The 288,358-nt window shown below is 40.4% G+C and overlaps 1 protein-coding gene and 1 long non-coding RNA gene across 3 annotated transcripts; both read right to left on the minus strand.

Moving 5' to 3' along the window:
• Nucleotides 1-638: 638 nt before the first annotated feature.
• Nucleotides 639-186,466, minus strand: FBXL7 (F-box and leucine rich repeat protein 7). 2 transcript variants are annotated; one of them, XM_061346713.1, is made up of 4 exons: nt 186,223-186,466; nt 142,758-142,847; nt 7,626-8,237; nt 639-3,729 (listed from the first exon to the last, which is right to left on the minus strand). In XM_061346713.1, exons 1-4 carry the CDS (start codon nt 186,257-186,259, stop codon nt 2,993-2,995), a joined length of 1,476 nt encoding a protein of 491 aa, XP_061202697.1. In that variant the 5' UTR covers nt 186,260-186,466; the 3' UTR covers nt 639-2,992. The 2 variants fall into 2 exon arrangements, with proteins under 2 accessions (XP_061202697.1, XP_061202698.1); XM_061346714.1 differs by lacking the exons at nt 142,758-142,847; nt 186,223-186,466 and adding an exon at nt 69,509-69,663.
• A 30,507-nt stretch (nt 186,467-216,973) lies between these two features.
• Nucleotides 216,974-218,566, minus strand: LOC133208413 (uncharacterized). The gene is made up of 3 exons (XR_009724371.1): nt 218,200-218,566; nt 217,882-218,083; nt 216,974-217,097 (listed from the first exon to the last, which is right to left on the minus strand). It is a non-coding gene; the product is annotated as an uncharacterized LOC133208413 (long non-coding RNA).
• Between the last annotated feature and the right edge of the window lie 69,792 nt (nt 218,567-288,358).

Here is a 288,358-nt window from a genome sequence, read left to right on the forward strand (position 1 = left end):
GCAAACTCAGCTCCACAAACATTATTTCAGTTTTCTGGCCATGTCATTTTGCAAGTAGACATCAGGAAAAAGGTTAAAAGTCAAAACTGGCAAGCTGTTTCAATAAGTTAAATTCAGGTTTTCTTGAAATAAGTAGCAGTCTCAGAGTGCCAACTCAGATCATGTAAAACCATGCGCATTAAAGATGTTTGGCTTAGAAAAATTGCCTTTATTCATTTTCCACCAGTGCCCCCTTGAGTAGGTTTTTTTTGAGCATTCAAAAGGCAACACTGAACTAAAAAGTGCTCTACCTTTCAGACATTTAATTTTACTTTTCACATCAAATATGTTAGCTTGCCGTTAAACCAGTGCAGAGGCCCTCCTGAAATTTTATACATGTGCTTTCTATATACTGTTTTTTCTTTTACTTTCACTTCCAGTTACTGATTATGTTTCAGGTCAAAAAGGTCCACATGCGGAAAATAAAAACTTAAAGAGACAGCTAGGCAAGGTCATAATCTATAGCAAAGATATTTTGTTTCTTTTTCAATATAGTTATCCACCTACCTGATGTGCTGATGTGCTCATGCACCTACTTTCCAAGAAAAGTTTTACATGTATTTAATCAATTAGTGCAAATGACGATGCATACTCAGCAGTTACCAATATATCGCTTTATTTCTTGGTAGCAAATTAAGGCTTTATAGTGACATTTGTACAGTACAGGCCAATTTAAACATTAGAAACCTTTAAAACCATGTAGCACTATTCACTCAATTTAGCATAGCCAGAAAAGTAGCTTTTTTTTTTTTTTTAATAAAGAGTTAAGTGTTACTAATGAGGCCTTGTATTTCATGAGTGCAAATGGCTCAAAATCCCACCATCCTCAGGAACTGGTTTAACATTTAACTATCCTTGGGTCCATTTTGAGATAAAGAGACAAACAGAGAGTATAACTGGCTCAAATAAAATATACTGTACTACTTGCTGGAGAAGAATCTCTACTTTTCAAAATACAGAAAGGAAAACCAAAATGACATTCACTGGCCAAAGGATGGTATCACCCCCTATTAGCCACTGGCCAGTAATAGTAGCAATGACAAATTCATTTTCCATGGCCCTGTTCGCTTTAGTACAATGTGATTTATAATTCAGAGTTGATGACATCCTGTATGTTAAGAAACTCAGAACTGGAAGAACGTACATAAGTTACAGGAACTTGTGCAACAGTAGGACAAGTTCCCTCTGCAGGGACATTTCCAAACCATCGCTTTTCTGTAATTTGAGAGAGTATTGCTACAAGTATTTCCTCAGCAGTTATGTATTTTTCTTCAGCATATGGATTTTCACTTCATATCAATGATTTTATTAGTGTTGTCTGGAGATGATGGAACTACTGCTTATGAAAACCAGACACGGTGTTTCCCTTCTTATGTTCTCTACTGAGATGTTTATAGTGCTTGAGCTGAACGTATGAATTCACCTGTCAGTCAGGCGCAGGGGGCCTGCCTGAAAATATCATCACCCCTAGCATGTCTGGCTTTCAGATCTGATTATTACATGTGAAAACGCAGAGAAATGGCTGCCAAGAAATTGTGAAGAAAGTAACCATGAAACGACCACACGCTCTAGGGAAGGAGGCAATGAGATGTGGGAACCTCCAAACCACTCTTGCTCTTCCATGAGCAATTCAATGAACAAGAGTGACCACGAGAGTACAAGGGGCTCCCAGTGTGACAGGGCAACAAAAGTGTTTTAATTCCTTTTTGAACAGCAGATGTTTCTCCAGCCTAAGGAAACACACACAGACAAGGTTCACAAAATCTAGATCTAATGTGAATAGCACTCTAAGCCCCTCTGTCCCCAGGGGTGTCATCTAACATCAGGCTAACATCTTTGAAGTCTTGAGATCAGCCATCTGTCCTTTGAAATGGAAGGCCACAGGAAAGGGTCGACTTTTTATGTGTATTAAGGCACATATTAAATTTACCTCAACTCATGTGCCTGGTTTGCTAAGGGAGAGTGCACTTCAGTGGTACCATGGCTGCTGAAGAGGTACAGCGAAGGAACAAAGACTTTCTGGTGACAGCCACGCAGCACAGCAATTGGGATTGTCCTGTGCAGGCTGCTCCACCATGCCTCAGAGAGTCCCCAGTATACTACAGTGCTACCTCATCTTGTTGCAGAATTACAGCAGCTTCCCAGGCTGATTGCTGGCTATTCCCTTTGCCAGGCCACCAATACCTCAGCTGGTTTCCTTCACTCAGGTGAATGTCATTACTTATCAGACCCAGAAGTCCCTATCCGCTACCAGAGGGTGGTACTACACATGCAGGAGAGGGCAGATTTAGAAATGAAGGCAAGCAGTGATGATGCACAAGTGACCTGGAAGTGGACTTTCCAAGAGAATCTATGCATGGGTATCCAGATTCACTCATCAGAGTGCTCAGAAATGGCCAGCAGGTCATATTCTGCCTCCATCAAGTATATTTAAGAACATTACCCAGTATTTCCTGAGGGATTAAAATGTATGACTACCAAAGACAAGCTACTTGGAGACAAGAGGATGCTTAATCAGCCATATTGGAAGAAGTTGGGGAACACAGACACATATTGCATAGTCAGCTTCATGAGCACAGCTGGAATTCAGATGTATTTGACACAGCTTGGTAGCATTTCCAAAGGAGGGATTATGTGCTATTTCCTTTGGAGGTAGCTACTGTAGCCTGGGACAAGATCATGGCTGTAATGGAAATGGCACCCCACTGGGGATGCTGAGCACTCATTGTTTTTGCATTAAGGCAGCCTCTCCATGGAGACCCACCACACCTTGAAAAGTGATCATAAAAAAAGCAAACAAAACAGTCCTCTAGAAACCCCCCTCACCCACAACATACAAGAAAAGCTGACTCCCGTGAGCTATAGAAAAGACAGCATTACTGAATATGGGAGCGTGTGTTTATACATCAGTGTTTTTAATACTGCATTGTAATGACCGGTGTGGGGTGTCCTTTCAGAAGAAGGCAGGGTTGGTGTGCTCTATAATACAGCGCTTGCAGTGTCGTTTAACAAATCGCAGAGCATCCACAGAGACATCGCAGTCCTGCACGTTCAACATCTGCAGGTCAAAACAGTTGGCAGCTACAATCTGCAGGCCCTGCCCAGTGATGCTCTCACATGATTTCAGGCTCAGGCGCTTCAGGTTGAAGCAGTTGAGGGCTAGAAACTCCAGACCGGTGTCTGAGACCAGAGGGCACTTGCCAATATCTAGCGATTTGAGTTTTGTGCAATTTTTGGCGAGGTACTCCACACCATGGTCCGTGATGCCCTCGCAGCCCCGCGCGTTGAGGTAGCGCAGCTTGCTGCAGTATTTGGCTATGTAACGGATGCCCACATCTGTGATCCGGCCGCAGTGAGCAATGCTAAGGTACCGGAGGCGCGACTCCAGCTTGGCAATCTCCCGCATGCCGAAGTCACTGACAAAGCGGCAGTCACTCACGCTCAGTTCCTTAATGGATGTGCAGTAAATCATCAGGTAGCGGAGACCCTCGTCGGTGATGCGGACACAGCGGCGCAGGTACAGGTGGGTCAGTTGAGTGCAGTGAGCGGCAATGGTGTGCAGTCCTTCGTCCTCGAGGACGAAGCAGTCTGTCATGTCCAAATAGCGGATGGAGATTTGTTTCCCATGTAAAGGAGACAGCTTGATGGAGGCTTCGCGAGTCAGACTGATGCATGTTACTTTGGAGCAGCCTAAGTGGAAAAACATAGCAAATTTAAGCAAGCAGTAAAAACAAATCACACAGCAAGGTGGGCATAAAATTGCATGCTGGATGCGATGAAGGTATCTTCACGTTGCAAGAGCAGAGTCATCCTGACAGACTAGTCTGGATTTGCTGTGATGTGTCCCAGCACCAGAAAAGATAACAAACTCCATTGGAGGCAGTGAGGTTGCTTTGGGATTTTGAGCACCAGCAAAGTGACAGATCGATTTTGTCCATTTCCCAAATGCAAAAGGATTGTCCTAGATTTATGTGGGGACAGTCTATAATCTGTTTCTGCAATATAAACCCAGTGACAATTTGAGAAAATGGTACTACATGACAACAATCAGAGGCAGTCATTGCTGACTGGCTGAGTCTTTAAACCAGCATCAGAGGCTCTTTCACCATCCAACCCCATTATAAGAAAGACAGACCCCACCCACCCTCCAAAAAGCATTTGGAGAACAGATGTGAATCCTGCATTCTGGGAAGGATGCAAAACTATGGCAAGACTATGTGCTTGCAGAAGGGTGGAGATTTGGGTAACATAAGGAGAATAGGGAGAGTCAGCAGGAGTCAACAGACTGGTAGGGGCATGGGAGGACATGGACAGATGCAGCAAAGGACTTTTGTGAGTGAGAAAGCCTACCCATGAATGGAGGTGACTAGACGACAAACACCAGACCTTGCAAGGGAAGACAAAGAGCTAGATTAAAGGGAAAAACATGCTGACAGGCTTCTCCCCCCCTTTTTAACCTCCACTCTGTGCATGGTGGTGAATGAAAGCTTTTTTACTTGGAAAGTGCTGTTTCTGCTGCACTGCAAACTGGCAGTCTCAAGCTTCTGAAGGGTAATTCTCTTCTGTGCCAAGTTTAGCTGGGCACACTGCATTAAAATGGATAGAAGCAGCTGCAAGGAAGAAGGGAGGGAAGATCTGCTAGAGACCAAGGCCTAATAGTTTTAGCTATAAATGTCTAATCAGACAAATTCTGCAGCTTATGCCTAAAGAGGTCCTCTCAGGTAGGGATAAAAAGCTTTTTTGGCTAAGTGAGAAGGAAGGGAGCACGAGGCTGAGGAGAATATTCTGTCTGCTAAGGATCCAAGAAGGGGGAACACTTTAATGACCGAAATTAAAAAGTGAATGGGTCAGAAGTCTTACAGCAGGGTTGCAGTCACATATATCAGTGTGTAATCAATGTTTTGACAAGCTCAGTATTGTCTTGTCTAGTTACTTTGACTACACTGTAAAACATTTCATGGGAAGGATATTCAAAATGATTTCACCAGAAAAAGTCTGTTTTGATACAGAACTGCCTGATTTTTAGGCAGAATGACAGGTTCCTGTGTCTGCAACGACTTTTCTGTCCTAAATAATAAAAAATGTAAAAACAAAACCTTGTAATGGGATTTTCCATAAAGTATAACTGATTTTAAAAGGGAGGAGAAACCTCCAAACAGATTGAAAAAAAATGTTGGCCAGCATGTTAGATAATAACTTGCAGTCAAGCTCAACCAGCTTCGAGAGATATCTCAGACCTGCTCACAAAGTGCATGCTGAAAATGACAGAACTTACATTGTGGAAAACTCTTAAAAGTTAATATGAACATCTGGTTTTGACATTAAAGATTTTGGTACATTACTGCTGCCAAGTAACCATCCAAAGTGGAGAGGGATTCAGCTAGATAACACAACTGCAAACTGGGTTTTAATTAACTAGCTACAATTATAGCATCATCCCCCAGCACATGCGCCCAACTTCTCTTACTCAGTATGAAACCAAACCAGGGAACAACTTCAGAGTGGTTTGAGAACTGCTTGAGTGTAGGTGCAAGACTTGTCCTCCTAACTGCAGACAGAAGGAGGGGAAAAGGGAATCCTGCTTCCAAAACATCCTCCAAAATTACTCACAGCAGAATGAAAAAATGTGTACTCAAAACAAGACCCCAGAGATCAATTACCCTCAGTTCATATGCATGCGCATGCAGCAAAAGTCATGTCTGAACCCAAACACCCTGACTTCTGAGCATGATCAAACCCAGGATTTTTCCCTTGCCAGCTTCAAAAAGAAAAGACAACTTGGAAAAACATGAGACTAAAATTGCTTTCCTGTCCTGTTTATGAGACAGAATTCAAGGGACATGGGTATTTTACTTGCCTTCTACACACTTTGAACCAAACTGATGAGATCTTAGGGACAGGCACCATCTTCCAGTTCTGAAAGTAACTGGCCTGGGGAAACCACAAGTGAAGATTGACACTAAAGGAACCTGTTTCAAGATCTGATACCATCTTTTCATTTTCCCTTCTTTTGAAAAAAGTCACCTTATCATACAGGATATCTATCAGTAGGAGCTGTGGACTAAAGCATTTTCAGCCACCTACAAGCCTTCAGGTACCCTCAGGATGCCAATTGATAGACTGGTGTGCCAAAGCAGTTCACCTCAGCAATTCTACTTGTCCTGTTTCTCCAGGTCCAGGATGTTTGAGCCCCTCAACTCTTCATGTCACCCTAGAGGGTGTAGTAAGAAAAGCATAAATATGACAGGGATGCAGCCTTCAAAGTCATGTGTAGTTCTAGGTCTTCACCACACAGGCACATACATTTTTTCCTGGCATTGGAGATTCTTCAACCTGATTGTGAGGGTGGAAACCTAGAACTAATGTCAGTATGTACTGACAATAAGTAATTCATATGCAAGGACATTGTGAAATAGGCTTGCAGAGACTCCTTACAATCTGGCTGTTTCAGAGATCAATCACAAAAAGTTAACAATTCCGACATTGCTACTTGGTTCGATGCCTTTCATGACATTCTGCCATCCTAGGAGTATTAGCTGAAGTATAAATCAGCTAAAAATAAAATAAAAGGCAGAAAAAAAAAAGCAAATCAGTGTACACCAGATAGGCAGCCTTGGAAAAATCATTTTATCTGGGTACCAGTAACTCAATAGCATTGCTTGCTCTCCCCACATTATCTTGCTTGTTGCTATTAACACCTCTGCAATAACAAATCTGGTCCAGCTAATTAATAACAACATTAGACTGATAACAAGTGAGATCACAAAATAATACTGAACATAACATTTACCTCAGTGTTCTGCTTGGCTGCATCCTTTCCATTAAGTGACAGCCTATTTGCAGGGAAATTCTGTGGGGCTGACCTTGGGAAAAAATACCTTTTTTTGCCAGAGCAGGTCTGAGGGAAATAGCCTAAAACATTTCTGCTGATCTAGACAGCTGCAGTGAATCATGATAACTGGGCAAAAGGAAAAGGAGAAAGCCACTAAGCAAATATATACACTACTAAAAAAAGTAGGAAAAAAAAAAGGAGTCTAAGGTAGCTAAGTCTCATTAAAATAGCAATGGAAGCAAGGGGAAGTTAGGGGTGACAATTGATATTCATACACAGACAAAAGCCTAGCATTGATTCAGAGCTCCTTCTCAAGTCACTTATTGGATTACAGAAATATATATTATGTATATATATAATCTGCTTATGAATCATATATATATATGTGAAAAAGATAAAACAAGTTTTACTGAAGTAACTCTCCTTCACCATACGATGTAGCACTGACTGTAACGCGGGCCTCTGTAAAGGTGCTCTGTGCAAAAATCCATAAGAAGTACTTGTGCTGTTTGAATGGGCTGTCTTTATTAGCTCGGCTCCATCAGTGGAAGTCTGGCCACTCAAGAAGTGCTGCTAGCATTTGGGGCATTGAGATTCTAGTGGCGCCTGTCTCATCAGTGCTGTGTTAGGAGACTGGCATTCCTACTTCAAAAAGCAACGCAGAAAGGGAAAGTGTGCAGTTGCAGGGCCAGGGGCTTGACATGCATGCGGCTTTTAGAATCAGAGGCATCTGAACTGAAACATTTCCTGTTACCTGACACATCCAGGTGTTCCAGGTTTGGGCACAGTGACACGACATCAAAGACTGCCTCATTGGAGATGTTGTAACATCCTGACACCTCCAGCCTTCTCAGTTCTGGACAGCACTGGGCAATGGTGTAGAGTCCTCTGTCTGTGAGCCGCCTGCAGCCACTAACAATTACTGTCTCCAACATGAGACATACGTTGGGTGTATCCTGACAAAGCCTCCGGGTCAGCACTTTAAGAGCCCTGTCTACGTTGATTGTCTCGCCGGTCAGGCGAATAGTCCTCCAAAGCCGAGGGTCCCAGGCAAGGTTATACCAGCGGCGGCACACACGGGCACAGCGGCACAGCTGGTTGGTGGGCAGGAAGGAGAATATCTGGATCATGGAGTGGTCAGGCAGTCGGTCTATATTGGCCTGTTCCTTCTGGTGCTTGGATGCCAGTCGGATGAGAGGATGTGTGAGACGGGTTGGAGGCGGCGAGTGGACCATAGCCACCGTTTCCCCAGTGACTGAGGATGACGACGTTGACGACCCCCTGCCATTTTGGAAACCAGGGGAATTAGGTGGAAATATTAATGCTGGACTGGGCGTGCTGAGTGTCCGCATGCTCAGGTCGGAGTCTGGAAGACAAAACACATAATTTCAGTAAGCTGTGGGCAGACACAGAGCTCCCTGCACAGCACAGTGCCCCACTAGCCAGCTTGTTAATGGAACATGATGGGCTTTGGGGTTTGTTGGGGGTTAAGAAGTCATCTTTACCAATGAAAGTGAGGAAATGTATATTTCAAAATCTATCATATACTCCGACAACACTGTACACCTTAATGTTGGGTACACAAGAGATGTACCCCTAGCTACACTGCCAGAGCCATGCTAGCAAAGAAGAGGCTGCACATCTGAGCCCTGTAATGAAGAAGAGACAATGGAAGTCCAGCAGCTTTAATTCCTTATGCTCCCAAGTAAATACTGCAAGAAATGAGTATATTTGAGTCACAGGCTTTTCTGAGTAACTGTCCATACTGTTGGCACTACCCAGGTATCTGTTAGATATTAGGGGAGGAATACTGCGGTCCTTCACTCTCAGCTCCTTCAGCCATTCAGTGGGAGGCAAAAGAAAGGCTCACAAGACAAATGCTACTTCTTTCACCAGACCTAAGCAGATAGGTGTCGTGGTTTATGTCCAGCCGGTAACTCAGAACCTCTCAGCTGCTCACAAAAAGCACAACCCCATACACTTATTTTCATTGTGTCATTAAAGATGTTAATTTTTATTCATGCAAACTGGGACTCAGCAGCTCAACCAAAGGCCCAGTCCCCAATTCTTGAAGAGGAGGTTGCTGTGCTTTTTCATGTGCACTCAGGAAGCATTCCTTTCCAATGGACTAAAGTGAGATTCAGTTGGATTTGAAAAAATAAGCCCAGACCTGTCAGTATGGATCTTAACAGAAATTCTTTATGAGGGAAAGAACCACCCAGAGATGAATACAGGAACCACAATTACTGCCCAGTAGAATAACAAATATCATGAATGGAGTAAGATCAGTGGTTTTAGAGCACCAAGCTGTCCTCTACATCACACCTTCTGCTGCCACTTCAGCATTCAGGCATTTCAGGGAAGCCTGCAATGCCATCTCCTTAGGTAACACAGGCCCTACAGCTCTGTGACTGTGACAGCAGAGATATGGGCTAAGCAGGGTAGAGACAGAAATGAGTTAAAAAAAACTGGCCAAATCTGGGTTTAGGCAGAGTTTTAAAATTAATTACATTTTACATGAATTTAATCAGCGTATTACATATGAATTTCCTCATCAAGCTTATACATAGCCCAGCATGGCCATGCACTGATCTCACTGGCTACTACAGTAGCAACCACAGGCCTGCATTTTCACAGTGTCTCTGTAAGGCAGAGAGGCACCATTGTCTAGCTGAAGAACCCAAGACACAAAGTCCAGCAGCTTGCCTAGGATCACCTAGCTCAGTTGCAGAGAGATCAAAATCATCATCTTACACTGAAGAAAAAACCTACACTACCCAGCTCCTTCCTTCTTCTTCTTCCGTATCTTGTTTTAATTAGACAGAAACTCAGTATGTAACAGGAAAAATATTTTCTTCAAGGCTTCTGAATCTATGCTATGGCTATGTGGACCTAATGCAGGGACTTGTGTATTTCTGAGCAAGAGCTGTATCTTAACACAGAGTGAGCTTTGCAGACACTCTGGTCCCCTTTGAGACTTCCTAATACCCTCCTGGCAGCTATTGCAAATAGTTGCATCAAGGAGTGTTATTTGGAAAGCATCTGGTATACTCTGGTATTTTAAAAATGAGATTTACAGCCGGGGAGAAGAAAACCAAACCACCAGCAGCAGCCAGGCTCCTGCAGACAAGCACTGAATCCACACACCACTTAGGCAGCAGTTCCCTAGATTAATTTTTGCAAGGGCTTACCATACACTTGACCTCCCTCAAACTACCACCAAAGCCAATGACAGTGCTTGAAGTTACACATGTGCAGAAGATGTGGCAGACTCGGAGCCTTTGCTTTTTGCTCTTTTACTGAGATTTTAAAACAAAGATGCTTCTAATGGAAAAAAAAAAAACAAAAAAACCCCCCACAACCGCCCCCCCCAACCCACTTTAAATGCAGGATGTATGTTCCACTACTAACATATATTTGGCATTTTGAGTTTCTCTATTTTCCTTTTGTTTTTTGATTTGTTTAGGGCTTTTCATTTGTTTCTTGTTCGTATTTTTACACAAACCAACACAAAAAGGGAAAACATAATGATATAAATAAACCCCACAGAACTAACACTTGTTTCTACACTACAAAATAGATGGAAATAAAGTAAAAAGGATAAAAATTCATTTTTAACATCTGCTATAAATGATTTCTAGTACTGTGGGAATGATTACCTCCTGTCAGCATATTTTGAAAACACACATTTTTAGTCAGTTAGTTACTGTTGAAAACACCTAAAAATCTCTGCAGGGCTACATTCTTCCCTACTCTCCATTCATACTTAAGTATAAAGAAGCACATAGTACTCCAAGATTCTCCCCACTCCCCTGTGATCAAAGCATCAAGCTAATACGGCTAATCTCCACTCCTTTTGGATCAAAAGTGGCATTCCTTCATTGCTCCTGGGCACCCTGTGAATAATCAATACCTCAGACATTCTGGGTGTGTAATGAATTACCAAAATGGTTTTTAACTTAGACGTAGAGCTAAAAAAGGTTTGACCTTCTGTTTTATGGGTATGCTTCGTGCTTCCTTCATGTTCTCTGAATTCTCTCATTAGTATAGCAGTTCCAGATGTGCATCCTACATTTCCTTTACCTTCCATACTGAAGGTGTGTCATGTGAAAATAGTTCCTTCCACCTCTGGGGCAGGGACTTCCAGACAGGCACATACACACGCACACACACCCCCTGTCTCCCCACTCCAAAGTATTTTGGGGAAAGACTGAAGTGTTGTCATTATGTTTGAACAAGAGGGCCGAAAGAGCATTACTGCTTTGTTGAGCCCATAACACAACATGCTGTCAAGCAGGAATTTTGCTGGTAGCTCAGCTGAACTCTCTGCAGAGGTATTCCCACATACTGTTCGTTGCACACCCCTAAGGGGAAAAGAAAAACCAGCAGGTGAGTGTAGGAGCTTTTTGCCAGTAAAAACTTGGAAAGCTTTTTGCTAGCAGTTAAAGCTTCAGCAAAACACTCGTCGTACTGTACATTTTCCAGGCTTTTCAAGTACCGCTGGGAGGGGCTTCCTGCAGCACTGTCTAAACCTCTGAGGGTTTCCTTCAGGTTTTGTTCTTCACCATTTCCTGAGCACTAGCTAACAGGCTGAGTCAGTCTGAGACAGGGCAACTTAATGATAGCATGACCTTAATATACACAGCCCTGCAAGTGCAAATGAAGTTACTGACTGCAGTTCTCAATACACATTTTACACACACACATGCCCTATACAAACATTTCTTCTCCTGAAAAATCCCAGTTGTTGACAAGCCTGAAATGCAGCTTTACATGTTGGTGATATTAGAAAGTAAAAAACAGATTACAAAGCAGCCCTTATACTTCCTATGACCACTTCCACCCCTTTGCCTCCATGATTACCAATCTTCTGTGCAAGACACTTTCTACTAAAGCTTTGCTAAGGCTCTGAAAATTGTTTGTTGATGTAAGAAAAAATTTCTTACCAATCTTTAAAGAAATCTCAAAAGATGCATGCCAGAAAGAACCATAAAAGCTGACACAGAGGGAGAAAATGCACTGGAGGGAGTTTTCTGATTCCAGTAGGAATCTGGTTTATTTCAAAAGATTCTTCTTCCCCCCCACCCCGTTTTCCAGTTAATATATACATCTGGGAGAAAAGAGCCTTTAAATATCTATCATTTAAGCTAAGATCTAGTCTTTGTTCCTTCTGGCATTGACAACAATATGCAGTCTCTGATTTCAGAACCGTAGATGATGAGGTATTTTCATCATTTCACCAGTGATGCTCACTAACATGGGGCACTTCATGTCCAGACCCCAGCATGGACATTTTAAAAAATGATTGAACCATTTTCCATGCATAAAGCATGACTCCATTCAACCACACCTTCTACTATTGTATTGTGGTTGTGCCTTTCTTGAAGTGAATCTATACTGAGCTCCTCAAGCTAACAAAACTAACATGAGAACCTGGGTGAACATCTATCAAACTTCATATTCTTATCTGACAACTAAAAAAGGTCCTTCAAGCTGATCTGCGATCACCACTGAGGTATTTAGCAAAACTAAGGCAAGAATTAAACCAGACTACGTTCTGCCTCTGAAAAGTCATTATAGCTTAGAAAAACAAAAAGCAATTGGCATTCTTGCCAAAACATTAGATGCAAAATAATGTGTGCAAGAAGCATTTACGCATAGTACAGGGATGTCACTTAACATCTCTTCAACAACAGTGGTGCATAGATATTACATATTTTACTAAGGGCAATGTGAGTACAGACTTCACATTTTTACCACAATACCATCAACTTCATGCATGCCAAGGAAGTATTCCTTTTACAGAGACTGGGGAAAGTGGCAGCCTAATGGCTGTAGCAGCTACAGTCTCCAATGCAAAAGGGAAGAGAAGCAGCTGACAGTTTTATACAGGGGGAACAGTGCAGGGTGATTTAAGTAGAGACTTGTGAATTTGACGGACAGATGTCAGATATGGCTATGTGCCCTTAAAGGAGATTAGGTAAAGGGTTTAGCTAGGACAGCAGGGTGCAACAGGACCACTTACTTTCTAAGGCCTTGGGCACAAAGTCCAAGAAAACGTGATACCTACAAAAGAGCATCTTCCACATCATAAACATCATCAGGCATTTCTCTTAGGCTAAGTCACCCTACTGACCCAAGTTCCTCCCAGCTCTGGGAGCCCCAGAGGAATCAGAGAGCCCATAACAGCAAAGAGGCAGCTGAAACAAAACGCACCACACAAACTTGTGCAGGGCTGTAGCGGGCAAGTACACCAGACAGAAAGGGCTGCTCAGCAGAGGTACCTACATGATTTTGCAACCTTTTACAACCAAGAACATACAGAATGACAAACTGAGTTGAATGAGCTCTCTTGTCTCTCTCCAAGTACACCAAGTACACGTAAACCACCTCTGATGTGCATGTCTGCCCTGTTCTTCATTTCCAGGGACATTACTCAGCTCACTGAGGTGCCTGTTCCAGTGTTGTCACCATATCAAATTTCTAAGTTTTAACTCCTACCCAGCTCACTCAAGAAGCTCTTTCTTGCCCATCTCCTACTGTTCCTGCAGGGATTTCTCACATGCATTTGCTGAAGCCTCAGCCCTTTCTTCCTAGTCCCATTACTAATATTCTCATTTTTTCCTAGTTATTCCTTTAAATTTTCTCCAATCTGTATGTATTTTTCTTAAAGCACAATGCTCCAAACTGAGCACCACACACCATCCCACTGCACCAGCATTGGGTAAAGTGGAGTCCTTCCCACTTATGTTTCCTGGAAACCATGATGTCAACCTTCCAGAATTCAACAGTCTCGGAAGGATGATGCATTCAGTATATGATTCAATGTCTTGCCTGGATTCCAACATGCCATACAGCTGCCTGGCCATTTATATTCTTCATCCATGTTTATATAAACCATTCGTCTTTCTCACACCTGTGTCCTGAGAGACTGGAATGTTTTCTCTCTCCTAATCTTCTATTTTTTTTCCAAGAGCATTTTGAGTTATGAACAGCCTCCTCAAACTGTGCTCATTTTCAGTTTTTCAATATACCGAATGTCCAACGTCACAAGTTTTAACCCCTTCCTCTGTACACTGGTAGTTTTGTGCCTCAATTCAATTCAAACAAGTGGCTTCTGGAGCAGGATGGAAAGTTTAGCAACGTATTAATGAACAATGTAAAGTGTAGCAGAGCAGATCCCTAGAGGGTCCTTCTTGAAACATCATCACAGTTGACAAATACTCAGTTATAATATGTAACACACTATTTCCCTTCAGTGGCCACCTTATGTTTATTTCATTTAATCAGTATTTCACTTGTGGCTTGTTTCCCACACAGACATGAAAGAGTCTAAATAAACCTGAGATAGAATCATAGAATACTTAGGGTTGGAAAGGACCTCAAGATTATCGAGTTCCAAACCCCCTGCCATGGGCAGGGACACCTCGCTCTAAACCATATCACCCAAGGCCTCGTCCAACCTGGCCTTGAACACTGCCAGGGATGGAGCATTTGCAACCACCCTGGGCAACCAATTCCAGTGCCTCAGCACTCTAACAGGAAAAAATTTCCTCCTTATATCCAATCTAAATTTCCCCTGTTTAAGTTTTAACCCATTACCCCTTGTCCTACCATTACAGTCCCTAATGAAGAGGCCATCCCCAGCATCCCTATATGCCCCTTTCAGATACTAGAATGCTGCTATGAGGTCTCCACGCAGCCTTCTCTTCTCCATGCTGAACAGCCCCAACTTTCTCAGCTGATATTCATACGGGAGGTGCTTCAGTCCCCTGATCATCCTCGTGGCCCTCCTCTGGACTTGTTCCAACAGTTCCATGTCCTTTTTATGTTGAGGACACCAGAACTGCACACAATACTCCAGGTGAGGTCTCACAAGAGCAGAGTAGAGGGGCAGGATCACCTCCTTCGACCTGCTGGTCGCACTCCTTTTGATGCAGCCCAGGATACGGTTGGCTTTCTGGGCTGCAAGCACACACACTGAAGCCAGCTCATGTTCATTTTCTCATCAACCAACACCCCCAGGTCCTTCTCCTCAGGGCTGCTCTGAATCTCTTCTCTGCCCAGCCTGTAGCTGTGCCTGGGATTGTTTTGACCCAGGTGTAGGACCTTGCACTTGGCATGGTTAAACGTCATGAGGTTGGCATCAGCCCACCTCACAAGCATGTTAAGGTCCTTCTGGATCCCATCCCTTCCCTCCAGTGTATCAACCGAACCACACAGCTTGGTGTCATCAGCAAACTTGCTGAGGGTGCACTCAATCCCACTGTCCATGTCATCAACAAAGATGTTGAACAAGACGGGTGTTGGGACCGATCCCTGAGGGACACCAGTCGTTACTGGTCTCCAGCCGGACATTGAGCCATTGACCACAGCTCTTTGTGTGTGGCCATCCAGCCAGTTCTTTATCCACCGAGTGGTACACCTATCAAATTGATGTCTCTCAAATTTAGAGACAAGGATGTAGTGTGGGACAGTGTCAAACGCTTTACACAAATCCTGGTAGATGACATCAACTGCTCTATCGCTGTCCATCAGTTCTGTAGCCATCATAGAAGGCCATCAAATTGGTCATACAGGATTTCCCCCAGTGAAGCCATGCTGGCTGTCACCAAGCACCTTGTTGTTTTTCACGTGCCTTAGCATGCCTTCCAGGAGAATCTGCCCGAAGATTTTACCAGGCACAGAGGTGAGACTGACGGGTCTGTAATTTCTCGGGTGATAGACTACAGCTACTGTCTCCCAGTCACTGGGCAATTAATTCCTACCAACACAGAAAATCAGATTGAAAAGTAAAGTAAAAGGAACAAAAAAAACCCACAACTTTGTCAAAGGCAAAAACTTATTTCTTATGCTGTGAGACCTCCCATGTGTGCAACTCTCCTTTCAAGAGCAAAGATGTGCAACGAAGCTCGATTTTTCAGTGTAGGAATGAGCAGCCTTGGAGCTCATGAAGTAATCACATCCACATGCTCTTGGAAGGAATGGTTTCACAGAACTTAAAATAACCTTTTATAGTTTTTAAAAACCTCCCATAGAATGTAATAACAAGCTGCACCTATTGTACAAGACTAGAGGCATTGTTACAAGACCATGTGGAAGAGGGATATTTTAACTTAAATTTGAAGCCATTTTATAGTAGTTTCTGTGTGACATTTTACACTTTGGATTATACTGGTGTAACTTCCCTGTGATGTTGAGCTCCAGTTTTCTTTACTCCATAAACTCCCCCACGTACATTTGGAGACCTGATCTTGCATTCCTGGCATATTCACACTAGATGCTTAAAGTCAAACAGCACTGCAAGTGAAGTAATTGCTATAGTTTTATTAAGCAAATAATTCTTCCTTACAATGCATTTGTTAAAAGATGAAGTTAATTTCCCCTCTACTGACTTTGTCCCCTGCCACTTGGCACGAGTTAATTTTATCCCGTGTTGTTGAACAGAGCTAAAAATACAAAGACTGGGGGGGGGGGGGGGGGAACGACGGAAGACAAAAAGAAAAAAAGTATTTCACTTATTAGTTTATGAAGTCAAAGCATCTTAGTTTTGCCTTTGGTACCACCGATGATGCCAGAACATCACTTCTGAGAAGAGGGTTTGTCAATGCATCATTGCTGGGAAATTACACAGAGATAGATGGGATAGTGCATTTTTTCCATGTTCAGTAAATATCTAACCCAAAATGAATTCCATACACACTTAAGTACGAGCTCTTCTTAAACCCCTTCTGGACAGATCCTCTCCCAGCTCCTTGCGGTATGCCATGGAGCTCCTCCAGCTAAGCTCATTTATGTGTGCATTAGCAAAGAGTGCAGCCCAGAAAGAGAAGCTCTGTGGAACAAATGTGCTACTGCTGGAACCTAACATCCACAGGCCTGGGAACTGGGTGTTAGTTTTTGGACAATGTCTAATTTCATCCTCACACCTGAATGTTCAAAGGGGTTGCCTTTGGCACTTTAGGCATCCTGACAGAACATATTTGTTGCTTTAGTTTCATCTGAGAGTAACTTGGCTCATATACTTTGTGGTGGCAACTAAAATACGGCAAGCAGGGGCTAAAGGGAGAGTCAATTCAAAAGTGACCTTTGAACTATGAACAAAAATGCTAATGTAGAGGAACTCACTGGTCAGTGAGGAACCCCCTTTCCACCTCCTCCAAATCATAAGTTATCACTTCCCAGCACCCAGGGGAGAGACATCCTGTGCCCTGCTGGGTTCTCAGGACCAGATTATTAATTGACTGGACACATTGCATGTCATTGTCTTCCATTTTCAGAATTGCCACACCTATGGAGACACACTTCTTTGCTGTTCAATGAGTTACTTTGAAATGTGCAAAACAAAGGTGGTTAAAATGAAATAAGCATTTACAAGATGCTTACATATAAGCATTTTCGATATACTTACACATAAAGGTTTAAGAAGACAGAAAAAAAAAATCAACACAAAAAACCCCAAACCAAAACAAAACAAAAAATAAGTTTGCTCTCAAGGTTACACTAAAAGGCTTGCCATCCTCTCCGTCCACCTGATAAGCTATAAAAAAAGCCTTAATTAACCCAGGAACCCCATCTTCATCCTCATGAATACAAAAAACCTGCCCAGTTCATCCAGAGAATAACCTGATTCAGTGAAACAGGCTTACAACTATATTCTATTTTCACTTTGAGTTACTCTGACATACTCCAAGGTCAAAATCTTGTCAGGTATAACACTTTCATGCCTAACTAGGCAACATTTATATGTTCCACTCCTTTAGGTATTGATTTTAATTTTCAATTTAAACCCCACTTTATGTAAATATAGATGAGTGCATATTGCTCAATACTGGTTCTCAAGTTATGCATAGATGGTCAGAGCCAGTTACTTAGAGTGACACTGAGCAGGAGCAAAAAGATCCTGCTAGCTTTGAATGACATGCTGACACGAAGTTTGCGCTGATGCAATTTATTTATCTTTACAACTTATATAGAAAACTGGAACAAATGCCTAATGGTTCACAGGTTCAAAATGCAGAAATCCACCCAGCTGCTCCAATCAGGTGTAGCTGTTCCGCAATTTCATCTCTCAAAAATGTAAGAATTTGGAATAAAGATGCATCCGTTTACATTATTATAAAACTTCTAGTTGCTGGGTATGAATTTATGAGAGGAAAACATTCTCAAAATCCCCAGTTGCTTCCATGAATCAAAACCAAGATGACCTGCAGAACCCTGAAATGCAGTTCCTGTAGATGTGTGTTGTTCTGAAAATAATATACAAAGCAGAGGAATGCATGCCTCTGGGGAAAGCCTACAGTATAATCACTTTGCTGTGTAATCAAGATGACCTGCATCCAGGTGGTAGCAAACACTACAGCAGACAAATAGTTCCCCCAAGGATGACTGTTCCCAGAATATTCACCAAAAGTGAATTAGTAATGTAAAAGAACATTGTATTTCATCACCAACTATTGGCATTGTAAAAGCACACAACTCTTACATATGATCGACTTTGAAATTAACAATGAATCCAGGATGTGACCTCCAAAACTGGAGACATAAATGCTAAGCAATAGGTTAAACAGCAGAACGAATAGTAGCAAAAGATTTAAAGCCAAAGTTGTGCTCCTTTCTTAACACTCAAGTTTAGATGCTAAAGATTCATTAGATCAATTTAAGTTAGAATAGTCAAAATATCTTTCCCCAAAAAACCTTCAAGCTTTATAAAGATAGCTTTTGATAATAATCTGGAGAGAGACAGCCTTCCAAATTATGGCACACAACTGTACACACCACAAGAGGACTCTAGGTAAAAAACAAAAAATAACCCCCCCCAAACCACCCAAAAGTAAATGAGAAGGTAAACCCAATCCTAACTCAGCTTAGTTCAGCCCAGCTCCTTGTGGCTTGTCCTGAGATACCCACAAGTGCCCACCTGGTGTCCCAGCTGACGAGTCATATGTCAATGCAGATAACATATCCCTCTGCCAGCTAAGTTATCAGTAAGAGACTGACAATAAAAGACCACCAAAAGCACACCTTTCTTCTGTAAAAACCTCTTGGTTAGTTACCACATCAATGCTTGCTCCAGGGTGAGAGAGGTGACCTCTTTTCAATAGTGTAGGAGAAATACATCAGGGTGGTAAGAGTTCCAGGCTTTACAAATCAGCCAAAGTGTTTACTCCCAGACTAATGCTCTTGAGGACTAGAAGGGTGTCTATCATGAGCCTTGCCTCGTCTTTATAATGGCAACAGATTACAGAAAATCAGCAGAATTGTGTGTGTAACTGAAGGCTGACCTGCAACACCTGCTCCCGATCAGCTCAGATACATTTACACTTCAGTTTCCAAAGTTTATGTTCTTTCCCAGGAGTGAGATTCTTTCAAAAGCACCTGCTATCATCCTGGCAAGCGTTCTCTCATTTTGTTGGTGAATAATTCATTTTTAAGGTTGCATCCCTCCTCCCTTTTGACACAGAAAAAAAAGCTGGTATCTAGGGTTTTTTTAAGGAAAGGTAGAGAACTTCATTTAGTTCACAATTTTACTTTTCTTACAAATACACAATGCCACCACTTCTCTTACAGACAAAGGAATAAAGTCAGCAAAGAGCTGGCCAAAGCCATCTCCCCAACAAATTGCCTTTGGACCTGGAGAGCACACTCTGAAGGGGATAAAAGAAAAGAAAGATAGGTCTCCAAAGCAGAACCCTAGGACACCAGCACAATCTAACTTACCCGACACCTCTCTAACAAAGATACATAAACCAACGGTTTTTCATAATGAACACCTCACATCATAAGAGCCCTGGAGTGACAGTCAGCAGCCCCCTCTTCTGTTACAAACACAAGCAATATCCATGCAACAACATGCTGAGCAAGCACGTAGTGCTTATTCAGAACCACAAGGATTAGAATTTTTTTAATGGGAAATTTGGGAGTTAAGCTGGGAAAGAGACATGGCCACTGTCAGCTTTCTCTTACTAGAAAATGTGACTGGCTCAGGCCCAATTGCACTATGTTACATGGATTCCTGTCCATCAGTGTGAAACATCCCCAGACTGTGTCAAAACAGATGGTACTTACAACTGCAAAAGCAGTGCATTATCCACCCTCTGAAACCCAGCCCTGCTGTCTGAGGTCCCCCTTGCTGTGTCTGTGACTCGTAATGTATAAATTGCGGATTGCTATTTATAACCAATAGCATATGGTACTCTGACATTTAAGGAGTATCAGATGTACATAAATGCAAGTAAATCAAGAATTCAGCACTCTGTGTTTATGGCAACTTCAATAACTTCCCAGTCTACTGAAAGCCACGATAAGTAATTGTCTCATCATGCATAAAATATTAACTGACTGTAATTATTCTTTTTCATACATTGTGATTTTAATTTACTGAATTGAGATAAGCAAAATTATTCACCAGTTGTTTTCATGTCATTTTGATTTCATTAAATCAATACCCCAAAAAAGAAAACGTGATATTTGAGTCTATACAATTGCTGAAAGAGCTATTTATTATTCAAAGCAAGAACTCCAGCATTATCTAAACTCTTCAGCCTTTTATTTTTCATATTAACCTAATCTAACTATATTAAACACCATCACTGATTTCTAGCACTATATGCAATTTCAAATTTATTGTCAGATTTAATATCACTAGCTTATGGTGATACCTTGGGGGTAGACTTCAAGACAGGAGAGCAGCAGCATTTGGAATCAAAAAGTATTTGGAATCTTGACAAAAAAGAAAGGCCCTTTTCCTTACAACACCCAACAAAAAAGTGAGTCGGGCAGGGGAATCTCATCAATGTATATATAAATAACTGAAGGGAGGCTGTAAAGATAATGGAGCAGACTCTTCTCAGTGGTCCTTGTGGACACCAAGTTGAACATAAGACAGCAATGTGCCCTCACATTGGCCTTCACAGGCCAAGAACATCATCCTAGACTGCATTAGGAGGAAAGCTGTCAGCAAGTCTCCTCTGCTCAGCACTAGTGAGGCCACACCTGCTGTGCTGTATTCAGTTCTGGGCTTCCCAGTACAACAGACAAATAGACGTAATAGAAAGGAATGCCATAGTGGGGACCAAGGGATTGGAGCATCTAATATATGAGAAGAGGCTGAGAGAGCTGGGGTTGATTATCCTGGAAAAGGCTCAGTGGGTATCTTATCAATATGTATAAATACCTGAAGGGAGGGTGTATCAAGATGGAGTTATGTTCTTCTCAGTGGTATCCAGTGGATGGTCAAGAGATAGTAGTTTCAAATTGAATACAGGAAATTCCTGTTTATACAAAGTGAGAGTGGTCAAGCATGGGATCAGATTGCCAGAGAGGTGTGAGGTCTCCATACTTGAAGACAGTGTCCGGAACAATGTGATTTATTTGACCCTGCTTTGAGCCAGAGGCAGAACAATCTCCAGAGGTCCCTTCTTTCAATTCTCCTCCGCATCCCTCCAGGAGTGGAGGTGGAGAAGAGGGGGAGTGAGGGAGTGGCTCCATGGTTCTAAGTTACCGGCTGGGCTTAAACCAGAAAATAAACTCAACTATTCTGTGATTAGCAATTCAGTTGAACTCATCAAGCCTCTTCTTTTCGATGCCTTGCACAGAAGAACAAACTGTGCCTAATTAAAGAAAACCCTTGTGAAAATATCCTAATAAATGTATTAATTCACAAACTTCAGGAGAAGGGCTTAAGTCATCTTGACCTGTGTAGCTGAAGATCAAAAAAGGGTATACTGATACCCATTACAACCAGTGTATGAAGGTAGAAAACGGAGGTATTGGAAAAGCTACTGTAATTGAGAAAGTATATAAGAAAGAGCAACAGCAAAGTTTGAGACTAAGAGAAAACATTGTAATTGAAGGTTAAAAATTATTACAGTACACAGGTAGGTCAAGGCATAGGCTGCCAAGAGGGTGAGTTGGGACTGACATCTACTAGAGCTTTCTAGGAAGCAGTGAGATTAAAAAAAAAAACCACACCACAAAACCCCCCAAACCCCAAAAAAGACCCAAACAAAACCACACCAAAACAAAAAACACTGAAAAACACCACCACAACACAAACCAAAACAAGAGAGGAATTCATCTGTAAAGAAAATTCTGCTTTAAGCTGCTTCTTAGACAAAATGACCCAAGAACTTTCCCACTCTTCACCATCAGCTAGCGCTGATTTGTCAGCCATCCTTGCCTTCCTAAAACAAAGAAGTAAAACGCTTCCTGAAAGAATTTGCCAGGTGCATGAAAAATGAAGGATGGAATTACAGTGAGTAATCAATGCTTATTTTTATCAGGGAAGCTGTGCCACTCTTTTCCATCAGATTGGCACAGATACACACGTTGCTGTGCTGAGAAGCAATGTCTTTGCTACAACTTTGCCAAGGTTGTTTCAGGATACACTTTTACAGACTTTGTACTCCTGATTCATAATATGCAGACTATTCATTTCGGGAGAAAAGAGGATGAATTTCACAGCAGTGTACATGATCCACAATAACATTAAACCCTGCTCATGAGGGCTGATAAGACTGCTACACTTCAGTAAAGAAAACTCCTCAAGATGCTCTCTTTTTTTTTTTCCTGTAATACAATGAACATTTTGGAACTTGAGCTTGAAAGACAGCATTTGCTTGTCTCAGTTCTGGAACTCCTGAGCAGCATACTCCATCGATAGTCTTCAGAAAAAGCCTCATTCTCTGCAGAACAGAGGCTACAGATTTCTTGGTGCAATGTGTTATATTAACCCTGGGGACAAGGACTACCTGACCTACTAAACTGGCACTGAAGTGCTAGTGAATTCACACTTGACAACTGATGCTTTTCGTTACAAGACCAGTTTCAGAAGTTAGACTGTGACACAAAGCACACACAAAAGTTATCCTCTGTTAAGCTGCAAAGGGAGAAAAGCAGTCCCCAGTTGGCGTACTACTATTATATTTAAGCAGCAGTGATAACAAGGTTGTGTTTACAGGATGTGTGATGTAAATTAAGGTACATGTAATGAGCCTTGGGTTCTAGAAAAGGCATTTAATACTGTGCTACAATTCCACTAGGTACTGAAGTTTCAGGTGAACAAATTATAGTAATCACTTCATGTTCTCCTTCATAATTGCACAAGACTTAAAGTGTAAGAGTAACAAAAATGAAATTTATAAAAATGTATTTCTAGCATTTTTTCAGTATAATTTGGAAACATGGAGCACAGGCAATAAAGAGAGACCACAAAGTCACGTTTTAAAACTTCTAATGAGGAGGCAGAAACAATTAGGATATGTTTTAGAAACCCACAGTGACTTCATATTTCCCAGCTTACTGGATTTACAAGCGAAGAGGCTGAGTATCATCTCAACGCTGAGTAGTTCCTGGGTTGTGCAGAGTACAAGTAGCTACCGTAAGCTCAGAGCAGTCAGCGTCTTACCCCACACTAAATCTGAAACACTTCTGGGTCGGTTCACTCTTTCTGTTCTATTTGTGGCAAAGAGAACTTTCTAACATCAGTAATTTCCTGGAAAGTATTCCCCTCATTTCATTATACTGAGCTACACTCCACTCATACTGGATTCATAACTATTTATAGCATGTGCCATGTATAGTAACATGACACTGTGAAAGTGTCAGAATGAGAAATGCTGAATTAAGAAGTGAGATGAGATGGCAAACACCAGGCCACTAAGCTACTATAATGTAGTTATAGCAACATATTCTTGTTCCTTCATTCTAATTCCATTTACAGAACACATGAGCTCAAGGAAGTAATAAAAGTGGTATTAGACACAATTGTGAAAAATACTTCTGTAGCCCTCAGTGTGATTCAAGAACTAGTACAAAATGTTGAAGCTTTCACTATTTAATATCTTATCCAATTTGGAAGACAGTGAAATCTGGTGCCAGCTCCTGACTAGCCTTTAGTTTGTGGGGATAGGTGTCTGCATCACAAGGCATCCCTCTTGTTCAGTTTAGACTGACTGTTTTGACTCAGGACATGATATGAAATGGAGGCGACAAAAGCATTGCTCCTTCTGAAGTAGGGTATTTTCTATGGCAGGAGTGCACATGGCAGCTTGTGTTTTACAGAGGTCTCTCTGCACTGGCACTAGAGCACTGAAGTCCTTCCATTTGAATTTCAGGAGTTAAATTCTCCCTAGGAGCATCTCCATACCATGTGAAATGACCCTTTCGTTCACCGTCTGCTGAAATGGGAGATCTGTACACCAACCTGGAGATGGAAAACCAGCTATCAATGATGTGTCTCTCCACCGAGTTTCTTCACACGTGGCATTTGCAGTATATGAATTCTGCCACTACAGCATCAGGCTGTGATTTAACTGCACCTAACCCTACCATGAAAGTAGCTCATCTCTTACAGAAGGGTGTCTGTTCCCAGGGTCTGCATCAGCAGAGGGCAAGACTGATGGACAGACTGGACAGTTCACATGTTCACAGTTATCCTGTATTGAACAAAATCTGGTCTTGACTATCCTTCCTCTTTAAATAAACCACCTTATAAGGCTTTGGGTTTACTGAAATGAGGTAACAAACACATACATTGCTGAACTGATACTTGACTCACAAAGCTTTTATGTTGAACAGCCTCTGTTGATTTAGAAACCCCTATTTCATAAACTCTGGAAGGAGGGAAGCCTATATTCCTAAGTGACCTGCTACGTTATAAAACAGCCAGAAACTACACAGTAAGTAAAGGCTTTAGAGAGATGTGCTGTGCCTCCACCCACGAGGGCTGGTCATTAGGTATGGACATCAGCTTTTCGTTCTCCTGAAACAAAACTGGGATGTCTGCCTTGGGACTGAGCCGTGGTTTTTACACACCCCAGGCAATCAGTCACTTCATTTTATATCTACAGCACTCACCAGTGATGCTACTGAGTCTTCATTACTGAGTATAATAAGTTTCATGCAAGTGCACATGTATCTGGGGAACAATTCAGGCAGAATAAGTTATTTTAGCTGAAACTACAGCTGGCAGAGCCTGCTCCTTTGGCAAATCGCTTAAGTCCTTGTAACACAACAAAGCTTCATCTCCCTGCAGCACATTGCAGCAAGCCTTTCTGTGAGCAGCTATTTGATCCTTGAAGGGAAATAGATTTTTGTTTGCACAAAAGCTCCAAAATGTCAAGAACACAAAGCAATATCATTACACTTGAACTGCAATTAGCAGACTTGCTCTGCATAAAGGTATGGATGGAGGGTGTGCTTCTACAGCCTGCCTGTGCAGCATAAAATTACTGCTGATATCAAAATGAGATCTAGAAACACATCTTGGCAAGTGGTCTGGGTAACACCACCTTTTAAGATAGGAATGTGGGTGGACCATCTGTGGTGTGCATGTGCAAATAAAATGCATAAAACCAGAGGATGCTTCCCAAAACATATCCTGTTAAAAGGGAAGAAAATCATCACCCTCTAACCAGTCACCTTAAAGAGGAAAAAATCCTCAGTCAGATAGAGAAAACTCACATTCAGAAGCCATGAGCCACCTGCTTTCTTTCAGGCAGGCTGCTGCAGGCAGTGACCCAGACCTCATGGGGTGCATGTCAGCTCATGGATGCTGCATCATCAGCTGTAAGGAGCAACATGAGGCCCCATGAGGTGAGAGCAGAACATGGATGCACCCCAGATGGGACAGGGGTAGACTGCAACCCACATGTGCTGATAGAGTGTGTGTGTTTCTGTGTACCTGTGAAAGAGATACTAGAACTTCCAGGGATTAGTTAAAGTTGTTTATCTGTAGGCATTTAACAACATTAATTCAGTGTTCAGGGTTGTGATTTATCTATGACATTACTGGTACTGATCCTAAATGTGCAGTTTATTGACTACTGATTAATTTCATGTCACTATTAAACTGTTTTGATCCTAATTTTAGTTTAAACTACGTGAACTGAATACTACTTCACATGAACTAGCACATACATGGCTGTGATCCATCACTCGCTGCTGTTTGTTTCTGTTACACTCCTAAGGATGAGGAAACTGATTTACAGCAGGTGTCAACATGAGTTTCAAAATAAAGCTAGGGATTAAAGTGTTGTTTAACCAGCTGCAACACGCCATTTGTTAGAAAAGGTGGGGACAAACTCCAAAAACACTGCGGATTTGCAGAGCACTGGTAGCACTGCATAGTGGAGCAACAGGGAGATACTGAACACCTGCACTGAGGAATCATGTTCTGCCTTGGCAAGGACTGCAGCTGATTCAGACTCTGGTTCTCCAGCAGGGAATTACAACTTTAGTATAATCTAATTATCTCTCCATACATATATGTGTATTATTTCTATATATAGCTATATTTGGCTGTGTCCATAGGCAGATTACTATAATTACACGTGGCCAGAAATGAAACGGCTGCTCTGAATATTTTCACTTAGTATGGAAAGTACTGGAAACTACAGAAATGCTATGACTGAATGAAAAGCTTACCTTTCATTTATAAAAGTGTGTGCCAGGGAAAACTTAATAATACACACCTAATATCATTTGGGAACCAAATTGAATACAATTAGAGGAATTATTTAAAACATTTCTTCTAGGAAAAGGTGTCAAATTCCTCATGAAGATATTTCAATCACACAATTGAAACAGATTTTTACTCTATTAGCTTTCTCCCCTTTATTATTTTTTGCCTTAAATTATTTGAGATCAGGAGCTGGCATGCTACAATAGATGAGCTTCTTTGCAGAATTATATATATATATGACAAAAATAATAAAATATCAGAGGCACACCACTTCTTAGGCTGAGCTAAATTTAGCTTATTATTCTAAAAATTAATTAAATTAATTAGTTAAGCCACAGAATATTCTTCTGACAAGTATTTGATACACCTTTACAATAAGGGACAGTTACACAGGTTTAACCTGCTGTGTTTTGAACTAAAACACTTTGTGACGTCTTTGCTCAGAAAACAGATGGATATGAGCTGTAAAACTTCCAGACATTCCAAGCTACTGAAATATTGTAACTGTAAACATACACCACAAGGAAAACAGCTTCCAGTGTAAGTCCAGTACATCCCTGTAACTCAGCCAGGCAATGCCCCTTCTCATTTTCTGGGAGTAATGTTTCTTGAAACTGTGCTAACCCACGAGAGGCAAGAAAGACTACACTATAGTCTTTTCCAGGCTCCTACGCATCTTTTGACTGAATTCGCCCTTATTAAACATGTCTCGGCATTCAGCAGAGTGGCACAAGTGCAGATGCGATAAACACTGAGAATGATTTGGGTTGTATCTGGTCTTCAGGTGAGCTCCAGAGCAACCAGGCAGGTGATGCAGCCTAGGCATGCACTAACGCAGGACCAAAACTCCCAACTGTGCGAAATGCAGAGCCAGGGGTGGCTGCAGCTGTGGGACACATGCTGCAGAAGTGGGACACATTCCCAAATTATGGGAAGCATAGTGGTTTCAGAGGATACCACGTGCACTGAGCTGGCTTCAGCACGGTGGTGTAGAAGTGCTGCAGTTTCATTCGTTTCCCTTTTGCGTGCTCTCTGTTAAAAGCCACAACTCTACTGCACAATCTGATGTCAAAAATGTCATACAGATAATGATGAGTGGAGCCAGAGGATGAAGCCAGATGTTTATTCTTAAGCTTTAACCAATATAAACTGCATTAGGAAATTCAGTTTATACTTAATCGCGTCTTTTAAAATAAGCTGTTATAACTATTGCACTAACCTACAGTGAATTCAGATGCTGTTGGATGTCTTGGCAACTTTGATATAAATTCATTTTCTGCTTATTTCAAAAGGCTGTATCCAAAAGAAACACTGCATCAAACGTATTTCTAAGACTTTCTCCAGCATGTGCTTTGACATCTATGCAATTTTTACAAGTCAGAGTGGTTGAGAAGCTTAAGCCACAGACCTGATGCTGCTGTATCTGACAGATCCACCACTTGGAGAAAATGAGTTCTCTGTCTTCTGACAGCTGAACAGAACAACTCAGCTGCTTGGTTTCATGCTCCCTACAAGTACACTTGCATTCTTGCATTGACTTAAATTACACCAGTTATCTGTGAGCATGCCACTGTATTAACTGCCCCTGCATTCCCCAGCACAGCATTGGCAGCTTACTTCTATCACATCTAATAATGATTTAGCAGCCTGAAAAGCAGCTCTCAGATGACAAGCAGTCTGGTTGCAGAAGAGGTCTGTTTACTCGCAATTGCACATTCTGGTACCAGTGTGTTAAAGTGAAATGAGGTTCACAAAGCTGCAGAAAGATTTCTTTCCTCACAGCAATATTATAGGTTGGCATGACCACATGGTGTTACCAACCTGACTGTGTTAGATATCCCATGAGGATGATGCAGAATATGACACACTGGAAACTGCAGTAAGCAATGTACCTAATAGTTGTGCTCACATCTGCATCTTTCTCTGTCCTGTGATCCCTCTAATACTCTGAGCATTCAGATATGGCTGCTGAAATGCAATCCGTTTTTTCCCAGCACTAGTAGTAAAAAACATGCAGTCAGAGGCAGGCATAATTTGTCCACCATCACAAGCAGCAGCTGCAGAAGATGAAATCTGAACATGCAGATAAAAAGTGTTCTAGTTTAAAGAAAGAAAAAAAGAAAAAGAAAAAAAGAAAAAGCAAAAGCAAGCAGATTGCAGGTAACATCATGTTCCCAAACTTCTCAAACACCTCAAGAGATTCTAGCAGACCTGAAATACAACTTTCTGGGCACATCACTGTACTATGCAGTTTGGAATCACAGGCATCTTGCAAGCAACTCTGAAAAAAACTGGCAACTGTAGGGTTCATTATTTGAAATAGTTTCAATTTTCAGTTCAAGTTTTGTTTGCCTGTATGACAGAACACATCCAAGCAGAGACATGCTATGAAGACTCTGCTATTAAATAGATAATCACAACAAAAGTCTGTCCAAGAGGGAGACTGCTTAACATTCACTCAAGTGTTTTGAAATCTTACCAAGAAAGACTTGATTTCACTTTAAAAAAGCCCCAACAAAACAAAAGAGAAATCAAAACAGGTAAGTTAACCAGCTTCCTTTAAAACATGGAGTTACCTACTGTCAGAGGTCTGTGGCGAGGATGAAGTTAAAGCTTTTACCATCGCTACCATTTGGCCAATATATGACACATTTTAGTTTTCTATCTACTGGATAGGTAAGATTTAAGCTTTGTATATGAGCCTTCCACATACAAACCCCAACATAACCCATTCACACCACAACAGAGATTTGTCTTCTACAGGATGGTCTGTTTGTGCCTCTAACTTCCCTCAGGCACAGCACCCTCAAACTGCTATGAGCTTGTTTGTTTGTGCCTCTATCAGCACAAGCAGCACAGCGCTACTCACAAGGAAACTTGGCGGAGGCTCACAAAATACACAACTTAACAATCAAGGGCCTTGTTAAGCTGGACCTTTTATTGAACACAACTCCAGCCCTTGTCTCCCCTCTCTGTTTATAAGGCTTACCAAGTATATAAACTATTGCTCTTAAATTATGAGGACCCACATTTACGAGAGCAATTATCCTTTGTTTGTTTAGAAAGGCTATTTGTCTTTCTCCTGTCTTTTAAATGCCTCCCTAACTTCTTTGTCCAAAACAAAGCAAAATGTTTGGATTTTTATTTGAGGGTGGGCTCCATCTGAGGCTCATTTAATGAGAGGAAATCTCTGCTGTAACTATTGGAGGGGGGGAGGAGCAGGAGGAAGAGATCAAGTCTTGACGAAGTTGAAATGAAAGCTGAGCGAGGAAATTGTTTGGAGGAATAGTTAGAAGTTTTTGGTTATATATCTCCAGAAAATTCATCACAAAGTTGGGCTGGTTTTGCTTCCAAAAAAAATTGCAACACCATAGTACACGTCAGTTAATGAGCGCCTCCCTCTCACTGTGTACTAAGGCAGGGTAGGGTTTAAATGCTTTACTGGCCCTTATGCAGTCTGTTCAGATGAGATGGAACATAAAAACTCACTGCTGGGGGTTTAAAAAAAACATGCTATCCATAGAGAATGGATTAAATTATAACTTTGAAAAGAACAAAATATATATTTGTAACATTGCTTTATTCAGAACTAATACTGCCAACATAAAACACATCTGAGGTCTGCAAGCAAACACACTTGGCTGTCTGACTGCACTTCCCAGTGAGTTGTCAAGTACCAAACATAGATGGATTTCCTTTAATGGTTTCAGAAAAATGATCTTACATATCAGTTCTGTCATTCCTGCAATTCCAACAAGACTTTAAGACCTGAACAGTCCTGTGGCCTGCAGCCAATTGGCTATTTACACTGAGGACTGCTGTTCTTCCTTCCTATCCAGAATTTGCATCACACACCCTCTGTTACACAAGGCAACACCCAGACCAAGCTTTTGAAATCATCTATTAATGAAAAAAAGCTTAGTTGCCTGGAAAGCCACAGCAGCTGTAGGGAAAGGAAACAGAAAAGTGATGTAGATGTAGCTCCCCCTTTCCTCAGTCACGCGTCTCCTCACTGTCAGTTATGACTGAAACTGTGCCTTAATATGGGGTGCCGTGGGTCAGAGAAACTCTCCATCATACTTGAAGTATGAAACTCTCTGAAAGAAGAGAATGGGACTGACCTAGAGTAGCTGACCTTTATCATGGGGGTAAAGTGCTGCTGAACCGTGTCAACAGAAGGGAACACAGTGCTGGCGGGTGCAAGGAAAGCCTCTTGGGGGGCAGAGGCGTTGCACAATCATCAGTCACTGGAGCGCAGAACAGAAATGCAGCATGGAAAAAGCCTTCCAGGAAAGTGGCAGCTGTTTTGTTCAACAAAGCCTCTTGAAAAGATACTTCAGACGTGAAAAGCATTTTCTAAATTAGGGAATTCTTAATTATATGACAGGGAAAACTCACCCCTTTGAGTAAAGTTCAGTGGTTGCTTTGCTCTCCATGCAGCAGTCACCCACCACCTCGGAGACCTTTATTCATTAAAATGCAAAGTTTTGATGTAGAAAGAGAAAAGCACCACTCTCTCACAGGCTGAAAATGCATTTTGCTCTTTGTAAGCCAAGGTCACTGACACTCCCTATTATAGCTCCCATGTCCAAATAGGATTAACAGATATCCTGTAAGGGAACTTCATGACACTTGTCAAGTTATAGTAAAGGAACTTATCTTTCATGATGCACAATGCACTACAGTCTCAACAAGGCATCTCTGAAATAAATCACAAGTTCCTCCTCTTGTAGAACCTGCTTTCAAGGTTAAGTAAATACAGCCATCTTTTGTAGAAATACAAAGTATTACAGAATCATAGAACTGTTTAGGTTGGAAAAGACCTTTTGGATCCTCAAGTCCAACTTTAACCCAGCACTACCAAGTGCACCACTAAACCATGTCCCTAAATGCCACACCTACACATCTTTTCAAAACCTCCAGGGCTGGTCATTCCACCACTGCCCTGGGCAGCCTGTTCCAATGCCTGACCACCCTCTCCGTGAAGAAATTTTTCCCAATATCCACACTAAACCTCCCTTGGTGCAGCTTGAGGCTGTTACCTGCTTGTTATTTGACAGATGAGACTGATCCCCACCTAACTACAGCCTCCATTCAGGTAGCTGTAGAGAGTGGTAAGGTCTCCCTGAGCCTCCTTTTCTCCAGGCTAAACAACCCCAGTTCCCTTGGCCACTCCTCATGGACTTGTTCTCTTAATTAATCATGAAAAGCATAAAGATGAGATCATACAAGAGCTAAATGCTATTCTACTTTCCAGAAGCAGCCTTTCTACTCCCCAATCCTCTACTTTTTTTTTCTTTTATACCATCAACAACTGTTTTTTATAGAGTAACTTTACGCCATGTCCTAAATATGAATTTTATAGAAAGCTTTTGCTGTAAAAGAGTTGTCTGGTTTGATTAATAGCCATCTTGAACAGGAAATACTTGCATAATGTTGAATACATCTTGGACACAGATCTGGCTCACAGTAGGTCTTTTGTGCTGCAGAGACTAACCTGGAACTGTTCCCACTGATACTGCTTTAAACAATATGGATACCAGCATCTCCTTCTGCTGAACCCAGGACAAGGTTTTAACCTATCCAGCTGGAGAAGGGAATTTACTGAAGTTCCATCAGCTACAGACAAAAACAAGAAGCTGCCTGAGCTGTATAAACTGGCCTTTCAGTCAGAAAGCCTCTCACCCCGTCACACAGCTTAAAGGGCCAAAATACAGAAAATCTAGGGTACTTGTAAGCTGGCAAAAAAACACGTCTGTAGATGGCAAACTCAATCAAAAATAAAAGTACTAAAAGTGGATATAGTCCACCTGAGTTTCCAGGAGATGCTCTATTAAAGTATACCTGGAATGTCCTGAAATAAATGGACAGCCAAAAAGAGAAGTGGGAAGATCTCAAAGACGAACTATTTATCTACATGAAAAGGAAACAAAGTAAAAGTTACCAGTTACTTCTTATACGGCCATTCTGGACATTAAAAGAAGGATCCTGACAGTTTAATATGTTCATAAGTAGTCTAGAAAATGTGGTTAATAGGAAAAAAATGAATATGATTGTTGATACATTAAACTCTTCAAGCAGGTAAAGATGAGGGTTTACTCTAAAGAACTGCAGAAAAGTCTTAATCACACTCTGTTAGTTCAACATTACATTGTCATATATTTTAATTAGATATGAATGAAATTCATTTGGATAACTTTCAGGCATGTACACATAGACAATTTTCCATACACGTGAAGTAGTTTGAGCTGACCATTACTACTGAGGAGTAAGAACTTTGGATTGCAGTAGACAGTTACACACTGTAATTCCAATCAAATATCATCTCGAGCAAAAAAATAAACAAAAGAGAGCAAAAGCAAAACTCTCAGGAAGGAATAAAGATCAGGAAAAAACAATCATCATCACAGAGCAAGTCAAGTATGGCGTGCAGTCCTGGTCCTCTCCTCTCAAAACACTTCAGTATAAGCGAAGCCGGCCAGAGGACAACACCGAGAACAAGCAAAAATAAGGAACACCTTCTGCTTGAAAAAGAACTAAACATTTTTCAGTTGGAAAAAGAGACAATTGTAAAAGAATATGATGAAGATCTGTACAGTTGCAAGGGGCACTAAAAAGCTATTCTCTTGCACTAGGGAGCAGAGGAGACAAACTAACCAGTGAAAGGTTCAAAACAAATGGATGCGAGATAGTAACTATCTCTGGTTGGTGGATGGCAGCATTTGCAGAGCAAGACCTACCATCTCTCTTCCTACCCTATTCAGAATGCTTATGCTTTTTGCTCCACTCCACCACTGCTTTAAATCTCACTCCTTCCTCTCCCGTGTGGCTTTTAAATCCTGTAAGAATGTCATATAAGCACTTCTAATAAATATAGGATGGAAAAACATTATACTGCAAAGTGTTAAGAGTTGCTGTCTCTTCAGTATAGAGTATTGCAAACATGATTAAAACTGATGAGTGTTTTCAAGCCCTAAGGCTGACTGGAAGGTGCAATTAAATGTCTCTTTTTATAAGAACAGCTGGAGCCAAATGGTTGTGAAAAACTGTTGAAGGCCATAAGTCAAGAAAGTAAGCTGTGAACTGGGTCAAGAAAAGGTTAAGTTGTAAACAGGCAATCTGGCACTGAGGACTAAAAAATTAATGTGCAGTCAATTGCTTAAGTGAGTAAATATTAGGCTTCCTAATAAACATGTCTGAAGGTAAGGGAAAGGAAAGACAGCAGGAAATGGGCATTTTCTGACAACAGCACAAAAAGTAAGGTAGACCCTAGGCAACACACACAGAAACATATTTAACCCAAGACTGAAGTGTGTAGTGCATAAGCAAGCTCTTCAGCTTGCTAGTACCATAACTGCACTAGGGGCTTCCTGAAGGTCAGAGAACTGTGAAAATAATTCTTAGACTTAAGTTTTGTAAACAACCATCCCAGTACCTGCATGCTGGCCAATGGTTCAAGCTAGCATCATCCTAAGCAAATTTTGAGTACTGCAAAGCTGACAGAGTTTTCTCATCATATTTTTTAAATTTCAGACAAAGACCATCTGTAAAAACCATACAGTTGATGTGAGATCCCTGCTTGACCACCGGCAGTGTTATACAAGAACTCAGGTGGAAGAAAGTGAACTTTTATTTCCCCAGAAGGTCCTACAAGACAAAAACATCCAGAAAACGTTTGGTATTTGACACTACTTTTATTAAAATCTAGTCAAGGAAGAAAGAAGAATATTTTCCAAGCTACCCAAACCTTGAGTTGAGTAAATAGTACTGTAGCAGGTATAGGACAAGGAAATAACGTAATACTTTTAATGCTAAACGGATCTGAAAGTTATTGCTTTTTATTGTCAGAGGAAAAAAAATAATGTAATACAGAAGAAACAGTTCACCTCTTCAGAGCATGAGAGGCAACAGAAGCTGAGGAACAGACTCATGGAAGCAGATCCCATACAGAAGCCCCAACCTGGGGATGTCTAATGTGGAAAAAGCAATTAATTTCCAGTGAATTAAGAAGCAAAAGCTGCTGTTGTCAACTGAGAAAAGGCAAAAGGGCACTAGTGTGGGCAGGAAGAATGATCCTCTAGTTAAGTTACGATATCTGCTCCAGGGCTCCAGACAGTTACTGGGCAGCCTAGTCCACAGTTCCAGTAGTGATGTTACTGCACAATTTACAGAATAACTGTGCAGGGGTATTTTCCCAGAATATGTTTTTCCCCCTTCAGCATCTCTGCACTCACACACATGCCTGAGCTTCTGCAGTAACTAGAGACTCCCCAGCCCAGACACAGAATACTACAGAACAATTTCTAAGCGTTACTGTGGCTTGTAGTGTTTTCTGTTGCACACACCAAATACTGCATAGTCAAAATGTGATTAACCTTCCTTGAGTCTACTTGTGTTATCATGCCCTTTTAGCAGCGTATAGTTAGAACATCAAGCATCCCTAATCAGGGCCAAAGTGTGGCAGCAAGCAGTTTTTGCTGCCTTACAGCTGTAAGTACTGCTCTGCAGCAGAGCTGGATTGCTGCTAAAGCAGTGTAAGAGGCAGAGGGTGTGCCGGGAGGCAGGGGACCGCATGCCTGTGCAGTGGTTTAACCCCAGAAAGGGAAAAGTCAGCTTGAAGTGAAGGTGTGTCAGTGAATTGTTCATGGTGACCTTCGATGCTGTGCTAATTTTGACAGTGCAGAAAGGTCACGTTTGCAATAATGAGTAATTCTATCAAAAACAGTATTTTAACAGTAGTGCTGAGAACACATTGGCCTTGTAATTGATAAAGCAAGGAAACTCCACCAAGGTGTTTTTAAAGGGTTTAGTTAGAGGGAGAAGGTAAGAAAGCAACCTGATGAAAAAGCAGCGAAACAAAACACATAATGCAGAGAGTTCACCAGAGTTCCGTTTTCATATATGTTATACAATATTTTTCACACTATTGCTGCTTCCAAAATGGTCTGCTGTACTCCAGAAACAATGAAGAGCCACATAAATTAATAAATAAGCTAAGACCTGAGTTCCCTTTCAGCTATTTGCAAAGAAACAGGTATCATCTGAGAACTTTATTGCAATATTTTAAGTATATTAAACACCTGTAGGGAGCAGTACGAGCATTAAGAAAAAGGGAAGTGAACTAAGCAGCAACAGAGGTGTTCATGACTTAGCATCAGAAAAGCAATTACAAATATATTTAGATGCTCAGTCTGAATCACCAGAAATACAACACCTGTGGTTTTGCATTCATTGCCATATCATAGAATCACAGAATCATAGAATAGTTAGGGTTGGAAAGGACCTCAAGATCATCAAGTTCCAAACCCCCTGCCATGGGCAGGGACACCTCGCTCTAAACCATATCACCCAAGGCCTCGTCCAACCTGGCCTTGAACACTGCCAGGGATGGAGCATTCACAACCTCCCTGGACAACCTATTCCAGTGCCTCACCACCCTTACAGGAAAGAACTTCTTCCTTATATCCAATCTAAATTTCCCCTGTTTAAATTTTAACCCATTACCCCTTGTCCTACCACTACAGTCCCAAATGAAGAGTCCATCCCCAGCATCCCTATATGCCCCCTTCAGATACTGGAAGGCTGCTATGAGGTCTCCATGCAGCCTTCTCTTCTCCACGCTGAACAGCCCCAACTTTCTCAGCTGATATTCATATGGGAGGTGCTTCAGCCCCTGATCATCCTTGTGGCCCTCCTCTGGACTTGTTCCAACAGATCCATGTCCTTTTTATGTTGAGGACACCAGAACTGTACACAATACTCCAAGTGAGGTCTCACGAGAGCACCACTATCTTTAATAATTTATGTGATACGTTATCAGTGAGGCAAATCACTATGGTCGGGCTGACAACTGAAGTATTATCAAGACACAAAAAAACAGATGTAAGTTGAGAGAATGTACTATACTGCTGTCTGGAAAGTCATATTGCACATCAAAATATTATTCTTTGACTCTTCTGCATAAAAAAAATAAAGGTCAGTTTCTTGGATCCTTATCTTTCTCGTAAAACCTTCAGAGGAAAAGCCTCACTACCGTGTTTTTAGGAGCTGAGGCCACCAGCCGCTGAAGACATTCAGCTGCCTAGTAGAGCAGGCAGAACCTGGCCAGCAGCATCCTGATAACCCTGTTCACTTGACAAGGGTAGCTATAACCCACTCAGTCCCATATGCTGAGACCACTGCCAACACACCAACAGTATAAACACTATTGCCATAATCTTTTGCAGTGTTTTTCATAATATTCCTCATTATGTCATAGCACCACCCAAGACCTCTGCTTCAGGATACATATGTGCATATGCTTATCAGACCTTTATTTTCCTATTATGAATGGATTGTGGAATAGAGCACAACACTACATAGTCTCTTAAAAGAGTTGCAGATACTAAATACCATTGCTCCTGCACTAGTCTCATCATCTCTGATGATGTCTCTCTCATCATCATCTCTGATGATGAGGCATCTCTGAACCTTTCCAGCAGCAGTTACCTCCTCACCCACACAATACTTCAACCCCCAGTCCCCCCAGTTCATGTGATCAAACAGTGTAAGTCACCCAGAACAAGGGATAAAAATTGTATACATGTTAGCTACTGCCCTGTGCTCCCTAAAGCCCACGGCTCTTTTCCAGTTGATGTCTCCCTACAGCTGATCCTCTAACATGAAAAAACAAATCTGTCTCAACCAGGGGCTATGTCTTCTTGCTTGTGCAGCAGGTAGGTCATCAAGCTTCTCTCATGGGCTCCCTCAGTAATTTCCCCTAGTTCATGGAAAGTCCTGTCCCCTTTTCAACATTTATAATTTTAATTCTTCTCTGAACCCAGGTCTAGTTCATAGAGAATAACCAAGTCACAGCTTAAGGGAAACTTGTTAGCCTTCATCTTAGAAGCCCCTCAGGTAAAAAGCTCCAAAGGAGACCTCTGTTGACGTTTCATATTCCCACTTCTATATGCCCTTATAGGCTTTTCAGAGCCTCCATCAGCTTTGTGCATTCAGAAAGGAAATAGTCCAGAACTGATTTGAGAAAGAGAATTACTAAAGAAAAAAGCAGATGCTATCCCACCTTATGCAGTAAGCACTGTTAACTCTACAAAGCCTGAAATGGGTTGAGTCAAATTAGGAACCAGATTTTACCAAAAAAACCCCACGCTCTACCCTCAGCCTGGAAACATTTTCTTTGTTAGCAACAAGAAGGAAAGGAAAGCCAAAAGGTGTCTGATCTAGAGTGCTGGATTGAAAGTCAAATAGCTGTATCTAACCAAAGAGGTCAAACAGTGCCATGAAAGCTCCTGGAGTTTGACTCTCCAAGAGTGTATGCCTCTTAGCAGCAAGAGATGGTGTTGTACAGCAGCTTGAGTCAGCATGCTTTTTATTAAAATATGTGTTTAAAGAGACATGCTTAGAGGTTCAGTTTTCGGCATCAGAAGTTTCACTTTGCCTACAGAAATTAAGTATTTGTTGCATGCAGGCCTCTTCTGGATGGAAAGTGCAATGCATTGTCAAGCAAAGTGCATTTGATCCCATCTACATGAAAAGAAATAAAAAAATAGGTTTTATTTAACAAGTCATACTATGCTAAATTACAGTCATATATATTAAAAACTGCAAATATGAAAGAATCAAGAGTTCAAGGCTGAGAACAAAGAATTTCAAATTGAAGTTCTTCTTCCTTTCTTAAATAAAAAAAACAACCAAACTAGACTTCGAAGGAGAAACTCACAAACTTATCAACAGCTTAAAACTTAGACACCATTGTGTTGGCGTATGTGATTTTCAAAGAATTCAGACTCAATCTTTATGTGATAGGCTAGAATTACTTAGAAAGAGTTAATAAGTGGGGGTTTTATTTTCCAAGTGTGCATGAGACCCACTCAATGTCAGTGCTAAACATGTTTTAATCCGGATCTCAATATTTACACTTGCAACTTTTTTCCAGATTTCTTAAGTTTATATTCACCCTGCAGAGCATCCTGAAAGCATTGCCTGTACAAAAAAGTGGCAAAACCATTGCCATTTTCAGTTTGATTTGAGCTGACTACAAAGTTTTCCTGAACGCAGGCCTTCACTCCTATACAGAAATCTGGATCTCCATAAAAATGTAATAAGGAAAAGAAGGATCCTAACATATAACCGCCTTAACCCAGCCAGACCAGCATTTAACTTTTTACGTATTTTACTTAAACAAAATGTAATTGACTCTGGGGAAAGCAATGTTAATAAACATGATCATATAAACTGTATGGTGAAAATTCATTTTTACCTTTAATAGCATCTCTCAAACAGTAAACTTTATTACAGGACCAATAACTCTGACTCAGATCCTAGCACCAAAATCAGGTGTTTCATTTTCAATCAGTTTGTCCAATTTCTTCTTGGAATATTTCATGCCCTAAATAAGACAAAAAATGCCAACGAAAGTGTCAGATTCTGCTGGAAACTGGACCGATGCCTTCACTCTCCTTGTTTCCAGGAAAGTTTTTCTTGACCAAGAAAAGCATTCCTCCTTGGTTACTTCAATATTCCATATCTAAGAAGCAGAGATACTAACTACAAGAGGAGAAAGACTAGTATTTGTCCAGAAAATAATTCTGAAACTTGGGTTAGTAGCAATTTCAGAGTCACTGTATACTGAGATGATAATTTATCCCAAATTCTGCCCAACAACAAGAAAAGAATTGTGGTACAAGCTGATCATAGGTCTCTGTATTTGCTTGTTCAGCTTAAATTTCTATAATGTTCTACACTGTACTCCTACGCACTATCATCCTCTTGCACTTATTCCTAATCTTTCCATTTGAAGTTTCCAGAAATGCTCTAGGGCATATTGACTCTGCCCTCATCACAGCATTTGCAGAGCTCAAACGTGCACAGCCTGGATTTTCCCATAAGTCTACTTTCTGTTTTAAGACACTATTGTTCTTTACATGCAAACATATAACTTCTTTCTCAAGCCATAATGTCTTTAGCATATTTAAAGGCAACTCCACAAACTTTATATGCTAGTTTAGTGCATCATTAACTTTGTCAGGGATGTTATTTGCATCTCTTTCCCAAGAACACATGGAAGAGTTCTTGCCCATTTGGAAATTCTGTGTGAAGCCAAGCTTTCCACACTTAGTCCAAGTGCTCAAGGTTTTGGGAGCCACCAGTTCTGAATGCTCATTTTGAGTGACTACACCCAGACTTACAATTGCTGAAGCTTCTACAATGGGGCATAGAAAAGAGAATGATGACACAAGATGCAAGCATAATCTGCTCTATTACTGTAACATTTCCAGCAGACCAAAAAGAAGTAAGCTTGACTTTCCACTGCAACTTTGTGTGGCTGAAGAGTAAAAACCATCAATTTATGGTCCACAAGTGCAGTTTGAAGCAAACTTTGATGTACAAGCAAAAAGAACACCCCTGCCTTTTCAGGGTAGAGGCTGAGCATAAGCACTGCGTATAACAGCACAACAATAGAGTTACTTGCCTTCTGCATGGTTTAGATTTTGCCAAAGTACAGAAATAATTGAAGGGCAATAAAAACTGTCATATGCAAGATTAATCTTTGCAGTCTTACGGACTGTCATAAAATAATGAAGGGCAAGAAACTTCCTGGGAGCATAAGTTCATTACTACTGAACCTTCTGCTCTTTTGTCTCACTACTGGTTTTGATGATGTTGAAAAAGAGACCTACAGACTGACACTGGTGCAGCTGCACTCAAGAGTCTGCCCTAAATTCAGGATCTATCCCATGAAAATCCCAATTTAACTTATTTTAAAAGATGTAGGTGGCTGTAAAACACATGCATTTTTTTTAATGTCATAAACTGATCCTTCCACATACATTTCAGCCAGCTATATAGCAGCCATTGAAAATTTTTTGATTGCTCATAATGAATATTGTACCTCTGAAGGGGAAAAAATGCAAAGCCACTGCATCCTCCTTCTCTAAATGCTACTGTAGTTCTAAAAGCACACAAAACTTACACACAAAGTAACGTATTGATGGCCTTATCTCTGAACTATACTACATCATCAGTGGGCACAAACCAACCCTTTCCTGTTCTCTGGAAAGAAAACCATGACCAGTTCTTGAGAAATTCCTCCTCTCTATTACCTGAGGCTTCCAGTGTTTCCAGTAAAATCCAAAAATTCCCACAATTACTCAGACTAAAGAAACTATATGACAAGCTGAAGGAACTACAACAGCGTTATTTTGGCACATATAGGGACAGAAAAGCTCTCCAAAATTGGGAGCATTAAGGAATTGAAAGCAATTATTCTTACAGAATGCAATTCTGCAGAATTTAATGCAAGCTCTGAGTAACAGACAAGGTGAAATGTTCCAAGGGATTTCTCACTATTCACAGAACACTTTTAGTTCAAGGGCAGCTTGTTTCTGCTCTTCTGGATGCTGCAAACCTGTCACGCCATAGGATGGAGTTACAAGATAGATCCTTTTCAGTGCCAAGCCAGACACAGGAGGTTTCATCCTGTCAGCTGAGTTGAGGCAACTCCATGTGGAGCTGCATCATTCACCGGATTGTCAAAATGCTCTAGTTGCAAGAGCACCCTATTGTGTCATGGCACTGCATGACTCCCACAGCTGAGTCCTGCCTCTCAGAAATTTGGCTCTAGCTCATATTTTGGGAAGACAGCACTACAGTCTCTTCTCTTGCATGCCAGAAGAAATGGGTCATTGAACCCCAGGTGGGACATTTTGTGCTGCAGCCAAAATGAGTCCAGTTTTAAGAGGCCAAAGCAGCCCTTTGAAGCTCCACAGCATCTCACATACTGGAGAGTTTTCTGCCTGGGGTCACAATGAAACCCAGTTTGCTGCAGAGACATGATCTGCAACTCTGCTGTCATAAGCTCATGAAAGGTATGACAGCCACTGTGCCTTCACCACTGGTGAGGCATGTTGCAGTTGGGATATATGTGGCAAGAATGCAAAACAATGAAAGACCAGACCCACAAATCCACTGCTTGAAGAGGCCCATGGAGACCTGACTTCATGCCAACGAAGCTGTAACATGAAGGTACTTACAGACATCTGGCAAAGGATTTCCAGTGCTTAATCTTTGCTTTCAAGAACAGAATATCCAGACATTGGGAACGAGATGAAGGTATAGGTTCTGAATCACTTTTAGCATTCTGAACCACTCTTTCATACACATTCATATGTAAGGTGTATGAAATAATATACTTTTGTACATTTGTTCTCAAGCAAATGTATTTTAAATGAATAGTATAGAACTATTGCAAACTACCAACAGGGAGAAATGCCTAAGTATTCATGCTGTTCCCATATAACTACTCCAGACACTATCCTTGTAACTCACAGATGAATTCAACTGTTTAGTGAGTTTCGATGACTGTTAGAAGCAATCATTTATGCCACCTTTTTTTTTTAATCTTTATAAAGTCTTCATGATTCCATCTCATTTTAGTACAAAATATGCTCCCATGCTGAATGAGACTGCAAAGAAAATTACATGGTTTGCAACAGTATTCAAATCCCTCTACTGTTTCAAGTTCTAATCCCCTTGCCATGGGCAGGGACACCTCACACTAAACCATTTCACCCAAAGCTCTGTTCAGACCTGCCTTGAACACTGCCAGGGATGGAGCATTCAAAACCTCCCTGGGCAACCCATTCCAGTGCCTCACCACCCTTACAGTAAAGAACTTCTTCCTTATATCCAATCTAAACTTCCCCTGTTTAAGTTTGAACCCATTACCCCTTGTCCTACCACTACAGTCCCTAATGAAGAGTCCATTCCCAGCATCCCTATATGCCCCCTTCAGATACTGGAAGGCTGCTATGAGGTCTCCACGCAGCCTTCTCTTCTCCACGCTGAACAGCCCCAACTTTCTCAGCTGATATTCATATGGGAGGTGCTTCAGTCCCCTGATCATCCTTGTGGCCCTCCTATGGACTTGTTCCAACAGATCCATGTCCTTTTTATGTTGAGGACACCAGAACTGCACACAATACTCCAAGTGAGGTCTCACAAGAGCAAAGGGGCAGGATCACCTCCTTCGACCTGCTGGTCGCACTCCTTTTGATGCAGCCCAGGATACGGTTGGCTTTCTGGGCTGCAAGCACACACTGAAGCTGGCTCATGTTCATTTTCTTATTGACCAGCACCCCCAGGTCCTTCTCCACAGGGCTGCTCTGAATCTCTGCTCTGCCCAACCTGTAGCTGTGCCTGGGATTGCCCTGACCCAGGTGTAGGACCTTGCACTTGGCATGGTTAAACATCATGAGGTTGGCATCAGCTCACCTCACAAGCATGTCAAGGTCCCTCTGGATGGCATTCCTTCCCTCCAGCGTATCAACCGAACCACACAGCTTGGTGTCATCAGCAAACTTGCTGAGGGCGCACTCAATCCCACTGTCCCTGTCACCAACAAAGATGTTGAACAAGACCGGTCCCAACACCGATCCCTGAGGGACACCAGTCGTTACTGGTCTCCAGCTGGACATTGAGCCATTGACCACAACTCTTTGTGTGCGGCCATCCAGCCAGTTCTTTATCCACCGAGTGGTCCATCTATCAAATTGATGTCTCTTCAATTTAGAGACAAGGATGCTGTGTGGGACAGTGTTGAACGCTTTACACAAGTCCAGGTAGATGACATCAACTGCTCTAAACCTTTCCATCAGTTCTGTAGCCCCATTATAGAAGGCCACCAAATTGGTCAGGCAGGATTTCCCCTTAGTGAAGCCATGCTGGCTGTCACCAAGCACCTTGCTGCTTTTCATGTGCCTTAGCATGCCTTCCAGGAGAATCTGCTCCAGGATTTTTCCAGGCACGGAGGTGAGACTGACTGCTCTGTAATTCCCAGGTTCATCCATTTTCCCCTTCTTGAAAATGGGGGTTATATTTCCCTTTTCCCAGTCATTGGGAACTTCACCTGACTGCCATGATTTTTCAAATATGATGGCCAGCGGCTTAGCAACTTCATTCACCAGCTCCTTCAGGACCTGCAGATGGATTTCATCAGGTCCCATGGACTTGTGCATGTTCAGGTTCTTCAGATGATCTTGAAACATATCCTCTCCTACAGAGGGCCCAAGGTCTTCATTTTCACAATCCGTGCGCCTACCTTCCAAGACTTGGGTGGTGTGGTCAGAGCCTTTGCCAGCGAAGACCAAGGCAAAGAAGTCATTCAGAACCTCAGCCTTCTCCAAATCCAGGGTGGCTAGTTCTCCTGATAGCTTCCGGAGGGGGCCTACGTTCTCCCTAGTCTGTCTTTTATTTGCAATGTTCCTACAGAATCCCTTCCCATTATCTTTAACATCCCTAGACATGTTTAATTCTAACTGGGCCTTAGCTTTCCTAACCTGGTCCCTAGCTTCCCGAATAACATCCCTGTATTCTTCCCAGACCGCCTGTCCTTGCTTCCACCTTTTTGAGCCTCTTCTTTCCTTCGAAGTTTCCTCAGCACCACCTTATCCATCCAAAGAGGTCTCCTGGCCCTGCTGCTGCACTTTGTTTTGGCTGGGATGCAACACTCCTGAGCTTGTAGCAGGTGATCCTCTAGGGCTACACCCCATGGAACCTTACTAAGCAGGTTCCTGAAGAGGCTGAAGTTTGCTCTCTTGTAGACCAGGGCAGTGAGCTTGCTGCACGCTCTTTTTACTGTCCTGAGGATCTTGAATCCGACCATCTCATGATCACTGCAACCAAGGCTGCCCTGGAACGTCATATTTCCAACGAGCCCTTCCCTGTTGGTGAGCACAAGGTCAATTCATTTATGTCTTAAGAAAATGAAAACTTCATAAATAAGGAGAGCTGGAAGACTTTGTTCACAAGACAGATGGTTGGAACTCACCTTATAAGAAAAACAGTATGACACAAGGAAGAGTTTCTGGTCATATTCACATGAATGTCAATGAGAGAAGAATAGATTTTAAATGTTTTGCTTGCCAAAGTACAGGTACAGTCCCTGTACAGCCTGCTGGATAACTCTAAGGAGGCTATGGCCAAGAAGCAGCAGAATGAATATATCACCCTTGACTGGCAAAGTGGTGATTTGGTTCAGTTCAGCTAAGCTGAAATCCAACCACAACCCATACCGGCTTTCCTTAGAAGTCCTCCACAGTCTCTAACCACACTTTAAACTAACCTTCAATTTGCTAAATTCATACAATATCAGAATTATATGTGACAAAAGGAACTAAACCGTGCCTCAGCTAACATGTTTTTCCAAAACATTTCCCTAGCCATGGTAGAAAATCCCCCTTGCAACACAATCACCAACATGATGGGAGCAGAGGCTTGTGTCTCCCAATGAGCAATACGTGTCATCTGGTGGACAAAATGACCTCAAGGAAACTGTGTGGGTAAGAAAGCACAGCCAGTAGATGCCTGAGTGAACTCACAGTTGATAAAGGCCAGAAATATCCAGTTACCAGATGAAAAAAACCCACCAACCCTGTGTTTGCACAGTCTGGATCCTTTACAGAAATGTATAAGATCCCTTTGGAGGGGAATCTGGAAACAAAAATTCATATAGGTTCTACTGGACACCAAAACATAAAATAAACAAAATTACAGACTCAACAGGAACAGTGGTCTTATTTCCAACTCCCTTCCCTCCTCCCAGACAGCCTTTCAACAATCCACAGGCAGTGCAAGTTTCAGGTCATGCTGTTTTCTGTAAGAGCTCAGCATTTGTCCACCTTTCCTCCTGCTTCACAGTCACCCATCACTTCTGCTGTCAGGTGGCTGGACCAGCACAGTCTATCTACACTCCAAACAATTGTTAAGCCGTTAATGAGCTGTGAAGACTGCTGCAGCTATTTTGGATCTATAGAATGGCTTGTGCATCCAACAACTTGTCTGCCCCCACCGCACCTCCCCCCAAATACTATATTATTTGGTCCAAAAAATAAATTATCTCTCCTTACAAATCGTGCCCATGAAACTCAAAGCACACTGCCCATGGCAAAGTGTGGTTCTGCCAAAGATGAATCAGGAAGATATAGCTCAGTGTTGTTCTTCAAGCCAGCAGCATCACTACCTTTATCTGCCAACAGTCATTTCTAATTGTTTTCCATCCCTAACTAACTTAATGCTGCCAGGCAGGACCTCCTCAACTCCATGTGATTTACTTTAGCAATGCAATGATTCATCCTGCACAAGGTCTTTAAGGAATGTGGTTATTTTCTGCACTTGTATTTACACTAAAAACTTCTCTATTGTTTATATTTCCTTTCACAGCCCCCAGAATGTTTATTAAAGCATCAAATATCAACAATGTCCTCCAGGCTGGTGATGCTCTTGGCTAACCATACTGATCAGGCTGTGGCCAAACTCTGAATGAACTGTCAAATAAGACTGTGGCAAGAACTATTTTAAATCCCCTAGGGAGACACAACTTACCCCAAAAATGCCTTTTTTTTTTTTTTTTATAAAAAATGTATTATGTGACTGTTTGTTTCATTTAACCTAAAAAAAAAATTGTTGGCTTAAAGAAAGAAAAACTGACATATTCTGCCAATTCTCTCTCTCTCATTCATCTGTTTCCTTGTTCTATTGTCCCTCAAGTGTTTATTTCACCTGTTAACACTTAACCTCAGTATTTCTACATTTTTAGATGCCTATGCACTGAGGTATTCACATACCCCAGAAGAGAGTGGATTGTACTGTGACAGCAAGAGTCAGTTCCCACCTGGCAAAGCTAACGTAACCTATTCCTGAGGTGCTGCAACATCCTTCTGAGCCCAAGTGAGCTATTGCCAAGGTGCTGCCACCGATCCAGCTCAGGCACCTTTGCTCTGCTGTTAGGTTTACCTCTGTCCTGGAGTCCTTGCAGTGCAGATACGAGTGCCAAGACACTGTTCCAGTGGATCAAAACCAACAATGTTTCTAAAAGTCATAAGGCAAATCAAGTGCTGACTGCAGTTACCTTCAGGCATTCAGATGGAAATGGAAACATCACATGTACAAGCATACCCTCTGACATGCAAGATGAGATGCGGTTTCCTTTGTCATTGTCATGTTTGCTTTTTTGGCAGTTGTTTTGGGGAGGTGTTTTGAGTTATTCTTAAATCCCTTATAATTCCCCACTCCCCATCTCTACAGAGAACCTCCACAGTTCATCTCAGAGCCCATATCTTCAATGCAGCAAAAATACCGATTTTAATACTGAAAATTCTCAGTCTCTGTCATCAGACAAAGTAGAAGTTGTTGGCAGGTGCTCCTCATAAGGATTTAAACTACAATTGCTTCATTGCCTCTCATATATCTTAATACCCTTCTTGGAATGCTCATGGAATAAAACCTAGTAAGGTAGCCCTACAAATACCCTTACAAGATAGGTACAAGATAAGCATCTTCTACAGACTTCAATTCAGGGGATTTGCTGTTCAGTCATAAGGCAATTGAAAAGGTACTAGATTTTAATCCCACTGTTCTGTGGAAAAAGCACATCATCCAAAATTATCATCTTCCATGGGTAACCATGACAGAGTTGTGGTTTGGTATGTTGATAAGGGAACACGCAGCAGGAAAATGACACTGACTCTATTGGCATCAACAATCCCTGCCAGTGTACCGCACTGTTCTGCTGTCCACAACATAAGTAGTGTGGAAAAAATTGAGAGAGATCAATCAGAGCCACAAGAATTACTAAAACACATTTCACCAAACTAGGAAATTGAAGCAGCTTAAGATATTTATCTTAAGGAGAAGGTCCAGGATAACAGTTTCCAAGTCCCAGTAGGAAAATGCGGATTTGATAGGGGACCACTCAACTTTGGATATGAAACGTATAATTATGTATAACATTTGGAAATTGCAGTAGGTATTCTTATTGGAAATAAGATTATTTTCTTTTTAACATCAAGTCCAATGAAGCTCTGGAACAGTTTATGGGGTGGATTCCTTCTATCCATTTTTCAGCTGATTTTTAGGGTTCTAAAAAACCCCCATACTGTCAATAAGGAAAGGTTTGTGGCTTCTGTTCATGCAGGAGGTAAAATACACTCATGACAGCTTCTTTTGGTTTGAAAAATGACTAAATTCATAGAAACTTGGAAGATATTTTGCAACATCTTCAAAGAGGTTTTTCTTCTTTTAGAATCACCACCAGTTAGGTCTGGAAATAATTTTCATTATGCTGGAATTCGGTTTCAACTTTTTAAGAAAAATTATTCTGCCATCATCTTTGCAACCACTTGAGCAATATCTCTGAGTAACTACAAAGAATGGAAGAAGAATGATGGAGGGAAAATAAAGGCAATATATTACCTTGCTATTCAACTGTCTAAGCCAAGAGCTAGCATGTAAGGAGGGCATCTCCCATATCTTCAAATCATTTAATTTGCTAACTTTTACAGAGAAGGAATGAGTACCATTTCATTCACATTAGAGCTCAACAATGTCTGGAGCCTTCAGTTCCAGGAACCAAAACAACCCCAACACATGTGCTCTGCAGCTGGTGTGCATCCTCTCTCTCATCTGCTCTTGCAGAGTGCTGCCTTCCCCTCTGTGACTTCAAAGCTGCTGCTCTGGAGTATCAGAAGAGCTTTGGCTATTCCTGTACCCTGCATTGCCCAGTGCCATGCAACATCACCATCTGGTGACTAACCCACAGAAAAGGAACCTGAACTTCTGGTTTGATCTCCTCCAAACACATTGCAGCCTACCAACAGGTCTCCCCCCTCCACAGCCCAAGATGCCATGACATGTGTGCAGCAGATGAACTACCTTACCATGGCCTCTGGCAGGGAGACCAATCCCACTTTGTTACAACATGTGCCTAGGGATGAGGTGTCTGCAATCCAGTGGCTCCCAAGGGGCAGCCTGCTGCTACAGCTACAGTGCTGGCCTCCCTCAGCCCCGTGACACACCAAACATTCCCTGCTTCAAATGTGCCCTCACTGGAGGGGAAATTATACTCACAGGTATAAGAGATGGCTCAGAAGCACTATCAACAGCTGAAACCTGTCTCAAACTCAACAAGAAAATAAGTCTCAGCATGAATGCAGAAACTCCTGCCCCTTTGGCCAGCAACCGCTGACATGAAGCTCTTATCATACGGTACCTCATCAGTCTCTTGTTAGATCTTAATAAAATATACCGGCAAAAATCAGAGAAGTCACCAATGTTGGAGAGTTGGCTGTGTTCACAGTGCAAAAGGAGAACATTATCCCTGACCAAGGTCTGAAAAGGTCCACAACATCTAATCCATGGAATTCCTTTACACCAACAGATTTATTAATAACAGTACCCAAAACATCAAGCTAACTCAGTGAAGATAAATGAAGATTTTGAAATCTATTTATAGCAGAAAGGGGTATGAAAAAAAAGAAGAAAAGCGAAGATGACAAAGGCTCTGCTTTTCCACATACACATTCTCAGATGGCCTGCAGGCTCCTTCTGACTTTCCCTGAGACTCAGGGTTCATCCAAGGCAGAAACCATACCAATGAGACTGCCCAGATGTATCTTCTATCTGCATTCATCCTGACACCTGGGGAAAGTACCCAGCTTGGCACCCCTTCTTTGCTGAAGTACAAGAGAGGATACCATCACCCTGCAAGGCCTGGCTGCCTTTGAAGACATGCAGTTATAAGACCTAAAAAGAAACACTGCCAGTATCTTGCAAAGGCAGAAGCAACCCTGAAAAGCCAGCTCCCCGCCAGCATAACATGGAGCACAGCCCAACACCACCAACAGAGCAAAGCAGGGGAAGTCTGGAAAAGACCAGAGAGTCTGAGCATACTGCTGGCTAGTCACTGGCTTACAGCTTCATTTGTTAATTTATTTGTAGGAATCCAGAAGGGAAAAGAAGGCCATTTATGAAGGCATGAACCATCTGTATGTGGAAATTACTTCACCTATTCAGAATCCAATGGACAATTTGAAGGATACAAACTAAAAAGAAATAATAATAATAATAATAGCAATAATAATAATAAAGGCTATGAAATAATCTGGCAACTTGCTGCTCAGGAATGAGCTGCGGGAAACATACCCCTGCTGATTATGCATCTGATAGCTCCAAAAGCTGTGCTTTGTATCAAACAAATCTGTACAGCACAAGTCTGTTTGCAAAAGGGGGAGCAGTTGTTTAATTGACCACTTTCAGTATGATGTAAGAGCTTTAAAAATGAGCAAGAAAAAAGAAAAAACAATACAGGCTGAATCATGAAATTAAGACATTTGTATTGCAGCTCATAATATAAATATATAAATGCTGTTAAAACCTAGATCTTTGCTTTACCACAGCCCTTGCATGTGCCAAAGTGTAAGGCAGTATGTGATACTGTTGAGCTATGTGAGAAAAAAAACATTGCACCATGAAAAACAAAAACATAGAAAGCACAATAGATGTTTTCCTATTATTGTCCAACAGATGGCTACATTAAGAGTTTACTGACATAAGTAAATTATTAACCAAGGTCAAAGGCTTCAGAATTTACTTTGATGCTATAATCAGCAAAAAGCCAGAAACATTCATTCTAATCCCAGGTCTGACAAAGCCCACTTTGTAACTTGGCTTGGCATTTAAATGGCTTGCTAGCATTACACAATCAAAAATCTGGGTGATGAGTCAGAATTTACTTCCTATATAAGTATATCTAGATTTTCCTTAGAAGCCAGGAATAAACACCAAGCCTAGTGATCTGTGAAATACTGTAAAACACAGAAACACCATACCTCTGAAAATCGTGTGATAAAGAGAAATTCTTAAGAGTTTAAACTTCACCTTCATTTCCTATTTTAACAGAATGTATAAATAATTCTCTAAAGAAAGGTGTCAGAATAGGTTTTTTACAGGCTTAATCCTGATTTTGACAATGTGTTAGAGCACATAACAACAGTCAGAAAGATATTTCAAAACAAAAACTATTTTGTGGGTGGCATACATGGTCAAAAATACATTTTCCAGTGTTGTTAGAAACTGATTTTCATTTGCTTCCCAAATTGAAGCATTAGCATCTTGTGCTGCACAATGGTCCCAAAGGGAGCCTCATTCTCTGACAGAGACTAGGTCTACCAGTAGGAGCAACACTTCAGAGAAACGTGTGGTTTGCTCCCTGCCAGGATAAGGAGGCCTCACAGCTCATTAAGCAGCAGCACTAAGTACTGCTACTCATCTCAGTGCATCTACTCACACTTACACCCATATGTCTGGGCATTATCAGAAGCTGAAATACGTCTCTGAGTATGGGCTCTAGAGGTTAAAACAACTGGGCCTTTTCCAAATAACTGCACATCCAAAATCCTTTCAAATCATTAACCAGTTGTCTTCTACAGCCCCTGGAAATTCAATAGTTTCTGAAGTCAATCAATTGACAGACCTATGGTTCTGCTCTAGATGTATGCTGGCCAGCTGGAACAAGATGGAAGATTTTCAGCTGGATCCATAACTCAGCTGACAGGGAAGCAAACCCTGAAGCATTAAAGCAACTGAGGTGATGCTTTTTCGTTCATGCCACTGCTGAGTTGTGAGCCATACAGTTTTTGTGTTGGCGTCTACAGACACATCACAGGAGGTGTTCAAACCATGTAGCAGTATGGTGCGTCTGATACAGAACAGTGGTACATGAGAGGAGTAAATGCTCCTTCTCCGTAGCTCCCACAAGCTTTGAATGTGTGTCAGGAGACTGTGTGTTTTAAACAAATTTCAGAGCTAGCCAGGTCAGTAGTTGTCACTGATGGGATCAGATGTAACCAGCAACGCATGGAGAACTCAAGAGAAGAGGCACCCAGGTGGAACAAAACAAGGGAACATCAGTGGGCAGGTTCCAAACTAAAAGTAAAATGAGTGTCCCTAAGAAAGATACATATGATCCCTGGATCTTAGAAGAATGAGGAACAAGACCCCTATGTTTTCAATTCAACCCCATGATCAACCCCACAGTTACACTATGCTAAATGCAGTGACTCCAGTTGAGAGTTCTCCTAAATATTTTGTCTTCAGTATTTTAAACAAGTCCTGAAGACAACAGAAAAAATCTGCTCTTTTCATACTTAACATTAAATACAACTTAACTGGCGTAAAGCAAAAAGGTTAAAAGCCCTGTAACAACCAATGTAACTTTTCATTTAACAACTTCTTTAAGCATACAAGTTTTTTAGTCATGTGGATAGCTGTTTCTAAAACCACATGAACAAAGTGGTTTCAATCCTTCATTTTAAGAACAAAGGCAGTGTAATCTAGTCAATAAATATCTGATGATGTAGCTTAATGACATGTGAAAAAGGGCCTTGGAACAGCCTTGGGAGCATGTGCTAGCAAGAGCAAAGATTCCCATGTTCCTGTGAAGGAATAAAAACCATGCCAGGTCACTAAGAGCCACTTGCAAAAATTAAGCCTTTAACAGCAGAGACCAGAAAGCAGAATATCCTAAATTCTAGAATCTACATTAGGAAAAAATAAAATAAAATCTGATAAGTTGCTACAGAGAAAAAAAAGAAAAAGAATCAAGCAAGGCAAAAAGCATAAATGCCCAGTAATCTCAGAGACCTTTCCTACCAAGAGTGAATGAAAGTGGGGGTATAGGAAAAAAAGTTATTGCTAGCTTCATACATATAGTGGTATTTTCAGGCTCTATTTCATGTATTATGTAACACTTCAAACAATAATATTTGGGTAGGAAATGACTGCCTGTACCTGAAATAAACTGTTACTATTTAATTGCAGCCTTTTATTATAATCTTCCTCTCCATGTTAAACATTTAAAGGACATCCGGGGAAAGGTTTAGAAAGGTTTTTGATACAGAAAAAATTACTCTCTCTAATAGGCATTAAAACCTGCACAATAAAATTATCCCAATTTTAGAACTATTTGATGTATTTTTATTTACTTTTGTAATGTTAGCCACAAGAGGGAGCCAATAGTACTGGAATGCGACTACCACCCCCTCCCCCACCAAAACCAAGCTGTGGAGTGAAAAACAGCAGTTTAAATAAAACACATTCTCGAGCTCCCAGTGAGATATTTTTATAGGCATTTCAGGAAAATTAGGACCACTAGCTAAAGTGCAAATGGAAAGCTTCAGTTTCTTCACATGTGAATTCAGATTCACTTCTTCGTACATGAACCTGAAGGTGAGAAGCGTGTTTATAATGCATAATATGAGCCAGGCAGCACAGACAGAACTCGCACCAAAGTTTCAGGGCACCACCCCATGCTCACAGCCTTCAGGAGTGGTACTAGCAGTTCGCTGTTTAAGCTGAATTACTCAGCTTTCAGCCTACACAACCTCTTCCAGTGACAAGCAAGATGCGTACACAACAGCCAGTCCCCTAGCTGCGCACCTGGCACAGAAGTAAAGTACTTTTGCTCAGTCCCCTGCAATGTAAAAGCTGTGCATGCCTGACAGGGCATGACCAGGCAAGCCTGCAGGCCCTGAACAGGGGACCATCAGCAGTCACACTTGAAGGCTCCTGTAGCACAAAGGGAAATTCTGCTGTTCAGGCTGCATGGAGAGCACGGAACCTCTGTAAAAAGCAGCCTGGCACACCTCAGAAAGCTTTACAGTCCACTCCCTGTCCACACCTTCACAGGGTGAGCAACCTGGAGGCAGACGACACACTACAGCTCCGGCATTCACTTCTATAAATAGCAATGTCTTACAAGAAATGAAAACTAAATTACTGAAGGGTCGGAATGAAAATCAGCTCTGTTCCTTTTCCTGACAGTAAGGTCAGGACAGGAGTGCATGGCTATTAGCCTCTATCACCTGTTTTTTCTTGTACTTTTTGCTTTACACGTCAGTCCTAATCATACGTAAATGGCCTTGTAAAAATAATTTTAAGCGTCACTAAGCAGAATTTACTTTTGTGGAGAGCTGATTCATGTTGGAAATAATAATCAAAGCAGATTTAGCATATTCTTCTCTTAATAATTTGCCTACAGAAAGAAGGTTATTCTGTTCATTCCTACGGTTTCACAGAAGCTCTTAAATACTGAGAACCAGATCAGAAATACCAACCTCAATTTCAGTGACTTTTCATGCCTTACACTTTGCTTTTCTGATGCGCTCTCTGCACCACAATATTCGTGAGAAGTAGAAAACTACCATTCTCATTATGAAGAATATTCATCTGGTAAAACAAACTACTTTCCCAGGATGTTTTGTAATCACACTTCATTTCCACATTCTGCATTTCTATCCAGATGTTCCTTTTGTCCTGTGAGTCTGCAAATGACTACTACTGACACAAGCGCTGAAGATGAGCTTGCTTCAAATGTACCAAAAGAACCCCAAACAAGCAAAGAAACTGAGCACAAACACACACAAACAAAAAAATATCTGTTGAGGGTTTCTGCTCTCCGAGACAATAAAACAACTTTAGCACTAATAATGTCACAGCACCCAAAATAATTCTCAACATAATTGGTACTTTGAGTTGTCTACTATTGAATTGTATTTTGAATTGCCTGGTGATTTATGATATGGAATGGTTTCAAGTACAGATCTTACTGAAAGACTGCTTTCATAAGCATGATTTTTGTTGTTGTGAAACTTCCTAAGTTCTCCCAGCTACAGTGCAGCTACAATAGAAGCTATTAAAAAGATTTATCAGTTGTTACAAAGAACTTGACACAAAAGATCTTTTCTCTGCACAGGCAGCCACACAATAATGAGTCTGGAAGGCCAGTGAAGAGAACCACTGGGTACCCACATAGGAGTATCCATTGCATTTATAAACACTGTGACATCCTATTCACACAGAAGACCAAATAGGTATGAGGCAAGTGGGGGCAGCACCCTTCCCACCTGTATTTTCCATACTAGGCTTGTTTCAGCTTTGATTAGCCTTTGAACAAAAAAAGGCTGTCAGCACTAAAGGGGCCCTATATCACCTGAGTTTAGTCCTTCTGGGAATGAATTTACCTACCCATTATTGCATTCCTGACACTTAAAGATGAAGACTACAAGAAACACTACCAAATCTTAGACTTAATGACATCAAACATTCCACTAACTCAGCTAGGAGCAACCTTTCCACAGATCACATGCTAAGCATACATACTGGGCACGTTATTCCCCTCTTTCCTCAGACCCACCAGAAGCATGCCAAGGCTGGGGATAAAGGAAGACTCTGTGCTGGAGACAGAAAATCCCTTTTCTCATGTGCCTGGCTAGTTCACTCTGCTTATATAGTCAGATCTATGGCTCCAAGAAGTGTGCCCCTCTCATATCCCATGACACTGAAGGATGCATACTGCAAAAGAGAGCATTGCCAGTGTGAAGGTCAGCTCATTGTCCTCACTTGGAAAAGATACCCTTAGTTCTGTCTCCTGTTTGCCTTATGCTCTGAAATAATGCCGCCAAAGGCCAGATAAAGACTACAATTACAGAGATCTTTTGCGCCACATAGAAGATTAGTGATGAGCACTGTCCTCTTCTTCACAGATCCCAATGCAAGGCACTTGAATTAGCTCAGGCAAGGTGGAAGAACCTTGTAAGGTACAATGTAGGAAGCAGGCCACTCATTTTAGCTGTACTGCTCACTTGGAGCTTAATGCAAGTTAGAAATTTTGCCTGGCTAAAAGGCTGAAACCACGTAAAACCGTCAAGTTTTACATGTTTCCATCCACAAAGAATAAACTGACCTAGATTCTCTCATTCTTAGATTCCCTCACGGTTCTGGCCAGGTTTTCAGAGGGTTGCTAACCTTGGCTGAGTTAAAGGTTTATAATGAAACACTAAAAACCAAGTACGTTTGAGCTGGTTTGGATTTTATTATGAATGTTTTGGATGGCTGTAATGTTAGAGTCAATTCAGATATTCTGGGTACTTTTCATCCAAAAAAATTGCTGCTTGGAAAAAAAAAATCCCATGTTTACAATAAATTAAAATCAATCATTATTTTGGGCCTGATTCTCCATTGCACCATTCCAGCACAGCGTCTGGTTTAAGACTAGGCTCCTGCACTTGCAGTGAACATAACTTGGGTTTATATCCTCTTACTCACTACAATAATGAAAAGAAAACATTTGTGGAAAAATTTACTTGCAACTTCAAAAGAATCAGAAGCATAGGGTGACAGACACAAGGGTGATGAGTAAAGAAGTAAAATACTCAGGGAAAAGTCAGACAAAAATAACTCTGGGAATCCAAAAGATATCAGAAGTAGTGAAAGAGTCTACAGCTTAAGACAGTTTCTTCAAGCTTGTGAGCTGGCTCACCACCTTGAGATACATATGAAGATACCTTATTAAGCTAAAGCTCAAGATAGTGGCTTCTCATTTAGCTGAGAGCTTCATCCTCAAAAAGTTTAAGCAACATACCCCAATTCCCAGTCCACAGCTCTGGAAGAAGTTGAAAGAAACTTACCTTAGGTACTGGTGATGCAAAGCATCACTTTTAACATGATGCTAAAGTAGAAAGGGTACAGCTCAGAGGGCTCAGAGTAATTAGGCATTAAAAGTATGAAGACAAATGAAAACTATTGTAAAGACACCATACAACTGGCTAAATAGTGAAGCAAGTATTTTCAACACCTGAAGTTTTTTCATGCTTTGCTTGATAGGCTCCCAGGTTCTGTCAGTATGTAGTGTAGACTGATTTTTGCCCTTTGGTTGGAACAGTGATTGCAGGTAAAGATGCAGTAGGACAGAGGGAGGTAAGAGATAAAAAATGGGAGGAGGATGATGCTAAAACTCTTATTTTGGAGTTCCTCAGGTACCAGACCATGCATATGCTACCTTCAAAGCCTTCTTGCAGTTACTCTAATTGTTCTTTCTAAAGTAAATTTCTTTCTCCTAAAGAAAAACCTAAACACACTCTTCCATGTTCAACTCCCTGAAAATGAGGTTGCAAGAAGTGGTTCCCCAGCAGGAACAAAATATTCTGCGCTACGCTAATACTGTGCATACCTTAACAATAGACAGAACATTCAGCAATGCCTGTTTTCACTTACAAAGAGAGACAGAGTAATTCTTAGTTAATTTTGTCTGCACTTTATTGAAATAGTTATGAAAAGAGGAAGAAAAAGCATGCTTCTAACTTTGCCAATATCCAAACAAAACAAACAGCAGCAGGGTTTTGTTTTCACTTAAGTTTCATTATACTTCATATATAGAGAATTAGTGCAACTTAAAACTGGTTTGTATTTAAACCCATGTGTATGACAAGAGTGGCCAACATGCTCATTTGCGAGTGGAAAAGTCTTATTGCAGCCATTATTTCTTAGCGTAATGTGTTTTCATATGTTCTGGGAATCTTTTTCCTAAAACAAAAGTAGACCTTAACAAATTAGCAGACCTGAACTGAAAGCCCAGTCAAGAAATCTGAACTTTAGGGAGTTTGCAACTGGCTTTACGATTCTATGGCTAATGTTTCTCTACTACAATAACTGAACTTGGATAACACTGGCAAGAGAACACCAGTCACACAGTGTTGATCTGGAACAGAACAGGCTAAACAACCTTGGCAGGGCTTTTGCAACACTCTGAAAAACAAAGAGACAGCCAGAAGCAAGCTATGTTTTCACCAAGTCAGTAGAGGTTACTCATCTGCAAGCTCTTTCTATTCCTTCATGCTGGTTGTGCAGTTTGGCAGCTGAGTCGTGTCCTCTTTAACTTGCATTACACCCAACTGCAGGCAACCAACTTACACAGCCTTAAGGACAATTAGCAAGAGAAAACAACAGAATTCAGCAAAATGCACCCACTGTAGGTATCTTGGATAAAAAACAATCCCCAGCCAAAACGTGACTGGTGGTTGCATAATGCATTCATGATGGCATGGAACTTTTCTAGAAAACATACACACAGGGAGAGAAATTAACTGTCCCTGAGTGGGAATTCAAGCTGTCCTGTCATTCATAGGTACTCTGTTCAGCACTTCAAATAAGCAAGCTTAAAAAGAATTAGCATTATATGAAGCAGCTAACTGATGCATGTTAAACTTCAGACAATTTATGAAGAAAATGCATGTTGAAACAGTATGCTTTACTTCTTTGTCACCTGCTCTACTTGCATCCTCATCCCGGTTTTACACCATGCAGAGGAAGATGCTACAGAGTAAGGTGAATGAAAGGGCAATTAGGTTTCCAATTAGCAAAGGGAGTAACAAGATTTCTTACTGAAGTAGAAAATTCAGGAGAGCTCTCCTAAGTCAGCTTTCCATACAGTGTATATTAGCAATTAGTCAAGAAAGTTTAAGACAAAATCAGCCAAGAAGCATCTGTAAAGCAAACATGGCCTCAGGTAATCTAACTTAGCAAGGAATCACAGGACAGCTTACAACAGCTTAACTTGAAATTCCTCAGTGGTGTTTCTGCCATAAGTCCATTGTTTAGTCATCCAACATATATTAGATCTCTCTTCCCACAGTTCTCATGCCAATTTGCCAAGCAAGCAAAATACTCCTTTATCTTTCTCCACACTCTGGCCATCTTTCTCCTAAAAGTCAGACAGGAGAGAGCATAGCAAACAAACATGGCAGGCAACACATGTGACACTAGTCATCACCCTCTGCTTGTAACACAAGTTGTGAACGTGAGCCAGTAACCTGAAGGCAAAAGGCTCTATGTTTTATTAACACTCCTATGGAACCTGCTTCCTGCCTCATTGATAGCTTTAAAAAGAGCAACAACAGCAATCTGGGAGGACCTTCTACAGGCAGAGTGACTATGAATTTTCCACTACACACATACAGATATGATACAAAATGGATGGATATCAGAATAGACATGAACAGGGCAAAATGTTAAGATAGAAGAATTGATCACGAAACTGAATTAAAAATTGCCAGAACCTTCCACAAGGCTTTTCAGAGATGGGAATAAACTGGGGGGGGGACACGACGACTACTGGAAGCAGAATGCTGTTGAAAAATATTGCTTAAGAGCCCTGGCACTTAAAATAAAACACTGAAAACAAGGACAAAACCATCACTTTCAAGACGCTAATAAACCCTTAAGATAAAATAAACTGCAACTGAAGAAATATGCAGGTGACGTTCTCTAGGAGACAGCATGCATGCATTATTACAGTCCATAAACATCTGGAAAAAGCAATTTGGTCTCATTTGTTCCAGTTCATTTAATCTCCAAACAGAGAAACTTATCTTCTCAAGCCAAGACTAATGAAGAAATAATGTCTTCAGCCTAATAGGTCAAATGTAAACAGGTTTAAAGTTAAACCATTCCCAATACGTTAGAAATGACCCTACCCACATGATTGTTCACACTCATCTTCCTCTTCTGGAAGAGGAAGTCCAGATCTGACTCCAAGTTTCCTGCCCTAAGTTTTGTTCCTACCCAAAACAATTACTGATTAACTGAGTACATGCAATCAGCTTACTCTGGAGATTTAATAACACTCAGTCATATCACTGTGACTGAAAAAGTAGTTGATGGTTTTGTGTTACTTGGAGAGCCGTACATAGAAAGATTCTCCTTCTTGGGAACTGAATGACGGCTCTGCTGTTAGTACTGTTATGGCCCTGTTCCTGCTCCTTTGCCATTTCATTCCTCTCTACAATTCTGCAGTTTTGCCAAGGATTGGGTAAAAGTTGTCTTGCTTGAAGGTCTTCAAACGTTTGTTTAGATGTCTATTCGGTAAATTCCTTCATTCTCTTCTTTCCTTGCATAACTATATAACTGTAGTGCATTAAGACATGAGATAGAATGAAAGTTTTGGAATAAAACCTAGAGAAAACCCACTCCAGCTCCCCAGAAAACCCAAGCCAGACAAAAACAATACACACACACAAATTGAAAACCTCACCCCACTGCCCTGAAACCCACCCAGATAGATAACACAATGAATAATGAATCAACGTCAAAGCACATAAGTTGCTGGTGACAGGTACTCTTTGCCAAAACTCAAGAATGCATCCAAATCAGAAAAAAAAAAAAAAAAATTCAATAATTAAGAGAGGCATTTCACAAGAAAATTTACAGATCTGAACAACGGTAAAGACAAGCTGGGGTTTTGATTAAATTTCAGCCAGAACCTTCCTCTCTGTAGCTTCTGATTTTGTAGAGCCTCATATACACATACTTGGGTCATACTATGGCTACTAGAGGTTCAAAATCTGCAAATTTCATGGCCACTGAGCTCATTGAACAGCAGAAGCAGCAAGGTGCCAAATCCCTTCTGAGAAGAATGAAGGATATCAGGTTTTTCCTGAACAGTCTGTACACTCAGTGTTTTGCTGGAAAAGGCATTCCCTTCCCCCTTCATTAGCAAAATGGTACCACTTCACTTTTCAGCAAATCTGCTGGCTTCAGCATGCTTAGCTACAAGAATGCAAGCTGTATGCAAATAGCCTACTTACTTTATCCATTAAATCTAATCTAACTTGAATAAGGTTTGATCGATTATAACTTTAGTGTTTTCAGAGGACTTCTGTTTCTAATCAAGATTTTACATTAGGGCTATCCTTTAATGCCACATACATACCAACATAATAGACTTTTTTTCACCCAAGTTTAAGAAGTTAAAAGCTTCCTAGGAACTATCTAGACCATCAGCTGAATTTGCACAATCCCATTTCAATAGCATGACAATATCAAAAGATGTTTATATAACCGCTATTTCTATGACTATGCCACTGAATATACCTTTTGCTACTGCTTAAAGTACTTCTGGGGTAGTCAGTGCTACACAAGTATTGGAAACAATCATTGAAGTTGGGCAGGAGGACTTAAGTTCTGCTGCTGAGGAAACAACGGTAGAGCCAAGAGCCAGTGTGACATCACACATTGAGGTCAGCCCACCTTACTAGGCCAGTGTCTTTCCTGGACTGGGGAGTTCAAACCAAACACAGCACAGGACGTATGGCTTCACAGGTGCCAAATGGGGAGAAATTAGTATTTCCCTCACTTTGTTGACCAGGCTTTTGGTAATGCAGCCCACGATGCTGTTGTATATTTTCAGTGCCAGGGCACACTGCTGCCTCAATTTCAACTGTGTCTACCAGCTCTCCTCTGGTGTTTTTATGCAAAGCTGACTATTAGTCAGCTGGCCTCTAGCTTGTACTGTTGCATGGGGCTATTCCAGGTACAGGATTCAACATCTGTGTTTGCTAAACACTGTGAGGTCCTGCTCAGGCCATTTATCCAGCCAGTTGATGTCCCCCCTGCCTTTTAGCCTATCAATCACTCCACTGACTTTGGTATTAACAGCACTCTTGCTGAGAGGACATTTCATACCATCATCTAGGTTATTAACTTGGATATTAGTCTCAGTATCAGGGATACCATTGGTAGCTAGCTAATAGTTGAACGTTGTGCAGCTGATCACCTGCTGATTCATATTGTAACGTATAATCAAAGATTTCATTAAAAACCTTCTTTATGAAAAAATCTCTGTGTTTATCCTAGCAGAGGCTTGTTTTCCTCAAACTACAAGTCCATGTGGCACAAGTTCAGGACTTTGTGTTGCTCTAAGTTAATCAGGAAGCCTCACATATTCTCAGTGAAGCCACAGCTCAGGGAATGAGTTACACTGCTTAGAATTGCTTTATCAGACGTGCAAGCTCTAGGACAGTCTGTCAAGACTTGCACAGAAAGATGGACAGCTTCATAGTTGTCACCCTGAATTAGTGCAGGGGAGTATGTATGACAGGGATCCTAATGTCCAGACCCACAGCCGAAGCTTTATTTTTCTCCAAAGGCAGGCTGCTGCACATGCAGAACTTCTCTCAGTTCCAAACAAACCTACTTCCACTCTACTCCATTTGTTGTTGAATGTCACTTGGGAGACATGTAATACTGTAATAATGTCAAGTATGAGAGGTTCTTAACTGAGAAAAAACCCTAATTTAATAATGCCTAACTTTTTAATCTTCAAAAATTGACAGACCATGTCTGTAGGGGGTAGAGGGAGCTTATGAATTACCTGGTTAGAATGCAAAGCCTTCTACTTCTACTTCAGCAATAAATTAAATTTTCTAATCCAGCCCCTCATATGCATCACACTTGAGAGCTTCCTGATGCTATTAAAAAGATTTTTAATAGATGAAAAGCTATTAACTTTGATTATTACCTGTAATGGATGTTTCTATAGAAATACATTTCTACCATGTACAAACAACATTAGTTTGAGAACCTAAGCTCTTAGCAAACACTGCTTCAAACTGCAAAGAAAGTCTTCAGAGGCCTGTGCCTCCAGCAGCAGGAGCACATGAAAGGTATTTGTCTTTGTGGTTCTGAGGGCTATGAACCAGCAGAAAGACACTGCAAGAAGACAGCTTTCCCTGCAGAGTCCACCATCTTGGAGCAGTCAGCAACCACCGTTCTGATCTGTGAAATGGGTACAGTCACCCCTACAGTTGTGGCACCACTGGAACAAATCACGTTAAGGTTTACTGTGTAGTGCTGCATCTCTTGCACACCACAGAATGTGGTGGCTCAACTCAGCTGCCACAGAGCTGCACATCTGCAGCCTTGCTGAAAACCCAGTAAACGTTAAGCACGCACAATGTGCCTCTGCTGAGGAATTTAGCAGTGTCTTTTTTCCTGCAAGGGGCTCTTTCTGCTGCGGATACTGAGTAAGTCACAGGAAACCATCCAGTCAACAGAATATTATTCTACTTCACACTAGGTTAAAAACGTATCTCTTCAAACATGTTTTTCCAAAAACTGGGATTTGCCTTACTCAATGAGAGATTGGATTTGGGTACATGTCTTCCATGTCTCAGGCAAATACTTCTAGCAACTGAATTTCTGGACATTGCAAAAACAGACGGTACCTCTGCTTCCTCAGACACATGTATTCCTATTAAAAAGTTTTAATTCCAGAAAGTCATCATTTTACAAAGGGAAAAAAATAAAATCTTATCAGAAACATTCTCAGTGTCAATAGTCAGAATAATGTCTTTGACATCATCTCTGAAAATATTAGGCTACTTAAGTGCTTTATCTTCCCTCATTAAATTTCAAATGATTAAAGGGAATGGAAAACCAAGACCCTAGTCCAGCAACACACAGACATGCTCTCTGAATCAGGATGCTCAGCTTTATCTGTGGCCATGCCTTTGAATTAAACTCTAGGATCAAGTACCATAACTTTGCATCCAAATTTTTTATTGTTAAGCCCATCCAGAAGGCAAAAGGCATTTCTGTGCAAAACATCTGCTCTTTCTTGTCTCCAGTTCCACAATATATTACTGACAAGTCTTACTGATGAATTTTGATACCATAGGCAATTAAACACATACAATGTGTGTACATTAAGTTTTTTATTTTAAATATACATACATGCATACACATAGTTAAAAAAATCTCATTGGAAAACCAGGAAGAGGGGAAATTGAAATACACAATGTTTTTAAAAAGCATGGATTTAAACTGTGTGGAACTGGATTATACAGAAGACTTCGAATTCATTATGTCTGTCAGTCTGTGCCATGACAGATGTGGAAAGAACTATTTGCAAGCAGCTTAGCTGCTCACTGCCTGCTATAAACATGATCTGTGCAATCACCCAACTTCCATGAAAATACTGATTGACAGAAAAATTTCTTGCTCAGAATTTAAGGAAAAAAAAAAAGAAAACAGAATTTAAAAACAAAATAAAAAAGAAAAGCCCTATACCTTTGCAGCACTATAGGAAGATCTGGGTTGAGCATAAATACCAGCCCAGTCTTCCTAGAGAACTCAGGTCTTAAGCTCACTAGAGATCCTCTAGAAGCAGATGCATTATACACTTTATGAAGCCTGAGAGAAGGCTGAGCAATCTCTGCAGACCTCACCAGCATCCCCTCCTGGGAAAGGAGCTAAGCACAAAAGCATCAGTTTTAGATCTAGCCCTACTTTCTCTTCTTACTGGTGTCATCTCGAGGGCAAGCGCTCCCACACTCACCTAACACTACATAAAGTTCATATCCTTCACTACAAACACATTTTGTTTCTTCATTTATTTCTACCCTACCTGCTGACAGCTGCCACTCAAACTATACTAGTCGATAAAGTCATTTACTGCACACTTAGCTAACAGAAGTTAGCAAGCTCTTTGTAGAAGTAGAAGCTTTGTAGAAGTTAGCAAGCTCCGAAGAAGATATGACCACATTTCTGCTCTCACAGGAAAATACAGGATCTATAATAAGTCTCCCAACTCTTTGGCCTTAACAGTCACTTTTATGATCTGCGAGATTTAACTACCAGTCTTGTATAGTAAATTAAGCTAAAGCATAACTTGCTGCTACTCAACAGAAGAACCCTTTCCCCCCTCCCTCCCATACCAGATTTCTAATTAGGGAGATTAATCCATCTTCTGCTTTGCTTAAAATATGCATTTAACATGCAACTGTTACACATTAACATTTTTAACTGACAATTAATACATGAGCATCTCCTTCCCTCATCTACAAGGATCCTTAATACCTCCTCCAAGCAAGCAACGGCTGCTGTAACTCTCCCCATGACTTCCACAGCAATTCCCATCAGGTATCTCACAGGCTCAAGTCTTTTAACAAGTTTGCATAAATAATGAAGTTCGTGAGGAATGCTCTTCCCTGTGGAGCAAAGTTATGCCTCATCTGAAAACTGCTGAGTGCTGTTAATTAATGTTTTCTTTCCTCTAAGGGTCATCTCCTCTATTTCTATTCATTCACACAGTCAGATAAGTAGCTGCAGTGGTAGTGAGTGCCAAGGAAGAAAGGGTGTTGTCTCCAGCCATGAGAGGTGTGAAAAGGACCCTGTGTGGGTCTAGAAATGGGATGTGCACATCCAGCATCACTGGCAGAAAGATGCTGCAGTGACAAACGACAGAAAGCTTTTCTGTGTAAATGTACACACCAGTGCAAATTACAGTCACATAAAATACACACTTCTACTGTTATCGAGGATGAAATAGTTATGAATTAAAGGAGATTACTAAACCACATACTTATTCAAAGGTGATTCAATCACAGGGAATGCAGCACTGGAACAAAGCACCATGCACACACAATTATGAGATCTGACAGGCTAGGGGCCAGGGTGTTTTGGTTTTAGTTTGGTTTGGATTTTTGAGTATTTGGGTATTTTTATTTTAGAAACGATTGACAGAAGTTGCAAAAGAGAAGTGGTATCCTATAATAGACTTTGGTGAAGATTAGAGGGAAAGAACAATAGCCCAAGGAGAGCAGAAGAATTGTTTTGTCTGATGTTCTGCCAAGCTTGTGTTAAATAACAAAACAAAGTCCTAAAAGAATTTGTTAATATGGCAACAAGTCTCTCCTGGACCGATGAAAGATAAAGCTATGTAAAGCATTGCTAATCTATTTGAGCACCAGTTTCTGCTACTCAAGTTAAAGCTATAGCTCTTGGCTGTGGAAACCTCATTTGTCAGGGTCTTCCTCTCCAGCACCAGTGAGCCTGCAGTACCTCTTGATGTGCTGTAAGTTCATCAGAGCAATTTCCAAATCTTTTCAGAGGACTAACTCTTAAAAGTCACAAATGATTATCTGGCGCAGCTCCAGCCTCCCAGACAAAAAATGACTACCTAACTATAGAAATCAAGGTATACCTTATTAAGATCATTCATTTTTTTCAGAAGAGCTCCTAACTTGTTCTGATTCCACTAAAACAAAGCAAGAAATAAAAAGTATTCTTCTACTGAAAGTTTCCTTTGTCCTGTAAGCTATTCACCCATACCTACCCTCCTGATTCAGGTATTTATGTTATTTTATGGCACTACTTCTTAGTGCAGAAGATAAGCACAGGCTCTAGCCCAGAGAATTTATCCTTTTATAGCCAAGATACAATGAAGTGAGATGGGGAAGAATAACTAGGGAACATGACAGTATGCCATAGTTCTAACTATGTAGTTAGAAATGGTGCAAGACTGGTAAAAAAATTGTAGAAGGGTGCTGCTTTATACAACATATTGTGATATTCTAGATTGAAATGGTGTGATACTCTAGATTGAAATGGTGTACATAGTTCGGGTATGCCATGGATGAGAAAGGGGCAATTTACATGACTTATCTGGATTAGGATGATTTGACTTTATGGATCAAAACAAAGGCAAAATCCTTGCTCAAGCATAGCTATGCAACTAAATCAGTGTCATGCAAAGCTACATCCTAAGTTTCCATGAACTGTCAAGAAAATGAATTAAATTCAACTTTGGAGCAGTGCCTAGGGAAGAATTTCTATATGCAACTGCTTTCCATGATCTCCAACATATGGTTACTGAAAATCAGATTGTTTTGCTCTCTTCCTTTAACACAGCTTTCTGAGTACATTTGTTTTCCTCTCTCTTCTAGAGCAGAACTTTCAATGCAAAAAGACATGAAAAATGAATCTCATGGCTGCAAAGTGTTACATGCTCAAAGCAGCAACTCCCTCCTCTCCTACAAGCATCCCAGGACAGCTTGTATTTTTCTCAATCACCAGTGTACATATGCATCTCAAACCAAGGCTGTGAGGAACTTGGCAGCATATACCTTCACAGGCTTGCCACTCACAGAAATTTGTTGCTTTCTGAGCTGCATTACAACACAAAAGCAGCAGCCAGAAATGCCCAGTTTTGTTTGACTTAAGGGTCACAAAGATGTGAAGATGCACAAGCTTGTATGGTTAAAGTGGAAACTGAACGAGTCACCTAATTTCTCGGAGACTGACTCAGGCCCAAATCCTGTAAAATCATTTTGGAGAAATGGTGATTTTCCATTCTTAGGCCAAGTTTCAGGTTAGGATTGGAGACCAGGCTGATGTTTGTACTCATTCCCCTGTATACACTTCCAGTTGAGTGCAAGGAGACACCACTCAGTACTAACACATTTCAGGAAGTTTAGCAGAATTTGGGTCTTTGGTGTTTATAGCTTACAAAATAAAGCTACAAATTGAAAAAGCTTATTTTCTCTTTTTCTTTTTAACCAGATTTTATTTTCTACTGTCTAAGGATGAAGACAATTACAGGATTTGGGTTTTAACACTTATAAACTTTCTGTGCTGCTGTGTGACCTTCATGACTCCAATGACCTTAGAAATAAAACAAAAAAAAAGAAAAAAGAAAATAAAATTGCAGTCAACATTTTACAAAACCACTGCTAAGATGGGTCACTAATGGCTCTTAAAACTTTCCAAAAAGCAGAGACGCTGGGAAAATATTAAAAAGTAACTAACCTGGCCCCAAAATATAAACAAAGTACTCAACTTAGACTAAAACAATGCAGAGATTTCATACTCTGTTATCCACACACAAAACGCCAGGGAATTAGAATATGGACAAGGAAGGGAATATGACAGGATGAAAAGAAGTTCCTATCCTAAACTGTACCTCTATGAAAAGGGAGAAAGTGTTTTAAGGCAGAAGCGTGTGCATGTGAATTCTGGCTACATCTACGGCTGTGTGCTGCAGCATCCAGACACTTGGGGATCTGCCATCACAAATAAAATGAGTAGTTTGCCAGTAACATACCAAACATTAGTGGTGTCTAACATAACTATAGGTTTTGCTCACAATAGCACTGCCAAATGACAGCAGGGCTTTTATTCAACTGCTTGCTTTCCTTTCTCACTGTGGAACAACTGCCTGCCTAACTATTGAATATTACATACAGATAAATATGTTTGTTACACGCATACAGAAAGCCCACAGGGTTTCAGTCAATAATATTCAACTCCAGGGCTTTTGATCACACAATAATTTATCAAAACAGTTACTGTGTGAAGAGTAGAAAGAAAATGATATGGTTTCGCACAGCGTAATACTAACCAGTCCAAACTGTAGATTTCCACAGCAATACTTAAAGCGTGTTAAAAAGGAAGCTTCAAATCTAGCAGTCTTTCTAGTTCACTGGCTTGCTTTGATTATCATTTTACAAGCTATGAACTCTTAGTTTAAGTGTTTGATTCTATGTGGTCCACTTGTACTGGACCAACTATAAATACTCAAAGGTGATGTAAGGTAAAAATAGCAGGAGTTACTGCCAGCTTGAGGAGGACAAAATACTGCCCTGTACCTGCCTATGTTTATATTCAAGTTCAAGTGAAAGCAGATGAAGTTTCCCATTAAGACAAACAAAGCAAAAAAAGACAGGTACCTTCTTTAGTCAGCTAAACCATGTTGAACCTGTTAGAAACCCTGCTGGTGTAAAAGCACAATAGGGGAAAACTGTCTTTTAGGGGCAGAAGAGCAGATCAGCATTCATGAGCTGCTTGTTCTGTTACAAACTGTAAGAACTCCTGAAAACCACTCTCAAAGGAAACTAAAGGCCAGTTCAGCCAACAGACAAGGGTCATTAGTCCACATCTAATTTGAAAGCACTAGGCAGGACAAAAGATTAGCATCTTGCCTTTGTCAGAATTAATAGAGTTGGAATTAAAATCTTTGCTGTAAAGCAGCTTAAGTCAATCCAAGCAACTATTCTTTCCAACTATGCTGCTCAGTCTAGTCAGTTGTCAAAAAATATAAAAAACAAATCAAAACAGAAATCCTACTCAGAAACTGACTTGGCCTCTCCTGAGGAGTCATCAGGGCTAATGGCACAGACCAGTCACTCTACAGGTAAGGGTGGAAGTGATGCCAGAAATTACTGTTCTTCTGCAGAAACCTGCCCAGCAGTCCATTGAAGCAGCAGCAATCATATGAAGATATCAGACAACTTGGCCTCCTACCTATGGAGGGAAGTAAATCGATACCTCATGACTTCTACTTCCAGAAAGCAGCATCAACATGTATCTGTCATCACTTGGCTTATCACATTCCAAGAGGGACAGACAAGGACTCTGTAGCAGCCTGGGAAGCAGGTTGCAGTAAGCCAGCCACCGTACCCTCCATTTGTCTGTAGAGTGCTTGTTGCTCTCCAGCTGGACTGGAGTTGACACCTCAGCAAGCTGAGAATCAATTTTGGTTCCTTCCAGAAGAAAAGCCCTACTCTTCCTTTTGATACACTTTCAGAAAACCTTTCCTTTTCTCATTTCACTATCTCAAGGGCAGTTTTGTGAATATCTACCTCAAATTCCTTTTGCAGATGGCTTTCCAACTACTTCCTAGAATGGGTCCAACTTTTCTGTTTATAGTGTTTGAATATAAATTTCAGCCTGAACTTTCTCCCTGTCTTGGCTACTTTGTTTACCTCAGCTGGAGTGTGCTACCAATTACCTAAAACCCCTCTAGCTCTACTACATTTGGCAGGAATATTCAGGTAAGGCAACATGTAGAGATTAGGGCATCCAAAACCACTTCTCCAAAATCTATGGAGAGCTTCATTACCTAAACTGACATACGGGGAAAAGAAAGAAGGAACACTGGAAAAACTATTCTGAAAGATTTTACTTTTTAAAAAGCTAACAAATTTTTAGTGTAGTGGGCATTTCAAACAATATTAATCTTATTTCAAGGCATAACACTGATCAGCTGCAGCTCCTATAAAACACTGCTGCCAAAAGGCAGTCTGTAGGTACTGTTTAAATAGCCAAACACTTTCTTTCTTTGCACTGGCAGGAACGGTTTGTGATACTTCAACAAAGAGTGTGGTAAAACTTTGTTACATATGATAGGCAAAACTAGTTATGGTCTTAATAAAGTGCTTCTAGTGAAGTATTATCAACATCACCATTGTGTATAATGAAGCATATCCATTTTCCAGGTTTTCCTCTAGAAAGCTGTATTTCTTTATTATTATGCCATTATAACACTGGCCCCATTTAAGTAGCATTTCTGAGCCTTGAGGATATGTTGCTTATTTACCTAGCATCAGCATGAATATTGTCTATTTTTCTGTTGGAGACATCAACAAGGGAAAAACACATGTTTCTAGCTTGCTCGGCAATGCAAGACCATTTGCAATATCCAGTACGTTTGATAGCATTTAAAAGAAAAACAAAGTCACCCTTATTTCCTAAACCTACCAAGCCACCTTTTTCAGGGTTGTGCTAACCCCTAGAAATTAGGTTTGACAGTCAAACTATTTTGTTCCATCAATAACTTTCAGGAGTGGATTTTCCTGAAAGGGACTTCATGTCCCAGTTTACTTCAGCAGAACCTGCCTCTCAGAAAGGACTAATGTTTACTATTTATTCCACTTTGGCAAGTTGTTAAGTATGTTCTTACTGATATATGCTGTTCCTAACAGGTGTCTAGATTCCCCTTAATCTGGCAGGGGAATGCACGTACACACGGGCATGGTTACTCCTCCAATAGGATTTAATGATTCCAAAAGCTGACCTGTAACGCAGCCTGAACTCATCCCCTTTCACCCCAACTTCCAGTGCTAGACTACTCATATCATCATCTCACAGTCGGAAATCTGTCCTACCTGATTTTTTTTGCAGTTGTACTAGTATCTTCTCCAGCCATCGGTAAAACTAGATGAAATGAAAATGCAAACTGGAGAAGTCATTTCCAGCAGATAAATTCCTTGCTAGCTCTTTCCCGCCTGCTGCTAAGCCAGCCTTCTATCTAGAGGAAAGACCTTTGTGTTTTTTTTCCTGCTTTATTATTAGGCTGGAAACAATAGCCTTTTTGTTCTATGGCAAGAATACAGGAGCCGAAGCTCCATGCACAATTGTGTGATCATCGTGCAGCCCTGTGTCCCAACCTTTCCGAAACACAGCAGGCACAAAGCTATCCAGCTGACTAGTGAGAAGATAAAGGACGGTCCAAGGGAAACAATGAACAAAATTGTCACTTCCAACAATGCAGAAGGCCACTTCAGCATTCCCACAACCTCTTGCCAATTTTTCTTTCCTTGTGTGATTTCCTCCATCAAATAACTGCTGTCATTTTTGACTGCTTAAATGATTAATTATTCTGGCCATTCTTAGGAGAAATGAGAACACTGACCTAGGGCTGGACCATTTACTTGTAATAATAATCCTAACTTTATGTCCTTGAAAATGAAGGAGGGTCTGAGACACTGAGCAGTTTATTCCCCCAGCTCCAAAACCCAGACGCTGCCCTGCTTTGCACCTCTGAGGTAGGGCTGGCCTACAAAGGCCAAGCTCCAGATGTCATAATCTTAGTGAAGGACACTCAGGTACAAGATTACTCCACAAGCCAGGGCAGAAGATCATTCCAGAAATGGAAAGACATTTCTAGAAGTGATTTTGCCTGGTACAATAGAACTAGAGCCTTCTGGGTGTGCAGCAACAGTAGTCACTCTGCAGATTTTCAGCTGGTTTACATCTGTGCCTGTTCTCTCTAGCATCAAAGGACTTCAGTTAGCTGCTTTACTCAGCCATACCAGCAGATATAATGATAATATGATGTGCTTGTGTTTTGTTTTCAGTGGGTCAGTCCCACAAGCAAGTAGGAAATTTTTGTGGTGTTCATTCATAAGAGCAAATTGTCCCACTTTGGGAAAAATAAAGATGATGCCCACCTTAGAGAACTTTTTGCTGCGCTTCAACTAATTGACCAAATTCAGCAGCAGGGCTTCAAAGTGCTTCTAGAAGCCATATGCCTTCACTTTGCAAACATAAACTACATACCAAGCTCAGTGGTGAAACTCTTCACCACAATTATGAGCCTTTGCCAAAAAGGGCATCTGTTACTTCTAGATGAAGAGATGATCGGTTTAGGCATCGTCTGGTTTGCACATGGTGACCAATCATGATAAGCACCATATATTCCATTCAGACAAAGTTTAAAAGCAGGCCTAACACACCTCTGTTCTTAAGACAAAAATCTCCCTCCAAGCACAGAGACAAAAATAAACACTCCTTATTCAGGAGGAGCCCACTGATTTGCTTCAGATCATGATAAACTGACAGAAGTTGTCCTGCTGAGCATTTACTCAACTAAAACCAGACTTAACCTACCTAGCAAAACTAACTGAACAATAGCAGAAAAAAGACTCCAAATATTGTTCAAGAAAAATATTTTTCTATAATAATGAACTTCAAGTTACTATATAATACTGCATAAAAATATATAGTAATGTGTTCTGATGACAGGTATTATGATAATATAATGATACATCAGGATGATAATTAAGGAAATTATGATTCTCAAATTTAACATTGTTATTTTCTAGGCAATGTACAGATGACAAATTCACACCATTGTGGTGGACATTAGCTACCCCACCTTAGACATCAGCTACGGGATGCATATGAAAAACAAAAGAAGGTATGTTAAGACTACATGTAAAATAAGTCCAAAGAGAATTTTAGGTGAATGAAGTGTCCAAAATTAATACAACTCTTAAAAGTTGTTTTCCAGTAAAATTATAAGTTAAAAATTATTTTACAGTATTTCAACAGGGATTAAAAGAAACCTTAATCTGCCATAGTTATGTAAACTGAAAGTAGAAATGACACCTAAAACCTCCCAGGACTGAATATGTCTGAGATCTTAATACTGCCTGTTTCACGTGGAGGCCTATCTTGTTCAGCATCCCCATGCTATCATATGTAAAGTCATCCAAGATCTGGCAAATAAACGCAGGAAGCAGCAGGAATTCCTACAAGGAAACTGACAACCGAAAGACAGGATCTTTACAGAGGCTGTGCTAATCATTAAGAAAACTAAATGCCATGGAGGTTTAACTGTGGATGTTTTGGTTTTTCCTTGCCTCAGCTTTACCTTTCCCATATGAATTAAAAACTGTTTGGGAGAGCATTATCGCTTGTATTACATAGCACTTACACCAACAGGGACCCCAATAAGTTTGCCACTAGTTTAAATTTTAAGTATTCCAACATTTATGTTTCTACTACAGTTTGCTTAAGCAAGTGTTTTACCAATAGGCCCCAAGATCCAGCAGCTGCCTTTTGCACTTAGATGATATTTTCTTGGTTCGACTTTGCATGGGCATTGTCTCACTCTAGAGCAACTTTACGATTGCACTAATTTCACAGTGAAGTCAATAAAATCCCTTTTCCTTAAAAGACAGGGGATGTTTAAGAAAGATTTGACCTCATAGAATGGTATGATACACAGTGCTAAGATGTGCTGTTCATAACTTCCACACAAACAACCCTCATGAATCTTTGCTTAACTTGTGGCAGAATAGCAAGCTGAATACAGTCCAGTCCTGTCAAGTCACCATTACCTCCACATTGCACAGCACATGGGACCACTGTGAAAACTGTCGAAAAATATGGGATCATAAGGACAGAAGCTGCAGATAGGGAAAAAGTAATACTTGCTGACAGGTGCATTTGCAAAGAGCATAGCAGATAATGTATTATTTTGGAATAAAGTCCTAATGAGACTGGCATGGGAATACTACAGAGAAATAAGCATGCTAGCCATAACAACTTATGTATCAACAACAGCTGAAAGCAAGAGAATGTCTTCATTACCTAGGAAAAATAAGCTCATTAACATTTATTCTCATTACTTTGACAGTAAAACTAGTTATCAGTAGCTTGCTCTCATAGACACTGGTGACAGTCAAGAAAGTTTAATAAAAAAACTCTCCTTTTCCTCACCCTGTCACTCCTTACTAAATTTAAACCCTACTATACAAAGTGTAGCCCAATCCTCATTATCAAACTAACTATAAAGGCCGGCACAAGCTAGTGGAAACTGCTGCAAACACAGCTAAGGCACGACACATCACAGTAGAACTGCAGCTGCAGTGTTCAGAAGGGAAATAGGGAAGAAAATTCAACTGTGTGTCAAAGAAGCACTGCAAAACAGTAAAAAACTAAGCAAAAGTTTTACACTGCCTTTCTAGACATCATAGAATGGTTTGGGTTGGAAGGCCTTTACAAGTCATCTAGTCCAAGCCCCCTGCAATGAGCAGAGACATCTTCCACTAGATCATGTTGCTCAGAGGCTCGTACAACCTGACCTTGAATGTCCCCAGGGATGGGGCATCTATCACTTCTCTGTGCAACCTGTTACAGTGCTTCACCATGCTAGTTGTAAATAATTTCTTCCTCATATCTAGTCTGAATGGTTTAGATTAAAACCATTGTCCCTTGTTGTATCACAACAGGTCCTACTAAGAGTCTGTTGCTATCAGAAAGATGTAGCTGTAGAGATTTACATGACAGGAAGCAGAAGGTCACAAACTAAATCCTGAGTTTAAGGATGCCAGTTTGCAGAGTCCTTTACCACACAGATGTTGGACATCCTTATTTTAAGTCAGTATATTAATGAAGTCTAAACACACCACGTAACTATAAAACCTGACAATGGAAGCTGCAGTCTCCTTTGTACAAGGATTATTAATTTAAACTGCTGCCTGCTAAAGGAAAAAATCCCAGATTCCTAGAAGTTTGATGATTTCCTAAATCCTACAGTGTAGCAAAAAATTCAGTCAAGAAAGCTAGGAAGGCTTTCTAATTTCACTAAAACTTCATGTTCCACACTCACATGCAAGGATGATAAAAAGTTTTACCAAAAAAACAAAAGATGAAGGCTAAGAGAGGGAACAGATGAAATAACTGAAGTATCCTAAACGTGATCTTTCACTTCAGGGTTTTCTCTCCATCTGACTACCCTTGGGTTACAAACAGGAGTTATTTTATTAGGCTATAGCTGCTAGAGATGTGCTGCAAAGTATTTGTAGTGCTTGTCATGTTAGCCTCTGCTGATACCAGGGAATACACAGTCATTCTCAAAATAGCATAAAGTAATTCTAACAATTCAAGACACATATTTAATCGCACTATCAATTTGCAAGGGTTTCTCCCAGGCTCATCAGCCTGAAATTTAGTGGTCTGACTCTTCTGCGCTGGATCCCCCAGCACACCAGCTGTAGCACTTACCACTGCAGCCTAATAGACAAAGCAATAGAAGAGAGTTGGCAGGCAAAAACAAAAATGTGATTTTATGGGCTAGCATATACCCACAAAAACAGTGGTGGAACACAAGCCCAATCAATATAGGACCATGGGGACCCCTGTTTATGTAACATGAAGCCAGAACACATTAAACTCTCAAAGTTCTTTCCAGTGTTAGAGGTTTGCTGCATGCGTTGTACAGACCTTGGAACGATGTCTGACTTACTTTGCCAGCAAAAACATTACAGATGGAACTGTCAAGTCTTCTTGTTTTGTGGCGCCTGCTTTTCTAACACGTGACTTTTTTTAAACAACAACCATCACTCATCAGATAAACTCAATGTCTTTTCCAGCACCTGCAAAAAATTGCTTTGAGGACCAAGAATAGACTTCCAGAACTGACCGTCTACAAACTTCCCTTCAAAAAGCCATTCTACACTGGTTTAAGCTTCATGTTTTTCACTATTATAATTCTGGTTTATTGCTGGCATGTAGGACTATATTTGCCGATTACTTATTTTGCTGTTTCTTCAGGTTTCCACTATAAGCCAATAGTGAACATGTGCTAGTTAAAATGATCCTAGAGATAAACTGGCACATACACGGTGTAAAAATGGCTGCAAAGAGCTTTAAGACTCCTGTGCTACAAGTCTTGCTCATAATTTAATTCCCCATACCACTCAGGATTCAGAGAAGGCTTAAGGGTATTCTCAGTCATGTCAATGGGAAGAGAGGAAAACCAGCACAAGGTGTATTTGAAAGGCAGCCTTAGAAGCAGAACATCATTAAATTTCACTGGGATCAAATCCTAAAACCAGATGCTGAAAATGAGCTCAAAGTCAGAACTCAGAGTCTGGCTCCTGCTGCTTTCCTCACTTGTCCTTAAAAGTGAGAACTAAAAAAAATAGCTAGTGCACAGTATTGCATAAAGCAGTCTTCCTGCTTAAATACAATGTTACTAGAAAACAACCTCAAAACAATCTAATTACATAAGAAAGAGTACTTTATTGTTTTATAACAAAGAACCCACAAAAGGATGCTGCAGCTACACAAGCAGAGAAAGAGTTAATGAATACAGCACAATAAAGTTTTTTGGAGCATCCCAAAAACTGTGTGGGAATTTTGCAGAAAATCACTTGTACTAAAGAAAATCATCTAACAATTAATTTTAGGCCATAAACTCTCCATTATGAAAGCATCAGTAATAAACGCTGTAAAAAAACCAACAAAACCAAGCCCAAAACATCAGAGCTGGAGTTAATCAGAATACCAGGAAGGGAAAAAGCAAACTTGGAAGACTGACACTGGCACAACCCTTACTGATAAAAAGGAAGGAGCAGGAAGCAGACAGCTCATGCGATATGGCTTAAGCCACATGTATGCAAAGACTTAAAGATCTACAAGCAGAAAAACGAGTACTTGCTATCAAGAAGATACATCACAGAAACAGACCAGCCACATTTATAAAAAGGCCTGGTCATAGCAGGTACACTGCTTTTTATGATTTAAGTGGTTGTATCTGTGAAAGATGTGCGTTTTTGAAAATCTGGGCTGGTTGAACTACAGGAAACCACTGCACAATTCCTGCTTCGCTGCAAGTGAGGCATCAAGACCAGAAACTATATTTTTCTAATGCCAAGCTACATTGATTGTCTATATGAAATGTAGGGATAATTAGAAACTGAAAGGCAAAGTTACTTATGCAGGCTGGTAACACTTCAGTCTCTCCATGTCCAGTACAGACTTTGATGCATTAGGAAAATCGTGACCATTTGCCAAAAAAATGCCAGTGGCATTAGCTATAGTTATTATTGAAAGCAACTAAAACTCCTTTTTATGAGGACTCACATGGGAAAGAGAAGGAATAATGGGTACAAGTTACTCCCAGGGAGATTGCGATTGAATGCTAGAGGAAAATTTTTTGTGATGAGAACAATCAGCCATTAGAATCACCTCTTCAGCATGCTGGTGGATTTCCTAACAATTTTAAGGTTCAGCTGCACAGGCTGCTGAGCCACCTCAGCTAGAATGCAGTTTTGCCAAAAAAAGATGGGACAAGATGATCCTTGAGGTCCCTTCTAACCTGATATTCTGTGGAACTTCATATGACCAATTTATCTTAAAGCAGGTAGCATTCAGCAAAGTAAACCTGAAATTTACTCAAGAAATACAATTTTAATACATATTTTCTAACTCTAGCATTAAAAGAAAACTGTAGCAACATGTTTCTGTAACAGAGATAACCATTTAATATGAAGCAAGTGTTGACAGGGCTTCATTAGATGCTTACATCTAATTAACTACACACACTAGTCAACACTTTGCTCAAGAGCTCAATATTAATCAGAGCCACTGGCTAATAAGGGACTATATGCATACATAGCCACATTTATATAAACATATGGTGTTACACATGATACTGTCAGTCTCCTTTAAGAGAAGATTTTAAGTTTGCTGGTTCAGTCTGCATTTCTTGCAGATGTTTTTTAATGAGTGTTCTTTTGGTTTTGTTTTGGTTTTTGTTTGTTTGTTTTGTTGGGGGTGGGGTGGTTTTTTTCTTAGGGGTGGTTATTTGCTTTATTTTTATTTAGATTTGCTTTATTTTTATTCAGATAATGTTGAGAAACACTGTTCTTTGGGAAATTTGCATGACAGACTAAGCAGAAAAAGACCCATCTCCCATCTTTTCTACAGCAAAAAGACAGCAACACCTTAATCACAAACTGCCTGTCACTCAACCTGAATGATGATTTTCTAATACAATCTTCATTCAGCAACACAAAGTATTTGTTTTCTTGCATCAGCTCATAGAGCATCCTTGTTTCCCTTGAGGTTAAATATAACATGTACCTGGTTGGCAAAAGGTAGTCACAGGAGATTCCTACAGGATTTCCATTTCAGGTAACTGAATTTCAAATACTAAAGTATAGTGCCTTTACTTTTCACAATGAAAGCAGCTAGAAAGTTTTGATAACCCACAAAGCATTTTCTGAAGGCCTCAAGCACTGCAGCTTTAGCAGTTATAAGATCGGTCATATCTGAAATATTAATGAACACTGCAGTTTGACAGTGTGACAAAGTGAGTGACAATGCATTCCAAAAGGGACTGCAGCAGTGCTTTGGCAACCTAGTGCCCATTTGCTGTAAAGACACGAACACAGACCAAAGTAACTTTCCTCTAAGGTTTCTGCATTTTTCTCCCCTCTATATTTTAGCCCAGGAGCCATCCTGATTCCCCAACAGCTGAATAAAAACAAATTGCCATTCTTTAGCATGTAATAACAACAGTGTTAAGAACAACCATAAAACCACTGTCTCCTTCCCCAAGGCCTTTCTCTCCCATGAGCCTCAGAATTCCCTGAACAGACAGAAATAAATTTTTAAAGTTTTTAAGGTTTTAAAAATAGTGCCCAAATTTATTTAGTCTCATGAAGGTTTAGAGGCAGGATGAGAACATGTAACTTGGTTGAGGCACTCCAATTTGCAGGTCACGAAGCACTCGCTCTCATCCTTATGCATTCAAGGGTGCTATTATTAACTGAGTTCCAGCCTGTGTGCTTCAAGTGCAACCCCACTGAGTAAGTACCCAGACAGCAGAAAAGGAAAACAAACCACACCCTTTTAACCTGACCATGCAATCCTTAATTAAAAGTTGCCTGGGAATCGGTGGTATCTACACTGACTATTTGGGCTGAGATCCCCATGTCAGGTACTTCCAAATCCATTTCCACAGAAAAATGTATCAATTACCATGCAAACCTTTGACAGTCAAGCTGTATGCAACCAGAAGAAGGAAAGCTACTAGTCCATACTGATCTAGTCCCTTAGTTGCCCAAAGGATGGCAGAGGCAGAACAAATGGGAATATGCCTGAAGTTGCTGCTGCCTCTAAAGAAAGCTAGAAATCTGCCAGCCAGGAGGTTTCAAGTGTCTGTTCTGATTATCTTGCTGAAGATCTTACTAGGAATAAACCATTAATATTAACTGGCTTCAGCAACTGCCTACCATAAAGAACACCAGATTTGTAACATGCTCCTGTGCCAAAGCATCTTTGATAAAAGTGGGATGTTGAGGGCAGACTTTATGTGGAGTTGCTAGTTTGGGGTTTTGGTTTGAGTTCTGGTTTTTAGGTTATGGGTTGTTGGGTTTTTCTGGGCGGGGGGTGTTTCAGTGTGTGTGTTTTTTTGTTTTAGTTTGGCTTTTGTGCATGTAGGGGTTTTTTGTGTCTGTTTGGGGTTCTTTTTTTTAGGGGAGGAGTGGGAAGGCAGTAGCAAAGTTGCACTTTTCAATACCGAGATGATTCTGGAGTATGGGTATGGTTTTATTATATGCAAACAATAGATTTTGCACCTATGAGAAAATATGCATCTACTACTCTAAGTTTTGCTTTATTCCTTTTCTAGCAGGATTCAATTCCTGACTACCTCCAGCTGGCCAAAAGAAGACAGGCAGATCACTTAATGTGACTACCAGAAAACTCAGTGGAGCGTGTTTGGTTTGGGGCTTTTTCTCCTTCAGAAATGTTTTGAGATCCATTGAATCACAGGTATCTGGTTACCCTATTCCATATCAAAGCAAGGACAAAAAAATGTCTTTTTCAATGTGTACATGTGAGGCACTGGCAAGAAGGAGATGCCCCAATTCATCTCCCCTCCCCTTTTGGCCTCAGTGCCCTGGCCACTGCCTGATAAAAAACATACAAAAGAAACAATGCAACAACAAAAAATTCTCACATTCCAAGCATTAACATCACATATGCTGAGCAGCAGACTCAATTATAGTTTTTAAATGCATTACAGATGTAGCTCAAACCAAATGGGTGCAAGATGTACAGTCAGATACGAGTTTACAGATGAGTGTTAGGAAATAGCTGGCAGAAGGCAGGCAATGTTTGCATTTTGCCAGCCCAAATCTTCAACCCTTTTCTCCACTCCCCCTCCTCCTCTCTCTTTAGGAGTTTTGGCAGCTGTGTCTCAATCTCTTAAAATTACTTTTCTAGTTGAGTGTTTCCATGGAAACAGATGAGAAGGCACGGTACCTCTTCATTAAAGAACTATATAAACAAGAGGTGCACCATGAGAAAACAAAAAGGATGAAGAATTATAATAGAATGGGAAAAGTTCTTACAAACAATGAGAAACTGTACAACCTTTAACAGTTAACAGCACAGGTCAAACCAGGACCATACTGGCACTGCCAGGTTACAACATAACCAGATACAATACTGGAGGGATGGCCTTTGACTGAAACAGCAAACGTTGTGCTGTTTTTCACACAATTCTCTGCAGGCCCCAAGTACCTGCACCAGTGGCTGGTATAGTCCATGCCTGATCATATTCTTTATAATACAGGATAAGAGTCTCTTCCAACTTCTCTCTCTGCAACCATTTAGTTTGCCAGCCACTGCATTTAGCACCATCTCAGAAGGGAGATTTCCTGGCACAGTAAAGCTTTCAAAGTGAAGGAACAGAGAATCCCAGTGCACCCAGAGTGTACACCAGTATTTGCTTTGTATACTTGAGTTTTGCAAATTGTCAGGAAATCTTATTACATTCAACCTCCAACTGGAGCTCTTTGCGTACCTCTAGCAATGGCCACTGGGAAGCTGCAGCTCAATGCTGCAAAAACACAAGGTGCCAATTCCCCAGTAAGGGACTACAAGATGGAGCAGATGTCCTTCGTGCAGTGTCTGGGTCTTGCAGGGGAAATGTTTATTTTGTCCAACCTGTCAAGAATGTGGTGGATTAACCCTGGCTTGGTGCCTGGTGCCCACCTTCTCTCTCCTTCAGCTGGACAGGGAAAAAAAAGATATTACAACTCACGAGAGCAATCACTCAACAATTACCATCACAGTCAAAATAACTGGGGAAATTCATTTATTACCATTCAAACCAAAATATGATGAGAAAATATGAGAAATGAAACCAAATCTTAAAAACACCTTCCCCTTGCCTCTCCCTTCTTTACAGGCTTAACTTCTGATTTTTACTACATCCTTCCCTCCTGTGGCCCAGGGCAACATGGAGTGGGTGTTGTGGTCAGCTCATTACATGCTGGCTCTGATGCTCCTTCTTCTTCTTTTCCCCTTCTCCAGTGTGGGGTCCCTCTCGCAGGAGACAGCCCTACTTCAACTTCTCCAGCATGAGTCCTTTCATGAACTTCTTCATGAACTGCTCCAGCATGGGTCCGTTCCATGGGTGCATCCTTCGGGAACAGACTGCTCCAGCATGGGCTCCTCTGTCCTTGAAGCCACAGGTCCTGCTGGAAGCTTGCTCTAGTTCAGGCTTCCCACAGGGTCACAGCCTCCTTCAGGCATCCCCCTGCTACAGCATGAGGTCCTCCACGGGCTGCAGATGGATATCTGCTCCACCATGGACCTCCATGTGGGCTGCAGGGGCACAGACTGCCTCACTAAGGGCTGCACCATGGGCTGCAGTGGAATCACTGCTCCAGTGCCTGGAGCACCTCCTGCCCTCCTTCTGCACTGACCTTGGTGCCTGCAGAGCTGCTGCTCTCACAGATTCTCACTCCTCCCTCTGGCTGCTGTTGCACAGGTTTATTTTCTTAACTATGCTATCCCAGAGGTGCTACCACTGTCACCAATGGGCTTGGGCTTGGCCAGCATTGCATCTGTCTTGGAGCCAGCTGGCATTGGCTCTATCAGACATGGCAGAAGCTTCTGGCAGGTTCTCAGAGAAGCCACCTCTGTAGCCCCATTGCTACCAAAACCTCGCCACACAAACCCAATACAAGGAATTACCATTTCACAGAAGTTAAGACTTAGTTTAGGTATGTCCACTCATTGATACTGGAAAAAAATTAATCTATTAGGAAAAAGCCTATGTCCCAACAGTGACAGGTCATGGAGCCTTAGCAGCCAGCCCACCACTTTAGCCAATGATGAATGAGGAAATCAGCAACAGAATTTCCATAGCTTCAGATCCTGAGTCTATTGTGAATCAGTTAAAAGGCACTGCCTACAAGTGAAGAAATGTCACTGCAGTGTCAGCTAAAAAGAAAGTGCATTCAAGACTTAATTAAATTAAATTACAACATTCCCTTACCACATAACCCATAGCAGGAAGAGGAACCACATGGGAAAAATTTCCATTCAGAAACATAAAGCAAAATTAAAAAACAGAGAGAGGGTGGGAGGGAGAAAGGAAAAGAACTTATTGCTTCATTATTCAAGATGTCTATTTTGCTGAAGTTTTTAGGGTGAGGTTAGGAGTGCTCAACAGATTTGCCAACCCGAGCTTACTGCAAAACTAGAGTTGTAACAGCAGCATCAGGCCTCTAACAACAGACCTTGAGCATTATCAAGCCCTTGTCACAGAACCTGGTAAACACTTTTACTTGGTTTTTCAAAATTATTCATTTTTTAAAATTATATTTTTTAAATTAGTCTTCATTCTTCTCTGCTTTTAATGATATTGAAGACATTGACACTTGCCAAAAATTTCTCCCCAACTCTAAAATGGAGTTCTCATTGATAAATACTTGTCTCCTATCACTTAGCTATCCTCCCCACGTACTGGGAAGTGTGGCTGGAAATCCAGGGAACTGGCAGCAGCTGCTACTACCCAGGTTCTGCTCTGAGTTTTATCAAGACAACAGAACCCTTTAACTGCACTAGAGTAAAAAAGCAGAACTTCATATATTTTTGAGGGTGAATAAAAAAAAAAATATTACATGGAAGCTAGTAGTTTATGGTAAGATTAATATCATCTACACCTTAACTTTTTAAAAGGAACATATTAGTTTCTAGTAATCAATGGGATAAACATGGAATTTATTAAGCTCTTGACATTAACAGTGCTTAGGACAGATCAGGCATTTTTAACCTTGAAATATAAATCTGAAATACACTAGGAGTTTTATGCTGTTGTATCAGTGAGTAGAGGGAAACAAGTATTTTTGTTCAAGACCATCCATCAGGTTGGTTTTTGGTTGAAAATCTTGTTAGAAAGCTACCCTGAAGACTTCTGTACTTATCAGTTTACCTGTTTTTAAACAATACAGTAGTTAGCCTAATCTGTCCTCACTGTTGCCAGGGCCTAAAAGCTCAAAACCAAGGTCAAGGCAGACAACAATAGATCATGGAGGAAATAAAACATTAAATAAGGTGGCTGGCTGACAACTTTCACCTTGGCATTATTCTTCACCCCATCCCACTCCACCTTTCCCAAATAATTCTCTTAAAGAAGACAGTGAAATGTGACACATGATCAGAGTTGATAAGCCACCCCAGAATTACAGTGCTGCCAGGACAAGTTTTCCTGTAAAGAACTGATACCTCCTCCCACCCGACAAAGTTTCTCCACTACATTCAGAAATACAGCAACACAAGTATTTGGTAGTTTTTCTGTGAACCTCCTACTTAGATGAACACCAGCTTATCTCGCTGAACTGACAGGTACCCCTTTCTGCCTGAGAGATGCAAGAGACACTAACAATTGTCCTGACAACAGAAAATGGTATCTTCTAGGTGCATCAGGCTAGCAGAAATTTTACACGAAAGGTATATTGCAAGCACACTAACTTGGTAATGAGTCCCTTACACCCAGCTTGTGTTTTGATTCTGCTGCCCTGGGAGCACAGAGAAGAAAAAGAAATAATAAATTAACCCCCCCCAGATCCTTTAGGGCACATATAAGCTCCAAACTACACATGAACAAAGGTGTAAGAACACTGTAATCTGTAGCATCAGCTCTTCCACCACTCCTGATTTAGGAGAGGCTTACTCACATGGCCTTTTGACGAAGAAATGCAGAAAGTCATTTGAGAAACAAAGTTTAAATGAACTTCTGCAGAGGCCTGCATCATATTAGGAAAAGGATTTACCAAATTTCAAGGCAGAGCTGACTTTTGATATTAGGAAAGGTTTCTTTCATGGGCTAGCTAAATACATTATGTGTGACCAGACAAGAGTTCATTTTTTATGACAGTGCTACAAAGAGCTCTTACTTTCATCAGTTTCTTGATCGCCTGTCCTTATTTCCCCAGTGTCCTGGGAATGAAAGTTCTTAACATCTGGAGTTCTTGTCTTCATACTGCAAGCTATTTGGTAAGAAAAAAGCTGAAAACAAAACCCTAAATAAGACACCTAATTAGTCATTTCTGAAAATCATTATAATATTCCTTAAGTCTGAAATTTTTCCTGAATATGGAGGGAGAACATCAGTAGCAAAAACAAAGTGTCTCAAGGACAAATTTTCTGTTTCTCATTAACATGAGGAAAACCACCTGGAATTTCAATAGAATTAAGAAAAATATCTGTTTCCTTTAAACGGCTCTGAAAAATATATGATACTTGCAGAAGAGTAGACCGATGTAGACTGATTCCTTTCCTGAAATTACTTTTAACACCCTATAAGCTTGCTTCTGAGCAAGGTAACATGATTTCATGAAGCTTTGTGCACCCTCACACAGATGAGAGAAATAACAGGAACTCCTACTGCTAAGCACACACATAAATTGAAGCATTCCAGGTCTCTCACTTAGGCAGTGGGCCAAAATCATACCTAGATTCAAACTGGAGTAGGCTACTGATTTACTACAAAGTCCACCAGGTTCACTGTCTTGAAAAATGGACGTTTGCATGCAAGTTCCAGACAATTTGAGCTATTTCTGATGCATAAACCAGTTCCCATATAACCCAAGACCCATCTATACACAACAGGAGTAATTCTTGCTGCTACCATGCTGGACAGATGCGATCCATCATTGCCATTTTCCATCACAATCCTAGACAGAAAGCAGAAATATTCTTTGTGCATACTCTGCTACAATTATTTTAAGAAAGAGAGAAAATGAAGTTACCTACTTAAAAAATTAATGTTGTGTTTTACTCAGTAGCACACTGGAACAAAGGAGAGGAAATCGAAGAATTATGTTCCTTCCAACATCAATGCAATACACTACCTCTCATACCTCTTATTCCCTCTGTGTGCACCTTCTGCTGTACCTGCTCTAAACACCGAGCTAGTAGGACAGTTAAACTCCAACATTTTCAACGATGGATATAATCACATAAAACTGACCCTATTTCCCTGCTTGCATGATCTGCAATTTTCCACTTTACATTTGCTTGTGACATCTCTGCACATCCCCCACTTCCTTTGGGAAAAAAAGGGGGTGGGGGGGAAGAGGTGGGAGTGGAGCAAGCAACAGGGAGGACAAAAGTTCAGTTTGCCCATGTAGCTGCTAATAAAGCCAGCAATAAGCAGCTATTTGGGTGATGATAGCTCTGGAGTAGGATTTGAGACTACATGGGGCATCTTCAAAATCTCAGACAAGCCATTATTTCATCTATTCTTTAACACACAGTTAATATTCTTAAACCACTTGCAACAGCCAATATTTCATAAACAAGTTAATAGGGAAATTAGATCAATACATGCAGATTTTAAACTCTAAACTTTGCAGTTCACTGAGGTTTGCTCTGATTCATCATGTCTACCAAATCATGAGGGCTGCTTTTGCTGCCATAAGTTTGACAGCCCACACCACAACCAGTGCACTGAGATGCATTACATTTATACAACAGAATTAAAGATTTTTGAAAGAGTGCTGCAAATTACATTTGTTTCTCAAATCCATTGCTGACCTATTCCACCCATTCCAAGCCCTATACAACTGTCATTCAGAGCAGTGACGTAATCCAGCCTGGCAAAAATCAGGACAATTCAAGCTTTCTAATAAGCCACAGCTATTGCTGAGACAATGTGCATGAAGAGAACTGAATACCATGTATTACTATCTCAAATTTCATTTCTGATTCCTACCATTGCATTTCTTTTACACCAGCTGATACAATCATCTAAACTTTAATGGAGCTTTTTAAAATTACATTAAATTGTGTTTGAGGTGGTATGAAAAAAAATGTCACTGCAATTGTCCTGTAGGTATATACTGCCTGGAGGTATGTGAACATACTGAACCAGAGTGACAGCAGCTTGCACAAAACTTTCTGTCAGTATGACTGCAGACATAGCCCCACTGAGGTATAACTTCCTACCTACCACACACCTTACACTCCTCAAATTACTGTCTTGAACCACACACCTATACAACCTTGAACACATGCAAGAAAAATATGCCTACAGTTTGCCTCCACATTTAGTATGCCCCCCTGGATAAAAGAAACCTTTGCCCTTGTAACTGTATGCAGATTGACTTTCACAGTTTACCTCAAATCAGAAAAAAACTTTCCTGGGTTTCACTAGGATTTTTACAGGAGGGATTGTTCACATAGGTGAAATTGGCACTGAGGTCTAAGCCTAAAAAGGACTAAACCAGCAACATCTCTAGAGCAAAAGTTGTGAGAACAGTTGCAGCTCCATTTCTGTCTAAAACTAAATTTTAAACTTGAAGCTTGTATAAATAATTCATGGAAATGGGTGGAGGGATTTTCTATGAGGGCATTTTACAGAGAACAAGAGCAGCTTACTTGCTTAAAACAATTACATTTTAAAAGCTTGCAATTCTTTTCATATGCGTGTGTGTGTCATTCAACCTTCTAAGTAACTGGTGTTGCCTAAGATTTGAAAGAACCATACGTGTGTGTATATGTCCGTCTTCTTTCCAAGAGGAAGAAAAATGGCTGGGCAGGGTGGGGGATGAAGAGTTTCCTTTATTTCCCCAGAAGGCAGCAAAGACTGAAGAACAACCTCAAGCTCACAGCACCCTATCAAATCCAATTCCATACTTTCCTAGCAAGCTACAAGGTAATGTCACAGTTGTTCGTATACTTCACCTATAATTACACAGAGTATATCAATTTCTCATCTTAAACCAGCTAAATAATTTAATAATAATTCTCAGGCATCAATATTGAGACTAATGCCATTCAACAGCTTCAGTAAGGATTTGGATGAAGGGAGTGTGTGTATTTTCAGCAAGTCTCTGGACAGTACTGGTCCAGGGTGAATAGTCAATGTTCTGGGGATAGGACACATGGGAAAAGAAAAAATAAAAATGGGCCAATGCAATCCCATCAAGTTCAATGCAAACACCAGGTCCTGCCCCAGGGATATCACATCACGCATGGCCAGGGCAGGAGCTTTGCAGAAGACTTGGGTAACCCAATGTACAACCAGTTCAACATCATCAAAAGTGCACCCTTGCAGCAAAGGTGGCTATCCACAGATAACGTTCTATGAGCCACAACAGAGTTGGCACAGTGAGGAAAACTGCTTTTCCCCATTTACCCAGCTCTTGTCAGAGCCCGCTGGTAGGGCTGGATTCACTCTGGGGCCCTTGATGATCTTTAAGGTCTTTTCCAACCTAGTTGATTCTATGATTCTGTGATTCCATGTCTAAGCTGCAGTGAGCACCCAGGAGAACCAGGTAAGCCGGTACATGGACCACAGGGCCTACAAAAGGCAGCTGTAGCAGGTGGCAGATGCAGAGGGACTCTCGTGAAAGGTGCACAATGAAAGGAAGAAATGTGATGGGCACAAGTAGAAAACCATAAGATTTCAAATAGAAAAATGTTTTTCTTTTCACCATGAGGGTGATCAGACTTTGGCTCGACTGTGAAATCTTCATCTTTGAAGTAAGTTGATTTAGTTGAAGCTGCTTGGAGCAGAATGGAGGACTGCACGATCTGCATGCAACGTAAGTTATTGCTTCATTTTTCCTAAAATGATGCTTTCTGTCAAAAAAATAAAAGACAAATATATTCTTCCTCCCCCCCCCCCCAACCAATCATATGATCACTCTCTTTAGCAGTTTGTACAACCTGGTCCTCTGAAACATGTCTCTTGTCCTTGGCTTTCATTTCAGAGGACACTAGGAGAACTAGCTTTTACATAGAGTAGCTTTCACAGAATGGATAAAACTGGAAAGGTACCAATCAACTAACAGTATATTAGAAAATCATTGATTATATTTTAAGATTAGAAAAGGATAGCTAATCTGACCACAGTACTTATTTGTAAAGAAATGCAGAGGATGCCACTGACATCTGAATTATCAGTTTGAAGCAATGTGGTTGAGTAATCTTTCTAACAGCCAAAAGATACAGGCAGAAAAATAAAATGGATATTATTTACTCACGCTCAGGTCACAGGGTGACTGAGTTTGGAAACAACCTCTGGAAACCATTTAGTCCAAACTCAAAACGTGGTTTTTCAGAAAGTTATCTTTAACAGGATTAACCTAATGGCTTTGGCAGTACCCTAATAGGTAAGAGTTAGAATGGTAAAACTGTAAGCCTGACATCACAATACTCACAAATACTAGCTTTTTCAAAAACGGGCAACAGAGAGAGGTAGGTCCAAATCAGTTAAAAGCTGCCATATTTTTTGTACTTATGTAACACATTGTTCTGTCACAAGTTTCTTAAGACACCTGAAAGGGCAAGACTGAGCTGGAATTTCAATGTGTAAGACTCAGAATTTGCAGCTAGGAATGCAATAAATCCAGAATGAACTTCACACGTCCAGTGAGTCAATTTTCTTTTTTTTTCTGATTAACTCAATATCATTAGAATACTCAGTGTGTTGTTTGAAAAACACTGATGTCCTCGAATTTATGCCCAGTCAGTGGGAGGAGGCTGCTGAAAATCCCAGTGAATCTGTACCACCTCCCAGAGCTCTCTGATTACATAGGTCTCTGAGAAAGTGATATCCCACCTACTTTAGAGCCAACAAGCTCATACAGCCACCCAAGAAAAAGTGACATGCCATGAATCGACCTGGAGTTGTGCTCAATTCAAAATGGCTCAAATCATGTCACAATAAAATAACTACTTAAAGACAGCCAACAAAGCAGAAGGAAGGCTGGCGCAGATTCAGAAGTGCTTGAACTCAGGAAGTTATCCCACAAGGAGTGCCCTGGAGGGAAGGAAATCTACAAGAAGGGACAACTGATTTCCTTGGAAGATGACATCCAGGCACCTGTTCGGAATACAGGTTTAATTTTTTTAAAATTAAAGCATCTAACAATAAGTTAGACTTAAAAATTTAAAAAAGAAAAAAAAAAGAATAAAATCAAAAGGTAAGACATCCAGAAAGAACTGCAGATGAAGACCATTTAGGAACAGCTTAATAACTAAGATACAAGAGTAAGATAAGAGCTGTTTTAAATAAAGAGTGCTGCTTTAGAATAAATAGGCATTTTGGCCCTAAAAAATTTTAGGCTTTGAATGAAAGAAATATTTTGGATCCTCAGAAAAATAAAGCTTTGAAATAGTCTCCCACAGAAAAGGAAGGGAGGGGACAAAGTGCTTTCAAAAAGGGCTCAACAATTTACTGAAAGGGACTGCATGAGGCAGCTGGTCCCAGTGTCCCAAGACATTCTTTCAAATTCTTTGTTCTCCTCCAGAAAAAGCCATTAATATCCTTGTCCACCTTTATTACAATAGCCACTATGACATTTGCTCACTGTAATGTGCAAACCTTTTTAACCTTGTGTTATTTCATCACTATGTGTAAAAAACCCCTAACAAACCAGCTGAAGAAATAACACACATTAGTGCTGAAGAGCAAAAGCCCTGAAGCACTGTTCTACATTGCCTTTTCTCCTTCACGTAGAACCATAGAACAGTTAGGGTTGGAAAGGACCTTAAAATCATGTAGTTCCACCCCCACCCCTGCCATGGGCAGGGACACCTCACACTAAACCATGCCAATCAAGGCTCTGCCCAACCTGTCCTTGAACATCGCCAGGGACGAAGCGTACAATTATTTCATCTCCAAAAATGGATTGATCTGTATGGGAGTAAATCAAGGTTGCTAAAATCTCAAATTACTCTGCAAGTGAAGAGACACTGAAAAGCATTTCCTCCATCCCTAACGATGCTGGTCCCAATTCTGAAACATGCTCAGAGCACAGTTGGTTGGCATGTGTCAAAGTTAACTTGGTTTTACAGAAAAATGGCTGGAAAAGCTTTAGTGGAAATACTTTGGCAAGATGTGCTTCACTTGAAATGAGTGTCTTTCAGAAGACTAGTATAATGGCCATTCATTTGCCCAGTTTTGTCAGCAAAATAGTTGACAGTTTTCAGAAATAAATGACACTTCTCATTTGTGAAATGAATGCTTTCTCTTGCATCAAATATTAGGAAAACAGAGCTAACAAGTAAAAAAAAAATAATGTTTCAACTGGCAGGAAACAACTGAAAATTCTGAAAATTAAATGAAAGGTTTTTTCCTGGAGCAGTCGTGCACTGTATCTTTACAGCACATTTTGTCCTCTGTCACACTCTATTATCTATAGTCACAGATTGTATAATCCCCACATTTTTCTAAACTTGTACTAGCCTTCATCTCCTTATAAAAAGTTAAGACAGAAGTTTGCTTTTATACAAGTTTACTAGATGTATTAGAATAAGAATATAAATTGAACAGAGAAGAACTGTCCCCCCCAAGTAAAGAAACTTGACTCGCTGTCAATTAAACACAGACTTAGATTAGTCAACTGAATACAGAATTCAGAAGAAAAGCAGAAATGGAGTAAGTCTTCAGGAATGTACCACATTTACTATAACAGCAAAAACATTACAAGGCATGCGTAGTTACAAGTCTAGGGACAGGGAGAGCTGGGTGTAGGGATTTGCATCATGTGTATGTAAAAAGGCTTCCTTGTAGGTGCTGGGGTGACAAGTGAAAAACGGAACATCACAAGTGAGGCTTCCATAAATTGAATACTATTTTAAACTGCAGCTAAGTTGTTCACTGCTATGAGTTTAATAGACCCTGCTTGGTTTCATCTTCAGCTTTCTGTGGCTCACATTCCTTGCCAGGATACGTCAATCCATATAAACCACAGCAAAAATTGTTAAAATTGTGGTGTCTGGGCAGTTGCAAATACCCAGCCAACAGCAATCAAAAGCATCAAAAATAAAAAGTAAAGTCTTCTCTCACTTGTATGTTAAAAAAAAACCAAACAAACCCAACCCTATAACAGACTACAGGGCCTGCAGAGGAGTCAAATTAAGCAAATCACTCATCTCCACTGGAAATATTAATTCCCACTTTAGGCACACAAGCAGCATGGTGAAAATTGGCATCAGCCCTGAGGTCCCAATTGACAGAACAGTTGGGGAAGTGCCTGGAAAGCTGGTGTGGGCTTTAGGAGCACGGGCTTTGTGGGACAGCCTTGCTTGGAGGGCTTCCAGATGCCACAGCTGAATAGGGGTGCCACCCCCATGAGGGCACACAGCTGATGCACAAGCAACTGGGGAGAGGAACTGCAAAGAAGGAGCTTCTGATCAGCCAAAAATCTATTGTTTCCAGGACCTTGGGCTCATTTAAAATGCAGAGAGAGAAGGGTGAATACTTCCCATTTCTAGTGCTGCTGGAACAAAGCCATATGAGAACATTGAGAGAGGTCTTGGCGGAAGATGCAGCAAGCCTGGATGCCTTTGCTGGAAAGCAGTCCCCATGCAAGCAAGCAGTAGGGTTAAACCTTGAAAGGGTGAACAAAGCTGACAAAGCCAGTCACTGACTATAAGTAATAGCAATGGACTGATTGCTGAGGAAATTCTTCGTGTCTCCTGGAAGGCAGTAGAAACATCTCTGCCAGATATTTAGCACCTATTTAGCATTAGGAGTCTACCAGCACATTCAACATTTTTTTTGAAAGTTCGTCAAAAGATTGTTCCTTGCATTGCACAAAGCATCTTCTAATTTGACACTCCACTGAATGCTTTGGTCAACCTAGCTTCTGGTATTGCAGTGATGCTTTGTGTCAAAACAATTTGCCTGTTCAGTATTCAATCCTACTGTGCTGTTAACTAGCTACCAGAAGCATGGAGCTTTCAGCTCTCTTGGTGCATATGAAAACCTTTACATAGCAAAGTCCTTGGTATGGGAATCGGCAACCAAATAATTGCCCCGCAATTAACAACTGCTTGAACTGGATCCATCTAAATCTTATTCAAGTTACCCCTCCTATCTGAGAAGTGATCCAAATTTCAAAGTTCAAGCGGTTCCCCTCTTGGAAGCCATTTCTGGGCACAAATAAGAAAGTGATTGGGAACAGTCAGCACAGCTTTACCAATAAGAAACCCACTTGACTACCTTCAGTGATGCAGTGATGTTTGGGGTTTTAAGCCTTTTTAATGCTATCTTCTTCAATATTCTTGGAACCAAGCTGGTACATAAATGTCTGAGTGGCTGGACAACTAAATGGGGAAAAAAATGGTTGGATGGCTGGCTCCCAGAGCGTAGTGATTACTTGGTTGTACTCTTCCCAGGCTAGGAACAAGCACCAGAGGGGTCAGCCCTGAGACCTCTGCTGTTTAACATCTTCATCAATGATATTGGAGGAGCTGACAGAGTGTAGGCTCATCAGATTTGCAGATCACACAAAACTTGAGAGAATTATCAACACATCCAAGGGCAGAGCTGCCATTCCTAGGGACGTAGACAGACTGGAGGAATGGGCCAACAGAAATATCATAACATTTATCAAGGACAAATGCAAAGTCCTGCACTGACACACACAATGGATTAAAAAACCAGGACTGAGGTCTGTCCCATCCAACCCACTGGATTTTACCCTTTATGCCACATTACAGTCAGCTCTGTCCAAAGGATTTCTGTGAGAAGAAGTACAAAGAGATCTCCCTCCTGTCAGCTTTTATTAACAAAAAGGTAAAGGCCAGGAAACTATTACCCCAGGCATGCAGCACTGCACTCTACTCAGTACTTCATTCTGCCAGCTATTGCATACTGATGTTTGGGTCCCACAAGTAACAAACTTCATACTGCAATTATTGTAACAGTCATGAATTAAAAGTGCTTACAGCACATGTGATTAAGCACAAAGTCAGAAGGAACATGTAAGAAATTGACCAAGTGAGTCTGGAATAGACTGAAACTGGCTGTGGCAATTACTTCCAGGTATTATCCTACTGTACTATCTGCTTCTTTGATTCTTACAATCTTTAGCAAAAAACCTATACTATAACATTTTTTGATATATTGTGCTATTCTGAACTAGGAAAGAAATGTAGAACTCTGTATTTTACACTCACAATGAAAGTGTTGCCTTTTGGGGCCAGAACAACGTTTTACTTTTACTGGAAATGAGAGGAGGGAAGAAGATCCAGACCAAGGAATTCCAAAATATTCCCAAATTCACAGATTTTCCACTTCCATCATTTGCAGTCTTTGAGCAACAACTACAGTTTGGAAGCTATCTAGATAAATGACTCACTTTTGGAATATTCCAGCTGTCACTGATCTCCCAGAAAGATGCCTGAACAAATGAAAACACTTTAGCAAGAGTCTGATATCTGCAGCCAGAAAACCTCACATCAGTAACTCAGTTTTATTGCAAGTCTCAAGATACAACTAATATAAATGCACTTTGTCCCTTGGCTCAAGGAATCGGTATATCTCAATTTTTGAAAAGGCTTCTACTTACCATATATGAATGCATAGAAATTCAAACAGATGACACTGCTCAGCATTACAGTGAGCAGATCCCCGCAGGTGGTTCCTAGAACCCCAACAGCACTTTTGGAATCGGGATTCTGAAAGCCAGTGTCCAGATTTTTATTCTGCAAAAGGACTGAATTGTACTTCTAAGCACAGGTGCGAATGGCAAAACCTGGGGGTTTTTGCCATGACTGCATTCAAGTTTAATACTATATAGCTGCAGTTCTGAAATAACATTTAGTTATTCTGTAACGTGACAAGGTGCCTTTATTCAGAGCTGCCTACTCTATGCATAAAACCATTCAAAAAGTGTTACTTCCATCACACATGGGAGTGAGAGGGAAGCTTTCAATCATTTCTAGATTCAAGTTACTGCAGATAGTTAAACACCTGATTTATGGATACAGGCACTCTTTGCCTCAGCACATTATGGTAGGAGGACTTCACATTTTGTTTTTTGTGGCTCCAGTTTTGCTTCAACAAGTCAATTGTGGGTGGAAGTAACCAAATAGTATGTAAGATGCCAAGTAGAGGCCTCTGCAAACTTGGCCCGTAGCATGCATACTTGTTAGTCTTAAGTTTGCTGTTCTCATTTTAATCCCCTGTGCTTCTAGCATCTGCAAATTGTTTAGCAAATTTAAGTCCTTCATTTATCCACTTACAACCCAGTCTGCTTTCCTGTAGTATTTTATCATTAGATTTGTGGAGTTGCCATTGTTCCACTTGAATGTTAAATGAAGCTGGATAGTAAATGATGCTAATATTTCAGCAGTTGCCAGCAAGAAGGTGCGAGTATCAATAACAGCATGCTGCTTGCTTAAAATAATCCTGCCACAAATGAGAGTGCAATAGGAAATACAGCCATGTATTTCAACTCTATCCCAACCATACGATTTTTTATTTCATCTCTTCAAGTTACATCATCATGATGGGTAAATATTATGTGCTAGTGAGATGTTAAGTACCATACAAATGATTTAAGATTACTTAAAGTATTTATCTTTGGGTTTCTTGCTAAGACAGAAACAACTCAGAAAGATGTGCATGTTCTTGACTAAACTTCCTATGAAACACAAGATCTCTTCTGGCATATATTTCTGCATTATGATAATTTAACCAACAATTCAGTTCATAATAATATATCAGTGTATGGAATTATTGCTAGTGTTTCAATGTATTAATATGCTAGTTTTTCCTCTGTAGAAAGGAGCAAAGGATAATGTAATATCACTACAGTATAGATAATGTAATTTGGGGGGAAACCAAAATTGTCCTTAATAAAAACCCACACAAATACTGAATAAACAAAAGACTAAAATTTAGAAGCAGCTTTCCATTGTACCTGAGGAAAAAGAAAAAGAGTGATATAAATACAAAGGATTTGGCATGCAGTGAAATAAAAGAATCTTTCCCTTATGTCAGATTTCAACCAGTTGCACATTTACAAACAGCTGCTCTGTTTCAAATAAATAGGCAAAGTCTGCCTTCAGGATACAAAAACTTTTCTATTAATATGTTTTTGGCTAGATAATCTGCCATGGACTACTTACACCTGTATATCCTTAATGAACCTAGATTATGTCTCCCATGACTCAAGGAAAACCCCAAACACACAAAGAATCAAAAAAGCTCAAACAAAACCAAAACTAAACTATTTGGAAACAAATTCATATTTTAAGTAAAAAGTGCTATGGGTAGCTTTATTGCCATGGCATAGCATTGTTCCTCAAGAGTATTGTCTTGCAATGAAAGTTTCTCTTGCCTTGCAGATCTTACTTCCTGTTCCTTGATGAACTGCAAAAATTAGTTCCATGGAGTTCTGGGTAATTCACTTGGTTCCCACTGTTCTTCCTGCCCTTCCAAGACTGCAGCCATTCCAAGCACAAAACCCAGGCATATCTGCCATCTGATGTACTGTGTAAGCAAATAATCTTTTTTTCTTATGGAAGGAGATGCAAGCGTGACAACTGTGTAGGGATGCTCACCTTACTTCATGCTGCTTAATTTATTTCAGACCTGAACAGCTGGATGAGTTAATCAATCTCAACAGCTGACCACTATGATTTGATGACCACATATGGCCAAACCCCAAAGGAAAAAGAAGGCTGGAGTTAGTGTGGCAGCCAAAACTTTTAAATGCACAAACAACAGGTGAGAATACAAAATCACCTGATTACCTGAGACAGGCAGCTGCAGACATAGAAAAAAGATGACAGCTGCTTGTACTTGGTAGTGTTAACTAGAAAATTAGTTTTCCTTGCAAATGTACATATTTGCAATAGATATCCCAGGAAGATGTCTAGAAAAGCACACAGGGATCTTAATTCCCTTTAAAAACAAAATTCCATTGCAGTTTAGCTTATCTATGACAGATACTAGCTTTTACAAAAACACCCGAAGTGTCTCCATCAAAATTCAACTGAAAGATCTGAATGAAAACCTGATAATTATGTGTAACTCATAGCATCTTGGGACTAGACACTGGTCACTCAAATAGCACAAAATAAGATGCTGCTCAACACAGATGCCAGCTGAATACTGCCACCAGACAAGAAACGTGTAAATTCAGATAAAAATCTGTGCTGTAAGATTTGAAATCTGCATTTGTTTGGGACAAAAAGAACTCTTTTTTTTCATGAAAAATGTATGCTACTAGTCAGGAAAACCTGCTCATATGTAACAAAAGAAACAGTAGCTGACTAGTGGGAGAGTTATTGATGTCTGGGGAAGAGAAAGCAGTTTAGATATAGAAAACAAACAGCTGCAAAATTACATTCAATAGCTCTGCAACTAGGAAGACAGTGCTGAATTCTAACTATTAGCAACACATGTAGAGAGCGCCTTCCTGAAACCTTCTGAAACACGGGGCAAGTGAAACAATTGAGGTCTACAAGGGACAAAAACTCATTTAATCACACCCTTTGGGTGGAGTGAGACAGACACATGGAATTTATTTCCATTTCATCTATCCTGCCCCACATCCCGATCCCTCATCACATGCAACAATATTAATATGGAACTTGAGAAGAACTCATTACAGCTACAGAGCTGTAGAAGAGCAGTGTTTACCAGCTGCACCTGAACTACATTTAAAATTACAGACAACAGAAGAGAACCAGATCAACTCACACAGAAATCAAACACACTCCTTAAAGAACATAGGTGTCCAAACTATGAGTAGGAATCCTTCCTTCCAGTTCACCTTCCCTATTTCTAGATGGGTTATCTATTACCAGTTAGGGTTAGCTTTTGATGGGTTAAAACTCAGAAAAGTTGTTTTAGTTAAAACTCAGAAAAGTTATGAGGCAGTACTGAAATGAAGCATATTTCCATATTTGAGACCAGTAGATGACTTTTAAATCATGAGTTAATTCTACACAGGTTAGAATTTTCAAAACAATCTAAAGTCATTAAGTAGTTAAATTCCATAATAAAACAAGCCCTCAGGTGAATTCTTGCAGTCATCAAATCTTTAAACAGGCTAATTGCAACATTAATGCTTGTAAATATGTTTTTATGACATTGAACTAACAGGCAAAATATTTTAAGTGATGCTCGGATGCTTGAGTTTACAAACATATATCAAATACTTAACTTTTGGCACAGATAAGTGAACCAACTACTTTGAAACTCAATGTCAAGGCTAACAGCTGACCGATCTAAATGTATTCAAGTGGAAATATATTGGCATTGAAAGAGTTCATTTACTTTTTGCTGCTTCTTTTACCGGAATAGAAGAAAGGGTCTGGATTTGAGACTTCATTCACCTGCAATTTTGGCTGAGCAGCCAATACTGCAAAGAAGTATTTCAGCATAAGGAAACCATTGATCATAACAGTATTAGTTAGATCATAAAAATCTTATTATACTGCAACAAGCCTGTTCTGAATATACACTAAGTGTTGGGTTTTAATACTGTGTATGCAGCAGTAATACTTGCTGAGAATTACGGTCTATTTTGTTTATTCTCATTTTGAATGCTTTTCTCCCCAGATGATTTATGGTTCTATTTTCTCTTTCAAGGCTCAGTTCCTACAATTCTTATACTGTTCCAACTCAACCACTTCCAGATCATCCATTAGATGTTTCATTAATGTTGTGATCTTACAGTGTTCACTCAGCATTCCTATCACTGATGCATTTTCACATGGCAAAGTGAGTTTTGACCAGTAATTATTTCATCCCAGAACTGAGTTTTATGTTATCTGTATGAGGCAACTTGCCAGACTGCATGTTGATACTAACTGGGCATCTGGTTTTGCAGCATCCTCCTGGGCACCACTTTAAGACTTGTTTGGAGATTCCAAATTTTAGTCCTGCAGTCCTCAAGCACCCAGTCTCCTCAAAACCCCACATCAACTGAACAATACCAGGAGTGCAGGTAATGCCTCTATCTTCCCTCAAATTTCCTCCCTACTTATGCAAAATACCTTCTACCTTGAGGCATCTTTGCAAAGTCCGCTCCTCCTAGAGTCAGGAAGAACGTGCAAACAAAATACATGCTCAACTTGTGAGCAACTAAATTAGAACGTGTTAGTTGCATCTATGTCAACACTGAAACCCAGCCTTTCTTCCCATCACAGAGGCAAGGCATTTACAGAAGGATCTTAAGAAGACTGAGTACTGCTCTCCAAGTTTGAGAGATATCAGTCTTCATGAACCAGAGAGACTGATCAGTAATATTTCTCAGTAAATACAACCAGAAATATTGCCAGCTTCAAAATAACACTGAAAGAGGATTCCACGATACTGTTAAGTGGCTGCCACAACTGACCAGTTTAAAAGAGAATCACTTGAATGTTCACATGCACATCACAAGTTTTATAGGGGGACAAAGAAAAAAAAAAAAAAAGTAGAATCACAATTTTTTCCCCTCCAAATTTTTTTTTACTGTTGCCTACAGAAGGTTCTTGACAAATGCATCCAGAATATCTAACTACTGTTTTAAGTTTGGGTATTAGTTTGCAGCACAGTGACTACCTTTTAGTTTGCTGAAGACGCAGCAGTTGCAACAGCTGCTTTTAAATTAAGTTTTTAAAACTCCTATAATTTCTATTATCTGTTTTCTTACACTTAGTTTTCACATATATAGCATAAGAGAAAATTGAGATGCATGTTATTAAATATAAGTAGTATACAGGGTTGCACATACTCTCCCTCAGCTGAAAAAGTAATTGATTTGAGCTATGATTATAAAAATCTACCCATCCACCAACATTCCAAAAGGGTTAATGTTCACTGTTAAATTTTACATAGTTGGAATGACCACATGATGTAGAGTAACACCTGGAAATACAAATATGAAAGCATAGACTTGTGCCATTTTAGCAGTCCTAGACACAGAGAAAGCTGTGGTGTTAACATATCCATTTGATTTGCTTGAATGTATGAATCCCCATAGGATTTATTTCCCCCTAAGCAAAATGTGTGATTAACCTTTAAATGGGGCAGGTTTTGCTTCTCGCATACGTATCGTGCATTTGATCGTACAGTAATGCAGCATAATACTTAAATGTGAATTACACCATCCTTGTCCAGAACAATTCCCACAATATTCATGCCATTCACATTACTGAACAGATGTACTTGGTTTACTCTTCAGTTTCTTGTTAGCATGATTCTCTTTAAAGTCTTAGTTGCTCCTAGAAAGTTAAGAAAGTTAACCATAACAATCCTCTCTAACTTTAAACTATTTCAAGTTCAGTCAATATTCAAGTCTCAAAAAAAACCCCAAACCACTCCAAACAATAACACCCTAACAACAAGAAGGCACCACGCCACCTCACCAAGAAACCCAAACGATCCCACCAACCCCATAAAACCATTGTACAGTGTTTTGTTCTATTATTTTGATACCTTCAAAAACTGACTAGAAATAAGTATCTTGCTTCATTATGTTACATCCACTTTGTATAAATGCAGATAAACCCATCAGATAAAAAGCATGTATGTGTGAGAAAGAGTGAAATCAGGCCCACTGGTCACTACTTAGCTTGCATATACAGAAGCATGCTAGCAATGCACTGCTCAGCCACTTCAAAACACAGCAAAACAATTGCATCAGCTGAAGAACACAGACTAATATTACTGCACATAGAAAGCAGCGCTCGACATGGTATATCAGATCTAATACACTAAAAATGGCTAGCACTTGTGTCCAAAACCAAAATATACTGTACATTCTTTTAGGTATCTGATGGCTAGGAGACCAATCTATTGGTAAGAGACCAATAAACCAACATCTAGTTGGGAAATTCCTGTGTTAACAAAAGTAATGCATACAGACTCTTCCTCTTGACTCTTCCATTGACTGTAAGACCTCTGAAAATTAAGTTATATATCATTGTTAAATAGATCACAGTTTATTACTGAGTCATATAATTTGCCTTCCTAAGGAACAAAAATATCATTTACTAGAAAGAATAAATGTCTCTGCCTAATGGTACTTTTCTTCTGGCACTATTGTATTTATCACTCGCGGTTCCCATCTAATATTTATCTCCTACAGTTATAAAATTCATAGCCAGTGTTTAGATACATCTTAATTCTTGCAGAGTGAGTGCCATCACCCTTAGAGTAAGGGTCAAATTTTACTCTCACATCAAAGCAATGCCTTGGAAGCCCAGAGTTCAACTGAGATAATATGAACAAAGCTGAACCAAATAACTTCATATATTGGTGATCAGCCAAAAAACTGCCAGCTGTGCTACTGGACTTCAGTTATCCGCCAACTTTTGAGCAGGTATGCACTCTCAACATGAAGGACCGAGACTCTTGAAGCCAGAGGTTTATGTTTAGATAGCTTCTACTACTTTTCCTAAAGCAAATATTCTCAGGCAGCCTATATATGGTCAGAGAGTATCATATGACTGATGTATGTTTAGTAACATAGGTCTCCACATTAAGACAAAAAGAGGTTTTGTTAGAAGCAACACTGACTGAAACCAATGAATTTACAGCCAGACTTCATTCCAAGTAGGACTGCAACCCTACAGGACAGGTCTCTATGGGGCTAGCACCTTGTACAGCAATTTCTATAAAACACTGAACAATCCTCTGCAAGCGTGGATGAGAAAGGAGTTCACAACTTCTAGATGATCTCAGAAAAAAGAACAGTCACAGTCACTAAAGTTTTCTCTCATGTTCCACAACAGCTAATCCTGCCAAAATAATTCCAGTAATTTCAGAACATTTCCTTTTTCTAAACTTCCACATTGCAGTGAAGGATAATTTAAGATACTGCCTTTTGCATCAGTTTTGCAAATTTCACAGGTACTTACTGCAAAAATCAAAGGTACTTTGCTAGACCTTCCCCCAGATCCATGGATCAATATTTTGAACACCCCTAGAATAAAACTTTTGTCACACCAATAGCTGGAAGTTAGACAAGCAACATTTTTTATATTAAAATGTGCCACATTTGGCAGAAAGATTGTTTAAAGACAATACTGCAATTAAATTGTCTTCATCTTTATCCAAAATAAAAGCTTAGTTTATTAATACACAAGATTTTCAACTGTTTCTTCTGTTTTCTTCTTTAAAGCACACACAAATTTAATTTCTTCTCAAGTTGATGATGCACTGGTATCTGCTGTCATATTAAAAAAACCCACACCACTGCTGTCATATTAAAAAAACCATGGTACAAAGTGGTATTGTGCTTTGTACCACAGGAGAAAAGCATCAGTAATGACCATCAAAACAGCATTTCATCTACACTTACAAGTTTCTGCTGTGCTTTTAGAAAACACATAATGCTAACTTCACAGCATAAAGGATAAAGATGGGTTCCAAGCTAAGCCACGCTTGAAGCATTTTACGTACAGTATTTCATCTATTAAAATAATGTTGTTCATTTAAACCAAAACAACTCTGTAGTTGTACAACTAAGACATGACTTCAACACCCGAGTCTGAGTTGAGAGTCTTCATGTACAAGGCCTGTTTTGAAACCTAGAATGTAGACCAGTGCTCATTAATTTGTAAGACTTTTTTTAAATACCTTTGTATCATTGGAATTCTTTGAGTTTTCACCCTACACTCCTTGACAGTTGTGTTCAATCTGATGGTAGGTTTCACAAGAGTATCCTGTTACACTTTGTCAATTTCTAGTGAAACATGCCCATTTCCAGCAGTCCAAGAGCTACAGTTGTCAACTATAATTACCATTTAAAGCTGCACCCAAATAACAACACATTACTCCAGCATTTCAAAGATATCTTAAAACGAGACCCTTTAATCAGAAAATAAATATCCTCACTTTCCATTAGCAACGTCCGTTACAAACCTCCTGTAATGAATGAGATTCTTCAAAGAACTAAAAAAAAAATAAAAAATCTCAAATTTCAGACTCTAAATTGGGCTAAAACCCCAGGGGCAAACTGCAGGTTTTAGTTCATAATCCACCACAAAAGAGTCCCATCATTTTCACTAAGAATATTATCTGAAGAGAGATTTGAGAGAAAACTGATGGCTTCCAGACCACAAAGCACTTGACTCCCAAGAACCTACTGTTCTGTCAAATCTCTTAGCCTCCTGTAGGAAAAACGCAAGAGCAGAATAGCTTATTGTTCCATGTCAAAGCTGCTCAATTTTTTTCTTTTCCTGGCATGTATGTTTCCTTCTTAGTTACATGCATGGATCTGAATTTAATCTGAATAGGAAGCACAACTCAAGCTGACAATGTAATTGCTTAATTGTTACAGCCTGCTCACCTTCCAAAACAAACTGGTCCAAAAGAAATCAGAGGAAAATAGAAAGCAACTGATTGTGTCTCATGAACCAGAGCATGGAGCACAGTGGAATAACACAAATAGGATAATGATTGAAAAATATTTTTCTAGTAATATCAACCAGTGCCATAAAATTCATAAAAAGTTAAAAGAAACTTACAGATTAGCATTTAGCAGTTTGTGCTCACGTCTTTATTGCCCCCACCCCAACCCCCAATTTACTCTAAGTTCTTGTGATCTGATAAAGTTTTGCAGGCATAGATGCATACCCTTTAAAACTAATGGTGTAAATGGAAAGTTTATTTCTAGGCAACATAAGTATGTTAATAGTCACTACTCCTATGAGTCTCTGACCACAGCAGAACCAGATTAAAACATCTTTCACAGGATACTGTCACTGAGCCATACTTCGGCATGAGACTTAAGTTATTTTTGAATAACACACTACTCTTTCTTTAAAGCAAAGCCACCACCAGCACCAGCCTGAAACAGGCACATGGCACAATACCCACCTGTTACGTTTCAGAACAGTCCCTACATCAAAACGTTTCCATCCCGGTTGCTTGAAATGATCACAAAAGCAATGTGACACTAGACCTTCCCGCTTGAAGTTTATCCTCCCACACAGGGCAGTGGATTTCCACACGGCAGGGGGGTCCAGCAGGTAGCACTGCTTTCTATCAGGGCACATACAGATCTCCAAGTGAGTTGGACCCACTTTTGTGGGTTGTGGGGGAGTTTGAAGAAACAAGGCAAATGGCACTCTGACCTTTGCTCTTAAAGAAACTAGAATAAACTCAGAGAGGCCTGAAACTCTCACTGTGTGCCACATGTAGCCTCTTTAAAGAAAGCTTTGCTCTCCTTCAATAACACTTGAGCAGTCAGAGAAAGCAACATGCCAGCAACGAGTTTTATTGTCCACATGTCCAATACCACACACTCACTGCAGACTTCCACTACAATTACTAAGTCTTACTTTGTTGAGTCACAAGATGTTTGTGTAAAATATTTGACTGTAGTATGAAAAAAGCCTGAGCAGCAGCTGTTGTCACAGAGAGAAGGTACCATGAATAAATGACAGGCTGCTTCTTAAGGAAAGTAGGAGACATGAAATGAACCTGATTGGCGGTATTTTGAAACATTCCATCTTCCAGTAGACTGACAATTCTGACTCAAACATAGCAAATCTCACCAAGCACAAGATTATGTCAATGTAACCAGTAAAAGGACTTTGAGGCTTCTGTTTACGTACAGCCCCAAAGGCATTTTCTTTCTGAAGAGGTTACTCAGAAAGGGTGCCAGCACAGCTTCAGCATTAAGAGCTCTGTATTAAAGCAGGGCTTCTCTGGCCTGACCTAATGAAATAACTCATTCACAAATGCAAGCAACGTTTATGGAATCCCTGTGTGATCTTAGAACAAGAGTAATTATTTTTCTGTATTTGCAAAACAGAATTGATGTGTATTATAAATACTTAAATGCATCCTCCCTCCCTCTTTTTCTTTGCAGGAAAAGCCTGTTATTTTCACAGCTGAAAGCAATAATTTCTACATGAGAAAACATTTCCGAATTAGAAACTTCTGATTATCACCAAGATATTCAATTGTTATTTTGTTTGGGTTTTGTTCCCGTCACCCACAAAACAATAATCTACAGAGGATGAAACTGAAGTGTGTGTAAGGACACACATTTACAGGAAAGTAGCTCCTTGAAGCGTTTGTAGTTTGTCCAAAAAGCACCAGTAATGCAGTTCACATTTGGCACCACAAGTGTGCCTAGGACAGGAAAAGCACTTTTCTCCCAGCACTTGGGAAAGGAACATGAACATTTTTCAAACTCTTATCTATCGAATAACAGTGAAAAATCACACTGTTCTTGAAATTCACAAATCAGAGGCTCACTTCAGCAAGAACAATCTTTCCCTTAAATATTCTTAAAGGCTGAATTCTGCTAACCAAATAATAGTGCTGGTTTTATACAGGATCTTCTCTGCTGGTCCCAAAGCTGTTCTTAAGCAACCACCAAGCAGTAATCATGCAGTCAAAGATTATCTAGAATAAGCCAAATCTCTGTTCACAAAGCTTGTGCCTACACAGATGTAAATATCCTTAACCCCATTCATATCAGAGCAACTGTAAAGGATACCTGCACTAATCTAATTTTAGAAAGACTTGAATAACCTGGACAACAGGTATCAGAGGCAAGAGCTCAAACGATGGAAACAGGTTTGGTTGAGCACAGAAGGTCATAAGGTATAGATTAGCTAGTATCATGGGAGAAGCAGAATATGTGCAGCTGTCCAGAAAATAATCAGGAGCTTACATTAACTACAGCCCTCTTCTCTGCTTGTCATTTCACCACAATGCAGTATCTGCTAAGTCTAAGTCCTAGAGGTATTTTCCTCCTCAAATGTAGCAAAATTGACCATGACTAATAAAAATGCAGTAACAGAAAGTGCAGCACACAAGTTTTCCTGTTGTCTCAATTTTACAAGTAACACTACCATTTACAAGTCATGCCTGGCTAAGGTCTGTTAGTGTTTATCCCTTTCACCTGTTATAAGATATTTACTGTACAAAAGTATATATAATTTATAAGTTTACAGTAGGAAGAATAAATTCTCTGGACTAGTAACTAATACAATAATTTCTTCTAAGAATGAAATTTGGCAAAGTAGATTCTGAAGACACTGGCACATGTTTCCAGACTACTAATTAGGCCCCTGGATTTAGTTCCACACACAAAGGATGGTGTTTCAAAGGCTTTACCACAACTACTTCTTCTCAGTATCCCCAAATATTATTAAGAAAAGCCAGGCAACACTCCCTTCTGAACTATACCCAGTTCAAAATCATACACATGACAAGTGATCCTAAAGAAAAGGAATGCACTCATACAGGATATCACCCCACAGCTGCCACAAGAATATATCACTGCTGGAGACATAACAGCTAGACATAGTCAATTTTTCATTGTGGCCATGAAAGTGGAATGTGCTTATGTGGATGATGCTTAACTCAACAGGGAAAATTAGGAGAAGAAACCGAAAATTAAGTTATGTTGTAGAACCTGCACTATTGAGAAAAGTTTCACCTAGTTTTACCTTTCGCCTACAGTTCCACAGAACTGCCACCTCCTAAAGAAACCATGTGGAACCATGGTGGCGAGGCAGCATTCTGGCTGTATGTAGTTTCAGAAAAACCTGCACAAAAAGAAAAATGGATGAAGAAAGAGAGGCAAGGACCAGAAATACCATAGAGAGACTCCCTCTGCTCAAGCACCAGCAGTGACTAAACTTTGACTTTAAAAGTTGAAAAGCACTCTTTGCCCTTGACTGTTAGATTACAGCTACCTGTTTAAGTGTCTGTTAAAGAAGGTATGGTTTTGTGGAGTAAAGGCGCTTGGGTGGTGAGGAGTAATAGCTAACGTGATTAAGCCCACTCTGCTTTGTATATTTTCTCAAAGCCTTACAACACAAGAATATGAGAAACAGCACAAAGTTGCAGATTAGGGGAAGAAACAAAAAGAGGGAGAGGTAGATATGCACAGGAAATGAAATAAATGTCATAAAATGGAATGCAGACAAGAATAAAGTTTGGTGGTTTAAAGATCCAAAAGGCCACAGCCAAGTACAGTAAGCATATGAGATTTAAGGAAGGGAAAAACACAGGCAAGGACATGAAGGCAGACAAAAGACATTATTTCTCAACACCAAGCCTAAATACCTGAAAACAGGGTTGTGCTTGCCAGAGGGAATGTTTGGTGGTGAAAGACAAGAGGAAGGAAACTCAGCATGTGGAATCACTGAGTAGTTTTTACATAGTTAGTAACAGTCTTCCCCACTCTAGAATACTCTGTGCAGGGTCCAGTGGAATTAATTCCAAACTATTTACAAGCAGATTACTAGCCAGAGGACACATGCTAACCAGGTTAGGATGAAAGCTCTACTTTGGGATAATTACAAACAAACCTCATCTGTCCTACAACCATTTCTCTGTTGGGTTTAGGAACACATCAGAAGCAGCTCCATTCTCTTTATCTTCATATTCCTGAGTTCTGAAGGTTATCATCACTCCTTTTTTTTTTCCCCTGCGTATTAAACAGACAAACAGGCTTGCCAGTAGGTACCCGGACGTACATTTTGTAATACAATTATAGTGGTACACTTACATACACAACAGCAAAGAAACACCTTTCAGTAGACGAGTGCTGATGACCTACACCCCACCCCAAGATGCAGCCTACACAGCAGCTGACCCTCATATCACTGAACAGGTTTGATTAAACTTTTGATAGCAATTCCATACTTTACACTGAACCAAGGGTCCTGTACCTTCAAATAAGCTGGTAGAAGGGAAAAAGTGTATTTTCCACTTTCTTATAAGCCCACATAGAAAAGTAAAGAGCATGTTCTCAATAAGGGCAAGTTCCTTATTTGTAAATGAGGCACTGAGCCATTACTACTTACCCACTACTATCAACAGGACTTTCTTCAGACTCCTCCTTAATGTGTAAAGGGCCCAGTTCTTTAAAAAGACCACACATGTATGTGTTCACACACACATACCCACCCACTACAAACACAAAGCCACTTTCAGATTGTTTCTTCAGATCCTAATAGGATAGAAATATTAACATGCAGGAACTCCAAAATTAACATACAAGACAACACACAGCCAACACTGGAAAAAAAACCAAACAAATATATGCAATTGAACAATACAGTTGAAGATCTCTGATCAGGTTTTATTACACTGATAAAGTTCTGCTTCAGTCAATAGGTTTGTCTGTTCAAACAACATGGTGCATTTATTCAAGGTTCTACTGGTGAGAAATGGAACTTCTTTGTCAGATGAAGAAAGGGAGCAAAAGAAGCTTCATGCTCTCCCCTTTTTAGCAGAGGAGGAGATGCTGTCTTAACCCCTGAGAAAAATGGGAAGTGATGAATTAGCACTACCCATGCTCTTAGTGCACTCCACTAATTTATATGAAATAAACCACTTACAGAAATACATATATAACTGAGAAGACAGAATATTTTTAGAGAGAGATTGTATTTAGACCCGACATCATGAATACCAGAGAAAAATCAGCTTTTACCATAGTATGACCATTACGTGTCTCAGCCAGATGTGGAGACCAAACCACACAAAGCTAACTCATAGCAAATCTGAAATACAGGTGTCAAGCTCTGAATTGCTTAGCAGCTTGTCATTGGTGTGGTGAGGCAGTGAAGGCAAGGAGATTTTAATCACAGTTCAGGAACTGCATTTTCTGTTTTGCAGCTCTGTATACCTCCAAATTTGGATAAGGCCTTGGGTTTTTAGTAGCTACCTCCCTATCCCGAAGTCTGACCTGATGCTACCTAATGTCTATAATTTGACAGAGGAAAGGAAGAAATCACTACTAGCAACTAAATACACTTCTTAAGCTTGGCTAAATTTTTACATTCCAGGTAGGAAATGATCAAACTTACAGTTGGATACAGGACATCCACACTATAGTAAGAAACCACTTAGTGTAATGCACAGTGACAGTATGGCTATCTTTTTCAAGGTAATTTTCCATTTAATGGCAAAATGAAAAAAATAATTTTCCCACCACAACTTCATGATCAGTGGGGGGGTGAAGAACAAAACCAGACACAGCTGTGCATTCCTCTCTTCAGGTATGTGACTAAACCAAAGTGTTTCAAGTGGATGCATCCTCATTTAAGGTTTGCAAGTACAAGGACCTGTACAGAATATGGGACATACACTGAGATTTCATACAGCAACAATTGCATATACAGATACTGACAGGATTAATCTCCCACCATATACAGCCATGGGATCCTGCATCTACTTGAGATGCACTGATGCAGTTTTCTCTATTTTTCAGTTTCCAAGAATCACTTTCCTCAGTGCCTGATCATCTGGCAAAGCCAGACATTCACTTCAGTCATCAGTGAGTCAAGTCTTCAGAGTCAGTACAACTATCCAAATTTTTAACCTCTTTCTGCTTCTTAACTACCAAGAAACACCATTGACCTTGACATTTGAACTTGACAGAACACTTTCCTCCTTGAGGAAATGCTCTGCATTCAACCACAACTTTTCTTCCTGGTTAAAAACAGAATTGTATTCAGAGCCTATGAAAAATGTCCTTTTTATATTTAAGAAATAGTTTACTCAGCAACCAATTTTGGATTTTGGGGCTTAATTTTAACTCTTTCAACCTTCAGTATTTAAAGAGTACCTAACCGAGGGAGGACAGCTACACTTAAAGTTTTTGCCAAACAAAAGGTATTCCAAATTCAACTCTGCATTCTGCATCTGTATCATAACCCTGACGTAAGCATACTTAGACAACCATAAAATTGTTACAGCGCAACAGTTTCTCAGTATATCATTATACTAATGTATAACACAGTATCTGCAGGGAGGAAAAAAGAAATCTTTGTTTCTTTGAGATATTTTAGCACTCCTTTCTCCAAGACTGGCTGTGTGTATCCTCTTAGTTACTCTTTTCAGTTAAAGAGATCTACTACTAACTAGTTTGAAAGCATTGCTTATCGATCCTACAGTGAAAATATATTGAAAAGTAAGTTTTAATCCATTTTGGTTTTATTAAGCAAATACCCTTCGATTCAAATTACTAGAGTGCACAATATCACATTCAGGATCTCTGTGGTTTTTTTCCCCTGCATGCTGAAAAAAAAAAAATTGGGGAAAAATAATAATAAAAAAAGTACTGGGCTTTTATCCCTGATCGCTTGGGTATAATGTCCTCCAGGTAGTTTTGAACAGAGTTTTACCAATGTGCAGAGTTTTAAAACCTTCACACAGTTGAAATACTGGCAGGCCTGTATCAATAGTTACACAAATTGTATGTTTAAATATAAATCAGGTGTCATTTTTTGATCCTTCAATGTCGGCTCTTCCTATCATGAAGCAGAATTCACCAAGCGTTAGATTGTTCACCCACTAATAGGGAACGTGAGCTGGGATTAGACCATTGTGAGACAGGTTAGTTTTATCCTACTGATGACGTGTCGTTGCAATAGTAATCCTACTCAGTACGAGAGGAACTGCAGGTTCAGACCCCTGGTGTATGAGTGCTTGGCTGAGGAGCCACTGGCATGAGGCTACCATCTGTGGGCTTATGACTGAATGCCTCTAAGTCAGAATCCCACCTATATGCTTGATGTTGTGCTGTTGTGACACTGGTGACTCGAGATTGAACCAGGAAATGACAGTCTTGTTCAGAATGTGTATGGGTTAAAGCCCTTCCTGAATCTTCATTATCAAAGACAGGCCTTCCTCATAGGAGAAGGAAAACTCCTATCTTCAAACCCAGGCAGATGGAGCTCATCTGGACTTGCAAGGTATTCCATTGAAGAGTAGGACACTCTTACAAAACCTACGACCTGTGGACTTTGCTGTCACCATCCTAGCTAGTTAGGATGTGTCAGTTAGACCTCAGGTGTAAAGGGTGGGGACAGTTCTGCACCTCACCTAAAAAATCCACTGTGCAGGCTGGAAGGGCTCACTCTCCCCTGTCTGTATGGACGGGTGAGGGTTAAAACAGTAGGTGACAAGGTGTATGGGAACCTGCAGTCCAACCTTGCATGCGGGCAGACCAGCGCATGGGTAGCTCTAGATCGCTCAGGAGATGACAGTCCTGGTCGGACACTTCCCGATTGCCTAAGCACCCTTTTTTCCAACCAGATTTGCCTATCCCACATGCCCTTGGTCACCGTGCTTGTGCTTGATAAAGCCCTTCCCAAATCTTCGCTCACGAAGCCAAGCCATCATCATCATTACTGTATTTATTAGCATTCTGTTAAACACACTTAAAAAGCATATTGCTATTTTGAATTTATGCATGCCAGATTAATTCCAATAGTTCATTTGTGTAATTCTGATAGCTCCAAATACAAAAATGAAACTTCATATCTTTCAAGTTTTTATAAAGACATGGCCTTTACATCAATGGTCAGCAGACAAACCATGTGAACAGCTAAGATAAAAATGTTTTGCTCTTCGTTAGAGGTTAAAAAAGCCTCCATTTGACTTGAAAAGAAAAAAATAATAGCTTAAGATATACATTAATTTATACGTTCTTTATACACACTGGTGTCCTACGATCTTTGAGTTGTTTTGTAATTTAAAGAAAATAATTTGCATTAATAATTTAATCCTACTTTCTTGCACGTATTCAGGGATGTGTTTATCCTTATACTGCTTGTTTCTGAACTATCTGAAATCTTGGTGAGATTATGGAGATACAATTAAAAGAAATGAAGAAGACTTAGTGTGGCTTAATTAAGACTGATAATCTCAGTATTCAGTTTCAGCTTAAGTCATACAGTGCTACGTAACTGAGTCCCCCCTTCTTCTGCCATTGACTAAAAGTGAATCCTTTAAAGGAAACGTTTGGCCCTAGATGTTCACAGGGACAGCTAATTCTCCACAGTCAACTTGATGTTTCACTTTGCAGAAAGAAATTTTCATTTCCTCCTCCCTTCAGTGGAGTCCTCACAGGGAATGACACTGGGCATCCAAAAATGCTACTGTTTCCCTTCTTCCACTCCCCAAACAGTATTTTACACATATTTGGTGATAAGTCATTTGCTCATGAGCTTTCCATTTGAGCTTTGAGCTTCCATCACCCCAGGGCTGGAGACTGGGGAACAGCAGAGTGGGTAACAGCTTTTACTGTCTGCAGCTATGAAGTTTTACTGGTCAGCTGACCACGTGAGCTTAAAGCTGACTAATTTACCTTCTTGACTAAAGCTGCAATGCACAGGTAGAGAGAGATCATAGAGGCTATATAACAACGAGGGAGAATACTGAAAACTAAGGGAAAGCATCTCACGCTTGCCTCTATGTCCTCAAGCAGCTTATTGTAAGCCTAGCTACTGGAAGACAATTATCTAAAGAAATAATTACAAGGATAAATCTTGCTTAGTTTTACAGACCTTGTGACAGATGGACAAAGAACCAGAATTTAACATGTTCAGATATTAAGCAAAAAATAATCCATATTCTGCCTTGGAAAACTTCATGTTTTCTGAACTAGCTTCTGTTCCCAGAACTCTAAAAGCAGGCAACCACATTCAGCTTGAAACAGTACTGTTGCCGATGCTTAAATTCTCTTGTTAAATCTTTCCCATTTTATAGCTAATCACATTTTTATAGCAGGCATGAAGCACTCTACAAGGCCCTTGCTGAGCTGTTCCTGTAAATCAAAACCTTATTCCATCGTTCTGCTTGCTGGCAGCAGAGCAAGGTTACTTTTACCATTTATGGTTGCAAAACCCATCCAGCTTTTTCCCCCCTTCAGTTGCTGCCTTTTTTTTCCACTATTCTTTCATTCTCTGTCTTGCTCCAAGAAAGATATTCCAAATTCAGCTAAATAACATCAGAACTCATCTTTAAGCTTCTCCTTGCCTTCCAGTACACTTGCAATCCAGTACACTTGCAGCCTCATGAAAACATCTAAAACAAGTAAAATATTAATACAGCCATTTAAGTCAAGACCCTCTTTTCTACCTTAAGTCACATGAACAAACAAAAGCCACACAAGAACAGAAGCAGCTCAAAAGCTCTTTACACTAAGTTATCACTATGTGGCCCATATATATACCACTTCATAAAATCAGGTCTGATCTGGGCCTTAGGTGCTTACAATCACTGTTTAACCCCCTGTTACAAAAAGTCAGTCCAAAACAGTTAGATGTTATTATTAGACCACCTATAAGCAGCCACCATGTTCTGGAACAAAGCAAGCTTTAAAATGAGGCAGGGGGAGATATCCCATTTTTAGACACACTGTCCAATTGCATGCACCCTCCTGGCACACTGGGTATTAACCTGAAACAGCCTTTGTTTACAATGACCCCAGACAAACACCAGACTGAATTTTTGCCAGGTCTGGTTCTGCTCTTCCCATCTCTAGTTGAGAGCCAGAGTATCCTGCCACAGAAGAGAAGACCTCTGCCTTTCCACAAGCCTGAGCAGGGCACATATCAACACAGCTTCTTTAAGAAGCTTCTATGCTGCATGGGAAAACCACAATGTACACTGGAAACTCCTGAATTTTCATCTAGAAAGGACTATTGCTCACACTGTGTACAAGAACAATCAGCACACAAATGATTACAGGGGCATTACTCCAGGAGAACTCATGTCCAGTTGCAAAAGTAAAGCAACTTTGCTGCTTAGAAATTAGGTTTAAGTGCTCTAGTGCTTTTTCCAATTGACTTGAAATCTACACTGCCTCACAGAGATATGGATGGATTGTATGGACTAAATCCAATTTATCTGAACATCAGGAACAGTCTATTTGGCCTAAAAGTGCTCTCTAAAAATGTCGGCCTATTGTTTAAAATCTGATGCTCAAAAGAAATCTAAGCACAGCTCACACTTGTATTTAATACCTACATTCATCTCAGCATGGGATTTGCTGGAACTAAGAAATCAGCACTGGAAAGATGGTGACCTTTAAACTCAATTTCTGCTGAATCTTACAGGTGAAATGACAAACTAGAGATTATGATGTACACATGGACGAAAAAAGCTTTTTAAGGAGACTATTCTCCTATTAAGTGGGTGGCTCAAGGTAAACTGCTTTGTGAACCCACAATGCTCTAGTCTTTTGCCTCAGCAGAAATCTGCAAGCAATCAGTAGAAATGATGCAACTACCTGCTTATCAAGTGGGTTTGGTTCTTCTGATTTTTGGAAGCATGCCCTAGGTAATGCTGCTCACTCAGAAGAGGTTTGATTTTGTGTATAATTTATTGTACATATTTTATGCAGATGTGAGCATAACTAACTGTTGTTACAATTTTCCACCTGGAAAAGCATAGTGACTATACTGATTAATGGCTCCATGACGATTACATCATTCTTGACTTCGCCTCTTATAGTTAAGTGTATTTCCTGAACAATGGAACAGAGAATGATCAAAGGACACCAATTTTCAAGGTCATAAGTTCTTGACACATTCACCACCTGCATGAGGTCCTCAAAATATCTTTGCAACCTGAACTCTTGGGTGCAGGATGAGGGAACTGAAGTGTCTGCAGTAAGAACTGGGTAGCAGGCTTTAAGGGAGTGATTGCAGAGAGAAAGGGAGGGAGAGGAACCACACGAAACCCTGCTCTCTTGGTGGAAGCTGCCATTCACTTCGCTGAGCTCAGCAGGACAAGGTACCAAGGGGTGGAGCTTCCTTTCACCAGGTGGGAGTCCCTGGGGAAGAGCTGCAAAAAACAAAGACTATGAAGATATCTCATATCTCCATGCTTGTATTCTCTTTTTCATTACTTTGTTGCATAATTAAGACTACTACTAAAAATGACTAAAGCAACTACAACCACCTCCTGTTCACTGGCTATCCAACAGGTCCTCACAGTTGCTACCTTTACCTTCCTGCCAGGAAGAGAATGAAGGAGAACATCCACTGAAGCACAAGGAACTAAGAAATGAGGTTGCCTGCAAAGAGTTCCTTGCACTTTCTGGTAAAAACCTTCAAGCCAGCCATCCTCCCTCATGCTTAGCATAATTAACTACAGATGAATGCCTTTGAGAGCTCATCAGCTATAACCTTTCAGCTCCACAGCCCTCCTATCCCAATAGCAAACCAAATCCAACATGGGTTGTTTGTTCGTCAAAACCAGAGGTTAGATTCCAAGCTCACAGTAAAATGAACAAATATCTGGAATAACTGTAAGTCAATGGAGCCACCCTGGATTTGCACACAAAATCTCGTTCATTGTATTCCACATTGCTAAAAATGTGGCCAGCATCACGCTGTAGCACAGTAGCTGAAAGATTTGAAGAAAACTCTACTTAGATGTGGTCTTTTTGAGCAAAAAGAGCAGAAGGTTAGATTCAAATCCTACTGTCAACATAGCAAGGGTCAACATTAATATTTTCTTCTCTTATGTAATGAATTGTCAGATCTCAGCTGCAGTACTGTCCTGTTATCTCCTGGGAGGAAGGATTAATTGGTTAATAAAGTTCTTTCCAAAAAAAAAAAAAAAAACCTTCAAAAGTAGAAACATCTGCTATGTTCATTAGTCACTATTTGGCCTGAGTTCAGTAGTAAGGCAAACTAGAAACCAATTGCCTTTCTCTTACCTAAAGAGGTTACAGCAAAAGGGATCCTAAGTTTATGGAAATCAGACCTAACTGGAAGGAAGAACAAATTCACACACACTAACCTCTGATGGTCACAGGAACTCAGATGAATTATGGTAGACACAGAGGTTCAGGTAGCCAAAAAAAAAAACAAAAAAACAACCCCCCCAAAAAAAATAAAAATGTGGCATTTAAGAAATGCAAGAATATTTTAAAAGTATGTTAAGAGTTAGTTCAAATATATAAGCCTATAACCTTCTGGGTTATAGGCTCATATATGGAATCTGGGAAGAGGCAGAAATCAGGCAACATGAATGGGTCTGAAACAAAACTGGGACCTGAATCTATATGCCAGAGTCTGGAGTTAACCCTTCCATTCAGCTGCCTCTATGCAGCTGGACTGAGCAATGTTGGAATCATCCATTTTTTCTTTTTTGCATTAAAAAATACTAGTAAGGTTGCAAAGGCAAGCACCCTGAAGTTGGAAAGTAAACATCAGAGCCCTATCAAGCTTTCTTCTTTTCTGCTGTGTGGAACTGCATTATCAGTAGTCATTAACAAGACAAAATACTGGCTTTTCACTCTTCATTCAATAGAGAAGTGCACACATGACATGGACAAGGCACACTGCCCAAAGAACTGTTTGATGAGATTATTAACAGGCTGGCTTATTTACAGCTAAATCTACAACAGGAATTTGCTATTGTTATGATCAGCACCCTAATATCAGAAGTCCAGATATCACCAAAAAGTCCTTAAAACTGTAGGCCAGCATTCTGCATACATGAAATGTGGTTTAACATATTCTTGCATGTAAGGTAAAACTTGAAAGTTAAAATATGGGACACGACTGCCGAACTGACTTAACTGTTAGACAGGTCATCACTGCAACCGCATGAACTCTTCAACAAATTAAAAGTGTTATATGAAACCCACCCCAAAGCTGTCTTAATATATCTGTGGTGGGGTGACCGTGGCTGGATACCAGGTGCCCACTAAAGCTGCTCTATCACTCCCCTCCTCAGCTGGACATGGGAGATCATGGGTCAAGATAAGCTGTGGCTGCTGTTTGAACTTATGTAGTATACCACATTTAAGTTTTTATAAAAAGACAACCCTAAAATAAAATCTTACATTGTGGTCTTTCTTTGGAACCGGCTTGTTTCAGTGACTGTTCATCACCTTCTTGCCCACTACACAGACCTGTTTGTTCAAGCAAACAGACAATTAAAATACAGCACTTGTCATATGTATCAGAAGACTGGAATGAGAGGCGGCCCATAGGTTTCATGGGCATTTGCAAACAGAAGACACCAAGTAGCCCTCTGCTTTGGAGGTTTCTTATCCTGTCCCACACTCTTCCTGACCAGGCAAGGACTCTTACTATTTAGACTTTTATTTTTATGTTTCTTCCACCTTCAGATAGCCGTCCATCTTCCTTTTCACAGGTGGCTGTAAAACACAAACACTTCCTCATCCAATATCTGACCCTTGGGTTTGAAGGTTTGGGGGATAAATGTGGGGAATGTAGGATTCTTGGGCTTTGTTCTTCACAAGCTTATTTTTTTTCTCCACTTTCTCAGTCCAAACCACTGCATCTGAGCAAGCAGGAGAGGGATGACACTGGGGAATTAGGAAGCAGTTTCTTGATCAGCTTCAGTACCTCTGCAAATGATCCTAGGTCATATTCCTGGTGACACCTAAGGTTTTAAAGGCTAAGCTCTAAGAAGTCTCATTAAACACACCCAAACTGAATGTTCCATAATTTGGATCAGACACCTCAAGGATACATGCTTCTGACAAACATTACCATAATTCAAACCAGGGACTCTGTATTCCACAGCTAGAGAAATAAACAGTAAAACTCCAGTAAACATCACAGTATGATTACAAGGTATTTTTCCCAATTAACCTTCATAGAAATAGTTGATCTGCTGCAATGAAAAAGGTGAAAAAAAAAAGTCAAAGATCAACAGCACATACCACAGACAAACACCAAGTGATGTGATTTAACTTCTGTCATGCTTACATGTAAGTGTTGTGCAGTTTATCTTGATGACTGAACAGCTTCAACACACACATTAAGTGCTGCTTCAAATGGTAGGAAACTTCTGTTTCTCTTAATAGGTCCAAAATTATTTGCTAAAATAAATTATACTTTATCATGTTAAAAGATCACCCCATATTTTATTTTAACAGCATCACACAGTTTGCACCTGAAATATTTCAAAAAACACTTAGTGATATCAATAAGTAAATGAAGTTTATCTTAACTTTCTACTTTTCCATGTCAAACACTCCTTGATTTCTATCAGGCCTTGGAGCTTCAAAATTACACAACAGAGCTATACTTTTTCAAGCAGTAATCTTACAGAAATTATTAAACATTTTTCTACAATGAAACATTAGAGAACATCACATGTTTTTTATTATCTATTTTTCTCCTTAAAGCAAGCTTGTTCCATTTACCTTAATGTAATCTCTGTATTTACTATTCATACTCTGCAGTGATGACCAATCTCAATTACAGAAAAGAATTTTTAGAAAAAAAAAAGAAACCCACAAAACTACTACAAGATAATAATCATTAAGAAAAAAAAAAAAAAGCCAGGATAATTATACAGGAATCTATAGGCAACCTCCTGATGTTCCTTCCTAAATCAGTTATCCTCTCATCCTAATATTTAAGGAAGGACTTCGATGTAATAGGGAAAGAAATTCTGACATTCAACATCCAGATTTGGGAAGTAAACTTCTCTATCAAACTTCATACTGAGGTTAATCTCCTGACACATATATACATGTTTTAATCAGTGCTTACAAGTCTTGATGCAGCACCTAAGCACATTTTATTAGAATAGAATCATAGAACCGTAATAGTTAGGGCTGGAAAGGACCTTAAGATCACCTAGTTCCAACCCCCTGGCCATGAGCAGAGACACATCACACTAAAACATGACACCCAAAGCTCTCTCCAACCTGGACTTGAACACTGCCAGGGATGGAGCATTCACAATTTCCCTGGGCAACCTATTCCACTGCCTCAGCACCCTCACAGGAAATAATTTCTTCCTTATATCTAATCTAAACTTCCCCTGTTTAAGTTTTAACCCATTACCCCTTGTCCTATCACTACAGACCCTAGTGAATAGTCCATCCCCAGCATCCCTGTAGCTCCCCTTCAGAAACTGGAAGGCTGCTATGAGGTCTCCATGCAGCCTTCTCTTCTCCAGGCTGAACAGCCCCAACTTTCTCAGCCTGTCTTCATATGGGAGGTGCTCCAGTCCCCTGATCATCCTCGTGGCCCTCCTTTGGGCTTGTTTCAACAGTTCCATGTCCTTTTTATGTTGAGGACACCAGAACTGCACACAATACTCCAGGTGAGGCCTCATGAGAGCAGAATAAAGGAGCAGGATCACCTCCTTCGCCCTGCTGGTCACGCTCCTTTTGATGCAGCCCAGGATACAGTTGGCTTTCTGGGCTGCAAGCACACACTGAAGCCAGCTCATGTTCATTTTCTCATTGACCAGCACCCCCAAGTCCTTCTCTGCAGGGCTGCTCTGAATCTCTTCTCTGCCCAGCCTGTAGCTGTGCCTGGGATTGCTCCGACCCAGGTGTAGGACCTTGCACTTGGCCTGGTTAAACTTCATGAGGTTGACATCAGCCCACCTCACAAGCGTGTCAAGGTCCCTCTGGATGGCATCCCTTCCCTCCAGCATATCAACCGAACCACACAGCTTGGTGTCATCAGCAAACTTGCTGAGGGTGCACTCAAACCAACTGTCCCTGTCACCAACAAAGATGTTGAACAAGATCGGTCCTAACACCAATCCCTGAGGAACACAACTCATTACTGGTCTCCAGCTGGATAGTGAGCCATTCACCATAGCTCTTGGCGTGTGGCCGTCCAGCCAGTTCTTTATTCACCAAGTGGTCTGTCCATCCAATTGATGTCTCTTCAATTTAGACACAAGGATGCTGTGTGGGACAGTGTCGAACGTTTTGCACAAATCCAGGTAGATGACATCAACTGCTCTACCCCTGTCCATCAGTTCTGTAGCCCCATCATAGAAGGCCACCAAATTGGTCAGGCAGGATTTCACCTTGGTGAAGCCATGCTGGCTGTCACCAAGCACCTTCTTGTTTTTCATGTGCCTTAGCATGCCTTCCAGGAGAATCTGCTCCAAGATTTTGCCAGGCACACAGGTGAGACTGACTGGTCTGTAATTTCCTGGGTCATCCATTTTCCCCTTCTTGAAAATGGGGGTTATATTTCCCTTTTTCCAGTCATTGGGAACTTCACCTGACTGCCATGATTTCTAAAATATGGCGGCCAGCAGCTTAGCAGCTTCATTTTCCAGCTCCTTCAGGACCCACGGATGGATTTCATCAGGAGCCATGGACTTGTGCATGTTCAGATTTTTAAGATGGTCTCGAACGAGTTCCTCTCCTACAGTGGGCCCAAGGTCTTCATTCTCACGGTCCCTGTGTCTGCCTTCCAAGACTTGGGTGGTGTGGTCAGAACCTTTGCCAGTGAAGACCAAGGCAAAGAAGTCATTCAGAACCCCCGCCTTCTCCAAATCCTGTGTAGCTAGTTCACTGGAGAGCTTCCTGAGGGGGCCTACATTCTCCCTAGTCTGTTTTTTATTTACTATGTACCTGTAGAATCCCTTCCTGTTTTCCTTAATATCCCTAGCCAAGTTTAATTCTAACTGGGCCTTAGCTTTCCTAACCTGGTCCCTAGCTTCCCGGACAACATCCCTGTACTCTTCCCAGGCTGCCTGTCCTTGCTTCCACTTTCTATAAAACTCTTAACTATAAACCATTTGAATTTTCCTCAGCAGCTCCTTACCCATCCAAGGAGGTCTCCTGGCCCTCCTGCTGCGCTTTCTTCTAGTTGGGATGCAACACCCCTGAGCTTGTAGCAGGTGATCCTTGAAGATCAACCAAGAGTCTTGGGCCCCCCTGCCTTCTAGGGCTATATCCCATGGAAAATTACTAAGCAGGCTCCTGAAGAGGCCAAAATCGGCTCTTCTGAAGTCCAGGGCAGTGAGCTTGCTGCACGCTCTTCTCACTTTCCTGAGGATATCAAATGTGACCATCTTCTGGTCACTGCATCCAAGGCTGCCCTGCAGTGCCACATTTCCAACGAGCCCTTCCCTGTTGGTGAGCACAAGGTCAAGCATGGCACCTCTCCTTGTCGGCTCCTCTATTACTTGCAGAAGGAAGTTGTCTTCCACACAACTGAGGAACCTCCTATATTGCTTGAGCGTGGCCTTACTATCATTCCACCAGATGTCAGGGGGGTTGAATTTACCCATGAGAACGAGGGCCTGTGAGCGGGAGGCTTTTCCTACCTGCCTATAGAGTGCTTCATCCGCAGGTTCTCCTTGATCAGGCGGTCTGTAACAGATCCCCACAGTAATGTCTCCCGTAGGTATTTTCCCTTTAACCCTGACCCACAAACTCTCTGTTATCTGCTCACCTGTCCCCAGACAGAGTTCCATACTCTCCAGCCTATCCCTAACATAAAGGGCAACTGCCAGGCCTGTCTTCTCTAAAAAGCCTGTAACCTTCCGTTCCAACACTCCAGTGACAGGAGCCATCCCACCATGTTTCTGTGATGCTTATTATATCATACCCCCGTAGATGTGTACACATGTCTAATTCCTTGTTTGTTCCCCATACTACGGGTGTTTGTATAGTGGCATCTGAGCAGAGCTCCAAATGAAGCCAGCTCATTGGCTGGAGTGGCTGGAACATCTCTACATTGCTCCAAGCATTTATTATAGGTGGTGGCAACTGACTGGGAGTGTTGGGATGAAATGATGCCCCCCTCCCCCAACACATCTAGTTTAAAGCCTCCTTGACCAGTCTGGCAAGCCTCCTACCAAAACGACCAGCTCCCCCAGTCCCCACTAGACCTGGCCTACAAACTTGGGTCCCATGCTCAAGACACCCAAACCCCTGACTGTGACACCACCCTTTTAACCATTTATTTACCTGGCTAATCCTCCTAGCTTTTTTTTTAGGTCCTCCCCTGTATCCTGGAGAATTGACAAAAAGACTATCTGAGCTCCAGAGCCCTTTTTTCAGTCGTCAGGGACTTCACCTGACTGCCATGATTTTTCAAATATGATGGACAGTGGATTAGCAACTTCATTTGCCAGCTCCTTCAGGCCCCGTGAACAGGTTTCATCAGGTCCCATGGAGTTATGTACATTCAGGTTCTTATCTGAAATGGAGACTATAACAGGGTACCTCCTGACCTTCATGTCTATAGAAAACAGTGATCCATTTTATTTACAGGTATTTGCTCTAGCAAAACTATTTACATACTATGCATCATGCTTTCAATGAACTTCATGTGTTTTTGTATACTTCACTTTTTCCCATGGCCAGAAGAATATCTAAGTTCTGTTTTATCTCGCATGTTTCTATGACAAGAAGCCAAATAATTTTAATCCCATGTGCCTTTCTGGTAGATTTTACTATAGTTTTTATGCCTATAAAAGTTGATTCAACAGCAGAACAGGTAGTTCAGAAATACTGAAGGTTCCTGGAGACCCTTTACAAAACCTCTTGGCCATTTCCACAAGAACTGCCTTGGCAGTTACATTGTCAGTGGTGATTTTCCAGCCTGTGAGGCAATTCAAATCCCTGTATCCTTTAGGCTACTATTCTCTAAATGGAATATCCAGAATTTTGTACTAAAGTTGGAAGGATGTTACCTTTCACATAGGTAGGCAAAGTCTGTCCACAGTGTGAATACACTCTTAGTTCATAAATGACAATCCAATTCCAATTTACAGGTTGAAACCAGCACTATCATAAGGAAAAAGTTCATTTTTGAACAAACCCAACATGAGAGCAGATAAGGGGTAGAAGCTGCAAAAGGTCAGCAATAGTCCCTTTCCATCGTAAGTTCTTCAATTACACAGCAGTGTTGGCTGTTATTTAGCACGAATCCCAAGGATAGAGGTTAATCTTTCTTCCCTTTACATGTCCACAGAGACACTAGAACTTACCGTCAGTGTACATAGTAAACTTTGATCTAATATTAAAATCTAATTCTCTCATGCACAGCAAGTGCGGACAAGGTCTTAAGTCTCTCTCCTGTGCAGTAATGTTTTCCTGTGTTCAAAGACACACTTATTTCATCTTCCCTTTTCAACTTTATCTTGGACTAAGGAAATACAGATCTTTTAGAGATCCCCATTACATTTCAGGTTTTCTGGATTTCTGTTCATTCTTGTTTTCCCTTAAACATACACTAAACATTACACTTCTAATGAAATACACACATAAACCTTCAAATCAACTACCAAGATGCTTTTTAAAAGTAAACACTCAGCTTAAAATGCAAAGAACTTATAATTCTATCTAGAGAGAAGCTTGTATATTCTACTTGAGTGTGCTGGAAGCTGAAGGGAGGCATTTGAAATGCCAATGTAAAAGAAGTCAGAAAACTTCATTTACATTAGATTGCTTTCCTAAGACCTTGTACTACTTGCTGTCACCTGTATATATAACAGCAGTTTTTCCTTTAAATAGCTCCAGCTTCCATGGTGTCAAACAGTACGGCTGGCCTAGCTCAGTCCCTTCTTCCTTACCAAGATGACTGAAATCCCACCTAAGTGCTGCAGGACACGAACTTCATTCTTTACAAAGGCGCTTGCCTCTTGCAACACCCGATGGACCACATATATCTGAGAACGGAAATACCTTTTAAAAGCCCCATGGTGTTAGAAAGTGCAGCACCAGAGGAACTAAGCTATTTCACTCAAGTTTGTTTTGGCAGATTTTCAACTCTCTAGTCTATCCTTGCCTTGTTTTCACACACGACTTGGAACAATTCCATTTATCAAGTCTACCTAGATGGAGCAGTAAGTTGGCCTCTAAAATAAGACAGAGAAAAAGAGGGGAAAAATGCAGTTTGATACTGTTAACAATTTTCTCACTACAGTTACATGTACTCAGGACAAATGTGGAAGGTAGATGAGGAAAAAAAACAGACTCAAAAGACTACTTTTCAAGCCATGCTACTTGACACAGAATGATGTTAGCTAAATACAAAAACCCATTTTTGTGAAAAAGTCATCATGTAAAATTTATATCTCTGAATGATTTTCAGTTAAGCTAGAAAACAGAAATATGTTTATTTTCTATAGCTTAAGGAGTTTTCTGCAACTGTCTAAACCAGTTATTTAGTAGCATTTTTGTAAGACTGAAAAGCTTCCATTCATTTACATTTTTATATATTAACAAAATGACTGTAAATATTTGTGTGCTATATATAAATATATACCATATAACCAGCATACACTCACTAATGGGAATAAAAAAATTACTGTGTTTCAAGCAAAAGCTACAATGATTAAAAAGCTGCACTTTATTTTACACCAACTTTCAAGGTAATCTTTCCTACAATACCAATGCTTGCTTTAGTTGCTTTAGATATTACCAGGAAGCAGTTACCAAATACGCATACTTGGGTATCTATTTATATCACAAGAGCTTTTCAATTGCAGAAGAACTTTTTTAATAGCTTAGAGAGAGGAAAAAAAAGAATATTAACTGCTTAACCATTGCAATTAATTTAACTTGGAAAAAAATACTCAAAGCAAAATCCTTATTCTATTTTAGAATTTCACTTTGATGAAATTCAGCTTCTATTTTATTCTCTGACATATCAGTAAACCACAACCACATTATGATCCTTTCTAATTAAGTTAATGGATTATGAAACATAACCTACCTAATATTACACAATTCTTTTCTCCTAGGACTTTCCTTTGACTTCTACAAACAGTTGAGTTGTAGAAGTCACTCATATCTACAAAATTCATATCTACAACATGACAAGAGCAAGAATACAAAAGCAATGAAAAAGCATTGACCATTGACATGACATTTTTCATCTTAAAAGTTTTCTCCCTTACTGAATATATCTTGCAATAATTTTATGGTGTAGCTTACACACCTTTAAGGAAGAAACTGTATTCTTATGATCATGCAATTCCCAAAGCAATTTTGTTGAATCTATTAAGCATTTTCAAATACAACTACAAAATATATGGTACCCTTCCTACTCTGTTTTCTGCTGTGCTCCACAGCTAACCAGCAAGTAGAGCAAATGCTCTATGTCAGCCTTTTGCTCCAATCTTTTGATACACCATACAGTTTAAGTCAAAGCCTCAACCTGATTCAGTCATCAAGTCCCAAACTGACTGATACTTAATACCTGCTCATTCAAACCAGAAATAAGTTTATTACATATAGGACAAAAAGTATAATTAAATGAGTCACTAAGTTTATAACTTAACATTCATCATTTAAACAAGAACACCCCCACCTTTTTACATCTTGTTAAATGGCAGATAGCTGCCCTGCTTCATTCATGGGGGAGGATATTGTCTGAAATGATAAATGGCAGCTTCAAGGGACATGTTCCAAGACTTGATTCTCCCCAGAACAGCTCCTTTTTTAGCAGAGATCTCATTACATCACATGTTTCTGACTGACAGTTCAGAACTTTTACTATCAATGATTAAAAAAAGGAAGCCTATTGTTAGCAAACTTAAGTTTACAATTGGATTCTCCTCCATGGAAAAATTGAGGTCTGCAGATTAGAAAGTCGATCTTCACAATACATTACTTCAACTCTGTTAACCATGTTGGCAAGCAGTCAGTCCTTGTACAGTCATCAAGAAGTACAGACAATAATTCTTATGCTTTCCCTTCTAGGTCTACACTTTGTGCTTGATTAATTACATCCGAGTTTCACCAGTAACTTAAATAGACATATTTAGCAGGGGTGCCATGGAAAATTGTTTGCCTATCAGTAGGAATTAGTCACACAAGAACTGTACAAAGATTAAACTTACAAAAAGATGGGACAGATAATTTGCAGCAGGACAAGACACAGGTAACTTCCCACCACAGGAGCTCTTCTGGGAAAGCTTTACTGTTCTCTGCAAGTCTCATTTTGAGCAACAGAGAGGAGTAGCAAAGTCTCAGTAACAGATAATACCGCAAGACTGCAAGCAGATGCTTTCCTCTGTATTAGCAGGATAAACAAGACACATTTTCAATTCCCATCTACTACAGGTGTGTTCAAAGATTTTCCCCCAGACCAACTCAAGATTAAGCTACTCAGTTACAGCTTTACTTCTCAAAACAATTTAAACAGACATTTAAACTATGTAACACAACAGTTTAACTGCACCTAGTAATCTAATAAGCTTCAAAGCAAGCAGCAGGCAGAACATGGTAATCACTGATGACATCTTACATTAGGTTTATAATCCTGAAGACCTTTCAGTCTTATGGAAAAAACAGGCAAGGTTTTTATTTCATTCTTCCTATGCACAAGATTTGGTGAAGAAGGCAATCAAGCCTCTTTTTCTACTTGTGGAAGTATATTAATAACTTTATGATTGCCATTACTTCTTGAAACACTTTTTCTGAATAACTATAAAATGGGGTAACATTTCAGGGCAGATTATCAAAATCCAAAGACTATAACTTGAGGAGAAAAAAAAAAAAAAAGAGAAAAAAAATCTGGATGAAATAGAATTCAGGTTTACATTGCAATTGCAGAAGCTTTTGCCATGCAAATTATTTAATTTTTACCTCCTGCAGGCAGTACTCACATCCAGTTTTTCCACATAAAATGGACTAGGTATAGCCATTAGGTGTTTCAAGAAAACCATCAGCTACTACTTCATGCCTCTGCCTCTCACGCCAGCTAAGAAAGAGCTGTCAGGAGACACAGATTTCTGCTGGCCAGCCCGAAGCCAGTATTAAGGAGGAAAGCAACAATATAACAGAACTAAGCACTGTCCCAAAAACAGTCCTCTCACCCAAGAACAACAAAAAGTACATCTTCAGCCTAATTTTATACCATGTTCAAAAATTAAGACTCCAGAATTGTGTGCAGTCTCAGCTGAGATGTTCAGACTACATTACATGAAGCAAATGCACAGCTCTGAGGGCCAGAGAAACTGATGACTCATTTGCTTTGAATCCTGTGCATGCAAACTGCCAAGAATGGTCTATGGTTCTATAGTTAACTATGGTTTTGCAAAATCATTTGCCTAGCAATCATTAAAAAAACCTAAAGGTCTTCATGCTAAGCAACTCCAGCCCCAGAGAAGCAATGCAACAGAAAGGGGTTATGCATACCAGTGGCTTCTGACTCTCACACAATCAATGGTCCCTCTCACCCTCAACTTGTAAACCTCAGTGCAGCCATACTTTAATACATCCTTGGAGAAGACCAATTTAATTTTTATTTCCTCTCCATGTTTGCTTTGGAGGTTTGCAGTTTGAGCAATTTTATATATATACAAATATAAATATAACTAAAATTTGGCAGCAAGCAGCCTCTAATATGATGTGCATCATTTCAGCCTGGCCAGCACATTCGGGAAAACAAAAAGCTGGCAATGAGGAAAGCTTCATCTCACACTCAGAAAGTGGAATACTGGTGTAGGAATAAGGAATAGCAAGGCATTTCTAGGAGCTGAACTTGAGAGGGATGGGTCTGATATCACCCATGTGTCTGCAGGAATACAGTGCCCAGCAAAACAAGCTTTGATCATGACAAAAGAAGGAAGTGGCAAGTATGCAGGTCTTTAAACCCATGGCCTTTCTATCGTCAAACAGGTTTCTAGGATATTGGTTACTGGCATCTTCCAATGCCTGCTAGAGCAATAGTAAAACCAGGACTATGCAAAGAGATACTGTTGTCACAGAAGAGCACATAGAAATAAAAGGATTTTGCTGTTTCAAATGCTTGAGCACCATGCTAGAAAGCAAATATTAAGTATTTTCTATAAGATCTTCCAGTGAGAGAAGTAGGAATTAAATTCTGAACTATACCATTTCCAATGTAAACTTCAGTTAAACATTACAAATTTTAGTCTCAACATTTATTCCATCAGTTGCCCTTCATGAAGTGGTTAAAAGCATGTGTAATTGTAATATGCTATTCTGTGTATATAGTATTCTATTTTATGTAATCATAAAACAATGATTCTGTGTTTATAATACTGTACTAGTAACATTCTATGTACAATAGAACGCAGATTCTATTGCATTCGAAGTAAACACAAGGACTTTTTAGCTCACTCATGCCATTCTTCATAGCCGAAAATGCATTTGCTCAGCTGAGTTCGGTGGTACATACCTACAAACCTACAATCATAAGCTCTAACCAGCGCAGAAGGAAGGCCATTACTGCCCAAAACAAAAAAACCCAACCACCCTGACGCAGACCTTGTTTCAAGGATTCTTCAGTGAGTACAAACTCAAAATTATACAGCATCACAAGCTGTTTTATTAGTCTTCTAGAATCTGCAAGGTTCATTTTATTAATTCTCTATGTTTGTTTATCAAGATCATGTTATTGCTTCCACCAGATGCTTTTTGTAAAGGGATGCAAGCACTGGAATGCAATGGCCTACCTCTGCCTAAATGTCTGTTATCACTGCTTAATCATGTGTTACCCCAACATATGAAACCTAACTCTACCTTTTTAGCACTATGCAGCACAGAAGCTTTATTTTCAACTTAACCCATTACAAACTAGTTTACATTTCCTATACAATATTTCACCCAGGCCTAAGATATGACATGCAAATGTTCAAACACTAAGACCACGCATTTCAACATCTACATATAAATTTTATTTTTTTTTCCTTTTAAGCCTTTGCTATCAAATGATTCATGATTTGAATACTTCTACCTGAAGACTATCATGCTCTGGATATGTGAGACAATGGCATTTACAAGATGGTGCAACACAGTTAAACACCTGATTTTCCCTGGCCTTGTTCTGTCAGCCTACAATTATTTCCTCAAGGAAAAAGAGGAAATGTTGATTTTTCTACAACTTCCACATGTTAAATGGTATTGGCTGACCAGTATATAGCTGAAGCTTCAAAAGCTTCAGCTAATCCTTACATCCACATTAAGATGGATCATCCTAAATGCATCTGACTTGGTGAGTAAGGGCACCATGTAACACTTTTCAGAGTTCTGCAGGATGCCCTGACAAACTGGAGACAGGGGTGGTCTTCATCTGGATCAAATTAACACAGATATGATGTACAAATGAGGAAGTTAAGCTAGTATGTCAATAAAACAGCACAGGAGCATAAAAAATCCCAGGCACTGTAGAAGATTAATTCTGGGCTGAATAAGTCATTAACAGACCACAAGAAGAGTATCCACAAAACTGGATCAGAATTCAAAATAAGATTATTGTCCAAGGAGAAGCAAATTCTGTCAGTTGATACTTGAACAACATTAGTAATAAAACACACTCAAAATCAGAACAGAATTGATGTTACTGGTTTAACTTTCAAGGAACAACTAAGGCAACAAAACTTTTCTAGCTTTTCTAATAAGGAAACACACATGCCACAAACTACTGCAATACAGTGTGTAAAGAGGTAAGGACTCGAGACATGTTTCAGTTGAGTATCCTCAACATCTTTCAAGTTTCTTGAAAGTTCCAATGCATGCACAGATAAGAAGAGCTGAAGTTCATCTAATCTTGAACGTAGCTTCCTGAACACAAGCAGATAAATGCAAACACAGATAAATTAACCATCTTCTCCACCCCCTGGCACAGAAGTAGCACCTTCGCACCTAAAATACACACATTTTTCTTGCTATAGAGAAATGTGTCGGGGTATAAATGGAAACCAGTATCACTGACAGCCAGACATTTCACACCAAAGATGACCTTGGTCCTAAGATGGGCCTTTTTGAGATGGGTCAATTGCTGAGGTGAGTGGCTCGAGAGAGGATGCCTTCAACACATGAGTGGGGGGGAGATCAGCGTCCAGGAGCCTCAACTCAGAGCGACAAGAGCCACCGAGGGAGCCTCAAGTCCTCGACAGGACCTGCCCAGGAGCCGGCAGCTCAGCTGACGCGAGCAGGGACTCACAGGGGGCGGAGCCAGGAGGGGCGGCACCAGCCCTGAGCAGTTAAAAGCCTGCCCCAGGGAGCGCGAGCGATCAGAGGGGGTCGAGGCCGTTTGCGCGGGCAGGCGAGCGGGATGGCGAGTACTCGCCCTATGACCAGGGCCCGGTCTGGGAGCTCTGCTCTGGCTGCCTCGGTGGTGGCCACCTTAGGCAGCCAGACAGAGCCGATGAGAGGGGAGGCTGCAGTGCAGAGCTCAGAGCTAAAGAGTGTCTGCACTGGTCTGGTGAGGGAAAGGTGCACAGTGAGCAGGGCTGCACTGGGTGCTCCTTGGTGGAGGCCCTCCTGCAGCAGGTGGCTGAGCTGCGGGATGCTATTGGTAGGCTGCAAGGTGTCAGGGAAGCTGAGAGGAAGCAGGAATGCTTGCTCCAGCCCCAAACTGTGCAGGGGCCTCAAGCTTCCCCTATAGCTAATGAAAGAAAGGAGACTGTTAACTCGAGAAGCTGGGAATTGGTGACAAAAAAAGAAAAAAAGGAGGAAAATGACAATTAAAAGCAAGGGACTTCCTCCTAAATCTGCTGTCCCCATGCAGAACCACTGTGCTGTCCTGCAGGACACACTTGCGCCAGAAACAGCCAGCTGATGCACTGGTAAAGATCTCTACTGGTGCTGCCAGGAAAAAGCAGTGGATCATTGTAGTAGTGGACTCTACTTTGAAAGGGACAGAAGTACTTGTCTGTCGGCCAGACCCGGTCTCAAGGGAGTTGTGTTGCCTACCAGGGGCACGGATCAGGGATGTGGCAGAGAGGCTGCGTGCTCTGGTAAGCCCCACGGACTATTAGCCACTTCTGGGGATACATGTGGGTGCTAGCGATACAGATAGTAGTACCCTGGGGAGCATAAAGAACGACTATAGAGCGCTGGGAGAGGTGGCTGGGGGCTCTGGAGCTCAGATAGTCTTTTTGTCAATTCTCCAGGATACAGGAGAGGACCTAAAAAAAGCTAGGAGGATTAGCCAGGTTAATAAATGGTTAAAAGGGTGGTGTCATAGTCAGGGGTTTGGGTGTCTTGAACACCAGACCCAAGTTTGTAGGCCAGGTCTAGTGGGGACTGGGGGAGCTGGTCGTTTTGGTAGGAGGCTTGCCAGACTGGTCAAGGAGGCTTTAAACTAGATGTGTTGGGGGAGGGGGGCATCATTCCATCCCAACACTCCCAGTCAGTTGCCACCACCTACAATAAACGCTCGGAGCAATGTAGAGATATTCCAGCCCCTCCAGCCAATGAGCCGGCTTCATTTGGACCTCAGCTCAGATGCCTTGATACAAATGCCCGTAGCATGGGGAACAAACAAGGAATTAGAGATGTGTGCATGTCTATGGGGGTATGATATAATAGGCATCACAGAAAGATGGTGAGATGGCTCCTATCACTGGAGTGTTGGAACGGAAGGTTACAGGCTTTTTAGAAAAGACAGGCCTGGCAGGCACTGAGGGAGAGTTGCCCTTTATGTTAGGGATAGGCTGGAGAGTATGGAACTCTGTCTGGGGACAGGTGAGCAGATAACAGAGAGTTTGTGGGTCAGGGTTAAAGGGAAAATACCTACGGAAGACATTACTATGGGGATCTGTTACAGACCGCCTGATCAAGAGGAATGTGTGGATGAAGCACTCCATAGGCAGGTAGGAAAAGCCTCCCGCTCACAGGCCCTCGTTCTCATGGGTGACTTCAACCACCCTGACATCTGTTGGAATGACGGTACGGCCCAGCACAAGCAATCCAGGAGGTTCCTCAATTGTGTGGAAGACAACTTCCTTCTGCAAGTAATAGAGGAGCCGACAAGGAGAGGTGCCATGCTTGACCTTGTGCTCACCAACAGGGAAGGGCTCACTGGAAATGTGATGCTCCAGGGCAGCCTTGGATGCAGTGACCACAAGATGGTCACATTTGATATCCTCAGGAAAGTGAGAAGAGCATGTAGCAAGCTCACTGCCCTGGACTTCAGAAGAGCCAATTTTGGCCTCTTCAGGAGCCTGCTTAGTAATTTTCCATGGGATATAGCCCTAGAAGGCAGGGGGGCCCAAGACTCTTGGTTGATCTTCAAGGATCACCTGCTACAAGCTCAGGGGTGTTGCATCCCAACTAGAAGGAAGTGCAGCAGGAGGGCCAGGAGACCTCCTTGGATGGGTAAGGAGCTGCTGAGGAAAATTCAAATGAAAAAAGAGTCTTATAGAAAGTGGAAGCAAGGACAGGCAGCCTGGGAAGAGTACAGGGATGTTGTCCAGGAAGCTAGGGACCAGGTTAGGAAAGCTAAGGCCCAATTAGAATTAAATTTGGCTAGGGATATGAAGGAAAACAGGAAGGGAATCTACAGGTACATAGCAAATAAAAAACAGACTAGGGAGAACGTAGGCCCCCTCAGGAAGCTCTCGGGAGAACTAGCAACACAGGATTTGGAGAAGGCTGGGGTTCTGAGTGACTTCTTTGCCTTGGTCTTCACTGGCAAAGGTTCTGACCGCACCACCCAAGTCTTGGAAGGCAGACACAGGGACCGTGAGAATGAAGACCTTGGGCCCACTGTAGGAGAGGAACTCGTTCGAGACCATCTTAAAAATCTGAACATGCACAAGTCCATGGGTCCTGATGAAATCCATCCACAGGTCCTGAAGGAGCTGGCGAATGAAGCTGCTAAGCTGCTGGCCACCATATTTTAGAAATCATGGCAGTCAGGTGAAGTTCCCAACAACTGGAAAAAGGGAAATATAACCTCCATTTTCAAGAAGGGGAAAATGGATGACCCAGGAAATTACAGACCAGTCAGTCTCACCTGTGTGCCTGGCAAAATCTTGGAGCAGATTCTCCTGGAATGCATGCTAAGGCACATGAAAATCAACATAGTTTGGCTTCACTAAGGGGAAATCCTGCCTGACCAATTTGGTGGCCTTCTATGATGGGCTACAGAACTGATGGACAGGGGTAGAGCAGTTGATGTCATCTACCCGGATTTGTGAAAAGCGTTCGACACTGTCCCACACAGCATCCTAGTCTCTAAATTGGAGAGACATCAATTGATAGATGGACCACTTGGTGAATAAAGAACTGGCTGGATGGCCACATACAAAGAATTGTGGTCAATGGCTCACTGTCCAGCTGGAGACCAGTAACAAGTGGTGTCCCTCAGGGATCGGTGTTGGGACCGGTCTTGTTCAACATCTTTGTTGGTGACAGGGTCAGTGGGATTGAGTGTGCCTTCAGCAAGTTTGCTGATGACACCAAGCTGTGTGGTTTGGTTGATACACTGGGGGGAAGGGATTCCATCCAGAGGGACCTAGACATGCTTGTGAGGTGGGCTGATGCCAACCTCATGAAGTTTAACCATGCCAAGTGCAAGGTCCTACACCTGGGTCGGAGCAATCCCAGGCACAGCTACAGGTTGGGCAGAGAAGAGATTCAGAGCAGCCCTGCAGAGAAGGACTTGGGGGTGCTGGTCAATGAGAAAATGAACGTGAGCTGACTTCAGTGTGCGCTTGCATCCCAGAAAGCCAACCGTATCCTGGGCTGCATCAAAAGCAGCGTGACCAGCAGGTCAAAGGAGGTGATCCTGCCCCTCTACTCTGCTCTTGTGAGACCTCACTTGGAGTATTGTGTACAGTTCTGGTGTCCTCAGCATAAAAGGACATGGAACTGTTGGAACAAGTCCAGAGGAGGGCCACAAGGATGATCAGGAGACTGGAGCACCTCCCATATGAAGATAGGCTGAGAAAGTTGGGGCTGTTCAGCCTGGAGAAGAGAAGGCTGCGTGGAGACTTCAGAGCAGCCTTCCAGTATCTGAAGGGGGCCTATAGGGATGCTGGGCAGGTACCCTTCATTAGGGACTGTAGTGATAGGACAAGGGGTAATGGGTTAAAACTTAAACAGGGAAGTTTAGATTGGATATAAGGAGGAAATTCTTTCCTGTGAGGGTGTTGAGGCACTGGAATAACTTGCCCGGGGAAGCTGTGAATGCTCCATCCCTGGCAGTGTTCAAGACCAGGTTGGGTAAGGCCTTGAATGATATGGTTTAGTGTGAGGTGTCCCTGCCCATGGCAGGGGGTTTGGAACTTGATGATCTTAAGGTCCTTTCCAACCCTAACTATTCTATGATTCTGTGATTCTATAAGATTAGAAGGAGCTGACAAAGATGCCTCAGATTTTTGCTCAAGTTTCAGCTATTTTCTTTTCATAGAGGCTTTGTGCAGTGGTATTACTAGCTCTAGGGATGTTATTTTTCTATATCCCTCTAACAAAGGAATAACTTCTTGATGAGTTATTCCAGTCCAACAACAACTTTTAAGATAATTTTATTCTTTAATCTGCCAGAGCCCTATTCCAGTGCAAATGAGTTCATTCAAGAATGGCTCAAGCAGTCAAATACTTTGTTTTTAATGAAACTTCTTGATGGGATATATCTGCAAGGTCCCACAACCTCCTCTAACCTTGACTAAATTCTTTCAAAGCTTTGAAGAAATACGGACTCATGTAGGACTTTTAAGTAGTAAGTGGCAGTTACTTTTGGATTTTGACAAGAGTAAAAGCATAATTTAAACCAGGACCATAAGGAACATTTTGGGACTGATATGTGAACTATTTTTTAGAATTCCAGCCACAACCCCAAGATAAACATCAACAAGTTTCACATTGAGTTATCTTTTGGATTAAGGAAGCCTATCTGGTTACTGGTGTAACACAATACATCAATTTTCCCTGCAGCCACCATATTTCCAGAGTTTCACTGTGATTACATTTGTTGTAATGTAAATCATCTGCTACAAAAAGCTTGCTTCTCTTGCCTGGTCTGGCTAACCACTGAGACAAAAAGATACAAAATTCAATGAAGGGGCCCAAAGAAAACATTTCATCCTTTCAGAAGTATTTGAGCCTGCTGTTTATAAGCATAATATGTGACATCGACAATAAATGGTAGGATACAAAGGTTTGGTCACTTGTATTTCTAACCACATTCTCTTTTTTCTTTTTCTTTTTTTTTTTAATGACTTTGCAGCCATTATGATCTGTTTTTCCAGTGTCTTTCACCTACTTCTCCTCCTTGCAGTTCCCAACTACATTCCTGCTCCTTCCCCTCTTCCCCCTCCCTCAAAGTGGCCGATATTTTAGTTACTGTTGAGTTTCATTATTCTTTTCTTACATAGTACAGAATATTACATATTTCAATATGATTGCTCTAATTTAGAATCCACAAGTGTTAAACAGTAACAAATTCATGGCATGTTATGCTTCTATGCCCATCTAATTTCCAAGATACACAAGAAAAGATTTTTCTCTCAGACAGAGATTATATAAGTAGTTAGTTATTAGTTCCTCTAATAATTTATGTTCCAATTTCTAAGCAATTAGCAGGCGTAAAATTTAAACAGCATAGAACCACTGAAAGTTGAGTCAAAACATCAACGAAAGATAATAATATTACACTAATCATTTGAATATTTATCACCAAATTGTGCTTCCCCATTAGGCCTCTGCCTATGACATTAGTTCTGAGCCTTTTACAATTTGCATCAGCATTTGTCTGCTGACTAATTAAAAATGGACATCTGTGAATAATCATGACAAATAATTTCTTATGATAGAATCTCATGTTCAGTTTTGAAGCCTCCCAGTCTTCTTCTTGAGCAATATTTTAAGACAAACAGAAAAACAGAAAAACAACAAGTATCATCACAGCAACACAGAAAATATTGGGTGGGAGTGTTTCCTGTCTATTTTGGGTTAATTTTTTTCTTTTGCCCTATAAAAATGCACATCCTAAAAAATCATTTTAAAATTTAGAAGTGTATGAAAGCGTTAACACATCAAGCTGAGAAAAGACCAGTTCTTCATCATCCCGAAGAGTTATTTAATACGATTGGTAAAATCTGAACCCAGTGACTGAATGGTAGCACTGTTATTTTGATTCAGGTATCATTTCATTGGAGCTGATGTTTTTGGCATAGTCCAGCAAAATATTCAGATTTCATTAAATGCTAAGTCTGTCTTCCTTAATTAAGCACTGACATAAACATAACTAAATATTGAACGACATAATCAGATTCATCATTCATCTGATGTCACATGAGAAGAAAGAAAAACAAGTGTTCACCAAGAATTTTTTCCCAAAAAATACATTTGTCAGGTGGGCTGACAAATTAACAGCATCAGCTGACACCTGAGTATTGGGAATTCTCGCTAGATCCACAATAATCTCTCCTTAAAACCAGACAGATCAGCTTCTTGATCACTTTCCCATGCTTAACATTGCAAAAGCCTTCCAAAGACAAATGCAAGGCTGGATAGAAAATGTGTATTACAACTGAATCTGAGCTACAAGGGCACTAAGAGAAATTTGAGGAAGTTAACTCTACTGGAACAGCAAAGAGAAAATACAGTGACAGTTAAAATCAGATTGGACTGTAATATTGCCAGAGGTTACAAAAAGTTACTGAAACCTTGTTTCAAAAGTGAAAGAAAAGCAGAAGGGTCAAAGAGTATGATGATTTCAGAAAGCAGAGTTCAAGCTAATGGTTTGTCCCAGCCCACAATAAAGAAGGGCCAAGTAAACATAGTCTCCCAAGTTAGACCGCACTGAAGACAGTCCGATTATGATTTTATAATTTAGACCACATTCGTTTCTGTTCCATAAGGAAAACTACTATAAAAGTTCTTCCTTGTGAGAAGTAAGTAGCTGCTCTCCACAGTGCATAGTTTCTGAGACTTCAGGTGTCGCACAAAGTTTTTATTGCTCTAATGGGTGTCAAGTATCTACCTAGAAAGACTTACAGAGGTTTATCTTACCAAGGGTATGCGATGGGGGAAAAAAGAAAACACCAAGAAAAAAAAAATCTATGTTTACATACTGTCTACATTAACCTATGTTTATATATGTCCACGTGAACATACTAATGTCTTCAGATTAAGCAAACCACAGCTTTCACAGATGGGCAGAATTTGTTCCTACCAGCCACATCCTTGAGTTCTCTTAACCTTAATGTTTGTCTTTCAGAGACTTCTACCTGGCCCTATTTACCTGTAATGAGCAAGCAAAAGACTTCCCACAAAAAATGAATACCTGAAAGTACTATAAATTTTCACTCTCTTGGATATACAAGATAAAAAAGGACTTCATATTAGGGAAAACTAAAAGCACCATAGATAGGACTAGGCACTGGAATAAACTGAAATTTAACTGTCGTGACTGATAATAATGTACAATGGAGATTTACGATACATCCAAGTCACTGGAAGCAGTGTGACAGGTTACAGTTATCTAGTAAAGCCATTGAGCTTCTTCCCACTTGTACATTCACTTTGTAAACAGTAGCCTGAAAGGAAATACCACAGTGGACAGCTGCTGAACATGCAGCAGGCACGCCACTACATCGCAAGTTATATGCTCAAACATGACTGATTAAGTCTAGAGGAATATGTAGACAGCTTTCACCAGATTACACTAATGCTCATAACTTCTGCTTATACTTCCAGCCTAGTATACTCTAGCTGCCTAAGCCCATGATAATCCATCAGTCAGAATTAACAAGAACATAAGAATTGCCATTATCTATTCCTGAACTGCCAATTTCAGCAGCCAATCTCAGTACCTGCTTCTCAAAGGAATCTTACAAATGCTACCAGAAACATAGAGATGATAAAATTTCAGTAGCTTGAGAAAAGCTTCAAGTAGCAGGCAGAATGGTACAGTAGCCAAAAGAGAACAGAATGAGTGAGCAACTCTAAGCAGGTATTTCTCAAACATGCTGCTCATTTTGGCTCTGTTGGCAGTTATCAGTCTTAAAAGTTATACAGTCATTTCACAAGCTGACATAAAAGATAAGATACAAGAAAATAAGGCAGGATATTTTGGACAATAAATTTAAACTACAGCATCTTAACAGGGATTGTCAAGTTAAAGGCAAAACTTGCTGTTCCAATTTTATTTCATTATTTCGATCAAGTCCTAGAATTAATCTGGAGGAACTTGCTAGTGTCAGTTCATAAATTCTGGAAAAGGGATAAACGTGACATTTCAATGTGCATTTTCTGGTTGTATATGTTCTTCAAGTAGACTTAAGAGACAGTCTAGCAGTCAAGAAAATGTTTTTAAAACTATCAAATATTTGGCAATCATCAGATACTTCAAGATGACTCTTCACTTTTCAGGGGGAAACTACTTCAGATGGCCACAGGCAACAACAGAACAGTTTAGGTCAGAACATCCCTGTGATGACAATATTTAAGTAGTTTGGTACAGCATTTTACAGAAAGAATAACATTTGGGATTTTGGATTCCTTAAAATCAGATTTACAGGTAATAGAATAAACTGTAATCACCCCTCCCAAGCATTAGATCTTACTTTGGAATAGCTAATTCCAGGTTTTTAAATTGGGATCATTTCTCTTTAACTGTATTGTAAGTGCATTTGCTCTGGTAGGTCTCACATTTCAGGCAGCAGATCAAGTAAGACTGCAGTTTTATGTGCCTTTCCAATTTGTTCTTAGTATTGCTTGGGCAAGTTTTAAACATTTGGCTATAGCATTTTGGTACAAATTAGCCAGAATAACGTAAGGTTTCAATTTGCAGCTTTAACCTTGCCAATGTCCCAACTACTTTTGCCTTGTATCTGAACTCTGATTTAAATGCTGATTGCAATGGTATTGTTATAATTAGCAGAACAGCTTTGCAGGAACACTGCCTATTAGATAGCAAAAGTGCAACAAGATGTGGTTAGACAGAAAAATAGTGCCTAAGAACAACCTCTATACTACTTTGTACCTCCACATGTTCAAGGTGATTATATTAGCATACGAATTCAGATATGCTGGTTAGAGGAATTTAAATAGTGAGCTCTGTTTATTCTGCCAAAGTGTTTATAGTTTTGGATTTATTAACTGTCAAGCCTCCATCCCCCCTTTACTCTTCCCCAGTTTTTTGGCTTCAAATGATTTTTTTTTTGGCACATTTAGTAATGCAACATTTCACTTTTCTAGAGAACTCCACTGCTAGAAGAGTAACACAAAACCCCAGGAAACTCACCTGGTCTCCAGTTTCACTACCAACTCAAAACAGCTACAGTTCACTCAAAGCCAACTGAATCACAGCCCAGTTCCAAGTAAGCAAGGGCAAATTCAAGCATTCATATAAAATTCAGACATGGTTTGGTGCACAGAAAGTCTGCTTAGACAATACTTCAACAGTAGAACCAAGAGCCCTTATTCCCACTAAGACACTGAAAAGACATGAGGATGGAGAAAAGCATAAAAGAACTGCCATCAAAAGATTTAGGAATAATGCCTCATACTTGCACACATCCAAAAAGAACATATATATAGGTTTTCATTTCTGATACTGCATTAGTAAACTTCTAAAAAGGAAAAAAGTTAAAGAACTGAAGCAGGAAAAGATCTCCTAGCAGGTATCATGTGTAGGAAGGGATCAAAATACCTAAAGAGCTTTTTCTGCCAAAAGGATCATTAAGAAAAACTGGGTGGAAAGCAGCATCTCTTCAGCAACAGTCTTTTGACACAACAGTTAGTGAGCATAATGCCCTGAGAGGATATACAAACTACTCAGAAGCTTCAATGGAACTCCAGTATATTAAACATAGCTACCTACCTTATTATGTGAACCATAATACACAGAATGGTTGCCTATTTGCAAACTGTTTCCCTAAGATTTTTATCTTCCTCTGAAATAAGATCAGGATTGCACTCACTTGGATCTCAGTCTGAGCTGGTTCTCTATCAGGAACTATTTTAAATACCAAAAGCATTCAGTAGCAAATGACACATTCCATCTTTACAAATTTTTTGTAGTGTCCATCATTGTGCACAATGCAAAGACCATTCCTCTTAAATTCATTGAGCAAATTAAGAATTGGAGAACCAAAAGACCCCCAGACATTTAGAAGAATGTGATCATGTAGCCAAGAGAAATTAACAGAATGTCATCCCCCCTGAATATATCCTATAATGCGTACTTTATTCCCTCATTTGTAAGGTGAAATGAAAGGCACAGAACCCAAATATATCTGTGGTGTTGTTTTTTGGCAGGGAGAGGTTAATGATTTTTTTGGGGGGGGGGGGTATTTTTGGGGGGTTAGAGAGGGTGTTATTTGTTTGGGTTTTGGTGGGTTTGCTTGGTTTTAGTTACTTTTGGTTTATTGTGCTGGTTTGTTCCAGGATTTTGCTTGGTGTTTCATGGATTGGTTTTGGGTGTTTGCTTGTTTTTTCTTTTTTGGTTGGTTGTTTTTTGGAGAATATTTTTTGATTGCTCTTTTTCAAGGACTTTAGCAGAATGAAAACCATCTCTTAAAGAAAACTAGTTCCTCATTCACAGACATCCTTTTCTCTGGGACATATAAAGTGCCAGGGGAAGACAACAGACAGCAGAACCATAACATGCAGCAGCACTCAGTAGATTCAGTGGCAAAGACCCACCACAAAAGGATGCTGAGGACCACAGCAACACATCTTGATCAATCTTAGCCAGGTATCATCTTGCACAAGGTATGAAGTAACACTCCTCCATGAGTAATTAAAGCAGTACATATTTGCAAAATGCTGCATTTTCACACAGTTACCCCAGATGTTATTTAATGAGGGGAATGGTTCCTAATGAATGTACTTACTCCAGTCAGGCTATAGAGACTGCTTCTTCCAGAATCAAAGAACTGTTTAGACTGGAAAAAGACCATTAAGTCACCAAGTCCAACTGTTAAACTAGTATTGCCAAGTCCACCAGAACCACTAAAAAGCCCAAATAAAAAAGAAAGAATACAACCTTTTAGTACAGAATCACAGAATCCCAAGGGTTGGAAGGGACCTCAAAAGATCATCTAGTCCAACCCCCTGCAAGAGCAGGGTAACCTAGAGTACATTACACAGGAACTTGTCCAGGCGGGCCTTGAATATCTCCAACGCAGGAGATACACCTAAAGTTCATGAGAAGTACCTCTTCTGTTGAGATGCATGCAAACAGATACTGCCAAAACAAATGTGGGTGATCTCCACAGTAAGCATACATTGCAGTGCTAATGAGTGAAAAAGCTGTGTTCTCTTAATTTTCCTGTTTTCCAAACACAGGTTTTTTTTAAGTATATTATGGTACATGAGCATCGTATGAGGAAGCCAGAGTCCCAGACTACTGGGGAAGTAAAGCAAACAAAAAAGTTAAATACTTACCTTTTGAAGGTCCCTGAAAGTTAACAGCACTAAAAGCAGAACTAATCTTAACTTCTGCAGAATACAGCAGCTGACCTGACTGTATTTCAGCAAAATTCAAAATACAAATCTTTAACAGGGTATATTCAGAGATATTTCAGCACTGAGTCACTCTGCTAAAACAGTGGTTTGCTACAGGGCTAATCCTTCAATTTGATTTTATAGAAACTGAGATATAAATTGGAACTCGCACATGGAGCTCACATACACAAGCTCTCAGTTTAAAGCTGCCTCTGGATTACTGTTTAAGAGCCATATACATGAAATGCAAACAGTATTGATTTTTTATTTGAAAAACAGTCAAGTCAATATGAAGCATCCACCCTGGACAGAGCATTCCACTCTCTGCAGGTAAGTGTTAGAAGAAAGCTCCCTGATGAAGGTAAGCCCATACAAAAACATTCAGTCTGATCTTCTAACCCAGGTTTTAGACAATAATATTCCAGCTGAGACTGTGTCTAGCAAATTGCATTTAAACGGCCCACAAAAATCCATTTAGACTTTCATTTGCCAGAAAAGCAACAGGGGGTAGCAAAAACTCATGCATTCTCAAGTTACTAACTGTAATTGATTGATGGGGCAAAGAATTGCAGACAATGTCTGAGACTGGAAAAGAAGTAAATGGCAGTGTATATTCAAAGGTAAAGAAAATTGTATTCTCAGAAAAAGAGACACAGTAGACGTATCAGCGTGCATGCACACTCATAGTCCACCATGCTTCCTTCTGAGCCATGCTGTAGCCAAACAGCACTTACAGCATCCTCTGATTTAAAGAGAGGACCAGACATCTATTTTTTGCCATCTGCCCTTCACTGAAGTACAGAAAGTCACAATGAGAGTGACTGGAATCCAGTTTCTGCACACCAGTACAGACTCACCTTTGCATCCCTCTCAAGTGCATCACTGGTATCTCAAATTTGAATTTAGGAAGTTATGACTTCCTGACTCTGTCGTCATTATTATTTGGCTAAGGATACTAATGCAAATTGTCTCTTCTTCACTGGCAGACAATGAGTAGTTCACATGGGCACATTTAACAGCATGACGAACATTTTGCCTCTTTGAAACATAAAATCTCCTTCCACAACCCTACAGAGGCTCAGAACCTACAATGTGAGGGAGGATACCATATTTTGGCAGTAACTGCATCTCCCATTTTCATCAAGAGATTTAACTGATTTTGCCTTAACAGCATACCTAGGACTGAAACACCACATAAGCCATTTCAAGTAGCTTGTTATCCATTTCATGTACCCATCCTACACAGAAACATCGCAGCACTGAAACATGACAAATAATGGTTGCAGTAGACAAGAAGAAGAGTGTTTCATTTAATTGTTCAAACTGTTGTCAAGATAACACCTGCTGTCAGATATTTCCTAAGACTGTTTGCTCTTTCAAGCAGGAGTCCTGCTTGACATATTTTTGCAATCCCTGGGACTCAATGCCTGCCTTAGTGGTACTTCACACAACTGCTTCTCTGCTGTAGAGTACCTCAGAGCTTGTATCATTCAGTCCCACAGATTTCTTTTCTACTTGTTTCAAGGCACTTCAGTGATTCAACTTCAATAAGTGTGTCAACTGCCTTACAGAAACAGAAGACATGCTGTGCAGAACTGGAAAGCATTAGGTCTGTTAGCAAAGCGGGAAAGCAGGAGCCTTGAAAGGCCTTCAGCCTCATGTAAAAATTCTACGCTCTTCATAGAACTGGGCACTCAGGAATTCAGCTGCCACTAGAAGTTCAAAAGATGCAAAGAACCTGTCTGCAACTTGTTCAATTAAGGCCATTTCACATGCCAGTGAAGGCAGAGTCCACCTGCAATGTTTCGTAGACCCTCACTCAATACCTACGACAAACACTTCTTGCCACACACAACACTTGGCTCACTCATAGAACATCATACAGCGCTATGAATTTACAATACACAACTACAGCAAAGAGCAGAATTGGAGCTTTCTGTCCCTGCAATATATCAGTCTCGCGGTGAAGAGCAAGATACGCTTACCAGTCTCCAGGGTGGGCAGGTACTACTGTATCATGGCAAGCAAATACTAGAGCATGGAGTGCTATAAAGGTGAATTTAATTAACAGTTATAAAATGTTATGTAAACACCCCAATTACAAGACATAACCACCACTGCTTGTACAACATCAAACACAGTCAGGCTGCTGTTCTTAGCTGGTCCCTAGACACCACTCTATAACTGAATAGTATAAAAGTATTCAGTCTTGGAAACACAGAACTCTGCTCATCTTGCAGAAGGTATGAGTCTCTCTGTTCAGCTGAATCCTCCTACAGCATAAGTCTCCTGTGCATGGGGAAAAGAGGCAGCATTAGTAAAGCATCCAGACATGCATCAGCTGATAAATGTGCCTTTCAGTAACAGCACTGGCTTCAACAGTACCTGCTTTTCCCTAGCACCACTTCCATGCCTCTGCTCTCACTTGCCTTCATGCAACTCATATGCTGCCTGGTTACAACTCTCACTATCTTCCAGATTATACAACAATCCACATTAGGGCAATTTACATTAAACAGATCCACATTAGTAACTTCTCAGCAGAAAAACTTAGTGGGAAAGTAGTAGTAGCACAGGCTAAGAGGCTACTTCAGCTGTTGTCAAAGTGTCACATCACACTTTCCTATGGGACATCAATAAAAGCCTAGGCTTACATCTGAAATTGACTCCAAGTATAGAATATGCAACTCCACTGCTCTGAACTTTCTGAAACTGCAAGAGAACCAATAAAAACACATCTTTACTACATCATCTGCTGGCCTGCATTTAAGCCTCCCTTCACTAATGAATTAATCAGCTGCAAACAAGTGGTGAAGATTTTCAGGGTCAACATTAGTATTCACTGGCTCTACAATGGGCTAGATTAAGAACATAAATCTTAGAGATTAGTAAAGGATTACTTCACATTATCTGATCTGAAAATAAGGGGGAAAAAAACATGCTGTACTGATTGAAGCGAAACAGAAATTTAAAGCAATTGTTAAGTACTGACTTCAGAGTTTCCACTATTCCATTGTGGTTTCTAACACCACCCCACCCCATCCCCAGCTGTCATACATAGAAGTAAAAATGCTTTTATGCATTTCCTACATATATTTTGCATCTTGGCAATTCACCTTCTGTAGGTACCTTAAAACTTTTGAATCTAAGGCTTACAGAAACATGAAGTTTACTATTCAACCTATCTTTATTAACCATTTATTTATTGTTAAATTTATTGCATAGACTAAAAAGTAAAGAGTCTAAATCGGTATCTCTCATGATTCTCAGATGCTTGATCTTCATTCTTGATATGGCATGATGCATGCCTAACAATAAACTCTAGTGATTTTTATGATCATTTATCACCTACATGAACTGCTTTTACTGTACAGATTCTACAGTCGTAGTCAGACTTGCCAAACTAGAGCTATCCAAAGTCTATGATTTCCTTTAACCACAAGAAATAAAGCCAGACAGAGTAATCAGAGCTTTTAACTTAATTTGTAAGGACAGAAGTGTAAGAAATCAGAATTATTGTTTGGTAACTACCAAGTTCAGCCAACTTCCCGTGACAGAGCTGAGCAGAAATGCTAGCTAAGGCATATATGTTTATCACTTAAAAAAAAAAAAAAAAGGCCTTTCATCTTACATCATTAAGCTACATAGAGATTTAATGATTTCCTCTCAGCCTCCGAAAACACTTGTAAAAACTAGAGCCAATACACTTTCATTTAACAGAGCACACCTACTCACACCTAAGAAGGCATCAGGGAAGGATCAGCATTTCTCTGTTCATATTCTAATTAGTACAACATTGTATTAATAGTGACGCGTAAGACCACCGCCTTTCCCTAGACGCTAAAAATCTAGTTCTGGATGATCACACACACCAGTAGTTCTAGGTGTCATGTGCTGATCTAATTAAATCCTTGTCCGCTTTTCATGTCTATAGCTAAACTTTTGAAAACTTGGTATAACCAACCTGCGTTTCATGGTGTTCATAGTATGAAAATAAGAGGCTGAGATTTAACTTAGAACCTATGTCAAAAAGCTTCCATTAGGTATATTGTTCAAAAAGAAGTTCAAAATCTGATCACATGAAATTGCCCATAAAAAAGCTTTTCCTGAAAAAAAGTAACATACAAAGTTACTCAAAACCCTCTACGTTTTTGTTCTGCAAAAGTATCTTACATCCTTTGTCACAAGCTTAAATCAGAAAGTACAGCAGGTAGGAGTGGAAAAGGGTTTTAATTTCTGAAGAACTGTTTTTTCATTTCTATATGCTGATAGTACTGTACACAGGAGGAACACAGAGGCAGCGCCGCTTCTCTGAAAATTGCTAGGATTATGCTGGGAAGCCTGACCTGGGTAATGAGTACCAGGTGCCTACCTTCACTGGTAGCTGCATTCTTCTGGGCTTTGGTGGGTGTGTGATCTGTACTTGAACTCACGTCGGATGAGATGCTTGAGCTGCCTTTGCCTGCAAAGGAAGAAAAAGGTGGACAGGGTGTGAGAGAGAACAAACATAAGTATCAACAGTGAAATAGAAAGACCTTCCGTATCACGGACCTGGAACAATTCCAGGAAGCTTTAAACCAAGTTTAAAGCAGCTCATGTTCATTTTGTACACAGTGGGGGAGAAGTTAACTGCATTATAGCGTATAGCATGTACATCTTTACAGGTACTAGAACTGCAAACAGCCTTCTGTGTCACAGGGGCTGTCATTACATATTTGCCAAGCTCCACTGTAAATGAAAAGTTTGTGATTAACAACCTGAGGAGGACTTTCATGATCAGTTTTCCCATTCAAATACTCCTAACACAGGTCAGGACAAATGGACACTGACCCTCATCAGCATGGAGGGTTAAAGTCAAAATTTGTTAAATGAATTTAAATTTTTGGTTTATGTGTCCGCAGCATGTATTCAAGTCACTTTGTCTCGTGAAAAATGATAGCAAAGTGTCTGCTTTTTCCTCCTGCACCATGCTCACTGCTTGATTTAATACACCCTTTTAAAACTAACTCTTACAATTGCTGCTCTTCACTTTTCATTTTTAAAGTGAAATTCAGAACCAATGGATGTTTCTTCTCTTACTCTCTAAAGACTTCTTCCTGCATTTCCCGCATCAGTGCCCTCAGACCTGTACGTGGTATGTCAAACCAGATACCTGTTGGTAACAGGAAAAAAAAATCCAAATACAAAGATAAAAAATAACGGTGATAGATACCACAGAAGAGTGGAGGGCGCTAAAGCAAAGTTCTCTTTCTTTTTCCTCTGACCACCTAAGAATGAGTCACTTCCGTTTCCCCTCACTCATTCTACTCAGTTTACTACTACTTCCAGGGAATACATTCAGTTCCACAGCAGAAACCAGATCAACCAATCAGCAATACATGAGATAACTCTAGAAAGAGGAAAGGCAATGAATACTGTTACATTTTAAACAATTATCTATCCCCACAGACACTGCATCAGTGAAGCCTGTAAGAGCTATGTTGACTTTTCAACCAAAATTAGGCGGTATGCAGAAAGCTAGCAGACACTGTGCTTCTGTCACTTGGGTAAACCTATAATTATAGGAATGTTAGCAAGAGACTTTTCTGATCTGTTATTTCAATCAAACATTCCTTGGGGTTCTGGGTTACAGTATGCCTGGTTTTCATAACATTAGATGTAAAGGAGGAGGTCTGCTTTTTAAAGGTGCCACAACAGAACAAGGATTTAAGTTTTAATAGGAAACGACTGGAGAATGTGCAAACGTAGGTTGCTTCACAACCAAGATACTGCCACTTAATCCGTCAGCTAGCCCTAGAGAATCGTTCTCCCACATGAAGTTGCTTAAGTTAACATGCTCAGATTTGAGATGATTGCGGAGTAAAAGGATATTAAAGAGGCCAGAAAGAAGTAAAAAAATAAATGGCTAAGACTAGTAGTTGGGTGGGGTGAAGGGGGGGTGTGTATTTTCAGTGATTCACTAACTGCTTTTTACATTCCTTTAAGAAGTTAAGCAAACCCAAGAAGCAATGCCTCTTGAATATCACTTCAATTGCTCTCAAGCCGTGACATGAGTTCGAGTTATGGACTGTGGTCTTCATAGAAATGACTGCCCCAAAATAACTCTCCAGCTAAGGCAACTAGAGTAGAAGAAAGGCAGGTGAGAAAAGTGTAAAATAGTTTTTTTCCAAGGAAGAAGCCACAGAACTTGAAATATCTGCAATAGCTAATAATCAAGTCATTAACCACAAGATATTTAGATAGAATCACCATTACCAGCAACTCCTCATGTACCAAGCACTGTAACTGCAGAAGCAGAGAGCCTATCAAGGAACATCAGCACTCCTTAACAGATTAAGAAAAAAAACCCAACCATGACCATGGGGGAAAAAACCAAACAAACAAAAAAAACAACAAACCACAAACAAACTAAAAAAACCCAACCAAACAAAACCAAAACCAAAAACCACACACACACGCACCAAAAAAAAAATAAAAAATCACCAACTGGAAAAATATAAACAGGATTTTCTCATAAATATATATATATATATACACACTGGGGAAAAGGAAGTCAGTGATACTAAACAACAGCAGAACTACTGGGTGGTCATCTGTGGCATAGGTTGTTTTCAGAAGGTGAATACTTCCTGCAGCTATGTACCTCCCTCATTAACATCAATAATATTTCTATTTACACCATGTACAAGCAAGCCTCCAGGAGCACAACAGAAATATTTTAGTCACTGCAGGGTGCAGACTGCCAGTACATCCAATAGCAACACTTACAACTGTATACTTATGTAGGAACTGTGAAATACCAGCTGTAAGTCTAAATACTTACCATTTAAATCTACTTGAACTTCAAAACATTTTAACTTCTTGGGAGAAGTTAAAACTAGAAATTAAGAGAAAGAATCCATAGTAGTTACTGCTTTGGTTGGATACCAGTTCCTCCTGCAGTTACACTCTTGATATTTTATGATACAGTTAGAGTCTTCTCCAGCTGTATACAGCCTTGAAACAAGCCTTCTTTCTCTCTGTCTACCCTGAAACTCTATTCATGTGCGTGGGGTGGGGGAAAAGCAGGAGATACTTTCTAGTATATTTTCAATGTGTTTTAAATAGACTAGCAGATGCTGTATCTATTCTTTTAGTGCAAAACAAAACCATTCACTTCTAGTCAGCTAGATCTGGCTATTGTAGACTCGTGCACACATACAAGAGCTAACATGTAAGGGTATCTAAGTATTCTCCAAAATCTTGGATTCGATAATGGGAGAAAGTGCAGCCTCAGAAAGTTCCCAGATAATGTAAAACATGGAGAAATGGTTGATACACCATGAGGTTACTGCCATTCAGAGGGACCTGATCAGGCTGAGAAAAATGGGCTGAAAAGAAGCTCAGAAAGTTAGTTCAACAGAAGGAAATGCGAAGTGATGCATCTGGGGAAGAATAATGCCATGTACCAGTGTGCACCAAGGACTGAGCAACTGGAAGGTGTTTTGACAAAGATCTGGCAATCCAGGAGGACACCAAGTTGAACATCAGCCAGCAATGGGCCTGTGTGACAAAGAAGACCAACAGCACCATTGGCTGCATTAGGAGAAATGTAGCCAACAGGCTGAAGGAGGTGTGTCCTGGGTTCAGCAGTAGCAGCCATTTTTCTCCTTCTTAGTAGCTGGTGCAGCACTATGTTTTTGACTTTCAGCCTGGGAACAGCGCTGATAACACCGATGTTTTTAGTTGTTGCTCAGTAACGTTTACTCTGACCAAGGACTTTCTGATCCTCATGCTCTGCCAGGGAGAAGGGGAAGCTGGGAGGAAGCAGAGACAGGACACCTGACCCAAACTCACCAGAGGTATTCCATACCACAGCACGTCATGCTCACTATATAAACTGGGGGCAGTTACCTGGAAGGGCTAGATCAGTGCTTGGGTCAGGCTGGGTATCGGTTGGCGGATGGTGAGTGGTTGTATTCTTTTCCCTTGTTATTTCCCTTATCATTATTATTACTGGTGGCAGCAGTAGTGATTTGTGTTATACCTTAGTTACTAAACTGTTCTTATTTCAACCTGTGGGAGTTACATTCGTTCGATTCTCCTCCTTCTCCTCCTCATCCCTCCAGGAGCAGGGGGAGGAAGGGCGGGGGGAGTGAGTGAGCAGCCGTGTGGTTCTGAGCTGCTGGCTGGGCTTAAACCATGACAAGGTGATACTCCTCCCTCACCTCGGCTCAGCACTCGTGAGACACATTTGGAGTGTTGGACCCAGTTCTCAGTTCTGTAGTACAGGATAGGTAGGGACATACTGAAGAGATTCCAGAGAAGGGCCATAAAGACAACAGGACTAGAGCATCTCTCCTAAAAGGAAAAGCTGAGAGCTGGGATCATTTAGCCTAGAGAAGAAAAGGCTCAGGGAGATCTTACAAATATATATAAATACCTGAACAAAAGGCGTGAAGAAGGAGGAACCAGGCTCTGTTCAGCATTGCCCAGTGACAGGCCAAGCAATGTGCACAAATCAAAATACATGAAATTACATTAAAACATAAGATTTATTTATTTATTTTGCTCTGATGATGATCCTGTAACAAATCAGGAACTTTTAAATTCAAACGTTTCAAGCAGAGTTTCTGTGCTAGAGGAGACACCATTTAACCCTAAATTCAGAAAACACTTGACTCAATACAGGAAGCCTTTTGCCATGCCTTACTTGATGGCCACATAGTATTTTTAGGAAGCATACGGCAAGATAAATGAAAGAGACAAATTAGTATATGGGAATGGTGCTTCCAAACATTCAGCAAGTAGCATGAATTTGCAGGCCTAGCTCACCTGAGCTAGGCTCTTCTGCAGTGATTTTCTCAGGGTATTATCTGCCTTGAGGTGCTGGAAGAGCACCAACAGCAGGCAGTAAGGTGGTGAAAGGTCTAGAGAATAAAGAACGAGCCTTATTAAGGGGTGGCTAAGGGAACTGCGGTTGTTTAGTCTGGAGGAGACTCAGGAAGAACCTTATTCTCTACAACTACCTGAAAGGTTGTAGTGAAGTAGGTGTCAGTCTCTTCTGAGTAAAAAGTGATAGGACAAGAGGAAATCGCCTCTAGTTGTGCCAGGGAGGTTTAGATTGGATATGAGGAAAAATCCCATCACCAAAAGGGTTGTCAAGCATTGGAACAGGCTTCCCAGGAAAGTGGTGGAGTAATCATCCTTGAAGGTACTTAAAAAACATGTAGATGTGGCACTTAAGGGCATAGTTCGGTGGTGGACTTGGCAGTGTTAAGTTAATGGTTGGACTCAATGATCTTGAGGGCTTTTCCAACCTAAACAATTCTATGATTCTATGACTTGCCATTGTCTAGAGTTACCGTTGTGCTTTCAATGGTGTTTTATTTCTAAGCCAGAAGTTGGAATCCAAAAGAAAGCAAACTGTACTATAGTTGTAGGTAAATATGGGAGAAGAAAGCAATTTTCCTATAATACAACATAATTCACACCAGGAGTAAATGTAATATGGACTTCACCACACCTGCAAAGAATGACAGAGATGCACAGTTGCAATTCAAATTATGTCTCTGACCTGCTCCTGAAGAAGCAAGATCATGGATATTTTTTTCCATCTACTAGTCAGTGCCAAAGTCTTAAAATAGTCATAGGAACAAGATTGCAGCCATCTAACCTATTATACTATTTCCTACACGTTTTATTTTGATCTTGCTGGAAAGAAAATTAGAATAAGGCAAGTGTATAAGAGACACTTCCTCTGAACACTGTCTCTGTATCCAGCTCTTTGTAGCCAAGGATTTTATTTTTTTTTTTTTGTTATAGATGTCTTTGTACTCAGTAATCCTATAGCCCTATTAAATCTACCTGGTCTCTTTTGGTGTTACGAGTATTAAAATAATGTGTTCAATTTTCTTTCCATCACAAACAGACTAAAACGTTAGGCTTGTTTGGTTTACAAAAAGTGTTTGCACCTTCAGTTTTGCCACCAGAATAAATAAGTATATTAATGAGAAACTACAGACTATCCAATGAAGCACTACTAGAAGGCTGTGCATAGAACTGGGTGGTCTTGCTCCAGACTTCAATATTGCTGAAAAAAAAAGCAATAGCTTTTTCCTGCTACTTGTATAACTAGTTATAATCTTCCCTCCCACCCCCCAATAAGCATACCCATTAGCAATCCAAAACACCTCTATCAATGTATTTCAGGTTGCTTAAAACTTGCATGACAGAATCAAGACTAAATACACACAAGGCATCTTAGCCAAATGGAAGTATTTGACAAACACTGGAAGTAGCATGGACCAATGAAGAGCAACCTTTGGATTCTGCCAGTCACACTCACCACTGACAAGTGTCACAAATAAGTCAGGACAGAAGCAATGCAATTTAAACTTACGTGGGAATATACATTCTGACTGTCCAAGACCAAAAAAAAACACCCAGTTTCAGAAGCACATATGCGAAGCCTGTCACAGTATTAACAGTATGTGACAAGACACACTTCTAACTATATGACCTCCACCTGTTGCATTTTGTTATTTTCCTCATTGTTACTGCACATCCAGTCAGATAAACAGAGGCTGCTTGAATCATGTTATGCAAGTTGTAAGAAACGCAAGGCCCATTGACCTGTGTGGTAGATGGTGTGTCCTGGCAGTGGATCCCTTTCACTCTGCTCTGGAATGGTTTTACTGGGATTTTTTTCAGCACATTTGCTCTTGGATTCAGATGCATAGGTGGTTTTGTGCTGTATTTTACGTGCTCTTCTAAGATCATGTACAAACAGGCTGAGTTCTTAGAAAATAACAGCAGTATTATTTTTGACATCAAGTTTTAATCCAATAACATCTGCCTTCAGCACTGCCTTCAGGCAATGACAGTTACCTCGGGAGTTAAACGGACAGTGGGGCCAAATCCATGCTGAAGTGAAACACAAGACAAAATGCCAAAACAGAAAAAGAAAATATAGTAATTGAGGGGAAAAAAAAGGCAAAAAGCAGCAAAGTCCAGAATAATAAGAGCCATTAATTTTTAATTGTCCAAAAGCATTACAGTGAAGTGATTTGCTTACTTAAACTATCAATTCTTACACAAATTACATTAGTCAATTCAGCTTCTGAACATGAAAGGGCATATACATATGGCTTTTTACTAGATGATCATTACTTTCTCTTTTATATCATCAGACAAGATTTTTTTTAATCAAGTATATACCAACTGCATCAAGAAGAGATCCAGGAAAAGCAATCCAAACCTCAAAGCATCAAAGATTATGCAAGAGGAAAGAAAAATCTCTTTTCCTTCTCCTGTTTCTACAACACACATTACACACTGGCCCAAGTGTCCAAACCCTCAAATCCGTCTTGTTTACAATCTGTACCTCTGGAGATCACAGACTTCTAGTAGATTTCCAAGCATCCCCACTCCTTCTCTGGAGACATTAAAAACCCGCCTGGACACATTCCTGTGTAACCTTATCTAGGTGTTCCTGCTCCGGCAGGGGGATTGGACTAGATGATCTTTTGAGGTCCCTTCCAATCTCTAACATACTGTGATACTGTGAAAGCAGCAGTCTGCTGGAATACTTAGGTTTTGAGGGTACACAGCATCCTTTAAAGATACACTATATCAATACATTTATCCACAGTAAAGGCAAAGTTGGACGACACACTGTGGACAATCACAGAATCACAGAATCCCAAGGGTTGGAAGGGACCTCAAAAGATCATCTAGTCTGACCCCCCTGCAAGAGCAGGGTAACCTAGAGTACATCACACAGGAACTTGTCCAGGTGGGCCTTGAATATCTCCAATGTGGGAGACTCCACAACCCCCCTGGGCAACCTGTTGCAGTGCTCTGTCACTCTCACAGTAAAGAAGTTCTTCCTGATGTTCACATGGAACCTCCTATGCTTCAGTTTACACCCATTGCCCCTTGTCCTATCACCGGGCATCACTGAAAAAAACCTAGCTCCATCATCCTGACACTCACCCTTTACATATTTGTAAACATTGATGAGGTCACCCCTCAGTCTCCTCCAAGCTAAAGAGACCCAGCTCCCCCAGCCTTTCCACATAAGGGAGATGCTCCACTCCCTTAATTATCTTTGTCTCTCTGCGCTGGACTCTCTCCAGCAGGTCCCTGTCCTTCTTGAACTGAGGGGCCCAGAACTGGATGCAATATTCCAGATGCGGCCTCACCAAGGCAGAATAGAGGGGGAAGAGAACCTCTCTTGACCTACTAACCACCCCCCTTCTAATACACCCTAGGATGCCATTGGCCTTCTTGGCCACAAAGGCACATTGCTGGCTCATGGTCATCCCCCTATCCACCAAGACCCCCAGGTCCCTTTCCCCTTCACTACTTTCCAGCAGGTCAACCCCCAACCCCAATTGTTCTCCTTTGACTTCACATTTCTACCATTGGAAATTCTATGACAAAAAAATGGTTTCCATTTATTAACTATTCGCTGCTGAACAAACTACCACTGATTTAACATTGAAGGTACCTACCTAGTAGCATTGTCACTCACTGAGCTGCTTTCAGGATGGGTTGTGTGCTAATTTAGTAACCCATATTGTCTTTCTGCCCCAGGAACTTAGGAGTAGGGTCCTCAAGTGATTCCCCCAAAATCTAAATAAAACAGATGCCAACATAACATGCATGGGCTCCAAATTTCATTCCACCCAGCGTTTGTCAGGATATGATTAAAAAACCCAAACAAGCAAAACAGTAATCTGCACAAACTCCAACCCCAAGGAAATGAAATAATCTGAATATTCCACAGGGAGTGCACTGAAGATGGAGTTTGCAGACATGTGGTAGCCCTGGCACTTCAGGACAGTATTTGCTAGACCTTTCAAGATTACAGTCTATACAAGCATTTTTACATTATAATGTGGATTATAACTCCAGCTTCCAGGATCACTTAATTTGGCTGTAAAAATTGGCATAACTTAGCTGTGAAATAGTATACTTAGTTCTGCAGCATTTCTGCCAGTTTTAAGCTAAATTTCAACTCAGGCTACAGAGGCCAATTTGGCCTTTATTGTTCTTCTGGTCCCTGTCTTCCTCACCTCTTCAAGTACCAGAGCATGCTACAAACCCCCCTGCAAACACCAGCAGAACACAACTAGTGCACTAAAGTACCTCCTGAAGAAAGTCATTCACCTTAGCAAGTTTTAGTATTTTTAGGCATCTGTACTTTGTGTGGGTGACTGGGTGCTAGCCAAGGGTGTCTGCCTGAGTGTCTCCCTGTGCAGAGCAGCTGGGGCTGCCAGTGCTGGACACAGTCAGTTCCAACGGCCCCACTGCAGGGCACCGCTGAGCCCCTCAGCCACAGGCAGGTGCCTCAAGGTAGCAAAGCCTTGAGACACAGCCTATTAATGTCCCTATTTTTAAACAGTGTTACAAGATTCAGCAAGCCATTTGCAAGGAGAATTTGTAATACCAAAGGAGATTAAGACTGATTTAATTATGATAGAAATACAACAGTGGAAGTTCCACAGCTAATAAGAAACAATGGTTTACCCACTATACTGCAAAGTGCTTGAAAATTTACATTTTAACGTATGTATGGGATTGAATTTTTCAGAACTGTTTAGCAGAATGATGCTTATAGCTAGCAAGACAAGTCTATTCAGAAAGGCTGGGTTGAGTTTAAGGATCTGCATCTACGCAAACAAATCTACTTGCTGTGCTGAAAGTCTACTGGGTTGGTAGTCGTGACATTGATAACTTGGTGCCAAATAAACTCACTGTGACTTCAGAATGGTTGAAGACTTTATGACATAATGAAGACTTGAATACATAATGAAGTCTTCAAGTGGATTCATCTAATGACTGAGAAGAGGCAGGGCAGATACTTTAGTTTTCTGAAGTAACCTGTCTCACTCCTGTACCTTCACCTCCTCATGTAACAGTTGATGACACTGGTTCCTTTTCTAGTGAATTCCAGCATTCACTGGTAAGCCTTGTTAACCAAGAACTGCAAATGGGACTACTAAACTCACCACCATTTTTGAAGATGATACATCTCTACTTATAAAAGCATTTCACAATAGAGTGATGAACAGCAAGCACATACCACTGATGAGTTTATAAAGAACTAATATTGTGCTAAACTACCCTGGTACAAGGCCTTTCTTTGAAGCCTACTGAGCAGCCTGCGTGCCAAAAGGTAATGTTAATTTGCAGCCAAAACTTGCACGCACCTCAAGTGTTAAGGTCTACATTTCAAACACTGGTAAAAACACAAACAATTCAGTCTAGGAGGTACATATTATTTAAGTAATGTTGCCTAAGACGGAAAGAATGCAAGTGTACTTCTTACTTGAACTCAAATGAGGAAACAAGAAATCTGTAACATCTCTTTTTACCTGTTAACAATATTAGGGCGTCTCATAACTGAGTCTTAAAATACAACCTTTTACTTAGCCCATACTACAAAAGCCTTTCCCACTGTAGCTTTTTATTTTACCACTGAAACACAGAAATAAAACTTTAGCCTTCCTACCAGTCACAGAGTTTGCTTCGAAACTGCTACATTCATCCAGTATTGGAGTGTTCATCACAAGTTGTCTTCCAATCACCAACATGCTTTAAGAGGGGAATTTACTCAAGGCATACAGTTCTAAAATTTAGTTAGAAATAATGCTTCCTTAGTATACACTATCTAACCATAACTTTACTATTTTAATTCAACAGCCAAAATAATTATTAAACACACAAAAAAAAATATAGTTGAGTTGGAACAAAACAAAATACTTTGTTTTGCTTTAATTATCTCTGAGAAAATAAATTCATTGCCAAGTTCTCCACTAAAGGCTGCTTGGTTTTCCCCCAACTGCACTATAATTTAAACATATTTCTAATCTTTTATATTAAAAAAAGACAATGGTTATTCAGTTCAATACCAAACCTAAAGTGATGGAGACTTCATTCACACATTATCAAGAGACACCCCAATGTGTGGATAGCCTGACAATAGCCTGACAGGACAAACACCAGTATAGATTCTGAAGTGGCTGCAGAACCTATTATTGCACTGGAGCATATCAGGCATTTGCTATAGGTCTGAATTTTATTAGACAGTAACAAGCTGTTCAGATGTCCAAAATCAAACCCACCAAATATGTTTGTCTTCCACAATAATACTGTTGACACTAAAATCTGTATTTATATTTCCACTAACCAGTCACAGCATTTGAACACAAAAGGTTAACATTAACTTGCATTATCAATCTTACTGCTCATTTCACTTAAAGCACAAAAATTACAATATTGTCAATTATAATTTTCATCCATTTCCCAGAACTTCATCCAATGCATGCACCAAAACATGAAGTGCCTCTGACTGCTGCATGAACAGATGTCCTATGTTCACAGTCAAAAGTGGCTGTAAATATTCAGGTAACAAGGTCCAGCTATCCTGCTTATAGCTTATAAAACATCATCAATCTCAGAGATTATGATGATATTACACTTAAAGATGTAACTACAGGGAATGCAGAACCTTTTCTCAAATACAGTGTTTAGTCCCCAATCACGCCTCACCTCTCCATCCAAAAGAAAGTCTAAAAGCAAAGTTATCCAGTCAGTCTATTTGCAAAATTTCATTTGCTCATCCATGAGTAGGATCCAAAGCAAGTTGTACTCCCAGTGCACTTCCCAGCTCTCAACAGGTTTTCAATAGCTGACTTTTCTCTCTTCTACTGAATTCTTACTACACACTACTCATTGCTAACTTGACCAGACCCTTCCCAGGCTGACCAAGCTTTCACTGGTCCTTGCTCTTAGCCTCCCTTGTGGACTTGGTTCTTAGCATGACTAGTCTGCAGAACACCACTTGGGAAAAGTTGACAAGTGAAGGCAAATTCTCCAACTTATCAAGCACAGCAGCAGAGAGCATAAAAGCAATTTGCAATCTGTCAAGCTTGACTGAAGACAAGATTTTCATACAAGTCTTTTCACCCAGATAGGAGCTTTTTGTCATGTAACAGATCTCCAAAACCTCTCCCATGGTATCAGTATTCCCACAGCCTAGTTTTGATGCCATTATCTGAAATCTAACCAAATTCGGTTGCCATGATGAAAACATTCACACAGAAGTTTCTTCTGAAGGTCTTTTACTTTCCTGGTCTGATACTAAATTAGTACAACCTTGTATAGCATAGATGGCAGGTCTGATTAAAGAAGTAATTCCTTTTTCATCTTAGTCATCAGCTAAATCAACAAACTAAACAGTTTCTTCCTATCATTGCATGACTGCTTAATCGGATGCAGTGGAAGCATAAGAAACCCACAGTGGGAGATGGCTGCTGCAGCAGAGCTGGCAGAGCAGTACTTTTGGCATAGTACACGGTAACACCACAATTACCAACCTCACAATAGCCCCGAGATTTTAATGCTGACAGCTAGTTAAATCAGAGTTAACAATAAAAAGGTGAGAAAGTGAAATACCTTTACAGAGACAGTGTACAAAGTACTCTGGCACCAATGCCCTCTCTGAAAAGCAATGTGAAAATCTTTCACGTGACAATACAGATCTGAAAGTCTAAAATGACTTTTTCAATTAAAGAAGATCAAAGGAATCTGACAGCTAAGGAAAAACAGTCAAGGATCATTTTACTCCTTTAGATAAGCAGTCACTTCCAGCTTTTCTTCACTGATGGATACAGGGAGGGAGGAGGGGGGAGGGGGAAAGGGAAATGGCTGACTCAAGAATGCAAGAAAAGACTTTGAAAAACTGTAGGATTATGAAAACTAAATTAAAAAGATCAGTGAAAAAGCCATGCAGTGATGCAAATTTGTATCTTAAAGTCAAAGAAAAGGAGATAACCTGCACCCTTGAGAAACACATTTACTTTTATTTTTTTTAATAAATAGCTACATACCACCAGGTTCAGAAACCAAACTTGTAAGCACTCACAACCAACTTAAAAACAATTAAGACTATGAGAGAAGCTGTACATACAAAAGATAACCAAATCAAACTAAGGCTTCACACTGTTCATTTGACAATCAATTTGGAATTTCACAGAGTTAAGGAGGAAAAAAAGAGGATGAAATCTAAAGAAGCTCTAACGCTGCACTAACCACAGACATCTGGCAATTAAAAATTAAACAAATGAACAAAACAACAACAAACAACACAGTATCTGGCTGATTTTATTTAAGCACAGTTTTAATAGATCACTTTATAATAGAAATAATTCCATTATTTCTATTAAAAAATTATTGTACTTTCAACTGCATTCCTTAATAATTGTCTGGTCTTAATTCTGTATAAAGACTGTGCATATTACAATGTGCTGCTGCAGTTACTGTCTGAACAATGAGAATCCATCCTTTCCAAAACAACACAGAGGCTCATGTATACTCGGAATTTGAGCAGGACAGAAATTCTCTATAGAAATAATGTAGCTTTCAGTGCCAATTCAGCATTTTTGTTTCTTCTGCAGCATTATGTGTATTTCAGCTGTCTTTCACATAAACCTTCCCTTCAGAGAACATGGAGACATGGCATGGAAACTCCCAGTAGAGTTAAATATAAATACATCAGCCATAAAACATTAGAATTTCCTCATCTATATTAAGCATAGCATGCTCCAAGATATTCCAACAGACTAGGAACAAAAAGACAAAGACATTATTTAGCCTGCCCTATGACCTTCACCAGGCCCTGTTATTTATAATCAATACAGTAGGGGAAGGACACATTCAGTAAAAAACAAAAGTAAGTAATATCTACCCTGTTGATTAATCAGTAATTAATTTTTAAGTTTTTTTTTTTCATTCTAGCTATTTAGTAGCATGTATGCCACTGGCATAAATATTGTTTGGTTCTAGTTTGAGGATAAAAAAAATCCTCTGAAGTATATCTGTGAAGCTCAGATTGAACTGAGTAACTCTGAATGTGTTTTATCTAAAATCTTTGTGAAAGACATGCTTCAGTCCTCTTTTCTGCAGTACAGACAAGAAGTAATTCTGTTCTTCAGTACAACAAATCATACCTATAGCATTCAGAATTACCACCTCAGAGGAAAAAAAAATATTGAAACTAGGGTACAACTGCAGCAGAAGTAAAGAGAGCAACAAGAAGATGACAGTCACTAATCTGTCTTGGCTAGGGCCAAGATAAGCAGCTGGAAGAAGGACAAGGACACACACAGCAACTGCTTAACCTTAGTTTGGTGCAGCCAGTGTAGCTCACACAGGTCAACTTTATAACCAGCCTGGATTTATTTCATGTAAGGCAAAACCAAAAAAAAAGATAATGAGAAGTAGATTAGGTCTTGAACCACATGAGTCTTTGACAAAGGTGTAGATTGAGTTGGCTCAGGACACTGAAAGCCAAAGGGGTTAGCCGCATTTACATACAGTAGGAATGTTGGTGGCCATTACACATGACAGTTCAAATGGTCTCTTGATCAGGATGTTCTTGTCTAGATGGTTTCTGGGAATCTAAAATCATGCCAGGGGAAACTCACTGCCATTATAGCCTGGAGGGCACTGTTAGCCCTGCCTGTCCATGCCCATTCACCCCCCCCTTGGGCCTCCCCCCACCTGCCTGGGACCCCAGTTAGCCCCGCAAGGGCCATCACTCACTTTGTCAGCAATGCTGCAGCCTGGCTGGTCTCCAGCTCCCCACCATCCTGCCCTAAACCACCCGATTCTTGTGATGTTCATTTATTAATGCAAAGATTCTTGCTCTGACCCAACCATGGGTGGGTCACCTCTACAGAAGAGGGGGACAGAAGAGGACATAATGCTTTCATTAATATTCGACACCAGATCTTCACCACATTACTACAATGTCATGTGCATATGCTGAAACAATCAGTATAACCTCAGCAAATCATTCCTGCTTCTTTATCCTACTTTAACACATATGTTTTAATTAAGCAGTACTGGAGAAACCTAACAGAAGCTCCATCAAAGAAATGTACTAAATAAATAAATAAATAAATAAATCATTCTCAAGTGATCAAAAAACCCCCCAAAAACAAACAACAAAAAAAATCATACATTTTTAAGCTTTGTAATAATAGAGAGTTGTTGAAAGTTCAAAGGGGACACATAAAGTGATACCATTGCCTATAGCACTGTAACAGCAATGATTACAGAGGAAACAGTTCATTATCTCAGAAAAATGCTGTCAAGAATTGGGTTGGTAAAAGGGGAGTGCAACTAGAAATCCAAATGGGGCCATCAGTTGGTCTGAAGCTAATGGAAAACACAGACCACAAAACATTGTGGTCAACAGGCTAAGGTCCAAGCACGCTATCTACAAGCTCTTTCTCGTTCTCTGCTTGAATAAACTTCCACTCAATTATTCATTTTAATGGGTTTTGCATCATTCTGAAACTGACTGTGCTACTTATGTGATGCAATGAAGGGAGATGATCTAATTGGCTTTACTTAGAGCTTAGTGCCTTACTCCTGGTGACTTTGAAAGATGTGACCTGATAAACCAAATGAAATTAAGTACTGTCCAGAACAGCAGAACTTTATTAGGACAGAGTATCCAAACATAAGTGAATGCTTTTGCCATTGAAAAATACAACTCAAATTTTCCCAGTTCTTTCAGTCTCTCTGGTTAGCTTTATTTTGCTGAAAAAGCAGTCGTCACTGCTAACTCATTTCTGTGAGAACTACTCCAGCTCCTTGACCACCATCTGCCTGACAAGAAACATTCTCAAAGCAACTTTCAAGCATGGAGTAAAGATATCTGACAATTTAGCCACTTGGGCTTTATTTTGCATCTTCCTGCATTTGCTCCAACCTATTCGATGATTTCCAGCTATTAAGTTTAATAAAACTTACAACCATGTTAGTAAGTTTTTGGTAGCAGACAGAGAGAAGTCTGGACTTCTGTATGCAGAAGTTGAGCACGGAGCAGATAACTCATGTCCTGGGAACTGACGACAGTTGTGTACTTCCTCCCGCTTCCCCCTTTCTGAAAATTCTTGTCTAGTCGTATTTGGCACCTTTCATGCCTAAGCACTTCCTTAACTAGTAAGCATCTACTTTTGTAGTTGTAGGCAATAGCAGGCTGCATTTAATTTCCAGGGAAGCATATAGTTTACACGAGCCAGAGGGAAACACCTGCATCTCTCAGTCTTGGCATGCCCATGACTGCATATCAGATCAAAACATAGCTGATGTCAAAGAGACACAGGTGCAGGAAGCTTGCTCCAGTGCTCATTTCCACAACATCCTTTTAAAAGGACAGCTTATCCTTTGCTAACTACACTTAGGAGAGCTGCTAACTGCTCATATGATTTTCTTTTTTCCTAACATATGTTTTAACTAAATGCCACTATAAAATTACAGTTTGAGAAATGATGCATGCCATGCCAAGAACCTGACTTACTCCTCTTAAAACTTAGTCTTTAGAAACCATCTGTACTGTGACAGCAAGAAGCAATACCGCTTGTCCAACCCAGTTAAAAATTTTGCTGATTTATCTCCTTCTCCACTATGCTATTCAGTGCTGCAATCCAGGAAAAATTTATGGACTAAACCACTGCTCTAACACAGAAAGGGTCTTCAGAATGTTTTGAGATACGACTCTACCAGTTCATTAGTATGTACTGCCAAACATAATCAAGTTGAAATTCAAAAATAACTCCATGTATCAGGGAACAGTCACCGGTGGGATACATATATATATACACTGAAACACAAGCACACATTTACTAAGGCTGACTTCTCCAAAACTATACAACATACTAAAACTAATAATGAAGCAGCAATTTCTCACTTAAACATTATGCAAGCATTTCCTTGGGTACTCCTTACCTTCATTAAAGGGCATCTAAGGCTAACACTTTTTCTAAACATAGGTACAAGCCCTACAGCTGCAGGAAAGCCCTCACAGCCCTACACCATCCTGAAACAATCACGCCCACTAACCCTGTCCAGGGAGCACACTGAGTACCCAGACCAGGTCCCAGCTTAGCAGCAGTCCATGTTATGATTACCCTCCCCTCAACTATTGCCTCACCTGCTCCAGTGGTAAGCTATACTTACAACACAACTGGAGCAGATCACATTCTTGCACAGTATGTGGCTCAGTGCAAAAAAAAATCTGCTATGTTAACACAAGCCAGCTCTGAAGGCATTTTAGACCAAACAGGCTGATTTTCCCACTTGCACCAAGAACTGCAGGTTCATTTTAAATGCACTACCAGAGGCAAGAATACTTAAAATCATCACACCTGTTTTCTACTGTCTGGCATACCCTTTGCCAAAGGCAGCAGTAAACTTCACAAGATGTTTGTTACTCAAAACCTGAACAGTGACAGGCTGTAGGGGAAGGAAGGTAGAAGTGAAGAATACAACAAAACTTATTCCATGTCTATATCAGAAAACAAATAGGGATACATTTAAATGTTGGGTAGCTGAGGTAAGGCAACATAAACAATATTTTCTAAAAGGCCTCCTATACTTCCTACAGTGTGGAATAGATGTTTGTACTAATAGAACAATCATTCTACACCTCTGAAATAAAATAAAAAAAAAATAATCAAAATTTACCAAAAGTAAGTTGCCAGAGGAAAGTATCTGAGTTTTAGACAGTAAGCCATCACCATTTCTTTTCTAGAAAGACTCCTGCTGCAACTGATCAGCATGGAACAAGTAGTAATTCTTGGATAAACCAAAGAAGAAATGCTATTTGAACATCTATGCTGACTTGAGAACTCAGCAAGTGACTTCATTTCTGCGTATAAATGCACACACAGAGATGCATATAATCAAGAAATGTAACAGTGTTTCAATTTTTACGATCATTTCATAAATGGAATTTATTCAATGCAACTACCACACCGGTATTACTACTTTGAAATTCATTATCTCTATTCCAGATGTCAGTGAACACCTCACAGCTAACTGTCTCACTGGTTACTTCTCAAGATGCAACACTCCTTGACTATTCACAATACAGCACACTTTTTGTTGTGGTGAAAAACTATCTAATTTGAGTTACAGCAGTAAAATCCATCTTCAGAAAGCATCACCATAAAATCTGAAACTGTAGATACAGGCACCTATTAATGACAAACATCTTTAGCGAATAAGTCCACTCACAAATGACTGAATACATTTTGAATCTAATACCTAAAGCATTTTAGAAGATATATAACTACTGAAGATTTTTCTCAAAGTGATTTTGGCACACAAAAGAATAGATGGATATTGAGCATGCATCCACTGGACTGGGTCAGACAGAAAGGTTGATCCGTCTCCCAGCTCTGGCTGACAATGCTAGACAGCAGATGCCTTTTTGGCAGAGTTATCATATCTGAGCCTGAAGAAAACCACATCTCTCTCAGAAAGGACTACTATCACACTCTTGTCTTTTTCTCTTACCTTAAACTCATGTAACAACCATTAGTAAATACCTGTTTGAAAAGGAACCTTTGTGGAGGAATCCATCACACAAAGCTCAATCTGTCAAACAGGGTGACCTTTCATTATGTAAAAGTACCCCTATTTCAGAAGGATAAAGCCGAGACTCAGTTTTCATTACACCACCCCACTGGCTTATAACAGTACAGAATAACCTTTCTCAAAGATTTTGGCAGTCTCTCTTTCCAAAACAGTCAGCACTGATAAAAAAGATCTTGCAGCAAGAGCTCACATTGCATGCACTGTTCACTTTAAAAGTCAAAACAATGAAAACTATCTCCAGGCACTACTTCACACACAAGAGAGGTATGACTTGTTGATCCAGACTTATTCAGAGTTTACTGTGCCCATCCTACCAGTTGGTCAGCTGAAACAAACCAGCCAAACAGCTCTTCCTTCACAGCCTTCCATTCCACCTCCTCCCTAGTGACATTCACAGGCACTTTTCCAAGGTGCCCTTCAAGCTCATGAAATCTTTTTAAAACTACCTCCCCCTTTGAGTCTTTCAGATGAAGTTCCCTGTGAATCAAGCAGTTTTCCAGGAGGTAGGCAAGTATCTATCAAGCCAACTAGTATCGAATACTATTTATTTGCTTAAATATATTTCTATACCAATCCAACTCATCCAACACACAGAAAAAGTTCTGTAGGACTGTAATTTTATTCTATTGCTGCAGTCCAGCAGCAGGAACAACCAACCCAATCAACACTTCAGTTCTGGAAGAGCCCAGCAAAAGCTTTTTCTCCTGTTGCTGGCAAGGGCAAGCAGTTAATCTTACAATTTTCACTCAGAAACAGCAAAGAACAAAAATTTCTCTGCGAGTTGATCAAGTACCCACCACAGTGGGTAAACCAAACTGCCAAGTGACATATAACAGGATCCCTGCAAAGGAATGTGGGGTCATGACACACACTATCTTCCACAATGATTTATGCCTTTTGAAAAGTTGTAAAAAATCAGGGGATAAAGTAGGTGGTCATGTCACTCTCTTCATCCAACAAGTCTGCACTGATACAATGCACTGAAATAGGAGGACTGTCATGACAGCACTGTCAAAATCAAGAAAAAGTATCAGTAACTGACAGATGAGTGAGCCATTTGCTTACAAGTGGCTAATTACTCATTCTGCAGAGGCAGGAGGAAGAGATTCAGTTCACTGAAAACTTCACAGTACTGCAGATGAGTCTGCTCCCCTTTTGGTTCTGTTCAAACTGGAAGAGCACCCTCTGGAGAGGATGATCCCTAGAGTGCATCAGGTTTCTGATCAACACTGACTGCTGAGTTTGCCTGTGGATAATGTTTTAATCACATCATGCTGGAATTTGGCAAGAGTCCTGGCATTTAACTAAACAGCTGTTTTTTGAAACAAAGCCCACAGCAGGGCAGACCAGGAGACAGAGAGGCCTGATGTTGTGCCTCACAGCAGCTCTTTCTCCACAGCCCAGCACTGATTTTGTAACCAGTTCTATTGTACCAGGAATGTAACATTTCAGACTACCGCATGCCTAAAAATCAGTATAAAGCAGGTGGTCTGCACCTCAGAGTACAAAAGCCAAGAACACTGAAAACCATAGTTGATTGACTTCAAGCAAAGTATTAGGAAAAGATAGTCTGAGAGAAGGTCAGAGTAGCCATGCAACCACATTTCCCTAGACAGTTAAAAATATAAGGCCCAGCAGAAAGACAGCAATATAGCAAGCATGATAGTCAGGATTTTTTTAGGCATTTTTACCTAGAAAGTTACTTTTTCCCCATATTACAGAGAAAGGTCAGCACTATCATAAGACCTTTTGCTTCAACATAAAATCTCTACCACTTCTGCCAAGTCTGAATGATAATTAAAACTTCAGTCCTGATCAAACATTACAACTCGTGGCTTCAGCCTTTACCCCCCCCCCCCCCAACTGATTTATATCCCTTCAAATATTTGTAGAGGAACCAAGGATGACTCCCCAGAAGCACAGAGAGTAAGCACATCTGCCTAGAATATCTATCTGACCTCTGGGAGATAAAACCAGTTTCTAGTTTCACAGCCTTGAACAAAACAGTCTTAGAGGAAGTCTACATGGAAGGTAGAGTTCCCACTTTCTCCAAGCACTCTAATAGCAATTTCCTACAGATGTTCTGGTTTAAATCTGCATTGCCATTGTGGTCCTCTAAATAGGATCTTTTACACAAATTCTAGTATTCTTTTATCCAAAATACTTTCCCTGATGTACAGTAGACTTTTCCCTGCCTCCAGCTATATGCTATGCCATGCTGACAATCCATGGTCAGTTTAGACTCTAGCAATACACTCTTGATCCCTTTCCTCATCCAATCAATCGATGCCTACTTCAAAATTTTATTGTAATGTTGTCCTCCCGGCACTATTCAGCACTTTACACCATTGAGTTCATGCCATTTCTACTTCCACCGCTTCACAGGTTCCGCCACTGCTGCACTGTGCCGACACTGCTGCACTGTTTCCCATCATTGTGCACAAATTGTTGGAGCTCATCTAGTTCAAAGTCAATAATGAAAATGTTAGTCAAGGCAGATCTCAGAGGAAACAGCACTAGTAACATCTCCATTGTGGTAACTCCCTCTTGAAAACAGCTTATGGTAATCTTCAAATCAGCCACACTATCATTCCCTTAAAGAAAAGTCTCATTTCCCCTATCCTCCCAACAGGAAGCTGTATCTGAGGATTTAATTAAATCTATACAGGCAAGGCTAATGCAGTAGATGTAATCAATTGTCTTACATTTCAACTAGAAACAACTCACCTTTGCCAAGATAAATGTAAACTCAGACAAAAGATTTTAATTCCTGTGCCTGATCTCTCACTTGCAAAAATATGCAGAAATGGAGAAGATGAAAATCAGGCCAAATACCTGAATCAATAATTTCCTTTTGAGTACTGGTCTTCTCCCTTCTCCACTCAAATCACCATCAGCTGCTCCCAAACCTGTGAGGCTACCAGAATACTGCTGCTGTGTAGTTTTGTTTTCCTTGCAGTTGTTACCCTATAGTAAAGGGAACTTTGGCCCTCTGCAATGGAGGATTACCACCACAGGCAGGAAGGGGATTCTGAAAGAGGGCTAATTGGTTACACAGGTAATCTGGTGAATTTTGTTTCCTTAAGCCCTTGAAAGGCCTGTGACAGGCAGGATCTGCACAGGCTGGCCTTGCTACTTGAGAAAACTCAGACTGTGGTAGCATCAGCACTTGCATGCTCAGAGGCTAATGCTTTGTCCTAGGAGACAGATTTGCAAGGACTAGTGGTGGTAGGGGTAAAAGAGATGAGGTAGCAAAAAGCTGCAGTGACCCTGCAGGTACTGGCCAGTAGAAAAGACAGTGTCCTTTGGAAGTCAAACCCTTTCTGCGGTAAGCATTAAACAAAGAATCCAGTGCAGAGCTTCCTTTCATTAGGGAACTAAAACTGATGTAGTTTTGGGTTTGATATAATTTTATACTAAAATTCAGCTTGACAAAAAAAAAAAAAAAAACAGTTTGAAAGTATAACCCAGCAGCATCATGTTCAACCTGACAACCGTTATAAAACCCCTACAGCTTCCTATCTGTGAACTGCCAGTTATTAAACTTTCTTTGATGGCATTTGGAGAAAAAAGAGCAAGACACTTAATACGTGACAGATCTCTTCAAACAATCAAACCAACCACACAAAAAAAAACAACACAGTTGCCACAAGAGCACAAGGTCAAGTGAAAACTCATAGGGCTGATTTATGATCAATCCCAATAAAACCAAGCTTGAACTTTTCAGTTAGTCAGCCAAGATTCATTTTCACACATGTAAAAACTGAAACCTAAGCATCCACAAAAAACAAACAAAAAACCCCACAACAGCAACAACAGAAAAACAGAACAAAACCACAAACAAATCAATACCAGCAATAATACCTGCAGCCAAAATAACATAAATGCTATAAAAGTCAAGCTCCTTACTTGAAGTCTAACCCATATTTTCAGGAATACCTGATTTTGGTATACAAACACTCCAAATGTATGGAAAACTTTGTATACCTGGCCATGAAAATCCATTAAATTGAGCAGTTTCCAGACAAAGTACCTTATGGGGAAGATGCAAGTTCTTCCCAAGCACATTGCATGTCCAAACAAAAAAGTCATGGTAATTGTGAATCTTTTAAAAGTTTCTCTTCTTTATGCAATAGCTGTAGCATGGTATTAAGTTGTACTGTGTCTTTTATAAACCCAAACTTGGCATGAGAGCCAAACACTAAATTTCAAGTTGAATCCCATATGACCTACCAGATTCTAAGTTTTTGTATGCATATGTGTGAAACTCTGAAAAGACAGACATTTGTAAAACATACAGGCTAAAGTTCTCCACAAAAACCCAACTACCTAAAGGCTACTGAGCCTTTAGGCTTGTCAAGCCTTCGTATGACTGCTATGATTTCAAAAGATATTTAAATACAACTTGAAAGCTGGTACACATTCTGAACACAGTTTCTACAGTCAAGATTAATTGTAACAGATAATTTTTGTCCATCTGTTTGAAACCCAACACTCTTCTGGGTTGTGGCTATGACTAGACCAGTGATTTCCATTTTACCTAAGCAAGAGGCCATGGGAGTCCTGATGATCTTGAGCAAACACCTATTTCTGTACACTCACAGTTTATATGAGACTTCTGGAATGTGTTTCCACCAAAGACCACCATTAACTTGTTATATCTGGAGTAGAGAAGTACTGTGGCAGGCAGGCAAGACAGAACACAGCTGAATTATAACCAAGAAACACATCTGCTTATATGAAGACTTAGGACACTTAGGGCCAGCAGGTAGAGGTGTCAGATCTCAGCAAGCTCCTCTTCTCAGTCTCCTTTCATCAAAAAAAGTATGGAACATCACAGTGTACCTGTCATCTTTTAATTAGTACTTACATTTGAGTCAAAATTCTTAAAGAAACATTGAAAGTTTTAACTACAACCTGACTTCATAAAAGGTTGTGCTGTATGCTTGATGTCAGGCATATCCCATCCGGTTTCCAAACTCACCCAGAAGCAGTCAGGATGGCTCTTTGTATTCCATTGTCAAATTTTATTTTTAACATTAAGAATCTCTATGCTTATTTTTCTTTCACGTTATTGGTTCCAATAGCTTCATTAAATGATAGCAATTTTTAACTAGACTGTTCTAAATACAACCAGTTTACTATACACCAGTTATTGTGAAAATGAATATTATAAACAGTTCACAGTCTATATATCCTTCAGGAGCTCTGCAACTCCATTTTCATTAAAAGCTACCCAAGGACACATGTATAGACATGAAAACTGTTGCAATGAATGCTAAATGCTCCTTGCAATTTTTCTGCCCCGATTCAGAAAAATGTACCAGTAAGATAGAGGTCTTTCATGTCTGGAAATATTGAGGTCTATGTACTTACCCATTTCACCATCTTGATTTTCAGTCAAAACTATATTATAAAAAAAAAAAAAAAAAGAAAAATAAAAAAGAAAAGAGAGGTAACCATGATTCCCAGACGATATTTGATGGGCTGATCAATTGTGCAACTCAATAAGCAAATCTCTGGTAATAGCAACGATTTGTTATCACAGCTTAACAGACTGCTGCTAGCTCAAATGGTAGAGGACTTAGCCTAGACATAGTGCTTAAGCTTCTGGTCCTGTGCCTGCTGCAGATGGTTTTGACAAGAATATGAACAGAAACAGAAAAACTCATGATAAAAGCAAGCCTTAATGCAAGGACCCTTTAACAGAAAGCATAACCAAGCAGAACCAAAAGAAATATAAATTCCTGCTTAAAATAAGAAAAAAATTTACCTCTGTTTTCTGATGGCAGAAGCTCTGAATGCCTGCTTGTAAAAATCTCTGCAGACCTAGTCACACTGGGAGCACACTGCTATACCTACTTGGGCTGTCATTTTCCATATGTTTCTTAATAATTTTGGATTTGCATACGAAGTGAGAACCACATCTTCAATTATATTTTTAGAATGTATCTTAACAATTTCTATAGTTTTATTAAACTTTCTTGAATTTTATTTTCTATATGAATCTATGACTGATAAAACATGCAAGTAATTTAGCTTTTTAATAAAGTTCTGTCATTTAACTGAAGAGTAGTTGGATTGCTTCTATATTTCCAGAATTACGTAATCAACAATACACCTAAAATTCATCACATACAAATCAAAAAACTCCTCCAGCCTAGGTTTCCTCTATTGTTCTGCAGAAGTGTAAGCAGTGTATCTAGAGTGGTCTTCCCCTAGTTTGAATCACCTTCTACAGCTGCTTCCTAATATAAGAAGGGGAGGGCTGTGGCATGCAGAATAGTAAGGCTTTCCAGGTCCTGGTTGCTGTTTAATCTGGAGCATTAACACAGATTTCCCAATGCAGGAAGCAGAGCCATGTTGACATGCCTGCGGGTATCTGACATCCAGCTACCAAGAGCTGTTACTGCCAGTAGACACAAAACATGAACAAACGGGCCAGTAACTCAATAGGAGCAGCAGATGCTCATACTATTCAGCTTTTGGTAAAGTACCTAATAGAGTACTTAGCATTATTCTTTTAAGACTATAGTCCAGGAGAGAGCAACAGACTTCCATTAGGGCTAAAGAGAAAAATGACATACAGAGTACAAAAAAAAAACCAAACAAAACACAAAACAAAAACAACACCCCTCCCCCCAAAAAAGAAAAAAACAACAAAAAAAAAAAAAAAAACCAAAAACTAAGCCATTACTACCAGATATTTCTTTAGATATGGAGCATTCTACCTTGTGATGGGAAAGAATCTAAGCCCTGTATTAGTCCTGCATTTCAGGAAATGCTCACCATACAAAAAACATTATTCAGGAAAAGCAAGCCTAAGCAGGATTAGATAATTACAAACAGAGATGTGCAAGTTATACAGCTTTGAGTCAGAGCTGTTATCAGGCTACAAAATCGGCTTTTTGCAGGATTCAGCCAATAATCACAGATAGTAAATGCGTCCATTTGCCTGTCCTCTACTCTTACCAAGGAGGAAACATAGACCCTGCAACCCCATTGTTCTTAAACCCCTGGAACAGCTTCAAGTCCATAAAGGAATTCTGCAGAAGTTATTTAATATTCACAGGCCAGAGCAACTTTAGAAGCTTTTGCTGAGGAAGCGAAACCCATTAGCAACAGGATTTCTTCCCATGCAGAGCTTCTACATGGATGAAGACCTCAGTTTAGATTACACCAACAATAAATGGATTTTTCACTGGTACTTTACCTGATCCGAGGAAAACATCATAGACTACATTTAAAAATGCCTGTTTACCCATGTAAATCAAATTAAAACTAAAATGGCTTATGGCTATACCTAGCTGGTAGATTAGCTCTCACTATGTGTTCACCCTCAGTTTTAAAGGTAATCTCATTGTTCTGAAGTACAGACTTTCAGAAGAACAAGTATACCTGCTGCATGCAAACAAAGGCTGACTTGCAGACAGTCATGCTTAGTGAAAGTTGTCCCAGTTGGACTGATCATGTTGAAGCCAGGGCTTGGAGCTACAGCAGTCCCATGTGATAAAAGCAAAGTATTTGAGAAAAAGCTATTTCAGGGTAAGATGAACTCAAGCAACAATACGCTTCAAAGCTTTTAATGTGAAAATGTTTATAAAACCCATCCCTTATTGAGAACTATTGAAAACAGATGAACAATAAAAATGGTTATGCAGGAAAAATAAAAAGCTTGGAGAAAGGCAGCTTTATTTCTTATGGTCCATAAATTCAAGAGCTAGGGATGTACTGTACATGTGACAAAATTGAATTTCCAGAACCTTAGAACAGTCCTTCATAGTTCAACACATTCATGGAGTTTCAATTAATTTCATCATCTTGATAGAAGTAGTTCACACAACTAGGCTGCTCTTTTGGAGTAGAGCTAGAAAAGCAACTTTATACAGCAAGGAATAAAACATGCTTTCTAATGAAATTTCAGACGTTGCTGCTGCTCTGGGTCTCAACCACAATGAGTCAGAAACGAACATTTTCAGGTAACTGCATGCACGATGACAATTTGCAGGATTTAATTTTTTAACACAAAAAAAAAGACTGCAGCTTGTCACTTCTGACTACTGTAGTCAATAGTATTGTAGTGTTTCAACTAATGAGCAGTGAAGACCTGAAAAGAAAAGCACATCCACATTATCTTCCATTCCTGCTTCACATATCAGTCCCACCCCTAAAAAAATAATAATCTAGCTTAAAGGTTCTGTCAAATAACTCTTTATGTGACTCCATTAAACTATTATTTCTTCAGGATTCAGTAAGGGTTGCTGTGGATGATAGGACACCAGGTTAAAGGGATCTCTTTTGTCAGTAAGTACATGTATTTCAGACTCTGTCAAAGGTACTTCCAGGAATGTCCTTACAGTAAGCAATCTTGCCCACACAGCCCTTTTCCTCAAGTTCCTACTTCTGCCACTGTTAATAACTGGCATTAAGGTTTTAACTTAAATCAAGAATCATTGGACACACAAAGCAGTACACAAACCCTGACCTGAGCTCTCAGCATTGAGAGATTAACAACACCTCCACTGTAGATGTACAGCATTTCTTAGGGTAGGAGCAAAGAATCAGTATTGAAGTCTATGATAGAAATATAACAGCACAACACTCAAAGTCTCATGGAAACTCTATTTCTCTCATGGAAAGTCTCTTTTCCTCATGGAAAGCCACACCAAAAAAAGCACCACTCTGAAGAATAAACACTTAGACACCCACATGGTATAGCGGACGGCAAGTAGCCTCACAGCAGCACACTCCCACAGGTCAAATACACATTTTGGGTTAGCAGAAAGCACACCAAGGAATCAATCACCATTTGAGGTTATTATCAACCAAAAATAAGGATGTTAAGGTCTAAATAGCATTTTTACATCACACATGTGCAAACAACATTTTAAGGTAAGTGTTACTTTGCTACAAATGAGGCATAAAGTACTTAGCAGTAATTTATTTTATTGTCATTAAGCATTCAAAAAAGCAGCAACTCCAGTCTGCTTACAGTGGACAAATGCCCAGTTTTAAATTGTGTATTTTTTTCCTCATGCATCTGTTTAACCTAAAGATTGAACAGTTTAGGCAGCAAGAAAACAGAAGACTGAAAATACAAGCAACTCTGCCTTGAGGCAGGGGGACTTGCAAACCTAGCAGGCCATTTATCTTTACAGCAATATAGGTGAAATTTAGCCAAAGCTGGAGACTCCTGAATAGTTGAGACAGTACAGATTCATCCAGTATTTTACATCAATTTGCTCACACTTGGACTGACTATCTGTCCTTAACATCCTCCACTACTATCTGCAACTCTAACTAGCTAAAGGAAATCAAAACCATTTGTTCTACTAAGTGTAAGTGGAAGAAAATCCTGCCTACAAAATTGCTTGTGGCTCTGGTACCTACTGAGAACTCACCTATAGAGTTAGGAGATCTGGGGAGAAAAAAGGAGAGGTTTCTCTCTTTTCTACTTGATAATCTGGCTCTGAACCTCTGGCCTCAATCCCCCCTCTGCTTTTCTAGAATGAAGGAGCCTTGATCCAGTTCTGTCACTAGATTTATGAGAAATGTGCAACAGAGACCCAGTGGGCAGCGAGGCACAGTTCTGTCACTCCTAAATTTTCCTTTGCTTCAGAGGAGTTTGCTGCCTGCTATGATTTAGTTGGCCTTTTTTATTTCCTGTGCCTCTCACAGACAATAAACAGAAATATTCCAGACATTACTTTTTGTCTGGAGCCCAAGAAGTATTTTCAAAACAACACAAGCACAGTGCCCACTCTCCCACACTTCTCAAGCTACACAGCAGAAAAGAAATACTTGCATTCATCTGAGGAGAAAACTGTGCCATTAAGCAAAGGAAGGATAGCTTCTTAGACACTTCACAATTTACTCAAAAGGGATTAGAAGGTGTAGGGGAAAATTCTTCATGCTAAACACTTCTGGACAGTCTGAACTACTCCAGTACAGGAAAATCCCTAGCTGAGCTGTAAAGAGTCAAGCAGCATTTGCAGCCGGTCAACCATCTCCACATAGGAGTAGGCCAAGGTTTTATTGACTTGATAATGGCCATTGGACTATGAGGAACTGTTGTCAGACTTAAGAGGGCAGCAGGCAACTGAATTAATGGTGAAACCAATGACCAGAGAATCAGAGACAACCAGTGATGTTGAACCCTCAGAATACAGTAAGGTAAATCAGATTGATCTTAGACTGAAGTTTGCTTTCAGCTACAGCAAGACAATTTGAGAAGCAGATCTTGAAAGAGAGATACCAGATTTGACCCAAAATTGCAAACTTAAATTCCTTTGGCACCTCCTGGACAGACACACTACCTGTTCTGTTTTCCACTTAATTCAAGCATTCAAAGCACGACTTGGAAAAGGGAGAGCATCTCTCTTACCTCATCTTAACATTGTTGCAGGGCTTCATAGCAGTTCATACTGCAGGACAGACCAGGAAGTAACTCAAGTGGTAAGCTTTCTTTAAAAATACTTTTGAAAGCCTTTGTGTCACTTATGTAAATGGTGTTATCTCCCCATACAATGTTATCAAATCATAAATCCATTGCACTTCAGAATAAATCTTCATTTACGTGGGAAAGCAACTACAAAACATAAGATACAGATAGATTTATTGCCCACCACTGATGTTATCTCTTCAGAAGTTTTTTATGTCCACTGTAACAAGTCAGTCTTCAAGAAAAATCAAACCAATGATATTCTTCCCAACTTAGTTAGAAAACACCGATTATGATTACAGATTTTGCCACAGTTTTTGTTTCTGATCTCAGTCTCAGATCAAAAAAAAAGAAGGTCAGAAGACAAATCTTTTCCTTTCCTTCTCTGCTGAAGCTACAGAAACACTATGCTAAACTTCTCATGAAAAAATGCGATTAGTTGGTCTTTGTCTGCTGGGAACTAGAATTATCAGGACTTAGTTGATGCATTTCACAAGGTAGCCAGGACTTAATGACTTTCCTGTGCAACTGATAGGGGTTGGCCAGTTTTAAGGAAGTACATGGGGTTTCCACTTTCCTTAACACACTTCATTATCCCTAGTGACTGGGCTGTTTGTGTTGCTTTTCTTAAGGTACAAATTAGTACATTTGATTATCCCTATCAGAATATTGCATTTTCATTTTTTTAAAAGTTACAATACAGTTCCATTACTCACATGGACTATTTCATCAAGAAGCCATCCATTTTAGATCACAAAAGTTGATGCTGATCACAGAATACTGAAAATCGTATTCTCAGCCTCAGCTCTTCAAAGCCATTTTACTGGAACCAGACTGAAAATTACTTTGAGGATTCTTACTGGACTTCTATAGAGCTTAAAATTTTAGGAATTCAATTAGCTTAGCACATATACCAAGAAGAAATAGGGTCTTGAAGCCATCAAGATAATGCAATACTACACTGTTAAACTAGAAGTCCAGAATATTGGCAACATTGCACAGTGTGAATATGCATCTCCATTATATAAGTTGACCCTATAAAACTTCCTTCTGTGTAAAGGTAAAGCTCCAGAGAGATGGAAGGAATTGTGGAAAGCCTAAGGGACACCTGGAAAAAGTGGAGTGTAAAGGTATCACTGAGCAGCATTGCATCATTATCATAGAGATTCTGGAGAGTATGCTAAATCAAAGCAGATAAGAAATCAGTGAAAACCCTGAGAATTCTTTGCATATGCCCTTGAGCTCTCACATTGCTCATCCTGCATAACCAATACTGCTATGGGTTAAAAAAAGCAAAGACCAAAAGCAGATTTGTCATGTAAAATTTAAAATAAAAGACAGCACACTTGCTTAAGTGTGATCATGCTGCCTACTAGTTAAGAACCTGTGTGAAAGACTGAGAAACTCCAGAAACACCATACTCTTCCCCACCTTGCCCTTCCCTTCCTGGGTACATAAACAGCCTTCCTCTTCAGCCACTTAGGACTACAGGGCTAAATTACTACATATCAGTAGGTGGGCTTGATCTACCCTATTTGTTACAGAGAGGTTTTGTACTAGATTGTGCACATTCTTTCTGGAGAATGGTACCTACTGGAAGATCTTATCATGCAAGATAAAGGGCTCATCTTGTACAAAATTTGGGTATGAGCCAGCAGACTTGAAGGCTCTCCTCACAGCAGTGCTCAATGGCCAAGTATTACCACTTTCAGCCCTCAATAAATACAGGATTTGTTCAACTAACAAAAAAAAAAAAAATCCCAAAAACTTAAAAAAATGAGTTCTACTGAATATATGGGGATTTCATCAACACTCTACTCATAAAACAGCATCTATAGGGTTAAAGCAGGATTGTGTGAGGATTCTTCTCTCAAGTGCATAGTTAGAGATGTGGCCTTGGCTTGAAAATACCTCCTAAATTTTCAGAATCCTTTACAATTTGTCCTACATTTCCTCATAACTATGGATGGCTAATGTTAGAAACAAGGTGGTTATCTGCCTTCACAAATAGACCCGACTGTGTCCTACCTACCACATTCCTTTCAGACAAGTGCTGATATCTCAATTAGGGAGAAAGTTGAAGAAAACACGGGCAGGATTAATCTGTGTTTAAAAAACACATACAGTCAAACCACACAATCACTAACAGCCAACTCTGCAGCGTGAAAGGCTCCTGTGTCTGACTAGACTTGTTCTGGTTTAGATTCTAATCCCATGGAAGCCAAACTTCACTTTCTAGGAATGTTTTTGCTCATGTAGGGACTTAATGACGAAACCCTACACTTGGTAAAGGACACAGTGGGGGAAGGGCAGGAGCAGATCTTATCCACAGAAGGGCATGAGTTTATTTTCTATAGAAAATGAGGCCTAGCAAAATGAAAGCAGGAAACCCAGAAAGGAACAAGTCTGCAACACTCACTTGTGCCCAACTTCTGCTGCCAGCATTTCTTCCTGTGCTCAGAAAATGGTAAGAGATAAGGAGGTTCAATACCACATCATTACCTGACCCACAATGGGCGAAACGCGTACCATTTTTAAGAGGCTGAGCAGTCATTCTAGTCCAGCCCTCAAACAGAAATACAGCTGGACTTATGTACTTTCTTGGTGCGAAGGAAATGGCATCATTACCAGAGCCCTAAATCAACACACGATATTTCAATTAATATATTCCTGGACAATCAAAGTGAACCTTTCCTTTTACACTTCCCGTGCTACCTCTTGATAAACTCTAAGCCCACTCACAGTTGGATAATTTCTCATATATGAGAAAGCTTCTCACATAGAACCTCTTGAAACCAGAGTCAAAGTAAGAAAAATTTGTAATTGTTTGAGGGAGAGGAAGTCTCACATTCACCTTTGTTTCGGCAGTTCCTGGTGAGAGAAATAAATACTCAGAACAAGCATTCATGTTTCTCCATAAAGACAACCACACAGTGCAACAAAAGGTACACCCACAGGGGAATAAAGAGCAATAATTTCCCAAGAGAAATTAAGACATAAGGAAAATATGCTGCTCATGCCTAGTAAGTGCCAAAGAAAACTTCATACTGGACTATGCTGTGTAGTCTACATATACAAATGGAAAGAAAAACTGCTTTAAAAAAGTCACCCCAAAAATCTTTTGTGTTTGAACATTTCAATTCAGGTATCATGGATATAGTTCCGATCCCAATAGCTTTCATATATCCGATTATGCCACAAAGCATTTAGCCTTCCATCTTTCTAGGAATTTACCCACTCTCCCACACAGAGCAAATGTTAGGGAATAGGTAACGCTAACAGATTGATTAGCTTTTCAGTACTAAACCAAAAATGTAAATCCCGTCACTGAGTAATGTTAAGATGTAGGAACACCCAAAACACTGTGTTGTACATGGCTTTAGTTTTAAATAGAAAATTCTTAATGGAGAAGGATCTACTAGCACTTTGGAGCGTTAAAATTAAGTGCTTTGTCTTCTAACATTTGGGTTTGTTTTCAGAAGATTATTATTTCATTTCCAATCTGTTTCTTCTGCACCTGAATATTTATCTAACTTTTGCACCATCATTTAAATGGGGGATTTAAATACTTTTTGATCCAATTCTAGAGTATGTGGAAAGAAGCAAACCTTTACACCAGCAGAATACAGATTACTTTTAAGCATTTTTACCAGTCACAGCTACATCACCTTGAAAACTGCAGAAATGATTAATACAAATATAATTTCATTAATTAAAGAAATCATCTTAATTTCCTAGGACAGCAAGAAAATGTGATCCTGGGCTAGCTGTTCCTTCCAAAGGAAGCAAAATTCCATTGAAGAAGCTTCTCATAAAAGCACAGACTGCTTATGCTGCCAGAAACAGCAACAAAAAGAAAAAAAAAAACATCCAGAGCCAGATTCTACCACCACAGCTCTTAGGAGGATTCTTCTATTTTATCTGTTCTCTGCCAAGAGAAAGCATAGTCATTGAGAAAGAGCGAGTTTCTTTATACTGTGGAAACAGACTTTTAAAACACCCAACTTAATAATAAGTTAAAAATAAATTATAGCTGAAAAACTCCAAGCGAGCTGTAGACACAAGTTTACAGAGCACCGTTTAGAGATACGCAGCTACTGTAAGATGGCCTTAAAACTTGCCAGAACTTGCTGTGGTTGAACTCTATTTCTTCTGAAGCATGCTAGTACCTTTTGTAAACATACGTAATCAGTAGAAGTACAGGAGAATCAAGTTAGGAACATTTAAACAAACTGGACAGATACAAACCCATGAGCCGTGACGAGATGCATTTCCAGGGCCCGAGTGATCTGGCCAATGCCATGGCAAGGTCACTGTCAATCATCTTAGAAAGATTATGGCAATCAAGAGAGGTTCTTGAGGACTTGGCAAAAGCAAAAGCTACCCTTATCTTCAAGAAGGACAAGGAAGACAATCTAGGGAATCACAGGCGGGTCAGCCTCACCTCAATTCAGGAAAAGCCTGCTCTAGTTGACTCTATTTTGAGCAGTTGGTTGAATTAGAGATCTGCAGAGATGTCACTTTCACAGTCTGCAAGTCTGTATACTTCAGGCTCCAAAGTAGACAGAGTTATGGCCAAGACTGATTGGAAAATGTTGTAATTTAATTTTATTGCCTCTACATATCTCCACTGGCAATTCAGTGTTCCAGAACAAAAAAGCAATTCCTCAGTAAGAGATCAGAGCACCTATGTCCTCAAACCCTGATAAAAACAAATGAGGACCTTCAAGCTTGTTGGCTACAAAAAGAGTATAATCAAACATGAACTCAAGGAGGAAGCTCAGCTACTAGATCTTCTTGACATACAACAGCATATTGTTAGTTTCAACATAATGCTAGCATGGGTAACTGGAATTTAAATCCTTTTGCTCCGAGGCTGTTGTTTATACCTGTTTTAGTAAATCCTAAAGTTCCAAAAATTCTGAAAGCATGAGTCATAATAGTATAATATCAACAATACATTCAGCAATAGATTATTGCTTCCATCATCTTAGTTTTAAATGGTTATGTGAGACTCCACCTGGAGTACTGCATCCAAGTCTGAAGCCCTCAGCACAGGAAAGATATGGACCTATTGAAGAGGATCCAGAGGAGGGCCATAGAAATGATCAGAGGGATGGAACACCTCTCTTATGAGGAAAGGCTGAAAGAACTGAGGTTGTTCAGCCTGGAGAAGAGAAGGCTCCAGGGAGAACTTATTGCAGCCTTTCACTGCTTAAAGGGTCTTACAAGAAAGATGGGGACAGACTTTCTAGCAGGGCCTGTTATGATAGGACAAGGGGGAATGGCTTTAAGTTGAACTAGGGCAGATTTAGCCTACCTATAAGGAAGAAATTTTTTTACAATGATGGGGGTAAAACACTGGCACAGGTTGCCCAGAGAGGTGGTTGATGCCCCATCCTCGGAAATATTCAAAGTCAGGCTGGACGGGGCCCACAGCAACATGATCTCATTGAAAATGTCCCCGCCCATGGTAGGGGGGGTTGGACTAGGCGACCTTTAAAATGTCACTTGCAATCCAAACTATTCTATGAGTATGCTGATGCCAAAAGTAACTTTCTTATAAACTGTCAGAGAAAAGGCAAATGGAATAAGGAGGATAAAAATATGTTTAACTAGCTACTACAGAAAAGATGATCTGTTCAGTAATTCTGTTGGTGTCTTTTGTCTTGCACACCAGTGGTAAACTAGATTAAGTACTACCAGCACTAATCCCGCAACAAAACGACAACATATTTCATTGTAAGAACATCAAGTACCATAAGGAACTCTCATATACGTATAACTTCTTTGCATCAGTTCCTACAATGGCTTTACTATCCTCAGTGGTAGGATTTAAATGAAATATTCTTTAGAGTAGTACACAATTTTTGGGGGGGGGAATAGTAGTAAACAAGTCAGAAGGGGGGAATCACCTGCAAGTTCCTCTGTCCGGTGCAGTCACATTTACATAGAAAGAGGATTGTGTGCAATCTGGCAACAAATATCAGAGCCTTAAATAGATGGCCTTCTTCTCCGCAATGCAGGCAGTCTTAACAGTAATGAAAGTCCGGGCTCCCCATGAACTGACAAGATTACACTTGTAAAGTGACAACTAGACTTGAACAAAATTCTCCTTTCATTGTCAAACAAGCTAATGTAACCCTTTATCAAAAGGGGTTCTTCTTCGTTAACTATAACTGATACTATGCCAGAGTTTCTGGTTTCTCCTGTTCCTTTTCTGTCTTAAAAACAAACAAACAAAAGACATCTGACCTCATAATTGCTCTTTTTATATCACCATCTGCAAATTTCATTAGTGTTTTTACAGGAACAAAGAAGGAAATCAAGGAACGTTAATTTAAAAATAGATTCACTGAGAAGTTTTTAAACACCTTCCTCCAAATTAGTATGCTGTTTGAGAAGACTTCAGTATAGTATTCTTGCAGCTATTATACACACTTGTACACAAGTCTCCAAGAAAAGTGTCACATGACTTAAGATGTTGATGTGACAAATTTACGTATTGTAGACAGGAATTTCCCCGATTCAAAACAGGGGCATGAATGAGAGGTTCCTGTTTCTCTTTATTCTGAGAAGGGTCTTTGGAAGGGTTTACTAGCACAGCCTGCCCAGAATACAGAGCTCCAGGTTAAGTCCTGTACTACCACCCACACTATTAAAGCAAGGAGATGATGGCAACACAAGTCTACTAACGTGACTTCAGCTCAAGAGTCATTATGCTACATGCTTCTGGATGCAAGTTGCTGTATCTTTTACATTTTCATATCTCAGTTCTGAAAACAGATGTGTTGGAAAACAAACCCTTCCTGCTGAGCAAAGATCCACTAAAATCAGAGCGATAACTGCTAGGCCACTATAGATTTCTCTGACTAAAAGCCCATGCACATAAATGAAACCTGGGCTTGCATTTTCAGCAAATGCTGCTGTTGAGCACAGTAAGGATAAAGATTTCAAATGCCATGAAGCTCCTGACAGTAATTACCCACTTCAGATAAATACAGATATGTGTGTTAAACAACCATTTGCATGGACAGGTAGTCCACATGGGAAATGCATACACAAAAAAATAAAAATAACAATTGAAATACACCACCAACAACTATTTCCCCCCCATTTACGTGTTTAAGGTAGAGGTCACAAAATCATATAGCATGAAGAGACCTACTTTGCCATGAAATTAGTTTTGTTGAGTTTGGATACTGGCATAGATTGAAACCTTTTCCTTAAATGTCTGTTCAAACACAGCCAACTCAAGCCTTTCCTTTAAGGCAGTACTTGAAGCTCTTCATGCCTATTCCAGGCTTTGCTACAGTTCAGTCTATGTAACACAATCACAACAGCACTTCTTCACATATATAGAATATAAACAAGAGTATTTCTTTGATCAGCACAATTTAGTTCTGTTTGTTTCTGCTTTAGAGCTTCTTGGAGTGAAGACCCTCACTTTGGTCAAAATGCAGACCTCAATTTCTTGAGAGGAATGGCCGGACTCCCTGCTGAATTCTCTTTTTGCATGAACAGACACCTACAGATAGACACCACAGTGGCAAGCATGCAAGAGGTACAATCTAGGATAACAGGAACTTCTTTTATCACTTACATCATAACATCAAGATGATGACAGCACCTTCTGTATGCTTCAGCTCCTCCAAGGAGGTCTTGCATAAAGCTGTCCTTAATGGGATGTCTATGCTAGAAGGCACACAGGTAGACTTGGAATGGAAGTGAGGGGTATAATCAGGCAGAACTAATAGCGTTACCCCATGCACAGCTACAAGAACACTGCTAGGTCTCAACATAAATGCTACTTGAGTGCCAAAGTCCCTCAGCATGTCAATCCTATCACAAGTTGTACATCTATATACCTAGAAAGCATTGCATATTTCTTTTCCTTATGAAGGAGGAACAGGTTCTACTGGCAGCCCCACACCCATTTTTTCAACTTTTGAATATTTCCACTCCATGTAATAGTTGCCCTAATTCAGCAAAGCATACGTACCGTACTAAAAAAATACAGGCATAGCTCACTACAAAACAAAGAGCAGAAATAAACCACTTATGCATTTCAGCCTCCAAATGTCATCCACTGCCCTCTGCCAATCACTCCCCTAACACAAACAAGACCCACAGAGATGCAAACTAATTCCTAGTTAGGAAGTGTTCACAGAAGTGGGGAATCCAGAAGTAGCCAAAGGACGAAAATGCCAGAAAACAAAGTTCACTAAGGAGACATTTTGGGGTTAGCAACTCAGACTTAAAACCATGCAATTCTGAACACATCATGATGTTTTTCCACAAGGAAAGTTATAGTATTGACTTCACCTTAGACTATATGAAGTCCAGTTTGGTAGAAGGACTTTCTTTCAAGAAAGCAAAAATACAGTTTCAGTTTAAGAAAGTTACTGAAGCAATCTCATTTCCTTCCCTGCCTGTGGGGAATGGGTAAAAGAAAGACCAGAATGTGCAAATCTTGGACTCCTGTTACCTTACCTGAGTGGGACCTGCTGGAAGCTTCCCATGTCATGCATCACCAGCACCAAAGTTCATCCAGGCCTCTGACTAGAATCCAGTTAATTTTATTTTCTTTATATTTTTAATGTACAAAAGAAAGAGCATCCAGCTAATCTTGTACCAGCCTGAAGCGACTATCCAGGTCAAAGATGACCCCCTACAGTGCAGTTTGTTAGCTTATGTCTGTTAATAAAATAACAATATACCTTCCTCCAGAAGCATTTTATGAAAGAGTAACATTCTATGAAATAAAATGCATGTGAGACAGTAAGTTACTTTTTGGAAAGCTACAGATACCATTAACAACCTTTTAAAGCTGAAATCCCCCACAGATATGTTACTTTGTGTGGGTGTGTATAAACACATATGCTTGTGTGCATACATACACACACACAGAGGCAGTTCATTTATTAAGAAGAAAATACTGACTTATGAGAAACCAAAAGCAGCACAGCAGCTCAGTTAAGTGTCATGTCCGACCCTCCTCGTCCTTCTGCGTGATCTGGTCAACAACAAGCAACATATGCACTGAGCTTAGGGTAGATTTACTTTTGGAAGACAAGCTGGGTAAATACACACACACCACACATACACACATGCAGAGAGAGAGACAATCCTTTTGCATTGCTGAGCTGAACGTTACATTAAAAAAAAGTTTCATAAGCAGCATTTATGAAGGTTACTTCTGGTTAGCAGCACTTGGCAGCTGTCAGAGTGCACATTCACTTTCAAAAGCCAACATTGCTTAAAGGATTGACATTTTGAATGTTGATATATTTCCTGTCCTAGTCTTGCTGTTAAGAGGCAGCTCTCGGCTCCCTGAATGCAGCAGAGTGAAACCCAGCTGCAGATAAAGTGCAAGAGCCAACCCAGGCTGAGCAGCAGAAAGCAGAACAGAATTGCATGAGACAGGCACAACAAAGTGCCACTGAGCAGCACCATAATGTTTACAATGGTCTTGTGTTGCAGTTCAATTGCAGCTATTAAGCACTGGGAAGCTGTATGAGGGAAGACCAGCCAAACTAGAACGGACATCTACAAGAGCAGCAAGATACACTATCTCGACAGATCACCTAGAAGGGGATCAGATCAGTAAGAAAGACTTAAGAGCTATGTGCTAAACTTCATGTATAACACATCAGGTAGTAATGTGCAAATGTAACCCAGACATCAAAACCAAGTGAAGAAAAGTCTGCACAGTCTAGAAGTCATTGAGCACCCAACTGGATGAGACTCTTCCACTTGGATCTGGGAAGAAAAAAAAAATATATATGCCAGAATTAAAAACTGCCCTTGCTGAAGATGCAGCACACAGAGAAGATACCTGCGGAAGGGGGGGTGGGAGGTGGAATTGAGTGTCACAGTTTCACAATTAACTCAGTAAAAGCTAATTCAGTGGGTTTTTTTCAATTCCCTTTACCCTCATTAAAATACCAATTATAATTCAACACTCTAAACAAAATCACTTACCCACCACTAATACTGTTTCCCGACTGCAAGACCATGATGTTACACTGTTTTTCACACCTGACATAAGCACTGTGTGAAACTAATCTACGAACACTTTGTAAGGAAATAAATCCTAACATATGCCAAAGTCTTTCGGTCTTGAAGAACACAACTTTTAGATTTAAAAGATTTTCTTACACAATGCCTGATGCGCCAAAACAGTTGCCATCACTGAATTAGCAGAGACCCAGTTTAAAATCAAAAGCAGCACTCATAAGGAGTTACTGTGTCCACAGCACCGTCAGGAAAGAGGACATAAGTATGAAATTTTAGGTCTATAAAGCAGACCTTAATCATTTCCCCCTGCTGAAGGGAGGGATTTCAGAAAGTAACCTTTAACCTTCTTCTGAAAGAACACTGATTAACCTATTTCACCACAGTGCTACATGCTGGCAATTCCTAGAAAGCTTCAGCTACTGTACACCAGCTCACACATCACAGTTAAAGCCCCCTTTGTGAACCATGTTTCCTGTGCTTCGTGGCGACTATATCTCATGACATAGGCAGGTTTCAGCAGTGGCACTTACATTAGCATGACACGGGGATCCACATAGGAATTCTCCCTTCAGTTTGGGAACAGAAAATGCCGCAAGTCAAAGTTTGAGAAGAAACGTTTTCAAAACCAAAACTGAGTTATTCCCAAAGAGGTTCCATCTAAATCTTCACAAATATTCAGATCCAAAAAGAAAGAAAAATCAGTTTGATTCAGGAAGGTTGATTTCCTTGCCTAAGCTGCCATTTCATCCATTTCTCACTTACCACCTTCTGTTCCCCACAGCACCAAGCTCCTGTGTCAGATCAAGTTTTTCACTATACATTTTACCTGATCAACCAGAGCTGCTTCACACTGTCACCAACCCTCTCTAGACCAGGTTCTGGAAGGAGAAAGTACACGAGATACCCCAAAGAAGATTTATCAGCTGCAGTAATCTGGACAGTTGATTCATTAAAAAGACATTTCTTCTTAAGGGCTCAACTTTGGTATTGTCAAAATGTTGTACTATTATTCAGCTGTTCTTGAATTTGACTGATTCTTAAGTCTCTTAATTTAAGAGATTTAACACCTGGGAAGAAAACAAGTGCTGACAAGTACTGGTTATTTTGCAAAGCAGCCATTCCACCTCAACACTGCATCTTCCTTTTGTACTTAAGAGCACAGTTTCTTCCTCCAGCTCATGTCACAAAGCCTATTTCCTTATCAAACAGAAGCCTGCAATTTTAACGTCCTTCGCTTGTGGATGCAGAATTGCTGCAGGTGGCAAGAGGGACAGCATTCAGGCTCCTGTTCCCAAAGACAGGGGGTAGACATTCAAAAATCACCTGGATGCACCCATGTGTAACCTGCTTTAGGTGGCCCTACCTTGGCAGTGGGGATGGATTAGATTCTCTAAAGGACCCTTCCAACCCTGATGATTCTGCAGTTCTGCATTTCCCACTCCAACAGCAGGCTCTATAGCCTGTGTTAATCTGCACACAACTGTTACAGAAACACTGTGCACCAAAGTGCCAACAGCAACTGCCCGGGTGTCTAATCAACTCAGCAATAAAGGGCAATATACTTCAATTCAACCTCCTCATCTGTGATGATGAAGAGTGTTTTATCTGGTTAACTGCAACTCTCTTTGGTAAGGTATTCTAACAAATGGTCCTTGAACAACAACAGAAATAAATAAATCAGTGGGGCTTTTGCCAGTTTCTACAACAGGTACTCCTTCCATTATCAGCCATGCAGTAGACATGCCTCCTTTTATTTAAAAGTCAAGCCAGGAACTAAACAAATGACAAAGGTGAATGATTTATCCTAAGGCAGCAGTAAGCACTTTTGCTTAGGTACCTGGTGATACTTTTCCACTGTATAGCCAAAAGACTTATAAAAACTAACCCATGATAAAGTGTATTTCTTGCTCCAGTGATCTATTAGCTTCAGTCATGCTATTCAAATACAACTGCTGGAACACATTCAGAAAGTCTAACTCTGAGCTTTAACACTTCAGTCAGAATGTACTGCACAATATGATAAGCCTGAAATCTCAAGCTTCATATTTTTCTAATTAAACAAGCTTTCAGAAATTGTCTCCCCTATAGAAACATTTTAAAAAGTGAAATGAAGCATAGTAAAAACTTGTATTTCACAATTTACTTTCTAAAAGAGGTAAAATCCTGTAGACAGAATTTGGTACGTTATGATTGCATTTTAAGTGACTGTGTGTTCATATCCCATCTGCATGACATGATTTTTCTGAGAAGCAATTTTATTCACATTGAAACTTCATTCCAAGCAAGTTTCAGGCTGGTTGAGGAAATTAAATTTCTGGAAAACACATCAAGGGTGCCAGGAATTATCTTTCAGACTCTGTAAACAAATTAATTCAGACTCCTCAAACATCCAGCTCTCCTGTCCCTCTCAACAGGACAGCTATATCTTCCAATGAAACCTATTCCATAAAGCCTTGCAGAAGCAAGAAGATAAATTAAAGCTGTACTATGCAGTTTATGTGATTAGTTACAAACACTTAGACAGCTACCTGAGATTGTTACACACACAGCGTGCCAATTTCAAAGAACTGCCTAGTGCTGGTAAGTGTAACAATGTATCAATCCACACAACAATTTCCTGGTAACTACGGTTATCTAGTGTTTTAGAAGAGGCATCTTGCCCTAATGCATCTCTTCAGCTTTGAAATGACAATTCTGGCAAACTCCTGATGTTCCACAGCGTCACAAGAGATGCAAAGACTGCATGAAAAACACCATCCATCTTAAAAAGTCATTCACAGTCATCTGAAATCTCACCCAAGATATTAGCAAGCAGCAAATGAGAAGAAAGCAACCGAGAAGCCCAGCTAACAGTGTGCCATAGAACAGCGTGAGCCTGCAGAGCCCAGCCAGCTTAAACAATGTACCACACACCTAACCACAGATGAACCTCCATGAACTTCAACCTGCTCAGGTTGCTCTTAAAGCACACAGCAGTTGGGCATTTCCTCAGAGCACTACCTTTCCATCTGGGATCACAATCACATCCATAAAAGAACAACTTTTAATGGCAATCAAACAGTTCAGTTGTCAAAGGCACCAAAAGCCCTGGTAGCTTATGAAAAAAATGACTCCCTTTATCAGTTTTAGATTTGTTCTCTGTATCGCCCAGAAAGAAAGTAGCAAACAAGTTTTTCTAAGTTTCACAGCAATTGATGACACACAGAAGCTACCAGGAAAACTGGATCCATGAAAGCACTAATGGTGCATGGGACAAGTTACCTAAACTGAAAGATCAGAGTTTGGGCTTTTTTTATTTATTTATTTTTATTTTCTTTTATTTTTAAACAAGTATTCTACCTATTTCTCAACACTGGTAATGGTCTGTACTGCAAAGATTTGTCACTTGTAGTCTGTCTCACCACAGTCCAACCTCCCTCTGAATGGGGAAAAGAATTAATTAAGAAAATTATATTGCAGCATCCTCTTCCTCACAGTTCCTATCAGATCTGAAACAGTAAAGCTCTACTCCGCTTCACTGAGGGCTGCCAAAGACTCGGTGTCCATCACATTCCTACCCCAATACTGGACATTAATTAAAGCAAACATTCCTCTAGACTCACAGGAAAGCCCAGGGATGCAGCTGTGCCTTTCTATCATTGAGCAGAACACCCCTCAGTTCCTCAAGCGACCAGAATTATAGATAGCAACCCTTCCAACTCTGGGAACAAATGAGGATTTCCTCTTTCAGGAGAAATCCAAAGAAGCTTTGACTTCAATTTCTAGGTTCACCACATTTACACAGAAGTCATGCTAGCAATGGCATCAGGTGAGCAAAACCCACAACAGTGAAAATAGCTTTAGCTTAAACCTTCTGACTTCTTCACCTCTTCTGAGAGCAGAGTTGATTCAGCAATAAAAGAAAGGAACTGCAGAACCCACTGAAGAAGCAGTGGTTTTCCCCTTCTCTTCACCACCTTCATGCATATTTGGAATGTAAGGGATGTGTGTTCTTTGGCAGTTGCCTTCTGGACTCCCAAAGAACCAAGCACAATAGGAGAACAGCAGAATAGGACCATCTCCTTCACTCCACCCACAAGCCCTCAACAACAACAGGGAGATGTGATGATCCTATAGTTTTGCACAATAGTATGAGGGGAAGACATTTATCCCGTAGAGTTGCCGGAACACAATGAGGACAACAATTAAAAGTTAAAGAAAGCTTAAACCAGGCTGGCAGGAAGACAAACGACATACTGTCTATTTGTTTGCCCGACACCAGCTGACTGTTCCAGTAGTCCTTCACACCAGCAGCAAAGCAGCTGAAATTCATCCCAGATGCAACTCCAGTGAGACTAATAGGTTTCCACAAGAATGAACCGGGCCCTGATACATCTAAACCCAAACCCACTAAGGTTTCACTGAAGCGAAATTGCAGGAGTACAATCTATGGATAACAGCTGGAGAACATTAACTCTCCCCCTTCCTCTTTCCCGGGGTTAACTTTTTTCTTTCTCTTCAGACAGGAAGCAGTCATATACCCTACTACATAATATAAGGACTCTGGGATATAAAGACAAGCAGAAACGGATTACAAAGAGCACCCTAAAGTGTTTTTCTCTTTAGCAAAGTTACCCTGCCGCACCCCCTGAGCTGCCTCATTTTAAGCCACACCGCTGCCCCTACACCGTGGTTCGAAACAGCAGTTACATCTCACTTTCTAAAATGAAGAGTTAAGTGTATTCGAAGGGTCTCAGCGCAGTGGGAGCCTAAGGGCCGTGTCCTGGATCCCGGCTGCAGAGACAGGGAAGGAAGGAGAGAGCTGTCCGGGCGGGTTGTCCGGCGGGGTACCCCGCTGAGGCACCTCTCGCCCAGACACACACCCCCCACCGCCCCCAACCGGAGTGACCCCGCTGCTACCCCAGCATTCTTCTTTTTCCCTTCTCCTACTCACCCTCGCTGCCGTACTGCTTGCCATTGTTCGCGCCCATCCTGCCGGCTTCATGCTCTCCGCCGCCGCCTCCCCACGCCGCCGTGCAGCATCTCGACCGCGGGGCGCCGAGCGACCGCGGGTGATGGAGAGGAGCCGGGGAGGGTGGTAGAGAAAAGAGGGGCTGGGGGAGCCTGCAAGAGTTTTCACGGCGACATGTCCAAAGCAGCCTTGTAACTTCCTCCGCTTCTTCTCGGGTGGCCGACACCCACCCAACCCCCCCCAAAAATGAAAAAAAAAAAAAAAAATCAAGTAAAAAAAAAAAAAGAAAAGAAAAGCGGGAAGGAGGGGGAAGGAATCAAAAAAGCAGTTTCCAGCCGGGGGTCAGAGCAGGGAAGGCGGCTCCAGTTATAATCCACAGGCAGGACGGCCCCCGGGAGCAGGCTCCACCGCCCTGCGGCCGGTGCTGGGGCTCCTCCGGTGCTTCACCGCCGCTCCGCCTTCCTCCTCCTCGCAGCCCCTCTGCCGCCTCCCGCGGGAGGCAGCCACCAGCCACTTGTTGCCTGGGTAGGGAAGAAGGGGAGAGCTGCCGCCGCAGACTTTTGTTAGCGACAGGCGCCTCCTCCCGGCGCCGAGAGCCGGAGCGATGGAGGGAGGGAGGAGGGATGAAGGGTAGAGCCGAGAGCCGGCCCCGGCCTTTAAAGACACAGGGCCCAGCCTGGATGCTTCCTTTCTAACTCCTGCGGAGAAGCGCCGGCGGTGCCCCAGCGGGACAGCCCGGGGACCGGCCCGTTCCTCCCTCCCTTCCCCTTGCAGGAGTCTACCCCAGACCCTGCTCAGCACTCCACGGCCGTGCTCTGCCGAGTGTTTGCCGGAACACCCCTCGGCTGCATTTCGCCGTGCAGCCCCAGTCCGAGCTGTAGTCCCACGGTGAGGGCAGCGGGCGCTGCGAAGGGGACAGAGCCGTCCGGGGGGGACCGGGGACTGTCTGCCTTGGTGTCAGCCTCGCGGCCTCCTCCAGCGTTCACATAATTTGTCAAAAAGCTGCCCAGTGAGCAGGTTAATACCGAAAATGGCAGTCCTGAGAGGATGCTTGCCCTGAAAGGGCTAACACTAAACCAACAAAAATAACTATGAAGTTTGCTCAAGACAACTATGACTCAGTTAAACGGTAATCAGGATTTACCAAAGGTTTTGTGGAATAGAGTCAGATTGAAAAGTAAAAACGAAGGATGAATGCTTGCAATAGGTGAAGAGACACCCTGGAGGAGGCGCAGAACAGCAGGCCAACATGGTTTGACACCACCAACAGTCGTCCTGCTGGCACCTTGCTGTGGCCTCGGCCTGATCGTACTGCGGCATTTCACGACACAGACTCAAGTTGATAAGGAGACTCAAATCCCACTTTATTACCACCAAGACCTTTTTATCCCCTTGTTCGGTACTTTCCCAACCTGCCCATACATACAACGTTCAATCTCATTGGCCCCTGTAAAACTCTCCAGGTAACTAGTCCAATCACAATGTTGCAGACCCTCTCACAACCCCCACATCCTCTGGCTTTCAACGCCCCAGCTCACCGCCCCAGGGCTTGCCTAAGTACCAAGGCCTCAGAGCTCATTCCTAAACTGTTCGCCTTCTCTCCCCACATCGTACTGGCGCTGTGTATGGCAGCGGGCTGGAATTCGACAAACGAGATCTACATCCCAGGTGCAGGGGGGTACTTGTGGCACATACATTAGTACAGGGAGCAGTACAAGTACACATAACTACACCTGAAATATGGAGGTGTGTGTGAATAGGGGGACCCGTACCCCTAGAAATGGGGTATGTGTTTTTAACCCACACAGCCTGGGGAGTGTCATGTCCACGGTGTGCTAATGTGAGACTAGGACTCGTCAGGATTGCTTGTAGAAGGCTCTTCAAAAGTTTATAGCTGTTTACTAGCAATTTGCAAGCATCTACTATTGTGGTTCATGTGTTGTATGGCTGATACTGCTTCTCAGCACACAGCTCACTGATTGCCAGGTCATTACATGTCCTTATTAAAAAAACAAAAACGCTTTAATCCTGATTTGATTTAAACCCGGAGTTGAGCAGTTTTCCCTGCACCATACTATGATTTTATGTATGAAAAAGCCTGTCTTTCTGACTATATCACAACACACACAAGACAATTACTGCATGTACAGATAATTCTGAGCAAACTGCAGCTTTGTCAACATATGCAAATGGCACATGAAACTGCAGAGACACAAACATCAGCACTGACAGCACTACAAGGAAAGTTTCCAAAACCTGAGGTTTTGGGTATGGGAGGTGAACTCAAAACCAAAAATAAAGTATGCATTTTAATTAAGAGCTGGGATAATTACCTGAAGCTGAAATTAGTGCCAGCAGCACAGCTAACTGACAAGTAATTGCACAATGTTAATCAGGCTCTAATCCCATCAGTTACTGGTCATTAACGCTTCTCCTGGTGGAAAAGTTTTGGTCCTGATTCAAGATGACACACAGTCTTTAGTTCTCAGAAATCAGTGAAGGTCTGATTGCCTTCTGGGGTCAAACTCATCAATTGACCACCCTAGGTTTTTTGAAGGAAAATGTGAATTAGTCTAAATTTATCATTTTCTGTAATCAAAGGCTAATTTCTAACCGCTGATATTAAAGAATCTTTCTACTGTGCCAAGGCAGTCAGGCTTTGAGACAAGTGTCTGCTTCTAACATCCTCAGTTTTCTCCTTGAGAGTTACCTGCTCAGGGGGCAGGGAAGAAGGAATCCTACTCTGGTAAAACAGTAAAACAAACAGTGCAAGGTTAACGTTTGCCGCACAAAGGGTGCAACAGACTGCTAACAAAGACATACAACCAAGCACTTTTTTTCCTGCCATGTGGCTTACAGGTTTTGTAAAGCTCACCCCAGACACTTGCTAGGAACTGACCTGTGGAGAACAGGATGTTAAGGAATAAACCTAGGGCTCTCTATGGCACAGTAGCCTGCTTAACCTGGGGAAGGACACCTGTGCTAGCATGGCCAGCCATGATGTCCTCCTCCCCACCAGCACTGTGGTACAGCGCTAGTCCCCAGCTGTAGGAGAGCACATGCAGGCTGAAACCGACATGTGTCCCTGCTCCATGTGCAGTCCAGCTGCTCTTAATCTTAGCCTGAACTACAGGGATGGGAGTAGCCACTGCAAACAACTCCCTCAGCATCCTCCCAGCTCATCCTGCCACGTTGTGTGCTGTGCATCACATGGCAGTCAACCACCTGGAAATTTCCCTCTGTGAGTCAGAGGGTCAGGAAGGCCAGCAGTCTGACTTCTTACTCATAGAGTGCTGCATATTTATTGCAGCAACTTTTCTTGCACATCAGAGAGAAATGCCTCAGGCTGACTGGAAACATCATCTCACATAGACCCAACTGCTTAGTTGTATGTAAATAATTCTAGGGGATTCAGAAGGAACAGAGCCTCCATGAGAAGGAATACAGCAGTTTCCCTGCAAACTCAAAATATGATGCACCACAAATAGAATGACTCCCTTTGCCAACGAGTATTTGCTCATAAAGAATAGCATAGGCTGGTGTGTTGTGAGACAGGAAGTTCAGCTGTCAAGGGAGCCCTGTGAAGAATAAAGACACTGGACAAATAAGTTACCACTCTGTCAAGGTTATGGCGTAAATCCCAGGAATATTCTGACATGACCAGAACAAAAAGGAAAGAAGAAAAACCCCACCCCTCTCCTAAAAAATCCCAGAAAAGCAAAAAAGCCTAGTGAGGAAAGAACATCTTGTACAGGAGATCTGAATACATCTTTCAGAGGAAGGACTGAATATTTCTGCTGCACATCCCATTACACTCCTACTAGAGAAGAATGTCATGAAGGGCACACGGAGAAGCAGAGAAGTACCAAACTCATTTTGGTACAAAGACACAAAACTCTCTGCAGAAATGTATTCATCACAGATATACTACTGACAGTTGGTAAGGGTTCTGTGCAAGGCATTTAGGACAGCCAGTCCTTGAGCTTCGTATGCCTAAAGAGAAGTTGGGAAATGTTAGTTCAAAGAGGACCTACAAGTTTCAGCTAGGGCTGAGTCATTTTATAGCACTTCAGTATTTACCAAATGCTTGGTTCATTGTGGGATTCGCTGTGGGAGTCTGAGAGAGCTATTATCCCTAGCCATATGGTCTGGGACTTACTACCATCATGGTGCCTGTGGATGAGACTTAAGAAGGTATTTTCTCTTAACAGTTTCAGAGATATTTTGCTCGTTCTTGGCAAAGTTATGTAGTAGTCTTTTTCTTTTTATCTGTGTCTTCCAGCTGGTCAGTACTTGAACTACAGATTTATTTATATACAAATACAAAGGACTGGCAGAAGTCTCTTGGCTGTGACTAAATTAATCTGCCTGAACCACATCATGTAATTCTTTTGTGAAACTGTTTACAATAACCCTTTAAGATACCCTAGCCTTCAAAATGGTGCAAAGAAACTGAAAGCACATCAGTTCTGACATTTTTTCAATGACACAAAGAAGATCAAGTGCTTTCTGTAAGGACAAGAATAACTTTGGTGTTTGGTGCCTCGCAGTATAAGCAGTATGAGCCAACCTAAGAGGGGAGGAGACAGAGTACTGTCAGCTACCAGCTTTGTAAGACTGGGAAACATTCATTGTTATATGAGATGTTCCTTCCTATATTGCCATTTTCCTTCTTCCTGAGGAGATATCAGTGTATTTTTCTTAGACTTGTATCTAGTCCCAGCAAGAGGAACTTGGAAATTATCATGGCTGAGGGAAAAACAAGAAAGCAATGGGCCAAAATGTTTCTATTTGGATGTGTTGCTACAGTTGTTCCTGGGAGTGTTTGTATGACATCTCTATTTATTATGGGCCCCCCTCTGCGGTGCACTAAATGTCTCATGATGCACCATTTTTCTATTCCATGAATAAAACCACAGCAGTTTTGGAAGAAGTATCCAAACAAAGGGTTCTGGATAAAGAAAATATAATAAAAAATTTGAAAGCAACTGAACTATTTCCATAAGGCACCATCACAGCAATGCCAAGATTAAATATTTTGGCTCTGGAATTTTTGCCAGAGCTGGTTTTGGTGGATATTTTTCTTCCATTTTAGTCTAAGCTTTCCTGTTTGAAATAATAATAAGCAAAAATCAAAAACATCCAGCTACTTCCAACTAGCTTTATATCAAACTTCAGTTTAAAAGCCATTTGTCTCCCAGGCCCTCAAATTCCAGCAACAAAACTAAGACTAGTTTCCGATTTGGTGTAGGAAGCTTTAATTTTTCATACTTGAGCCATTTTAAGCATTAGTTTTCACACTTTGCATTTAAATAAAATGCTGAGAAAAAAGTATCCTTTTAAAGACAGCAGCCAAGTAATATTTTTCTAATTAATTCTACTTTTACATCACCATGTTCATATGTTGCATATATTTTGTGAATGTTCCACGATAATATCTGTGTTGACTGGTTTTGGGCATTCTAAAGTGAAAAAGAATCCAAAAGAAATTTGATTAATATGTTGCTGGCAACTTACAGTGATTATCAAAAGCATATTGTTTTATTAACTACAACATGATCCATTAATACCATCTACCTTCTAAAAGAAAAGAAACAACAATCTAGATCATCTTCATTAGTATAGATAAAAGTTATGGCCTTATTGCAATATGACCTGTACCATTTTATCCTTAGTAGCCATAGTATAATTCTGAGTGACTTGATCTACATTTCTAAAAAGCTGAAAGATCTAACGGTAGCTCAGATTCTATTTTCAGGGGTAGCTTTTAGTAGAGCCTGTTCTTCTGGCTGAGAACTCTCATAGCATCCCCTTGCATGAGGTCAGGCTGCTCCAGCCAAGTAAAGGCTCTGGTCCCACAGTGACTTCAATGGGTCTGGTTAAAATGCATTTAATCCAAGTGGTGCTCAAGTTCTAGGACACGTTGGACTTTAATGAGTTTATCTTAGAATAGATGCTGATGCGTCACAGAATAGATAAAATACAGGCAGTTCTATTCAAAGATACAGTTTTAGTTTAAACTTCTGTCAGAAGTTCAACTAGTTCAAATCTTAAAAAGTTTTTAACTAACCTGAGATTTTAACATTTTTGCTGATATTTCTTTTTCAGTTTTACAGGAAAAAAATCCTCACTTAGACCTGATTTTTATTTTCTTCCAACAACAAAAGCAATAAATAAAGCTCAGGCTTCAATGAAGCATGTTTTACGTTACATGTAAAATCTGTTGAAAAGAACAGTAAGTTCACAAGGTTAAGCTCCTAATTCTCAAGTGTTAGAAAACACAGGAAGGAAGACTGTGAGCAGCACCACAACCACCGTCCTGAATTCCCCTGTCGTGTCCACAATGCACCTTCCACAACAGACACGGCTGGGGTGTAGCCAACACCGCAAAGCCACTTCATTCCCAGAAGTGGTTTGCCGTTATGTAAATTATGGCATTATAATGCATGAGCACAACGGAGGCATAGCAGTACTGCAGAGGCAGAAATAATCCTGGCATTTCATAGCTTATGCCTGACCTTGCAAGTTTAATGTAGGCATTTTTTGTTCGGTTCCCCTCCAGGAACTAAGCAAAGAATGAACATAAGAAGATACATTGCCTCATCTCGTTGACATCTGCAGCTGGAAGCCTAAGCTCTGCTAAGTAGACTGCTGTTAGCTGGACTAATGGAAGCACTGATGGCAATGGAAGATTTTCCAAGCACCATGGTTGTGTCTATGCTGTCCTCCTTCTCAGGATCCTGGCTGCAGCACACTATGCAGCTGGTGTGGCCAGGTTTCCTTTCTGTGAAAAACGGAACAAAGAGAGACTTGAAGTCAGGCTGTGTGTACTAGACACACTGTGGGCACTCCCCAAGCAGCGATGTGGCCTAACTCTGGAAACCCCTGTCTAGAAACAGCCTGCAAGGATCAATGCTGTGGAAAGATAAAGCATTTTGTCAGCAGTGTTTATCTTCTCCCAAGAAGCAGCAGGTGCCTTGAGTTCATGGGGTACTGGTCAAAGGATGCTGCATTAAACAAGCTACTTCTGACTGTTTCATCTCTATAAGCACTGTTCCTCCTGCTTTGACCTTGGTCCACTACCCATAGAGTGCCACACCACACACACAGTACTGACATTTCACATCCTTTCTTCACACCTGTCTAGCTGTAGTCTCAGCTCCTCTCGCCCCATTTACCCCATATGACTCACTCAACAAAGCTCTCTTCTACTCTTCTGGTCTTCCCTTTCTACTTCCTTCCTCTAGTGTCCTCCCTCCCAAGGTGGTAACTTCATGTTTCCACAGATTTTTTCTCCTCAGCATTAATTTCCACTAACTTCCCTCTATATTTGGTCTTCATCAGTGTTTCCTTTAACCAACTTTCGTCTGGTCTTTTACCACTGCAGCCGTCAGTTTCATTCTTCTGCCTCAGACTGATATTAATGCAAAACATCTTAAGAAAATTCACAGGCTGTGGCTCTTGAATTGTCCAGTATTGATGGGTTCCCTCCCAGTTCTTTCTTCCTTTCATAAAGAGAGGCAGCACACTTCAGCCCTGTAAAGGGGAGTTTCAACCAGTTTCTATCAGAAAGTTTTGTTGTATTTCAGAGCTTTCTGAGACATCACACCTGAGTGGTACAGCCTGCAGGTAAAATGCCTTTATTTTTCTTTGATGGTGTCACTCCCTCCCTGCACAGCCAGCCTGGACTTCTTTCGGATCCTGTTTTGACTTTTTCCAGTTTTCTGTGAAGAATTCATGGATAGCTCTTCACAAGGCTTCCTGGGGAAAAAAACATCTCTCTGATGCCCTTGGAAGTCCTCATAGGCCTGGCAAAATCATCTTGCCCAGTCAGTGGGTCACCCAATTCACAGATGGAGCTGAACTATGGTTCCTCTAAGGCAGCCAGAGAGCAAGCTGTATGCTTTCTCCCAGAGGCAAAGCCAATAAATGGTACCTCTGTTGTTAGTCACGCTCATTCCACTCTATCACCATGTCCTCCACTCTTAACCAAGAACCAGAATTTGGTTTGTAAACAGAAGTGTGGTACTCTGAGAAAAATGGGTTCTTGGATGAAGAAGCATGCACAAGAAGCAATTTCAGTACCATAAGCTGGACTACTGCAGTACAGTGCAGGAAAAGTGTATGTCTATGTAAACATCGTCATTTGCATGTTGAAACAATGGTAAGGTGTGAACCCCAGGCATGAACCCACAGAGGATGGCGGCCGTCCCAGTGCAAAGGAACAGTTTGAGCATCAGCCCATGAAGAGCAATATACTTCCCTTGCACAACAGGACAGTCTTGTCCTCTGCTAGGAGGCTTTTCACTTAGTAACGGAGCAAGTTTTCTCTGCCTGTGACAAATGATCCAGCAGAGTGATTCTAGAATATACTGCATCAAGTCCAGTGAAAAGGCCCCCTGCCTTCTCCACTTTTCATCCCCCCACAGACAGCTTGCCTTGTTCTTTGGCCCTGACTAATTTGGAAATTTTCCATAAGGACAGTGTTCCTATGTAAAACCAGCACAATTAGCATGCATTGATATTTCCAGAAATTATAAGAGCCATCATCTAACGGTCTAATTTCTGGCTTAATTAAATCAATCAATTGCTTCTGGGAAACAAAGTGTCATTGCTTCATTTCTAACATTCAGATCTATTATTCCAAATGGTTTTGCTCATACATATTAAATCATTTGCACATGTCCTTCACAGTTAAGAGCAATATTCTAGGGATCTTATTACAAAGTGAGCCAACAGCTGAAGCATTATTTTTTCAATTTTCATTGATACTTTTGTTTTGTGAAGCTCAGCCCTTCACCACATGATGTACTCCTTACTTATAGCTCCAGGAGGAGTCTGCCTGTTTCACTACCGCAAGACTTAGCTTCAAGAGACACCTGATGACAGTGCAATGAATGCAACAGGCAAGGGTAGATCCTGTTTTCAGGATCTGATGGAAAGAAATAGAGGCCTTCATATCAACTGGCAGATTACAGGAGCTGGGATCAAGTACCTAAGTCATTTCTTTCCTTAGGACACAAGATCAAATAGATCAAGCAGATGGTGATAGCAATCAGTACAGGAGTTGGTAACATAAAACTTCAGATCCCATATTGGGCTATTGTCTATCAGTAAGGCTCTTGGATATTTTCTCTTTAGTTTTTTTTTTCCACCTCACTGCCTTCTCTTTGTATGTCAAAATCTAATATAATACTTCTTAAAAGAATATAAAAATTAATAAATTAAGACTTCTTCCAAAGCTGGCATCTTTCAGCCACCATAGAAATGTCCATGAACAGTTTAAAAGTCTGTAATGGATTCCTTCTGGTAGATTTTGCTCTGTGGGTACTTGATTTTACTTTTCTAGGTTGTGTGCCCTCCTGTGTCAGAATTCACTACTTTGCCACAAAAACAGCTTAAAACCTGAATGCTGCTCCTCAGCCATGTCTGGTCAAGGTGCCAGATATTCACTTAAACCATCAATAAATGCAGGCTTATGTTGGCACACTGGAATGACGGGCGTCTGAGAAAAAAACCTGCTGCTTCATACAAGGTTCATGGGCAATGGATGGACATTGCAAATAGATGAAGGACAGTGGGATATTAAATTCCCACAGCCCTTTGTTGGACGAATATAAGTCTTAGCGTAAAGCCATTTTTAGAAGAAACAGTGATGTTCTTCGCAATTCTTCTTTGTTCCTTCTGGTTTCTTTCCCAACAAGACTTAACTCCTAGATTAAACACAGTGGGTTGATGTAATCATTATCAAGATTTCTCACATGTTGCATTAGGCCGCAATCACTAGCCAATTTGCTATGGAGGATATATCAACAGTTCTTTTAAGTCACTTTTTTTCTAATATGATTGCTAAAAGAGAGGAAGCTTGGATTTACCAGCCTTAGAAAAATTACTTTATATGACCAGCTCTAAATCCTATACCACAAAAAAGTGAGATACAAAGTTTATGCACTCCATTTATGAGGTACCAGGATGCTCAGAGTTACCAATACAGTACATATGTTGCCTCTTTAAAGAACTCAAAACCCACTTCAGTGCCAATGTACTCTATAGTCAATGATGCTACTGATCAGTAGAGAGGTCACTCCAGACTATTCTGGACAACAGGGTGATCAGTTCAGGAACAAACTACACACTGTAAGAATATATGGTTCAAGTTCTTGCCTCGTAAACAGGAAAAGTCAAATTCAAATCTCAGAGGCGTCTCTCTTGAGCTTTAGCCTTAGCCCATCACAGCCATCAAATGTTTAGATTTTTACAGAAGAGAAGACACTATATTAAGGGAAACTGTTTACCAAGGTGATGGAGATCATCTGAGATTTTCGTAATGGTGGGAAACCAAACTGCATAATTTGTGGTAGTGGGGAAGATGTGTTCACACTCATATAATCATAGAATCATAGAATAGTTAGGGTTGGAAAGGACCTTAAGATCATCAAGTTCCAATCCCCCTGCCATGGGCAGGGACACCTTGCTCTAAACCATATTACCCAAGGCCTCGTCCAACCTTGTCCTACCCCACTACAGTCCCTAATGAAGAGTCCATCCCCAGCATCCCTATATGCCCCCTTCAGATACTGGAAGGCTGCTATGAGGTCTCCACGCAGCCTTCTCTCCTCCAGGCTCAACCTCAAGTAAGAAAAGAAACCAAATAACCTGCTTTACAGCAGCTTCACAGATCTATGGGGTTTGTTTTATTTATCTGAACTGAAATATAGACAGATGTTTAACAACTGCTTGTGACAATCACCTGCCATATCCCTCCTACATCCCTGTTACTGTCGAAAAGAGATCACAGGAACTCTCCTCAAGGCACTTTAGTTTAAAGTCAGACAGGGGAGCTTAATGGCCCACAGAGGTACCCTAGAGTTACACCAGGCTTTGACTGAAGCCAGCTACAGGGTGCCACACAGACTCTTCCCTGTCTGCAACTGCTTATGCAGTTCTTTAGTGTAGCTCATAACAGTGGATATCCATATAATTCAATTATTCCCAATCATTCCCACACTAAGAAGTTAAGTTACAAATGAAAAGTCTTCTGAAGTTCCCAGGTGTTCCTGTACCCATGCCTACCCAGCTGTAATGAAAACAAAGGGAGTTTCCCAAGCAAGAGTATGAGTTGAGAATTCACACTATGCTGTGATAAGAGTAGACGAGGGTAAACCAGACTCCTCTTCTTTATATGGTGTGCTTTTCATCTTCTTCCACTACGAGAGCTTTTTCCAGCCAGGCTCTCCTTATTGTTAAGGCTCTAAGGACCAGTCACATCTGGTTTTATCCCAAGTGGATCAATGTTTGACAATATATTCATGTCACATTTTTATTCCTGAACTATGATTACTGTTCAAAATTACCAGCAGTCATCAACACAAAGACAGCCTCGTATCTATACACATCATTCTCTGCATGAATTTAGGGACATTTCATTGTAAGGATCATCTTTCAGTATGGGTTGACTGTCATCTCCTACCCCTTTGCAGCAGCTAAAGCGACTGCTTAATCAAAGGCAAAGAGTTCACACTGTCAGCTTTTTGCATGGATAATTTCCCTCTTACTACATTAAAACCTGGTAACAAACATACACTGTGTGTGGTACAAACCTGAATGCTGGGCCATGGCCTGGCCTTCATCTTTGAAAGTCTCAGTAGTCTATGCATTTCTCCCTGTGGTGGCTTTACACTTTATTATTTGCCCAGTGGAGCATATTTAGGCTAATGCTCTGAATTCAGCTTGGTAGAGCAAGTGTGTAGTGCACACTGACCTTACTTGAATGCCAGTGAATGTGCTGGAGCAACACTGCTACATTTAAGACATTTTTTTCCCCTGAAAGTTTCTTAGATCAACAAAGTTAAGCAGCACCCAAGGCTGCATTTTCTAAAACAGAGGCTTTTGTGACTGTTGTCTTTTTACTGTCCCTTTCATTGGCAGGGAACAAGTCAAAGATTCTGAGGAACTAAAGGCATTCCTAAATCCATTTCTTGGCATTTATGAACTGTAGTGACCAGGCTCAGAATGGTTCATTATAATGAATAAATTAATGAATAATTCAGAACCACTCAGAGAAGTCACCCTCAGCAATTTTCCTTCACATCTCATGTACTAAACAGTGAAGACAGCTACAATGGTTGGCTTTATCAGGGTGTTAAAGCTGTTGCAAGGGTTTTAAAGATAAGAATAGCAGCACACACAATTTCAAGTAGAAGTTATATTATACATGGTGATATCAAGCCAATGTTCTCATGGAAGTATTCATTTAGTGAGCTTAATGAGGGCAATTTGTCAACAATTTCACACACCATTTGCCTAGAATTCTCCAATGCAGTATTTCACTGCACGCTCCTCCCCCCCAAATAAACTGCATGTTGTATACAGTTTTGCCTACCATTAATCATCTTTTCAGCACTGCAAGTTCAATGCTGCTTTCCCAGTAGGAGACCAAGGGAGCAACCTAGCCAAAAGAGGGAAAAGTCATGGGAAAAGAAGAATATAAATGTTCACTTCAACAAAAAAAAAAGAGACAAGAGCAAAACCCCCAAAGCCCAGTAGGACCATCCCCTTCTGCCCACAGCAATTGCTTCAGGAGCTCTACTTTTTCCAGGAGTTGAACAAACAACTACAGAATCCAAGTGGTGCTTCTTTCAGCTTAGAAGTTCCAAGCAGAGGTGAAGACCATCAATCATTTCAAAATATAAAAAAATAAATAAAATAATAAAAAACTCCAATCCCACACTGTCCACAGCTTCTGGATTTTTTGCTTTTTTGCTTTTCAACCAGGTCCAATTCAGTGATGACTCTTCCTGAAAAAAAAGAAAACCAATCCCACAATGTATTTATTGAAACTATATCTGGAAAAGGCTTGACTTAATAAATAACTAACTCAAGAAGCCATTACTGTTGATTGTCAGCATTTTTCTGCTAACCAAGATGCCTGAGGGAAAAGCAGATGGAAAGTAATTAATAAGACCAAGAGTGAGGTTTGCTGGCTGTAACTGATACTGTTGGTAAATCTGGGACTCATAAATGATTCTGCTCAATGAAGGAAGGGAGACAGATGTTTCTGCTATTTCAGCAAGAAGCTAGGAGACAGCAAATAAAAATGAAAATAAAAATTAAAACAAAAAAAGTGAGCCTATAAATAAGCAATGCAAATGGTATCTCACACTTCCTGCTTTTCTCCACCACTCCTGATAAGTCTGAAGAATTTGAGAAGCAGAGAGAAGGAATTCTCTGAAATTATCTTATTAACATAATTCAAAATGACAACAACTATAACTTCCTGCATCCTAAGTGGACTTGTGCAGTAGGAAAATGGGCAAAAGAAAGCATTAAGTTTGATTCTGAACATTTTAACTTTCAGAGAAGTGTTGGATGAATTGCTGTTTCTGCAATGCATTTTATATTATGCAAAACAATATTGAAGCCCTATAACCTTAAGTAAAACAGAAAGGGAAATAGGTGGAGCTATGTTTACCCTCAACATAAGATCCTTCCCTGCTGAGGGAAAGGCATTTTAGGAAGGCTGTGAGAAGTAGGTGGGGGAGAAGGGAGCTGTACGGAGCGTGTCTGAAGGGCCAAGGCATGAGCCAAGCTACAAAGCATTTACACTCAGACAGTGCTGCTGTCATCTGTATTGGCAGCATTTTCAACCCAGCAGTGCTCTGTTTCACTAACTGTGCTCTCTCCAGCCAAAGGCAGAGAAAACGAGGAATTTGCTTTCCAAGGTGCAGCACACCAAGATTTTACTCTTTTGGCCTGCTGCAGTTATCAGTAAGAAGGTAAAATGAAATGTGGGTTTGTGCATATGCATAAGTCTGTATGTGTATGACAAAACCAAAACTGCTTATTCCTTTCAGATTTTTTTCTCTACCTGTTTAAAGGTACGTGTGTTCCTCTGAGTAGTTAAAACCCCCAACTTCAAAACTTTAAAATAATACCTTTAAAAAATTCCCCAAAGTATATGATATATGCAAATGGAGGGGCAGAAGGAAAACTCCACCTCTAGTTCCACATGCTTCAGAGCTATTAGTTTGAAGTGGCCAAGGTGCTGGAACCAACCTTCTAGAAAGCAAATCAAAGGCAGGCTCAGGAATCCCTCTCATGAAAACTCAGCGCTGTACTTCATGCAGTTTTGTGGACCTTGCTGGCTCAGGAGATCCTGGAGACAGCTAGTACCACTGGATTCAGAAAGGGTGACACAAATCTGTGGATAGCAGGTCCATACTCAGAAAGAGAACAGGAGGGAATGCACTCTGTAACATCCCCAATCCAAGGTGGGTGGATCTGTTGCAATGTCATGGGAGTGGACCAAATTAAATGACTAAACTTGCTCAGTCTCACTAAATAGCAACTAGAGTTATCTCTGCTGCTGAAGAGAAAGTGTACTGGGCAAGACAGCTGATCTGATTTTGTAGAGCATTTAGAGAATTTATGTCCCTCTTCGTAAGCAGTTAAAATCTGTCCTGCTTGCAACTTGCACCATCAGTAATCTATATGACATTCAGCAGACATGCCTCAAAACTATTGAAGTACTCAATCATGTTTTCTGTACTGGATAGAGCTGGGATAATGTTGATATACTGTGGGCAGCCCTAGAGTTATTTCATTATTTCAGAAGTCTGAAGAAAAACAGCATTGTAGTTTTGTGTTCTTTCATCCACACTCCTGTCTGCATTGCATGGTGGTGTCAGGCACCAGTCTCCTGCTTAAATCTGGTGTCTCGGCCTTGTCCACCCCCACATCCCTGTTCCCTAATGCATACTTGTGACAAACTTGGAACAACATCTGACCTTCGAGTCCTCTATCCCCTTCCCTGCTGCCTGCCAACAAATTCTGGCTAACACTTAAAGAAGATATCTCACCACTGACCTGGCCCCCTGAGTTATCAGCCTACTGTGAGGCCCCTGCAGTTCAGTAAAAATGTGCCCCAAATACCCCAGGACTCCTAACCCTTCACGCTCACACCCCATGTTTGTTGGAACAGTGAAAGTCAGCTTCATTACTGCATCATTATTAATTTGAAGTATGTGTGTTCTTTTGCCTTGGGAAAAAAAAAACAAAACAAAAACAAAAACAAAACCAAAATCCTGAAAGAACAAGTCTGAATTAAAACAGTTAGAAAAGTGCAAGGCAATGTAAAGAAATCAGGCTTAACAGTTGAGAGCCCTATCTAAGCGCTTCATTATTTCAGGTGGGTGGGTGGAGGAGAAATGACTGACCTCATAAGGTATCTCATGATTGGCATGACCTGAAAAGTTACACCTACACCTAGAGAAACGTTTCTTCTTACTGAGGACGACTGTCTCTTTCCCAAGCCTTTCTGAAGATGCTGCTAAACTTTGGTAATTGTACATCTTTAGCTAAGACATTTATAAGATTCTTGTAAAATTTAGAAACTCTCACAAAAAAAAAAACAACCTGGCACAGTTAACAAATGACAGGAGTACTGGGTGCTTAAGTAGATACCATTGCTTTTAGGCTCTGTCCCTGCAAGGTCTGGGAAAAAAACAAAACCCCATGCAACATTATTCAGGTACAGGAAAGGAGAAACTTAGGTTGTCTTCCAGCAGAAATCCCAAGGCAGAGTCTCAGAAGTTCACCTGGGAAAGGCGGGGATTACATAAACTGTTCCTGGCCCATGCTTATCTAACCCACTTGCAAAGACTTTCAGTGATGAAGACAGCTTCTCCACTACTTCCATATGCTTGCTGTGAGAAACTTTTTCCTAATATCAATCTAAAATCTTCCTTGCTGCCCCTCACCAGATTTTTCTCCACTCACCACAGACGTGAAGTGAGCACAGTTACCATAACCCCCCTCAGTCTTTCTGTCTCTGAGTGGAAAACAACTCCACTACATTTTGTCCTTCCATGAAAGAAATGCTGTTCAGAGTCCTGATCATCCTCACAAGTGGTCTTGTTTTTTTTTTCTCCTTAACCTGTAAGCATCTCTAAGCGCAGCACCCAGAACTACGCACAATATCCACATTGAAACCTTTCCAGAACCTGCCCATCCCATACAGTGCTGGGGGCTACTTCACAAGCAGCCACTGCTCCATTTCTTGCTTTGTCTTTCATGTAGCAGCTCGATATTATTGATTTATGTTAAGTTTTGACCCGTCTATAGGCCCTGCATACAGGAACAGGCAGCTGCATTCTCTTGCCTGTTTGAATTGCTGTATCGTTGGTGGAAGTGATAAATAGACTGCTGTAGATTTATAGTCAGTTAGCACATGACTCAAAATTGCGTGCATTTCACTTTTATTTCTTCTTTACTTTATCAACAGACTTCAACACCACAGGGTGTGTAAATTCCACAGACTTTCCTTTCCTTCTTGGACTTAAGTAAAAGCACAGGTCAGGCAGCGGGGTTCCTTTGTACAGGACAACACTTATCCCTCCATGTGTTTATACTGAAAAAAAACCCCAGTTTGCATGCCCTCAAGAGTAAAATTCATACGTAACTACCTCTTTCGTATTTGGAAATACTCAACAGTCTTAGATTTCACAAGGGGTTCAGCTATTCAGGACCAAATAGTGATCTCAGGTTAAGCAAATTGGCCGCATCAAGCAGCATGCAATAGAAGGAGACTCAGGACTGGAAACAAAAGTTTGTCTGCTCATACTAAGTAAGTTTAGATTAGCATGCTTGAAGCTTAAATTCCCAAACCCAGCAGTTAGCACAGAAAAAGCACTGGGACCAAGATGTTTCTAGGGAACTATTGACAATTGTTTGGTAGGTAGGAACAAACATGGAGAAAATGGTCCTAAGAATATCAGAAAACTCAGAGTCAAAAACTACAGAAAGGAGAGGAGAGGAAAGAAGAAGACAGAATATCTGAAAAAAGTGATACTATAAAAAATGCCCGTTTTTTTAACTATTCTTTGAATAATTAAGATAATATTTCTTGTAATACATAAACAGAAAAAATTGAACTGTTGACCCTATTCTACACTCGTTGAAAACAGAAAAAGGAATATTCTTCTGCTGGAAGAGAAAAGCTCAACAATCTTTACCAAAATACAAACCAGCTACTTTAAAATTAGTGTTTGGGAACTGACAATTTTAGAGAAAAAAGGGATTTCACATACTTCTGGATTAAACTTTTACACTATGGATAATCTGTAAAAAATGAGATAATAATAAGATTCCTTATAATAAAAAAGATAACATGCTAATTGTTATAAGGCTTTTTTTTTTCCAAATATGTAAATCAGAACCTGCTTAGAATCAGTTTTAAGAAGTAAAAGTCCTTAAGAAACACAATTCTACCCATTTGCCAATTTAATTTCTTATTGATGAGTACTGTAGTTAAAAAAACTAGCTTTAGTTTGCACCTCTAAAAGCCAAATAGCATTAGAACTTATTCTACCTGAAGCTATTGCCACATTTACTCACCTCCATTAGCAAGAACACTTGTGAAGTTTTTGGCCTGCAAGCACACTTGCTGGCATCCACCACCTATGTAGGCTGAGGTACTCATGGGGTCATTCTCATGCCACTAAAATGTTGCTCTTCTGTGACCTGTGGCAGTGCAGAATCTGCTTTACAAAGAGGTAAACCATCCCTACAGTGGAGTTAGGCAGGCAACAGAGCAGGAACAGCTGATTGGACTTCAGCTGAACCCATCCCTGCTGATAAGCTGGTGCCTACAACCAAAGCCTGAAGGGAGTCCATCATGCCCAGAAGACAGCAGACTACGGTGCAGCAAAATGAAAGGAGGAGTTGCAGTGAGGTCATGGATATAGGGAAGACCCACAGGCCACCAGTGGTGCAGGGAAAGCAGACCACCATGTGTCACTGTAATTTAGCAAACCAGGTAAGAATAGGAGTGTGCTGCAACCACTGAAGGGCTGAGAGTAGTCAGAAAGCAGAAGATACATGGTCTTGTGGAGGGGATGCAATTTCACAGCACTGCGTGAAGAATGGGCAGCTTATTTGCATTTTGGTGAAGCTTCCCACTGCAGTGATGTCCTTATGAATCATTTTAGAACTAGCTGCCTGCTCTCCATTTTCAGCCTTCTCTTGCTTTTCACTTTTTTAATGACTAAATGGTGAAATCCAGATGAACAGAAGAGAAGGAAGAAGGCAGAACCAAGGATGCACTGGCGACTAACCAAGTGAGTGGTGCATGTGTGCATTTATTTTAAATAAACTTGTTAAAAATACATACCCCCAGAATAGCCACATTAATAAAAATGATTTATAGGAAACCTCTAACTACTGGACCAACAGCCCACAGAAATAAACAGTCATCATAAAAAAATGTTCCAGTATTCCTTACACAGCTATTATTATTCTTACACCAGTGAAGAAGGGCATTCATTTTTTTATTTAGGGAAATCGGCTCTTAATGCTTTTTTTTCCCCCTGAGAAAGCTGTTTTACTGGAGATATTGAATCTTTTGCATGATTGGAAATTACCTCAGTATTGTCTCTCCTAAGAGCTTATGATTTAAACCACTCTGGACAATTGGCCTAACAGAAGTTTGTGCTGGCCCTCGGCACCTGGTTCAACACACAGAGCTTCTTTAACTGTGGAAAGCGTATTTATTGGACAAAGTCAAGTTGTGTGAGTAAGCATTCTCCAAGCATTAGGTGAAGAGGATCTCAGGGTAGAATTATCTCTGCCAAACTTTAATCTTCATCTATCTTATTGCCACATAAATAAATGCAACCACATATCATCAGAAACCTTTCCATCTATTAAAAACTAGACATCAGACATTGATTCATTGGGCTATACAGAGTCAGTGATGGAAGTGTCAGCAATATGTCTCAGAAAGGGAGCCAAAATCATGAGGAATAGTTCAACTTACGGGGTGCTGCTGTTAGAAACCTTAGAATTTATGTAAATTAACCCCAGACTTTACTGTGCAGGGAGAGAGGGGAACTTGAACATCACTACACAAAATGATGTGGTCCTACCACATACTTGAGCTTGTTCAGTTTACTGTAATACCCAATCTGCCAATATTAATTTCTTAATGAAAAACTTACATCTGGGAAACTACATCACCATCAAAGTGACAAAACCCACATCCTGCTTAAATTTCACTCACTTGAATGACATTTCCATGGAAAAACGTTGCAAAAAAGAAACGAGAGCTACATCAGAAGCAGGCAAGGAAACTAAAAGAGAATCTTTCTTCAAAGAAGCCAGACCAACCTCTTCACTAGGATATACTCATTTAAAAAATAAATAAAAATAAATCAAACACACAAAAACTACCCCCCCAAAAAAACAAACAAAAAAACCCAAACCAAAAAAACAAAAGAAAACCCCTCATACAACAGAATCACACAGAATCACTGAGGTTTTCTGTTGAAAATAGAAACCACATTTCTATGAATACCTCTGATAAAGAAACAGGTCCTTCTGTCATAGGAGTGAAACAGTTAAATTCTAGATATCCTCAATACTCCCACCTTTCCCTGCAGCTGAAGCTGTCTGCACATAATTTGAGAAAGTTGAATTAAAGGAAAAGAATACTGTGTACATAACACGTTAAACTATGAGTATGAAAAGAATGTATGTGAAAATCCTGAATATTTTCTGTTTGCCTTTAATTACAGATGGATTCCTGATCTTGATTATCCTAAGCAGAAAATCAAGACCAGTCTCTCAAACCAGTCTTCCCTTTGTGGGCCTCCTCTTGATTTATGCAGGGCTTTAAACAACACACACACACACACACACACACACACACACACACACACACACACCCCAGAGCCAGAGTTACTGTTCTTTCACATTAGTTCCTTTTTTTGAGGCTACAGATGGGCCTGTGTGTTAGGATATTTATTGCTTGTTACGCCTTATGGTACAAGAAAACAGAGTTGGGACAAACCACTACTGAAAGTGATACACTTTCAAAATTGTATTCCGCTAATAGTTTTAATTATCTTTTGATTAGTGGTACATCCATTTTAAGATGCCCCTTATGGCAACCCCTCTTGTTGGTATGGATATTATTGTGCCACTTTTAAGCAAATAAAATCTCTTGTAGTGTATTTATGATAACTGGTCTTTGCTCATTCAAAACTCAAAGTAGCACCCAAATACCCTAAATGGATCATTTGACCTACTGAGGATATACCACAGGAACTGAGGCAATGATTTTTTGGGAGAAACTGTGTTTTCAGCTGTGGCACACACTTGATAATGTGACAAAGTCAAATTTCTGAAGCTGGTTGCCTGTGTGGTTCACAGCTGGCAGGAGGAGGAATAGGAAGAAGGTAAAATGAGAAAGGGGAAATTACAGTGCTAGGAATAAATAACATTAACATGGTGGACAAAAGGATTTACCATCACACATTTTAGCTGCATGTTCCCTTCTTGTATACACAGGGAAATATTTGAAACCTACAGTTCCCCTGTAAAATTTCGGAAGATTTAGAGTCGTCTTTCTCCCTGTGGCTACATAGAGGGAGGCTGAAGCCACTCTCAGTTCCTACCACCCTCTTCGTTAAAGCAGCCATTGTCCCTATCCTTGGGAGGAGGGAGACATTCGCTGATCTCAGACGAACTACAGTACAAAATTGCACTATCATCCAGCCCACTGGAGGGAATGCTGCACAGAAAATGTTGACCCAAGAACAGAGGGAACAGTGTGTAGCCAAAGCAGGAAACTCAGATCAAGTCAAGAAGAGCAGTGACCTGCTTCAGTGGGTACCAGGGACTACATTGCCATGAAGGATGTAACAATCCAGCAAGTTGCTAAATTAGATGTACATGTTAGGTTAGAAAAGCCATTGCACAATATAAACAAGTCTCAATTGTTTTCCAAAATGAGTGAAAATAACAGGTTGCTATAGGATGAAATGCCTCCACCCTGGTCAAATTCTCATTAGCTGAATAGATAAAAATAGAAAACCTGGTTTACATTTATGTTTTCTCCTAAAGCCATAGACTAACACATCACCTTATGGCACTGACAATTTCTTAAGTTATCATGAGATCAGTCATAATATCCCATCCTTGTTTTACAACTCTTTCATCTGTTTCACATTTCTCAGCTCTTTTACATGGCACTCTTAACAGAAACCTGACCACTATTACTACAGTACTGTGCAGCTAGCTTGGAGGATATTTATGGCTCATCAGTGAGAACAGATGAGGAACACAAGTCTTAGCAGACTGATGGAGGTTTTGTCATGTCAGATTTCACTCTGCACAGCATGAGTGCGACACAGGAGGTCTGTATGAATGCCAGCAGAACAGGGCACGTGACTCTTCTTGGCTCAGTTGGCCATAGGTCCCATGTTTGGCATTCTGACAGGTCAGCATGGACAGTTTCTTCTGGAGCTCCACGCACATCTTGAACCCAGCACTCAAATGTAGTTACTGCACTCCTAAAGCTTTTGTGAAGTTGTTCCCTTAATTTCATTGTGAAGTTGTTCCCTTAGTTTCATTTCAAAGACCTGCAGGATGTATTACTTAGCCAGTAAAGAAACTTAACCAAATAATTCTGCATACAGATAACCTTTCATCACTTCTTTTTTTTCATTTCAAAGTTACTTGCAGTTGTAATTGCTTTTATTAAAATTGTGGTTTTGTAGATCTTTAGCACTGGAACACCAGATTCTCCTTCAATTACCTTTAATGAGGTAACTAGTACCATTACTCATGTCTAGGTTAATTCAATAACCTTGTATAAGCAATTAACTGAATGCTTGTACTGTCTGTCACTTCCTGACATGCATACTGCTTAGTTACTTTACAGTATGGCTGTGTGAAATAGTTTGTATATGATTACCTTTGGTGCACGGGTCTTCAGGGATGGAAGAACAATATTCTACATAATGATTGATGAATAGAAAGGGAAAATATTTATTTGGAAAGTGGTACTGGGCAGCGAGAAAATAACAAAATATATTGGAAAAGGGAAGGAAGGAGTAATAATCTTCCTTCAAAGTAATGTTACTATAATTATTATGAAATTTAAGTGTGAAAGCTGTAGACTATGCCTGACTCCTCTCATGGGCTTCTCTGTTCAGAAGGCACAGGAGAGTGAAGTGCTGCAAAACTGCACCACAACTTGTATCACCCTGGAAAAATCCAAGGTCAGGTTTGATGGGGATCCAAGCAACCTGATCTAGTTGAACATGTACTTCGTTACTGCAGGGGGGTTGGACTAGATGACCTTTAAGGTCCTTTCCAACCCAAACCAATCTGATTCTATGATTCTGCTGCATGTCTCAGGACACAGCATGATCTCAGTAGTAAGTAGATCTGAGTCTTCTAGTTGTGTTTCCTTTCCATAAAAAGGAAAAAATTGTCTTTAAGAAATTCCAAACTTTACATTACCGAGTGGTAATTTATGCACTCCCAAAGCACTGTTGAAGTGAATGGCCTCAAAACTCAAATATTCTTTGAGTGATTCCTGTAACGCACATACTTGTTTATCTGTGTTTGAAATCACATTGAATTGAATTGCATTCATTGTGCTATAACAAACTAGATACTCTAAATTGTATAGGCTCATTCTCAGGTACAAGTTACAGTTTCACAACACGTATTCCCTCCCAGTGCTAAACTCCAAAACTCATTTTACTATTAATAATCTCCATAGTAAAACAATCTCATGCAATACTTCTGGCAGATGATGTCAAGAGCCAATACACAGATCTGTCCTTTGATGCACATAGGAGCTGAGCAGAAAGGTTCCCCTGAAGAGAGGGATGGTGGACACTTTACAACTTCATAGCAAGCTCAGGACAGATCAAGGGTGTTCATCTTTGCATCATGCAGTGCAGGTAGACTTTAGATTCCTTTTGTTGCCAGCTCAAATGGGCAGGATGGATAAAAGAAATGTTGAGCCACTTTACTGCTGTAGTACCTTACCTTCATTTTTCAAAACCCCAGACTGGGTTGACCCAGTGTTCCAGAGGCCAGTAGGTGTTACTAAGAAATCTTATCTCAGCATGGCTGGAGGCAAAGTCTTTTTTAATGATGAAACAAAGTGTTTAAAATTTTTCTAGAGGAGAAACACTTTCCTATGAGACAATAAGATTTTATTTTTAGCTGGACACTACGTTGGAGCAAGAGTACTGGAGATCAAAAGAAGCATTAAGAAAAATTCTCATCAGAGACTGTTACTGAGGAAAAATAGATTCTTTTAGTAAGTTTTTGTCATGCTGTGTGAAGTAACAGTATGTTGTTAAGGTCCCTAACAGTGCAGCAGAGTACACCAAAATCAATACCACACTTTCGTTCAGGGGAGTCTGGTGTGTGTTTACAATGCTGTGGATAAGGATGCTGTAAAAGCCTGCTTACTGTAATAACAGTGGAGTTAGCACACTGATACAGATCTTGGCATTTCACCATTGAGCTCTTGCATATACTCACTGTTCATGTGCAAAATTCCTTTGCATGAAGTTGGCCTCTTTTTCATTACCATGTTGAGAGGATCACCTTTCCCTGTGAACAAGAAAGAGAAGAACAGCTAAAAGACCTACCTGTTGGTAAGGTTCTTGTAGCCTCCTCTCTGACTCTAATCAACTGCAAAATATTCACAACTGGGAAACACAAAAATCCCCCTTCATCATTCCCAGTCTGAGGTAAGCCAACCACTGGAACACTCTTTCCAGCTTGAAGAAGTTTTCATCCAAGCACAGGAAGATCAGAAAAATCTAATGCATGTTTCAAAAGCAGTTACTATTTTTTCTCATGAATAATTTTTTTCCTTTGAGCAGCTCTTTCTTCTTAGGTGAAATCTAAACACACATGTCACATACCAAGTACACTGCGAACTGGCTATCAGATCTTATTACAGATATATATGCTCTCCTAAATTTCAAAAACCATGACAAAATTTGTACACAAAACCTGTATATGTGTAGGGTTTTTTTAATCAGTGAAAGAAATAATCCTGCCTTAAGTCTATTGAAATTATGAGAATGGCATTGATGAAAAGCAAAAGAGGAAAGCACCTCCTACTTCACTTATTTGTACAAAATTCTCTGTTTTCTTCTTCGCACTCTGTTGATCATTTAAGTAAAGTTATTTATTGTAGCTCTGCTGCTCAGATAGCTTGGCATTAGAAGCAGATGGCTGCCTCTTTCCAAGAACTGACCACAGGTCTCTCCTGAGGGATCTGTATAGCAGGGGGAGAACGGCAGAGGTGGCACACTAAATAAAATAGTAAGTGGCTCTGGAGTAGGAAGTTGAAAGCATGACTCCCTTTATCCAGATGAATGTCCATGTCATTCACAGACAACCAGGCCTACCTCTCACACAGCAGTTCACATTATTTGGTGTTCTTTGGTGTTGACTGAAAATGTCACGAATGTCACTCTGCAGCATACCTCACTACTGAAACAATTGGAAGATTACTTGGGAAATGCAGGTTTCAGCCCCTCTCAGGCCAAGAAGAGTTGAATCAGGTTTCCAGTTCCTGAGAGAAGAACCATTGTAGTCACTCTCTTCCCCCTTTCCTGCTCAGCACAGAGAGAACAGCAACCACTTGCATTTGTAGACTCTCATGGGTTAGCTCTGTTCTGAGAACATCTACAAAATGAGGGAGGCAGGCAAAAAATGTATAATTCCCTCATCCTACATAGTGACCCTCACATAGGAGTTGGCCTGATACTTAGACCTGTATGGACTCAAAGTGCTTATGGTCAGTACCAAAACCAAAACAGGGGGGCAAATACAGTGCTTCAGCACAGAGGTTAGGGAAATGCTGAGCTGGACTTCTGTGAATTGATTGCCATTTTCCAACTTAAGTAGGGTGTAGTGGCACATTCTATTGGAGATGTTAGTGGGGTAACACTGCAGAAGAATTTAACCTCAGTTACACCTATTAAAGCAACCAGAACATCAAACTAGAGAATTACAAGTCTATGTAATTCACTGGGAACATACACATCTGACTAGCTGCTTGAGATGACCCCCCCAGCCATCCTATCAAAACAAAAATCTTAGCTCAAATAAACAAGAGGTTTCCAAATGCATTTAATTTTTCTTTAGGTAAAGGAAAAATCTTTCTATTTCATACTGTTCAGCAGCTATTTACAATTAAGCAACTGACTCCCTATCAAATAAACTAATTAATAATTACCAAAGACCAGTGGGCTCTATGTGAAGATATATGCATTAGTAATACTAGATGTTTTAACAGTCCCCCAGATGAGACAATCGAGCAGACTTGGCAAGAGAAAATAAAGGTCAGGAGCCTGACTCAAACAAGCACTGATGACCTGCTGGCAATACACACAACATGCTGTTTTAATGAATTCCGCTGCGGGAACAAAAAATTGGTATAACCAAACAACCGTGTTTGTTTAGCACAGTTGTGGGCTTTCTTGTAATCTATTCAAGGGTGCAAGAGGTCAAAGCATACTATGTACAGAAATGTCATGCTCATTGGACAAATCCATTCAAATAATTTTTGGCTGATGAATCCAGTCCCGAATGTGTGAAGGCATTACCCAAGTTTATTTTCTATGCATTTCTTTACATTTTAATTGGTCTTGGAACTCAGTATTTTTGCAGGACAAATTTTAAATATCTTGCCATAACTTTCCTGTATAAAAATGATTAAACCCCAGGAAAACTTTTAAATAGCTTTGTTTAACCTACTAGGGATGCAAGCTATGCAGAGATATAGCAAATCAGTGCTTTAAAATTGACAGCGTCATACAGTACAATACAGCTTGAGGTTCTGGACATGTCATAAACCTGTCCTAGTGCTATGAAGAAATTACTGTCATTGTGTCATACAGATCTAAATTTGTGATGCACACAATGGCCAGAGCTTGTCTCATGGTGCATGATAAACCCCAGACACACAAGGCATCTGGCATGATTGTGTTCAATGGCCTGATTAGCTATGATTTCCCACTGTTGCTACCACTATCCAAAATTAAACATGAAAACAGCTTCATACTTAACAGCCATGACCAAACTGCTGCATAAAAGAAAAGACTTAAGTGAACTGGAACTGTCATAGTGATTGGTCTTAGAGAATGAGAACAAATTTGATTGACACAGAAACCTGTATTCTCTCAATTGCATGACTGACTTCTCATTAAAAAAGCTAATGTTGGAGGTATGAGGTTTTTAAAAAACCTGGGTTGGTTTCATAACCACTTTGAATACTGGGAATGTATTTCCAAAATAAGATCTCTCTCATCTTCAGCATTCAAAACAACTGCATTAAGATAAGACCATGATGGTAATAATCAGCTGGTGGGTTTTGGTAGCCAAAAGCTTTCATCTTATTAAAAAGAGCCTGTTTAAGGCATTCTCAGATCTTAAAATACAAACACGGCCATACTGGTCTGCAGGTGTTAAAGCTTGTTTTCATGATAGCAATGTTAGGAGGTTAATTTTGGTTAACTCAGCAGTTATTGATCTGTCTTTCACAAGAGAGAAATCTAAACCCACACAACACAGATAACATGTATTCCATATAAAGAACCAGAGCAGCAGTGTGCTCTAGAAAGCATGAGGAACTTCCTGGTTTTCTGTCTATTTTGATTATGAATTACTGCTGTTACAGGATAAAGGTGTCCCAGAAAATTGCTAGAAGCAATTGCACTGCCAATTTGCTGGAAACAATGGGAACTTCCAATGATTTGTTAACCATCAGTAATAGTATTGGCACATATGGACAGCTGTCAGCAGAAATTCAAGGTGGCAAGTGTTATCTACTGGCTGGCATATGATAGGGCTGCCCTTTTGCTCCTGCACCCAACAGCTTTGGTTCATCTCCCTACTTCATTTTCTCACCTTCTAGTTTTCCAATATTTCCTAGCAGTATAACTAAAGCAAAGTTTACCACATGCAGTGTGCCACTGTTTTTCAGTCGTTTCTTAAATGGTTATCTTATTCTATTTATTGAAGCATTTTATGCTAAAGAAGATTTTTAAGAGTCAAGAAGTAATAGGTCTGTACAGCCATATGGGAATTTTGATCTTGGGTGCTGAGTGAGTGTCAAGGTAGATGAGAGAGTTAAAAATACAGGAGAGGAGTGCAAAAAGGGGGTGGAAAAACAGACAAAGAAAGAAGCAATTGGGAGGGATGAAAATCTAGAAAATAGATGAGAAAGCAGGAAAAAAGAAGATAATTTTTTTTTTTTTAAGGGCTTAATTACCTCTCATGCATAAGTTTCCCCAGATTCTGAAGAAAGTAGGAATGGTACCTGCAATTACACAGGAAAGCCAAGATCCTTGCTACAGGCAACTTCTTGCAGTCTTGTGCTCTGGGGAGAAGCAGGAGTTGCTGGTCTTTCCCAGAAGCAGGAGGAAGCAGCATCTACTTCAAAGAAAGGGTTGACATAAGACATTGCAGAAGGGATAAAAAGTAAGGAATGTGTCCTGAGAGCACCTCAAGAAAACCTTATAGTAAACCAGCAATTAGGAAAGGTATGACAGTGCCTGAGGTGGAGCTCTAAGAGGGTCAGAGCTTGTTAATGGGGCCAGACACTTGTCAATGCCTGGTGGCTGCAGCGCTCATCACAGAAGCTGAAAATTTGGGTGAGCATGAGGAAATACTCCCTCTTCAGCAGCTGGTTGGAAGTGTACACAGCTATTGCCAACATCCTATGCTCCATGATGCTCCTCAACTCCAAGCAAGCAACTGGGTGAACATGCTAAGAAACTGGAGGAAGAAGGCTGATGGGCAGGAGACACCAGTGCCTAGGGTCAGAACGGGGATCCACTGGTTAGTGTCCCAGTGGACTCAGCACCAGCTATGTGTGCAGGAGAAAGTTGGGATCCACTGTGGCAAGCTGATTTCTCCAGAGCAGCCTTTCACTTTGGATAGACAGCAGAGGTACTTATTAATACAAAGGCCAGTGCTATGACAAAACTGAAAATGAAGTATTGCACTTTTCAGGTCAAGAATTAACACAAATGAGTTAATAAAAGTCTGGTTTTTAACTAGGGAAGAGAATAAATATATTTTTCTAGCCTTTTATAACTGTGAGGACAACCAGAAAATGCTTCCAAAATTGATACCATACGTGCAGATTAAAACCAGGCTGCAAGCCAAATCCTCCTCTTCAGTTTCACTGACGGAGCCCAGCAGACTGCCACAGAGCAGCAGGGGAAAGAATTTGACCCTTTGATTGCTGCATCAAATGCAGCGAGCTTCCCACTGTATTTGGTGTCATCAATATTCAGAGTTACAAGAGGCTTTGTGCTCAAAACCACATCAATTTTCTTATAGGGTAGGTACGTGTTGATGTCCTCTTGCTCTGCTCTCTCCAAAGTCTGATTCCCTCTCCCCTGAGGCAGCATAACTGGCACCCCCAGTATTGTTCCTGTCTAGCTGTGGACATAGTGAACTGCAGTAGTAGCTGCTGAAGGAAGTTCCTCCATCTCACTGGTATGTGAATATGTACAACACTTATGTAAAAGATAGGAAAACCAAGAACACTAGGATAAATTACTCAGTTTGATTTTTGTCACCTTCCTTTCCCATCATCCACTAACCATTTTCCCAACATAGATAATCTGTGAAAATAACAGGTGACAAATTTTCAGTTGGGCTATCATTTAACATCATTATTCCAAAAGGTGCGGCTTCATTCCTATGTACTCAAGCATAAATTGTACTACCAGTCATTTTCAAAGTCAGGCAATTCAAATGTTAGGGTTTATCTCATGATTGTAACAGGTTAAGGTGCATTTTTAAGGAACAGAGGCTATATATGGTATATATAAACAAGAATCTAGATTTCCTAAAGAAGAATATACAGGGCTTTGTGGTAAAACTAAACCTGAAATTGCAAGCCTTGAGTTAGTGATGCCTATTTACACCGTGAAATTCTGGACTTCGTCTCGGTAAGAACTGAAAACTAAAATATCTTTCTAAAACAATAGATCTAAAAGTATCCCAAGTGAAAAACTAAGTACTCACATCATGAAAATAGCCATTTTTCTACCAGATGTAGTACACTCTGAACTACAATTCCTTATAAATTCTAAACCTGCTAAAGCCAAGCAATGAGAAGTTTTGCTGTTCTTTATAAATAAGCTCACACTGACTGGAATCTTCATATATAAACCCGATTTGTCCCTTAATGCACCAGGATACAGACTTAATTAGGGGCACCTGCCCACACAGCTCAGTGAAAGGCAGGGATGCCACTTACCCAGACTTCACACCTCATGATGCTGAATTCAGTTTTCAGGTGATGTATTCAAGAAAATGGAGAAAGGAGGGAGGAGAGCAAAAAAGAGCATCTCACTGTTCTACTTTCTAATGCTACACCCCTCCAAGCAATAAAACCTTCTTCAGCTCTCTCTCTGTCAGAACTCTCTGCCTTCCAACCCTTATCCTTTTCTTTATCAGCTTCCATCCTGTCCCTACAGACCAGGTGTACTGCATGTTTCGACTGGAACCCCTTCACAGGTCTAACTCCCCATCTCTTTTCTGAGCATATTGGGTTTGCATGACAAGTTTTTGGTAGCAGGGGATTACAGCGGTGGCTTCTGTGAGAACCTGCCAGAAGTTTCTCCCATGCCCAACAGAGCCAATACCAGTTGGCTCCAAGACAGACCCAATGCTGGCCAAGGCTGACCCCATCAGAGACCATAGTAGTGATTCTGAGGTAACATATTTAAGAAGGGGGAGGCAGAAACCTACCTACATAACAGCAACAGCAGCTGTAGAGGGGAGTGAGAATATTGTGAGAGCAACAGCTCTGAAGACACCAAGGTCAGTGCAGAATGGAGAGAGGAGGTGCTCCAGGCACTGGAGCAGAGATTCCCCTGCAGCCTGTGGCACAGGTCATGGTGGGGCAGCTGTGCCCCTGCAGCCCATGGAAGTCCATGGTGGAGGAGATCTCTACCTGCAGCCTGGGGAGGACCTAATTCAAGAGCTGGGAGATGCCTGAAGGAAGCTGTGACCCTGTGGGAATCCCGTGCTGCAGCAGGCTTCTCTCAGAACCTGTGGCCCCATGGAGAGAGGAGCCTCAGCTGGCACAGGTTTGCTGCAGGAGTTGTGACCCCTTAAGGGATCCACACTGGAACAGTCTGTTCCTGAAGGGCTGCACCTATGGAAGGGAGCCATGCTGGAGCAATCTGTTCCTGAAGGGCTGCACCTATGGAAGGGACCCACGCTGGAGCAGTCTGTTCCTGAAAGACTGCACCCATGGAAGGGACCCACGCTGGAGCAGTTCATGAAGAACTGCAGCCAGTGGGAAGGACTCATGTTGGAGAAGCTGAAGGAGGACTGTCTCCTGTGGGAGGGACCCCATGCTGGAATGGGGGAAGAGTGTGAGGAGTCCTCCCCTGTGGAGGAAGGAGCAGCAGAGACAACCTGTGATGAACTGATCACAACCCCCATTCCTCATCCCCCTGCACTGCTGGAGGGGAGGAGGTGGAGAAAATCACAGGTAAAGTTAAGCCCAGGAAGAAGGGTGGTGGTGTGGAGGTGTTTTAAGATTTGGGGTTTTTTTTCTCATTATCCTAGCCTGATTTTGTCGGTAACAAATTAGACTTATTTCCACAGGTCAAGTCTTGCCCATGATGGTCACTGGTGACTATCCCTGTCCTTATCTCAATCCACAAGCCTTCAGTTAAATCTTGTCTCCCATGTCCAGCTGAGGAAGGGAATGATAGAGCAGCTTTGGTGGACACCAGCGAAGGTTAACCCACCACAGTGGGCTGGTCCTGCTCCCTTTTCCAGCAACAGGAACTTCTCTCCTGTCCCTGACTCTCCTCATTGGCAGCATTTGAGGCAGTGCTGCTTTGGATGCTCACTAAGAGCAGAGGAAAAGGTGGCTGCCCAGATTCACCCAATCCAAAAAGGCAACACAGAACAGTTCCAGCCTTCACCCAGATCAAACAGGCAATTTTATCCAAGGCTCAAGCCATATATGTTTTTCCAGAGATAGCAGATCACACCTGGAAACACAACAAAACAAACAAAAACAACACAAAACCAACCTCACCATAATTTTCATATACTACAAAGTATATTCTTTACAAGTTCTATTTTTAGATATGATTCAAGTTTTGGCTAGTCCTAAAACAATGCAGCACAAAGCACCAAGACAGAAAATTTCAGATTAGTATTTCCTTTTTAGGTGGGGGCAAAACTGTATTTAACATCTCAAAGCTGAAACTCAAGCAAACACCAGTGACTGTAATGTCTGACCTGCTTAATAGGGTACAGAGGCCCAAGAGATAGGACTATCTGGTAAAAGAGTCACCAATAACTTCTTGAATGAATGGTGATACTCATAGTGCTGAGGGGAACAGTACACATGGCGCATGTTAAGCAGCCATGTACTGCTATGGGCACTGCAGTTGCTTGGCGTTTCCACTGGTGTCTGTTCCCTTAGAGTTCCAGGAGCCTTCTGTGATGTGGGAGGCTACTACAAGATGAACTAGTCAATCTCTGGACTATTTCCGTACAAGAGAAGGTAATGCAATCTCACTGGATCCTAATATAGCCAAAATAGTTTTATGAATCTAGTCTTTGCACACGTTTCCAAAAAAAGTAATGTAGTGTATAGAACATCACATTAAGATGACAGCAAGGCAAAAGGAAGCTTATGAAGGGCGCTTGTAGCTACACAAATAAGGCTTAAGTGAGATGACAGAAATGCTTACAACTGGTGATTTAACATTAGCATCTGGTGACCAAGACTTTCATAGGAGATAATTGAAAATAGCCAGGTCTTACAGTATCTTCACACAGTCTTTCTTTTTTTCCTAGTCAGTGCACTTCTTCACTCCAAGAAAGCACTCTTCCATCTTCAGAAGGAGAAAGCCTGAGCTGGAGTAACATGCTCATTTACAGCCCCTGCAGTTACAGAATTTTATGGATTGTTTGGAAGAGTCCAGAGAAGGGCAATGAGGATGATTGAACAGTTAGAAAATAGGACCTATGAAGAAAGATCAAAGGCATGAGACTGTTTAGAAGGGGAAGAAAGAGACATGACCACCTTCAAAACATAAAGGGTATGTTTAACCAAGACAAGCAGCAATCTTGGATGCTTACTGTGCTGGTTTTGGCTCATGTAGAGTTAATTTTCTTCATCGTAGCCAGAATGGGGCTAGGTTTTGGATTTGTGCAGGAAACAGTGTTGATAACGCAGGGATGTTTTAGTTATTGCTACCCCATACCATACAGCATCTTGCTCAGCAATAAAAGATGGGGGAAGAAGAAGCAAGGAGAGACATTTTAAGTCATGGTGTTTGTTTTCTTCATGTGTGATGGAGCTCTGCTTTCCTGGGGATGGCTGAACACCTGACTGCCAATGGGAAGTGGTGAATGAATTTCTTGTTTTGCTTCACCTATTAAAACTGTTTATCTCAACCCATGAGTTTTCTCACTTTTACCCTTCAGATTCTCTCCCCCTTCCCACCAGGAAGTCAGTGGCTGTGTGGGGCTTAGCTGCCAGCTGAGGTTAAATAACACAAAAGATTAAAATGCAGAGAAGGTACTGAAATCGAGGAGGTGACTTGTTCAAAGCAGCTCAGAAAAGCCAAGAACAACATTCAAGCCTTTGCATGATCGGTCCTGTGCTCTCATTATTTTCTGTATACTGTTTAGGTGACAGGCTCTTTCTGAATGGAAGATAAAGAATGACTCATTTTATACACAAAGTTTATCCTGTGGAAGTCTTACCTGAGACCATTTTATTTTTATACTTACCAGTTCCTTTCTTTCCAACTATTCTTATTTAGCTTAAGTGAACCTCCATAACAGTATGTTTGAAGAACCAGCTCAAATGCTAGAGCCATGGGATGACAGACACCCTGTCAAAGCAGTCCCACTCTCAGGCACATCACAGATGTAGCACTTCATGTCTTCTCTCACTGCTCCAGAAGTACTCACTGTTTTCAGGAATGGCCCTTTGAACAGTTCAGCCAGCAAAGTGATGTGATATGATGAGCAAAACACTGTTATTCAGCTACATCTGGCTTCTACAATGGGTAGTGATTTTTTAAATGAAATCAGCATGCTGAGGATGTGCCAGCTGGACACAGTAAAAGAGGGATAGCATTCTGTTAAGCAAAGAAAGAAAGATTCAGTGAAGCACATTTGACCCTCAGTTTGAAAACCCAAAGAGGAAAGTAGCTGCTTATAAGAACATCTCAGAAAGATAATTTTGAAAAACCAGAAAGTCCAGGTTTTCTGGCTGCCCATACAGCCAACTACTCTCTCAGCATGTAGCAGATAATTTGATTGTAGGTAATGCATTCTAAATTAAGTTGGCTATCTGGTGAGAAAGTTGCTTTTTGTTAGGTGCCAAACAACATCAAATCCATAGCAACTTAGGATGCTCAAGCATTTTGAGAACATACTCAGAAAGGAGAATGGTGTTACAAACTAGCCAGGACTTCCCATTATCCAATTTTTTTCATTTTAGGAACCAAACTCTTATGTGACATATGAAGCAAAAGACCCTGATTTATTAATGGCATTATTCAGAGCTTCATTTCTCCAATCAATCTCTTGTTAGGCACTGTGTGCAACAGACCAAAATGTAAATCAATGCAGTAAGTCATGGATCATCATAACCACAGTTTTTGTTGGCTTTTCTTTGGAAATTTTCTTAGACTGCACACAATTAGTGTAAGATCATGATATATGCAGTCCTTCTATAGTATGAGCAAACACCACTATAGAGGAAACACCTTTTAACAGATGGAACCTCCAATTGGCAGTTTCTTAATATGTATATTTATTCTTTTTAGAGACTAGCCTCCTTTTTGCCAGTGGGAGCAGTATGTAAGTGAAAATCATCCTTTTATGTCTTAAAACTGTGCACCTGTCTCAGACCATAGCCATATTCCCTTGTTCTGCATGCAAAACCATTACCAGTTTGACATTTGATGTCTTTAAACAGACATGCAATAGCAGGAAAATATGAGATTCAGAATGGTCTCTGGTTCTGTAGGTAGCTAAATTCTTAGGTTTTTAATGTCTTCATTGTGTGTTCACAAAATAGAGGTCATCCTTGTTGCAGTAGAAAGATTTTTAACTAAGGGCTTGAATTCTCACTGGCATGAGAGCTCACTCCATATCTAGGGTGGATAGGGATTCAAACTCTGACACATGTGAAAGACTACTTCAGATACAGAGACTTTAACAGAAAACGCCTTTAAGGTCAAACCTAATAATCAGAGAGAAGTTGCATACAGCAGCGGGTGACTGTGAGATGTGCATGAAACTCAAGTGGGGAAGCAAAAATGGAACATGGGGATATCTGAGAGTTTTCTCAAAGATATTTTACCCTCTGGCAAGTTTGCTAGACATCTGACCCCAGTGTGTGCACAGAATGCTACTTCCTACTGATATTACTACACTGTCAAAGCTATAACAAAAGAATGAATGGAAAAACCAGACCAGAACAATCTGCATTGTTTTCCTAATGAGAGTCACATATTAGACAATGTAAATATCTCAAAGTTCAAGTTGGGTAGAAACAAAACAATTCCCCCCAACCCATAACATCACATTTTGTTGCTTTCCAAACATCCTGATATAAACATTTTTTTTTCAGCAAGCAAGCAACAAGCCAACCAAACACTGGTAGAGTTTTGAACCATGACAGTTAGTGATGTCAGCCAGAAAATAGAATTCATCGTGAATTAATAAAAAAGGGGGAGAGGGGATATTGCCAGCAGGTTTTAATCATTTACAATGAAGTAATAGGAGAAAAAACACCAGCAAGAGAATAAGGAACTCTAGATTTTTTCATTTGATACTGCAAGTAACGTAGACGTACTCTGTAGTCTACAGGTCTGATGTTCAAGAAGTTTAGCATCCAGAATTTAAGTGTACTAGGAATTCTCTGGGATACTTAGCAGTTCTAAAACCAGGCTGTTTCTCTCCTTTCACTGTCCAAACACATTGGCCTCCTGTAATATCCTAAGAATGAATAGCTGAGATGGATGTATCCCATGCTCTGGCTGCTTTAATTTTTTTCTTCTCTGTTATGGAAGTCATTGTTGAGTGATAGAAAGTTAAAATTGAGTCCAGATTAAATTTAATCAATCTTAGTGTTAATCTCAAATTTAACACAGTTGCTTTCCAGGAAAAAAAAAATAATCATTTTATCTCAAATAGTGGGTCCCAATTAAAACAACCTCTCTGGCTCGAAAGCCAGCATTAGAGATGAGAGACCAAACTAATATGCTTTGCTTGGCTGGTTATCTAAGTCTTTCCACTGGCACTTTCTCAAACTAACAGCAGTGGAGGAAGGCAAGGACAGCAACAGTATTCTGGGTTTCTGTCAAGATGGAAGACAGAAGAAAGCAGCATGCGGTGCTATGAGAAAGGCTGAATGTGGTTGGGAATCACTGGTGTGTAACTGGTCCTGACTGAAATGTTTCATAAACATACTTAACTCAAGAAATATTTTGTAATTTCCTCAAATATGCCCCCCACTCTGCACACACACGTCTCTCATTATGGACTTAACGTGCAGCACAAGGGTCTCCCTTTCACTTGCACAGCCAGAGGGTTCTGACATGTTGGACACTATTGCAAAGTTACACGTGTGTGTGACCCTCCTGCCAGAATACAACTGGCAGCAACAAGGATACAACTTACACTCAAAGGAGTTTTTAAAAGAATAGTGTCTTGGCCTTCCTGCCTGGAGTATAACTGTAATGACAACTTATTTCTCTTTCTGCTGAAGAGCAATGCTAAAGACACCTAGTTGCCATCCTGGATTAGCTGCAAGGCCCAGTGTCAGCTCAGAGGATCAGTAGCCATGATATTTTTTTGTAGTGGGTTCTGGTACCTGCAGTGATCTGTTCCTCCTTCTGCCAGTCATACATCAATCCACTCCTGTCTCTAACAGCAGCGATAACTTCTGCCACTCTGCTCAGTTTGTTATTTCAGCTCTTTAAAAAGTGTGGATAACAGAGACAGCTAAGTACATTCCATCAGGAACCTACCTTAAAAGTGATTCTTCAGCAGCTGCTTTTGTTTCTCAGCTCCCAGGAAACTTGTAAGAAGCCTTTTCTGTGCCAGAGCTTGCAGAACACTTGCAGAAAAGCATCTCCTGTCCCTTTCTCTTCTCTGTCCCCTTTAATGTTCACACTCCCAGGAAGAACCTCTTGCACACCATGGGATGTGCTCATCTCAGGTACATTGAGGGTTAATTGGCCTGGACTCTGCATACTGCTACAGCCTTTCTCTGCTCCCTTTTTAGCAGAACCCCCTCTCAAACTTACTGATTAATGCAAATCCAATATATTTTAGGCTTGCCCCCTTGTCTTATCCCCACCCCCTGAGATGGAAACAAAACACTCGTCCATTTTTAGATTTCTCTGCCCTCTGGTATTTGGGCAAAGGGGGGAAATGCAATGTGAGGGATTCACTTTCACTTTAGGCCTCAGGCAACAGTAAAGTTGTCTTTATTGCATTATATATATTTTACAACTTGCACGTTTCCCCAGTGAGAATAAGCTGATGTAAATGACATTTTCTGCAGTCATCCAGGTCCTGTACAGCAGTGCTCTAGACTGCTCAGCCCAAGAACCTGAGAAAAAGGTTGAAAATACCCCCACAATAGAGAAGAAATAGGGGTATGAACAGATCTGGGTCTTTGACCACAGCTACCAGAGAAAATAGGAGAGTAAGTGGGAAGGTGACATATGTGCATGACTTCAGGCAGCAGGATGCTGGGCGGTAGGAACAGTGAGAGGAGGACATGAACACTGTCTGGTGCTGGGAAAAGAAAGTAATGACTAGTCAAGCAGAGTGCTGAGAAAGCCCAATCACAATACAGCAGCAAGATGTATAGAAGAAATCTGGATAATGGAGTGGAAGGAGTCAAAGCCATACTGAGGACTGGGAAGAGCTGAGCATTTGGCTGTCTCTCCTACAAAAGCAATGCATTCACATCGCATGTGATTCTCACACAACTGCCCTTAGCATGGGCATAAAAAAGTATGGTACCTGCTTGGTGGAACTAGCCCAAAACAGCCTTATGTCAGGACCTGAAGAGTCACTGTCCTAGCCCTAGCCCAACCCAATACAGAGGTTCTGCCACCCCTGCTGCCCTTCCCCTGCCTAGACTTCTTCACTATTCCTTCCCCAGTGCCTCTCCCTGCATCTTGTCAGCCTCTTTTCCAAAGGCTAATAAAGGAGGTTATGCTGAATGGACCCATGGCTTCTCATTTGGATAGAAGGTCACTACAGACACAGAAATGTCAGGGAAGAGGCAGGGGTGAGGAGCAGGTAGTGGTCTGTTGGTCTCAGCTCCCTTTGCTATGTCCCTAATGACTTGCAGAGATAGTAGTTGTCAACGGAAGCAACAGGATGTGGATACACAGATTGTACACAGATGCAAGATCTCTCTTTGTACATTAAAAAAGGAAAATGAGAGAAGCTACTAAACTCCATATTTTCTCTGGCACTTTAGGAGCCCCAGGGCTGGCAAAGACAAGTGTTAGGTGCTTTTGGCTTATAAGCAGGAAAATACAGAACACCATCCTAATGAGTGGTATGCCCAAATTTATTACCACTAAGAGGGAGATCGGAAGGGAGGAGAAGAAAGGGAAAGGGAGGGAAATAAGGGGAGAGTGAGGGAGAGTACATAACAGTGCAAGCTCTCACTTTCTGGCTGAATTTATGCAAAATCAGATTACTTTCCTCTCCTTCAGGGCTTCTGTGGTAGATGAGAGGAGCCATTTTCTTCTGAAGGGTTCCGTCCAACATATACTAGAGGTTATGTTTTACAGCATCATTGTTGAAGATAGCATCTAGTTTTTCTGCCTTTTGTTTAAATTTACCCACATGGGAGAGTCATGGGTCATGTGCTCTCTCCACAGAGCGCAACCAGAAACTTCCTAAATGGATCTATGATTTCAAGTGAACTGACACACTGCTCTATGCCTCCTCACCTTAGGCCAGCCTGTAGGGGAAATCAACAAGCTCGTGTTACAGAAAGGCTCAGAAGTCAGGTCTATTTCTCCTCCCTCACCATCTTCTGCTGTGCTTCATTTAAAATGTTCTAATAGTGCGAGATGTCCCTGCCCATGTCAGGGGAGTTGGAACTTGATGATCTTGAGGTCCTTTCCAACCCAAACTATTCTATGAAATAAATGGAGGTTCAGTATCTCTTTGGAGAAGCTATTCCAGCTTGGCAATAGTACATACCAAAATAGTTTTCCTCTGCCACTTCTTCTTCTTCCCTACATTACTTTCCTCCCTTAAAAAAGAATCTCAGATCCTGCCTAATTTCCAGGAAGGTATTATGTATCCTGTCCATATAGCTAGAAACTGATGCTTTGAAACGCAGGTTAAAGACCTAGAAGAAGTATTATATATTGCCAGACAAGTAAAGTGAATCAGCCACCTAAGAAAGCCTACACAACTTATAACTCACTACAGCATCTGAATATAAACAAGAAACCTGAATCCACAGCACTCAAGTTGGGAATGAGAAAAAAATATTTAGAAGTTGATACATATCTCAATTATTTCTTCCAGGTCTGATTAAACAAATGTAAAATAAACGGAGTCTGCTTTCAGACCCAGCTGACACCCAAGTGAACATGTTGGCAGGAGAGCTCGTCATGAGATACTGGTAACAGCAGCTCCAACTCACAGCACTGTGTGGAATAGCTTTCTGGATTCATTTTGCTCCCAAAAAAGTTATCTAGTTCTTGCATTGATATTGCCACTTCAGAAGCCAGCTTGATTTCTCCTCCCAAGCTTTTCCTGGGTCTGGGAGAAGAGCAATGACATGACAATGTAAGAAATTAATGCGGCCAAGATCTCAACTCCATGCAGCTCAGAGGGAGGACAGGTAAGCGCTGCTGTCTGTCTTGGCCTCTCAGGAATCAGAAGAAGGAGGAGGAATGCAGCTGTGAGGAGGAGCACTCAAGAGCCAACAGCAGGGAGCAGGAGCCGGGACAGAAGGAGCTCAGGAATGGTATATGCTTGCTCAGCACGTTGCAGCGGCTGTGCTGCTCAGACTCCGGGGTGACAATTCTCCCCCTGTGCCACTACAAAATAAAATTGGTGTCTGCTTCCCCTTCTGCCTGCCTGATTTATACACACATAACCTTAGAGCTGTCAGACTCCATTGGAAATAATGAGATCCTGACAGATGAGAAAGTTTTCCCATGTCCCTTTCCGAGGGTGCAGCTGCCAATCAGTAGAACTCCAAACCTCCCAACCTCATCATTAGTAATACTGGAGGCACTACCAGAATCTTAGGCAATATGTTTGGATAAATTTCAATCATCCCTGCTGCTGACTCAGTGCTTATTTCTCCACTTTTACCATGGTCCCTCACCCACCCACTTCTACACAGCCCTGACATATGGCCTGCATTATACCTTCCCTCCTATTCAGGATTTAAATCATCTTGCCTGCCCAGGAGCCTGTCATGGATCAGACACCAGAATGAATAACCTACTGGGGACTGAGGAGATCACACCTGAGCTTTCCAGACTACGCCATAGCGATGGCAGGGCCAAGCAGACTCAACAGCTGCCTCCCTGTAGTAGCACAAAAGGAAGACAGAGGTTAAATGATTAGTTTCTCCACTGCTCAAACAGATTCAACTTGCTTGAAAGACATACCCAGCTTCATCTTCCCTCCCCCTTTTTATAGTTTGGTGGTTTCGGCTTTTTTTAGTTCAAATGACTTTTTCTGGAAAACTGGCTACCAAAACAAAATAGTGACCCAGCTGCTCCTTTTACAAATGGACAGCACACCAGATTAGCCTTGGAAAATTAACATGATAAAGAGGAAGCAAACAATTATTTAGGTTTATAAACATCAGTGATTCATGAGGGTATTGCATAAATATGTGCATCTCAGACACTTCTGAAGATTTCTCAGCCTGTACTATTACAGTCACCTCTTGGATACACCCATACTTTTTCCTCTCTTTTCTCTCCTTTTATTAACCTCTTCTCTGTGGAAACAGGCAGAAAGGAGAAGTTGCAAGTACCAAATTGCAGATCTGGGACCTAAGAGGAGCACCAGTACAAGAATAGAAAAGTGTTCTGGGCAGGAAAGATAGACAAAAAAAATCTGTGGCCCTTCATTGAAATAGATGACACTGTTCATCGTTGCACAAATACATTGTAGAAGGGCAAAAAAAGGTTGCCTTCAACCATTTATGAAGCTCTATTTGTCAGTATGGGACACCAAATACATGTGTTTTCTAACATTCCTGAGCAATAGAAAGAAAAAAGAGGACAGGGTGCCAAATTCAGTGAAATGGTTTAGAACTAAATTTAGTTTTAAATACATCAGGGCCGTTGCTTGCCTTCTATGACAATTCCTTAGGCATTTAACAAATCGTGCTAGCTATCTGAAAGGACAGGTCCAGTTGCTCATTGCAGTGTTGTTTGCAGTGTTCACAGAGGACACCCACAAAGGGAATACTGACATTTGCCTTCTCATCAAGCTACCAGAGTAACAACAGCGCAACAGATGTTGAACACAGCTGACAAAGAAACATGACATCCCAAGGAAAAGCTACCTAGGTTATCAACTGACTCAGCAGAAATTTGTAAAGTATTCCAGTCTGGGTTTTTCCTTATGCAGGAAACAAGAACTGTCATGGGATGGTTGTGACTTTCCAGAAATAACTCACATGGGATGGGTTATTAGACAGAAGCATCCTTCATGAAGTCTCAGAGTGGAGCTCAGACTGCCACTGCTCTTCATGGAGCAAAGTATTTGATAGTAGAAACCTATTCTTAGGAGCCGGTAGCTCCTAGTAGTGGCATAACCTCCTGCAGGCAGACATCTGCTTCTTCCTGATTTCTTCTTGGAGGTCACAAACTTAGGCAGAGTAAGAGCTGTAGATGAGATTGCCTTCAACTACATTTGATGGGGTAGGTCCCAGCATGATGCTTAGCAGTTGCTATTAGAAAATCCTGCAGAAATACCCCAAAATTGCAAAAAAATTAAATAGAGGAAGAAGTCCATCCCCCATTCAGCAAAAAAATGGAAATTATTCTAGCTCAAGAAATGTCATCTGACCTACTCCTGTGTCTGTAGTGGAGGAGTGCAAGCAGAGCAATCACAAGCATAAGCATGAGCTGAAACACCATACAAGAGCCCAAGGAACAGAGCACTCCTCTAGAAAGCCTCTCTTAGGCACAGAGAATAATTGCCTAAAGTCAGAATAGTCTCATTCCCTAACTGAGGTGATCAGTCATAGATACTTGGGAGATGCATTGGGTCTTACAGAAATCAATATGAGAGTTGCCAGCTTTACCAATGGATGTAAGACTCTGCAGACTTGGTTTACTTGCAAGCTGCTTTATGTCATCAGGCTTCCTATAAAACTTGTGAATGTAATACAGCCCAGAGTCTTCTTTGAGGCTTTGAGATGTGCTACGCCCAGACTTAGATTCAATCATCTATTTATAAATCCTGTAATGTTTGTGGCTAGTCTCATTTCAGCTGCCAATTAAGTGTATTCAGTCTTTTATAGAGCTTAGAGGCTGGGATCCAGGTTCCTAAGACCTTTGAGAAGGCTGGAATAGTCTTATGCACGTGTAGATAAGGAGATAGTAGTCCAACCAAGTGATTCAAGTATTATGTAAACAGCTGGCTGTTTGGACTCATTTTCAAGAGTCTCTGTCCCTTATCATTAGCAATATTCAAATTCAGTCAAAACACTTACAAGAGCTCTTGCATTCCTCTCAGACTAAATAGAATTCACTCACTGCTGTATTGGGAATGAAGCTAAACATTAAACAAGTTAATCTTCATCTAAATGGGTTGTAAAGCAGCTTTTCTCCATAAAAATGTAAGCTACTTATGAAATAAAGTGTTCAGGTTAATATCATGTCTGCATGTTCACATACTTCTCCTGCCACAAGCTATACATTTGTTTGTGGTTTTATAAGAGTCATAAGAATTATAGGATATGTTAAATATGTAATAACAGAAAAACAACATCTCATGTCATCACTCCTCCAGTGCAAATTCTTATGCATCACAACAACAAATTCTGTTTATAGTTTGGGGGTACCAGCTAAGTCTACAGTTTTCAGTGTTCTCTCTGTCTGAATCCATCTCTCTGAAACCATCCTCTCTGGACTTAAGAAAAATGTTTAAAGAGATTGAGTGTGCTTAATAGCATATAGCAAAGAGAAAATTTAATGACAGGGGGTGGTAGTCAGACAGATGTGACTTAAAACCAACTATTTTATGTCTTTAAGGAGTAAACCAAGTATCTAAGGCAACTCAGCTCAGCTCAGCTCGACTTTATCAACTCATCAGGATGTGAAAGATGTGTGGGAGGGAAAGATGTGCTTTGTGTTTGTGATGTCCATCCATCCTGCATTAGGTCACCACAGTAACTTGGCTTCTTTTGCTCCAGGGATTGCCTACCAAAAAAAAGAAAAACAACATAAGGAAACCCTGGCCTAAAGATCATGCTGCCATCTGGAAGCATGCTGTGGGGCATCAGTCTGCTACCTTAATTACATCTATTTGTTTAAAAGAGATGCTGCTGCTCATTAAACAGATCAAATCCCTTCCGTTTATCCTTCATGTAGGCTACTTACATGGCTAAGACTGGCCCAGACCTGGGCTGTAAGTTAATGCTGCCCTAGTTTTCCACTGTCTCAGGGCTGCCTTACCTCCCACTATCCTGAGAGAGCCTATATTTCTTACTGTCCTCAGTCTCTCAGCAGCACAGCTCTCAAGTGTAAACAGACTGTAAGGGCCCAGCTGTCTCAGCAGAACTCAGATCCAGGAATTGCTATCTGCTGTGCATAAGCCAAAAATAGCTTTGGGGAACATAACAGAAGTGACCAGAGCTGCTCTCAGACTGTGCCACTAGCCTGTTGCACTATTAAAACCCAGAGATCCCAGCAAGGATATGCTTCTAATAAAAGCTGAGGGGAAGAAATGAGTCTTATGTTTGCCGACACACATTTTTTCAGGCCTGAAAGAAAATATGCTGGTTTGATTTCTGCATATCAGGTACTGAAGGAACAATAGGCAACTCCAGTGCAGCACAGTACTGCTTTCATGCACTTACTAGCAGAACCCTCTGTGCAACTTCCTTTTTATGTAACCTGTGCAAAAGTTATTACTCAAATAGACTGAGGGAAAGTGCAATGCAATACAGATAAGACACGGTTGTATCTTTTTACTGGCAATAAAGGCCATAAGCACAAATAATTCAGTAGAAACCTAAATATTTATTCCCTGACTTAGTAGTGCAGTTATTTATCACACACAGAGTCCATTTCACCCTTAAATTATATGACCTACTTTTTTGGTAGAGGTTTTACAGCTACATACGACCTCAACAAATCATTCCTGCCCATTCTTAATTTAAAAAACCAACAACAACAAACTCAACTTATTTAAGGCTATCTCTAATCACTCCAGAGGCGGAACCTTCCTTGTGCCTCTACTGCCTAGGGCAGTGTTTGCGTCTCGTTCCAGAAGTCGTTTAAGACACAACAGCACCATCTACCGAGACTAACCTCCGCCTGTGAATGCTAGTATGCCTTGAAAAATACATAGATAAAAGATGTATTATTCAACTGGTATAAGTACTATGTTATTAGTGACAACGTGTTGAGTAAAAAGGAAAAGGAAACTTGTTTCATCTTTCCATGAAAACCGTTAAACTTTACCTGTGAATGTTGCTTTTCTCAAAGCTGAGGAAAACACTGCTTCCATCTCAGCAGTCAAGGTTGAGAACAAAATCAATTATCATATAAATGATATTTTGTGGGTGATATGCTTCATTTGTCCTGCTGCACACACATATTAAAACAAAGGGGAAAATCAACGCAGTTGCTCCATCTTGGTAATATAAACCAATCTCCTACTGAGATATACAATAATTTAATCAAGTTTTCAGCACAATAATTAAGAAACTACATTTGTTTCTGGGAAGGTAGTGGTTTGAATCTGCTTCTTTATAGACTAGATTCAGGCAATGCATGACTGAAGTGTCTGAGAAGTAGCATCAGATGGCATCCAGCCGTAGTTACTGTATTAGCTCAGTATTTCAAAGCATTTTTATCACCATTTTATGGCTTACAATGCAGTTTCTCTTCATCCTGTATCAAATAATCAGCCACAACCACGGCAAGATGATCTTTCAGTATTCTTTTTTAAAATCTCATATATATTGTTTCTAGGCACTCAACTTAATATGTCTTGACACTGTCTTTGATTCAGTGCCTAAAAATGCACACTCTGCCTGGCTGGTTGCCTGGCTGATTTGCTTAAATCTGCTTTTAAGAAACACTGAAGACATTGATATTCTGTCTCACTTAAACAAATAAATACAGTCTGCTTTGTAGAAAGCAGATACTGTGTACTTCCTCTTCCTTTTTTTGTTCCTGTTTAATAGGATCTGGAGACTGATTAAAGAAAGAAAGAAACAACAAAAATCCTGTAAGAGGTTTTGAAGGAGATAACACTAGATTCATGTCTATAGCAGGTTCTACGGAACTTCACTGTCTCTGCTTATTACTTTTCTGTGGCCTGATGCCCTTCAGACTACAGCAACTGATGCATATTGATACACAGGTGTTCAAGAAACATCCTCTGTAATCAAACAGTTGAAAATTCATGAGCAGAAAGGAAGCCTGTGCCAAGAATGTAACCCCACCTGCTTTTGCATTTCCACATGCATCATTTGCACTTGTCTGGACCTTGGGTATGGCTGGTTGCAACTCTGGATCTGTATTTCAACATTCAGTCTCACCTCACTATCACACTTTCCTGCCTTCTGCTTAGGTTTTCTAGCTTTTTTATTTTTTTAAATCTGAATTTTAAGGATTGATCAATATTAATTAAGTAGCACAACATAGGATGACATTATAAAATCTCTGTAGTTTCCTATATAACATTTTAATACACATATAATCATGATGATTTGATAAGCAAAAGTTACAGGAATGATACAGCAATTGCATGCAAATTGCACTGAGACTACTCGAAATTTATTGATTTCTAAAATAAGGACAGATATCAGGTGCTGCCCCTGAGTGGGAAGCCCTGGTGCAAAGACAGGCTGGGCCCTGTCTGGGTGGGAGCAGCAATGTGGGAAGACACCCAGATGCCTGGGCAGGCACAACCTGGGAATGAGCCAGCAGCATGCTGTGGCTGCAGGGATGGACAGCAGCATCCTGAGCTGTGTTAACAGGGTCACAGCCAGGACATAAGGGGGAGGGATTCTCTCCCTCTGCTTGGCATCTCTATGATTTCATTTTCAATCATCAGCTGTGTTTGATTTTCAGTCTCTGGTCCAGAAGAGACATCAACAACCTGAAATGAGTTCAGCGTTTGGAGACTGGAACATTGTCCTGTGAGAAGGGCTGAGGGACCAGGGTCTTTTCACCCTGAACAGAGGCTTTGGAGGGACCTAGTAGCACTTTTGCAATATGTACAAGGAGGTCATTAAGAAGATGGAGTCTGGCTCTTCAGTGGTGCACACTGGGAGGATGGGAAGCAATGAGCATAGACAGAAACAAGAGAACTGTGAAATGCATATGGCAACAGTGAAGGAGTGAAACAGATTGCCCGAAGAGGCTGTGAAGTCACCAAGCTCACCGCTTTAGAGTGGTGTTACTGTCCCTGTATACACCTTCTTTCTCTCCTTAACTCAAGTACTCCACAGATTCATAAGTGCCTCTTCACTCTTCATTTTTTTACTGTAAATATGAGCACTGATACCTTCTGGCTATCCATATGCTCAACTACGATAGTTTCAAGCATCATGAACACATCAAGTTTAAGTTTTAACAATCCACTCACAAAACGAAAACAAACAAACTCATTCTGTGCTTCATTCAACACTCTCACACATACTAACAGCAATAGTTACAACAGCAGCAACGCCCCTTAACCATTTTACATACATTGAATTTTTTCCAGAAGTTTTCTTGACGAGGCAGACCAAAATATTATGAAAGCCTTTTATTACTAAGGAGAAGGCTTGGGTTTACAATATGAAAAACCTCTTAAACACTGCATTTTCAGCAATGTACAATGAAAGCAATATGCTTAGCTGACGTTTGAGAAAAAAACCTCCCAAGTCTAAGGTGCAACAAAACTAAAAAATAATCCTATCAGGCATCCAAATAGGTCGTGGAGGGTTGCTCTTGAGAGCAGGAAACATCTACTTGTCCTCCATCTGTGCAGAGCCTAACACAGCAGTCTCCTCCTCCATAACAAGGTTCTCAACCACTGCAGAACGTAAATCCAAGATTAGGCATAGCAGACTTATACTAGTGTGTGTTACAAATAATGGAATGTGCCCCTTCGCAACAAAAACTGTGTCAGATAACATCAGGCCATGTATGTATATAATTATGCATACAAAACTGGATCCAAGTTGAATAGCTACTTTAAAAATATCCTTCAAGGCCACATTTTTTAAGTTCCTCGGTTTTACATGAGCGAAGGTACATGTACACAGAATGGTTGAGGTTGGAAGGGACCACTGGGGATCATCTAGTCCACCTCCCTGCTCATGCGGGGTTACCTAGAGTACATTGTTCAGGATTGTGTCCACACAGCTCTTGAGTAAAAAATAAGAAAGAATAATCTTTGCAACTGCATAGTTATCTAACTTATTTATATGCAAAACTGTTGTGTTTGGTTTTGTTTGGTTTGGTTCTCTTAGCAGCATCTTGTCTGCACTATGGGCTCATTGAAATACTTAATCATCAGGAGGGTGAGTATGAACACTGTATGCATGCATGAGTTTAAGACCCTTTCAAAGTTTGGCTCTAAGATTACTAACAGCAGAAATTCTGAGAAAACTCTTCATGTATGCTGGTTAATGTTAAGGTATGTTTTCCATTCCTGAAGCATCCTGCCAAATGTAAGGGAAGAAAGAAGGGGAGGGGGAGCAAGATATAAAGTACTCATTGTTCCTACTAAGTTTCCTTTTTGGGTTACTTTATCTTTTACAGAGAGTATTGTTTTACTTCAGTAGGGAAGAGAACTTGGATCCTTAATTCAGCAAGTGAACTTTATCCAAGCTTTATGCATACGAACAGTTCCTGTGACTTTAGCATAGCTTACTATAAGTTTGAGACATGATAAGATGTTCTGTTAACTCAGATCTCTGTGCACATAACTGTCTTTGAAATATATATTTTTTTATCACTTCTGTAAAGCGTTTGCCGTGTCTGGATCCTAGTTAATGCTATCACTATTTCTTCTTCACCTTCCTTCCAGTGTGCTTGGCATCCTGCACAGGAAAAGGGGGGAGAAGAAAAAAAGTAAAACCATCAGTATCTTTGCAGTGGGTGAGCAATGGAAATAGTGGGAACAATAACAGAAAGAGTAGTCTGGTCTGAGAACAGGTGGGGGTTCTGCCCCTATCCCACACCCCCCTTTTTCTTTTCTTTCCTTTTTTTTTTTTTTTTTTTGTTATTTTAATCAAAAAGAAACATGCCCTTATTTTTTCTAAAAAGGCTGAGAATCCATTTTTCATATGTAACGCTCATGGTTAGGAGTTGAAAGAGAACTGGAAGGAGTTCTGACATTGGATGTAGGGCTACATAGAAGGACAATACTCGAGTCTGAACTATGGGACCACAGGAACAAAAATAACTAACAGGAGGAAAGAGGCAAGAGACTGAAAGAACAGACAAAAGCATCAGTGTTTTAAATGGAGTGAAGGAAAGGTCAAAACAATCCTTTGTATCAGCCTCCCTGACACAAAGGATTCAGCAAAGCCACAAAGCCAGGTCATGTGGTTAGAAATATTGCTTGCTGTCAGATCAGCGGGGTCAGTTCTCTGTCCCCACAACATGGGGAGTGAGACACCTGAATTGAAAGCAGAACGGCTTACACATGCAGGTTACCAGATTTCACAAGATCAGGAAAAGGTACTGGGAGGTCTTGTTTGCAACCACACACTATTACATTTGAATAAACATAACTATTAACAAAAAGTAGTGATAGTGAAACAAGCATCAAATTGCAGCTGTCATGCGACCAAGAGCATGAAATAGAAAACAAGAGAAAGCAACCTACAGAGAGGTTTCCTAGGGGAAAATAAAGAACATATCCTTCAGTAACAGAAAAATGTGACACAATTGTAGCAAGGAACTTCTCATTTAATCTTTCTTGACTTGCACTATAAAGTACATTTACTTTTTCTTTACACAGATACCGGTATTTTTGACTGTAGCAGCTGGACTGGACTTGGACCTGAAACAACTGAAGGACTTGCAAAGTTTCCTTGCCTTGAGCAACAAACAATGCAGGGTATGCAATTTTAGCTCACAAGCGGGATGCAGGTTTTCTCAGATGTCCAGTCAGGGGTATGAGTGCATGTGCACAGAAGTCAACCTCTGCTACTAGATTATACCTACCTTACTGCTTGAGTGAGCCTATCAAGTTGTGTGACACACGACAGGTAAAAATCCCAAACCCTATGCCAAGGGCTTCACACATCCACTTCACCCCAAACAAAGGAGGTTGAAAACACATCTTGTTTTGAAGGCTCATATTACATTCAGTATTGTATGCAGACTTACATCTTTGAGATTAAGCATTTCTATCAGCTGTACATCCAAGTTCACTGAGTCTGTGCATGTGGGGAGCAGGTGGTAGCAACAACAGCTCATAATGCAGGGTATTGTGATGTCATAAATCCTGCAGTGATGTACGGTGCATTGTGCACCACTGCACTGTCCCTGAAGAAACTATACTAAACCAATGTCAAGGTAGGAGGGGTTTGTTTGTTCAATTACACTTGTATCATGCCAGAACTGAGGTGACTAGAACCCCAACCACACATGGAAAAAACCATATAGTATTCCTTGTGCTGTATGCAAGTACCCCAAACCAGAAGAAGAAACTAAAACCCACACACGAGAGCATGCTTGAGGGGTTCCTAAAACTATTTTATCACAGTAACTAAGAGTGTAAAAATGTAACTAATGATTCGTTACCTGCTCTATTTCATCACAAAAATCATGGTGCATACGTTCTCTTCAGCTCCTGAAAGACACAGGCTGGATGCAGCTGGTCAGTCCACGAGCCTGATGCATCTGCAAGCCTTGAAGCAGGTGGGATGGTACATTGCTCAGAGCCGTCCAAGGCATGCTTCTCCTGACTGCAGCTTCATAACACGACCACCTGGAGGCAGAGAGCTGCTCCCACATCACCCACATAACTACTTCTGCACCGCAGGGTAGCCTCAGCTCAGTTTGCAGGGGACTTTCAGTTCCTCAGAGTTTAGAAGACAGGGTAGTGAGGAAAAGATAGCTGTCATGAAAACTTAAGTGCAAAATACCAACTTCAATCATGGAAATACAGCCCTGTGAAACTGGCGATTTTCCTCTCAGAACTTCAGCAGTAATCAACCATCTTTTTTCTATGAACCTCCGATAGAGTTGACAGGGGAATGATACAGATAGAGCATATATTAAAAAATAATTTAAAAAATCACTATTTATACTGATGATTTCTTCACAATAGAACCTGCCCCAGAGTCGGCCCAAAATTAACACTGTTATTCAAGAAAAATAAAATGTTTGAAGTATTTCCATGTTTACTAGGCTTCTTCCAGACATTGTTTGACAGTATGAAGGATGGGATTAAGATGTCTAAGTACTCCTACTAAAGAAAGACAAAACAGCATTAGAGATAATTTGCTCTGCCAGAAACATACTTTAGGGTCAAAATTAGCATTCATGTTGTCTGTTTATACACAGAAAACCCTTTCTCCTCCATGGGTTACCTGTTACCATTGTTTTCAGCCTTCAACCAATTTCTCAGAAAAGGCAAAAAATTAGCATGATATAAATGTAAACAACCATCATTTAAAAAGACAGTGAAAATAAAGGTGTAATTTGCCTGATCAGTCATCATACAGCACAAATATCACTGAAGCTGGTACCTCTGCATTTCTGCATGGGAATGCGTGTTACAAAGTAAGATTGGGAATTACTGTCCATAGGTATTCAAGTGGCATAGATTACTCCTTAGCTGCTACATTTAGGTCAGGTAGTTTTCTAGACAAGATACCCACCAAAGAGAGAAAATAAAAATCTGTGGAGTTTGTCTAAGGAGAACCTAGGCCTTAAACAGGCAGGAATAAAAAGTTAATCACTTTGCTGTATTCCACCAAATACAGATAGCCACATGTGGTGGGGAGTGGGAATACCCCCAGGTGCCACAGGGACACCTCTTCGGGGAGCCTGGAGCCCCTCCTGCCCTCCTCCTGCTCTGCCCTCGGGGCTCGCAGGGCTGTTTCTCACCCGGTTCCCCTCAGCCCCAGCTGCTGGGCACCCTTTTCCCTTCCTTACCCCGGCTTTCCCCGAGGTGCCCGCCCATGACTGAGGGGCTCAGCTCTGCCCTGCAGTGGGGCTGCTGGAGCTGGCCGGGACCAGCCTCTCCTCGCAAAGGCTGCCCCTTCTGCTCACCCTGCTGCTCTCCACACACACCCCAAAACCTCCCTATAGGCCTGATGCACTTGCTCATAGGTCGTGGTTGTTGTAGGAGTCTCTGTCCTTGGAGACACTCAAATCCCAGCCAGACATGACCCTGACCAGGCTTGTCGGTGCTGCTCTGAGCAGGGAAAGTGGTCTAGTTGATATTGTTGGTCCATCGGAACAATTCTTATGACTGTATGGCAAATGCTGGTTGTCTTTAGAATTAGTACTCCTCCATCACTACTGTTAAAATTTGCAGTAAAGCTGTAGCAATGCAAAGGCATGTCTTCTGAATCTGGACTGAAATACCAAACTGGAAAGTTTGTATTTATCAACTGAAAGCCAATATTGCAGGGCTTTCTATCTGGAAGCTATTGCCTAGTCTCAACGTCTGTGGATACACAGATGTCTTTGCTCTCTGAACAATATCCTAGGGCATTTTGGATGGCAGAGGGAAGGGAGAACGGAGAGGAAAGGGGCTTTATGAGAACACTGAGTAGTTTTGAGTGGGAAAGTGTCCAGATACTTACTAGAAAAGAATGTATTAACCTTGCAGAGTTATTTATTCATACAAGTCAAATGTAATTAAGCAGTAAATGCCTCAACTGAGAAAAAAAGTGAGCAACAGAAAAGATTATCATATTTGTCTTTTAGCCTTGATGTTGATTTAACTCGGCTCCAGGTTCAAAATATACTATTATTTTGGATTGGTAGCTCACATTTCATTGACAGCTTTTCCCCAAAAGGATACCAGTAGGAGTTTAAATTTATCACTACAATTTGAAGGAGTCAGAAGCTTGGAAACAACAGTACAGCCCTCATTCAGCATTTAGGATAACCTGGAAAAGACAGTCCTTTGCTACTGTTTGCCTTCAGAGCTATTGCTCTGGCCAATTTTACCTCATTAGTTTAACTGATGTTTTTCCTTTCTCTAGACGTTCTTGCAGAATTATTTGTACAAGCAAACATCCTGTATGTGAAGCCATTCACCTGAGAAGAAAGAAAATTAAGCATGCTTTAGAAACCTAGCATCTTATGTTACTTGTCTCCAGTTTGCCAGGAGGACCGGAGAGGCCACTGCGAGGGGGAGGAGGCAGAAAGAAGATAAGGGAGCAAATGGCAGCATGCATCAGCTTTTATATACAGATTAGACTTCATCTTAAGACATGAAACTTTCAGAAAACACTCTCAGGATATTATCTTAAGTGATTTCAAATTCAAGCAGGATGAACAGAATAGCTAAATATTTTGAAAGATAAACAGCCTCTTAAAATTACCATTATGAAGGTCTTAAATTACAGCAGATTAGAGGCAAGTTTGGAAAGCTTCAAGCTAAGGGACCAAGCTTTTCACAATGAGCAGCATTGTATGACTTTTAAGTGTGATTAAAAAAATCATTTTACTTCAGGCAACCATCAGAAAATAACTTTTTTTTTTTTTAATCCTCAACAAGAAAAAAAAAGGAAATATGAAGGCTGGCTGTCCTTGAGTCCAAAATGCAATAGTGAAGATGATTAGGGACCACTGTCTTCATTTCAAACCTAAGAGATCTCTGTCTTAAGGAACTCATAATAGTCACAGCTGAGGAAAAACCCACTGTGTCTACATGGCTCATTTCTTCCTTAACTTTCAGACTACTGTTTTGGGTTAGTATCCTAAAATTTTCTATTGTAACTCTATAACGTTATAAATATATTACAATGTCAATGCCTTTGTCAGTCTGAGAAACTATTATTTAGTGTCCAAGTGGGAACACACATGCCCTTAGAAAATGAACTGTAAAAGTGGTTATGGTCCATTTACTTTTAAACTGTTAATTTAAGAAGTTCCTGTACCATGGGTGTAATACTGAAAATTACATGTAATTTTAAAACAGACATCACCTGGAAAAATGAATTGCAGATTGCAGGACATTGGTGAAAATAGCCTAATGCCATACGGAGACTATTTATGGACTGTACTCACTGTAATGGTAATATACAGGAGAAAAAATCATAGTGAATTATTTCCCCTTTCACAGGTATAGATAATATAATAATGGATCTTGATTTCATTTACAGACCGACAAGTGTTAACCTTTATGAGGTGGTGGTGTTTCCACTGTTAAAAGGAAACTGAAAGTTCATATTGGAAAGAAATTTCATTTGAAATAAAATGCAAAAGGCAGGTCATGTCAGTACCTTAGTTGTAAGATGCAAGCTGGCTTTTACAGATGATGGAAAAGACTTTATAAAGAAAACTAAATGATACTTTGATGATATAACTAACTGGTTTAGCTTTGAGAGGTAATTGACTAAGTTAAGGGACTAACGTGAATCTCATCAATAGAGTTATCTAGGGAATGTGTTCTCAAACATCAGCAGTGCAAACTTGTCTCAGGACCAAAGGACGATATTTAGTTCCTTTCAGGCCTCAAAACTGCATCACCAAAACCAAATTTGTTTCCCAGACTCTGGACTATTTTATAAAATAGTATGTGCTTAAATTCATTGCACGAGTTTACATATGCACCAAAAGCTTACAATGAAACTTTTAAACGTAGATGTATCATTTGGAACAGCGCATATATCCCCCCATTATGCTCAGTATCCAGTTCTCAGAGGTTTTAGAGATTGAAGGGAATTAAAAGGGCATATTGCAAACATAGAAAGACAAAACATTTCCCAAGCATACGATTATTCACAAAGAAATCTTGTTTCTAATTCTTAAGAATAGATACATTTATCCTGTGGTAACACTGAACATCTGAGAAGAAATCCTATTCCAAAACAATCTCAAGAGCCACATTGTCATCTGCACTAGAAATTTCCTGGGCTGAATGGGTGAAATTGGAGCCCATTCATCCCAGCTCTAGCTGGAAGGACTAGCATCAGAGAGGAAAAGGTGAAGGACCTAAAATAATTACAAGTGGAGAGATAAAAGAAATGCCTTTGAAGAAAGATGGAGATGGTGAAAATTGTCAAGAACAGCCTTAACTGCTTTTCTTAGAGGCTAAGTGCAAACAGCAATAGACAAATAGGTCACACTCTGACAATTATGGCAGTATAGGCATTGCATGGGACATAGGGAAGAAATATTTTAGAGGTGGATGCCCTTCTCAAAATGGACTGAAATCTTCCTTCTGATTATAAATGAAATTAAATTTCTTTTCAAGCCCAATAGGTGTGAAAAATTCCCGTCAAAATGCACTCAGCAGCAGAGGTAACTGAAAACGCATGTGAAAAATGTGCAGCAGATGGCTCTGAATTACCTACTTGAAGCATTGGCTTTATGGGCAACACAGGCAGTCATAACCCACCTGCTGATGGGGGTTGACAATGACCTGGCTGACACAGGTTCTCAGGAGGTTATCAACTAAACAGATTTGAATTGAGTCAGGGTGTGAGGAAGCCCAGCCTCATACTCACACCCTAAATCAATTAAAATGCCAGGTTACATCATAGGGTCTGCTGAGAGAATAAATGAGGCCAGGATGAGAACCTGTGTTCTTCTTCATGGGCTTTCTTGGCCAATGGTACCCAAGCAAACCAGGTTGGCAGTTCCTAGGTGTAAATCAAAAATCTGTGATTACCTTTGAGAATAGAAGTAGTAGGTGCTCAACAGTGCAAATGCTCTTGGATTTCCTGTAGTAATAAACCCCTCTTCTCTATTGCAAGTACTAGCAAACCAAAAACAATGGCTCAGAACAAGCACTGTTCTGAGTTCTCTTTTCCTCAGGTTCGCCTTTAAAGACAGTGTCTAAATATTGACCTTTTATATAACAAATATACTAACAATGCAGTAACACAGCAGCGTTACTTTCTGCAGCATATTTTTCAAATCTAGTTTGCAGTTTCTGTTACATCAAAACGCTTATGCCAAAAATTCCACAAGAATCCAGAGGAAGTAAACAAAAGCACATATCAGCTTTTTCAGACTTTCTACTGTATTGCTGTAAGTGTCTTGCACTATTTACATTATCTCACACTAAATATTCTGGTCATACAATCCAATTAGTAAATCACAATTCAAGAAGGCTATCTGCTTCATAACAAATATTTCAAGCAACCAGGCCCCATACATATAAACATCAAAATCCATGTAAATATATGGGGAAACTAAAGCACGTGAAAACTTGCAGACAAAGCAATAGGCTTATTTATCAAAGCAAAGAAATTCTCAAGTATCCTTAAGCTGTAACCTTATCAGAAGTATATCTTGGAGACTGTTCTCTTAATTCCACCTCATACCTCCTTCTTCCTTTCCCCAAAACAGCAGGGAAGATGGGAGAAAACATATCATAGGTTTTGCTTGGTCAAGAGTCCCATAGGCAGCTAAAATTTTCCATGGTAGTTTTACTTAACTGTTGCTAAAGCCACAACACCACATTCCAATATAGTCCCAAGCACTTGGGAACTGGAATAGATTTTTCTTGCTCTGAGCTCATTTAAAAAGGATTTTTGTCTTCCCTTAGCACTCTGTGCAATCATGCCAACATAAGAAGCCCAAACAGTAAGTCTTCATCTACCAGCATGGGGGCATGAGAGAAAATGGACATTTAACACTAATACTAGATAATAAGGCTGCTACATAGAATTCAGTAAGCTCAGTGGGGAGCTTTTCATGTACAGTTCCTTCAAACCTCTAATTAGCAGAAGAACTGCACAGAATGCACATACCCCCTGTGTTCTTCCTTTTATTGGAAGGAAGCAGCAGGGCCGATTTCTTTTTTAATATACTGAGATCAGCATCATTTAAGACATGCACCAAAAGCCATTTGTTGACGACCGGCTGAACCATTGCTCTGATTCTTGCGCCCATCTTTGACATGTGGGGAACTGCAGAACACACAATAAAGAAAATTATGATCTTTCCAGTATTTGAGTACCTCTGAATAACTTTCTCCTTTTTATGGGTTTTCAGAAGACAAACAAGTGAGAAACATGTACTTTAAATCTCTTTCTATGAACTGGTCAATCCACACGGATGAGGGGCTGTGTGGAGCATAACTGAAGTCGGTAAGCCCTGCCAGAAGCCTGTATCTGTCCTTTCAGTATTGGGACCATGCTGTACTTTTTAGAGCTATGCCATGAAATGCAACTTGCCATTAACAGTACCGTAGAAATACAATAAAACCCCACCTTGAATGTGTTTCTTCCCTCAGCAGTTACTGTTGCATGCTTCTAATCCCTCCAACTGCACCCTGGACAGACCCACCAGAAGTGACCATCAACTTTCTTTTGGGTTCAGCCAGTCTGACAAACCTGAAATCTGAAAAGCCAGCCACCAATTTTACTACTTCTCAGATCAGAATACTAGGAAACATTTCTATTTTTTTAAATGTGAAAGTGCAGCCATCACGTGGTACCAAATCGCATAGTATGCACTATGATATTTTACTGATTCACTCACTCCAAACAACAGAATTTTTGTATGCTTTCACCAGGGTACCATCCCTGTGGCCCCAAACCCAGCAGCTCCTTTCATTGTATAAAACCATGTTATTGCTGTGAGAAAATTGAAAGATCATTTGAGAACTTCTAGGCAATCAAATGTTTAATAGCATCAGTTTAAAAAATCGTTTAGATCTCATCTTTCCAAATTTTCACTTTTCCAAATATCACTACGAATATTTATGATTCAGTAAGTAATTTTTTTTTTAATTACATTATTTTAATTGAGTTCATTAGCCAAAAATGATTGCCATGGTCTATGAACTTAGTGCAAATGCTGGGACTAGAAAGTGAATGTTAAGCACTGTATTACTGAAACATGAATGTTGAGTAATTTTTACAAGACACTCGGAACACTAAAGGAAATACGGGTTCATTAAAAGAACAAGCATTCTTGCATTTAAGATTACAATAACAATTTCTTTTACTTGCTAAAAGTAACTCCCCCAAAAGATCAAAGCAATATCAATAAATGTTTATTAATTTCACCTGAAACTACAAGATAAAACTAAAATTTCTAGATGAGTTATTAGCAGTGGAAATAAATGTTTTTGATCTAAAAATATTTCTCTCTCAAAAGCTGAAAAGACTCAGGTGTTCCCAAACCTTACCAATTCATGAACTTTATGTTCCAGCCACAAAAGAAAAACAAAGTGCAGTAATGCGTAAGCCAGAGGAACAGAAGCTTGCTTCCAGCAAAAATATTGTCAAAACTCCAGCTCTAAAATCAGACACATTCTTGGTTACTGTTATCAGTTTGGATATTGCACTAAAGTGAATTTTCACAAAAAAAGAAATGTTAAATTTAGGCTTAGAATAAACCCTGAGCAGCAGAGAAATTCCAGGAATAGCAGCTCAGATCTCATAGCCAGAGCAGAACCTATAATACAAATTGTTAATGAACATGTTAATGGTCAGCATGCATGCATGACAATGTGAAGCAGTGGGAATATTTTAAACACTGCTTGTCTAATGAGAGCACAAGTGTGTTCTAATTAATGGAGCACTCACTTCATCATTATTAGAAGCATCTGTCCTAGGATCATTTGGCAAGTGATTGAAATTCAGACTCTACCAGCAGTTATACAGTTTGTTCATGTTTTATTCCCAGAAGAAAATAAACCTACAGTTGAATTTCGTTTCAAGTTTAACCCAGTTAGTAATCTTAGAGACAAATTTAAAGAGCATTTAAATGGCTATATAAAAAAAAAAATCTATTTTACCTTTGGAAATTTCTCTTTGAAGCGGTATGTGCCCACGTTTCTGCAGTATGTGCACCTATGTGCATCTGTAAACACCATTTTAAAATTTTGCAATGTGGTTGTAAAATCTATCTTAATCTGTTTTTTTCCTATGTTTCCCTACATATTTTTATATCTATATATATATACACACATATGTATATATTATACTGTATTGCATTATACCCACTGACTGTGTTTTCCATAGGATGCTCACCAGACCAGCCATGAGTGACCAGTATTCCTTTAAAAAGTAGCTACTCGACATACTGTTTTTTTCTTGCTGTTCAATGCACTGCCTTGGGCTGTATTTACTGAAGTATATGATTATCTGTTTATTTTTCATACAGGATAGAATACTATTACTAGAACACAAGTGGCTCATGAAAATTAATTTGTATCCATAGCCTGCAGTGGAATTATCCCCACCTTCCAAAGGAAAAGACAAGGTACAACCATATCAACGCTGTAAGCACCAGTTAACAATCACTGCTCATACTCTCATTGTATTTCATACATTATAGTAATTCCAAGTCTAGTAAACTATGTTGTGGACGTATGAAATATTATCACTTAACTTTTGCAAATGCCTGCTCTTGATTCAGTTGTAGTTTTCATAGTATATTTAAACATCTTAGTTCTTAACCAAGTCGGGATTTTTTATCCTCCCTAGATGAGCAGAATGATACTTAATACAAAGGTAGCCTCCTATTAAATATCATTTCTTCAAAGTACAAAGCTGCTAAACTTTAAGGGGAAGATACCATCTCCTTTGTTCTTTGACATTGTTTAGTCTTCAGCAAATAAGTTTCAGCTCATTTCTCCCTCCCTAGGTCCACTCAAAACAGATTTCCAAAATGGAAAATTGCAAACTGTTAAAGCTTAGCAAAAAACTACAGAACTACAAAAACCTATAGAAAACTGAAAGAAAAATTTTACCCTGGGAAACGCTGAGCATGATGTATTATGTTATCACCTAGGCTAATAACATGTCTATAACATTACCTTTCAAGTCCCCCAAGTTACACATGTAAATAATTTAACAAGCTTGCCAGTGAATTACAGGTCTTTTTCATGGGTTTGGATGAAGAGAAGACACAGCTGCCAGAAGGCTGGAAAGTAACCTGAAAGCAGGAGTTGACTGCCAAATTGTTTTAGCAGTACCGATTATGTTCCGTTTTGGTGATGGGTGAGGGATTCTCACCATCTTAATCTTAGGACATATGAGTCCAACACCACAACCTTTTTAGATCTTTGCAAATTCATGGCATCCTTTTTCACTACCATACATCAGTATTTCTGTTTAAATTATTTCAGTAACTATAAACTCCAAATTTACTTTCCTATAGAAGAACCTTAATATTTTGCCCATTCTGGCGGGGATGATACACACTTGTATGAAACAGAAAGCTACATAACTTAAACATTTTTAACTATTAAGCATTTCTTCACCAAAATATTCATTATTCTATGTGTGTGTATATATATGCATATGAAACAGAACATAGCCCAGATCCTGCAGCTGAGCTCCCCAAATGCATGTATGAATGTATGGATGGGCATTGCAGAGCAGGAGGAAACTTTGCAGGGAAAGGTAAAATAATCAATTCCAGGGCTTAGAGACAATTTATAATTGCTGTAGGTATTACCTGGTATCAACCTGTAACCAAAGGGTGGTGCTACACATCTATGTAAAAGGGAGTAAGTTTAAATGTTTTATAGCAGCAGTAAATTAATGGTTAGTAAAATTACTTTTATGTGAGATGTACATCAAATAACAGGTGCTTTCCAGACAAAAAACAAACTGCCCAAGTTTAGTGAGTTTCCAGCTGAGTGATGTTTGCTTTAGTCTGTCATGGCATGACTGGGAATATTCCAGCAGAATATCGCCTGGGAGAAAAATACATATTTCTGTGAAAGAGAAAAACAGGTTTTATGGATATGGGGAAAGTATGCAGAACCGACCAGTATTGTTGGTTCTCAGATATAAAATAGAGAAAGATGAGGGACTCAGCATTCGCTATAGTGATTATCATCATGCCTTTGAAGCAACTGAATCCCAGAGCAGAAAAACAGTCACGCATCACGTGCCTTGGAAAGAAATTCACAGCAAAAAGCACATGCCAAGTGAAGCAGCAGGTTAACTCCCTTTCCTTGCCATGTGGTCCCAAAGACAGACATCTATAGACAGAGGACTTGACCTCATTTCCCACAAAATAGGGAACACACCCATGTTTGCAAAAAGAAAGCTCAGATCACTGGGTCACAGATCAAACTTCATGTATCTTCTTGTGACTGTACCATCATACATCAGAAAATCCCAAAACCTCAGAATCAGGGTGACGGCAGGTGAGAGGGTACCTGAACCTGAAAGCTCAGTATTGGGTATAGGTTGAGAATGTAGGCAGAAGGAAGCATAATTCAGGCCTCTATATACAGAGTGAGCATCCCCACTGTCTCATACTTAGACAGAGGAGTTTGTGGCCGGTCCACACCCTATCTTAGGGATTAGCTGTTTTTAAGGATTGTGACAAAAGCTGTCTCTGCTCTTAAATGAGACTTTTATTGCATACATCCCTCTGTGTTAAGCTGGAAATTTCATACAGTCAATCTGGCAAGAAGTGCAGGCTCACTACAGTGGCCTTCTACTAGGAATGGGTCGTCACAGAATCACAGACCTTTAACAGGAATTAAACAACGAACAGTAAAAAGAAGGCAGGGAAACCTGATTGATCTGATATTTACACTGTTGATGCAATATCTTCTCAAAACACAGAAACTAAGTATGCAGCTCACAATCTCCTTTTTCTTTTGTAGGTAGCTAGATTTACTAAGACCTGCTGCAGACTTGAAAGACTTCTCACCCTGGTTGTGAAGCTGCTTTATGCAGCTACAGCTACTGGAATAATTAGGGTGCAGTTCATCAAGCAAGTTTAGACTATTTTTCAAAGCATACTAGTATTTCAGGGCAGGAGCACAGAACAATGAAATAAAACTTTACAACTAATGAAAGCAATTTGCAACTTTAAGTGCAGACTGGCTACCAACCTGCATAACATGATGTACTCTAAAATCATTAAAACACATTGCAATGCATTAAATCTTGCATTTGAGAGCTTACAAGTCAGTACACATATGATGTCACATGCCAAATTATACTGAAAGAAATAAAGACCATTATTCCACATATTTGCTAGAGAAAAATGTGTTCAGGCAAAAAGAACCCCTGTCTCAGGATCATGGGAGAATTATGGAACCTTAACTTTAGACTTCTTTATCAATGAATTATATGCCCAACAATCTACTGTACAGTGAAGGGGGGATATAGATCTGTCACCAGTACCAGCCTTAATATTCAAACCCTTAAAAATGAACACAAGAATGTTTGGTATTGGTGACATAGCCCCTACCGTCAGTCACACAATGAGGTCCCACCACAGAGTAGCGAGGAGTCCTCTACCCACCCATACTGCAGCTGCATCAGGATGTAGGCATCTTAACCTGCTGGCTTGCATTAACTATCAGCAAACTTTAAAAAGCATTGATAATGATTTCTGTCAACAGTGATTAAATCAAAACTGGGGCTTTTCTCATGAGCATACTTCTTCCCAGTAACTGCTAAGTAGGTAGATTTTTACAGTGTGTCACACTGAGGGTATTTAACGCAAAAGGGTGGAATTAACCTGAATCATTTACAACGGGTCAGCTGAGCTTTTTTTGTGTGGAGTAGGCGATGTAAGCACAAATGAAATGAAGACCATATGCTTAAACTAAAAAAATCCCTTCCATTCTTTATTTTACAATCAGGTTGTATTTTACAGCCTTATTTAGATTTATGAATAGTCAATTCTATATTTATAACTATCATAAAAACCGAGCAGCTTATTGTTTTTGTAAACCTAACCTCAAATCTAAGCCAAGAAAAATAAAACTTAAAGCTTTCTAAAAAAGGAATATTGCTCTTACACTGACAGAACAGATAGAAAAATCAAATGTCTATAATGAACTTGGCCTTTCTGGTCAAGGGAAAGTGGTGTCATGCAAAGAGAAAACATGGATCATAGTCAAGTTTGCCACCCGACCTTCTGTGAGGCTTCTAAGTCCTCATGACCTTCCTTCAGCTTAGCCCACTCTGAGGACACTAACCATAGGACACAAATAATTATGCTGACCTCCTTCCCTCTATGTCTTTATGGGAAAGATAATTTATCACTAGTAGCTACAATGCATTCAAGCACTTACAGTCTTGGAAAACAGTCTGCTCTGTGGTTTAGCTGCAAGGCTTGGGAAAAGGGAAAGTAGATACTCTTGGTAATGCAACTGCTAGACTGAACAGAAGTCTTGGTTAAAAGATAACAATGAACAGAATGCTTGGTTGAAAGATAAAAATCCACTCTGTATACATACAGGTTATTTGGTACAGCACATACTTCATGTTCAAGACAGAAAGAAAATACTCTTTCCTCTAGTTAATACAGTGAGGCTATCCCAAGAAATACTTCCTATATTAAAACTGACAAAAGCTACATTAACTATCTAGTATTCAAATGGTTAAGAAAAAAACCCAGGATTGTTAAAGGTATGTCAGTCCTACAGTTAAAGTAATACCCTGTCATGCTGGAAACAGCACTGATAACTTCTCCTGTAGATCATAAAGTAACTGCACTGATGCCTACGCAGAATCCTTTGAAAGTCATGAGAAAACCCAGCAGAGATATCTGGTATAGATGGCAAATATTTATAGGAGCATAGGGATCAAAAGGTTTCCTAAAAAAAGCAGCACAGCAGATTTCTCAGTAAAACACAGGTACCAAAACTAAAGATGTACTATGCAAACTATAACTAAAAAGTTAAATCTCTGAATTTCAGGGAAGGAATCTATGAACTTTTTGAAAAACCTGAAATTCAAGCCTTGGCTTGAAAGATTTCCAAGTACTCTTTCCGTTTAGGCTATCTCTCTTTACTAAACCATACATCATATATTCTAAACACTGCTATTGCATTGCAGTGAAGCTGCTGCATGCTAGTGGCTTGGAAAGACAATACCACATGTCAGTCATTCTACTTTTCCCAGGAGAGATGGGGCTTACCTCTCTGACACCAACACCACTTCCTAGATCCCAGAGCTAACAATACCTGGATCTTCTTCTGACAATGTCTGGAAGGCTGATGGTAGGGAGAACTGCCAGGACATAAGGACTGTTAAAAAATAGGAGAGGCTGGAATTCAAAACTGAAAATTAAATGTCCAGGCAGGGCAAGGAACTAAGAAAAGAAGAAGAATTTGGGGAACAAAAGGAGGCAGGAAGAAAAAAACCAACAAAACAAAACCAACAGGCAGTGAGTACAGGCAAAAGAGAAGGGAAGAGCAAGGAAAAAATGGAAATGCTGGAATATTTGAACTACTGGTGACCATTATAGTGGGGAAGGGCAATAACGCATCATCCCTTTCTTCTCAAATTCAGGTTCTGCTTACAGGCTCTCCTCTCTGTTTGGGCTGAAGAAAATAATTAGCAAAACACAAAGAAGGTACATTCCACTCCCAAGAACTTTCAAAACCCAAACCTAAATCTAAATTGGAATCTAAAATTGGAACTGCAGGTCATCATGGAGTTACAGAATCAACCAGGTTGGAAAAGACCTTCATCCAACCATTCCCCAGCACTGGCAGTCTAGATCATTCCAAGAGTCAGAAGTTGCTCAAGCTTTTGTTTAAAACTATATTAGTTTCCTTAACAGCAACAGAGAAGCATTTACAACATAAAGTAACAGCAGAAGCCTCATAACTACACGAGCCAGACAGCTCACGAGGATGTTTCCATCTCCCATTACAATTCATGTCAGAACCCAGCAATATCCCCAGCTGGAAACTGTAATAGTGATGGATGACTTATGTAGCTGACACAGAAAATCAGAGTGCACAGCTTGCCTTACTTCATCATTCCTCAGATATTTAGCATAGCTTTCCCCTCCTCTTACAATTTGCAGAAAGGCAGATGGCTACATTTTTCCATGCTTTAATGGAAGAATAGGACTGTCAGCTGTTTGTCTTTATTTAATAGTTGTTTCAAGAGCTCTTCAGCAAAGAGAAGAGGGGAAAAAAATAAAGAAAAAGGGGAAAAAAATAATCTACTCCAAAACCAAACCACTGCAGTATTTCCAAGCCAGAAGGCACATCTGATTAGGCCACTTAAATGGTGGCATGGATTTCACTCTTATACCAGTAGATCCTCTGCCATATAAAGCTAGGTCAATCTTTCAGTAATGAGGTGACTGGTAATAGTGTTTATGTATTAAAGTTTGGACTCTAACCTCTCAACACTAGTAGGTTTTCTTAGGTTTTTTTCTATTTAAGGAAGATAACTTCATTGCTGCTTTTGACATTACTAAATGTGGTTTTGGGATGAAGAATGCAAAATGGACATTTTTTAATCAGAAACACACTGAAGTAACTACATTACAATTTGGTATTTTTAAGCAGTCTACTTAGTGACAGAGCAATCACCCTTCAGCTGCCCATCTGCCTTGGAGCAAAATGGAGCTCTAGTGTGAATGTCATCCCATATTGCAGAAAGCTATACACAGCAGGAACAGAAAGGCCAGAGGATTCACATCTCTAGTAAAACAAGTCCCCAGTGGATTAAGACCTATTCTTCTATTTAAAGTATGAATGTACATATAAATCCCAATGTTTCCATAAAACATTTATAGTTTCAGAACAGCAGAGCAAACATGGGCTAGTTGCTGGAATTTTATTGTGCTTGCCTTCTGCAGAAATGTGAAATCTCAATCAAGAGCTTTTGCAACATGCACATGTGCCTTGCTGAACTAGCAATGGTCCTGTCTGTAAAACATAAGCAATTAAATTGATGTAAGGAAAGAAAAAAGACAGCCCATTGTCTATTCTTCCTAAAAAAACAACTCATGTATCTGAGAAATAAGAGACAAGGGATGCAGAAGACAGAAAAAGTAGAGACAACCATAGGTTCACATTGAACTTTCTGCCTTCCAAAGAAGAAACGCTGAGGGGTTGTAAAGGCTTAGAATATTATAACTCTTTCTCCTGTAAGGTCCACCATCACTTTGAAGCAGTGTGGAAATGCACCAGATTGTTTTATTTAACTTTTAATAGGGCTTTAGACGCCATCCCAGTAGGATTGTTATCATGGTGTACCTCTTGCCACTTGATACTCTGAAGTAATCAACACAGGGGCTAAAACTGTACTTCTGAGAAGGAAAAGAGGAATGCAGCCCACTGTATAAACACACCCAAGTTCTCTAATATATATGTTTAATATGTTCATGTTATCAGGGAATTAATCATAAAGGGATTTCATCAACAAACCTGCTTACCTGGTTTGTTTAAAACTATTTTCTCCCAAATATACATTACACTTTATTTCCTTAAGTTTAAAATAAAAAAATATTTAGCATTTAAGCATAAACAAAACAACGTTTCTACTGAAATACAGTACAAGTTAGCTGTAATTTATGAAAAGGACAATGCTTTAAACTAAACAAAAGAAGAATTACTCAAACCTCTGAAGGAAAACCAGCTGACTGCAGTGGAAATTTAAACTAACTCCATGAAAAGCCTGCTTTATTTTACAGTGCAGGTGAAACAAACCCTTGACTATCAGTGCTAGAAAAGGATGAACAACAGGATTGAAAGCTGTGCTGGTTGAGCTTTTAATTACTATAGATGGCCAATAAAAAATAGTTGCATACTGTAGTCGATAGAAGCATGGAAAAGGGAAATTTAATTTAAAAAACCCTGTTTCCTTTCTTCAGATTTTCTTTGCTTCACCAGAGGTCACTGAAGGGCCTTCTCTGAGCATCACGAGATGTGTATTTCTAGCGATTTCAAAGCCAGAATTGGTGTTATTTTCCCATTGTCAGTCAGCATCCAAGACACATTGGGCTGTTTTCCTACACAGAAATTTTCCTCCCCCTCCCCTGCCTTTCTCTGTGTGCTTCATTACTGTTCCACCTGCTCACTGCAGCTTTTGCAACATGTTCTCTGCAAGTTCAGGACCCTGCACCCATGAGAGCGGGGTACCAACCCACCAAAAGGTACTGCAGATTCCCCATAGGAGCTGCAAGGAAAGGAAATAGAGCAGTATTCTGCCCCTGGCCCAAATCTCCTTGTTTTTCCCACCACAGAGAAAACTAGCACCATGTTCATACATTTCTTTAGGCCAAACACCATGGTCGGATCGCCAGATGTCAGGGCCCAGTCACATTTGTTTCCATTTCTCATTATTGGCCACTGCTGAAGCTTTTTACTAGTGGTTGAACAGTGGATGTGACAATTGTGCATCACTCCCATAGCAGCCTTGCTGGCTATTGGTGTGGGTCCACTGTGGGGACATCTGTCACATGCAGAGTAGAGAAAGTCACCATGAGAATGACCCCAACAAAACACACCACCTTTTCCTCCCACATCTCTCTAAGATTTTGAAAAATCCCCCTACAGAAGATCAGAGGGGTCAAAAGGCATACATTCATACATTCCTGTATGGAGCTGAACTCACTCTCAGCCTAGTCCTCCCATTCCTCTGCAGTGACTCTGACTTTCACACTTAGCTCTCAGCTACACGACTGGGAGTCCCACCCCACGCCAAGTGTTTCCTTATCCCTCCTTTTCATGCGGTCCACCACGCCAGGTGACTGTTTGAGTTTTGCAAATGTGGTTCCCAGATGTGTCACCCATATGCATATATTTCCACTAACAGATCTTCACCCTGCTCTGTCAAAGAAGGGAGCAGGATGAGGACATTGGTGCTGTTGGTGCTTTGTGTGTGCTGTGTCTGTCCCTCCATGCTGATCTGTACAGCCAGCCCACGTGTGTGTAAATATGTGTTGTAAACGGGTGCTTGTCTGTGTGTATGTACCTGTTGGGAATACAGGCTCAGCTCACTACTGAGGCTTTGAGCTGCAGCAGCCTCCCCTCTATCAAACTACAACATTCAGACTCCCCATAACAGAACCCTCTCATTTGTTTTTCAGAATGTGCCAAAAGCCTTTCCTCGGTTTCTTCCTTTGGGAATTTGTATATGACCAATAGCAACAGTGCTCTGGAGAGAAAGAAAATTTACTTTTCTTGATGAGTTTCACACCAAGACACTGGGGCTGAAATTCTCCTGGGACAGCCCTAGGAAAAGCCTTCATAGGGTGTCACCTTCCTCTGACAGGCACCTTCTTCTGAGTCCTGAATATGAATTCCTGCCTGCCTTTGGCCTCTCTGCTCTTCCAAACGTACAGGGATGGGCCTTTGATGGGATGATGGCTCCTGAGATGAGCTTGGGAGTAGCTGGGGCTCAGGATTGGATATTTGGGTTTACCCCATTCCATTGTCTCTCTGTGCTCCCCTGTGTGTGTAGATGAGCTTTGTATCACAAAGCCTAAAAGTGATACTTATGAATTCCAGTCCTTGGAGATGGGGGACAAAATGTCTTCAAGTGTTCCAAAGTATTGCAGAACTTCTCAATACCTCTGATGCTTAGAGGGTTATACATGGAAATCTCTGCATTCTGAGTTTCAAAAGAATAAATATGACCCTTTATTATCCAGGCAAAAATTTCATTGTTTGATTTATTACTGTCTGAATTTTGATTGATACCAGAACAAGTTTTTAGCCAAAGTGGTATTCAGCACTGCTGAAGAATGCTGAGGCAGAACAGCAATGTCTGCTCCAAACCTTTGGCCTCTGGGGAAACGCTGGTAAATTTAAAAGTCAGCCTTTAGTTTCCATGAACTAGTTGTAGTGGCATGGGTCATATTTTAAGGTTTTTTGCTTTTTGGGCAATTTAGCAGAGATGGATAGATTAGCTCTTCACTGCTCCTTCAGAAAAGCTGTTTTTTTTTTTCTATTGTCAAACAAGAACAGAATTATTTGAACAGAAATAGTTTGAAAAAGAAAAAATACACCAAGAACTAAAGGACTGTGTGTTGTCCAGTCACGTTTCCTTAGTTTTGTCTACATCTTAATTGACAGCAAGAAAAAATAAAAGAACATCTGTATTCTCCAGTGCATTCTGCGTACTTCATATACTTTTAACTGCTCTGCTTCCTGAAGTATTTCTAAAAATAAATCAATAAATCACACACAGTAAAGAACACTTAAAACTTTTAAATAAAATTTATTTTGAAAAATGCTACAAGTTTTTGTACAGACACATTGGTTAGAATACTTTCCTTGCCCCAGATTCATGCAGGTTAGGAACCAATCTTAGTTCTAAATGGTTTCAGAAAATCGTCATGTTGTTTTTACAAAAGAATTTATGCCACTGAACATCAGGGACATTGCTGACAAAAAGTAGACTACTACCTTGCCTCTTCCCCTCTCGGGACTTCCTTTGCACAAGTTCCAGGAGGTCAGAGCACTGTTAAATTCAGAGAGCCCATTTTCTGCATTGGGCTCCAGCTTTTGCCTATACTGCAGAGACCCATCTTTCCCTCTCCCTTTTTTTTCTGTACATTTGATTTCTTGCCCTGATGTTTAGTTTTCTTGCAAAACATGAGAAAAAAACCCCAAACTTATCTACCTACTTTGCTCTTCTGATCTTCCTTGAAACAGAACAGGAGGTCTCACAAAATGCTAAAGCGACTATTTCTGAACCAGAAATGAAGGATCCCAGGCTTTCGTGAGAGCATGTCACAGTTACAACCCCCTCCTGGTTCACACCACAGGCTTCTCAGGCTCCCTGTACTACACATGGAAAACATACTGCTCATCAAACCCTGTCTCCAGGGCCCTTCTGCTGCTTTGCCCCAAATATGAATCTGCCTGCATCACTCCTGGTTCCTGCAAACTCCAGCCTCAACCTCTTGCCGCAAGCAGAAGCCAGACAGTCATCATAGCTGAGCTAGTGGGAACTGGGAGCTTCTACTGCCAGGGCTGCAGTCAAGAACCAAATGGCATCATGCTGCAGAGGCTGCCTTCAGCTGCACCACCTCTAAACTGGCCATGAACCCTGTCAGCTACACATCCCAAGGGGGGGGTGGCCCTTATAACCCCTCACAGTGAGTGAGTTCTAATGAGCACTACACGTTAAAACTACCAGGAACAGAAGTCACAGTATCTGGCTAATGAACAGAACAATGTTTTCTGGTCTCTGAGAATGAGCCATCCAGTTACTTCAGCCTCTGAATCCCTGCCAGTATTCTGTGATCTAAACACTGGCAGCTAAACAGCACAGTAACCCTAATTAAATTTAGGCTAGAGCCTCACAAGCTTCTTTTTATAACCCTTCCTTCAAATGCAACAAATGGACCATGCTGTTAAACAGCTTCTCACTTCCACTACAACCAAAGGATCTTACTGAAACTTCTTTTGTTCATTTCTCCATATCAGCTAATAAAACTTTGAAGAAGTGAATTTCCTCCCCCACAGTACTAAAGCCAGCTACTTCCAGGTTAATGCTATCTCTAAGGCATGCTTAAAAGGAAAAGCTGTTACTTTGTCTAGGAACAAAGCAAAAGCATGGCAAGGCTAAAGCTGTATAATGAGGTCACGGTGGTTTCCATTTCATCCATTGATTACTCAACACAAAGGCTGCTTTTCTGGTCTGTAATGAGTGTTCAAGCTAGCTCATGCACATGAGATGACATGTTGGACTGACATGAGACAGGGAAAGCATACTTTCCCACTCAAATATTTCAATATAGCAGTCAGATTTGCCAAATCTAGTGTCTCCTTGTTGAATTAACATTTAGCATGAGGTGAACAGTGGTGTGGTCCTTTCAGTATTTTGCACATTAATCTTTGTGGTAACGGTGACCAAGCTGGCATCTTCATCATTTCCAAACCTTCACCAAAACAAGGCGACTCTTAAAATAATTAAACAACAAAAAGAACACCCCCCCCCAAAAAAAAAAAAAAAAACCAACAAAAAAACCCAGCAAACAATGCACACCCTCATTTAAGACTCTGATAGCTGCTAGAAGATTAGAAGAATGTCATTACCAAATATCACTATTAGGACAGTGAATAAATTGTGTCTTCAAATACAAATTCCCAGACAAAAGAACAGAAGCCACTGTATTCAGATTCAGAAGTCCTACACATCTTGGAATTCTGCCCACGTGTACAGGATTTTTAAAATTTCCACAGATGTTACAGATTTGTTTGGGCAGTATTGGGATTTTTAGTCCTGAATTAGCAAAGAGAACTTCCTTCTGCAAGCCATTTCAAAGTAGCCCAGACCATCAACAGAACAGATTTATGACAGCCTGAAAAAGGCCAACTGCAAGATGATGTTCTTTTCATTACAAAGTGTGCTGCTGTGGATGATTAAAAAATCTAACATACTTTAATACAGGTCAAATATAAGTCAACAACCCCTCTGTATTCAGTCTCTCAAGAAAGTAAAATGAAGTGTAATGTTTCATTCTAGCACTTTACCCACCCTTTCTGCCTGTTTAGAAAACCAGCTATAAAATGCTTCTGACACTGGAGCAGCCATTGCAATATTAGTCACAAAAATAAGCTTTCCATTACCAGTTTCTGCAGAGCAATACTGGCATCCAGTGGCCAGTTAAGTAATCCCTTAGTGGCTGCATTCTGCAGAGATGCTTTGTCTTCATACCCAAGATGTACCTACAATCTCAAACCAGATACAGTAGGGCCATTCAGTTTCTCATGACTGCCTCTTGACTCCATTCTTTGTTGACCAAACCTAGCCATCAGCAGGTTTTAAGAAAATCATTACACTGAGCTGTACATTTTGTGCATGTTGGGCAATCACAACAGAAAATTTCCAGTCTTTTGAACACCAGTGGGATTAGTTTGTGCTTTGGGGCTTTTTTTTACTATTCCACTGCATCCGGCAGGGAGTCCTTCAACAACTGTGATGACTAGCATTACACTTTCAAAGCTTCTTGCACCCTCAAACTGAAATAAAATTAACATGTATCAAAACAGTATTGCACGGTGTGGCACCTACATCACTTAAATTTTCATTAGCAATCACGAGACTAAAAGAAGCAACAGAATGCTCTAGCTGCATGACTTAAGTACTAAAATATTAGAAACCACAAGTTAGCCAAGCAGCAACTATATCCTGAGGGAAGACCATGGAAATAGAGAAGTTCAGAGACCAGACCAGACATTCTCTGTAAGCTGCTGGTGCTCTGCAAATCCCAGGTCCTACAGACTCATCAGCTGAATAATAGCACTATATGTGAGCAACTACCCATATCCAAAGGTCATCTCATACTAATTCCTACAGTGTAAAGGTACAGCTAATTTTAGTATCTGAGGTCTCATTACATCTGAGGTGTCTTTCTAGGATGACAACTTCCCTGCCATAGGAGCATGAAGGAGTGCAACACAAGGATAATCCAATTGAAATTGAGCCTTAGCTAGCACTGATGATCCCAGATCGATCAGCTTTCAAAACCTGGTAGGTGACTTTATCCCATTCTGGTGCTCTGGGAGCACTCATCATACCAGATGCAGTTCAGTATTGATACCCACACTCACCCTTTAGCTAACACTGCATTCAGCCTGTGAGAGAGTCCCACATCCCCAAGGACTGAGAAGCCATCAAGCTCAGTTTGTTCTGCAGATCTCAGAATGGACACATCCACGCCCCACTTTTGTACTGCAGCACCCATGTTACTTGGGCTTTCCCTCACTGGGGGATTTCTCAGCATCACGCAATCTTCAGCAAATAAGAGTTGATTATAATTAAAGAAAGAAGCTTGACTCTATGAAAGCAGTACCAAGCTAAGAATTAAACTCAGACAAGTGTTATAGGGCTATATCAGGAGACAAACACATACAAAAATTCTTGCCAAACTCTAGGCTAGGAAATACCCAGTGAACACAAACTTCCGGATTTAATGAAGGTGAGAGGAACGCCCACAGAAGATAGATAGGGGTGGCAAACCACATCTCCATCACAGGGACTGCCTCCTTGGCAGCTCCCATCTGTCAGATCTATAGAAGCTTTCTGAAACAGAAGCTTGCAAGGCTGAACACACAAGCAAATACTCGTTTTTCTGTTTTTTAACACTTGCAGAATTTCAGTTTCACACTTCTCCCCCATGCCCCACCAAAAATTGAAGACAAACATCCAAAACCGAAGGAGTTTCAAAATATGTCAAGGAAAATATTCTTACAAGGAGGTTGGCAATGTTTTTTCACATACAATTGCTATACAGAGCACAGTGCATTTAAGGACTTACCTACTTCTCTGACCCAGAAACCAGAGATCTGTATATCTCTACATAAGATGCAAGCACAAAAAAAAAAAATGGTGACAGCAAAACTAAGTATCCTTGGTGAATTCAATAGAATCATAGAATCATTGAATATCTCAAGTTGGAAGGGATCATCGAGTTCAACTCCCTGCTTCTCAGAGGACTACCTAAAATTAACCATATGACTGTCACCCATCTTATTTGGTATCAATGCAAGTCAAGAGAACTCACAACAGAAGTCATGCTTTCTCAAACTAAAGTGTGGTAGCTCAGCCAACAAGGCTGAGCAGTTTCTCAGAGAGCTCAGAACGCTGATGTTGCAGGAGCAAAACAGCACAGTAACTTAAGTATTCCTGGCATATGTGAAAGCAAAATAAATCACCTGAAACCTCCCCTAGGAAGACAAATAAAAACATCAGAATTATATGCTGTTCCTAATGGTTAAACAAATAGCTTCTGACTCTTAGAATCTTATGCTAGCTCTTCTTGTCTTGTAGTAACTATTTAATATAGCTCTGTGTCACTTGTATTAACCCACAACCCCTGCTGCTAATTAAGCTAAGAAAACATCAGAACAACACACTGAGGCTGAAGATTGTATGTGCTGCTGTCACCTGTGCTAAAGTGGAACAGAAGCCCGGGTTCCGGTAGTTCTTCTAATGGCAGTGGCAGATACCATGACAGATCCAGTTGGCCTCATTCAAAAAAAGTACATCTCCAGATTTTTTGCCCTAGCCTTGAAGAGTACAAGCACATCATTGCATACTTAATGCTTACAAAGATCTTTTTCCCAGCATATACTCTGGTAGCAGTAGTTTTGTAGCTTTGCTTCCCTGTAAATTCCATTTTTGGTGTATAATACATAAATCCCAAACTGTAACATGATATACACTTTGCCTAAATTATCTTATTATTTGTCAATGAACCATGCAGAGCTCCTGCTGGCATGAATTTACAAGCAGACTGACATCACATTTTCAACTCATTGTAACTTCATGGTAGGTTGATTCCATCTGCTCCATGACACCCTCTTAGCTTACTTCTGTTCACAGAAGTTAGAAATTGAAGAGATAGACTGGACCACTTGTTGTAGTTCAGGACAGAATTATTCTCCATATTCATATTCAAGAACAGGTTATTTTAGTTTTTCTTTAAAGAAAAAAAACAAACAAACAAACCCCCCCCCCCCCCCAAAAAAATAAACAGAAAACCAAACCACCAAGAACATTTAAAGCTGATCAGTAAAGTGCTTATAAACTTGCCATTTGTCCTAAATCAATGCATCTTCTTTTAAGTATTCATAAGGCTGACAAATGCCAGCATAAGGCCAGCTAGTGTAGTTCAGCGACTTCCTTTCTGAGGAACAACTTTAGTAAGCCACAGTGACATAGCCTACAATAACAAGTTGCTTGGTTTTCTTCCTTGAAGTGTTGGATCCCCCACATTTTCCTAGTGTGTTACAGAAGCAAGTCTGTCTGGAAGCCTTCTCAAACTTTGGTGCAAACATGGTATGCAGCAGCTGTTAAAGTCAACTAAAGTAAAATGTAATTAGCCATCAACAGTGACCTCAAAACCTTTCTATAGTACACTTCAAGAACCATATCCAGACTAACAGCTTTAAAACTTAACATTACAACTGTTGAGTTAAGCCTCTCTGACCCTGTTTTGAATCCAAAAGCAGGGATAAATACACCTAGTATATGCTACTGGAATTTTATGGAATATCAGGTTGCATCAGACACCCTTCTAAGCCAAACCAAACTAAGCCACACTCTAACACTTTGGGACTCTGCTGCTTCTACTGCAGTTGAGAAGCTCCCCACATGGTCTTTTTCCAGACAGGCCAGTGTATGACATTTCCCCAAGGCACATTTTCCAAAAACCACACAGAACATCCCCTCTGACACTCACGCCATACTATGCAGAGAAACACACAGAAGTGTCTTACACATTCTTTTTTCTGCTTCACACTTGCAGTTGCAAAGGACCAAAGCAGCTTTTAACTGTTTGGTCAGTTATTTAAATACTCCATGTAACTACAGAGCAGCTTAAAAACATACAAAAAAACACACACAAAAAAAACAAACCATGAAAAACTTCATCAGCGTGCAATGTTTTTCTTGTCTCTGTTGACAGGCTTATACACAAGTGTCTATAACTGCTCATGATGCCAAAGATACACTTTTCCACTTTAATATTTTCACCCAGAAAGCTTCAGAGTTCTCCTTTTCCACTTCTGCCAGACATCTCTTCCTAGTAGAAATGACAGCCCAGTAATTAGTGTAACATCTGTTGCTGTTCTTCAGCAGAGTATCACAGAATGGTTGAAGCTGCACGGGACCACCAGTGGTCATCTAGCCCAACCTCCCTGCTCAAGAAGGGTCACCAAAAGCACATTACTCAGGATTGTGTCCAGACAGCTCTTGAGTTGTGGAATCCCTGGGGAAGGAAACACCACAACTTCTCAAAGCAATTTAGTCCAATGCTCAGCCACCCTCACAGGAAATTCTTCCTCATGTTCAGTTGGAATTTCCTGTGGTTTAATTTGTGCCCATTTGTTGCCTTTCATCCTATTGCCTGGCACCACGAAGAAGAGTCTGGCCAACTCTGCCAGAATTCTAGCAGAAACTGGCATAAATATGTGCCGACCGAAGGATCCTAAACCTTTTGAACTGGTGCAATCATACTTTACAGTGATGCAGAGAAAAGTTGTGGCATAGATATAACAAAGGTAAATCATGCCTGACCAATTTTTCTGCCTTCCAGGAGGCAGCAAACGACTCTGTGGACAAGTGGAGAGTAGTGAATGTTGTATACCTTGACTTCAGCATGGTCTTTATCATGATCTCCCAGTAACTTGGGAGGTAGTTTGCGGAGATATAGACTCCATCAACTAGCAACAGAGTGGTGGCTGAAAAACTTCACTTCATATAAAGGTTGGTAGCTTCAAGGCTTTAGGGTTTTTTTTTTGTTCCAATTTACTGCTTTTATTTAGCCTAATGTTTTTCTTTTATTAAAATGTGTTTTTCAACAACCACTAACAGCCCATCTCAGTTCCATTTTGCAGAAGGAAGCAATTTGTTGACCTATTTATGATGAAAGTGAATAGCAATAAGTACTTTAAAAATAAAACATATGAGCCCATAGAATTTCAATTTCCCCCCTCAGTTCCCACAACAATTTTAAAGCAAATGCTTTAAAACTACAGAACAACCGGTAAACAGCTTCTTTATTAATTTCTCATATTGTCTATTATATTATGCAAGAACATCATCCAATTTTTATAATATAGACAGTAAATATGCAGCTTCCTATAGCTTTTATTCCTGCCTCCCAGTAACAGATTGTGTGAAGAAAACACTATGGAGTTGCATTAGGTTGGCTGTTTTGTTCAGTCTCCTTGCTTCAATCACAAGCACTTGTTAGCAATGCAGATGTTAAAACTCCAGGAATAACTTAATCAGTTCTACACTGAAATGTCAAACTTCTTGAACAGAGAAGAGGGAGGAAGTGCGGAGAGGAAAACAAATGGTCTTGTGTTAGCCATTGCTTTCTCTTCCTTTCTCCTTAATGAGATCTATTCCAACAGATGAATGGATTTATCAAGTACAGTAAGTATTCTCTCCAGATGTTTCAAGTAGCAATTTTAGTTTCTTGTGCTATTCCAAAAAAGGAAATTAACATTTCAATTTCATGCAAGTCAGCTGATGAAATGTGATCTCATTCCTAAAAGTTTTGTACTGGTAAGACCAACCAATTTCTGTCATTACACCATCATAAAACACCATAAGCAAATTGCTAGCAAAACAAACATACCTTAGAGCTGCTGAGAAGTTAGACTTCATATAGTCTCCAAAATGACACAACAGATACAAATTTAATTTTATTATGGTGAGCAACTTTCCTATTTCAAAATTCACCTTGCAGAATGAGGGATGAGAAACTTAAAACCAAGCCTGAAATACATGGGAACTTCACATTACACCCCTAAATGCTTATATAAGGTCTATGATTTAAGTGATATTCAGCTTTGCAGGATCCTTCTTTCCTTTCTCATCTTCAGTAAGGATGTTATGATAGTCATACACAGTAGCCCTCTACAAAGCCACAAACATCTGTTCTCAACTGTGAGCTCACTGACTGTTGACAGGAAGCTGCGACAGCAGACAGGATACTCCTGCCCTGGCTCTTGGTATCCTTCCAGGTATTTCCACAAAGAGCCCTGCCAGCTCTGTGGCTCCAGCGGTTGAGGTCACAGTAATGAATGAGTCACATGCCGTACACTGCTGATCATGAGCCATTTTCTTAAAATAATAAAATACTAATAAAAAAATCATTCTGCTGTATTGGTTTGCACAAGGTATTTAGTCATCTAGGTGCTTCTGGACTCATACTGCTAACATCTTCAGCTACATTTCTCACACCGTAATACCTGTAACAGCAGAATTCACAGTAATGGGGATATCATTGCTCTTGGGGGTCTCAGTCTGTGCTGGATCAAGCTAGTTCTGCTAGGACAGATTGTGTAGTTCTGTATATCTGCCCTAGTATCAAAGAGCTAGATAGAGAATGTAAGAATGGATTTCCTATAGACACTGCTAACTGTCACCAACATGACGGTTGGCATTTTCCTGCAGCACTTCAGTTGTGTATTTCCTCTGTAAACTTCCCAGCTTCCTGCTATGCTTACTCATTTTTTCAGCCAATACATAGCTCTATATAAGTTGATCAGAATCCACATGAAAAACTGATTCTCAAATGTTTTTTCTGTGATACAATGTGCTCAGAAGGCACAAAACCAGCAGAGATCATTAACCCACTGGTAAGGGCAGGTTCACTCTTTAAGTGCAATTATTACAGGAAGAATTTGCCAGCTTTGCACAGAAACAAGAGCAGCTCAGTTTTGTCTGTACCATTCCACAAGTCATGGCACTTCCAGCAGACCACATTTTGCTCTGCCTTTCACATTATTATACCAAAACAGGAACTAATATGCAATACCCACATCATTGAGCTGAACAGCTTTCAAAATGCCACCAGGATGCACAGCAGCAGAAGAAATCAGACTGCTTGTTTTCAGTGAAGAGTGCCACCACCTCCCACAACAAGAGTTTTAATCTTACCTCTTTGGAAAACAGTTTCCTTTTAAGAACATTATAACGTTATGCATAAAAGTAAAGACCAGATTACAAGTCCAGCTATGTAAAGCATACCCAGTCATATAAATTATGAAGCACCATAGCACTAAGTGTTTCCCTTTAAATAAATGATCTCAGCTTGTGACTGGGACTGTAATTAATTTTTTCTCTTCCAACAGTTAGAAAAATTTACCTAGCGTTGGGCTCCCTCTGCGTAGCCTCCAAAATACTCAGCGGAGTGTTTTGATTGAAGCCTTTCTTAAGCTTCTTTTATTAGTATTTACCACACCCTCATAGATACTTAACTGCTGCAAAAAGCAGCTTTATGTAGACTGGCAGGGTCTCCCCTCTTTCAGATCAGCAGAGTTGGTGGCAGAGGCATGCCTTTCGGAACTCACAAGAAGATCTCATGCCCAAGAAGGGAAAAAACATTTTCCAACATAAGACTTGCAAATTTTTCCATATGCTGGTTTCAGAAAGAGCTTGCAAAGAGTTCCTCAGATTCAATAAGGGCATAGGTTTTTATCCAAGAAAGACTGTGCCAGTTAGGTGTTACCACACACTGCTGTACTTACATAGCACTACTTGTACCGGTATGTCATGCCACCTCAGAGAAAGCCTGGACTCACAGAACCAAAGCCAAGCTGTTTTTCAGGGCTTTTCTTTGCTTGTTTGTTTTTCAACAACAGTTGCTGCTTTGTAAAACTGCAGCGGCAGCTCTTTGCGAGGTAGTGACTAATTGAGCACACTGTCCTTAAAGCAGCTCAGAGCTGGTAACTCAGAACAACCTCAACAATTACTTATGGTTGCAATAGGTAAGGTTACACTTTTCTTTTCATGGAAAAGTTTAATATCTTTTCATTTTACATTGTATGCTGGTAGCCTGATCTGAAGTTGCCCTGCTCCAGGCAGGAGATTGGACCAGGTGACTTCCAGAGATTACTTTCAAGGCAAAAAAAAATCTGGGAGAAAGCAGCCAAACCTATAATTTTATTATAAGTTTTGTAACACAAAATAATGTATTCGCCACATGGGTTATTAAGTGACTGCTTGCTTCTAAACTTTTCTGGCATTGTATCTGCTGTAGACTGAAGTGTTCAGAAACACAGTTTAGGTCTATGTGCACTGCAGCAACCGCATGTTGTGAGATATACTTGAGAGACTTTTAATATGCTTACTACCACTAGAGTTTAAAAGATAACTGAAGTTATGCTGAGTTCAGCATGGACTACATCAGTTCTTGTTGGATGACAAACTACAACAATGAACAGGAGCAAAGAGATCTCACTCTGTGCTTATGAATTCTAGTGAGCTTTAGTACAGATCAAGTAGGTTATATTTCTGTTTAAAGACAGGTTTTCATTTTCCAGTTTTACTTTCCATGGCATAGCATGTCCCGTCAGTTCTTCCACACAAACACAAAGAGGGATTTCTCTACACAGAATATTCTAGTTGCCAGCTCTCCTGCCTGGACTCTCCTGCTGGACTGTTTGTAGGTAAACCACTAAACTGAGAAAGAATTATAGCAAGAAGTTGTGGGAACATATAAAGCTTATAGTTTCAAGTGGTTTCAGTGTTTTACGCTGCAAGTTAATATGCTTGCTCTTCTTGGTACTTTTTTTCTATTACCCAAACAGGGGAAGGCAAAAAAAAAAAAAAAAAAATTAAGATTTTTCTTAGTGGTTATTTGCTCAAAATAGTGTTTTAGCAACGAAAAGCTGCCAAGATGTCAATAGCCTGCTTTTTATTACACAAACCATAATATGGAAAATAAGTAGTTTCCTGTTCATTGGTTCTTGACACAGAATACAGGAAGTCTGTTGTGCAGTTCAGCAGTCCTGAAATATCTTGCATAGCCACCTGAGAGCCTAAGAAATGCTTCATGAAAACCTTGCTCAGAGGAGGCTGCTCTCCTAGACATTCTACTAGTAAAAGCTCTTCCTGCAGCAATGCAAGACCCCTAGAAATAGGATCCATTAGAGGATAACTGAAAGCAGGAACCTCTCCATTATTCTATGTAGTTTTTTTCTATAGTTGATGTTTTTAAGGCTACTTTAACCCTAGATGGTAACCCATGTCCTACTGTCCTCCCACAGCTTACACTCATGTTGCAGCACCAGCACAACTCCATTCACAGCAATGTTGACTTTAATTCCTACTTAAAAAAAAATAAAAAAATCTTAAAGATAGCAGTAGTAAAATGGACCTTCACAAAGCTCTATTCACCACCCCAGTTCCCACATTTGGAAATACACTGCAGCATATAGAGATCTGCCTTCAGATCAGATGCCAATTTTGAAGACATTGAAGCATGGGTTTCAATGCTGGCTACCTACATTGCCTTACACTACCGGTTTTATTGCTATTGCACCTCAGCCAGCACAATTATAAGACATGATGTCAACCATCTCACTGACAGAGCTTCAGTCCATCTATCACATTTACTTCTTGGAACTCTACTGGTGTAAGTCTAGTGGGGTGAACAAGCTTGGAGAAAATATGGCCAAAGCTGCAAGCAACCAATATCCTCAAGGTTACAAATCATAATAGACCAAGATAATTAATCTTTTCTATATTTTGTCCTTGCAGCTGCCGAGCTGTTCCACAGGTAATATTTTACGTCTCAGAACAGGTGGAATTACTTGTTGCTGTAACTGTCACAGCTGTATGGCTGGTCCACTTGACATTGCAAATCAGAAAATTGGGAATTTTTTATTAATGCACTCCCTGTTTGGTGGCTAAACAAGGCACAAACTTAGCCCCTCTTATTCAGCTGTATGGCAATGAAAAGAACAAGACATTGACTCTCAGACCACCTTGGCAAGCATTCAAAACAGCACCCTTGATATGGTAAAAGTTAATTCTGAAATTCAAATAAGATGTAAAAACCTAAATACTTGTCCTGACAACAGAAGTTCAGTTTAGAAAATCTAACAAACTCTAACCTGGGAAATTTATTTCTATGAAGATTTCTTCCCTTTAAATTCAAGGGTTTCAGAAATAGAATTACATGAGCATTTCAGATTCCCCTATTGGGAAAACTGACACCATATAGAGGAGTATAGTAAACACAAAATGAGTAAGAGGAACATTTAGATTGCATAGAAATAGCATATTACCATATGAACAAAGCAACACAGAACGGAGAACAGTCATGTTGAAACAAGACAACAAAGCTAAATTTCACATTTAGCCACTGTCAGCTGGGACACCTCCAGTACTCACAGAATGCTGCAATAGTATTAGGACATTTAATTAGCACTCTTCATAAATTACAGTTCTGGAAAAGTAGAGAAAATACAGAAATGGCAATACTTGAAGAGACATAACAAGTTACAGAGGGATCTTTTAACTCTGAGGTTTCCATTTGAAATTGCACTTAGCTCAGTCACTAAGCACTACAGAATGACAGCCTGAATCCTTTCCTTAGATTTGTGTCTATCCAAGACACTCATTAGGGTATTCATCCCACTCAGACATATGCTCATTAATCAGATGCCTTAGGTAAACAGCATCTGATCAGATACAGTGTTTGAACCACCCACACAGAGCCTTCCACAGAAGACTCAATTACAGAAAAAAAAATTATATAAGCAGAACAAAAGCTTCTTTGGAAGACAAGCAAAGAGCTGAACAAGACATTAGAGTCCTGCCACACCAACATCCAGCCTATGTTACTGTAGCAAGACGGCCATGAAGGCAAAGCAGGGGAAAAAATTAAACATTTCTGCGTGGTAGGAAAACACTTGTCTACCATCAAATTCAGCAGAAGGAAGTCCATCAGCCTATTTCAGTTGTCAATAATATAAAACTAGACTGTGTGGTCTAACTCCAGAAATACAAAATGAAAAAAAAAATAAAATCCCTTTTCAGAAGACTGGACCTGGTTTTTCTGGCAAGAAAAATCACTTTTTTCTAAAGATTCTGTATTAGAGTTGCGCTTCACAAGCTACCTCTACAGTCAGAAATCAGATCATATATTTAGAAACACAAACATACTTGAATAATTAGAAAGTATCATATCACCATGGAAGAGATTTTACCAGTCTTACAGGGTGGAAATTATTAAGTCAATTAATTAAATGATGCTCCTGAGAGCAAAGAGATAAGACCTCAACCTGCTAACCCATACACTTATTGCGTATTCTTCAGTATTGTAACACACTCCATATGCAATATAACTCTGCCGTCAAAATTAATTTAGAGCAGTTCATTGACCGATACATGATACGACGCTTTAGCCTTAACAAGAATCTTAGCTCCTTCAAAGAGTTTGTCTCAAAAATATCTTCTCATGAGCAAATTAACTCTTTAACAGCCATGCTTTATTTTCTTTTATTTCTAAAGAACGGCTAGTTCCTTGGACAGCAGTAGTCTTTAACCATTGGAAAGGAAAAAAAATTGTTAACAAGATTCAGAGGTATGCATCTGCAGCATAAAACAAACTAAGAATTGTGGCCAGGAACCCTTGGCAGCAAAACTGCTGAGACTATTAATTATAACTTTTGTTTTCATTGGCAAAAGGTACTAAAAAGTTAAAATATATGGTGCACTTTGATATCATGGGGAGCACAGGGAATGACGCCAACTTCAACTCAGTCCAGTCTGAAATTATGGCTCAGAAGAAAAGCACTTACCCACAGATAATGCAGGGACTCCATCTAGTTAAGATTGATCACTGAAAAATTCACTAGTATTACAAATCTGGGCTATCCAAGCTGGAAGGTTCTTATTGGTTTCCAGCAGGTCTCCTTTCAACTTTTAATATTTTTCAAGGTTAAACCACTTCTAGATTTTCAGCCAAAAGTATCAAAATGCAGTGGTTTCAAGATGACTGCTTCTACTTTTCTAATGTATTTCTACTTGCTGAGAAATACGGAAGGCAAAAGACAATTATCATCACTTATACACAACAAATAACCATTTATTTAATGTAACTTCTCAACTATTGTCAACTATTATTAGCATAGCAGGGCTGTCTGTTGGAATAGAGAAAGGCTGAAAACAGATACTTCAATAATGTACAACACTACCCATACCTTCAGCTACCTTCTGCAAGAAGTGCTTGTGTGCAGTATTAAACAAACTGACTACTGGATAAAAGCCAGTAAAACTAAGAAAAGGTGTGTGTGAGTTGGAAGAGTGGGAGGGAAATGGAAAAGAAGGTGAGATCTCCAATGGAGACAAAGAAACCATCCTGTCAGCTGCAAAAACCCAAGTGCTAACCCCTCATAGAAGATTTTTTTCCAGAGAGAGTTTGCTTTAAGTCATTGGCATTGCTAGAAAATTTCTTTCACCACCCAAGCTTTTTCTTTTTAGGCCCTTTTTACAATTTTATTTATTACAAGTCCTTCAAAAAAACATAGGATATCCTGACCCCAACCCTGACAACTGTCATCTTTTACCTCATCAAAAACCACAACAAAGAAGCCCAGGCTTCAGTACTTTGCCTCCAGTTATGCTTGAAACCAACAAATATAGAACCTGTGTTACAGAAAAAAACCCACACCTTTCCAAATTACACTTTAGGAATATCAAATGTCAGTTCAAAATTCAACCAGTACTGTAAATTTTGGAAACAGCAGGCCAATTTTCTCCATCAGCCCTGTGCTTAGGGACCACGAGCAATATTAACTGAATCAAAAGCAGAACTAAAGCTGATGTACTGAGCAGACACTTTTCTCAATACATTAGTGTTCATACATTAAGGCCAGAAGAGACTGGTCCAATAAAATGTCTAGGTATGGGATATAAGGCTAAATCTAGAAAAATAAAAAAAAAAAAAAACAAACCTGCCTTTCAGACAAGCATCCAGTCTTGAATGGACAAGCCTGTTGGTACAGAAGCCACCACTACACTTTCATCACTTTTTCCAAAAGTTAATTTCTTCCACTATTAAGAAGACTCTTTTCAGTCTGCAGTAGTATGGCTTTAGTTTGCAGTTTCTGCATCCTACCATACCTTTTTATACCACAAAAAGCCATTTATCAAATACATGTATTTAAGTTTCAGCTATTGAGTCACCCTTAATCCCTTTTGGGAGTTTAAAAGCAACTGGAGCTCTTCAGGACTTCCACCGATTCGTGATGTCTGTTTAGACTGACTCCACAGCAGAGTAGGATGCAGCATCCGACCAGGTGCTGTGAAAGCCAGAAAGAATGTGCAACCCCTTGCTTTCAGTTCCCTTCTTACACATTCAGGGGCTTTTAGCACGTCCTCAGCATTCACCAGCTGATGGATGATTATCAGGATCAGACTCTTTCCCTCCTCTATTAAAAAGAAAAAAAATTAATAAAACCCCATAGTCCTACATGAAGGTTTGCCAGTGACTGCAATTGCTGATATTCTTCTCTAAGAGGTATATGATGACGAACTGCAGTATAAAACAAAAACACATAACCTCAATGCTATTAGAGGGCTAACCAAAAGTTGCAGTTACAATGAGTAAGAATTAAACCTCTATGTGGATTTAAATGCAGCTAATCTTCTGTCATTTAAATTCCTTTAGGAGAAAGCAAGTATTGCAACAAACCAGGAAGTCAGAGGAACTTTACAATGAATATGTTTCATCAGCTTACCAAGATTTAATTTCATATTCCTGTCTCCTTTCTATTGAGCTCTTTTAACTCACATTAGATACTACTGTTCTAAGCAAACTCTGTTAAAGGTCACAGTATCACAGTATGTTAGAGATTGGAAGGGACCTCAAAAGATCATCTAGTCCAATCCCCCTGCCGGAGCAGGAACACCTAGATAAGGTTACACAGGAACGTGTCCAGGCGGGTTTTGAATGTCTCCAAAGAAGGAGGTTCCACAACCTCCCTGGGCAGCCTGTTCCAGTGTTCTGTCACCCTCACTGAGAAGAAGTTTCTTCTCAGGTTTAAGTGGAACCTCTTGTGCTCCAATTTGTACCCATTACCCCTTGTCCTTTCATTGTTTGCCACTGAGAAGAGCCTGGCTCCATCCTCATGACACTCCCCCTTTATATATTTATATACACTAATAAGGTCACCCCTCAATCTCCTCTTCTCCAAACTATAGAGACCCAGCTCCCTCAGCCTCTCCTCATAAGGGAGATGCTCCACTCCCTTAATCATCTTAGTTGCCCTGCGCTGGACTCTCTCCAGCAGGTCCCTGTCCTTTTTAAACTGAGGGGCCCAGAACTGGACACAATATTCCAGATGAGGTCTCACCAGGGCCGAGTAGAGGGGAAGGAGGACCTCTCTCGACCTACTAACCACCCCCCTTCTAATACACCCCAGGATGCCATTGGCCTTCTTGGCCACAAGGGCACAGTGTCGGCTCATGGTCACCCTGTCGTCCACCAGGACCCCCAGGTCCCTCTCCCTTACACTGCTCTCTAACAGGTCGTTCCCCAGCCTATACTGGAACCTGGGGTTGTTCCTGCCCAGATGCAGGACTCTACACTTTCCCTTGTTATATTTCATCAAGTTATTCCCCGCCCAGCTCTCCAGCCTGTCCAGGTCCCTCTGGATGGCAGCACAGCCTTCTGGCGTGTCGGCCACCCCTCCCAGCTTAGTGTCATCAGCAAACTTGCTGATAGTACACTCAATTCCCTCATCTAAATCGTTGATGAATATATTAAATAATACTGGTCCCAGTACCGACCCTTGAGGCACTCCACTAGATACAGGCCTCCAACTAGACTCTGCCCCATAGACTACAACTCTCTGGCTTCTCTCCTTCAGCCAGTTCACAGTCCACCTCACTACCCGATCATCCAGACCACACTTCCTCAATTTAGCCGCAAGGATGCTGTGGGAGACCGTGTCAAACGCTTTGCTGAAGTCAAGGTAGACCACATCCACCGCTCTACCATCATCCATCCACCGTGTTATTTCCTCATAAAAGGCTACGAGATTGGTCAAGCACGACTTCCCCTTGGTGAAGCCATGTTGACTGCCCCTCATAACCCTCTTATCCTTGATATGCCTTAAGATGGCACCAAGGATAAGGTGTTCCATCACTTTCCCAGGAATGGAGGTGAGGCTAACCGGTCTATAGTTACCCGGGTCCTCCTTCTTGCCCTTTTTGAAGACAGGAGTGACATTTGCTTTCCTCCAGTCCTCAGGCACCTCTCCCGTTTCCCAAGACTTGGTAAAGATGATGGAGAGCGGTCTAGCAATGACCTCAGCCAGTTCCCTCAGCACCCGCGGGTGCATCCCATCTGGACCCATGGATTTATGGATATCCAGATTGCTCAACTGGTCTTTAACCCATTCCTCATCAACTAAGGCAGACCGCTCTGTTGACCTATCTTCATCCGAGGTCTCAGCGGTACAGGGCTCTTCAGGACTGCCCCCGGCAGAGTAGACAGAGACAAAGAAGTCATTCAGTAACTCTGCCATCTCTGTATCTTCTGTCACCAGGGCACCCGTCCCGTTCATCAGCGGGCCTACATTGCCTCTGGTGTTAGTTTTACCTGCCATGTATTTGAAAAAGCTCTTTCTGCTGTCCTTGACCCCTCTCGCCAGCTTTAATTCCAAGGAGGCCTTAGTCATCCTAGAAGCTTTCCTACATCCTCTAGCAGCAAAAAGGTCATTACCCATTACTTTGCTTCAAACACAACAGGTTACAGCCTGGTAATTACCTGGGGTGCTCTATTTAGGAAGATTCAGGGGGTTCAAGAGCTGTTTTCTAAATCCAGGAGTTGTATATGAGTATTTCATTTCCCTTGGAGGAGTGAAATTTTGAGATTGATGGGGGAGAGGGTGTCTGGGAGAAGAGAAGCTGAAAGTGGAACTTCACCAATAAAGGAACCTGTGTTACAGCTAAAATGCAAGCTAAAAACAAGCTGCAAATAAAGATGCCAAGAGACCTCCATGGACCCAGACAGGATTATGTAAAGTTTGCTGTAGCCCAGAAGGCCACCCTATTCTTGTCCCAAAACCAACAAGCAGGTGTCTAAGCAAGGAGCTATGCAGTTATGCTCACAGCAGTATCCCATCACAATGAGGTGTTGGGGTTTTTGTTTGTTTTTAAACATCAGGGCAAAATATTCCATTTCCAAGTTGCACCAGCAAGCTGTCTCACCCACGCATTTACTGTCTAATTTTTTCCATTTCAAGAGAAAAACCAGGAGATTGCCAGTTACCACAGAATATCCCTCTGTTCTCCCTTTCCTGAATACAAAAACCCTAAAGCCACCATTGAGTGCTTCTGTTGTTTCGACTGTATTAGCAATCCTACCACTTTTACTGCTGCTGGTTTCTTCACTTTTAGATCAGTTGGAAAAGTTTTTGCACAGAGCCTGTAACAATGCTTTTCTCCCTGTGTGCTTTCTTTCCTCATCTTTTCCACAATGGGACTTGGCAGGTATCTCAGGTGATACCACACCAGGTTCCCTTTGCTGCAACATCCTGGCCTTGATTTTCAGGCAAGCAAAATTACCTTTACAAAGAGCCATCAGATACTTGTTAAGAATCTCAGCACAGCACCTATTATTCCTCTCTCTTGCTTATGTAAAGTCACTCTCACATTGCACTAAAGAAAGCATGGCAGAAAAAAACCACATAAAAATAAAGGAGCAGACTCTACAAATGGCACCACTCAAACCTGACTGCAAGCGCTATTTTTAAGCTAGCCACTACTATCATAAGAGCTTTTCTCTTATTTTCCAGGATAAATTGGAAAGGCTTAAAGAGAGCCAGAAGAGATGAGAGAATTGTAATAGTCTCAGTTCTGCAAACCAAGTACACAACTGCCTATATTTATACTTTCATCCCAAGATTCAACAGTAGTGCTCTCACTGACTGAAAGATTGCTGTATTTACCTCTTCACACAATACACATGGAACACCTCAGAGCCAGTATGCTGAGAAAACCACACTTGCTAAGGGCAGAGTATATAACATAGATACATATTATGAATACAGGGGAAAAAAAACAAACCAAATGAGTTAAAAAGCTATTTTATTTGAAAGAATGCATGCAAACATTTATCCTATACCTTCTAGAGAGTCACTCCAGGGAATATCTGGGAAGGTGCAAGGAGTACAAAATGTTTGAATTTCTCCAGTCTGGTGGATGAAACTGGTACTTTGGAATGGTCACAAGTGGCCCATTAAGAGAAGAGACAAAGCTACCCAAAGCCAGCATGAAACTGGGGTGGGGAATCTGCTTCTTTTCAATTTGACAGGTAGGGAAACAACACAAAAGGATTACCCTTGTTGCCAACAGCAAAATAAAACAGAAACAAATCACGTTTGATAGAATCTCTAATCGTGTTTTGCAGATTAAACCATGTCATTGACCTGATGACATCCTGGTTGCAGCCATTCCTTTACCATCTAAGGCACTGGATATGTAGCAAAGCAACTAAGGTACTTGCATCAAGGCAATAGCATTTCATAGACATAAGGAATGATACCAGGAGTAGAATCTGTATTAATGAGATGTTGTGTGGTACTGGAGTCACTAATCAGCTACACTGCAGGAAACTCTGAAGCAACTGAGATTCATGCATGCAGACAACTGAATAAACCTGCAAACCTTTATCTATGTAGAAGGTGAAAGAAAGTTCCCTGGAAGAAGCTTTTTTTTGAAGCACATAACATTGCCAAGCCTAAGTGTCCTGCCTTATCAAAAACTTCATCCTGCACTGGATTAGAAGGCAAGATGGATTCACAAATGAGAACTCTCATTTCATGTCCATTTGGCAGTTTTAAAACTCTGCGTTCTTTGGTATATCAAACAAGGTCCAGGGCCTACCCAAGCAGTTTAGTCAGAAGTAGCAAGAGACATGGCCTGAGACAAAGATATGACATAGGTCTGAGATTGCTTCAGAAAAACAAGGCTGAAGACAGGTTTAAGGACAGGTTTGCTGTAGGTACATACAACAATAATTCAGAAAAGGACGGTGTGAGCCTAACCTTAAAAATGGATCTCTTAGACCTGCAGGCATATGGTGCTCCTCTTGGTACTCAGCATCAAGTCATAAAATCATAGAATAGTTAGGGTTGGAAAGGACCTTAAGATCATCAAGTTCCAACCCCCCTGCCATGGGCAGGGACACCTCACACTAAACCATATCACCCAAGGCCTTATCCAACCTGGCTCTTGAACACTGACAGGGATGGAGCATTCGCAAGCTCCCTGGGCAACCCATTCCAGTGCCTTAACACCCTCACAGGAAAGAATTTCTTCCTTATATCCCATCTGAACTTCCCCTGTTTAAGTTTTAACGCATTACCCCTTGTCCTATCGCTACAGTCCCTAATGAAGAGTCCCTCCCCAGCATCCTTATAGGCCCCCTTCAGATACTGGAAGGCTGCTATGAGGTCTCCGCGCAGCCTTCTCTTCTCCAGGCTGAACAGACCCAACTTTCACAGCCTATCTTTATACAGAAGGTGCTCCAGTCCCCTGATCATTCTCGGGGCCCTCCTCTGGACTTGTTCCAAGAGATCCATGTCCTTTTTATGTTGAGGACACCAGAACTGTACACAATACTCCAAGTGAGGTCTCACAAGAGCAGAGTAGAGGGGCAGGATCACCTCCTTCAACCTGCTGGTCACACTGCTTTTGATGCAGCCCAGGATACAGTTGGCTTTCTGGGCTGCAAGCACACACTGAAGCTGGCTCATGTTCATTTTCTCATCAACCAACACCCCCAAGTCCTTCTCTGGATGGCTGCTCTGAATCTCTTCTCTGCCTAACCTGTAGCTGTGCCTGGGATTGCTCCAACTCAGGTGTAGAACCTTGCACTTGGCATGGTTAAACTTCATGAGGTTGGCATCAGCCCACCTCACAAGCGTGTCAAGGTCCCTCTGGATGGCATTCCTTCCCTCCAGTGTATCAACCGAACCACACAGTTTGGTGTCATCAGCAAACTTGCTGAGGGTGCACTCAATCCCACTGTCCATGTCAGGGACAAAGATATTAAAGAACGGTCCCAACACCAATCCCTGAGGGACACCACTTATTACTGGTCTCCAGCTGGACATTGAGCCATTGACCACAATTCTTTGTATGTGGCCATCCAGACAGTTCTTTATCCACCGAGTGGTCCATCCATCAAATTGATGTCTCTCCAACTTAGAGACAAAGATGCTGTGTGGGACAGTGTTGAACGCTTTACACTGTTCCAGGTAGATGACATCAACTGCTCTAAACCTGTCCATCAGTTCTGTAGCCCCATCATAGAAGGCCACCAAATTGGTCATACAGGATTTCCCTTTAGTGAAGCCATGTTCGCTGTCACCAAGCACCTTGTTGCTTTTCATGTGCCTTAGCATGCCTTCCAGGAGAATCTGCCCCAAGATTTTGCCAGGCACAGAGGTGAGACTGACTGGTCTGTAATTCCCTGGGTCATCCATTTTCCCCTTCTTGAAAATGGGGGTTATATTTCCCTTTTTCCAGTCGTTGGAAACTTCACCTGACTGCCATGATTTTTCAAATATGATGGCCAGCAGCTTAGCAACTTCATTCGCCAGCTCCTTCAGGACCCGTGGATGGATTTCATCAGGACCCATGGACTTGTGCATGTTCAGATCTTTAAGATGGTCTCGAACCAGTTCCTCTCCTACAGTGGGCCCAAGGTCTTCATTCTCAGTCCCTGTGTCTGCCTTCCAAGTCACTAAACACCTCCTGGTTACTGCAAGACATCCAGTAATCTTGTTTAAGAGATGATTCCTGGGGAGGAATGCTTTTTTTCTGTTGCAGATACAAGCAGAGGTTTGGAAGTTCTTCTGATCCTTGTAACTCATACAAAACAAAGCAGCTCGTCAATAATTCGGTTCTCTTTCTACTTTCAAATGCAACACTGACATTCTTCATGTAAGACTTTCTAGTGCCAGTAGCTACTGATGAACAACACGCATGATGATACATGACACTTTGACTAACCCAGAACAAACCAGCTATTCTTAAATGAGACAGTAATGAAATTAATTACCAAGTGTTCATCCATTTAGGTAAGAATGTACTGCCCTCACTCTTACAGTCGAAAATTCACTTGCCCAAGGCCATTTTTCACACATTTTGTTCCGACTTCATTTTTTGACACTGGAGCTTTAAGAGAGGCCCTGACAAAGAAATCATGCAGCAAAACTGGCTTAAGTGGGGATTTATGTGGTGATGAGACCACACTTGCTGGGTTTCCTTGAGTATTGGACAATAATTCTCCTCCCCCTCTGGGTTTGGCACTCATGGGGTCCCTGTGGTGGGTCCAGAGAAATGGTCTCACACCGAGACCTCTAATATACAATGAAAAAATGTCTTCAGCCTGGAGAGTGTCCAAAGATAACTGCATAGCCAGTAATATTTTATTTCTTTTATTCAGTCTTGGAACTTCTGCATTAGACTTTGGCAAGGTGACACCAGGGTTAATTTTGCAACATGAAGTCAAAAACTGCACTATTAAAAACATTATGAACAGTTCACAGGTTATGACTCTTGCACCCTGCAGTCATTGAAATTCTTAGAAGTCACACCTCAGTATCAAGTGCCAACTCAGATAACCAGACAAATGTTTAAGTCTGAAGATAAAAGAAAGGGATATTTAATTCAAAACTGAAAGCTAGCTACATTTGTGAAGGATGGACTGAACTGGGCAGAGTGGTTTGGGTTTTTGTTTACTGGGGACATGCCTCATATTATGTTAGTATAAAGGTACAATGTTATTTCTAGAGAACAGATACCAAATGAACCCAAAGTCGGCATAGTGTCACCAGACATGTATTTGACTACAACATCAAAATCAGTCAAACATGATTTCTGGGTTATTTAGAATGTAATTGATCTAATAAGATATATGAGCATTACACATGCCAGCCTTTACCAAAAAGGAAGTCATCTCCATTAGGCTTTCCCATTAATACAAGGCTGATAGTAAGCAAAAAAAAAACCAACCCATAACTCTTGTCTCACTAAGCACAGAAATAATATTGCCATCTTGTGGTACTCTGCGGACAGCACAAAATTTGGAGGCACAGGCAGACTTCAGTTGATATACTTCAGGTATTCCTGGATATCAGAAATTCCAGTTTTACTGAACACAATAGAAGATACTTGAAAGGCACCTTAATTCTGCCTTCATGAGGTTTCTCTCTCTCTCATCACCTCAGACAGAAGACGAGGAAGGCCATTAAATCTAACTGTAATAATTGCCTTTTACCACCTTAATTGCTTACTGTTAAAGTCTGCCTCCTTAAAAGCAGCATCTTGAATTTCCTCTGTGTTCCTTCTGGGAATAAGAATTAAATGCACTGGTCATCCTTCTTAGAGGTGTCTCAACAGCCCCATTTCACAACCCACAGGGCAAAATGCATCTCTTTCTCTACCTTGAATCTTCACCACCCCCAGGAAGAATGTGTTGGTCTTACAGATTGTCATAATTACAAACAGACAAAATCAAATGGTGGTTATTTGGATTCCTAAGTCCCTGAGTGTCTGGGTGAGCAGGTTTCCTACAAGTTCACCTGTAAACAAGCAATCATGAAAACAGACTGAAGAGTAGATCACATTACTGAATGGTCTGGGTTATCAACTAACATATAGCAATACATATGCTTACAATTACACATACAAAATCAGCTACACATTTACCACCAGTATTCATGCACTCTAAAATAAAAGGTGGACTCCATTTGTGGCAATAATGGAAGTTATATAAATATGCAATATATAATGTAAATTATGGCATTGCCAAATATGTTTACAATAAATGGTGAAGACCCATACATAGTTTAAGACAGATTATGGATGGCAGTCATATGGCAATAATTCTGGTCTTTGATTTTTAAATTACTTTATCATTATTGTAAGGAAACTATCTTAATTTTTACGGTGCTGTTACTTTTTCACCAATGGACTATTAAAAGTTCAGAATTATTCCTTAACAGTCTTTTCTCACGTTTTGTGGAAGAGCTTTCTTAGGATAGACTTGGAATCATATTTGCACCTCTTAAGAAACAGACTTACAAGACCTGTGACTTACAGAGAAACTAAACTTGGATTTGCTTTCATACTAAGATGTTTCAGAAAACTTTTAAAATAAGTTCTTTTAAAAACTTTTAAAAAACAGTCTTCCACTGTTAAAAACTATTTCTATGAAAACCATGAATTAGAAAAAGAAAAAAAAGACACAAGACAAAAAGGAGTGCACGTGTTTCTTAAAATCAGCTATAAGCCTTCTCTAAATACCCTTGACCATTTGCTTTGTTGAACAGAGAAGTCCCTTAACTGACAGCTTTTTCAAGATAGCAACACAAATATGAAGACAACAGTTTTAGTTCCAGTGCAAGCGTACAAAGAAAGCGAACAATCTACTTTTCAGATTTCAGGAGGAGACTACGGTTCTTATTCCTTAAGAAGCAATATTATAGACACATTAGACACAGAAGAAAAATTACTGGTTTGGATACTTTGAAACAATAGACTTAATTAGCAGGGCAAGTTCTTACTAATGAGCTAGACTTCCAAGCCCTCATTCACTAGTGAAATTCTTGCTAATTCCTTTCATTTAGAAGTAATTCAGATTTTTTTAACATATTTTATTAACAGGATAAAAAAAAAAAGGCAGCTTTTTTGTTATTGAAGATTCATTCTCTCTGAATACCAAGGCACAAAGCAATCTATAAAAGCAGAAAACCTTGCAACTATATAGCACAGTAGAAGTTGATGTTTTCTCATGTTATTACTGTTGCTAAAATGCACTAATTTTCCAGTCTAGTTGATCATGCAAATAAATTAACTTATTCAAAGATCTTCCCACCTCAACTTTGGTGGCAGGACTATAACAAATCGGTGGTTTTTTTTTTAAATCCTTGAAAAAGTCTTCAGCCTCCTGTATCAGAATCCTGTTACCAGTTTTTCCCAGAAGAATATATTCTAGCGCCTTACTTTTCCTATAGTAGCAAGCTGCGGTCCTTTAAAAGCAAGTGAGATTGAAGACTGAATAATAGGTCCCATTTCTACAACAAACCTCAGCTCTGAGACAGACATGAAAATTACACCTTGTCCTAATAAGGCATTCTCATTCCAGCTGTCAGAGATTTGAGCAAGTGTTAAGTAAACTGAAATACATATTTACTAGTTACTAGAGCTTTTCTTTTCATTTTTACCTTTTAATGTCTGCACCTGCTAGACACATTTGTTACAATATTCCAGAAAGGAAGGTATAGCATAAACTACAAAACATTCTGCGAATATCCCTTTTGCTTGGAAATTTCCTCCTTTTTCCAGAAAGTGTGGGGAAAAAATACTAATGTGAAGCAGGATAGCTTTTTGGCACTACGACCTCTATTCATTGAGAGCCAGCTGTACTTAACCAGCACCAACTCACAAAGCAGATTCACCTACACTAACTCAGTAGGAATGAAAGAGAGGAAGTAACCAAAAGACTTCTGATCCCATTTCAACTCCTACATTGCCTTGGCAAAAGGACTCTGCTGGGCTAATGCTTTTTCTGCTTCACCAAGAGGCATAACCAAGAAAGTGTGAAATCAGAACATCTCTATTTTAGATAAACCACAAAAGGTGTTGCAGTCGGTTACACTTTGATTGCAACCCTATAGATGGGTTCTCCTCACAACATTACAGACAGCTCTAAAGAGCAACATGAGCAAGATATAGATGGAAAGTACAACAGAGTTAAGAATCTGAATGTGGCACTGGAGGCACATCAGATTCTGTGTTTTCACAAGCAACTGTTATTGCTATGGTCTAAGAGTCCTATTGCCATTATTACATTTGGCAGTTAAAGCATCTAGTTATTAGCAAAGGACAAAAACTCATCTGGGTTTCATTCTGAAGGGCCAGTACTCAGCATCAATTAGACACAAGTCTGTGTTCCAAATTGCTCAAACGTATCTTTTGCATCACAATCTCACATAAGGTTTTTTGGGCACTCCTTCATTTAAAGTGATTGCCACTCTTCACTTCCCAACCATCTTTACCAAAAAGGCTGTATGCAGCCCTTCAATCTGTTCCACAGTGTTTCAGTTATTTCAGTTTTGTCACAGTTCTGCATCCACATACAGAGCCTCCTGTGCCTCAGCTGTTTCCTGCTTTGCTTGCACTCAAGCAAGTGCTTGAGGTTGTCCCCTTATGGCCACTTTTACCCTTCCTGACAGCTGTCTCCCATCACCTTGCTCCATGTATTTTTCACCCTTAACCTCTGTTCCTTCTCTTAAGTGTAAGCTTCTATCACTCATATCTAGTTTAAATCCCTTTTCAGCAGATTGTTAAGTCTGTAGACAAAGACAGTTTTAACCCATTTTGTCAGATGGATCCTGTCTGTCATTCGTTGGAAAGGGACATATAGTCACAAAAGCCAAAGCGCCTTCTGCAACACTAGTCACACAGTCACTTGTTAATTCACAAGAAGCATCCATTCCTACTGAACCTTTTCCCTTCATGAGTGGGAATGAGGACAATACAGCCTGAGCTCTTGCATCCTTCACCTTTGCCTCCAGAGCTCCACAGTTCCTCTTGATTTGGTCTAGGTCTCACTTGGTGGTGTCATTAGTGCCCTCCAGGCAATTAATGAAAGGTAATAATCTGAAGGCCAGATGAATTTTAGCACTCCTCTAAAACACCCTGGGTCTGTAGATTGCTGGGCCCCAGGAATCTACAGACTTCCCATGACTTGTCTGACTGGCAACTGGGTGTTTCCACCTCATGTAAAAACAAATCTCCAACCACTAATGCCCACCACTTCCTCTTGGTACCAATGCTTGTTCAGGCCCAGCTGGCTCTGATGCCTCCCTTAACAGAGTTAGTTCTCCTGTGTTGGCTATTAGGACACAGTACCAATTTTGTAAATTCAGATGGAAGAAAACAAACCTTTATTCTGCTGTTGAAGTCAGAAGTTTCCAGCCTCTCCATTCTTGGGAGCGTCTACCCACCAATCCTTCAAGCATGGGGTCTACTTGTGTTGTCTTCCTTGTATTGTGTGGTTTGGGCTCTTGCCTCCACAAACATCCTGATAAGACAAGAAAATTAACACAAAGAATTTAGAAAATATATAGCAATAAAAGTTGGATTTAAGATCTCATCTATACTGTACTGAAACCTAAAACTGGATGCTCCATCTCTATCCTGATCATAGCCCTAGCCTTGACTCCATTTTATGTTTTGGAAGCTACAGATCACGTCAGAAGCAGTTTAAGGTCATTAAAAACTCATTAGCACTTCGGAAGTGAAGTCATGTTTGTGATACAGTCTGTTCTGGCAACTGGATACATCTTTTCCTTTAAGAAAGAGGTCACTAATAAGAGTTGTGTAATCCTCACAAAGCTTAGAGAATTTTGCAGAACTGGATTAAGATTTATCTGACTCAAACCACTAAATAACTTGATCAACATAAAAAGACGTAGTCCTTGCTCAGTGTTACATTAATGAAAGAAACCCCACTGACATGAAAGGAACTGTTTGCATGCTCCCATAACACATATATGTAGTTGTTTAAAGAAAAAAAAAAAGCCAAAGCACAAAAAAAAAAAAAATCACAACAGGGAACCACAAACTTGCTATTTTTTCTTACAATAAACAAACATGAAGATATCATTCATATTATCCAGAGTTGCTTTTATCTTTTTTCTCAAAAGGATGACAGACATCAATAATAATTTTTTTCTTTTACTTATGAGATAGACCATTCCTGACTTCATGTTCCATTAAGAACTTCATCAGCAAACCCAGCCATTTTGCTAAGATGATGGCATGTACAAAAAGCTTTATTTAGTTTTAAATCCCAACATTTGTCTGTAAGAGGTTCCTTTACTATTCTGTTCACCCCTATAGCATCTGCTAATACTTAACATAGTATTTAATTTCACTTCCAGTCTCAAAAAAGTAGCAGCCACCATTTCCATTTTTAAAACACAAATCAAGAAAATATTCAACATCGTTAACTTCCCATTTAATCAAGGAACACCCCCCACCCCCCTTACAGAAATAATTTCAGTAATTACACTTGAGAGGTAGAATTTTGAGGGCCCAAGCTGAGTCAGGTTCCTCTGAGCTTGACACTGCAACAGCAGGGAGAGGACTCCTGCAGTACTCCTTCTTCCAAGGACCTAACTTTTAAATATGGCAAGCCAATAATGGGGAAATAAACAGAGCAGATGACATGAATACTAATGTAATTGCTAAGAGGTCCCAGAGATACAAGCAGATGGAGAATAACAGCTCACAGGGGATAACTCATTCTGAACTGCACTGTAAGATTTGAAAAGGTTGCTTTATTAAACATTATGGTTTATGCCCTAAGAAAAAATAATTAAAAAATTGAAGGTTTAAAAACTAAACAATTGTGGACACTCCTAAGGCAAAAGCAGAGGGATAATCATGGACAGCAACAGAGAACTGTGAGCATTTCTCTGAAGTTCTCATTTATTGGTAAGCCATGTTAGTACAGCTCTAACATCTTTTCAGGAACAATATCTTCCCTGAAAGTGGTAACGAAAGTGGTACTCTTTATAACTCCAGTTACTCTCTTCTATTCAGTACCTAATTCCCAAAAGCAGGTATCTTCTGCTAACCCAATAAGAACTGTGTTCTTCCCAAAAACCACGTCTTCAACAAGACAACACTTGAGCCAAATATTTCTGTCTAGAACCATAGAAATTCCCTCCATTTAATTAAATGCCAACTCAGGAGATTCCAGTAGGATGTCTAGACAGCTACAAGCAATTTAACCAAATAGCCTTCTCATAATTGCGTTAGGAAAGTGCATGGCTTGCTGAGATGGCCTAATTATGTGTTAAAAAAGTGTTAAAATAAACTTTCCTAAAGGAAATATTTGGCACCGTTATGTTTCACCTACTAGCCTGGTTGCACATTCTGTCATTTTGCCACAAGTACCACAGCAAAATGCACAACTCCCCCCAGCAACTGCATTCAGTGTGCCGATTTTTATCTAGATGGTTTACATATAGGGCATTGTAGCTTAAAAAAAGATGACAAGAAATAGTATGTTCAGGAAACTAAACAAGCTGCAAACTCATGAGGAACTCAAACACACAGAAGTTGCATGTGTGAGGCAGCAGCATGTACTAATAAGAATGATTTGTAAGTTACCTTCTTTATACATATCTACTTAAAGGTAGGTCTGTCGTGGTTTAAGCCCAGCCACAACCCAGAACCATGCAGCCTCTCACTCACTCACTCCCTCCCTTCCCCCCTTCCCCCCCCCCACCAGAGGCCATAAAATAAGGCTTTCTCTATTTTATTTTTTTTAGCAAATTAATTTACCTAAGAAAAAGTGTTTCTCAGTTCTTAAGTCTTCCCTTATTCAAAATATTTTTGTGGAAAGAGTGGAATAAATTGTTTTCAACACAAAAAGAAAAAGATACTTCAGTTGGCAATGGCAAAGGAGGAAACCAACCTTAGACTTAAGCTCCAAGCTCTCATGGAAGCTTCTGTGGAGTTCTCTAACACTTCTTCCATCACTATCACCTCCCCTGTAATCAAGCTGTGTTGGATAGTATGTTTATCTGTGTTGGATACACAGATGAAACACCTGCTTTCACATATAAAGCAAGGAATTAAAGTTTTACCTGAATACTCCTGTATTTTGCCCAAATTGCTTGTAACTACTTTTGAATTCTCTCATTCCACTCTATTTACAGCTTCAGTTTCTTGCTTCACTCCCCACAGAGCAGAAGGTTAGACCGGATGAGCTCCTGATGTCCTTTCTACATTGAATTATCCTAATACAGGAATATATTACAAGTAGCCTAACACACAAACATTATGCTAACAAAGGAATACTGTAACCACCTCTCAGGTCTAGGACATTGTGCTTAAATTCCTCTCAAAGACCCCACATTGTGCTAAGCTCACTGTGATGATCACATGCATCTTCCACCCACAATACCAATGGAAACAAACAAACAAAAAAATGTGGCTTCCTGTTCTAGACATAAAAGTAGATTTAAACTTCTGTGGCCTGAACAACACTCAATATATATTCCACAATACCAGATTACCACAGTAGACTGACGGAATTCCAGATTGAAGTAGCTAAATTCTGAAGCAAGTTCCTGATGGATAACCTTAGTTTTCTGACTATCTGTAGACATACATAGAAAGTAAATGTACACTTACTGCATTGCCTAGATACTTGATTTCAAGATTTTGAATGAATGGTCATGTTCAGCACAATCCATCATTATGATCCAGTGTCATTTGAGACAGGGAAGAAAGTCTGTTTTTCTTAAACACACATTGGTCCTCATGGGAGCTTTAACCATCCTGATATATACTAGAGAGTTAACACATCAGTCCAAAAGTATGAAGGGTAAGGTGATAAAGTAGGCTGATAAGAACTTCACGACGTTCAATGAGGGGAACTGCAAAGTCCTGCATCTAGGTAGAAAATAATTGCATGTAGCAGTACAGGCTGGGGAGCAACCAGCTGGAAAGCAGCTTTGCAGAAAAGGCCCTGAAGGTCCTGGTGATCACCAAATTGACCATGAGTGTCAGCCATGCGCACTCATGACAAAGGTAGCTAATAGCATCTTGGACTGCATTAGCAAAAGTGTCACTGGTAGGTTTAGAAGGGGGTGATCCTTACCTTCCGCCCAGCACTGGTTTAAGGCTGAATCTTGAGTGCTGGATGCAGGTCTGGGCTCCCCACTGCAAGAAGCATGGCATATTGTAAAAAAAGCATTGAAGGACCACAAAGTTGATCAAGAGATTTGAGCATCTGACATACAAACAGAAGATGAGAGAGCTGAGAATAGTTATCTCCAGATTAGCTTTAAAAAGACTCTGAAGGATCTTATCAATTATATTGGGTTTGTATGGTAAGGGCCTGGTAGCAGCAGGGCTACAGAGGTGGCTTCCATGAGAAGCTGCCAGAAACTCCCCCTATGTTCGATAAGGCCCATGCCAGCCAGCTCCAAGACAGATCTGCCACTGACAAAGGTTGAGTCCATCAGTGGTGATGGTCGCACCTCTGGAATAACATGTTTATTGTAAGAACAGCAGCTCTGCAGACACCAAGGTCAGTGCAGCAGGAAGGGAGGAGATGCACCAGAGCACAGATTCCCTTGCAGCCCATGGAGGTCCAGATATCCACACAACAGGCACAAAATGAAATACTGTAAAATCCAATTAAACATAAACAGTGGTGAAGGTCATGCACTGGACTAGGTTTCCCAGAGAGGCTGTATAACCTCCATTCTTGGAGATATTTAAAATCTCATTGGATAATGTCCTGACCAGCCTGATCTTACTGACTGGCTTTGAGCAGAGGCATTGGACTAGATGATCTCCCAAGAGGTCCCTTCCAACCTCAGCTATTCCTTGATTCAATGAAGTTATGAGGAACATTAATATCTAAGTTAGTAGTAAACTTACAGCAGCTTTGTTTTTTTAAACATTTTCACACTGTCTACGCAGACAAGTCTATAAACATAGTAAGGCTGCAAGTACAGGCCTTCTCCTGGAACCTTTCTCTTCATTAAACAGCTCACAAACAAAACTGGGATTCAAGCCTCTACCTCCTGTTTTGCACTATACTGCCTATAGTATAAGCATTCTTTCTCAAAAGTTTTCCATCTACATATCTCAATGCCAGAGGCTTCTCTTATTCCAAAATATCCTGAAGATAATTTTGTTCTCTTCAGGCACAGAAGTTTCCAGTCAAGAATCTCTCTCAATATTGCAAATGTACATATTTATGAATATATGTAATAAATTTTCACCTCATCTTTAAATTCTCAAGCTTACAGGGAATAATCATGTCCAAAAATATCATCATTTCATCATATAAACCAGGACAATAACTGAGCTGCAATTAGCTTTTTAACTCTACCACCCTAAGATTAACCATGAAGATAGTCAGCTAGCCCCAATCAACTTAAACAATTAACCACACACAGGAACAGCTTGTGCAATTCTCTTTTCCAAACATCTGCTTTGTGCCTGGCAGATGAAATATCTACACATATGGAAAGCTGGGGTCACCATATAGGCCAAGAACATAAGCTTTTGTTCTTCAAGTAAATTATTGTACAGTTCTACTTGTCCTATTCTGTTAAACTTCAGCCAGAAGATGCTCCTAAGCGATGCACTTCATAACCTCATGTTGCCAGTTCTTATAGACTACATGCACATTAATAACAGAAAAACCCCATACTGTTGTTCATCTAATCACTCCCATCATTTTTTCCACTGCCATATCCTCAAATACAGTTTAGCCTGACATCTGAATTTTATTGTACGCAGTTTATCTAGCACTACAAGTTAGCTTAGGTTTCGTTTTAGTACCGCCTGCAGTGTTTGGGAGGTTTGCAAAGGCTAGGCTCTGACCCTGGAAGGGTCTCCCTTGTGATCTCTTCTGATTTCACTGAAAATGAAAATCATCTTTTACCACCTCAAGACCATACCAAAACAGCAAATATATTTAACTCAGTAACACAGAGTTTGTAAACACAAAAGGCTGTTCAAAGGACCATGGACATATCCATTACTTTTGCCAAAAGAAAGCCAAATGACCAGTAAAAAAATTATCGGGCAACAAGAAGATCTGAGACAGGGTCATGTTCTCTAAATTTATATGGTTCTCTAGGTTTATACGGCTATAAACCTAAGCAAAACAAGAGGATGACCTTTATTGATTCACTCAACATACCACTGAATTCCTGTTTTTCCTTGCCTTGTTCAAAAGTACAGAAGAAAGGCAACCAAGCTCACAAAAAATTGTTCAGAGAACAATATTCAGCAACAATATTTTTTTGTTTGTTTTGTTTAACCTTTGCATAATTTCAAGAAACATTTTGGATAGTGATTAAGAAGCCTCTGCCAAGTATGTGCAATAACAAAATATATCAGATTGTGCTTCAAGTATTTCCTAACCATCATATAGACAAAGCCATAGGCTGAGTGCTATGGCAGTGACTGAGGAGCAAACCAGAACAGACCAGTAACCATGGCAGTAGAAAGTATTCTAAGCACAAAAAGGTGATGATTTACCACATGCAACCATGATGAACAGCAAAGGAGATAAAAATACTTGACAACCCAGGTATGTGATAGAAACAGTTGAAGGTTCCCACAGAAAATCTGGACCTCAGGTAACAAGATGAATCTTGTAAGTGAATGTAGGGAATTCCTTTTTAGCATAATACATCACTTTCTGCAATTGGTATCACACTCAATGTTGCGCTAGTACCCTTTTTTCTTTGAAGTATATCTTCTCATGCAAAAAAACATGAAATCAGTCTTCTCCTGACTGCACAGTGCAGTCAAACCCTGTCTCTGTTCACGAGGCATGAATACCTTTAACATAGCAAGAACTGTCACTTATGTCACTCACCCAAAGTATTGCAGAATTTTTCAGGTTATCAAATTCAAATGCACTATGGAATGGCAAAGGGGAGGGAAACCCAACAATAAAAAAAACCCCAAGCTTTTTAACTCTATGCTGTACCATCATGAGTAAATTTAGAATCTATTTGCTACCAAAGGTCAGAGCTGCCATTGCAGTTTCTGATGAACACACTGGTATACTCCAGTTTCTAACTGAAGCAGATTTGAGGTGGGTGCGGGGAACCAAACAAGCCAGCACCCCAAGGAAACCCAACCCAAGCAAAACACATAAAGCTGTATAAGTGCACTAAGAAATTTAGCGAACACAGAGTTTGAAATTACAACCAACTAAAAGTACAGTGCAGGACCAAGCACAGAAATTATCCACAGTCTGATAGAAGTTTATATACATCTTACACATAGATCAGAGACAACTCCTCCCAAGCAGCAGATCTCTCCACAGAGCCAAAAAGGTATCACAGAAGATACTTCAGTGCTGCCAAGTAATGGCTCACATCTGTCTCTGCAAGGTGACTGCTACCACTGCAAGTGGGTTAGACCCTGGCACTGTGATCATGTTTAAAGCTAGCAAGTTGCATCTTGGTTCAGCCTCCTTCCACCCTACTTCTGCACCTTAACTGTGAACTGATGTCTCACATCTTGAAACAGTTATGAAATATATAGAGGAGTCCACATCAGCAGCAAGCTGCTATCTCAAATCAGATAGGCTCCACAGCACACAAACTTGTGTTTATGTTTCTATTTTGGTTAATTCTTTTAACATTTGTAAAAGCTTCTGCTATTAGACACATGAGCTCACAGGTCTATTAGTCAGCCAGTCAACTGCTTCCCTCCTGGACTGCTACTTTACACAACGGCACCTTACAGCATCTTCTAAGATCTGCAAAATGGCATCAGGGCACACAAGCCTGGGTAAAAAACAAAACAAAGCAAACCACCAGCACAGAAAAGAGAGTCTGCCTGGCCGTTCACTTCTGTCCAGGGTTTCCTCCACTGCAACCTGTAGCATTACCTTATACTAGCCATGACCAGAAGAGGCAGCCTGCACCTCCCAATCACCTGCACTGATATTTGCCACAGTTTACATGGTTCTCAAGCAAATTAAAGAAAATGCCTCAAGGAGGTCAAATCTTCCTTTCTTTCAGGTGCTGAGGGAAGGCTTTTTTCCTCTCCATGAGGTAGCTCTGCTCAGCAGGAGTCTTATGGAATGGTTCTAACCATTTGAGGACATCACCCACTCACAGGGTTTCTGAACTTCAGAAGCTCAAAAGGTGTGAACATCAAGTCAAAACTAAATACGATTACTATAGCATGGTCCTGAAGGTCTTGAAAGAATTGTAAGGTACACCAAAATGTTATACAGTCCCATAACAGCATTGGATTTATGACAGTTTTAACTTCTACATTGTACTGTGGCTGATATTTGGGGAGGAAAAGTTAGAGTTCTTTTTTGTTTCTTTA

This window comes from Neopsephotus bourkii, unplaced genomic scaffold, assembly GCF_033783945.1.
Source record: "Neopsephotus bourkii isolate Nb327-2 ecotype Australia unplaced genomic scaffold, CSIRO-AGI_Nbou_v1 NB_272, whole genome shotgun sequence".
NCBI classification, from domain to species: domain Eukaryota; kingdom Metazoa; phylum Chordata; class Aves; order Psittaciformes; family Psittacidae; genus Neopsephotus; species Neopsephotus bourkii.

Bases quoted from the DNA above. Each gene is read 5' to 3' on its own strand.
- FBXL7 (XM_061346713.1), bottom strand. From the start codon at position 186,259: ATGGGCGCGAACAATGGCAAGCAGTACGGCAGCGAGG. The intron at 142,848-186,222 runs GTGAGTAGGAGA...CTTCCTTTGCAG, and splicing joins CAAGCAGTACGGCAGCGAGG to GCAAAGGCAGCTCAAGCATC. The intron at 8,238-142,757 runs GTAGGCACCTGG...TTTGTCTTCCAG, and splicing joins GAATGCAGCTACCAGTGAAG to ACTCCGACCTGAGCATGCGG.